At 43.0% G+C, this 233,823-nt stretch overlaps 1 protein-coding gene across 2 annotated transcripts; it reads left to right on the top strand.

Moving 5' to 3' along the window:
* Nucleotides 1-62,260: 62,260 nt before the first annotated feature.
* ZCCHC24 (zinc finger CCHC-type containing 24) lies at nucleotides 62,261-207,845 on the top strand. Of its 2 annotated transcripts, XR_012851172.1 has the most exons (5): nucleotides 62,261-62,652; nucleotides 95,645-95,845; nucleotides 180,590-180,754; nucleotides 187,696-187,968; nucleotides 205,123-205,199. XR_012851172.1 is itself a non-coding variant. In XM_075842833.1 (4 exons), the coding sequence occupies exons 1-4, from the start codon at nucleotides 62,413-62,415 to the stop codon at nucleotides 205,234-205,236; spliced, it is 720 nt and encodes a 239-aa protein (XP_075698948.1). In that variant the 5' UTR covers nucleotides 62,261-62,412; the 3' UTR covers nucleotides 205,237-207,845. The 2 variants fall into 2 exon arrangements, 1 of the variants encoding a protein (XP_075698948.1); XM_075842833.1 differs by lacking the exon at nucleotides 187,696-187,968 and having other exon boundaries at nucleotides 205,123-207,845.
* The last annotated feature ends 25,978 nt before the right edge of the window (nucleotides 207,846-233,823 follow it).

The raw sequence follows: 233,823 nt of genomic DNA, 5'->3' as shown, positions 1-233,823 counted from the left end.
AATCCCCTGACCCTGTTTTGAAAACTACACCCTTCCAGGCATTTATCATTTGCCTGACCTTATGGCAGGGCTCAGGAGTGAAAGAGCACCATGCGCATTTGAGGCCTATTTTGGTGATTTTTCACAGCATTGGCCCACAATTGCACGGCCCTGAGGTCAAATAGTAAAACAAACCCACAAATGACCCTCATTTTGGAGACTATACACCTTAGGCTGGATTCACACGAGCGTGTGCTTTTTGCGCAGCTGCCATCATTATGACACTCCGTTTGGATGTTTGTAAACAGAAAAGCACGTGGTGCTTTTCTGTTTTCATTCATCCTTTTCACTGCTGTTGCGCGAATCACGCTTGTCCCACGGAAGTGCTTCCGTGTGACATGCGTGGTATTCACGCACCCATTGACTTCAATGGGTGCGTGATGCGCGAAAAACGCAGGAAGAACGGACATGTCGTGACTTTTACGCAGCGGACGAACGCTGCGTAAAAATCCCGCAACTGTCTGCACGGCCCCATAGACTAATATAGGTCCGTGCGACGCGCGTTGCACGGACTTATATCACGTTCGTCTGAATAAGCCCTTAAGGTGGTTTTTAAGGGGTTTGGTGAGTATTTTGACCCAACAGGTGTTTTTTCATTAGAAATTAAGGTGCAATGTGAAAATTGAAATTTTCCACTGAAATTCCATTTTAGTGCGCAATATGTTGTGCCCAGCTTGTGCCTCTGCAGACAAATACCTCATAAACTGTTTAAACGTGTTCTCCTCGGTATGGGAATGATACGTATATGTGGACGTAAACTGCTGTTTGGACACACTGTAGGGCTGAGAAGGGAGGGAGCGCTATTTGGCTTTCGGCGTGCAGATTTAGCTTGGTAGTATTTCTGTTTGTGGTTTTACTGGTATTTCAGTTTATAATGTGGGGGCATATGTAAGTTCTGCGGAGTACATCCGGGTATAATAATGCAGTAAATAAATAATCTGTAGTTTTTATTTGTACCATTTTGGGGTGCATGTGACTTTTTTTGATCACCTTTTTATTCCATTTTTTTAGCAAGCAGGGTGATAAAAAAAAACAGCAATTCTGGCATTTGTTTTTTTTAGTGTTCACCGTGCTCTACAAGTGACATTAACTTTATTCTGCGGCTCGATTACGGCGCTACCAAATGTATATATATATTTTTTTTTTTAATTTGTGTTACCATATTTGTGTTACCACATTTGATTATTTTTCCGTCAAAGCTGTGTGAGGGCTTGTTTTTTGCGGGATGGGCTGTAGTTTTTATCGGTACCGTTTTGGGGTACATGCGACCTTTTGATCACTTTTTATTCAGTTTTTTGGGAGGGGAGGTGAGGTAAAAACAGCGATTTATGGGTGGGTCGTTACAAACAACATACCAAATATTTATACTTTTGTTCAATATTTATTACATTTTAAACTTTTTTTATTGTCCCTCCTGCACCGCTGATCTCTATTCTAATACATTGCACTACCTACGAAGTGCGATGCATTAGAGCGGTCAGTGTCACACTGACAGCAAGCCTATTAGGTCCCACCACCGGTAAGTCCTAATAGGTTTCCGTACTCAGCGGACCAGGAGGCCGCTATTAGGCCTCCGGTTGCCATAGCAACCATCGCATCACGGGGGTTCTGATCGGCCACAAACCACCTAGATGCCGCGGTTGCTTTTGACCGCAGCAACTAAGGGGTAATGGCGGGGATCTAAACTAGCTCCAGTCCCTGCCATTACAGGAGGTTGTCAACTTTAATCTACAGCTGACACCTGCTAGAGATGGCTCTGGCTCAGTTTCTGAGCCCGCGCCATCACCACAAAGTACAGATATGTGGTGTTTCGGAAAGTCATTGACTGCAACAACGTAACTACGTTGTATATCATTAAGGGGTTAAACTTTTTTGCATACACACAGTCTTTAGATTGTAGAATCCCTTGAAACTAATGCTGATTAGTTTTAAGCACTTTCACAAATTTAAGTCCATAAGTTGAAAAACCTAGATATCTAATCCAAGTCCATACATTGTAAACACTTCACCACTCGTCATCCATGCAGTAATAGGGTATGTTCACACAAGGCAGATACGCTGCGTAAAAGCACACTGCGTATCCGCCCGCATGGAATTCCGGCCGAAAAACTGCACCAAGTTGTGGTGCAGTTATTCAGCCAGAATGTCCGGTTTGGAAAGCTGCACATGAAAACAAAAACAGTTTCATACGTATCCGTAGTCATGGCGACACATCCCTCTGCAGCCCGGCCTCCTGGGATGACGTTTCATCCCATGTGACCGCTGCAGCTTGTGATTAGCTACAGCTGTCACATGGGATGAAACGTCATGGATAAAGATGCACAGAATGATACATGCAGTTTTTTTTATAGCGTTTTTTTCAAAATAGTATGTTTTGGTACCTGCATTTTTATCAAGTGAATCAAAGTTAATGCGATTTAAAGATTTCTCTTTGCAACACATGATTTATTTAGAAAAAACGGCATAAAAAAAAAGTCAACACCCATTGACACACAAGCGGAGGCTAGCCCTTCTGGCCCGACACCACAGAAGCGCTACTGTCGCACAAATTGCTGAAAAACTTACTGCTGTCTATGATAGAAAGGTGTCATCTTGCTGCACTTGGGGCTCCATACCTGCAGACTGGTCAGAGTGTCCACGCTTACCCCTGTCCACTGCTGAAACGCTTACTGTAGGCACGTGAGAATCAGGACTAGACCGTGGGGCAATGGTCCTTGGGTCCCGGCATTCACGTTAATTTGACACGTACTTCCTACCTAAACGTTGCTATCGAGCTACCCAGTCTCCTGGTTGCAAACTGTGGGGTCCTTCTATTGAACCAGGGTCTGGAATGGAGCAGAAAACGTACTTATGAATCGCAGCAAGTTGCTTTTATAAGGCATTAGCATAACCTGTAAGATCCCCATGTTATGTCTGCACCTGCTGGAGAAAATATAGGCCTGTTTTGGGGGCTGTACCGAACAGAACTTCATAAGGACTGAGGCCTGTTTTCCTGTTAGAGGCAGTCCTAAGTGAGTACAGTAAACACGGAGTCGAAGGCTTCCCTGTCTCTTCTACAGCCGTCTGAATTTTTTTTTTCTAGGTTCAAAGTTCCATTGAACCTTTCTACCTTCCCCGAACTGTGATGGTGATAAAACGTGTGGAAAGCTTGGAAGATCCCCAGGGGGAGGCTTGGCACAGTCTGATAGCATGGGTGCTTTTGGCCCCCTGGGTTGCTCCCTCTGTAGGAGCGGTGGCCAAAATGCAGTTCTGCAACCGATAGAGTAGGGACCCACTTTGAAAGAGGTCGCCGGGAAGTGGGCTTATACAGTTTGATCAAAATGTTAACAAAGAACGTTCATGTTTCTAAATGATGCCTAGCGGCTCAGATCAACGTCTATATTGTGGATTGTGCGGTCCATGTCTAGTTTCTCACAATGCTTATATCCAAGTTTCTATTCGCCATCCTGATGGCATCTGTATAGATCTACAAAATACTCAAGATCTGCATTAGGAATTGGGTCTGTACATACATTTTCAAGACATCGTGTCTTACTCTTTTATTAATTTTAAGCAATTATGGGGAGGGTCAGGATTTTCAATATCTGTATTTTCTATCTGTATTTTCCTTCGCTTCCTCTCATCCTCTGGGTCCCAGCAGAAGCAATGTAGCTGGGTGCAAAACACTACAACATCTGATAATGACGTGTGAAAATGTAAGGAGTAGTGAGTCTAGTCTAGCGACACCTAATCCCTAGCGCTATATTTCCAGCAGTCCACATATGTAGTCTAGCTTTTATGCAGGCAAGTACTTTTTCTGAGCTTGTTGTAGTATTTCACGATCTGCGTGTGGGGCCATGATGGAGGAGATCCTGGTTGAGGACATTATCAATGTCCTTTAGACATCGGAGAGAGCATTTCTCAGCATAGTCTGTTAAAGAGGCTCTGTCACCAGATTATAAGTGCTCTATCTCCTACATAATCTGATCGGCGCTGTAATGGAGATAACAACAGTGGTTTTTATTTTGAAAAACGATCATTTTTTAGCAAGTTATGAGCTAGTTTAGATTTATGCTAATGAGTTTCTCAATGGACAACTGGGCGTGTTTTTTTCCTTTTAACCAACTGGGTGTTGTACAGAGGAGTGTATGAGGCTGACCAATCAGTGACCAATCAGTGACATAAACTTCTCATTGTTCCAGCCCAGCTTCTGTCACTGCACAATCACACTGTGCTGTGGATCATGCTGGGCTGGAACAATGAGAAGTGCAGGACACTGATTGGTCACTGATTGGTCAGCCTCATACACTCCTCTGTACAACACCCAGTTGGTTAAAAGGAAAAAAACACGCCCAGTTGTCCATTGAGAAACTCATTAGCATAAATCTAAACTAGCTCATAACTTGCTAAAAAATGATCGTTTTTCAAAATAAAAACCACTGTTGTTATCTACATTCCAGCGCCGATCAGATTATGTAGGCGATAAGAGCATTTATAATCTGGTGACAGAGCCTCTCATTTTGACACGCCATCATTTTGACACTCCGTTTGGATGTTTGTAAACAGAAAAGCATGTGGTGCTTTTCTGTTTACATTCAGAGAATGACCGCTGTTGCGCGAACCACGCAGTTCACACGGAAGTGCGACCTGCGTGGTTTTCACGCACCCATTGACTTCAATGGGTGCGTGATGCGCGAAAAACGGGGAAATATAGAACATGTCGTGAGTTTTACACAGCGGACTCACGCTGCGCAAAACCCACGGACTGTCTGCACTGGCCCCTAGACTTGTATAGGTCCGTGAGACCAACGTGAAAAGCACGCGGGCTGCACGGACGAAAATCTCGGTCATGTAAATGATGCCTTACACAGCAATCTTAGTTTCTACTATTTTTATTTTTTTCCCCTAGCATTGGGAAGAGATTTCCCACATTTGTCAGTCCATTCTCGTTTGCACCAGTCTGCTCCTCAGACTCCTCCAACACACACACGGTATACATGTCTACATCATACTTGTTATATTCCACATTACCTCTGCCTTCCACATTAACTCTGCCTTCTCTTGATCCCCTGTGACCAACTCCCCATTGCCACTATTTAGGGGCTGATTTTATTACTTTTTTGTAGATTTTAATAAGCTCTTTATAATTTATAAATGCTACAGCTGTACCCTCGGATTTGTATTTTTCAAATGCCCTTTTTTTGTCATGTATTGCTCTTTTTACAGAAGGTGTAAGCCATGTGGGGTTTAATTTTAGTCGTTTATACTTGTTACCTATAGGAATATAATTATACAAAGTGGATTTTAAGATATCTGATTTTATCATTTGTATTATTATTTGACATTCGTTGTTCCCAGTCTATATCCTGAATTGCATCCCTCATCCTGGGGAAATTGGCCTTCTTAAAATTAAATGTTTTTGCCCTCCCAGCCTGCGTTTGTCTTTTACAGTATAGGTAAAATGTAACTATATTGTGATCACTGTTACCGAGGTTTTCACAGACCTTGACATTCCCAACAAGATCTGCATTATTAGAAATGACCAGATCCAACAGAGCTTCACCTCTAGTCGGGTCTTCCATAAACTGGCCCGTAAAATTTTTCCTGCAACAGGTTGAGGAAATTTCTCCCCTACACAGTTGTAGTCAAACCATGACCCCAATTAAAATCTCCCATTATCACTACTGTACCAGCCGGTGCAGCCCGCTCCATCTGTTTATATAGCTGACTTTCCATCTCCTCAGTTATATTGGGGGCTCTATAGATTACACCAAAAATATTTTGTTCAGGGTTTACTTCCCTTTGTAATTCCATCCACAAGGTTTCAATCTCCTTACATGCTTCACCCACTCTTTTCCCTCTATCACATTCGCCTTCATATCACTTCTCACATACAGACATACACCACCGCCTTCATATCACTTCTCACATACATACAGACATACACCACCGCCCTTATATCACTTCTCACATACAGATATACTCCACCGCCTTTCCTATATCCCCAGTCTTTTCGAAACGGTGTAAAACCCTGTAGATTTACAGCCCAGTCGTGCGAAGTGTCTCTCCATGTTTCAGCAACACCAACTATATCGATGTGTTCCTTCAATACCAAGGCCTCTAGCTCTCCCATTTTGCTTGCTAGACTTCTGGCATTTGTGAACATATACTTTTACTTGCCTTTTGAATTTTTCACATTCAATATCGGAAATGTGATTATTTGACATTATTTGGGCATTTTTATCTTCAATTCTGTTTTGTAACAAGAGGGTCTCCTTATCCTGTTGCCTAATCCTCTCCCCACTGTCCATTTCTCCCCCACCAATATAGTCTGACCCCTATGTAACATAAGTAGCCCTTTATTTTCTACATTTTCTTTAAAATAATTCTTAAAGTGATGGTGTTATTTTTTTATTTTATTATATTTTTAATATAATATGAACAAAAATTGTATTTAATTGTGTTCTCATTTTTTACTTTTTAATGTATTCTTTCTTTACTTCTCTATGGGGGGTTTTAAATCTAGTTGCGAGGAATTATCCAATACATGCTCAAGGGAATTCATGAAAATACTAATTCAAATGAATCAGACAACCCTGGAGACAATTGAAAATGAGGTAGAGGGTGTACAAGTTAAAGGGAATGTGTTGCCAGAAAAACATGTTGTTTTTTTTTAAATTAAACATTTAGTGTGTGGGTGATTAAACATTGTTCAAATTTTTTTTATTTTTTTCACGAGTCAGGAAATATTATAAATTAATTCTAATTTATAATATTTCCCATTTCTGGTCACTAGATGGAGCTATTCCCAAAATTGCAGCATTGCAAAATTGGGTAAAAAGCCCTCGCTCTAGTGAGCTCTCAGCATCCCCCCCTCCTTTATCCTGGCTAGTGCCGGGATAAACAAGGTTTGAACGGTGTAACCTCCTACACTGTGTGTCACCATTTTTTGAGCTAACACACAGTGTAGTAGGTTTACATACAGTAGTAAACACACACAAACACGAACATACATTGAAATCTCTTACCTGCTCCTGCCGCCGCGGCAACCTCCGGCCCGTCCGCTCCGTCTGCTGCCGCTGGTCCAAGTGCACAAGTCCGGAAGCCGCGACCGGAAGTAGTAATATTACTGTCCGGCCGCGACTTCCGGTCCACAGGAAAATGGCGCCGGACGGCGCCAATTTCAAATTGGACTGTGTGGGAGCGGCGCATGCGCAGTTCCCACACAGACGCCGTACACAGAAGTGAATGGGACGGGAGCCGTTCGCAGTCCCTATGGGACTGTGGCTGCCGTATTCCATGTCTGTATGTGTCGTTAATCGACACATACAGAAATGGAACAAAAAATGGCAGCCCCCATAGGGAAGAAAAAGTGTAAAAATAAGAAAAAGTAAAACACAAACACACAAATAAATATAAACGTTTTTAATAAAGCACTAACATCTTTAACATATTAAAAAAATAATTTGTGATGACACTGTTCCTTTATGATCAAACAAGGTCAATCTGCAGAAGCAATGTGTCAACTAAATGAAGATCTAGATAAAGACTTCCTGAAATGGGAAAATGAGATTTGAAACATCAAAACAAAGACATTTCAGACCGACACAAACGATAGATGAAAAGATAGTGTCTATAGATTTAGATGAAGGGCAGATCGTTCTCGGTCTGTCTCACGTTCTCGTTCTACCTGAGTATCTTCCTACACCTCTTGTGAAATGATAAATGAATTAGAAAAGAGACACGGCGCCAAACATAAGGGTCTGATAGATTATCAAAAAAATGGTTGATGCGATGATTACGCTCACCTCGAGTGGTGGACACCTTAGGGTGTCAGTCGGGCTTGAACAAGCTGCAGCCAGGTCCACATCACAGTCAAAACGAGTTTGCCGTCAAATGTATTGCTATTGGGTTTGAAGAAGAAAAAGGTGGGGGAAACCAACGGCGCTGCTTGGATATAGATCATCCACGATCATTCCAGTGGGTTTAGTGTTTAAAGGGTTTATTGTTTAACAGGCTACGCGTTTCGACGCCGCACCGGCGTCTTCCTCAGGCCAATACAGACTGTGCGGTTCCTGCCTCATTTATACATAAAGGCAAGGAAAAAGACCGCCATAAAAGTACCAGGTCAAAGGTCACAAAAGTAAAAATAAAATAGACATGATAAAATTTTGAAAAAACATTCTTACAAGGATTGCATATACATCGGACATACACAGTATACAGTTTAACAAGTGTTTCGGGTGTTTGACACATATACTGCCTACGTCAGAAGCAAATGCCAGATCATTACGAGATGAGTCAGAGAGCCAATATAAGTGGCAGACTAGGAGCGAATAATGGTAACGCACATGAAATAAATTTTCCCAGGTGGCCAAATGCAAGATGACCCAGTCTTCCCAACAGGGGAAAAAAATTATTTGGTGGTAATTAACCTATCATCCGATATCCTCTCTGATGCCCAATGTGAAGTTCTAAAAAAAAAAGGTTGCATTTTTTCTCCTAGTAACAGGCTTGATTTTTTCACAGCCATGAAGGACTTTCATATTTTCGGACGCATACTGATCCTAAAAAAAAAAAGCTGCATTTTAAAGGTACATGTGATATTGGCTTAAACAGTGATGCTGAACAAGAAGACTTATTGGCACTTGAGGAACTACTAAAAGAACAGAGCACAGACCTCACATCTGGGTTCTCTAAATCAATGTTACCTAAGTCAACTAGATTTCCCCCTTTTATCACTATGTCCTCATGTGGACATCTTTATCAAATTGTTACTGGAGGATTTTAAACCATTCTCCAGGCATATCAATATTGAAAATTTGACTTCATGTCAGCGAAGGCATTGCAGGAATTGCAAAAATGATGATGTGGTGTACAAGGCGGCAGATAGGGGTGGTAACATTGCGGTTTGGCCTGTTAACAAATATGAGAATGAAGTCTTCCGACAATTACAGGATGGCAAAAGTTATAGCAGGCTAACACACAATCCATTTGGTTCCTTTTACCACCAAACTGTACTTGAGTATGGCTTTTGAATGTGGAAATATCCCAAAGAAGGTCTTTGAAGGATTAATGATCCAATATCCGAAAATCCCAACATTTTATCTACCCCCAGATCCACAAGATTCCTGTGGATCCTCCTAGGCATCCAATTGTATCTGGAATTGAGGGACTGTGTGACCCCATTTGCAGGTAGTGTGTCTCCCCTCATACGTCAAGGACACCACTGACCTATTGACCAGGATTGATGAGGTATCGGTAACAATTGGATTGGATATGTGTTTGTTCACAGCGGATATTGAGTCTCTCTATACTTGCATAAGGCACCAACATGGACTGGATGCCGTCCGCTTCTTCCTGGGGATGAGCAACTAGGACATCAACGTGTGAATTGATCATAGAACTATTGCAGTTCATTTTAACACACACTGTTTTCGTATTCAAGGATGTCCTGTATCTTCAGAAGCAGGGCACTGCAATGGGTGTAGCGTCATATGCAAACCTGTTTCTCAGTTTTTGGGAGAGACATGTTTTTCATGGTGGCGGAGCACACGCCGTGGACCATGTGCAGTGCTGGATTAGATACATCGATGATCTGTTGCTGATTTGGCAGTGATCCAATGAGGACCTAGTCAAATTCATGAGCTCATTGAACCAAAACAACTTTTAAAATTAAAGTAACGTATACACGTGACCCTCAGAAAGTTTCTTGACATATTGATTGAAGTTACATAGTTTGTACGGTTGAAAAAAGACACATGTCCATCAAGTTCAACCAAGGGATGGGAAAGGGGAAGTGGGATGGGAATGGGGAAGTAAAAAATTTCTACACATAGCAGTTAATATTTTTTTGTTCTAGGAAATTATCTAAGCCTTTTTTAAAGCCATCTACTGTCCCTGCTGTGACCAGCTCCTGCGGTAGGCTATTCCATAGATTCACAGTTCTCACAGTAAAGAAGGCTTGTCGCCTCTGCAGGTTGAACCTTTTTTTCTCCAGACGGAGGGAGTGCCCCCTTGTTTTTTGAGGGGGTTTTACATGGAACATGATTTCACCATATTTTTTGTATGCGCCATTCATATATTTATATAAGTTAATCATGTCCCCCCTTAGTCGTCTTTTCTCAAGGCTAAATAGGTTTAGTTCTTTTAATCTTTCCTCATAACTTAGATTCTCCATGCCCCTTATTAGCTTCGTTGCTCTTCTTTGTATTTTTTCCAACTCCAGGGCATCCTTTCTATGAACTGGAGCCCAGAACTGGACTGCATATTCTAGATGAGGCCTCACTAATGCTTTGTAAAGTGGTAATATTACATCCCTGTCCCGCGAGTCCATGCCTCTTTTGATACACGACAATATTTTGCTGGCCTTTGAAGCAGCTGATTGACACTGCATGCTGAAATTTAGTTTATGATTTACAAGTACACCCAGATCCTTCTCAACAATTGACTCCCCCAGTGTAGCTCCCCCTAGGACATATGATGCTTGCAGGTTTTTCGTACCCAGATGCATAACTTTACATTTATCTACATTAAACTTAATTTGCCAAGTGGACGCCCAAACACTATATTGCATAGCTTGGTGTCATCTGCAAAAATAGAAATAGTGCTATTAATCCCATCCTCTATATCATTAATAAATAAGTTGAATAATAGTGGTCCCAGCACTGAACCCTGGGGTACACCACTTATAACTGGGGACCATTCAGAGTAGGAATCATTGACCACAACTCTCTGGATACGGTCCTTGAGCCAATTCTCAATCCAATTACAAACTAGACTTTCTAAACCTATAGTCCTTAATTTACCCATTAGATGTCTATGAGGGACATTGGCAAATGCCTTTGCAAAGTCCAAAAACACTATATCCACAGCGGCCCCTCTGTCTAGGCTTCTGCTTACCTCTTCATAAAAACAAATCAGGTTGGTTTGACAGCTTCTGTCCTTTGTAAAACCATGCTGGCTGTCACTTATAATACTATTTATTGTCACATAATTCTGTATATAGTCCCTCAATTGCCCTCAAACATTTTCCCCACAATTGATGTTAAGCTTACTGGTCTATAATTACCCGGCGAAGACCTAGAGCCCTTTTTGAAAATAGGCACCACATTTGCCCTGCGCCAGTCCCTTGGCACTATACCACTCATGAGAGATTCTCTAAATATTATGAAGAGGGGGACAGAAATAACTGAACTAAGCTCTTTAAGAACTCTAGGGTGTAACCCATCTGGTCCCGGGGCCTTGTGTACATTTATTTTATTTAGCTTGGACCATATCTACATTCATCCAATTCAGTATATCAACTGATATATTAACAGCACCGGCAGCGGCTACATAAGCTGCTCCTTCTTCTGTTGTATATACAGAGCGGAAGAACCCATTTAGTAACTCTGCCTTCTCTTGATCCCCTGTGACCAACTCCCCATTACCACTATCTAAGGGTCCTACATGTTCAGACCTGGGCTTTTTTGCATTTATATGCTTGAAGAATTTTTTAGGATTTGTTTTACTATCCTTGGCCACCTGCCTCATTTTGTATTTTTGCTGATTTTATTACATTTTTACAGATTTTATTAAGCTCTTTATATTTTACAAAGGCTGCAGATGTACCCTCAGATTTGTATTTTTTAAATGCCCTTTTTTTGTCATGTATTGCCCCTTTCACAGAAGGTGTAAGCCATGTGGGGTTTAATTTTAGACGTTTATACTTGTTACCTGTAGGAATACATTTTGCACTATAATTACCCAAAGTAGATCTGAAAATCTCCCATTTATCATTTGTCCCATTATTTGACATTAGTTCTTCCCAGTCTATATCCTGAATTGCCGCCCTCATCCTGGGGAAATTGGCTTTCTTAAAATTAAATGTTTTTGCCCTCCCAGCCTGCGTTTGTTTTTTACAGTATAGGTAAAATATAACTATATTATGATCACTGTTACCAAGGTTTTCACGAACATTGACATTCCCAACAAGCTCTGCATTATTAGAAATGACCAGATCCAACAGAGCTTCACCTCTAGTCGGGTCTTCCACAAACTGGCACATAAAATTTTCCTGCAACAGGTTGAGGAAATGTCTCCCCTTTGCAGTTGAAGCCGAACCATGACACCAATTAATATCCCGATAATTAAAATCTCCCATTATCACAACAGTACCCGCCTGTGCAGCCCGTTCCATTTGTTTATATATTTGACCTTCTATCTCTTCAGTTATATTGGGGGGTGTATAGATTACACCAAAAGTAATTTTTTCAGTGTTTACTTCCCTTTGTAATTCCACCCACAAGGTTTCAACCTCCTCACAGTCTTCACCCTCTAATGTCTCATTTACACTCACCTTCATATCGCTTCTCACATACAGACATACACCACCACCTTTCCTATTTGCCCTGTCTTTCCGAAACAGTGTAAAACCCTGTAGATTTACAGCCCAGTCATGTGAAGAGTCCAGCCATGTTTCAGCAACACCAACTATATCTATATCTTCTTCCAGTATTAAGGCCTCCAGCTCCCCCATTTTGCTTGCTAGACTTCTGGCATTTGTGAACCTACACTTTAACTTGCCTTTAAATGTTTCACTTTCACTATCAGAAATGTGATTATTTGACATTTGGGCCTTTTTATTTTCACTGCTGTTTTGTAACGAAAGGATCTCCTTATCTTGTTGCCTAGTCCTCTCCCCACCGTCTGTTTCTCCCCCCACCAATATAGTCTGACCCCTCTCTAACCTAACTACCCCTTTATTTCCTACATTGGCCTCCCTCCCCCGCCCTAGTTTAAATACTCCACCACCCCAGCTAGAATTCTCTCCCCCAGCACAGCGGACCCCCTTCCATTTAGGTGCAAATCATCTGCAGAATACAGTTTGTACCCCAATAAAAAGTCAGCCCAGTGCTCTAGGAACCGAAATCCTTCTCCTCTACACCAAGACTTAAGCCATGCATTTAACTCCCTGAGCTCCCGCTGTCTTTCCTGTGATGCGCATGGCACAGGCAGTATTCCTGAGAATACAACCTTGGAGATCCTTCCCTTCAGCTTGTAGCCTAGTTCTTTAAAATTATTCTTAAGGCTCCTCCACCTACCATTTATTCTGTCGTTGGTACCGACATGGACCACAACAGCTGGATCATCACCAGCCCCTCCCAGCAATTTGTCCACCCGTTCCACCACATGCCGAACCCTGGCACCAGGGAGACAGCAAACCATTCGGTTGAGGCGGTCTTGGCGACAAATTATTCTATCCGTCTTCCTGATTATAGAATCCCCTACAACTATCAATTGTCTTGGCTTACCTGCATTACCATCCCGCCGACTACTAGCTGGGCTGTTCTCCCGGCTGTTAGGGAGATCAGTATCCGCTAGGGCTGCCTTTTCTGAGACTGACACCCTCGCATCATCACCCAACCTGGCAATTTTGCTTGGAATGCCAGAAACCGGATCGGCCTTCCTTGTCTTTGACCCCTTTCTACTGCCCCTAACTACATTAACCCAGCTAATCAACAAGGACAGATACAGATACAGACCGATGTATATTGTAAAAGCACCTCCGTCAACTCACTTCTGCATTTGTCATCTGCGCACCACTATTTAACCATTAAAGCTGTCCCATTTGGTCAATTTCTCAGGATGAGGCGGATCTGTTCCTCTGATGACAAATTTGAACGTCAGGCTAAGGATCTCAACATGAGATTCTCAGACGGGATATAGTAACAGAAGTATAAAACAGGGCTACCATAGGACCAGATCAAATCCACGGGCTAATCTATTGGTACCCTCAAGTCGTGACAAGAAGTGGGACAATAAGATTAGATTTATTTCTATGTTCAATAGCCAATGGGAGACAATAAGATCTGTGTTACATAGTTACATAGTTTGTACGGTTGACCCTGCTGTGACGGCTCCTGCGGTGACTATTCCATAGATTCACAGTTCTCATAGTAAAGAAGACTTGTCGCCTCTGCAGGTTGAACCTTTTTTTTTCCAGACGGAGGGAGCGCCCCCTTGTTTTTTGAGGGGGTTTTACATGGAACAGGATTTCACCATATTTTTTGTATGTGCCATTAATAAATTTATATAAGTTAATCATGTACCCCCTTAGTCGTCTTTTTACAAGGCTAAATAGGTTTAGTTCTTTTAATCTTTCCTCATAACTTAGATTCTCCATGCCCCTTATTAGTTTAGTTGCTCTTCTTTGTATTTTTTCCAACTCAAGGGCATCCTTTCTATGAACTGGAGCCCGGAACTGAACTGCATATTCTAGATGAGGCCTCACTAATGCTTTGTAAAGTGGTAATATTACATCCCTGTCCCGCGAGTCCATGCCTCTTTTAATACACGACAATATCTTGCTGGCCTTTGAAGCAGCTGATTGACATTGTGCTGTTATTTAGTTTATGATTTACAAGTACACCCAGATCCTTCTCAACAAGTGACTCCCCCAGTGTAGCTCCCCCTAGGACATATGATGCATGCAGGTTGTTCGTACCCAGGTGCATAACTTTATATTTATCTACATTAAACTTCATTTGCCAAGTGGATGCCCAAATACTCCGTATTTTTAAATCTGCTTGCAATTCACGAACATCTTCCGTAGACTGAACATTACTACATAGCTTGACGTCATCTGCAAAAATAGAAATACTGCTATTAATCCCATCCTCTATATCATTAATAAATAAGTTGAATAATAGTGGTCCCAGCACTAAACCCTGGGGTACACCACTTATAACCGGGGACCATTCAGAGTAGGAATCATTTACCACAACTCTCTGGATACGGTCCTCCATGTTGACCAAGCACTGGTCGAGTTTGAAGACTGAACGAGCCTTTTTAGAGAATTTGAATGAGACCCCATTGATGGCGGCCCAGAGGGGCAAAAATGTAAGACATGGTAGTGAAAAGTCACTATGTAGCGAAACTCCAAAATCCATTAAATTTACATGGCCCAAATAGGGGTTGCTACCCATGTGGGGACTGCATTTCCTGTCCTAATACCATTTGCACAATGTCCTTTGAGACGGCTGACGGGACTCGTCAGTTTAAAATAAATCATTACATCTCTCGCAGCACATCGAATGTGATTTACTATGCAACATGTGGGTGCGCAAAGAAATAGGTTGGACTAACCTCGAGAGAATTGCGAATTAGGACAATTGAAATGACCTGAGCACAATTAACCCCTCCCCTTAATTAGGTGCACAGCAGAAAATAATAAAAAGGGTTTTAAATTATGTCCGTAGTTAGAACACAAGCTGCACACAAAAAACCTTGCTAAATCCTATTTGCAAGCACTCAATCCGTTCACAAAAACACACACAGCAGTTTATTAACTCCACTTATTTCACAAGCCACTTAGTCCACCAAGCTCAATGAGAGCAAGCTCACTAGGATGATGCAGCAAGATTGGACAAAGCACAAAGGCAGGATAAAGGCCTGTTCACATCACCGCTGCTCTTCCGTTGAGGGGTTCTGTCTAAGGTTTCCGTCCGGTTAACGTTTCAACGGAAAGGCAAACGGAAACCTCAGCTTCCGTTTCCCTCACCATTGAACTCTATGGTGACGGAAACCTAGCTAATGGTTTCCGTCTGTCACTGTTGTGACAGGGTTCCGTTGTTCTTGATGGAGCCAAAAGCGCAGTCGACTGCGCTATTGATTCCGTCAAAACGACGGAACCCTTTCACAACGGTGACAAACAGAATCCATTAGCTAGGTTTCCGTCACCATAGAGTTCAATGGTGAGGGAAACGGAAGCTGAGGTTTCCGTTTGCCTTTCCGCTGAGGGGTTACCAGACGGAACCCCTCAGCGGAACCGATACGGTGATGTGAACACAGCCTTAGGCCTTATTTACACGAACGTGTTAAACGTCCGTGTGATGGCCGTTGAAACAATGGCCGTCACACGAACCTTTGCAATTTAATGTGGCCGTTCACACGGCCGTTGTTTCAACGGACCGCGTGAAGGGTCCGTGAGAAAATAGGACGTGTCCTATTTTTTCACGCTTCACGCATCCCTCCATAGACTCTCATCTAGGGCGGATGAAACGTCATCCCAGGAGGCCGGCATGTTAGCAGGCCGGTTAAGTCGCTGCGGAAAGTTTTCCGCAGCGGACGTTTCAGGTGAAAAACTGCACCAGAGTTTGATGCGCTTTTTCACTTGAAATTCCCTGCGGCGCACAAGGCGGATACGCTGCGTGCTAAAATCCGTTTTTTCCCTCAACCTTTTGAACTAGTTTTAATAAATGTAATAAGTATTAATAGACACATGAGGGAGACAAATTACAAATTATCTTTCAAACAGACATTTGAACTGGTACAGTGTTTCTTATTATGCTCCAATACAGTTACATTCACTCACTGCACTGAACAACACTCAATATTTCTTACATTGTATACAAAACTATAAGGACAACCCCGGTTCACATTGCAGCTCCCCTGCCAATGATCTGATCTCCGGGGGTTCCAGCTGTTAAAGCTTTGGCTGTGTACGTAGCCGCTTTGTATTATTTCAGTAATATTATTGCATGTAACTTATATCATTTATATTTAGCATATAAATTTGTACAATATGTATTTGTAAGCATAATTATTCTGGAATAGAAATCTATACACAGCAAAGGCAAGGTATTTACATAGCTCTGTTCTATAACATATATTCGAATACAAGTAGGTTCAACCTCAGCTTGGGATAGTCTGCGGCCAGCTTTGCTTTCAGAACCGCTGGAGTCTATATAACGGATACAGTCCTTAGGGACAGAGCCATTTAGTCCAACGTGCATCCAGCTATTTTAGGTTTGTTAGCCCTTTAGATGATATGAAAACTGTGGCTTCTGTGGTATAGACCTTGCTGAGTATTATCACAGGATGGTCTGCAAGGTTAGGATAAATAGTATTCGATGGGTTAAAAAGGCCCTGCAAAACATAGCAATCTACACAAATCTATGGATAAAGTTGCTCAAGTATACTACAATAACTCACTTCTGAGCTATGTGAAAGGGTTCCTTTTTCAAATATGCAATAGAGAGGATATGTTAAGATGGAAACAATACTTAAAAATGTTCCCTATTTTTGATAAATGAAGGGTTAAACCAATAGAGTACATACTTGAAGTACATGAGCTTGAAGTTTCTGGGCACCAGAGCAATATCTGTACCAGGGCTCCCTCTGCATGCCACTGCTGTCCCCTTTGAGCCCCTTAGTTACCAGGGTAAAGGTTTGCCTGCAGCCTCTATATCCTCCTATATCCTCTATAGATATTCTATTAGTACTCACTCTATAATATAGTTTATTTTACACTTCAATCCCCAAGTACTTATCTCAAGCGTCATGCGCTGATCTTAAAAGGGGTGATCCGGGGACCAAAAATGGCATTGCAATAATGTATTTATGTGAAACGAAGTAACTTACTAATATACTTAATGCTTTGCTCAGGGACTCCAGTAGTGCTGCTGCCGACGTTATTATCCATATAGGGACAGTGGCATTGGCAGAAGTGTTGTAGTCCCCAGGCAGAGCATCAGCTGATGCTCGGGAAATCCAACAATAGGAAACCCCCGAATTGACCAAATATGGACGTCGGGAGCAGTGCTGGAGTCTCGAGCAAAGCGCTAGCTGATGCTCTGCTTGGGACTCAAGCAATAGGCAATGTGACAGCCCCTTCACGAACAGCACATGAAGCACGCCCTCAGTCACGTGGGGCCGTGTCGGAGCGTCGTCATTATTAGAAAAGCTCCAGCACTTCTGGGAACAATTCATGAGGTTTGAACTGCACCATTTACTACAGAATTTTAAATTAAAGTATAATAGTAAGTTACTTCGTTTCACATAAATATATTATTGCAATAAAATTTTTGGTTCCGGGATCACCACTTTAAGCTGGCCAAACACAACAGAAGTATGTAGATGGAACCCGCCAATTTCTGCAGGAATAGCCGATTATCTAACATGTGTGGTGGTGACCATGGAGAGCCTAAGAGGAGGAGTTTGCAATGCCAGTTCCTACGTGCTGTCATCAGTGGCAGAACTACCGCTATAGCAGCCACTGTGGCTGTTCCGGTGCCCACAACATGATGTGGACCGTGCCGCCCGGCACATAACATTTATGTGCTGGGCAGGGAGGCACGGATCCCCTTATGTTCGATGGCATCTCTAGCACCAAGCATCTAGGGCCACGGGCAACTGCCACATTCAATTGAATCTGCGTTCTTAGGACGCAGATACAATGGAATACTGTGGCGAAGCAGGGAGATAGCTCCCTGCTCTGCCATTCACTAGGCTACAGGCCACATTAGGCCTGTAGCCTATAAGGCACTGGGACAGGATGCCTGCAAAGGCCGGCGCGATGAAATCACTGGATCACACTGGCCTACACAAGGGTCCCGTCACGTCGGCTGCTGAGGAGGCTGTGGAGCAGCTCCGTTTGTTGCGGGAACTGGGAACAGTTGTTTTTCTATTTGTTTGGGGGGGCACTATCTACAAGGGGGGCTGTGTGGCACTCTTTACAAGGGCTCTGTGGCACTATCTACAAGGGGGGCTGTGTGCCACTTTCTACAACCGGGGGTATTTGGCACTATCTACGGGGGTGGCATTATCTACAAGACTGTGTGGCACTATCTACAAGGGGGCTGTGTGTGGCACTATATACATGGGGGGTGTGGCACTATATAACGGACGTATGTTGCACTATCTACAAGGGGTGGCCCAGCTGTATATTTTTACATTGCACACAGAACTGATAAATGTTCATTGTCCAGTGGGGGAAGGGGGCCCAGTCAAAAGTTTGCTATGGGGCCCAGTCTTTCCTAGTTACACCCCTGGCTGTCATGTTTGCATTTGTTTGTACCTCAGTGTAAGAATGCCATTCCTTGCCTTGTACACTATTCCAAGCAGACACAGTAGGTACAGGTGCTTGATTATAGTAATGTACACAAAACTGACAGACATGGAGAGGGGAGCGGATGAAGGGAGAGAGCAGGAAAGAGTCTGTATATCTTTTAACCCCTTGAGGACGCAGCTATTTTGGGCCTTGAGGCGACAGTGTTTTGTCATTTTTGCATCACAGGGTTCTGAGAGCCATATAACTTTCTAATATTAGTCAACGTATGAGTGCTTGTTTTTTGCAGAGACGAGTTGTATTTGTTGGGGACGAATAATGTATTGAGAAAACATTATTTTTGGGGAAAAAAAGTAATAAAAATAGCAATTCTGCAAGTTTTAGGGGTTTTGTTTTTACAGCATTCACCATGCGGTATAAATGACATGTTGACTTTATTTTGTAGGAAGATATGATTACGGCCATACCAAATTTATATGTAAATGTGTATTTAAAAAATAAAATCTTTTTTTTTTTATTTTTATTTTATTTGTTTCACCGTATTCTGAGACTCCAGATATGGCAATCAGAATGAATTGCTGGATTAATTACCCATCTCTAATAATCTTATAAATGTAACTTTTATTACTTCTTTTAAGAAAGGTATCCAGATCCTTCTTGAACTCCTTTAATTGCTTACCAGCATCCTGTGGCAGAGAGCCTTTGGTAATGTACAAAACCTCATCAACTGCAAAGCCTGGATTATTATCCATATATTGCAAAAACATGGTGGGCGCCTTCAGAAACCGTATAACACAATGGCCTGTTCACTTCCTTGTCTTTACAGTGTTCAGATTACTGTTCCCAACAGTCGGTGTTCAGTGACCGGTCAAAGCCTGAAGAACTAGTTGCTGTGTGAAACTGCTGTAAGACTGCTTTCGGAGTCAGGTGACGTGTGTTGGGCCCTTAATAGGATGGGCCCAGGAGCGGGTGATAGGCAGGAGCCTCCCCGTGATGCCGATAGCATGATGGTGCAGCAGGTGGTGACGAGCAGGCGGCTCCCCAGGAAGCAGTGAGTGTAAATAGCCTATTGAGGTCTAGTGGGCCTGAAATTGAGTGGGCGTCCCCTGTGATGCCTTTCACGTCCAGGCCACATTCTTACAATGCTACCTTCCTGCTATGATACACAAATTCTATCTTTGTAACTAGCCCCTTGACTAGGTCCCATGTACATGGGTACTTCAAATGCATGTACAATGCTACTGTCAAATAACCTGCCCCCAACACAAGAATTTCTATTTACAACTGTACGAATGCCAAATAGTTATTTGTAATCCATTTTTTTGTATAGCACTGTCATATTCTGTAACTCGATTGAAATACACATGGGTCTCTGTCTACATCTGTGCTTACAATTGACTTCCCAAATCTTCGCATGTACACAATTTAGAGCAAATTGTATTACTATATTTTAAAGTATATAGCCCTGGTAGCATTCCAAGCCAATGTACCAGGACAGCAGTGCCAAACACAGAGTTACTCTATTTCATCATGTTACGTGTTTTACAACGTTTTGTCTCTGTTTAGAGTTTTCCAATTTGCTATATTTCACAAGCAGCAACGTAAGTATTAGATCTGTTGGACTCAGTGGCAGATTAAGTAGACCATAGGCCCTGAGCTGTTCCACAAACTTCAGCCCCCCCTTCTCTATTGCCGCTCTGCCGTGCCGTGTATATAGTTGACACCACTTTTCTGTGCGAGCATTGACAAATGGGTGTTATGATTCCCCTCGTCAAAGGGCTGTGTAGGGACACATCCTCCTGACAATTGGAATGGAAACCCTTAATTGTCTAATAGTCCTGGGCTCTACAAAGACTTTTTGAGAAATACAAGATTTTCTTATAACAGACAGAAAAGATGACAGCTAAATCCAGTGACACACAGGTGACATCTTCGCTGATGGGAGTCGTTCTCTTTTCTTTTCTTCTCCTTCTGACACAGACCATTATGGCTACTTCTCCTGATGACTGCAGAGTTTTCTGACAATACCTCTTTGCCCCTCGCTTCTGCAGTAATTTCCAGCTTCTATAGAAACACAAAAATTCAGACACCAAACCCCGTAAATTATTCCATACCCCAGATCAAATCCCTAAGCAAATTCAGACCTCAGGCCCATACATTAACTCAGACTGATAAATTCAAACCCCAGACCAGACCCTAGAATACATACACATACCTTAACTAATGCAGACCCATAAATACAGACTGCTAAATACAGACCCCCTAAACTAATACAGACCCCTAAATACAGACCCCCTAAACTAATCCAGACCCACCAATACAGACCCTTAATCTAATGCAGACTCCAGACCCCTTAAACTAACACAGACCCCATATAATTACATAGCAGCTCAGTCTTCTCTATGGAGTCTTGCTGCTGTACTAGGACCTGCCCACATGGTCGACCAGCAGGTCTTTTCGTTTCAATAGTTCTTATTGGTTTTTGTAAGAAAACAAAATAACAGTGTTGCATACAAACATTGCAATGTCATCAGAACAGTAAAACCATCTCTACACAAAGAGTAAGTGTTAAGGCAGTCGCGGTTGGAGAGAAGCCATGGTATCACAACAAAGAAAAAGGAATAAACAAAAAGAAAACATATATATCATCTATATCATCATAGCAGACTGTCATTCCCCATACCGGGGAGTAATAGTGACATCAAGACCGTAGTGAGCAAGCTTGTCACGTAGCATAATACACACTAAGGGACCATGGATTGCATACTAGTGAGAATTTGTGAAACGAGGAGTTGCCCAAGGATATGATTTTATGCATAGGTCGTGTCAATTAGTGTAATTAGTTCTCCTAGTAACGGAGCAGCGATCTCCTTCCAGTGGCGGGTCACCACCAGTTTAGCCATGACCAGGATTTTACAAATTAAGCACCATAATGGTACAGGAAATGAGCCCATGCCTAGAAACAGCAGGACCAATTGAGGGGACTGGGGGATATGACATTTGGAGACTGTGGACATGAGGTCAAAAACCTGAGACCAGTATGGGATAAGTATGGGACATGCCCATAACGTATGATAGAGAGTGCCAGTATGGCCACAGTTTCTCCAACATAATGGGGACGACTCAGGGAACAGTTTGTGCAGTCTATCTGGAGTGTAATACCACCGCAGAGAAGTTTTAACCGCGGCTTCTATATGTTGAATACAAGGTAAGGCTTTATAAAGTAATTTAAATGCAGACACCCATGCCTCTTCAGAAAAGGAGCACCCCAAGTCTCTCTCCCAGTACTGCATGGGATGTGATTTAGAAAAAAAGTGAGTGAGAGTGAAACATATTATACACGAGTCTCAAGCCCCTGCTAGGTTTAGAGAAATATCCAAACACTTTAAAAAAGACATACAGCATCAAAGTTATTGTAAGTCGTAACACAGTCTCTGGCGTTCTGAAGAGAAGTGGATGATACTTCTCATCAGAGCGCCCAGCTAGTAAAAGTAGTAAACACGCCCCGATGTACGCACATAATACACGCCCAGTTGTACTTTTACTTTTCAACACGCCTACTTGTACTTTTGCAAGCCTCATTTGCATAAATACGAAAATGGTCATAACTTGGCCAAAAATGCTCGTTTTTTAAAAATAAAAACGTTACTGTAATCTACATTGCAGCGCCGATCTGCTGCAATAGCAGATAGGGGTTGCAAAATCTGGTGACAGAGCCTCTTTAAACCCTAGTGCTTGACCAAATGACTAGAAGAGAAGGGAATAATAGTTTGTAAAAAATTGAACAATATATTTTTATATAGTGCAGGCAAGGTAAACTAAATGAGATATATGGACACTTAATAATTGGCCTAAAGCTCATTTACAGTATTATGTATACAAGTTTAATTTGGCAATGATAAATTACATTTTTTTCCATTCACACTGGCCAGCAATTGTTAGAAAAACAAAGAAACTATGTGCCAAACACCCAGATGGGCCCTTTTTGAAGAGATTGTAACGATTCTAGAACCTTAGGAGTTACTTTTTATAGCTGAATAATATCTGCCAACAAACACAATGTGTTCAACATGAGTTTTGCCACAGTAAGTATCAATCTTTTTATGGATTCTAATTCACTAGCTCTGTTATGAATGGCTGTTATATTAACCAGGTTAAATATTGGTCTCTGTGTTCAGGGGTAGCTTCATGTCCAGTTGTGGATGTTTACCCCATCCCCAAAGGGACTACTGCAGTTCTCTGATCACAAACCATCCATACATAAGCATCTACAATCATAGGTCTGTACTCTCCAGGAGAGCCCTTGTAAGTAGATATCCCGTTCTTGATTCTATATATATTTTTTTTCAATCATGGACATCACTTATACGTAACATTTTGCGAATCTGAGGCCTTCTATAAAAGATATCAGACCTTTGGTTGTATATAATGTTCTACAAAACACCACATACTTTAGTCTTTATTTTCTAATAGAATAAAGCAAGTTTGGAAACCACATTACTCCATGCCAGACTCCATCATAATTGAGTACATAAAGTACCTTCAATAAATGTGGACAGGGGTATAAATTCAGATCTCATATTAAAGTTGAAGGATGAATACAGGGACTATACACTGTTGAGGTTGGGCCTGAGAACTGTAAGAAACATGTATCAAGACTGGCATACCAGTGAAGTGGTCTGGAAGGCCACATCCCCTTCTACCTGGCAACAATGTTGGTGTCTGTAAAAGTGGCAGGGCAACATCATACACATTTATTCATGCTGAAGGCCATGTTTTTCAATGATGATTGCTGTAATTTTATTGATACATGAGAAATAGCTCAGAAAAAATGGCTACTATTGTTATACAATGCCCAAAAATAATTACCATCCAGTGCCCAATATTAACAATAGCACAGAGTGCCTAAATCAGCAGCAATCATGCCACACCCTCCATAGTTATAATACACTTGAGCCAGAATAATTCAACGCTTTTGAGCGTTTTTTTTCCCATATGTAGCTCTTGTTTATTTGTTTTGTTCGTAGACCCGACCTTAACCCCTTAAGGTTCGGCCTATTTTGGACCTTAAAAGCTATGTATACCTTTGTATTGTACTGATTTTGCGGTAAAAATTATTTTCCCAATTGGTCTTTATTAAAAATGTTGTAACGTTTTGCTTGATCATTCTGCCAGTATACATTGCAGGCTGCTCTTTCCCGTTCACACTCAAATCCTTCAGTGTACTGCACAGACAGCTTGATCTTCAGCCCGTCTGTCTCCTCTTCTCAGCGTACATAAACACTTATTTTAGTGGAAATATGATCAACTAGTCTTCATCAAAAATGCCCTACCATTTTTCTGCTTTCTGCCTCATGCACACGATCGTTGTGCCACTCGGGCCGTTTTTTACGACATCCGAGTGGCACCCGATAGTTTTCACGGACCCATTCACTTTAGCGGGTGAATCGGGTCCGTGAAAAATGGTCAGAGTCTCCGATCCAAGGAAAGATAGAACATGTCCTATCTTTCCTCGGATCACTGACGGGACTCGGACGGCACACATGGTCGTGTGCATGAAGCGTTCAAGTCTGTGCAACTCCTGTACATAGCTGGTTGTGCTGCTGCTTTAATGTAGAATAATTTCTAGGTTTTTATTTATCAGGGCCAAAATAACAATTGTGTGGTCCTCACCAACTTCTACAAATAAACAAATAACCTCTAGTGACAACAACAAAAAATAAACCGCAAGAGTGTAGTAATTTTTTCCAAAAAAGTAAGTATACCCTTCCTACTTCCACAATCATTAAGAGAGTAATTAGCAGCCATGTGTAATCAAATGCATAAGATCAATTAATCATCATGACGTGTGACTACATAGAAAAGCAGGACTTTAGGCAGTTTGGTGCTCTGAAGTAATCAGGTGTGTGTCTACATCATGCCAGGAAGAAGGGGAATCAGCCATGACCGCAGAGAATCAATTGTTGCTGTTATTCTAACTATAGACATTTACTTGGTATCGTGTTTGTCAGCTGCTATCCCGCTATGGCGGTACTGCCCAGTGTGTCCACACACCCATTGTGACAGTTTGCTCAGGCCATGGATCCCGCTGGTCAACCCCAGACCATGACGACGTCACATGTCATGCGGGCAGATACGCTAGACCTCCGGTCACGACAAAACTAACTCCTCCAGGCGATGAACATCATTGCACATCGGCTGGATACTCAAGCTGCAGCCTTTCTGGCACCTGCTCCTGTTACCTCTGCTATTCCTTCTACTACACCTCCTGGCAGTGCTAACTCTCGATTTTCTCTGCCACTACCTCATCGCTATGATGGAGACACGAGGACCTGGAGGGGATTTCTGAACCAATGCCAGATTCACTTCACATTGTATGCAGAGGCCTTCCCTTCTGATGAAGTAAAGATCGCCTTCATAATCTCTCTCCTCACTGGCAAAGCCCTGGCATGCGCGAACCCCATTTGGGAATGTCAGGGACCAGAGATCCGTGAGTTACAGCGCTTCGTACAGACTTTTCCGTACTATATATGAGGAACCCGGGAGAGTTTCATCGACTGCTGCATTCCTGCTGACCCTTCGCCAGGAAGACACCTCCTTCGGCGAGTACGCCATTCAGTTCCGCACCCTGGCTGCCGAACTAACCTGGAACAACGAGGCCTTGGTGGCTGTAAAGGGAAGTGTCCCTATATATATATATATCCAAAAAGAAAATTCAGCAGCACTCCAATGATCAAAGTGAAAAAAAGTGAAATTTATTGAGCCAACATGGCAATGCAACGTTTCCGTCCCACCTTGGGACCTTTCTCAATGCTTGAGAAAGGTCCCAAGGTGGGACGGAAACGTTGCATTGCCATGTTGGCTCAATAAATTTCACTTTTTTTCACTTTGATCATTGGAGTGCTGCTGAATTTTCTTTTTGGATATACGTATGGTCTTTGGATCGGGACTATCAGCTGGCACCCTTCATTTCTGGAACCTATATACTGAATTTGAGTGCTGCCGTTTTTTCTACTGGTGTATATATATATATATATATACTGTGAGACAGTGACAGGTAAAGTCATTGAGGGAAGGTATATTTCCCCTAGAATCCTGTCATATGTATCCTAGGCTCCAGGGAATGAGTAGTTCTTGCAATAGAAAGCTCTAGTTTTCCAATCTCGGCTTAAGGAAAAGCCGGAAAAAAGGGCCTGGAGTTGGATTGGAGAAGAGCAGGGCGGGTTCCCCAATCCCTAGTCCATCTCTGTTTGTAGGACAAGGCTGCTGCTCAATTAGCTGCACCTGTAGCCTGTGTATAAAAAGGTGCAGACACAGTGTGTGGGAGTCTCACCCCTGACTCAGACTGGAGACTACTAAGTCTGGAGTAGTCTGTATTCTATGTGAGTAAAGACCTGTGTTACTTTGTGTCCAGTGCCTGGTAGGAAGGCACTCGGTATAGTTAGATAATATCTTGTTTAGTTAGTGCTCAGACGAGCAGGATTTATTTTGTATTTTGCCTTGTTGTACAAGAGGCTGTTTCTTTGACAAGAATAAAAACACAGGCAAAGCCCTGTTATGACTTTTAATGCACGGTGTCCCTGTCTCTGGCTACAAAGAAACCGCTGTACCAACCTCTCCTGATGCTAAACCCTCACATATGGTGGCCGATGCGGGCACGGTCTTAAAGAGACATACACCTATTTAAAAGGACTTTTGCTGCTCCAAGTGGAAAATCGTTGCTAGGGGCAACAACACAATTTTTTCTCCCCGAGAGTGCTTGGAAGTGTATGTCTTGGGTGAAGGCGGCAACCGGGCTAAAAGAGACTGTTAAAATGGATGAAATACTTAAACAGCTGATTCAGGCTAATATCAACCAGGGGAAGATAAGCACAGCTCTGCAAGAAGCCAGCGCGACTCAGCGAATGGTGCATGAGGAAGCCATGCGTGCACAGGCTGAAACCAATATTCTGCTGGGTGAAGCCCACAGACTGGCCTTAAAAGAACAGCAGCAAATTAATTGCTATTTGCAAGACCAAATTCAGGCATCAGTGGAGAGGTCAGTGGGGCCTCATGGTTTGCGCCAAACCACTCGTGCAGCGGTACAGACATCTCTGCAGAAGATGACATCCACCGACGACGTTGAGGCCTATCTCATGGTGTTTGAGCGAGTGGCAGAACGAGAGAAGTTACCTTCAGATCAGTGGGCAGCAGTGGTGGCACCTTTCCTAACCGGAGAGCCGCAAAAGGCGTACTTTGATCTCAATGAGCAGGATGCCAAGGATTACTCCAAGCTGAAGGGTGAGATCCTTGCCCGTCTGGGTGTTAATATGAATGTGCGTGCTCGACGGGTGCACAACTGGACTTTCGTGGAACACCTACCTGCGCGATCACAAATGTATGATCTTGTCCATCTTGCAAGGAAATGGCTACAGCCAGAGGAATCAACCCCTGCACAGATCGTGGAGAGAGTGGTGCTTGACAAATACATCCGCTCCTTACCACCGAAGGTTCAGCGTTGGGTCGGTCAAGGAGATCCTACAGATGCGGAACAGCTGGTGAACCTGATTGAAAGGTACAGAGCTACTCAGGATCTACTCCAAGAACTACCGCCTGGATGTTCTAACCCCAGGAACAGCAAATCGTGCGGAGCACCCGGTAAGACTGTTCCATTTACTAGAGGGGTGAGAAATGTCTTTAAGGGAGGTGGCTCAGAAGGGGAGCAGACGGAGGGAATAAATCCCAGAGAGACACTGAAGGCCAGACCAGGGTCTCAAGTTGGGGACCGGGGCCGCATACAGTGCTGGCGGTGTTATGGACCTGGGCATATTGCTGCCAATTGTCCCCTGACTACTGAGCCAATGGACTGTGATGCAGCAAGGCGAATATCCTTGTTTGCACGTCCTGTTTGTTCTGCTGAGACTGTTTACGAGACTGAGCAACAAATGTGTGTCGTAAAAGTGGAAGGGTGTACTGTGAGTGCCTTGCTGGATTCTGGGAGTCTGGTTACCCTGGTGCATGCCAGCCTGATAGGCCCTGGAACATTCAGCGGACATAGTATAGGGGTCCTGTGCATACATGGGGACACTAAAGAATACCCCACCGCTTTGGTCACTCTAGAGACTTCCTGTGGAACCGCTTGCCATGAAGTGGGTGTGGTCAAGTCCCTGATGCACAGTGTGATCCTGGGGAGAGACTTCCCAGTATTCTGGGACTTGTGGAGGAAGAAAGATGTAACCTCCACTGTAAATGTTAATGATGGTATTAATGTGTGCGCTGTGATTAGCCCAGAACCCTTTAACGAAGATGCTGAGGGGCCAGCAGTAGGGGTGACCACTGAGCCTGATAAATTTCCTCTGTCTGTTTTTGCTGGTGAAACAGATGAGCAGGAGGAAATTTCTGAGATACCGGAGTTAAATGTATCACGCAACAATTTTGGGACCGCTCAACTTAGCGATCCCACATTGGTAAAAGCCAGGGAAAATACTAAGGTATTAAATGGAGTGCCTCAACATCCAGGGGCTGATAAGGTGTTTCCACACATGGCGGTTAACCAGGATTTGCTGTATCGGATAGATAACGTACGTGGGGAGGTTGTTGAACATCTGGTGATACCCCAACCGTATCGTAGAACGGTGTTGGACCTGGCTCATAAACACGTGCTGGGTGGACATCTAGGTTGCAAAAAGACCAGAGAGCGTATCTTACAACGATTCTTCTGGCCAGGGGTATATACGAAGTTCAGAGGTATTGCGAGTCCTGCCCGGAGTGTCAGATAACGGCTCCTATGCCACATTTTAGGAGTCCGCTGGTGCCTTTGCCTATCATTGGGATCCCTTTTGAAAGAATTGCCATGGATCTGGTCGGCCCTTTAGTAAAATCCTCTAGAGGACATCAATATATCCTAGTGGTGTTGGACTATGCCACACGCTACCCTGAGGCTGTCCCTTTGCGAAATTCCTCTTCAAAAGCCATTGCAAGAGAGTTGTTTTACATGTTTTCCGATACTGGTTTACCTAAGGAAATCCTTACCGATCAGGGAACTCCCTTTATGTCCAAAATCACCAAGGAATTATGTAAACTGCTGAAAATTAAACACCTGCGTACCTCTATATATCACCCTCAAACTGATGGTCTTGTCGAAAGATTCAATAAGACATTAAAAGGCATGTTGAGGAGGGTGGTTAGTAAGGATGGGAAGGATTGGGACTGTCTTCTGCCCTATTTGATGTTCGCTGTACGTGAAGTTCCTCAATCATCCACAGGGTTTTCTCCTTTCGAACTTGTATACGGCAGACAACCCCGTGGTCTCCTGGACATAGCCAATGAAACCTGGGAGCAAGAGTCCACACCTTATAGGAGTGTAATTGAGCATGTCACGTTGATGCAAGACCGAATCGCTGCAGTCATGCCGATAGTTAAGGAACACTTGGAGCAAGCTCAGGATGCTCAGAGCAGGGTGTATAACCGAACGGCTAAAGTTAGAAATTTTAACTCTGGTGATCGAGTGTTGGTCTTAGTGCCAACCGTAGAAAGCAAATTTCTTGCTAGATGGCAAGGGCCGTATGAGATAATTGAAAAGGTGGGGGATGTAAATTATAAAGTTTACCAACCAGGTAAAAGGAAGACAGTGCAGTTATACCATGTAAACTTAATTAAGCCATGGAAAGAAAGAGAGACCCTCGTGGCAGTAAGGACCCCCTATAGTCCTAACCCAGATGTGTATGTGTCAGAATCCCTCGCAAAGCCACAGAAACAGGAGACAAAAGAGTTTGTGCAGAGAAACACAGACGTGTTTTCAGAACTGCCAGGATAGACCAGTATAATAAAACATGACATTGTGACCGAGCCTCAAGTTCGGGTCCACTTGAAACCCTACAGAGTCCCTGAAGCTCGTAGACAAGCCATATCTGAGGAGGTCAAGAAAATGCTAGACCTTGGGATTATTGAAGAGTCAAAAAGTGAATGATCAAGTCCCATTGTATTGATTCCGAAACCAGATAGGTCATTGCGTTTCTGTAACGACTTCCGCAAGTTAAATGAGATGTCAAAGTTTGACGCATACCCAATGCCAAGAGTTGACGAGTTAATAGAGAGACTGGGCCATTCAAGGTATTTTTCAACACTTGATTTAACCAAAGGCTATTGGCAAGTACCCCTCAAGGAGGGCGCCAAAGAGAAAACTGCGTTCATCACCCCAGATGGTCTGTTTCAATATATTTGTTTACCATTTGGGCTACATGGGGCTCCAGCGACCTTTCAAAGGTTAATGCACATAGTCCTCAAACCCCATCGTCGGTATGCTTCGGCATATCTGGACGACATTATAATCTTTAGTGATGACTGGGAAAGCCACTTACCAAAAGTACAAGCAGTACTAAACTCCCTCAGAGCCACGGGGTTAACAGCAAACCCAAAGAAATGTTCCTTAGGCTTGGAGGAAGCACGGTATCTGGGGTACATAATTGGGAGAGGGGTGATAAAGCCACAGGTCAACAAAGTTGAGGCTATCCAAAACTGGCCCCAGCCCTCAACCAAAAAGCAGGTCAGAGCTTTTCTAGGAATTGTAGGTTATTACCGCAGGTTCATTCCAAACTTTGCCAGCACAGCAGCGCCCCTGACAGATCTTACCAAGGGAAGTAAGTCTGTCATGGTCAAGTGGGACACGAAGGCTGAAAGCGCCTTTCAAGAGTTGAAACTGGCCCTGTGTAACCAACCAGTCTTAGTCACTCCTGACTTCAAAAAGGAGTTTGTTGTCCAAACTGATGCTTCTAATGTGCTCGGAGCAGTTCTGTCACAAGAGGTGGGTGGTGAGGAACATCCTGTGAACTATTTGAGCAGAAAACTTACCCCGGCTGAGAAAAACTATAGCATAGTTGAACGGGAGTGCTTGACAATTAAGTGGGCACTTGAGTCCCTGAGATATTATTTATTGGGTCGTCGGTTTAGGTTGGTTACAGACCACTCTCCTCTTACGTGGATGTGTCAAGCTAAAGAGAGAAATGCAAGAGTTACATGGTGGTTTCTTACTTTACAGAACTTCAAATATACTGTGGAACACAGAGCAGGAAAACTGCAGGGCAATGCTGACGCTTTGTCTAGGACACACTGCCTTGTAGCTAAATGTGTCCGATCCAACGGGCTCGAACAGAGGAAGAGGGTATGTGAGACCGTGACAGGTAAAGTCATTGAGGGAAGGTATATTTCCCCTAGAATCCTGTCATATGTATCCTGGGCTCCAGGGAATGAGTAGTTCTTGCAATAGAAAGCTCTAGTTTTCCAATCTCGGCTTAAGAAAAAGCCGGAAAAAAGGGCCTGGAGTTGGATTGGAGAAGAGCAGGGCGGGTTCCCCAATCCCTAGTCCATCTCTGTTTGTAGGACAAGGTTGCTGCTCAATTAGCTGCACCTGTAGCCTGTGTATAAAAAGGTGCAGACACAGTGTGTGGGAGTCTCACCCCTGACTCAGACTGGAGACTACTAAGGCTGGAGTAGCCTGTATGCTATGTGAGTAAAGACCTGTGTTACTTTGTGTCCAGTGCCTGGTAGGAAGGCACTTGGTATAGTTAGATAATATCTTGTTTAGTTAGTGCTCAGACGAGCAGGATTTATTTTGTATTTTGCCTTGTTGTACAAGAGGCTGTTTCTTTGACAAGAATAAAAACACAGGCAAAGCACGGTGTCCCTGTCTCTGGCTACAAAGAAACCGCTGTACCAACCTCTCCTGATGCTAAACCCTCACAATACATATTGTAATGATGGGGGTAGGGAAACAGACAAGTGAGCCCTAATCTACCCGCAACTCAGTCCCTGCCTACATGCAACGACCCGCCCTAGGCGACGGGGTACAACTGGGCGACGGTCCCTACGCTCAGTAAGTGCACGACAGACAAACAGACAAGGGTACACAAAGCTAAGGGAAATGGGGCAGTTGCCCACGGCAACACTGTGAGCAACCAGAGTGGTGAACGAGCCGAGTCAAACCAGGAGTGCACGAGGTACCAAACGCAGAGCAGGAGAGTAGTGAACAAGCCGAGTCAAACCAGGAGTGTACGAGGTACCAAACACAGAGCAGGAGAGTAGTCAGTAAGCCACGGTCAGTATGAAGCAGGGTCAAATAGTTCAGAAGCTGCAGCAGGGCCAGGAAACCAAACGAGAAGAATCACAAGCAAGGAGGAACAGGAAAGGCAGGTATAAATAGACAGAGGGCGGGAGCTAGCTCCGTCTGGCCAGGCTGTGATAGGCTCTCCCACTCCTAAGCCTGCCATCCTGAGTGGTGGAAGATGGAGTCAGTCTCACAGACATAGAAGCAGGTGCAGACTGATTACCTATGGGCGTTGACACAGAAGCTGTGCCTGGCAGATCCTTTACAGTACCCCCCCTTTTATGAGGGGCCACCGGACCCTTTCTAGGTGGACCTGGTTTATTGGGGAAACGAAGGTGGAACCTCCTGACCAATACCCCAGTGTGAACATCCCGGGCGGGTACCCAAGTCCTCTCCTCAGGCCCGTATCCTCTCCAATGGACCAGGTACTGGAGAGAGTCTTGGATCATCTTGCTGTCCACAATCTTGGCCACCTCGAATTTCACCCCCTCAGGGGTGAGAACGGGGACAGGAGGTTTCCTCGAGGGAGCCAAGGATGGGGAGCAGCGTTTAAGGAGGGAGGCATGAAACACGTCGTGTACTCGAAAAGATGGGGGCAACTCCAGTCGGGAGGAGACAGGATTGAGGACTTCAATGACCTTGTACGGCCCTATAAACCGGGGAGCAAACTTCTTGGACGGGACCTTAAGGCGCAAGTTCTTAGACGATAGCCACACCAGATCCCCGACCATAAACAAGGGGTTAGCAGAACGTCTTCTATCTGACTGAGTTTTTTGTATGCTCTGGGACGCCTCTAGGTTCTTCTGAACCTGGGCCCAGACTGTGCACAGTTCCCGATGAACGACCTCTACCTCGGGATTGTTGAAACTACCAGGTGAAACGGAGGAGAACCGTGGATTAAACCCAAAATTACAGAAAAAGGGGGAGACCCCTGACGAGTTACTGACCCGGTTATTAAGGGAAAATTCGGCGAGGGGAATGAATGAGACCCAATCATATTGACAGTCAGAGATAAAACACCTTAAATATTGTTCTAGAGACTGATTAGTCCTCTCAGTTTGGCCATTAGTTTCAGGATGGAAGGCAGAGGAGAAGGACAGATCAATCTCCAACTTTTTATAGAAGGCTCTCCAAAACAATGAAACAAATTGTACCCCTCTGTCCGAAACAATATTGACAGGGACCCCATGGAGACGCAGGATGTGTTTGACAAACAAGGTAGATAACGTCTTAGCATTGGGTAGTTTCTTGATGGGCACAAAGTGGCACATCTTACTGAAGCGGTCTACTACAACCCACACCTCCGACTTGCCTTGAGATGGAGGCAAATCGGTGATAAAATCCATGGAGATATGGGTCCAAGGTCTCTGGGGAATGGGCAAAGAACGTAGTAAGCTCGCTGGTCGGGACCTGGGAGTCTTGGACCTAGCACAAACCTCACAAGCGGCGACGTAGGCATTAACGTCTTTAGGCAACCCAGGCCACCAATAGTTTCTGGCAATGAGGTGCTTGGTACCCAGGATGCCTGGATGACCAGATAGTGCGGAGTCATGATTTTCCCTAAGTACCCTTAGCCGGAATTGCAGGGGAACAAACAGCTTGTTCTCAGGAAGGTTCCCGGGAGCTGAACCTTGATCAGCCGCAATTTCAGAGACTAAATCAGAATCAATAGAGTAAATTATTATACCTGGAGGCAAAATACAAGCAGGATCTTCCTCCGAAGGAGGACTGGCCATGAAGCTACGCGACAGTGCATCAGCCTTAATATTTTTAGACCCAGCCCTATAGGTAACCAAAAAGTTGAATCTGGTAAAAAATAACGCCCATCGAGCTTGTCTCGGGTTTAGCCTCCGGGCAGATTCTAGGAAAACCAGATTCTTGTGGTCGGTAAGGACCGTTACCTGGTGCCTAGCCCCCTCCAGGAAGTGGCGCCACTCTTCAAATGCCCATTTAATGGCTAAGAGTTCGCGGTTGCCAATATCATAGTTACTCTCAGTGGGCGAAAACTTCCTGGAGAAGTAGGCACAGGGACGGAGATGGGTGAGGGACCTGGTACCCTGGGACAAGACAGCCCCCACTCCCACCTCGGACGCATCAACCTCCACGATAAATGGCTCCATTTGGTTGGGCTGAACCAGCACCGGGGCTGAGATAAAGCACTTCTTAAGGACCTCAAAAGCCTGGACAGCCTCAGGAGGCCAGTGGAGGAGATCAGCACCTTTGCGAGTGAGGTCCGTAAGAGGCTTAGCGATGACCGAGAAGTTAGCAATAAATCTCCTGTAATAATTAGCGAACCCCAAGAAACACTAACGCCTTTAGGGAGGCAGGTTGGACCCGTTCCGCCACAGCCTGGACCTTGGCGGGGTCCATGCGGAATTCATGAGGAGTGAGGATTTGACCCAAAAATGGTATCTCCTGCACCCCAAACACACATTTTTCGGTCTTCGCAAACACTTTGTTTTCCCGAAGGACCTGGAGCACCTTCCTGACATGCTCAATTTGGGAGGACCAGTCCTTGGAAAACACAAGTATGTCATCAAGGTACACTACAAGAAATACCCCCAGGTAATCTCTTAAAATCTCATTTATGAAATTCTGGAAGACCGCGGGAGCATTACACAACCCAAAGGGCATGACGAGGTATTCGAAATGACCTTCGGGCGTGTTAAACGCAGTCTTCCACTCATCCCCCTCTTTGATGCGGATAAGGTTATACGCCCCCCGTAGATCAAACTTAGAGAACCATTGGGCCCCCTGAACCTGATTAAAGAGATCAGGAATCAGAGGAAGGGGATACTGGTTCCTTACAGTGACCTTATTCAAGTTACGGTAGTCAATGCATGGCCTAAGACCACCATCCTTCTTCCCTACGAAGAAGAAGCCAGCACCTATCGGAGAAGTAGAGGGGCGAATGTAACCCTTGGCCAGACATTCCTGGATATACTCTCTCATGGCTTCACGTTCGGGACAAGAGAGATTAAATATCCTACCCTTAAGGAGCTTAGCTCCTGGTACCAAATCGATAGCGCAATCGTATTCTCTATGAGGAGGTAAGACTTCGGAGGCCTCCTTAGAGAAAACATCAGCGAAGTCCTGAACAAACTCAGGTAGCGTGTTCACCTCCTCAGGGTGAGAAATAGAATTAACAGAAAAACATGACGTCAAGCATTCATTACCCCATTTGGTAAGCTCCCCAGTATTCCAGTCAAATGTGGGATTATGCAACTGCAACCAGGGAAGGCCTAAAACCAAATCGGACGATAATCCCTGCATCAACAGTACAGAGCACTGCTCCAAATGCATGGAGCCAACAAGGAGTTCAAAAACAGGGGTATGCTGTGTAAAATAACCATTAGCAAGAGGAGTGGAGTCGATACCCACTACCGGGACAGGTTTAGGCAAATCAATCAAAGGCATAGCTAGAGACATAGCAAATTCCACAGACATGATATTAGCAGAAGACCCTGAATCCACGAAGGCACTGCCGGTAGCAGACTTACCACCAAAAGAGACCTGAAAGGGAAGCAAGATTTTATTACCTGTGCGCCCAACTGACCTCCCCGATGATCACTTAGGCGCGGAAGTTTTCCGGCTGCTTATTCTTACGCCTAGGACAGGTGTTCACTTGATGCTTGTCATCCCCACAATAGAAGCAGAGACCATTCTTCCTGCGGAACGCTCTATGTTGTCGGGGGGACACGGAGGCCCCGAGTTGCATAGGTACCTCCGAGTCTTACGTGGAAGAGCGAAGCAACGGGACCTCGGGAGGCATCATGGGGGAGTCAGAGGGGAAAACACAAAAACGTTCAAGTTGTCGTTCCCTGAGACGTCGGTCAAGTCGTACCGCTAAAGCCATAACCTGGTCTAGGGAGTCAGAAGAGGGATAGCTAACTAGCAGGTCTTTCAGGGCGTTCGACAGACCCAACCTAAACTGGCACCTTAAGGCAGGGTCATTCAACTGAGAGGCTACGCACCACTTCCTAAAGTCAGAACAATACTCCTCAACAGGTCTCTTACCCTGACGTAAGGTCACCAGCTGACTCTCGGCAAAGGCAGTCCTGTCAGTCTCGTCATAAATGAGTCCGAGAGCAGAAAAGAAAAGATCAACGGAGGAAAGTTCAGTGGCGTCAGGAGCCAAGGAGAAAGCCCATTCTTGGGGCCCTTCCTGGAGCCGGGACATAATTATACCCACCCGCTGGCTCTCAGAACATGAGGAGTGAGGCTTTAAGCGAAAATAGAGCCTACAACTCTCCCGAAAGGAGAGAAAAGTCTTCCGGTCCCCTGAGAACCGGTCAGGCAACTTGAGGTGGGGTTCAAGAGGTGAGGTGAGGGGCACTACCATGGTAGCGTCAGGCTGGTTGACCCTCTGAGCCAGGGCCTGGACCTGTAGGGAGAGGCCCTGCATTTGCTGAGCCAGGGTCTCAAGGGGGTCCATAGTAGTGTGAGGGACCAGGGTAGACTAGGTATATGGGCTTGTGATTATGTAATGATGGGGGTAGGGAAACAGACAAGTGAGCCCTAATCTACCCGCCACTCAGTCCCTGCCTACTTGCAACGACCCGCCCTAGGCGACGGGGTACATTTGGGCGACGGTCCCTATGCTCAGTAAGTGCATGACAGACAAACAGACAAGGGTACACAAAGCTAAGGGAAATGGGGCAGTTGCCCACGGCAACACCGTGAGCAACAAGAGTGGTGAACGAGCCGAGTCAAACCAGGAGTGTACGAGGTACCAAACGCAGAGCAGGAGAGTAGTGAACAAGCCGAGTCAAACCAGGAGTGTACGAGGTACCAAACGCAGAGCAGGAGAGTAGTCAGTAAGCCAGGGTCAGTATGAAGCAGGGTCAAATAGTTCAGAAGCTGCAGCAGGGCCAGGAAACCAAACGAGAAGAATCACAAGCAAGGAGGAACAGGAAAGGCAGGTATAAATAGACAGAGGGCGGGAGCTAGCTCCGTCTGGCCAGGCTGTGATAGGCTCTCCCACTCCTAAGCCTGCCATCCTGAGTGGTGGAAGATGGAGTCAGTCTCACAGACATAGAAGCAGGTGCAGACTGATTACCTATGGGCGTTGACACAGAAGCTGTGCCTGGCAGATCCTTTACACATATATATATGTATGTATACACATATATAATATGTATGTGTATATATAATACATATAATCTATCATGAGCCAGGGCTGTAGCAACACAGCCCTGGTCATGAATACGGTTGTAAACAAAGCAGGACAATTAGCATTGCCCTGCTTTGTTTGGAAACCTCGGAGACAGGACGGTCTCGCGCGGGCACTCATGAGTCGGCTGGTGATACATTATCACCATGCCGACCCATGATAGCCGGCTACTCGTCCCCCGCTGCGAGCGTAACTGCAGGGTTAAATAGCCCTGCGTCGGTACGCTCAGCAGCTGAAGACGACCTCACCACTCCACCAACGAGGAGCAGCTGGGACCTGCCTGCCTCCCACACCACCACGAAGGCTCACCTCTCCTGTCCTGTCTCCCTCCTCCAACGACCTGCTCCTGTCTCCTGCTTCTGCTCCACCAACGAGACACGCTAAGTATCAAGTGTAGCAACAGCTACACTTAACCCTCTCTCTCCCTGTCTCCTCCTGCTGTAATCCTTGCTCTCCCTGGGTCCCTGTGTTAACCCTTATTGTTCCTGAGTAAGTTAACCCTTGCTCTCCCCGAGTCCCTGAAATTACTGTCCCTAAGTTAACCCTTGCTTCCCTGAGTAACCCTTGGTGCCCCTGCTGTCCCTGAGTAAGTTAACCCTTGCTCTCCCTGAGTCCCTAAAGTTACTGTCCCTAAGTTAACCCTTGCTTCCCTGAGTAACCCTTGGTGCCCCTGCTGTCCCTGAGTAAGTTAACCCTTGCTCTCCCTGAGTATTGTCCCTGAAGTTAACCCTTACTACCTCTTGCAGTCCCTGAGTTAACCCCTTGCTGAACTCTGTTTACCCTTGCTGCCCTAAGTACCCTGCAGTGACCCTTGACCTGCACATCCCTAGGTACACAGAAACCCATTCCCCTTGTTCCTCCTTATCCCGTATTAACCCTTAGTGTATAGGGAAAGTTATATTAGTGGGACAGAGATAGTGAGCGTTTGAGAATTACAAGTAAATTATGTGTATTGTGTTGTAACATAACTTCTGTGTATGTTTAGGTAAGTGGGTGGCGGTATAATTAGGATTGTGATACCGTGTTTATACTGTACTGTGATTAGTTACTGTATTTTATATATGAGAGTGATTACTGTATGTTCATAAATATTACCTTTATTTACTATACGGTCTTATTCCCTTGAGTAGCAGCAAAAGCAATTAGATCGACGTTAGTATAAGGAAAAGGTAGGGGAACTAGGCATAACCCTAGTGACCCTGATTATAAAGGCGGTAGTAATAGTGGGTGTCACTAACCAGTGAATCCCGCTATTACCCCACCCCCTTTAACAGTGGCTACATTCTGGCAGGGATTGTCCCCTGAAATGAAGGACGACCTTACCGCTCGATCTGCAATCTGCCCTGGATGACCTCATTCTTCTGGCTGTCCGGATTGACATGAGGATCCGAGAATGGTCCCAAGAGTTTGGTCGGGAGGGAGGACTCCCTAGGCCGGCTCCTACATTTCAGCAACCCCTGCTGCCCTCATCAGTTGTTCCACCAGAGGAGTCTATGAGAATGGACCATCTCAAGTTGTCTATCCAGGAGAAACAACACAGACGCACTTCGGGAATCTGTCTGTATTGCAGCCTCGGAGGCCATCTTGTGCGTCTGTGCCCCCAAAAGCCCCAGAGCCTAGGGTTGGTTGGAGAGACAACTCTGGGAGGAGAAGGACTTTCTTCCAAATTGTCCATCCCCGTGACCATAGTGTCCGGTAAAAAGACGCATCGGGTCTCTGCCTATCTGGACTCTGGATCTGCAGCTAACATCATTTAGAGAGACCTGGTGGATCTTTTCCAGTTGCCCACAACCCCCCTGGAGAGGCCGTTGATTGTTGCCTCGGTGAATGGACTGCCTCTGCCTGACCCGATTGTAGCTGTGACCAAACCACTGAGGCTCCAAGTGGGAACCCTTCATTCTGAGCTCATCTCGTTTCTTGCCCTGCCCAAGGCCGTCAACCCTGTACTGCTGGGTCTGCCTTGGCTCTGACTACATGCCCCAGTTCTGGACTGGAGAACCGGACAGGTTCTCCAGTGAGGTCCCAAGTGCCTCAACCGCTGACTGGGGCAGATCCATCCGGTCCAGCCTCCTGTGCCTCAGTCATTGGCAGGATTGACTTTTCACTATTCTCTGTTCTCGGATGTCTTCAGCAAAAGGGAGGCGGAGATGCTGCCCCACATTGGGCGTATGACTGCCCTATTGAACTGGTTCCTGATGCGTGCCTTCCCCATTGTAGGGTATACCCTCTCTCCTTGCCAGAGACTCAGTCTATGTCAGCCTATATTAAGGACAATTTGAAGAGGGGTTTCATATGAAAATCCTTCTCCGAGCCGGGTTCGTCTTTGTCAAAAAGAAGGATGGATCTCTGTGACCCTGCATCGACTACCGTGGCCTCAACCAGATCACGATCAAAAATAGATATCCGTTGCAAGTGATTTCAGAACTTTTCGCATACTAGGAGACAAGATTGTTTCTAAGCTAGACCTGCATGGGACTTACAACCTGATCCGGATTCGCCGGGGTGACAAATGCAAGATGGCATTTACCACGCGAGATGGGCACTATGAATACCTGGTGATGCCCTTCGGCCTGTTTAACACTCCCGCTGTCTTCCAAGAATTTGTCAATGACATCTTCCAGGATCTCCTCTGTCTGTGTTGTGGTCTATCTCGATGACCTCTTAATTTTTTTCCCCAGAATCGACGACTCATCAGAGACACGTCCATCAAGTTCTGCTGCGATTGAGGGAGAATCGCCTGTATGCCAAGCTAGAGAAATGCATGTTTGAGAGGAATTCTCTACCCTTCCTGGGCTACATCATCTCAGATCAAGGTCTCAAGATGTATCCTGAGAAGGTAAAGGCCATCCTGGAATGGCCACGTCCTCAAGGTTTAAGGTCCATACAGTGTTTCTTGGGATTTGCCAATTTCTACCGGCAGTTCATCCCAAGCTTCTCACTGACAGCTCCCATCTCTACCCTCACCAAAAAAGGCATGAACGCCAAGGTGTGGACTCCAGAAGCAGAGTCCGCATTTAATAGCCTGAAGAGTGCCTTCACGTCAGCCTCAACCCTCCATCATCCTGATGTATCTCGACAGTTTTAGTTTGAGGTGGACGCCTCCTCTTTTGGTGCTGGTGCACTTCTGTTCCAGGGAGGTCCCAAAGGCAAGGCAGTGGTATGTGGCTATTACTCTAAACTTTTCAGAGCGCAAATACTCGATTGAGGATTGGGAGTTACATGCCATCAAGTTGGCCCTGGAGGAGTGGTGATATCTACTAGAAGGCACAGCTCATCCCATCCTGATATTTACTGACCACAAGAACCTCTCCTATCTCCAGATGGCCCAATGGCTGAACCCCCAACAAGCCAGGTGATTGCTGTTCTTGGCCCGGTTCCAGTTTGAGCTCCACTACCGCCCTGTCGACAAGAATGTGAGGGCCGATGCCTTGTCCAGGTCATTCAAGACAGAGGACACCATGGAGTCCCCACAAGATATTATTAATCCGTCCTGCATTGTCAAGTTAGAGACATCCCTCCGGGGAGGACTTTTATGCGCCTGGCAGACAGAGGGAGAATCCTCCACTGGGGACACAGCTCCAAACTGTCAGGTCACGCGGGTGCCAGTAAAACCCGAGACCTGATTGCCCGTAATTTCTGGTGGCACACGCTGCCGAAAGACATCATGGACTTTGTCTCGTCCTGCACGGTGTGCGCGGCTAACAAGGTTGCTCACTACAAACCTGCTGGCCTGCTCCAGCCGCTGCATGTGCCCAATGCTCCCTGGCAGCATATAGCAATGTACTTTGTCACGGACCTGCCTCCATCTGCTGGATGCAGTACGGTCTGGATGTTGGTGGACCGATTCTCGAAGATGGCTCATTTCGTTCTGCTGACCGGCCTACCTTCTGCTTCTCAACTGGCCAACCTCTTCATCTAGCATATCTTCCGCCTGCACGGCTTACCTCTGCATATCATGTCTGATCGGGGGGTTCAGTTCACCTCAAAGTTCTGGAGAGCCCTCTGTAAACTCCTCAAGGTAAAGTTGGACTTTTCCTCAGCCTACCATCCCCAGTCCAATGGTGAAGTCGAGAGGATCAATCAGATCATGGAGAACTATCTACAACACTTCATCTCCAGGCAGCATGATGACTGGGTGCAGCTTCTTCCTTGGGCAGAGTCCTCTTATAATAACCATACAATCGAGTCCACAAGAACCACACCATTCTTCATCGTCTAAAGCCAACACCCATGAATTCCTCTCCCGTCCGTTACGTCCGAGGTGCCTGCAGCTGATTCCTGCAGATCTGGCAGCAAACCCGATCCTCTATTCTGCTGATGGTCGACCGCATGAAAGGACAAACAGACACAAGGAGAAGACAGCCTCTCCAGTTACTTCTGGGTACCAAGGTCTGGCTGTCCTCTTGGAATATCCGGCTGAGGGTGCCGTCATACAAGTTTTCTCCCTGATTTCTCGGACCCTTCGAGGAACAGATCAACTCAGTCTCCCTTGCAATAGATCAACTCTGTCTCCTACAAGCTTCGGCTGCCTCCTACCCTCAAGATCCCCAACTCCTTCCATGTCTCCCTCATGAAGCCTGTGGTCCTGAACCGCTACACCAAGACTCCTAGTCCTGAAGTTGCCCCCAGCGGTTCATCGGATACATTCGAGGTTAAGGAGATCCTGGACACCAAGAAAATAGGAGGAAGAACTTTTTATTTGGTGGATTGAAGGGGGTGTGGTCCAGAAGAGAGGTCCTGGGAGCCAGAGGAGAACCTCAATGCTCCTACCCTCATGAAGAGGTTTCTGTCCCACTCTGGCCCCAAGAGGAGGGGGCGTAAGAGAGGGGATACTGTGACACCCATGGCTGCGGACCATCGGGATTACTCACCTCCCGACGGCTGCAGCCATGGATCAGTGAGCGCTGGCCCGCATCTCCTTCTCAGGAGACGCCAGCGCTCACTTCCGCCTCACTCTGCTGTGTCCCGTAGGGTGCGCACGCACGTTCCCGGCCTTAAAGAGCCATTGCACGCACCTGAATAGTATGTCAAATTATCCCATTATCACTCTGGACTATAAGAAGGGCCCTGCCCCTTTCTTCATTGCCTGACCGTTGTTGTGTTTACCCGTGTTAGTCTTTGCAAATGGTCCTTTAGTGTTTTCCAGTTCCTAGTGTTCCCGTACCTGCTACTTGTATCCCGTGCTATCTTGTTCCAGTGCCATAGAGAGTTGGGGTCGCATTGTGCTGTATACTACGCCTGCTGTGTTACACCGCGCCTGGTGTCTGCATGCTGCCAAGGTCCCATCCGAGCCTAACCATCACTACTGTCTGAATTACCATAGGCACCCTTATTCGAACTATAGACATTTACTTGGTATCGTGTTGGCCAGCTGCTATCCCGCTATGGCGGTACTACCCAGTGGGTTTCACACACACATTGTGAGAGCATGGTTGTGGTGGGGTGACAATTTAAACTTGAAAATCTATTTGATACCAGAATATTCTTGAGACAAATGTGAGGCCACTTATCCAGCTTCTCAATCTGGGCCAAAATTGAGTCATGCAACAAAACAATGATCTCAAGCACACTAGCCAATTGACATCTGAATGGGTAAAGAAGAAAAAAAATCTACGTTTTGGATCGGCCAAGTCAATGTCCAGTCCACAATCCTATTAAGATGCTGTGGTGGAATTTCAAGAGAGCTGTGCATAAGCAAATGCCCTCAAACATCAATGAACTGAAGCAATGTTGTAAATAGTCGACCGAAATTTCTCCAAAACGATGTGAAAGACTGATGAACTCCTACAGAATATGTTACTTCAAGTCATTATTGCTAAAAGGAGCAAAAAGACAAGAATCTTCTCGTCCAACAGACACAATGTGAAAGAATAGTGTCCAAAATACTTCAAATGTCATATGCATTAAAAACAAGTGTTGCACTCTACCAGTTAAAACGACGAGAAAAGAGGGATGTAGTAGTACACCTTATCCCCCTGTTCCAAGAATAAAAGTCAGTCCCCACCAGCTATAGTTTTTGCACTTTTAATCCACAAAATTCTTATGTGTGATACCACTAGAGGCCCGAGACAACTTGTTGATTGGCACTCATTCGCTCCTGTCACAAGGAGCTATGTATGGGGACGGGCGGTCTTTACTCTTATCGCTCGTCCCGATACATTATTAGCATGTCGGCAGCGCGTCTCCCTGTGTGTGTCTTGACTTCAATGGGTGCGTGATGCGCGAAAAACGGGCAAGTATAGGACATGTCGTGAGTTTTACGCAGCTGTCATATGCTGCGTGAAAATCACGGACTGTCTGAATGGCCCCATTCACTAACATAGGTCCGTGCGACGCTCGTGATTTTCACAGACGTTAAACACGTTTGTGTGAATAAGGCCTAAGGCTTTCAGCAGGTTGCAATGTACTCAAAGCGAGGTTTATTGTACTCACAAACAAATATTTAAAACGGGCATGTAAAAGCATATAATCTACGTGGCATTCACCATGAAAATATCCTGACACAAGTTTCACCAGGAATTACTTCTTCTGGAGCATGAACTCTGACTCCACAGTGGTCAATTGATATAATCAAATGCATTGTTTATAAAGAAATGCTAAGCAGACATCAATATGCATAACATCTAAAAAAAAATAATCATATCCTATATGTTCCCGATGCGTCCATACAACAAAAATATTCTAATTATACATGATATAAAGGAATGCAAAACAAATATGTGACTGTTCCCCAAAAGAATTTAAATGAATGAAATTCCATAGTCAAAGCCACAGAAAAAAGAATTATATTATCATACCTATCATACATTTTTTTGCTACTTATCCGCTGTATACAATCCATTTTATCTACATATCATTCATTTATTGTTGTGCCCATGGTCACTGACCGCCAGCACGTCTCACTTACCAGCAGCCGCAACCGCAGGACTGTATCTTCATGTCGGCGTCTCCCTCCTCAGAGACATCGACACACACGGCTGCAGTGCGCGCACGTGCGCTCACTCCCGACCTTTGGTGCGTACCTGTCTAAAGTTTTCCAATCAACTCAGTAACACCCTGGACTTTAAAAAGGGCTATGCCCTTCCTCTCCTTGCCTGAGTGTTGTTAGTCTTCCTGTGTTCGTCTATGCAAATGATCCCTTAGTTGTATCCTGCTCCCAGGTGTCACGATGCGGGATGTGGACCCACTGGGCCGTTCCGCGTAGCGGGATGGCAGCTCGCCAAACATGTAAGTACCGAGTTCTATAGTTCAGCGAGGATACCTGAGGCAACCGTAGACAGTAGCGAGGCAGGCACGTCCAGTACCAGGCGGCGGAAGACGTCAGGAGAGGCGTAGCAAATCACTTCCTGCAAAAAGACTTCCTGCAAAATGCGCGCACTGGCCCTTTAAGACCGTGCACGCGCAGGCACGCGCCCGCCGGAGATAGTGTCGGTATCCGGAAGTGAGTGCCGGCACCTCACAGGAAGACGATGCTGCAAGCAGGTAAGATGTCCATGGCCACGGCCGTCGGGGATTAAGGCAGAATGACGGACCGTGGCCATAGACGTTACACCAAGGTTCCTGCTTCCCGTATCCTGTTGCTGTGTTTCATTCCTGTTCCTAAGCCTATTGTTGGAGTCGTGTGGGCCTCATCTGCCACGTCTGGTGCCATCTCCCACGTCCTGTGTGATCTGCCACCCCAAGCATCACCCGTGCCACGTGTCTGCTACTCCGACCATCTGCCTGTACATCCTCCCAGGTACTCTTGTCAGAGAGACTGTTATTGACTATTGTTTAGCCAGCTACTTCTCCGCTACGGTGGAGCGGTCTAGTGGGTCCACATACCCCACAGCTGTGACATTTATCAGGCTACTACCTGTTCATTCATTTTAGCCGATGTCACAATTAAGCCAATCAGGTTCCATTCACAAAATCTGTACTTATTTTTTCCCACCTAGTTTCTGCATGTCGGTTTGCTTTTTGGATAAAATGATTGAATAATGAACTCTCTTGTTTTTTTTTTGTTGTCACCAGAGGTTATTTGTTAGTTTACAGAACTTGGTGAGGATCACACAATTGTTATTTCGGCCCTGATAAATAAAAACATAGAATTAAAGAAATCTGTGTTTTCTTTTTTTCCATGACTTTATATTCAATAATTCTATTGCTGGGGGCCTAGGTGCATTACTTTACATTTATCAACATTAAATTTCATCTGTCACCTTCTTCCCCATGCTGCTAGCTTATCAAGGCCTTTCTGTAATACTCTACAATCAAGCTGAGATTTTAAGTACCCTACAGATATGTTTAGGATATTGATAATGTAGAAGCCTCCTTTCCTCTTGATGTACTGGATTCCCCCTTGTCATGTTTACATGCCTAAGTACAAAACGCTCATTAGACAGATCTCTGTACTGTCTATCTATTTGCGCATGATAATTTGATCGCCACTAAACCGCCTTTTTTCCATACTAAATTACCGCAAGGTTGTTAATATTTCTTGGTACTGCAATCCACCCATTCCCTTAATTACTTTGGTCACCCTCCTCGGCACCCGCTACAGTTCAGCTGTCAAGTCCAACTATGCTGCTTTTGATGCATCCCATGATTTAGTTTGCCTTGGCAGCTGCTGCCTGGCACTGTTTGCTAAAATTGTGTTTACTTTCCACCAATATCCCCATATTTCTTTACAGTAATACATAATTGCAAGATTTGTTTCTTGGTCCAAGTGCACACCCTTATATTTATAAACATTAATCTTCATTTGCCACTTTGCTCCAGCTCGCCCAAATCCCTGTGTAATATTATATTAGCCTCTTCTGAATAGCAATTTTTTTTATTCAACTATAATGTAAATAATCTAGCCAATCTGCCTTTGTGTCGTAAATCTCATTTGGTCTCATTCATTTAAAGAGACTCTGTCACCACATTATAAGTGTCCTATCTCCTACATAAGGAGATCGGCGCTATAATGTAAGTGACAGCAGTGCTTTTTATTTAATAAAACGATCTATTTTCACCACATTATTAGCGTTTTTAGATTTATGCTAATGAGTTGCTTAATGCGCAAGTGGGCATATTTTTACTTTAGACCAAGTGGGCGTTGTACAGGGGAGTGTATGACGCTGACCAATCAGCATCATACACTCCTCTCCATTCATTTAGGCAGCGCATAGGGATCCTTTTAGATCACTATGTGCTGTCTTATACTAACACATTAACAATACTGAAGTGTTTAGACAGTGAATAGACATTCCACAGGATGTCTATTCACAATCTCTGCACTTCGTTACTCTGTCTCTGGTAGTTACAGCAGAGGACGCGTAATCTCATTGTAACCTGTCATTTACCGCGTAATCTCGCGAAATCACACTTAATCTGCTGTAACTACCACAGAGAGTAACGAAGTGCAGAGATTGTGAATAGACATCCTGTGGAATGTCTATTCACTGTCTAAACACTTCAGTATTGATAATGTGTTAGTATAAAACAGCACATAAGGATCTAAAAGGATTCCTATGCGCTGCCTAAATGAATGGAGAGGAGTGTATGATGCTGATTTGTCACTGATTGGTCAGCGTCATACACTCCTCTGTACAATGCCCACTTGGTCTAAAGTAAAAATACGCCCACTTGGGCATTAAGCAACTCATTAGCATAAATATAAAAACGCTAATAAAGTGGTGAAAATAGATCATTTTATTAAATAAAAAGCATAAGGCTGGATTCACACAAGGCCATTACGTCTGTAATTGACGGACGTATTTCGGCCGCAAGTCCCGGACCGAACACAGTGCAGGGAGCCGGGCTCCTAGCATCATAGTTATATATGATGCTAGGAGTCCCTGCCTCGCTGCAGGACAACTGTCCCGTACTGTAATCATGTTTTCAGTACGGAACAGTAGTTCCACGGAGAGGCAGGGACTCCTAGCGTCGTACATAAGTATGATGCTAGGAGCCCGGCTCCCTGCACTGTGTTCGGTCCGGGACTTGCGGCCGAAATACGTCCGTCAATTACGGACGTAATGGCCTCGTGTGAATCCAGCCTTACTGTCACCTACATTATAGCGCCGATCTCCTTATGTAGGAGATAGGGCACTTATAATGTGGTGACAGAGTCTCTTTAACTAATTCAATTGTCAAAAGATTTTTTGGGTTTTCTGGATTTGTATTCTTCCAATCTATTCAATAAGATGCCTACTAGTTATCTTAAAACATACTGACTAGCCAGCAAGTCTACCTCCATCTTTTACCTTTCCTACAAGCCATTGAAATTAGACTTTGGCTACTTTGCAATATTTCTTTACCTGAACATTTTGCATCGCCATATTCTGAGAGCCAGACATTTTTTATTTTTTTCTCCACCGGAGCTGTGTGTGGGCATATTTGTTGCGGGACAAACTGAAGTTTTTATCGGTACCATGTTGGGGTTCATGCGATTTTATTTATTTATTTATTTTTTTTGATCACTCTTTCTTCCATTTTTTGGCAAGCAAGGTTTTTATTCAGTTTTTTTTACAGCGTTCACCGTGGACTATAAATGACATTTTACATTATTCTGCGGGTCGGTACGATTACGACGATACCATATGTATATTGTTTTTTTTATGTTTTACAGCGTTTGCACAATAAAATCACTTTTTTAAAAATAATAAATTTTTTGTGTCACCATATTCTGAGAGCCATAACTTTTTTATTTTTCATCTAAAAAGCTGTGTAAGGCAAAAAATGCGGCGTTTTGCGTGCGCAAAAGGCACTTAACAGCTCCGTGTGTCATCAGAGTATGATGCGCGGCTGCGAGATTTTCTCGCAGCCGCCATCATTATGACACTCCGTTCGGATGTTTGAAAACAGAAATGCACGTGGTGCTTTTCTGTTTACATTCAGAGTTTGACAGCTGTTGCGCGAATCACGCGCGTCCTACGGAAGTGCTTCAGTGAGGCATGCGTGGTTTTCACGCACCCATTGACTTCAATGGGTGCGTGATGCGCGAACAGCGCACAAAGATAGGACATGTTGTGAGTTTTTTTCAGTGGACTCACGCTGAGCAAAACTCACGGACTGTCTGCATGCCCCCATAGACTAATATAGGTCCGTACGACACGCGTGAAAAGAACGTGCGTCGCACGCACGTATATCACGCTCGTGTAAACGAGGCCTAAGGGGTTGTTTTTTGCGGGACGGGTTGTAGTTTTTATTGGTAATGTTTTGGGGTAAAAGCAAATTTTTATTCCATGTTTTGTGAGGGGTGGTGACCAAAAAATAGGGATTCTGGCATTGTTTTTCATAAAAAAAACTTTTTGCGGTGTTCACCATGCGGGAAAAATAATATTCTAGTTTACAGTTTGGGTCGTTACAGACATTTTAATTTTTTTCCTATAATAAAAACTTATTATAGGAAAAAAGGCTGGCATGTTTTTTTTTAAAGCCTAATTGGCTTTCATAGGTGGCAAACCAGGAGGCCATTGTTAGGCCTCCGGGTGCCATAGCAACGATCGGCAACACTGCGCATCGCAGCGATGCCGATCGGCTAAAAACCACTAAGATGCCGCGATGGATTTTTATTGCGGCATCTAAAGGGTTAATGCCAGAGATTGGAGCTGGCCTCCGTTCCCTGCCATTACAACACGGTGTCCTCTGTAATATACAGCTGACACCGGTGGCTGATGTCGCAAGCTAAGCTTCTGAGCCTGCGCCATCTTGTTTTTGGGGACGGAAGCCTTTTAGACCCCGCTCTTGGGTGGGACCTTGCAGGCTACCGTGCTTGGCCATTGTTAGGCCTCGGGTCTGCCGGAGCAGTCATTGGAACCTCATGATTACATCACTGGGTTCCAATCTGCTGGTAAAACTCCATAGATGCAGCGCTCGCATTTGAGCGCTGCATTTTAGGGGTTAATCGGCCGGATTACAAACTAGCTCCGGTCCTGGCCATGCAGCAGGGTGTGAGCTGCAATATACAGCCGACACCCGCTGGCAATGGTGCGGGCTCAGCACTGCTTTCCCCTTCCAGGGTTGAACTGGATGGGCATAGTATTGTCAGAAAAAATCAGTGTTCAAAAACAGTCCTAGAACATAAAATAGTTATAATGATCTAAATATCCATCTGATGCAAATTATAAGTTAGGATCATGAACGGGTGGTTTAGGAAAATTGTGCAGTGTAAACTGAAAATTGGAAGACCTTGAACTATCCCGCCTGGGACCGGGTACTGAGCAAAGTTTCCAGCTGTTAATAAGGCCATGTAGACAGTAGACATGAACTCGTGTTTAGAACATCACTTATGTTTTATTTGTCCTAATTAATATAGAAAGTTTCATTTTCTTCTACAGCATTTTGCAATCAAACAGCAGAATTGGTGGATTTTTCGGATGTGGAGAAAGGGTTACTGTAGAAAGATGTTAAAATTTCTACTTTTTGAACCCTCCCCACTGTAAAATTTTTGTTTTTATTGCGCTCTTGCCAATTTCCCCAAGCGGCAGTACCGTGTATTATTTTACTGTTGCTAAGACAGTAAAAAAAATTCCAGAATAATGGATCCCAGGGGCTGCTGATGAGGTCAGCTCCCCATTCTTGGAACTATGGATTAATCTTTCTACATTTTAAAGGGCGAACAGCGTGCTGCTGTGCCGAACTTAGCAGATGTGCAGCTGCTTTTTATGTGTGTGTGTGTATATATATGTTTAATAAGAATTATGGTTTCAGAAAATAAACGTAATTCATTGTATGATGAAAAGTAACACAATTTTCCAATATTCATTCTGTATCAATTACACACCGTTTTCAACATCTCTGCTTGCAGTCATTTTGTGGGCGCCTATGTCCTGTCATGTGATGATCACACAGGTTCAGGGCTCATTACAGCATAGTTATCAAAACTCGTTCATGCAAAGAGCCAAGCACATGACCGGGTCATCGCCAGAAAGTAAACAATAAAGGTTCCCATAAAAATGACTGCAAGCAGAGATCTTGAAAACCATAAAGTATGAAAATTGTCATTATACAATGAATAAGCTTTATTGCTTTATTTCATGTTTTGGGTAAAAACGTTCCTTTAATTGTCATCTGAGCTCCCACAATGCTCTTCTTTAGAGAGGAATGAAGGAAGTATCATATAACAAATATTTACAAATGTAATTATCAGTTTATATCGATTTTAACTGGATCGTTTTAAAACTATTGTACAAAAAATAAATGGTAACTCTTGACAATCATTCAGTGCATTGGATATATGTCAACCCATATACTAGTATATGCATACCTCCCAACTGTCCCAGGTTCAGCAGGACAGTCCCATTCCGGGCCATGCCCCGCTGTCCCAGGCGTTCAGTGGTCTGCCAGGACGCAGATACAGTTGAACACAATGCTAAGCATTAGTACGAAGCGGAGGGGCAGCAGGAGCTTCTCGACTCATCGAGGACTCCCCTGGCACAGCGCTACTTTAAGCGTTGAGCCCTGGGAAGCCTTTGACGTCACTGTCCATATATGTGACGTCAGGAGCGGAATCCCCTGCCAGAGCGTTGCCGACACTCAGGCCGGGGATTTCGGTTCTCGAGTGAACCCCTGACGTCACTGTCCATATATGGACAGTGGCATCAGGGGCTACTCCCGGAGCGGAATCCCCTACCAGAGAGTTCCCGATGCTCTGGCCGGGGATTTTGCTCCTACAGGGAACCTCTGACGCCACTGTCCATATATGGACAATGACGTCAGTGGGTCCTCTCAGAGCGAAATCCCAGTGAAGAGTGTTGTCGACGTTCTGGCTGGGCATTTCGCTACTGGAGAAGCCCCTGACATTACTATCCATATATGGACAGTGACGTCAGGGGCTACTCCTGGAGCAGAATCCCCGGCCACAGCATGGCCGATGCTCTGGCTGGGGATTCCGCTCAGAAGGAGCCCCAATGGCGCTATCTACAGGGAGGGGTAGCGCTATCTACAGGGGGTGGCGCTATCTTCAAGGGGTGTGTGGCACTGTCTACATGGGCACTGTGGCACTATATAGGGGCACTATCTACAGGGGACACTGTGGCTCTATCTACATGGGCACTGTGTGTGGCACTATCTACGTGGGCACTGGCACTTTATATGTGGGCAATGGCTTTAGGGGCAGCTAAGGAGGCATTATACTGTATGGGGCAGCTAAGGTGGCATTATACTGTATGGGGGCAGCTATCGGTCATTATACTATATGATGGCAGCTAAGGGGGCATTATAATGTATAGGGGCAGTTATAGGGGCATTATACTGTATCGGGCAGCTGTAGGGGAATTATACTGTATCGTGGCAGCTAAGGGGCATTATACTGTATGGTGGCAGCTAAGGGGGCATTATACTGTATGGTGGCAGCTAAGGGGGCATTATATTGTATGGGGGAAGCTATAGGGGCATTATACTGTATGGGGCAGCTTTGGGCACATTATACTGTATAAGGGCAGCTATGGGGGCATTATACTGTATGGGGAAATTTGTTTGGGCATTATATTGTATGGGACATATGTGTGGGCATTATACTGTATGGGACAGCTTATTCATTCTATGACGAAAAGTAATACAATTTTCCAATATTCATTCTGTATCAATTCCACACAGTTTTCAACATCTCTGCTTGCAGTCATTTAGTGGGAGGCTATGTCCTGTCATGTGATGATCACACAGGTTCAGGGCTCGTTACAGCATAGTTATCAAAACTCGCTCATGCAAAGAGCCAAGCACATGACCCGGTCATCGCCTGAAAGTAAACAATAAAGCAGAGATCTTGAAAACAATGAAGTATGAAAATTTTGATACTGTACAATGAATAAGCTTTATTGCTTTTTTTCATGTTTTGGGTAAAAACTTTCCTTTAATTGCCATCTGAGCTTCCACAATGCTCTGCTTTAGACAGGAATGAAGGAAGTATCATATAACAAATATTTATAAATGTAATTATCAGTTTATATTGATTTTAACTGTGGAATGTTGCAAAAATATTGTACAAAAGATAAATGGTAACTATTGACAATCAGTCAGTGCATTGTATATTTGTCAACCCATATATATGTATACCTCCCAACTGTCCCGGATTCAGCGGGACAGTCCCGGATGCCGGGCGGTGTTCCGCTGTATGGACAGTGATGTCAGTAGCTCCTCCTGAAGCGGAATCCCCTGACAGAGCGTTGTCGATGCTCTGGCCGGGGATTCCGCTCTTAGAGGGAACCCATGACGTCACTGTCCATATATGGACTATTCCTGGAGCGGTATACCCTGCCAGAGCGTTGACGACAATGTACAATGTATATAGTGAACATGCTGCTCTGTTTAACGTACAGGGTATCTATATACAGATGATGCTGAGTATTTATACTGTTGCTGCCGACACGTGAGGACCTCATCGCTGTCAATCGGTATACAATCAGAGTTACACTACTATGATGTTGACATGTTTTCATGCTGTTGCACTTTGTTAAGAAAATTATTGGAAGATTTTGGCCTCCGGAAACAGGGCAAGTTCATATTAGAGTTTTTTGGCGCGAATTCTTGACGTGGAAACCTTGCCAAAAAACATCCAAAAATGGCTCCCATTGATTTCAATGGAAGGCACAGGCGTTTTTTCCCGCGAGTGGAAAAAAACGCTCGCGGGAAAAAGAAGCGTCATGCCCTTTCTTTGGGCATTTACGTCTCTGACCTCCCACTGACATCAATGGGAGGCAGAGAAAGCGTTTTTTCCTGCGTTGTTTGCCTGGGGTGTTCAAAGGCCGCGGGCTGCCAAAAAAAACACAGCGAAAAGCATGGCAAAAAGAGTGCAGGCAGGTCAAAATCTGCCTCAAAGTTCCTGAAGGAATTTTGAGGCAGATTTTTCTGCCTGCGAAAAACTCAATGTGAACAGGGCCTAAGATTTTTCTGGAAAAGGGGTGGAGCTACAGCCTGGTTTGGCTGGCCCCTCCCTGTTGACAGTTAGTTGAGTCTAGGGCAGGATGAGGGGAAGTTCTCAGCAGGAGATGACGGAGAGTTTTGTGAGGTGAATTTTCTTTAGACCTCACACATAAGACTAGGTTACTCGCAATTCCTGCAGCCTCCATGCTGCTCTGAAGGTAATAGTTTGATTACCAACCAAAAAGTCGTGCGCCCTGCAGCCGGGAACTGCGTGTTGAGAATAGCTGACCAGAAGGGAAAAGAAAGAAGTGGGAGACCTGCTACGAAATCTACTGCAACCAGAACTGTGAATCTACTGGAAATTGAGTAGGAAGTTGCCTTCAGTAAAAGTGAGTTCACCAGGTAGCATCCCAGTCTCCTGCCTTGTTTCACTACATCATCAAGGGCCCCCCAACATACACCAGGCTGGAAGACAAATATCTAAGGGTGTGCCCCGGGGGACTACTACTACCACCATCCTATAGTGCACCCCCTCTTCAATGTGCCAGCCCTGGGTGTGAGGGAAGATTGGTGAGATGACCCTTGCCACCGCGAACACCGTGTTTTATTACGACCACTACTACTCCCATCCTCTCCACGCTCCCCTCTGGGTTGCTGCAAGTGTTTGCTAGGATTTTCTGATAGAACATTCAGAAAAAAGTCAGTCCAGCTGACCTGATCGAATCCGCTTTGACGGCAAGATACAGCTTATATGTATACAAAATATATAGAAGCTGTATCTTAAAAAGTAGAAAAAAAAATATTAAAGTAAATTGTAATGTTGCTTAAAATCGCCTAAAACATTGTTTCATTAAAACAAAAAATGCGTTCAAAAGGTGTACATAGCCTTGATGGCCGGATTCACACAAATCGTTTTGGTGCAGTTTTCCTGATGTTTTTAATGGCGATTCTAACTGCGTTTTTTATGAGGGTGTGTTTTTTTGTTTTTTGTTGTTTTTTTTTAATGGGGCTAGACGATTAAAGTCTAGAGGAAAATATAAAAAGCACTACACACGACTGCATTTTGGTTTGTGGCAATTTCGTGGCAAGTGGCATTTTTTTTTCAAAACGCATCATGCTCTGGGTATGGGTCACCATATTGGATCTAAGTCCAGTTCAATAGAACTTCCAAGTATTGCGGCCGTAATATTGACACGGTGAGGTGTCACGTCTGCATTATTGTACACAGAACAGTTTATGTAAATAAAGCTTAAATGACTTGTCTCAAGGTAGACATTGGCCGTATATTGCGAGGATATGCCATCAATGTTCAATCGGCAGGGGTCTAACTGCTGAGACCATTGCTAGAACAAGGTCGCAGTGGAAAGCTAGGTACCAATCCGTCTCCTGTCAGTTCAGCATGGCTTTCTCCACAGACCACATGGTCAGCCTATTCTAGTCCATGGACGACCATACCAGCCCAGCATGGCCTATATTGTGCATGCCCCGCGGAAGAAGCCCAGCATGGCCTATATTGTGCATGCCCCGCGGAAGAAGCCCAGCATGGCCTAAAAATTGCGCAGGGCATGTTCACAAAGGTTGTCACAAATACTGAAATTTCTCAAAAAATGTGGTGGAATTGGCTAAGCAGAATTCCGGAACAGGACGTGAGCCGCTTTTCATAGGTGACCGATATTGGGCTACCTATGTTTGTTATCATCTTTGAACCTCCTGTTGTTGTAATTACAAAAAATTTCAGGTCTGAGGTATTGGGATATTATAGACCTGATGGACTACATGCCATTTTTAATATGTATTGGCTTAGCGCCCGAAAAGTTTTTTCTTTTATTGGATGGTCCATGTTATTTTCGTGGCTTTTTATTTCTTACTAATAAGGCTTTATTTTCATATATGTAACTTTAAACACATTTTATTTTAACAATTATTCGGTTTTTAGTGTGTACTTGGAATATGGAACTGTGGCGCTAATTCCAGAACACTTAGGGGCTATCAAAATGTGACATTGATACCAGATGGCTTGTTTGCTTGAGGGTGTGAATACACACAGGGTAAACACTGCAGATTTTCTGCAGCGGATTAATTGCGGAAAATCCGCAGCATATTACAGTAGCAGCTGTGTGGGTGAGATTTCAACAAATCTCATCCCCACGCAGCGGAAAAAAGCTGCCGAAAAAAAACTTGCATAAATTGACCTGTGGTTCAGTTTCCTCAACCGCAGCATATCAAATGATGCTGCGGAATCGCAGCTCTTCTGTTGCGGCTTTTCCCCATTGAATTCAATGGTGTGCTAAAACACGCAACAAAGTAGTGTGTGTTGCGACATTTCCGGCGGAATCACAACTATTCCGCTGCAAAAATCGCGAGTAAAAAAAAAAAGTTATACTAAGGCTGGATTCACACGAGCGTGCCGTTTTTGCGCGGGCAAAAATCGCGGCGTTTTGCCTGCGCAAAAGGCACTTAACAGCTCCGTGTGTCATCAGCGTATGATGCGCGGCTGAGTGCTTTTCGCGCAGCCGCCATCATTATGACATTCCATTTGGAATGGTGCTTTTCTGTTTTCATTCATCCTATTGACTGCTGTTGCGCGAATCATGCGCGGCGCATGGAAGTGCTTCCGTGTGGCTTGCGTGATTTTCACGCACCCATGAAGTATGAACTTTTTTTTTTTTTTCCGGCACTGCGATTTTTTTTTGGGATGCCATTCCCTGCGGTGTTGATGCTGCATTAAGCAGCGGAAATTCCGACGTAAAAATGCAACACAATATGGTGCGATTTTTCGGACAGCATACCCTGTGGTGTTCAGGGCGGATACGCTACGAAGCTTGATGCAGCGTATTCGTCCAGAACATGCCCTGTGTGTTCATACCCTTAAAGGGAATGAGTCGCTAGAAATTATTATTTTTTTTTTTCAGTTAAACAATTATTATTTAAGTGATTACACATTGTTTTAATTTTTTCACAACTCAAGAAATATTATACATTAGATTCTAATTTACAACATTTCCATGTGCTGGCCACTAGAGGGAGCAGTTCCCAAAATTGCAGCATGGCTACTGTGGTAAAGCAACCTCATTGATTTATGCTGCAAATTTGGGGGACACACACTCTCCTCTAGTGTCATCACACAATCCCCCCTCCCTTCTTCTGGCTAGTACCAGGAAAAGGAGGGGTTTGAATCTTCAAACCTCCTACACTGTGTGCCGCCATTTTCTGAGCGACTGCACAGTGTAGGATTAGATACAGTGGTAATCAGACAGTATAACACAAACATACACGAACATAATACACACATCACATACACGGACATAAATTACCTGCTCCTGCCGCCGCTGCCATCTCCACCTCCTATTCCTTGCGCCATCTCTTCCTTGAACATAAGGCCGGAAGCCGCGGCCGGAAGTAGTCATCTTACTGTCCGGCCGTGGCTTCCGGTCCACATGAAAATGGCGCCGGATTTCGCTCTGCGAATGAGCTTCGTGTTGGTCTGTGTGGGAGAAGGAGGGGTTCGAATTTCTTCAAACCTCCTACACTGTGTGCCGCCATTTTCTGAGCGACTCCACAGTGTAGGAGGATTAGATACAGTGCTCAGCAGACAGTATAACACGAACATACACAAACATAATACACACATCACATACACAAACATAAATTACCTGCTCCTGCCACCGCCTCCGCTCCTCTTCCTTGTGCCTTTGCTTCGTTGAACATATTCTCTATGGGGTTGTATGTGCCGTATTCCATCTCTGTATGTGTCGTTAATCGACACATACAGAGATGAAAAAAAAAATATGGCAGCCCCATAGAGAAGTAAAAAGTATTAAGTGACAACACTAATAAATAAAATTTTTGATTTATATTTTATTAAAAGCAATATGATAAAAAAAAAAAATCATGACACCTTCCCTTTAAAGTAGAATTATGTGAGGTTGGATAATTTTGTAGAAATAATATTTTGCAAAATTTCCCCTTCTGTAGATGGGAATATACTAGTGAATAATTTAGGTTAGCCGCGTCCTGCTTCAACAGATTCTGCCCCACACCAATGTATTCCAAATGTCAGCACCCCTTGCATGTTTTTTTTTTATTGGGTATGAAAGAAAATTACTATTATTTAAAAGAGTTGTTCCATCAAGATTACACCCGTACATATACACCAAGGGCATATCCCCTCTACCAGCCAGTGGGAAATATTAACTGAATCCAGTGTGTAAGGGTATGTTCACACGATTAGCAAAATACGCAGCTGTTTTCAAGAGAAAACAGCTCCTGATTTCCAGAAGTTTTTTGAGCAACTCCCGTTTTTCGCTGCGATTTTTGGAGCTGTTTTCAACAGGGTCTATGAGAAAACGGCTCCAAAAACGTCTCAAGAAGTGTCCTGCACTTCTTTTGATGAGCCGTCATTTTACGCGCCGTCTTTTGACAGCGACACGTAAAATGACAGCTCATCTGCACAGAACATCGTAACACCCATTGCAAGCAATGGGCAGATGTTTGCCGACGTATTGGAGCCGTCTTTGCAGGCGTAATTCGAGGCGTAAAACACCTCCATTACGTCTGAAAAGAGGTCATGTGCACATACCCTGATTTCTACATTTTCACGCAATGACAGGTGATCTCCAGGGGTTCCAGCAGCTCCATAACCCTGCACTCAGATCAGCATCCTCAGTAGAGAGCTGAACAAAAAGGGTTGAACTGTTGGGAAAATAAAATAAAAAGAAATCACAAATGAATATAAGGGCCAGTTCACACAGAGTGTTTTTGATGCGGAAACTGCGTCGGAAAACGCACCAAAAAAAATGCCTCCAATTGATTTCCATGGGAGACGGAGGCATTTTTTTCCTGCGAGTGGAAAAACCGTCTCGCGGGAAAAAGTAGCGACATGCCCCATCTTCGGCCATTTACGTCTTTGACCTCAATGGGAGGCAGAGAAAGCGTATTTCGCTGTTTATTTTGACCGCGGCGCTCAATGGCCACGGGCGAAAAACGCGGCAAAAAAAACTCAGTGTGAACATAGCCTTAGACTGCTCTGAGTCATTGACTTTAAAGGGGTTGTCCGAGATAAATTTTTATTTAAAAGTTAAACACACAATCCACACATTAAATATTCCCTAATATACTTACCTGTGCAATCTTGCTTCTGTTCTCCGTTCTGGCAGCTCTTTTCTTCCGATCACCTGTCTTCTGACGTCACGTTTTCTTCCTCCTCCACTGTCGTGTCGTGTCCCGATCACATGGTCTCGCCCCAGCGAGACCTCGGATGGGACACGACACGTCACTGGAGACGTGTCGTTTCTGCGGGTGCCCGCCCAGCCTATGCAGTTTTTTTTCACTGTGAGCGCGCCTATGCGTGTTCACAGTGAAAAAAGTGAAGAGGGACGGCACCTGCGGAAATGTCGGGTCTCCGGCTGTCAGTGACTGCCGGGGACCCGGAGGAGAAGATAGAAGCAGCTTTCGCTGCTTCTGTCTTCTCCGATGTCTTTTTACACAGCGTTCAATGAACGCTGTGTATAGGAATAGAGACAGCAGCAGCGGCGCTGTCTCTATTCCTCCCGGTGATCATGTGACTGGTCACATGATCACCGGGTACCGTTAGTGGCAGACTGCTGCTGGGTCTAATCAGACCCAGCACAGCCCTATTAGTGACAATCGTCACTATGAGAGGGCTGATTTCCCCTGTAACTGGGGCTGCTGTGCAGCTCCAGTTACAGTGGAAAAGATGGTGTAAAAAAAATATATAAAGTTCCCCAAAGGTCTTTTTTGACCTTTCAGGGACAGACAATAATAATAAAAAAATAGCAAAGTACAAAAAAAAATTAAATAATAAATACACATAAAATACCCACCCCAAAAAATACCGTTCCCCCTGTCAATCATTGTTGTAACGCTAGCGCTGACCCAATTACCCTAATATAGACATGTAATATATTGAAATTTACGGTAGACAATGACGATCACAAATAAAAGGTCTATTTTAGGGTAAAACTATGTTATTACCAAAAAAAATAGTTGAAACGTAAAAAAGCTTATTTTTTTTACTATTATTTTCAAACTTTATGAATGAAAATTCTAAAATAGCAAAAAAGGTGTGTATAAAAACGATAAAAAAATAAACCTGCATTGTCTACGGAAAAAACGCCGCAAAAATAACGTCGTTAGCCCAACAAATAAAAAAGTTATAGCCATTTAACTAACACGTGCTAAAAAGGGCTAAACGGTGCCCCGTCCTGAACTGGATAAGATCTTCTGGGGTCCTGTATCTAAGCCTACATTGTTAGGCTTAGATACAGGGTCTAACAAACAGTGTCACACATGGAGCCTGTATCTAAGCCTAACACAATGTAGGCTTAGATACAGGACCCCAGATGACATTCTTTTTATTCCTGTATAAGGGTATGTTCACACGGCCTATTTACGGACGTAATTCGGGCGTATTAACCCCCGAATTACGTCCGAAATTACGGCTTGAAATCGTTGGCAAACATCTGCCCATTGAAAGCAATGGGCTGATGTTTGTCTGTTCACACGAGGCGTATATTTACGCGTCGCTGTCAAAAGACGGCGCGTAAATAGACGCCCGCGCCAAAGAAGTGTCATGTCACTTCTTCAGACGTAAATGGAGCCGTTTTCCATGGACTACATGGAAAACCAGCTACAGTTACGTCCGTAATGGACGCGGCATTCAAGCGCCTGCACATGCCGTTACGGTCCTTCTCATTTATTTAAAAATGTATTATTAGTTCATTATTAATGGCCACTGTCTAACAGCGTCCATTAGTAAGGCTTCATGCACACTAGCGTGTGTATTTTCCGCGCGTGAAAAACTTGCGTCAATCCCATCCGTGTGTTTGCGTTAGGGCGGATTAACACGAACGTGCTATACGTCCGTGCAACCCGCGTGGTATTCATGCGGGTCGCACAGACCTATGCAAGTCTATGGGGCAGTGCAGACAGTCCGTGAGTTTTACGCAGCGTGAGTCCGCTGCGTAAACTCGCGACATGTTCTATATTTCTGCGTTTTTCAAGCATCACGTACCTATTGAAGTCAATAGGTGCGTGAAAATCAGGCGCATCCCATGGAAGCACTTCCGTGGGACGAGCGTGATTCGCGCAACAGCAGTAAAATAATGAATGTAAACAGAAAAGCACCACGTGCTACAAACATCCAGAGTGTCATAAGGATGGCGGCTGCGCGAAAACCGCAGCCGCGCATCCGTATGAACATGACTCGGAGCTGTCAAATGGATTTTGCGCACGCAAAACGCCACCGTATTTGTGTGCGCAAAACGCACACGCTCGTTTAAATCCGCCCTTATGCATCAGTGTGCTTTTCGATTGTCATGCGTTATTCACGCACTCACAAAGCCAGCCCATTTTTACCTTCTTTTTTACAACAAATTGCTGTGTAAATCACGCACCAAACACGTGTGTGCTGTTTGTGGTTTTCACGCATGCATTGACTTCAATGTGAGTGTAGGTGCATGATAACGCACCAATAGAGGACATGCAGTATGTTTCACGCAGCGGACTCTCGCTGCGTGAAAAGTCACACATGTGTCAACGGCCCCATTGAAATAAATGGGTTGCGTGTGTTGTGCGCTTTTTCAAAGCACAGCACACGGACGTGATTCACGCTAGTGTAAATCGCGCATAAGGCCCCATTCACACCACGTCGAAACCACGCACAGCACACGCGACCCATTTATTTCAATAGTGCCGTTTTCACGCAGCGAGAGTCCGCTGCGTGAAACATACTGCATGTCCTCTATTGGTGCGTTATCATGCACCTACACTCAAGTAGATGCATGCGTGAAAACCACGCACCAAACAAGCGTGTTTGGTGCGTGATTTATGCTGCAATTTGCATTAAAATCGAGCATTAAAACTGCCTTGCGGGAAAAAGAAGCGACATGCTCCATCTTCGGGCGTTTACACCTCTGACCTCCCATTGACTTCAATGGGAGGCAGAGAAAGCGTATTTCGCTTTGTTTTATGCCTGCGGCGCTCAATTGCCGCGGGCGAAAAACGCCACGGAAAACGACGCAAAAACCGCAGCAAAAAAAGCCACAAACAATGCCGCAAAAAACAGACGCAAAAAAAAAACGCCGAAAAGGCTACGATAAATGCCGCGAAAAACATCACAAATAAAGCTGCGAACAAAGAGGCAAAGAACGCCACGAAAAACGACAGGGAAAACGACACGAAAGACGCAATGAAAAACGCAGCAAAAATAGGCGCAAACAACAACGCAAAAAAAGAAACGATAAACGACGTGAAAAAGGCTACGATAAACGCAATGGAAAACACAGCAAAAAACATCGCAAAAAAAGACGCAAACAAACAAGCAAAAAACGCCAAGATAAACGAAGCGAAAAACGCCCCGAACAAAGCGGCAAAAAAATACGCAAACAGCGCACAATAAACTCCGGGAAAAACTACGCAAAAATCAACGTGCAGGGAGAGGTAAATCTGCCGCAAACTTCAAGATGGAATTTTGAGGCAGATATTCCTCTTGCAAAAAAACTCAGTGTGAACATAGCCTTAGTGGAGAGAGACATGAGATAGAAGAGGGTGGACGAGGGTGAGGGTAGACACGAAGAGGTTTATAGACCTGAAAAGAGAAAGAAAACATAAATGTGAAAAACATAATGGGGGGGAGAACATTTGCTCATCATCCTTCAAGAATGTCAGCAAGGAGACAAGTCCAGTGAAGGATGTCAGCGGGAGGAGCAAGGACAGCTCACATGAACTCTTGGAAGGTACGTGCACGCTCATTGCAGCCTGCAATGAGCGTGCACGGGAAAAAAGTTTCATCACAAGGAAAGATCAACAAACCAGAGCTGAACTGCATGTAAACAAACTGTGCTAAATTCAAAGAAGAAATGTGCTAAGTAGAATTTTTTTAAAAAATAATGCTTTATTTAGGTTGTCTGTATAAGGGGTAATGTATGACAGAGTTTTTGAAAAAATGTTGGTATCTTGGACAACCCCTTTAAGGAAGTATCCTCAGAAGTTTGAAATAAGAAACATGTTTAGGTCCCAGAAAAGGGACCTTCATAAATCATTAACAATTTTAGAACAGGAAACCCCCTTTAATATAAACTGCATTAGATAATCCGATGTCTGTTTTTAGAGAACAAGGGACGGCTGCAGCTCCGTCCTGGTGATGCGGAGTACAGGCGTCCTAGAAGAGTGAGCTCAGAGGAAAGGCGGCCTCCTCTATGCAGATGAGCTGCACGCACTGGCCAATCAGAGTCGGGTGTGGGCGGGGCAGCCAAGTCATAGCGGATTGCAGAGAATAAGGGAAAAGTTTAGCAGAGAAGTTTGCAGCGATGCCCTTACTGAGCCCTCGGCCAAATCCCTATAGGAAGGAAAGATAGGGGGGCAGGAAGAAGGGAAGGAGAGGAGGAAGAGCAGCTCTGTGCTTAGCAGGAGGGGGCCGGAGGCTGCGGGGCATCTCTCTTGTAACTGAGGGGCAAGATGAGCCTGTTGTCCGCTATAGACACAACTACTTCAGTATACCAGCCTGCCCAGCTCCTCAATTGGGTCTACTTATCCCTGCAAGACACGCACCAACCAAGTGCCTTTGATGCCTTCAGACCAGAGTCCAGTTCTGCCTCCCATCATGACCTCAACAGCTACTCCAAGAGCCCCTCAGAGCTGAACTCCTCCATCCACTCCAGCTATCTCAACAGCTTCCTGCAGCTCCAAAGGACTGAGGTGTGTCCCTCACTTCCCAAACCCCCTCTCCCTTCTGTCTGTCGCTGCACTCTCTTCTGTCTCTCTGTCGCTGCACTCTCTTCTGTCTCTCTGTCGCTGCACTCTCTTCTGTCTCTCTGTCGCTGCACTCTCTTCTGTCTCTCTGTCGCTGCACTCTCTTCTGTCTGTCGCTGCACTCCCTTCTGTCTGTCGCTGCACTCTCTTCTGTCTCTCTGTCGCTGCACTCTTCTGTCTCTCTGTCGCTGCACTCTCTTCTGTCTCTCTGTCGCTGCACTCCCTTCTGTCTGTCGCTGCACTCCCTTCTGTCTGTCGCTGCACTCTCTTCGGTCTGCCTGTCGCTGCACTCTCTTCGGTCTGCCTGTCGCTGCACTCTCTTCGGTCTACCTGTCGCTGCACTCTCTTCGGTCTGCCTGTCGCTGCACTCTCTTCGGTCTGCCTGTCCCTGCACTCTCTTCGGTCTGCCTGTCCCTGCACTCTCTTCGATCTGCCTGTCCCTGCACTCTCTTCGATCTGCCTGTCCCTGCACTCTCTTCGGTCTGCCTGTCCCTTCACTCTTTTCTGTCTGCCTGTCCCTGCACTTTCTTCGGTCTGTCACCTACCCGATCTGTTTTCGTGTCTTTCAGCAATGTTTATCCATCATGACCTGATTTCTAATTATTTGCTACTCTTTGTCTTTTGATTTTCTTACATCACAAGTTTTGTTGGTTAGTTTTAACCCCATAAACACAGACACTTCTTATTGTGAACTTGATTGTGATGAAATGCTATAAAATCTATAAATCACTGATCTGCCTACTAAATATCCACTTTCCAAACTCCTGTCACCTATTCTGGCACAGCCACCAATGCAATGTCTTCATGTTCCTTTGGTCAAAATTTTTTATTTTAATACACAAACTATTTAAAAAGAAAAAATCTATATTTTCTGCCTCGCCTAGCAAGTTTTATTTTAGGGCATCTGGCATTGCTCTGTGCAGAAAATTCCTTTATTTGCTTTAGATCTTGGAGTCCAGGGAAGTGTAAGGATAATACTGTTGACCGTGCCATTAACCCAGTGAGGGCCAAAAGCCTCCAACAAACCATTGCCCTGACAGCTGCGGCAGACAAATGGTCACACATTCCCCTGTGAGTGATCCCAGACTAATATCTATCCAGACACTGGAACAAAAAAATGACCCCAAAAATTCCATTAATTGTATCCAAGTAAAAGTATGTTCAAAAACTCTGCCTGGAAACATCAGCTCCGGTTTATTTAAGTGGTTTTGCACCACACGCGTTTTTTTGCCGCGATTTGTGACGCGTTGTTTTGGCGCGTTTTTTTTTTTTTTTCAGCCTTTTTTTTTTTAGCTATCTCTTCAACAGAAAGGAGTAAGCGAAAAATCACGGCAAAAAAACGCATTTATTTCCGTCTCCCATTGATTTTCAATGGGGTTTTTGAGGCAGAAAACGCCTCATGATAGGGCATGTCGCTTCTTTTTACCGCGAGATGGTTTTTCCGCTCGCGGAAAAAAAACGCCTCCGCCTCCCATTGAAATAAATGGGAGGCATTTTTGGCACGTTTTATGACGCGATTTCCGCATAAAAAAAGTGTCAAAAAACTCTGTCTGAACTGGCCCGAGAAATCTTCCAAGCCGCAGCTGTACCTCTCGGGGCAGACAGTTCTCATCTGCTGAGAAATCTATCAATTATGGTTACAGGATAAGGGTATGTGCACACACACTAATTACATCCGTAATTGACGGACGTATTTCGGCCGCAAGTACCGGACCGAACACAGTGCAGGGAGCCGGGCTCCTAGCATCATACTTATGTACGATGCTAGGAGTCCCTGCCTCACTGCAGGACAACTGTCCCGTACTGTAATCATGTACTGTACTGTAAACAACTGTCCCGTACTGTAATCAGAGAGGCAGGGACTCCTAGCATCGTACATAACTATGATGCTAGGAGCCCGGCTCCCTGCACTGTGTTCGGTCCGGTACTTGCGGCCGAAATACGTCCGTCAATTACGGACGTAATTAGTGTGTGTGCACATACCCTAAGATAGATTTACCAAATAGGATCTTCGGGATTGTCACATATGGCTACACAATAAAGTTATTTTTATTTGAATCGTATATAGAGGCTTTTATATTATTACAATATTAGTTCCGTATTTTATCAGTAAGGTAAAAAACCCAAACACTGTACCCCTGAGAAACCCATGCACACAACCGGATTTTATCCCTCCCGTAAATACGGGTCCTTTGTCACATGTATTTATGGACCCGTAAAAATAGGTGGGTTGGAAATGTTACAATCAAGTCCGAACCCGGGAAGGTACCCGTGGCCAATAGAAGTCTAGTAATTACGGGCGTTTTTACGGTCGTGTGCATGGCGCCTTACATAGTATATGGGATGTTCATCCAGTTTAAGGCTTCAGGCCTTCACATGAGCAGTAAGAACCACGCGAGTAATACTATCCAGTGCAGGCTGTCCGCACATGCTGGGAGTTGTAGTTTATCCATAGTTAGGAGACCTTTGATCTAGTATATTAGAAATGAAGCCTATTTCACTAACTTATTATATCAATTCATGTTTGTCATTTCATTTTTTTTAACCTTCGCCTCTCCAGATGTTTTTAAACTACAGCTCCCAGCGTTTCCTTCTGCTGATGCGATATCTGTCCATACGATGATACTTACTGGATTTGTTTGTAACTAGTGTTTGGAAACCTAAGGCCAGGATCACATCCGCACTTTTGATGACGTTTTTTTGTGGAGTGGACAGAAAAGAAAGAAGATGCATCAGTCTTTTCTTTATACCTTTCCTCCCTTTTTAGATTTACTATTGACATTGGCTAAAAAAAAAAAACAGAATCAAAAAGTGCATCAAATCTGTGTGAGATCCTGGCCTAAGAGCATCAATATAAATATAAAAGCCTCTTGTACGTTAATTCGATGGCATTTATTAATTCTACCATAAACAATCCCGGCAAAATGCTGAATTCTGCATCCTGGAAATCATATCTGCTCCAACCTATATGCAGCCCGGTATTGTCGTTTTTGCTTTTATACTTCCAATACAACACTGTGTGAGGCCCCATTCACATCGCGCTTGTGCTATCCGCCGAGCGTATAAGTTTTTTAAAGAAAATGTGGACAATTGAAAACGTGTACAATCGTGTACCATGTCTGTTTTTTTTATAGCGTGTACGTTTAGCGTATACTTATACGTTTTCTATACGTTTTTTTTACCTTTAAAAAAAAAACCACATACTTTTTTTAAAGTGAACACTGATAGAACAGAACAAAGAAACAAAAAATAAATTAAAAAAACGGATAGATTTACTGTATGTAAATAGATACAAACGTACAGCATTACGTTTGCATACGTCGTCCATTAAGATCAATGCTAAAAAAAGTTACGTCGCGTATACCTTTTTTTTTTTTTAGTGCACAATGGTGTAGCAGACTACGCGTTTCAGTACTTTTGGAAAAACAGTATCCCAATGTAAACCATGACAAACATAGACCAAAACGAATATTATTTTGCTCTACGTTTGACCCGTCTGTGTACGCGCCGAGCTATAAGTTTCAATACTTTTTTTTAGTGTTTAAAAACATATACGCTCGGCGGATAGCACAAACGCGATGTGAATGGGGCCTAATACTGAAGCTTACATGCACCCGCACATAGATGCTTATACTGTCGTCCGCATACAAATAATGGTTGCTATACATGAACCAGCCAATAGAAATTCAGGGTTAATTTGGGGTCTTTGTCTATAATCAATAGCCGGGCAGCACCCACTGCATTTGGAGCTGAATTTAATGAAAATCGACCTAAACAACAGTGAATAGGGCATACGCATTGATAACTCCTCTTTAACACGACTCATGATGCTGTCAGAATACAAATGGCCCTTAACAGTTAAACTATTCAGTATTCCTGTGTGGTGGGGAGTGCGCGGAGCTGCCCCTAACGATACCGAGGGGGGATGGTTGGCATTTTGTGCTAGGGGACTTTTGTACATGGTTTAATGTGGCCTGAACGAAAAACTCATTCCTCCCACTTTAACGCCTTCCATACGTGAGGTGTTGAGGTGACTTGCGCAGCTGACTCTTGCTAGCAGGTATTTGTCAAGCTGTGTAAATGATAATGGACTCATGAAGTGTCAGGCGATGTTCACACGCTAAACTAAAAACGGATGTAAAATATGGAGCGGTTTTCAATGGAAAACAGCCTCGGGTTTTCAGCCGTTGCATCAGGCGTTTTTTAATGCGTTTTTTTACAGATGTTTTTGGATCCGTTTTTCTATTGCTGCAATGAAAAACCGCTCCGAAAACGGCTCAATAAGTGACATGCTTCTTTCTAAGGGGTGTTTTTTTAAAACGGGAGAGTAAAGAAACGCCCCGTCTGAACGAAACGCTGTTTTTCCCATTGAATTAAATAGGCAAATGTTTGTAGGCGTTCAGCTATTGTTTGAGGCGTATTTGGAGGCGTTTACATCCCGAAATACGCCTGAAAACACAGCGTGTGAACATACCTTAAAGGGTAAATAAACGTTTGATAAATTTCTGACATGTCAGAAGTTTGGATTGGTGGGGGTCCGAGCACTCGTGTGAGCGCTCAGCCGCTTCATTTCTGTTCGGCTTCCTCCGGAAAGCCGATGTACTGGTGTACGGGCTCATAGACTTTCTATTGAGCTCGTACTATGATACATTGATTTCAGGAAAAGGCCAAACAGAAACAAAGTGATTGAGCGCTCACACGATCGCTTCGTTCGACCGATTTGGTGGGGGTCTCAGTTCTCGGACCACCACCAATCCAAACTCCTGACATGTCACTATGACATGTCAGCAGTTTGTCGAATGTTTAGTTACCCTTTAACATCTAGAAGTGTTTTTCCAATGTGAACTGAATACGATAACAGGATAAGGCTACATTCACATGAGCGTGAAAGATTTACGTGCGTAAAAAAAAAGCGTGTGCTTTTTCCACCCGTGTGCTTTGCGTATGGCATGTGTTTTTCACGCACTTGCTAGCACTTTTTTTTTCAGTGTAGTTGATGCGTAAAACACGGACGAGATTCACGCTCGTGTGAATGAGCCCTAAGAGTTCATCTGGTCTATGAAGGTATTTGGATGTGTAAAGGATTGTTGATTGTGTAAATAGTTCTTGATGACTCCTTGTATTTTATTAAATTAGAGAGTACGACTAGATTATCACAGTAATCCGTAATACGGGATGGTTCAGATGATAAGGATTAACGTAATTCTGTTTGGTTATCAGAGGGCTTGTTGACGTTCGTGCATTTTCTGGCTCCCGGGGGCAAATGGGGGGGACGGGACTGTATAATCGGAGACCACTCTCTTCATAGGAAGTTAGTTGGTAGATGAGCCTCTGGTTTTGTACATTGTGTTAAACGATCGTTGTGAACCGTTTCTCCAGGGGGTTCTGTAATGTATCGAAACGTTTGCTCCTTTACTAAGCAAGTCAGAGCTTTCTGAAACTGAGAGCTTCTAGCAGTAGGAAAGATCAGAATCTCTTCCGAATTTGGCCCCGTCCTTGGTGAAATTAATAAAAGCAATCGGTTAGGAGTTCGCAGTTTGCTCAACACGACCCAAATACACCATACACTGGTGATGGTGGATCTACATGCTTAGTGGAAAGGTTGCTGTCAGATGCCTAGAAGCAAAGTGCTTAGAAATGTATCGCTGGTGCCTAACTTTTTGGACTAATTTCTATTTATGACTGTGAAAGTTCTTGTTGCCAGCCACTAAAGAAGTCACATTGGCTCCTGGAGTGTATGGAGCATACTTACGGGAAGGTGTCCGTGCCGTATGAAGGCTCCGCAAAAGGTAGGACATGTCCTTTTTTTGTTTTTTGCTTTTTACGGACCGTACTCCCATACTTTATATGGGAGCGCGGACCGCAAATGCGGGTGGCTGTCGCCGGCCATGCCCGTAATTACGGACTCTGATTACGGGCCCGATCGTGTGCATGGGGCCTGAGAGTTTTCAACAATTCATATTCCTGATTCCATGTCCGTCCTTCAACCATTTGGCTTAATGGCAGAGCCATGTTTAGGGGGCTGTACAACAGCACACCGAGTCCCTGTGACTCCATACTACTGTTGAATCGACTTTGTCTTTTGCCGTATAGTGCTACGTCGGCTGCCATATGTCCAGGATATTTTCCTCTACAACCAATGTTTCTAGGAGAGAATGCCACCATTTATCCTCCAATGGTGCATGCCATGATTTTTTTCTATGAAATCCTGTATGTATGTGTCATACGAAAGTACAGTAGGGCCTTATAGACGCTTAATTACGGAGGTTGTATGGTACTGTAATAAGGCAATGTTCACGAGACCCCTCTCAATATTGAAATACTATTGGTATGAGACAACGGCCGCTAACATTTTGGGAATATTTTTATCTGTGTAAATTCATCCATCACTGAGTTCTCAGGCCTTCTCGCTGTGTATGGGGTTTGGACAATGACAGACGCCCAGCCGACTGTGTTAAATTAAGAGGTGACCTAGTATAGGCAAAAATAGAAACGGATTAATAACCGATTGCGTTGCAAGCTTTAAAAATACTCTAGGCTTTGGATGGGGAGTGTTTGTGTAATACAGTGTAGCCTTCATTACTCACATTCCAGCTATGTAAACTTATTTCAGCATGTTACTGGATTACTGATTTATTTTCCATGATAGTTTTGGTATCCTTTTGGGAGATTTTAATTCCATCCTAATTTTATTATATTTTTTAAATAAAATGAAGCGTTTGTACAGTATGTACATTCTGAACAAAAATCCCATTCCGATCTGACAGCAATTGTTTGAAAGAGATAAGGCTTTACTAACTCAATGAGAAAAATGTTTCCAAGCCACCCCTTTTTTAGTTAGAAGCTGGCTCGATGATTAGCTTATCATCTCGTGTCCGGCTTCTCTAACCTCAGGCGACCAGTGATCACCAGTGTCTGACCACTTATTTCCCCTACAGCAACCGAAATGAAGCATTGTATGATGCCAACTATAGGATTCGCCACTCTAAGGGTATGTTCACACAGGGCAGACCTGCTGTGTATAAGTACGCAGCGTATCCGCCCTGGACTCCGCAAAGAATTTCGGCTGAAAAACCGCACCAAATTGTGGTGCAGTTTTTCTGGCGGAATGTCCGCTGCGGAAAATAGCAGGTTAAAAAAAAAAAGCTTATACTTACCCGTAGTCATCACGACGCGTTCCTCTGATGTCCTGCAGCCCGGCCTACTGGAATGATGTTTCATCCCATGTGACCTCTGCAGGCTGTGGCTGGATGGATTTTAAGGCCTGTAGTTTGAAATATTTTTTAATAAAATTAGTTTTTTACTTTTTAGATTATTTTTTTTCTGGTAATAATATAGTGCTACCCTAAAATATACTTTTTATTTGTGATCGCCATTGTCTACCATAAACTTGATATATTACATGTCTATTTTAGGGTAATTGGGTCAGGGCTAACGTTATGACAATGATTGGCAGTTGGATCTTTTTTTGCGGGGAGATTTCGTTTAATTTTCATTGACTTTATTTCTGGTTTTTTTTAAACTTTTTTTTATTGTTATATCCTGTTCCTTAAAGGTTAGAGCAGACCTTTGGGGACTTTATTTTTTTTAATTAAATTTTTTTTACATTATACTTTTACACTAATAACTGGATGCACCGCCTCCTATTACTGGCATCCTGGCAAACATGTGACCAGCCATTGAGCGCTAGGTACGTGACTACAAAGAAAACATAAGTGGTGAAACCGCTTCTGTCCAGGGTCCCCGGCAGTCACCCGACATTCAGCTATTTAGGCAGCAAACCTAAACCCGCGCCGTATATAGACAGTAGGCGGTCCTCAACTGGTTAATAGGTGTGTCCCAACATTTTTGTCCATATAGTGAATTCTTTAAGCCAAAACCAGGAATGGAACCTAAACAAGAAATATATAAGGAGAGCCTTAAAGTGTCTCCTCTCCTGGAAACAATTCTGGTTTTGTCTTAAAAAATGCATGCAAAATCTGCATCACATCTGCACGGTGTTTACAAGGCCAAAGACCGAATAAGGCGGCCGGGTTCCCATGTAGCGGAAACGCAACGGAATTCTGTGCGGAAATTCTGCAGCATTTACAGTAGCAGCAAAGTGGATGAGATTTATAGAAATCTCATGCACACGCTACAGAAAAAATCTGCAGCGAAAACGTTTGTAAATTGACCTGCCGTGCAGATTGTCCATTTGTGTTGCGTATTCGGTGCTCTTCAGTTGCAGGCTTTCCTCATTGAATTCAGTGGAAATGTAAAACCTGCAACAAATAGCCACGTTTTGCGACTTTCGTGGCAGAAATGCTGCGATTCTGCCGAAAAATATCTATGAAAAAAAAACAAAAAAAAACTTTATTTGATTTCAAATTAACAAAAAGAGCTTCTACCTTCACTGGCCATTCTCCTAGCAACGCGTTGCACTGTTCTGAGTTCAGTCGGGCCCCCTGGGATTATGTTTCATCTGATGTGACTACTGCATCCAATCACAGGCTGCAGCGGTTACATGAGGTGATGTCACACTCGGAACAGACACATGAGTCGCCATGACAACGGCCAAGAATAACTATACGTTTTCTTTTTGTTTTGTTTTTTTTTCTAACCCTGCTTTCCGCAACGAAGATTCCATCCGAAAAACGGCACCATAATTTAGTGCGGTTTTTCGGGCGGAATTCCTAGTGGGTTCTTGGTCAGACAACACTTACTGAGGCTGGGTTCACACGACCATGTTACGTCCGTAATGGACGGACGTATTTCGGCCGGAAGTCCCGGACCGAACTCAGCGCAGGGAGCCGGGCTCCTAGAATCATAGTTATGTACGATGCTAGGAGTCCCTGCCTCTCCGTGGAACTACTGCCCCGTACTGAAAACATGTTTACAGTACAGGACAGTTGTCCTGCAGAGAGGCAGGGACTCCTAGCATCGTACATAACTATGATGCTAGGAGCCCGGCTCCCCGCACTGAGTTCGGTCCGGGACTTCCGGCCGAAATACGTCCGTCCATTACGGACGTTAATGTGCTCGTGTGAACCCAGCCTTAGAGTGAAAAACAGGCCTTTGAAAAGTAACTTTTGTTGTCAATTTAAAAAAAAAAAAAATAACAGTTCTTATTCTACCAGCAATGATCGTAGGTAAGGGTAGGAAATAATCATTTATTTTTTTTCTTGCCACCTCTTCAAAGCCAGTTGTCCAATTCTTGGGGTGACAATGCGGTTACATATAACCATGCATTCCAGGCCAATGAATATATTCTTTCCATATCCTCTCATATTCTGCCATTTATGAATCATCTAAAAAGGGCCCAATCAATCTTACCCTAAGGCCTTATTTACACGACCGTGTTCGGTCCGTAATATACGGACCGCATGTCGGCCGCATTTCCCGGGCCGAACATAGATCAGGGAGTCAGGCTCCTAGCATCTTAGTTCTGGATGACACTAGGTGTCCCGGCATCCCCGCGGGAATACTCTACCGTACGGTGGTGTGAATAAGGCCGAATACATCCAACAATCTTCCACATTTTCAATTCAACTACAATATATGTAGCTTCACCTGGAGACATAGGAAATAAATCTTCAAACACTAACAGTAAGGCCCCATGCACACGAACGTGCTTTTGCGGCCGAAATTCCCTTGAAAATCCACGGGAGAATTGCGGCCCCATTCATTCCTAATGGGCCATGCACATGACCGTGGTTTTCACGGTCTGTGCATGGCCCAGGAGCCCAGACCGCAAAAAGAACGGGCAAGTCTTATTACGGCCGTGTTCTGTGGTCCAGGCTCATAGAAAATAATGGCCGCGGCCATGTGCACGGCTAGCGATTTGCGGGCGGCTCGCGGCTGTTACTCCGTGGCTGGCCGACCCGAACATCACGGCCGTGCACATGGCTACGGTCGTGTGAATGAGGCCTAAATCTCCAGCTAGCGTTAAGTGTTGAAATCCCATTGACCTACATGCAACTTCAAACTATTGCAAAAAAAAACAACAACATGGAAGACAATGAAAAACGTGATGTGATATATATATATATATATATATATATATATAGGATATTGCTGTATATTAATATATCTAGCTGCAACTGCCAGGGCTGCCGAGAGTTCGGATTTCCAACAACTACTCTGCTATCATACTTCAGATGGTTTTACAGTTATGGGATAATCAAGGACATCTCCAAAAATAAAAGGGTCTTTACATGCCACATGGCTTAACAGGGCATCCCTTTCTTGGAATGTTGTGAGTGGGTCCCTTTTAAATGGATATTTTGATAGGGGGCTTATGATATGTGGATCATACATTCTTAAGGGTCACATCATTAGGATCGAACGGACAAAGCGACAAAAGTGCAGTCATCTCTCAGTTGTCATCAAGGGATATAAAAATATTTTTTAGCGTCAATTGATTTAATTGGAGAAGTGTCTGCATGTTCATGGTCGGCTCTGATTTAACCATTTGAAAATCCATTTAACTCACACCTAGAGGATAATTATTGGGATATGCCACTCGACACATTTTCAGACCAGCGTAATACAGGCACATTTTTGCACCTGTATTACGGCCACATATTCTGTTTGGACCACGTATCTAATGACCCAAACCTCATCATAGGGATCTTTGATGCTGTTAGTTTGGGCCATTAAACCAGCGGTTGGGCTGGGATTTGCGGCCATATTATGCTAGTGTGAATGACAATAGACCCTCCTTTGGATCTTGGGAAAGATGGCTATAATTCTACACGCTGCAAACATTTTCCGCTTTGGATTTCGCCATAAATCTATAGGCAAATGTGCACGAGTTGCATGCAGATTTTGCCACAGATTTCACCCTATGCACATGGAAAACAATTCCACTCACTGCACTGCAAAACGTAATCTTATTTTATTTTTTGTTATACTATGGTAATGCAACTAATTATATATAATTATAATATGTTTGGAGAAAAGCAGCACGAGGCATAAAGAATATTTCTGGGAGGTCGCTGATCAGGACTTCAATGACAGGCTAGTGTAGGTAACCAGTAGTACAAGAAGTCAAAGCACTCAAAAAATTTGTAAAGAATGGACAAACTTAAAATCACCAACGTTTCAGTCCCAAGGAGTGGAAGTGTCCATTCTCAATTCTTTACAATTCTTTAGAGTGCTGCGACTTCTTGTAATACTGTAATGGTACGGGGTGGAGAGACGACAGGTGTGCCCTAATCTACCCGCAACTCAGTCCCTGCCTACTTGCACGGCCCGTCCTAAATGACGGCGTACAACTGGGCGACGGTCCCTACACTCAGTAAGTGCAAAGACAGACAACACAAGACAAGGGCACACAGAAGCAAGGGGAGTAAGGGCAGTTGCGCACGGAAAACCGTGAGCAACAGGCAGTGGTGAACGAACTAAATCAAACCAGGAGAGTACGTAGTAGCAAAACAGAGCAGGAGAATAGTCCGGCAAGCCAGGGTCAAAAAGTTACAGCAGTCAAACAGAGGAATAGCAGAGCCAGGAAAACAAGTGAATCACAGGCAAAGAACATGCTGCAAGTGAGGGTATAAATAGACCAAGGGCGGGAGCTAGAACCGTCAGGCCAGGCTGTGATAGGTTCTCCCTCTCCTGAGCCTGCAAGCCTGAGTGGTAACCGATCGCGTCACTCTAGCAGACCTTAGAGCTGATGAAGGCTGATTAACCCCGGGCGTCGACACAGAACCTGTGTCAGGCAAACCCTTTACAAATACTGTATCATTTAATATACATGCAAGACCTTTTTAAAAAATAATTATTATGTTCCAAGTTTCTAAAAGCAGTGTATTCCATTAGTCATCTATATTTTTCATCTTGTCATGTACAAAATTGAGCCTCTAGCCAGTTCTGTTAATCCTTTAGGATTATAGTTATTTTATGAATTGCTGAAGTGCCGTGACAGTATATGGTGACCTCACTTCCAATGTTTATCGGTATCAGGCCATTTTTTTCTAAAGTTGTATATAGATCTAGAGCAGTGTTTTTCACCTCCTGTTACAGATGTCACTCAATGCAAACTGAAAATTCAATAAGACTGATGGAAGCGGGTTCTACAGAATCCACGGAAAGGATTCTGAACCCTGAACATCCAGTTATTTAATTTTTTATAAAACCACATATAACAGGGTGTATGGCAACAGTACCCCACAGATAAAACCTAAGCTAATGTCCCCCCTCGAACTTTGATACCCAAAACCAAACAAATTACCAGATGTTTCCAAACTTTTTTAAGTTGAGAGCCACATTCAAATATTGACAGGCGATGTTGAGCTGCATATTAAAGGGGTTGTCTCACTACGACAATCCCTGACTATATGCCTTACTAGCACCTATGGATGTCATAAAGGGGTCTCCAGCTCAGGACCCTCCCCTGTGAGCCAGAACAAAAAGCCACTCTAAGGGTATGTTCACACGGCAGCGTCCGTAACGGCCGAAATTACGGGGCTGTTTCCAGGAGAAAACAGCCCCGTCATTTCAGCCGCAACGGCATGTGCAGGTGCTTGAACGCCGCGTCCATTAAGGACGTAACTGGAGCTGGTTTTCCATGGAGTCCATGGAAAACGGCTCCATTTACGTCTGAAGAAGTGACATGACACTTCTTTGGCGCGGGCATCTATTTACGCGCCATCTTTTGACAGCGACGCGTAAATATACGCCTCGTGTGAACAGACAAACGTCAGCCCATTGCTTTCAATGGGCAGATGTTTGCCAACGCTATCGAGGCGCATTTTCGGACATAAATCGAGGCATAAAACGCCCGAATTACGTCCGTAAATAAGCCGTGTGAACATACCCTAAGAGTGGCTCCCGCTCTGGTGGTCTAGGCACACCCACACATTACATGATCATCCATTCATGGGATCGTAGCTGCCAACCACAACCATAATAAAAACCTATATTGAAAAAAAAAAATGCAAGACCAGAGTTTGGATAAATAAGGCCGCTGTATTTATCATGGGTTACAAATTGACAAAGAAAAATAACCATAAAATAGTAATAATTATAATAATCAGTTTAAATCCGATCTCCCTGTTCCCGCCGATCCGGAGCCAGTCAATCCGAACACAAGGACAGCAGCTCTCGTCTGAAAGAAAATGTTTCGTAGCACAGCCGGGGAAAAAAAATCTAGAAAGGTGAGACCAACGGGGGGGGAGACGGACCATACTAAACCTTTAAATAATAGGGTGGCAGCATGATTCCATGCCCCCCACTAAGGGATAAAGGGGGTCTTTCCATTTGGATGTATAGTCAGACACAGCTACACCCGGCGATAACTGCAGATTTCCAGGGGGTAGAGAAGCAAAGGTTGTTTTTTCGGTGAGATAACTCTTTTAGGCTATGTTCACACGGGGTATTTTGCCGAGTTTTTTGACGCGGAAACCGCGTCGCAAAACTCGGCAAAAACGGCCCGAGAACGCCTCCCATTGATTTCAAAGGGAGGCGTCGGCGTCTTTTTCCCGCGAGCAGTAAAACTGCCTCGCGGGAAAAAGAAGCGACATGCCCTATCTTCGGGCACTTCCGCCTCTGACCTCCCATTGACTTCAATGGGAGGCAGGAGAAAGCGTATTTCTCGCTGTTTTATGCCCGCGGCGCTCAATGGCCGCGGGCGAAAAACGGCGCGATAATCGCCGCGAAAATCGGCGTGCAGGGAGAGGAATATCTGCCTCAAAGTTCCAAACGGAATTTTGAGGCAGATATTCCTCCCCCAAAATACTCTGTGTGAACATAGCCTAAAAGAAAGGAAAACCATATATCGAAGGTATGACTAAAGTCAAACCGTGCTGGTTGTAATGCTAAGTGACTGTTATATAATCTATAGCCAAGTGACCATGACATAGTTCTTGTCTGGTGTCAGCCCTCAGTGATATGATTTTAACGCTGGTGCCGTGATTCAATCCAGTAATGTTATGACATCCAAGGTGTCCCTGGTTCATCCGCAGATACCAGCAGCTGGATAGCTACAGTGCACAATCCTGTTTCTCTCCTAAGCCACTGGTTAGGGAACACAGATTTAAGGAAAGGACACACCTAGTAGGCCATGAACAGTCCAGGCATGGTCGCAATGCAGTCAAACACTGAGCCCACATGGGTTTTACTGCAAATTGGCGTGATATTTAAATGATTGTTAATGTCCGTACATTTTTGCAGGTCAAAAACAGTTTAGGCCTCGTTCATATTTGTGCCAGGGTCCGGTTCCGACGGAGCTTTTCATCGGAAAGGGACCCTGACTGACACAAACGGAAATCAAAGGTTTCCGTTTCCATCACTATTGATTTCAATGGTGACGGATCCAGTGCTAATGGTTTCCGTTTGTCTCCGTTGTGCATGGGTTCCGTAGTTTTGACGGAATCAATAATGTAATCTACTATGCTATTGATTCCGTCAAAATGACTGAACCCCTGATAGCTCCGTTGGAACGGGACCCTGGCGCAGATGTGAACGAAGCCTTAGCCTGCAAAAGAAACCATGCAGACATTTTAAACATTTCAAAAACCACGTTGGCTCGGTGATTGGCTGCGTCGTTTAACAGCTGCTACGTGTGTCCCTACCCATATATCATCCATTACATATATTTATAAGGGATTCCCTACCTCTTAGAAATAAAGCTCTTTAGTCATGAACTGTATTATAATATAAAACTCCTTTTCTACTGTGCGCCATTTTTCAGTTATTTGAATATTGCCAGCAATGTAATCAACAGAGGTCGCCATTCTGATTGCCATGGTTACATCTAGCGATATATATTTATCTCTGTTTATTTGTGTATATGCTATTTATACTTTTATTAGGAAAAATCATCTTTGTGATTGCTACACTTTACACAGGGCTGTCGTCCACACCTGGCGAACCCGGGCTAGTGTCAGGGCCCACTACCCTTCGGGGGCAGACTCGGCCGCCGCTGCTGACGCTGCTGTCATGGCTCCTCCAGGAGTGGAATCACCGGTCAGAGTGTTACCGACGCTCTTGCCGGGGATTCCGCTCCTAGAGGGAGGCCCTGTCTAGGAGCGGAATCCCCCCGTAGCACTGCCAACGCTCCTGGAGAAGCCCCTGACGTCACTGTCGATATATAAACAGTGACGTCAAGGGCTGAAGCAGAATCCCCGGCCAGAGTGTTGCCGACATCTAGTTTATGGGCGACACATGGCATCTGTCAAAGGCATTCATCCGTCATTCAGTAAAAAAAAAGGTATATGTTAATCGTATACTTACTTGTTTTTTTCTCTTACATTTTTTTAAAATGTTTAACAGTTCAGACCATACATCTTAGGACTCATCTGTATGTATATTTTAGAGATAGGACATGACCTGCAAGGGTTATTAGAACAAATATTCTCGTAGTTTGTCATAGTATCAAGAGAACCATTCTAGATTTTGATGGTATCCAGAAAATAATGTGATATTAAAAAGATTTAATGTCAGGAATGTTATTATCCCTTTTCATATAGTCCCATGACCTGATTCCTAACCAATCTGTAAAATGAATAATCCCCATGAGGCTCCTCTGAAAGTCTTCCAGACAAAGGCTGTGATGCCACGGAGGTGGGATCAGAGTCCTGTTTTGTGAAGCTAAGTTATATCTATTTAGTACACAGATCAAAAATTTGCTGGACAGCATTGGGAGAGAATAGGTGGTAAAGGGCACTGGGGAATACGGGGCATTAGATCCACTGGTCTCCGCACGTAAGAGTGGGCCGCCTCCTGTACCCAGTGTGGAATATATGTTTTTGAGAAATCTTGCTTTATTGGGCCATTTAATGCATGAAAATACTTGCCATTCCAAGTATGCAGTGTAATGCATTACTGAAGAGCTTTTGATTTCTCTATAGAGGACTGGGATAGGTAGTGTTTTAAACCAGAGATTTATCTTGATCGTGTGAACATACCCAAGTCACGAGATGGTGTATCAGACCCATTGCTTGAGGTATTTCCCCATTTGGCAGATAAAGTTGATTTGAACCCCATGATAGTTAATGGAAACAGGGTTCCATTTTAAAAAAAAAGGATCAAAGATATTACTTTGGTGAGTGGGTATAGATGATGTAACGCCCGCTGAACCTCTGGCACCCCCGTCTTACATTCGCCCGTAACTGCAGGACTGTGTCTATTCGCTGGTGTCTCCCTTGCTAGGGACGCCGGCACACTGTGCTCTGCTTTCTCTCTCCGGCTGTCCCATAGGTAGCGCACTCGCGCTTGTGCCATGTCTTAAAGGGCCAGCACACCCACCAGTAAAATTATCCCCAACCTATCCCTGAGCACACTGGCCCTTAAATGGAATCCTACCACTTTTCCCAGTGCCTGAGCAATGTTGTCTTCCCAGTGTCCTGCGAAGGGCGAAGGCTCCCTAGCTGTATCCAGTATCTGTGTCCGTGCCTAGTCAAGCGTCCAAGACGACTTCACTATCTGTGTCCAGTATCCAAGACGACTTCTCTGTTGAAGTCCAGTAATCCGGCACAAGCCTACTTCAGATAGTCCGGCACAAGCCGGCTACCCAGGTACTCTCGACCTAGTGTCTGTCATTGACTTTCCATTTGTCCAGCTATTACTCCGCTATGGTGGAGCAGCCCAGTGGGTCTACATACCCCACAGTCATGCCACATGAATATCAAAATGTTATCATCTGCCCTTCAATTACTCCTTTAAAACTGAGGTAAGCTCTTAAAAGCGCTGCAAGTAGTTCCATGCTCTCGCAATAATGAAGATTTGGGGCCTAAAATCCTCTTGGGGGAACATATAAGGCTCAGATCAAAGCAAGAAAGGACTCTCCTAATCTCATGTGTTTTAAGTATGTAAAAAAAAAAGAGTAGTACCAGGTCACTGTGTCATAGATCTTATGGAGATCAAGGAGCTCCGGAGCAAATCTTTCCTATTTGTCTCCTAAGAGTTGAGGTAGCGAATCAAATAAAGTTGGAAGTGGGTCCCACTAGAACATGGGTCTTATTCTTTTATGATAGGCTCATAAAAAAAACATCGGGGTCGAAGGCTTTAAGGGTTTTTATGGCCTCTACCACCTCCTTCTTCTCCTTGTTCGTGAACTCTATATGCAATTGCTATATATTAGGGAGTAACTCTGGAGTGTGAAGAGCTGAGTCAGCTGAGAGAATAAAGGGGTTGGGGATGAGTAAAGTTTTTAATATTCTGTATGAAATAAATTTAGAAATTATAGGGTATCCCGAGTAAGCTCCCCACTAGAGCGTCAGTGTTTAATTAGGGAAGTGAAAGTAACTTTCCTTGCCAACATAGTGCCAGGCTTATCACCCCAAGTGACTCCATCCAAGTTTTTTGTTTTTTTTACTTGTAGATTGAGAAGTCTTGCTTATGTCGCTGGGCAAGTGAAAGGAGGTTCTTTTTCTTATCTTAGATAAGGTAAAGTGGCCATTTATAACAGCAGGATTTTAGCTGTATTAAGGTCCTCTTACACAGCCCGTCCTGGGCCATGTAAATGAGCGCCGATAAAAGAGATCGCTCATTGATTGGCGCTCATTTGCTCTTCGTCCCCATACATTATCATGTTGGCAGCACGTCTTTCTGTTTACACCGGGAGATGTGCTGCCGACAGCGATAATATTTTACTTTTTAGAACGATACGATCAGCAGATGAACAAGCGTTCTATGAACGATCGTTGGCCCGATAATTGGCTCGTGTAGAAGGGCCTTTAGTATTTGTGGCCTAACCAGATAATGGATAAGGAAGAGTGATCAGTTGTATTATTACAAAAGTGATCCTCTAGGGCATGTCCGCGTTAAAGCAAAAATGTGAGCAAAAGAATTGAAAGGTCTAGAAGATCAGTGTCGAAACAGGAATTTTGCGAGGTTGTGTATTACTTTAGAGGAATTTATATGTATATTTTTTTGTTAATAAAAGAGCATAGTAGTTGGATGAATTGCAAGTTCCCAGTGTCTTCCTTATAATGCCATCGACGGGCTTTAGACTGTTCTCTATTCTCAGACTGTAGACTTTCGTGAACGGTGGTTTGGAGCTTTTAGACCGTAACAAAAAACCATTGGTAATCATTTCCTTTTTTCCATTAATAACAATATAATTGGGGGGGACAAACCCCATGACAAAGCAAAGCAAGCCAATGTAGGTAGAAATTTGCAGTTGGTGCCTTTTGGGGTTTTTTCCTATTGGATGTCTATAGAAGTTTTTAAAACAGTCAAACTAGCATATGCAGTTGCCTTATTGGTTTCAGATATCTATTGAAATATGTGTACCTCTGTAATAGGAAATTGCTGGTTAGAATCCAAGGTATTCTTTAAAGATAATGTGTGATCATAAAATGACCCCTCCTTTAAAGGCTATGGACAACTTTTCAGGGCATTTATTTAGTGTGTTTAATGTAACTTTTATAATTAGTCTTTATTAAAATGTCGTTTTATTTTTGGAGATATAGCTGTTCTGTATTTTCTATACAGAACAGCTGTATAGTTTGCTTTAATCTGAATCCGTCAGTCCTGCGGACCTGATAAGTTTAGTGTCGGCGGGTCCTCCATGTCTATGACACACAGGATTCACCTGTAATCTATCACATCTAAGTTATGAACTTAGATGTGATGGTTTACAGGTGGATCACGCAGCACCCACCGACACTGAACCTGTCCGGTCCGTGGGACTGACGGATTTATTGTATAGGGAACTATACAGCTGTTCTGTATAGAAAATACAGAACAGCTATATCTCCAAAAGTAAAACTATTTTTTAAAAAAAGAATAATTACAAAGTTACACTAAACACACTATTTATTATTAAAAAAAATGCCCTCAAAGGTGTTCATAGCCATTGAATCAAGTTTTTATGTTATACATATTTTCTAAGAGTTTGTGGTGATGTTCTTTTTCTGTAATTATCTTTAAAAAAAAAAACAATAATCGTAAAATCTTTTTACAGTGGCCACTGAGCCTCACAATAGACTGATAATTTCTATTACTTAGAGATCACGTCTAAACATCATCAAAGGCAGGATTACATTGATAGGTAACAGTTATACACTCCTTAACAATGAAATTGCAGCATCAAGAAAGAAAAGTTTTGGTATTGTGGAAATCACAGGAATGATGTGCAAATGATTAAAAAAAAATGGAAACAAAATATTCCAAACTTCTTGATTTATGGAGTACGAGCGCCACGTGCAGAAATACACGCACTTACATGCCTTGGCATGCTATCAATGAGGTTATTAATGGTTGTCTGAGAAATGTTCTGCTACGCTGAATGCACATCAAGATTGGCTGCTGGCTACAGTACATTATGCCACCCCATGCCATAATCCCTGGAGTAGGACCGATGTGACTTTCCCTTGTGATGGCCTCTTCATGGTGTTGCCCACGTGGTCTCCATACCAATCTCGGGCTATCATTGCGTCCGAGACAAAAGTGGGATGCATCGCTGTAGAGGATAGACCTCCATTGCCGTCTTGCTGTGTAGCATGGTAGCCTTTGAGAGCGGTGGCGTGTGGTCAATGGAACATCTGTACGTGTGGCTCGTAGCCGAATATTGTGCAAACGCCTTCTGATGGTTTGTGTTGACACTGGTTGCCGCCCTAGGCTTGGGATGTGACGTCTAATTTCACTTTCAGTGCAGAATAGATCACTAGTGCCATTCTTCCAATCAGACGATCCGTCTGTGCAGAGGTTTGTCTCCACTCACCTCTTGCTGTCATTCCCGTTCGTTGTTGTTTTCCTAACCTCCAGGAAACGCAATGTTAAACAGTGCTGACATCTTGGCCTAGGTGCGTAGCGATCTGCCGGAGTGATAAACCAAGGTCTCTCAGTTCAAGGATTCTGTCACTCTCAGTTTGCGATAACTGGCGTGGTAACGAACAGGAGGCATCGCACAATCATCCCACACCACTTGATACGATTTTTGAGGGTTTCATGTGGCTAAAACACTTTTCCTTCAGTCCGGCTTTTATGCCGGTCCAACAGGCCACAGATTGGAGCTCAGTGCTTGAAAATGTGATCATTTGCAGATCTTAGCGACACCTGCTACTTCCTCAACTTGCATAATTTTACGGCTTGCCCTTCTTGGTTTTTGAGGTACTAAATGTACAGTATCTAATAACTGCATGGATAGAAATGTAGTAATACATTATGGCATTTCTCCTATTCGTAGCTGGAATGCAAAAATAGAGAATAAAAAATGAAAAGTTTTTTTGGCTTCTGGGCCATTCCATCGGCATATAGATTTCTATACACATCAGTTTACAGCTTGCTGATAGAAACTCTGTAACCATCGGGGAGTTGAGATTTACCCTGCGTTTAATACTATTAAAGAAAACCTTTCACTTGCCCATACACAGCTCCGAGCTGCATGCACACGCTCTCCTCTCTCCAGCTTTTGCTGTGGCACTGTCAGTATCTGATTAAACAGTGTCACAGCGATGTTACCCGCCCCCTTGTCTAAACACGCCCCATTGACTGTCGGGTGCCAAATATAACAACACCGATAAATAACGGAGGAGGGTAGGAGAAAAATTTGAATTGCCCAAGGGTTTGTGCAGCCCTCCCCATTACATGCTGCATATGTATAGGCAGGTGAAAGGTTCTCTTTAAAGAGGCTCTGTCCCCACATTATAAGTGCTCTATCTTGTACATGATGTGATCGGCGCTGTAATGTAGATTACAGTAGTGTTTTTTTTATTTAGAAAAACTATAATTTTTGACGAAGTTATGACCTATTTTAGCTTTATGCTAATGAGTTTCTTAATGCGTGTTTTACTTTTTGACCAAGTGGGCGATGTACAGAGAAGTGTATGATGCTGACCAATCAGTGACCAATCAGCGTCATACACTTCTCTCCATTCATATACACAGCACATAGTAATCTTAGTAGATCACGATGTGCAGCCACATACACACACACACATTAATATTACTCGGGTGTCCTGACCGTGAATAGACATCACTACCAGCCAGGACATGATGTCTATTCAGAATCCTGACACTTCGGTAACGTTTGTGCGTGATTACGCTGTAAACTGTCAATTAAAACGAGATTACGCTTGCCTTGCTGTAAATCAACCACAAACTTTACCGAAGTGTCAGGATAGTAAGAACACTGCTGTGTAAATGAATGGAGAGAAGTGTATGACGCTGATTGGTCACTGATGATCGTTTTTCTAAATAAAAAACACTGCTGTAATCTACATTACAGCGCCGATCACATTATGTACAAGATAGGCCACTTATAATGTGATGACAGAGCCTCTTTAAGTTCTGTTTAATAACCTGGTTTAGCAAATAAACGTCATTTGTTTTGAAGAGTATGATGCTGGTTTGGAACTGGGTATGAGAAGCGGAGGAGGATGCAACTTATAAGAGGAGGATTTCAGAAATTATGGAAAGAGGAATGAAGTGAGAAGGAACAGGGAAATGAAAACCAGGCAGAATATGAGGGTACAGAAGAGAGCAGGAGAAGGCTGCAAGCTGCCGACCTCCTTCCTGTACAATGTGATCCTTTTGGAAAAGTAAGAAACAGAAAACAGCTGCTTGTGTAGGCCAGCTGTTTCCCTGTGCAAACTCCCTTTGTGCCCTGAAACATGTTAGAATACAAGCCTCATCTGTAAGGGAACAAAGGCACAGAGTGTGTCCAGTGTCAGTTTAGGAGAACTCATAGCTCTGAACAATTTGTTCTTGCAAGTTGGAGTTTAACTGTTTCACTCCTGATGTTTACAAATGGATTGATATGTTGTAAAGAGGCACATGTTAGTTATATGGGCATAATACGTCATATGGCAGAAGATCTAATAATAAAAAATCTTAGCGCCAACATATTACGCAGCACTTTACAGTTTAGAGGGAATATAAGCAGACTGTAATGGCAGGAAGGAGGTGAAGGGAAAGTGAGCCCTAATCTACCCACCGCCCTGTCCCTGCCTACTTGCAACGACCCGCCCTAGGCGACGAGGTACAACTGGGCGGCGGTCTCTACGCTGTCTAAGTGCACAGGAAAACAAACAGGGAACACGCAAGGGAAGGGGCAGTAGCCACGGAACGCCACGAGGAAACGGAGCGGCGAACGAACAGTCAGGACCAGGACGAAGTGAGTACACCCGAGCGGGCACGGAGACAGAAGCAAGCCAGGGGCAAAGCAAAGCAGGTCAAGCAGAACTGCAGCAAGGCAGAAGCACGGCAGAAGCAGGCTGGAGCAAGCAGCAGTGGGGCCAGGAATCCAAAAGAATTACAAGCACTGAGGGAGAGAACAGGGCAGGTAATAAAGGACAGGGGGCGGAGCTAACTCCGACAGACCAGGCCGCGATAGGCTCTCCCACTCCTGAGCCTGCCACCCTGGTTGGTGGGAGATGGTGTCAGTCGAACAGGTCTGGCCTCAGGTGTGGATTGATTAATCCCAGGAGTATACCTAGATGAAGTACCTGGCAGATCCCTAACACAGACAATATCAGACATTACATAGTGACAAAGCTAATTTACAATTCAAACAGGAGGATTGAGGACCCTGCTCGCAAGAGCTTACAATCTATGAGGAAATAAGGGAGACGCAAAGTGTAACCGTGTTTGTTCTGTACAATAGTCAAGCCAACTTTTATACACATGGGGTGGTAACATAAAGCTGCATGAGCCGGTCACCAGCCAGTGTATGACAGACATGAAGTGCAGTACGGTGCAAGGAGTGTGAGGGAATCTTATTCTGATGACTAATGGGGCCATGGAAAGGAGTCCGATCAGGGAATGTTATAGGCCTGACTAAACAGATGTGTTTTCAGGGCACGTTTAAAACTGTGGATGTTGGGAATTAATCGAATTGTCTGTGGTAGCGCATTCCAGAGGACTGGTGCAGCACGAGAGAAGTCTTGGAGATGGGAGTGGGAGGTTCGCATTATGGCGGATGTTAATCTAAGGTCGTTGGAAGAACATAGAGCACAAGTAGGGTGGTAGACAGAGATGAGGGAGGAGATGTAAGGAGGTGCAGCACTGTGGAGAGCTTTGTGGGTGAGAGTAATACGTTTGCATGTAATTCTGAAGGGGATGGACAAACAGTGCAGTGACTGGCACAGGGTAGAGGCATTGGTGTAGCGTTTGGTCATAAAGATGAGCCTGGCTGCTGCATTGAGGATAGATCGGAGAGGGGAGAGTTTAGTGAGTGGAAGACCGACTAGTAATGAGTTACAGTAGTCAAGACGAGAGTGAATCAGAACGACAATGAGAGTTTTGGCTGTTTCCTCCGTAAGAAAAGGGCGGATTCTGGAGATATTTTTGAGGTGAAAGTGACTGGAGCGTGAAAGTGATTGAATGTGAGGAGTAAAGGAAAGACCGGAGTCAAAAATAACACAGTGCTCCTTGGGAGTTATGGTAGTGCGCCACACTGAGATGGATTCATCAGTTTTAGGTAGGTTAGTAGATGGTGGGAGCACAAGGAGCTCAGTTTTAGAAAGATTGAGTTTCAAATCGTGAGAGGACATGATGTTAGAGAGTTAGGAACGTACTTGCATACATGAAGACAGGCTTCCTTTCCTATTTGGCATAGAACACCTTGCAGAGGCCAGTATTATAGGGAGTCTCCGCGTTGAATTACCATTGCCTTTCCACCAGCACTCAGTCTGGTTTTGCAGTATTTGACTAGTACAGTATGTCCTACTGGCTACTCAAAATGATCACAGCCAAAACCGTGACCTCCTCTGCCTCAGAAGATACTCGCCAGCTGCTCATCTACTGAGGAGACGGGCATTCTGTTCAAAACTAATCCCTGTTTTTCCTTTTGGCTTTGCACTGTAAAAGTGTGTGTCCGGTGCCTGATGTATAATAAAATCTACTGTGTTTGCTACATCCTTTCGCTTGTTTTCATTAACTTACTTAGGCCTAAGAGTACGTAGTTTTGCATATTCAAAGTATTGAGAAATGTAAGAGTCTGCTGTGCATGCTTCATGTGTATTATGTTGATTCATTTAATAAATCAGATCAGACCGGAAGTAGATTAATATATATTAAAGGGATTTATACACTTATATAGAATTTAATATTCTTTAATTATGAAGGATGTGTGACCTGTTCAGACAATATTTTCCAGTTTACATATTTCTGAGGATAGGCGGCAATCCCGTAACGACAAAGGAAAGAAAGATTGTTCGTTTTAGATGTAAACTTGCCCAATCCTTTGATCCGTCGAAAGATATTGTATCTGGTAGCCGCTTATTTCCCTCTTCACATTAAAATATGGCTGCACATTCAGGTGATCCGAAGGTGCAGTTTCTTTGACAAACTTAAAAGGGTTTTCTGGCACACTGTGCTCTCTGCTTCGATTCCTTCCCTGTCCCATAGGGTGTGCACGCCACACCAGTAAAATTGTTCCCACCTATCCCTTCTCACCCTGGCCCTTATAAGGAACCTTGCCCCTTTCCCCAGTGCCTGAGCAATGTTGTGTCTTACCCAGTGCTTGTCTGCAAAGGTTCCCTAGCTGAATTTTGTATCCGGTATTCCCATATCCTTGTCTGGTGTCCTTGCCAAGTCAAGTGTCCAAGGTGACTGCACTATGCGTTTCCGGTGTCCGTGTCAAGTGTCTGAGACCACTTCAGTGTTCCAGTCCAGTTATCCAGCTTCCGATAGTCCGGTACATTCCAACTTCCAATAGTCCAGTACAAGCCAGCTCCCCAGGTACTCTCGCACTAGTGTCGGTCATAGACATTCCGTTTGACCAGCTGCTACTCCACTATGGCGGAGCTACCCAGTGGGTCCACATACCCACAGTCGTGACAAGTTGTCATCAAGACTGCTATATGGACGTCTTAAAGCGGGCTCTTCCTCACAGGATCTCGATCTTTGAACCAGAACGGAGAGCTCTGGAGGACCCGGGCCCATCCATGTATAACATGGTCATGGCATAGTTTTGAATGGCTATTATTAAATACTATGTTTCTCCTGCAGCGGCCACTGCAGGGAAAATGCATATGCGGTTCCAGGAGATGGCCACACTCTGGGCCAGGGCAGCAGCTATTAGAAATGGAGTTGTCTATGAGACTAAGGCATAGTTCATGTTTGGTACATAGATCTGATGTATACATTTGTATGCAAAATTAAGTATACAAATTTACACTGTAACATTCCCATAAGTTCTATAAACTATAAGGATACACTTTTGGCATATATTTGACAGCTTTACAGCTAGAGACTGTTTTCTGTTTTTACAATAGAAGTCCTTCAGTAGACTTCTCCACACCTATGGCATGAGTCGGCACCTTTTACTGTTTGTTTTGTATCCGTCTGAGGAAAAAAAATACAAAAATGCTGAGTCTTTAGTGGTGTAGCTTCCTGTTTATAAAAACGGGACTTTACAAGGATCTGGAGTAACTTTTGTCACTTGTAATAAGACCTTGGACTTCATGACTTTTGTCACTGCCACTCTCTTTGTGAGTCACTTATGCCTAATTTTCCATCTATATATACACACCTTAGGAGGTGTATATATCTCACTGCTGGGACAGACGTGTCCCCAGGGTCTCTACCACCTGTTAGAGTGCAGTAATTCAGAGCTGACAGATACCAGATGTTGTTTAGCGGACGGAGTGTAATTCTCTTATTAGACAGCGCTTACAGAGTAGGAGGACCGCAGCTCAAAACAATCCTGTAGACATGACTGGCATGCAACAGTTGCCCATCTATAAACACATATTGGTGCACAAACTTATCAGACTAAGTGCTTATAGAAAATGTATCCCCTATATATTTTTTCCTAATTAAAATCAGTCAGTAAAACGATCTTTTTTTCTATAGATTTTTTTTTTGTTTTTTTTCATTGTAAATTTTCTTTTTTTTTTTTGTAATTCTCTGTACCTGATTATGTGGCAGCTATCTTGCCGAAGCGGCTGTTATTAGCATTTAGGCATATACTTTACAGCAGTCACATAGACCATAGGAACCTGTGAAAAGGAGGGGACCTATTCACTTCTATGGGAAAGTTTTCTAGGCATGTTCCGTTACATGTGCAGGGATCACTAACAGGAAGGGATAGGAGGGGAGCGGTGTCCATCACCAATTGTAAATGGTGGATCCTGTGTACTCTCTCTAATGTGCAACATACAACATACCAACCTTATATAGGTGGATTTTTTTTCTTTAAACAAGTGAAAAGTGTACAGTGCATTAAAAACATCAAAATAGCTTCATGATCATAAGGAGGGAGCAGGAGCAGAGATGGATACAGATCCTGCTTCCCATAGAAGCCTATGGAGAGGGGAGGGGGAGCATGAGGAGAAAGGAGGAGCAGAGACGAGACACAGGCTGCTGGTAAGAGTTATATGCAATGTTCTCTCTAAGTCTTGGCAGCTCCTGAGTGGGGCAGTCAGGGAGCAGGACGAGTCTCCATCAATGGTGGGCGATCTGATGACCAAAAGTAATTCCCCCAGTAAACTCTAATATATCGACTTAATAAGACAATATTTCAGACTACAGATTTCAGACTACAATATTGCAGATGCAGACTTAAAAAATCAAGAGCCACGTTGTCTCCTAAATAGCGTGGTAGCACAGTCCTTAAAGAGACTCTGTCACCAGATTATAAGTGCACTATCTCCTACATAATCTGATCGGCGCTATAATGTAGATAACAGTGGTTTTTATTTGGAAAAACGATCATATTTGAGCAAGTTATGAGCAATTTTAGATTTATGCTAATTAGTTTCTTAATGCCCAAGTGGGTGTATTTTTTACTTTGGTCAGCGTCATACACTTCTCTTTACAACGCCCGCTTGGTCAAAAGTTAAAAAACGCCCAGTTGGCCATTAAGAAAACTAATTAGCATAAATCTAAAATTGTTCATAACTTGCTCACAAATGATCGTTTTTCAAAATAAAAACCACTGTTATCTACATTACAGTGCCAATCAGATTATGTAGGAGACCGGGCACTTAGAATCTGGTGACAGACCCTCTTTAAGATGCAGTTCGTGGACAACGGTTGTCTTGCATCATGTAATTTATAGTCTTAGATTGTGTAGTCTTCTTGTCACGTTGGGTTCGTGGACCCACTGGGCAGTACCGCCTTGGCAGTATGGCAGCTGGCCAACAGGGTGCAGGTCACAGTTCACAGTTTGTATAAGGTACCTGTGGCAGCTCGGACAGTAGCAAGGCAGGCTCGGCTAGGACTAGGCAGCGGGTAGACGTCCGGCATAGATACGGCACTAGAACAAGATAGCATGGGATACGGGATACAGGAACAGGGAACACTGGAACTGGGAAACACTAGGAGACCATTTACTTAGACAAACTAGGATATGACAAACGGCGCTCAGGCAAGGATCAGAAGGGCAGAGGCCTTCTTATAGTCCAGGAAATCATGTGAGTTGATTGTTTTCATGTGCGCGCGCTGGCCCTTTAAGAGTGGGCACGAGCGTGGGCGCCCACCCTACGGGGCGGACCGGAGCGGAAGTGAGCGCTGGCATCACCTAGGAAGGAGTTGGGGACCAGCACTCACAGATCCATGGCTGTGGGCGTCAGGAGGTAAGTAAACCGGACGGCCCGTGGCCATGGACGCTACACTTTTGACATCTCTCCAGGCCAAACATGGGAAATCTAAATTTCCACTAGGCACCTGCATTCTATAAACAGATTTCTCCTTCAGCTAAAGGGATTAATTTCTGATATTCTATTAGGAAATTAAGATATATATTCCGAAAAGAGCATCTTCCTCTAAAACCATAATGCCAAAATTCCTGGTGCCCCACCACTGCTTTCCCACAGTCTGTTACACCTGTAGACATGTTTCACCACTTGGCAAAAAGTGTACAGGTTATTGGGTTTTTTGTTGTTTTTTTGGGGGGGGGGGGGGGTCTAAAACAAGAAGAGAAAAAAACAGGAATATCCTGGGGATTTGGAACTCGGTATCAGATCATAAAATTAAGTAAAAACCGCAAAAAGGCATGATTTTCTCTTTCTATGTTTGAGGTTTTTCTTATACAGCCAGTTTTAATGAAAACTGTGGGTTCATTTTAATAACAAAATAGTAATACCTCCCTTTTTGGGAGATGAAAATTATATTAGTTTACTTGCAATCTTGGGAATTACATGGGAATTTGTCACATTGAAAAACCCAAAAATTTGATTCAATTATACAACCATGCACAGTGAAAATAAGCAGGCTGGAATACATTATAAATTCACTGAAGTGATAAATGAGTAAAATGTATAACTTTTATTTCATAGCTATCTAAAAACAGGGGTACAATCACCACTGTGAAAAGCCCAACCGTGTATTTTAAAAACGTATTAAACAAATACTCCAAGTCCTAATTCGTTTGCGAACCCTCTATGACTGAGTATATAAACAGAGATAACAATTATGGAATCAGCGTTTGAACATTGGTGTAACAGTGGTTTAAACCCTAAAACACACCGGAGCCTGCAGTTAACCGCACCTAGATCTCCTCAACAATGCCACTGCCCCCTACGCAAAATTCCCTCACTTAACCCGACATTATAGAACGTTTTGTAGCGTTTCTTCAGCCATTTTTATCATGCTTTCAAAAGGTTTTCTTTAACCCCCTAAAATATACCCAGTTACCCCATAAGGTGCCACTCTCTTGATGGCAACATGCAAAGTAAGCGGCATGAGTCATACAGAGCCAGATAAAGTTTGGTGGAGTCCCCTGGAGAAAAATGATGGGGCTAACGATATCCGCAGAACCCACCGACATTGACAGGAGTGTCCGACAATTTTTTTATGAAGCCAGCCCACCTGAACCCCGATGAGCATAAGGATCGGGTATGTTATATCTTAATATGCCTAATCCTTTGTATCCTGGAATTCAGCAGAACCAGGCAGCCGCCTAAGCTCCTAGTTTATAAGCATCGTTCAACCACTGGATTTCTTCATGTTTGCAGTTCAGGCAGATGGTTCGTTGGAGCTCCGAACAAAGATAAAGGAGTTGGGGCAGTTATGTCTCGCTGCTGGGAGTAGTACCTGGAAAGCACTTGAGGGACCTGAAAGGTGAAGGTTACTAGACTGGAGAATTGCCACTTTTGCCCTCCCTATAATCTAGACCTGGATACATTTAACTACACAGTAGTAAAGGATCTGCCAGACACAGCTTCTGTGTCGACGCCCGTGGGTAATCCGTCTGCACCTGCTCCTATGTTTGTGAGACTGACTCCATCTTCCACCACTCAGGATGGCAGGCTTAGGAGTGGGAGAGCCTATTACAGCCTGGCCAGACGGAGCTAGCTCCCGCCCACTGTCTATTTATACCTGCCTTTCCTGTTCCTCCTTTGCCTGTGATTCTGCTCTGCTTGTTTCCTGGCTCTGCTGCTGCTGCTTGAACTACTTATCCTCTGCTTGTTATTGACCTTGGCTTACTGACCACTATCCTGCTCAGCGTTTTGTACCTCGTGCACTCCTGGTTTGACTCGGCTCGTTCACTACTCTCGTTGCTCATGGTGTCTCCGTGGGCAGCTGCCCCGTTTCCCTAGCTTCTGTGTACCCTTGTCTGTTTGTCTGTCGTGCACTTACTGAGCATAGGGACCGTCGCCCAGTTGTACCCGGTCGTCTAGGAGGGGTCGTTGCAAGTAGGCAGGGACTGAGTGGCGGGTAGATTAGGGCTCACCTTTCTGTCTCCCTACCCAGTCATTACAACAGTGCACTATTTTATTTTCTAAAAGTATGCATATAAAGCCTTTATTATTCAAAGGAATTGGACCTGTATTTTAAATATCTTCCACAATAGGAAGAGAGTCACTTCTAATCGCCCCCTCACCAATTTGTGGTCCTCTTAAATGTAAAAATGTTTCCTTGAGGTTCTAGCAGGAGGCCACACTAGTCTGCTTGTCTGTGCAGAGCTGTGAATGGGAAACTGGAATTTGAATACGTACTTTAAATAGACGCCTGTGAATTCTGCATCCTCGTCTATTTCAGAACTAGCCGAGCCCTCTGTATGAATGCATTGCAAAAGATAGTAATGCAGAGTGTTATTTCAAGGCCCTGTCATAAAGCTTAGGGCCTGCTCTTTTTTTTCCCGCTTTTACTTATATGGGGGTAACATATTCAGCAGCTGTGTAACCTGTTCCTGACTTGTTACCAGTTAGTAGTTACGTAAGAGAGATATAGCATGGACCAAATATCCATTCTGTGTTCTAATGTAACCCTAGAATTGTGAAATACAGTCCTGCTCAAGAAGTCTATTGTCTGCAGCATTTTTGTTTTAGGAATTGTGTCGGGAGGGTAACGAAACGCTCAACAAACTTCTGACATGTCAGAAGTTTGGATTGGTGGGGGTCTGAGCACTGAGATCCCTACCGATCGCTAAAACGAAGCGGCAGAAGTGCTTGTGGGAGCGCTTACCTGCTTCATTTCTGTTCGGCTTTTTCCGGAAAGTAACTGTCGTACCTGATTGGACGGCCTGTCCTAAAGGAGAGGAAAGCATAATTAGTCAATTAAGTCTGAAAAGACTGTACTGATACATTACTACAGTTCCCAGGGCATAAATGTGAAAACATAAGGAAAACTGAACAGAACACACACTATGTGACAATGTTTTGCTGCACTTTGTATTTTAATGTAATGAAATCTACTTCCAATTGTTTGGTCTTGTTTAATTTTCTAGCTTCCCTAATCTGTTTTATTTGCCATCGAAATCCTCCAAACATTTTTCCACCATGGAAAACTGTAGCTCAGCTTAATGTTGGCTATTTATTCCCAGGGATTCAGTACTTCATGACTTCATGTCATTTTTATTATCCGCTACTTGTAGAAGCTAAAACGTAATCAGGAAGAAAGTAATTTTGTGCAAACCGTGCTTGGGTAGTTTTTGTGTTAAATGGAAAGTATTGTTAGAAAATGACCTGTTGTTTAAATCAAGGCTTTGAACATATTAAACGTATTCTCTAAGATTTTTGGTGATGTTTTCTTTTAATTTTCTATGGCAATATGTATATTTAAAAAATAATCTTAAAATCGTGCAGTTTTCACATTGGCCACTAAAACTCACAAAATGTAATACTTCCTGTTCTGTAGAGATCACTTCTCAGCTTTCATCTCATCATTACAGATGGGATAACAATGAAAGACCATGACAGAAGTGGTCCCCAACCAGTGGGCTCATGAGTCACATGTTGCTCACAACCCTGATGTGTGTTTCTCGCCATAGGAACCTTAAGTTATAACCATATGCTCCTGCTGCAAAATGACATCCACATTGACGATATTACAGACATATCCTATCCCCAGAAAAGTGCCAATTTGTGTGGTGGAATACCAGTGTGTGAAATTTCAAACAGAATTATTAAGCTTTAACCCCTTAACGACATGCCAGGTACATGTACGTGACAGCCACTAAGGGGCTCACGGGCTGAGCTCGCTCCATACTTAGAAGGTGACGGCTATGTAATACAGCCAACACCTCACTGCAATGGGCCGAATCAAAGATCATTTTAATTCCGCCCGTTTAACCACTTAAATGCCACGGTCAATCGCAACTGCTGCATTAAAATCGTTAGAATCAGGGGTGGCCCCCTCTGACATGCCATTGGATTGGTCGTGTCCTTAAAGAGGCTCTGTCACCACATTATAAGTGCCCTGTCTCCTACATAAGGAGATGGGCGCTATAATGTAGGTGACAGCAGTGCTTTTTATTAAAAAAAACGATCTGTTTTCACCACTTTATTAGCGATTTTAGATTTAGGCTAATGAGTTGCTTAATGCCCAAGTGGGCGTGTTTTTCCCTTTAGACCAAGTGGGCGTTGTACAGAGGAGTATATGACGCTGACCAATCAGCATTCTGCACTCCTCTCCATTCATTTAGTCAGGGATCCTTTTAGATCACTATGTGCTGTCTTATACTAACACATTAACAATACTGAAGTGTTTAGACCGTGAATAGACATTCCACAATCTCTGCACTTCGCTTAGGCCCCATGCAAAAGTACGTTCGCGTGCATGGGGCCTAAGCCTTTTTTGAACCATCTACTATTCCTGCTGTGACCAGTTCCTGAGGTAGACTATTCCACAGATTCACGCTTCTTATGGTAAAGATGGCTTGTCGTATGTGTTATAGGGAACACACAATCACTCCGCTGACAATAGGTGATGGACACAGCTTCCCTCCTATCCCTTCCTACACAATGACTTCAGCACAGGCCACAGATCATGCCTAAAACACTCTCCCATAAAAGTCAATGTTTAGCCCCAGACTATTGTGTCCTATGGTCCATGTGGCTGCTGTAAAGCATATCTCTAAATGCTGCTAACCGCAGCATAGTCAAGATGGCTGCCCCAAAATCATGTACCGAAAATAGCATTAAAAAAATCTGCAATCAAAAATGTAAACAGATTAGCAAAAAAGAATATGTATTTTAATTAGTTTATTAAATATAGATGATGTATTCCCTGTAAAGATAGGACTCACGTTTACAAATGATAGAAATTTGGATTGTTACATGTAAGGGTATGTTCACACGGCTTATTTACGGACGTAATTCGGGCATTTTACGCCTCGATTTACGTCCAAAAATGCGCCTCGATAGCGTTGGCAAACATCTGCCCATTCATTAGAATGGGTCTTATGATGTTCTGTGCACACGATCATTTTTTTTACGCCCCGCTGTCAAAAGGCGGGGCGTAAAAAAGACGCCTGTCAATTCTTCAGACGTAAATGGAGCCGTTTTCCATTGACTCCATGGAAAAACAGCTCCATTTACGTCCGTAATGGACGCAGCGAAATAGCGCCTCAACATGCCATTACGGCTGAAATTACGGAGCTGTTTTCTCCTGAAAACAGCCCCGTAATTTCAGCCGTAACGGACGCTGCCGTGTGAACATACCCTAAGGCAAAAAATGTCCCATTTAAGTTTTTCAATCTCAAAAGGTTATGTCTAGCTCTTTGAAGCATAGACATGATTATTGTATCTGGGTAAGTTTAGGTGATAATGTAAGTGAAGTTAATAGAATGTAATAGAATGTATCTTCCAAAGTCTCAACTAGTCTTGTATGTCTCAAACAGGCACTTGGCAATAGCCTTTATAAAAACGCATCTCCTTATGGGTCTTTGAACAACATCGTGGATGGCCTAAGCTCTCTAACTGAACACTTCTCAGAAATTTCACTGAACTCGGAGAACAGAAAACCAAGCAAGAGGCCCCCTCCAAACTACTTGTGTCACCTCTGCTTTAACAAAGGTCATTATATTAAGGACTGTCCACAGGTAAGAAACTTTGATACATCCCTATTGCTTAATATCAAGGCGGATTGTACACTTTGGATATTATTGTCAGGAATAGTTGGAGAGAAAAGTAATTCGTACTCTAATGTAAACCTACTGATTTTTTGAAGGAACACTCAAGCATAATTTTCTATGCCTAGTGCAATGCCAGAGGGGGCCGGGGCATGACTCAATGACTCAAAGCACACCAAAGAGACAGAAGTTGGGCCTTGCCCCATCCGGGCCTTGCATTAGGCATAACACAGTGTGTCAATGGTGAAATTAAATTAAATCTTTGGAAAAGAAAAGTTATGGACCCATTACTAAATTTATATTTAAGGAGGTCCTGTCACCTCTCTTGACATGTCTTTTCTTAGAACCCTGTGTTGTACCGTTTCTCTGTTGTTCCTCCTAGAAATGTATGAATAAATGAGTGTTACCAGTTGGGGGTGTGTACCTGCATAGTCTGACACTGTCCAATCCGTGCTAACAGTGAGTGTCTCGATCTGGGGGTATGTGGACCGACTAGGCCGTAGCGGAGTGGTAGCTGGCCAAATCACAGTCTATACAAAGTCTATACAAAGTCCTTAGCACAAGGATACCTGAAGGAGTCGAGACCGTAGCAGATGCTTCGGCACAGATGGAGCTTGAGGTGGCAGGAGACGTAAGATGTGGTGTATGACAGCAAGCTTGGCAGGTGATGCCAGATGTGTATGACAGCAGTTGTGGCAGGTGACACCAGACGCGGTGTATGACAGCAGGTGTGGCAGGTGACACCAGACGTGGTGTATGACAGCAGGTGTGGCAGATGACACAACACAACTCCAACACTAGATAAGGCACGGGAACAAACACTGCACGTGATACAGGAACACTGGGAGTAGAATACAACTAAGGGACCATTTGCAATACGAACATGGGTAGACAACAACAATGCTCAGGCAAGGAGTGAAATGGCAGGGCCCTGCTTATAGTCCAGAGCAAACTGGGGCTAATTAGACATTATTAGCATGTGCGCGCGCTGGCCCTTTAAGGCCTGGCACGAGCGCGCGCACCCTAGAGGACACTACGGGGCACAGCGGCCACTCCGAGGAGCGAGATGTCGGCCAGAAGACTGGAGTCTGCGGCTGTCAGAAGGTAAGGAGAGGCAACGATCCACGGACGTTACAGTGAGACTGTTTGGGGACATGCTCCATTGACAAGAAGAATGTTTAACACCCAGTTTTTACTTTATGAATACATTTTTAGTAGGTTTAACAGAGGAACGGTACAATTTAAAGTTCTAAGAAAATATGTTCCAGAATTGTTATTTCATGAGGAATACAAGTATTTGCTAAAATAGACGGGTCAGGTGAGGTGACAGCTCCTCTTTAAGTATAAAGCCAGAATCGACTTTTTTTTTATGGTTTTTTTGGCTGACGTAGACCTGAGGATCTAGTTTCCACATTGAACCCACACTATTTCTACTGTTGAACACTAATGTCACTCAATATTAACCAAGAAACCATGTTGACCAACAACAAGTCATTTGTTTTACCACATGTGAACCTCAAATCTAATAAACTATCACAGGCAACTTCTTCCATATGAGTCTGCTCTGTTTAGATTTAATAATTGCTCATTTTCAATGTATTACCAACGGGACTGGTTCACTGGTGTTAACAAGGCCTGAAAAGGTGTTAATCGACTCCTGGCTGCTTTGTAAAAAGATTTTTATTACTGCTAAGTTTGGTTACTTCTATGCAAAGCAGGGGCCATTATTATATTTAGTGATAGAAACTTTACCAATATATACTGTATGTATAACTTGCCTCTATCTACGTCAAAATAAATGAGATTTATAGATCTGTTCCTGACCAGCTTTCAAAGCTGACTCCTCCGATGTCTAATAAGGGTGAAATTAAAGGTTGAAGGAAAAGAATAATCTGTAGCTGTGTTGGTGAATTGTGTGTATATTATATGTGTGTGTGATTTTGTGATTTGTATATATATATATATGTGCAGCACTCTGCGTCAAATTCCAACACGGTAATAGGTGCAGGCAGGTAATCCAGATCCGTGGATTGTGGCATAAATGAAAGAAATCCCGCAGCACTCCGATAGTTCCAAAAAGTATGTGATTTATTCAGTCAACAGCAGCTGTAACTATCTTAGTGCTGTGGGATTTCTTTAATTTATTATATATATATATATATATATATATATATATATATATATATATATGTGTGTATGTATGTGTATATATATATATATATATATATATATATATATATATATATATATATATATATATTAGGAATATGAGGGTGAACATCTAATTCTTTGCTGCACCCAAAATGTCTCTTGTCAGTCAAAATGAGGTCCATCTCCAGTAGAAGGACGTTAAAGGGGTTTTCCAGGGATACAAAATTTTTGTACTAATACTCTATCAAAATTAAATAAACTTCCTAATATGCATTATAAATTCCAAAATCAGCTTTGTAAAGGTATACGTTTAAATTGCTAGAGTACAAATATTCTGCCTGTATAAACGTTTAAAATAAATATTTATTGACAAAATTTATTAAAATTAGTAGGGCACAGAGTGCCAAAAGATCCAGGTACAGGCGTTGGCAACAAGATCAAGGACGCACAATGAAGAGTGTGTGATATAAACAGTCAGCGTGCACTCATTCACAAGTGCCTGAAATGTCAGATGTTATTTGTCACAAAACCTAACTCCATGTGCTGGCAAATATTAGTTTAGTCTGATTGCCACAGATTCACAGGCACACTTCCCAACACGTTTCTGCACCAGATAGGGGAGCGTCCTCAGGGGTACGAGTTGCCTGATTAATCTTGTATTATTCAAAAAGTGCCGGTCAGCTGATATTCAGCTGTTCATTTCGTGTAACAGCGCATACGAGACACTGATAACGGTCTGGCGCGCGCCGAGGAAACTCAGAAGCTTTAACAGCCCAAGTAAACAAAGCCACAGTTACAGAATACAGCATCGATGGCCCATTGTATAGAAAGCACAACACATCGAAGATGTAATAATGGAATAGAAGGCACTGCCACAATGAGGTAGAAGGCCAATTGAAAACATACCTGAGTATACCTAGATGTCAGAGGATACAGTATGGGACAAACAGACTAGGTGGGCATGGAATATTACAGGAAGGGAAGGTAAGATATAGACTCATTAAGGCCCAGTGGTTTGATGGTTTGCATCCTGAAAATCCACTGGGCCTCCTTCTGCAGGATACATCTATCCCAATCTCCTCCCCTAACAGGCGATTTGACATGTTCCATCCCTTGGAATTTAATAGCAGAGGAATCACCCAGATGACAATCCCACACATGCCTAGAAACAGAGGTATCCGTTCTATTCTTGATATCACACATGTGGTCCCGGATTCTGCGTCTAAACTCCCTTTTCGTTTTGCCAACGTACTGCTTCCCACATTGGCACGTGATAAGGTAAACCACCCCCTTGGTGAGGCAGTTGATGAATGACCTGTTATGAAACAAAGCTCCTGTGACAGTACTCTTAAAGGTTTTACTTTTAAAAACAGAAGTACATGCTTTACACCTCCCGCACTGGTACGAACCAGTGACGTTGGTAGAGAGCCATGTAGTGGCACCAGTCACCTCCAGATGACTGTGCACCAGTAGATCCTTAAGATTACGGCCTCTACGGAAGGTAATCTGAGGCCGGTCCCCAACCAGACCACCCACGTCAGGGTCCGCTTTGAGGATATCCCAGTAAGAGGTAAGTATTTTTCTCACCTCATAGTGTGCAGCATCATAGGTACCTATTATTCTCATGACATTATCCACCTCTGGGGGTGTCTTCGGATTTAATAAAGACTCCCTATCTGCTGCCATGGCATGTTGGTACGCTGATTTCAAAACACCACTAGGATATCCCTTATGTTCAAATCACTTTCTCAGATTATTGGCCGACACTTTGAAATCTGACAAGGTGGTGCAGTTACGCCTTGCTCTAATATACTGACCCTTTGGTATACCCATTTTCAAAGGTCTAGGATGACAACTGTCCCATCTGAGAAGGCTGTTCGTGGCCGTACTCTTCCTATACATTTGTGTCTGGATATGGCCCTGGTCCGTCTTCTCTATTTGAATATCAAGGAATGTAATCTGTTTATCCCTGATTTCAGAGGTGAAATAGAGACCCAGGTCATTGATGTTCAAGATTGAGACAAATTCTCCAAATTCTGCTGTCGTGCCCGAACACAGTATGAAAATATCATCAATGAATCTTAGCCATAATAAAATGGAAGAGACAAACTTCTCCATTTTATCACAAAACACAAATTCTCTCTCCCACCAGCCCAGATAGAGATTGGCATAAGTGGGAGCACAGGGGCTGCCCATAGCCACTCCTCTGAGATGGTGAAAGAGAGCTCCCACTAGGGATGGTTTTTTAGGCAAGAGCCACCCCATGCTCGACTATCTCCACAGGGACCCCAGGGATGTTTAACTATGGGTACCTCGTGTCACGACGATGAAATGCAAATTATCAACTTATCTGGGAGAATTTTATCTCATTGTGAGACTCTAGTTCTCAAAAGGGGTTTATCTTTTATCCCAACCAATAGGTTTGATCTTTTTTCTTGGGCCAAGGACCTTAATTTGTTTATCAGGAAATTGAAATGGAGGAAGTTTTTTAGCACACATGACAGGAGACAGCGTGCTGAACTTGGTATTCAGGAGGAAGATCTTGCAAATGTCAGGGTACTACAGGAGTTACTGGATGAGGGACAGTGAGGAGTGGGTGAGGGGCCCTTCACTGATCTGAGGGGTCCCTCAACCACTAATCTAACTAGAAAATGACACTGACATCATAATTAAACCCTCGGATAAGGGGGGTAATGTGGTCGTTATGGACCGTGCACAGTATGTGACCATGTGTACCAATATTTTGAAGGATAAACTTTGCTATCGTATTATGGCTGACAATCCCACAGCAAAATATTTGGCTGAGCTTAAGGGTATCTTGGGGGAAGCTAAACATGCCAAGATTATTGATACGCGAGAGCTGGCATTTATTGTGGGAAATTGTCCACAGGTAGCAAACTTTTATAGTCTTCCTAAGGTTCACAAGGGTCTCAGTCCACTCAAGGGAAGACCCATTGTTTCTGGGATTGATAGTGTATCACAGAATGCAAGTATCTATGTGGACAGGATCTTGAGGCCCTTTGTTACGGCACTTCCGTCGTATGTCCGTGATACGATGGGGGTACTTAGGAAGCTTGAAGGGATTAAGGTTGAGTCCAATGTCTATCTGGTGAGCTTGGATGTAGAGACTCTCTACAGCTCCATCCCCCACTCCTTGGGTTGTGGGGCTGTTGAGTATTTCCTCAATGAGAGAGGGGCTCAATTTAGTGCACACAATCAATTTGTACTCCTCCTATTACGCTTCGTACTGGAGCATAATTTCTTTGTCTTTGAACATAAGTTCTTTCACCAGCTCAGAGGAGTGGCTATGGGCAGCCCCTGTGCTCCCACTTAAGCCAATCGCTATCTGGGCTGGTGGGAGAGAGAATTTGTGTTTTGTGATAAAATGGAGAAGTTTGTCTCTTCCATTTTATTATGGCTAAGATTCATTGATGATATTTTCATACTGTGTTCGGGCACGACAGCAGAATTTGGAGAATTTGTCTCAATCTTGAACATCAATGACCTGGGTCTCTATTTCACCTCTGAAATCAGGGATAAACAGATTACATTCCTTGATATTCAAATAGAGAAGACGGACCAGGGCCATATCCAGACACAAATGTATAGGAAGAGTACGGCCACGAACAGCCTTCTCAGATGGGACAGTTGTCATCCTAGACCTTTGAAAATGGGCATACCAAAGGGTCAGTATATTAGAGCAAGGCGTAACTGCACCACCTTGTCAGATTTCAAAGTGTCGGCCAATAATCTGAGAAAGTGATTTGAACATAAGGGATATCCTAGTGGAGTTTTGAAATCAGCGTACCAACATGCCATGGCAGCAGATAGGGAGTCTTTATTAAATCCGAAGACACCCCCAGAGGTGGATAATGTCATGAGAATAATAGGTACCTAAGATGCTGCACACTATGAGGTGATAAAAATACTTACCTCTTACTGGGATATCCTCAAAGCGGACCCTGACGTGGGTGGTCTGGTTGGGGACCGGCCTCAGATTACCTTCCGTAGAGGCCGTAGTCTTAAGGATCTACTGGTGCACAGTCATCTGGAGGTGACTGGTGCCACTACATGGCTCTCTACCAACGTCACTGGTTCGTACCAGTGCGGGAGGTGTAAAGCATGTACTTCTGTTTTGAAAAGTAAAACCTTTAAGAGTACTGTCACAGGAGCTTTGTTTCATAACAGGTCATTCATCAACTGCCTCACCAAGGGGGTGGTGTACCTTATCACGTGCCAATGTGGGAAGCAGTACGTTGGCAAAACGAAAAGGGAGTTTAGACGCAGAATCCAGGACCACATGTGTGATATCAAGAATAGAACTGATACCTCTGTTTCTAGGCATGTGTGGGATTGTCATCTGGGTGATTCCTCTGCTATTAAATTCCAAGGGATGGAACATGTCAAATCGCCTGTTAGGGGAGGAGATTGGGATAGACGTATCCTGCAGAAGGAGGCCCAGTGGATTTTCAGGATGCAAACCATCAAACCACTGGGCCTTAATGAGTCTATATCTTACCTTCCCTTCCTGTAATATTCCATGCCCACCTAGTCTGTTTGTCCCATACTGTATCCTCTGACATCTAGGTATACTCAGGTATGTTTTCAATTGGCCTTCTACCTCATTGTGGCAGTGCCTTCTATTCCATTATTACATCTTCGATGTGTTGTGCTTTCTATACAAAGGGCCATCGATGCTGTATTCTGTAACTGTGGCTTTGTTTACTTGCTCCCTGGATCTCCTACCAACTCACACGGCGTTTGTTTTGATGTTGCTATCGGCGTTGTATGTTCGGCCGCCTGTAGCTCCCCCTTGTTACCAATGATGCTTTATGCATCCATCCCATTGGCTGCGTGGTTACCATGGAGCCGCCCTCTGGGTGGGCGTCGGTTGCAGACGTTTCACTCTCCCATTGGATCGGCCCGGCATTATGCAGGGTAGGTGGGGCTTGGGCTGTTAATGCTTCTGTTTCCTCGGCGCGCGCCAGACTGTTATCAGTGTCTCGTATGCGCCGTTACACGAAATGAACAGCTGAATATCAGCTGACCGGCACTTTTTGAATAATACAAGATTAATCAGGCAACTCGTACCCCTGAGGACGCTCCCCTATCTGGTGCAGAAACGTGTTGGGAAGTGTGCCTGTGAATCTGTGGCAATCAGACTAAACTAATATTTGCCAGCACATGGAGTTAGGTTTTGTGACAAATAACATCTGACATTTCAGGCACTTGTGAATGAGTGCACGCTGACTGTTTATATCACACACTCTTCATTGTGCGTCCTTGATCTGGTTGCCAACGCCTGTACCTGGATCTTTTGGCACTCTGTGCCCTACTAATTTTAATAAATTTTGTCAATAAATATTTATTTTAAACGTTTATACATTCCTAATATGCATTGTGTCAAAAATCGGAACGCATTTGTTCCTATTCACCCTACCTATGGCCGGCCGGAAGTTCTGCTTTTCATTCTAGTGTTTTTTTGCTTCGACACACGCTCGTGCATGAGTGTTATTATGCAGACAGACCTGTATCGATAAGTCACGGAGTATCGACACAGGTCTGTCATTGAAGCATATGCAGAGAATGAACGGCGTAGGCATTGAGGAGGCTTTGGACCAATAAGATTCCTCAAACCCGGGACTTCTGTCGTATTCCCGGGTTTGAAGAATCCGATTGGTCCACAGTCTCCTCAATGCCCGCGCTGTTCATTCCCTACTTATGCTTCAATGCCGGCACCATTTACTTTGCTTTCATGCTATTCCTCATTGCTCGCCCCGAGCACTGACTAATAGCATGAAAGAGAAGGAAATGGTGCCGGCATTGAAACATAAGTAGAGAATGAACAGCGCGGGCATTGAGGAGACTGTGGACCAATCGGATTCCTCAAACTTCTGACGTATACCCAGGTTTCAGGCATCCTATTGGTCCACAGTCTCCTCAATGCCCGCCACCCCGTCCATTCTTTGATTATTCTTCAATTGCCGCTCCATTTTCTTTGTGTTCCTTCATAGAACTCCGTGTTCGTGGCACTGCCCGCCGCATAAAATTGTCTCCCTGGAAAACCCTTTAAGATGGGTCCTCATAGAAATACTCAGGTCCGCAAAGTACACAATATCTGACGAAGAGCAGGCTAATAATTCTAACAAATTGAATACACTCATTTGGTAGTGACATGCAGTATAAGCAAACATGAAATGACATGTATGGTAAACATCTCAAACTAGAAGCTTGGGTTTACTCCGAGTAAGCATTACTGGTCAAAAGGCGCTTATGAGTAGCGAAGAAATAACTTTTTAGTCTATGCCATATCCTCTTATTTCTGGCTTGCCCAGGGCATCAGCATTTTTAACCCTTTTATATCTAGAGGGATTTCCGTAGTTCAGCAGGCTTCCCTTGCAAAAAATAATGCAACATTCAGCTTTCAAGATACTTCAAATAAAATCCATATGTTTCTACAACCCCCCTCTTTACTTTCCTAAAATAATAGCTCCCCCGTCCTTGTATCAGCTGGATTGGGTTACCAAAGTAAAAATCAAGAGGAATTCCAGGAACAGCTGTAACCCTACCCTCCCGTGTGTACATACTCGGAAACTAGCTGCATGCCTGATAGGTTCATGAGCTTTTAATTTGTGGAGAGCTCACATGACAAATTTGCAAGAACGTTTCTGTACTGTAATCTGCATTGGCGAAGAACCAGGCCAAGCTACATCATCCTCTGCTTTCAGGTTTACTTACTGTAACAATTTAAATGATTAGGTGCAAAAAGAGGCTTTAACTACAAATCATGGTAGACTGAAGTGATCTGTAGCCTGAGGCAAAACGTAAAATAGTGCCCCCTTCAGAACTCTTCCACTTTAAAGAAACAAATCACATAGATGATTGCAATAAGGACCCTCTAAAGACACGCAAGTACTTTTTAGATTTATTTTTAAAGTTTACACCTAAACTGTCGAATGACTTTTCAGACTAAGCTGTAATATGGGTGTATATAAGGAATAACACTACTTCTGGCCATTATGTGACTTGTATTCAGCGTTTTTTTTTTTTGAGCAGTTTCGCCTCTACAGGCTCTCTCTATTTCTTCGTTTTCACTGAGCTATTAGGTGAAGCCCAACTGCTATCATATCTGCCATGCACTGCACACATAGAAAGGCGATCTGCTCTCCTATCTCTCTGTAGCACTCTCTCAGAAGCAGCAGCAGCATGCAGGACATTATACAGCAATATTGAGCAGTGTAGCAGAAAATCCAGCACTGGGTGATAAAGAACACTTATTAGAAGATGCAGCAGCATCTCTGTGTCTCTCTCTCCCTCTCACTCTGCTCTTGCTCCCTCCTACCCCTCCCCTCTCCATAGACTTCTATGGGCATCATGTTACCTAATTCTTCAGTGAGCTGGATGAGTCCGATGGAAAAAGCAGTTAATTCAGAGTGAGTAAACCGTTTGGATGGGGGGGGGCTAATAAGTAAAGAAAAAGGAAATTTTTCTCTAATAAGATACATTACAAAGCTTCTTATATTCACACAAATCAATAGTTTAAGCGAAGTTTATTGAAAGTGCGATGTCTATATAAATTAATGTTCCACATTGACAGCCACTTCAAGAAAATATTAGGAAAAGGAAATTTAATAAATCGCAATTCCTTATATTTAATTATCAAAATTGCTCACTTTAGCAATGTGAGTATTTAGTTATAACTGGAAAATATGCTAGTAACAGGATACAACTAAAGAGACAGCCCTAGCGCCTGATACAGCAGTAGCCGCAATCCTCAACACACAAAGCTCCAGTCACGTGCCTCGACATAAAAGATTCAGCCACATGCCCCCGTATACAGTGCAGGTACATGTCCCACATAATTAATAGCTGAATCCTCCTCTCCATTTGGTCTCTCCATCGGCAGCACTGATTTTATAATTACTGTCGTTTCCTGAGACTTGGGGAATTGTCTTTCCTCAGCTCCCTAGACCTTTCAGGAATCAGGGGTGCGTGGGAAGGGACTATTGGGGCAGCAGAACTGGCCCCAGAATTCAGGACAGTCGTGCTGTATCCGAGACTCTTGGGGGTATGCAGTAAAGGCTATGACCCTTTAAAAGCTTATTAGTTTTAGGGTTTAAAATGAAGCTGCCCAATGTTCTAAATCAGGGGCAGACACAAAGAGCTGAGGGTCGCCGTGCAAGAACTGTCTGTATATGGGCCCCTTGCTCTCCAATATCTCATCATAGATCACCACTTTGTCTCTCTAATAATCCACCAGTAATTGTTAGCCATAAAATTCATTAGTTCAGGCATTTACATGCAATCTTATAGTAAGAAGAAAGCTGCTAGATAGAGTAGTATGACCTTCTGATGTTTGTGTGGGTTTTCTCCCTGGTACTTCGGTTTCCTCCTACACTCCAAATACATACAAACAGGCTAATTGGATTTATATAAAATTGGCCCTAGTGTGTATATGTATGTTTGAGATCGGAAAACTGGATTGTGAGCCCCATTAGTTACAGGAACTGATGAGAGTGAAGTCGATCTCTGAACAGCTCTTTAGAATATGTTTGCGGTATGTAAGCAAAGTTAAAAATGACCACAGTACCCCGAAACCGTAGTGGTGATTTAAGAAGACATCCAGAATTTGGTATCACATTTATTTCCTGATGGATAGTGATACAGTAAAAGCCCTTTTACACGGGCTAATGAGCGTTCACAGAGCAAATAAACTCTCATTCGTCGGCTGATTGTATCGTTCATACAGCCGAAAATATTATCCTTGTCTGCAGCACATCTACCTGTGTAAATCGGGAGACGCGCTGCCAATAGAAATGTATGGGGATGAGTGATCGTAGTAACCAACGCTCGTCCCCATACATAGCTCCTTGTAAAATGAGAAAACGAGCGCCGATCAACGAGCTGTCTCGTTGAACGGCGCTCGTTTACAAGTGTACGAGGACTCTAAGGGTATGTGCACACGATAACTGCAATTACGTCTGAAATTACGGAGCTGTTTTCAGGAGAAAACAGCTCCTGAATTTCAGACGTAATTGCTCGTAGTCACGTTTTGCGGGGCGTCTTTTACGGCCGTAATTTGGAGCTGTTCTTCATTGGAGTCAATGAAAAACGGCTCCAATTACGTCCCAAGAAGTGTCCTGCACTTCTTTTGACGAGGCTGTAATTTTACGCGCCGTCTTTTGACAGTGACGCGTAAAATGACAGGTCCTCGGCACAGCACATCGTAAAGCCCATTGAAAGCAATGGGCAGATGTTTGCCGACGTATTGGAGCCGTTTTTTCAGACGTAATTCGAGGCGTAAAACGCCTCCATTACGTCTGAAAATCGGTTGTGTGAACACAGCCTAAGTGTCAAGGTGCTGAGTCACGGGAAGTAAGGAGAGGCATTTAGTAAAACATTCAGCTTCCGTTGTCTGGTGGTCAGTGGTACAACGTGTGTTCAATACATTCAACAACTCCATCTCTGGTGTCCAATTGCTTTCCTATTTATTATGGTCTGCTGACCTGTTGATCCCTACTAATCTGGTGATCACTGGAGATCAAGGTCATAGGTGATGTGACTGAGTTCTGGTAGTTTCACCTAGGCCTTTTGGGAGGCAATTTTATTGTTGGCATAACTGTTTAATATGCTAGTGTTTCTATAATAATATTAATTTGATATAATTGAAATAAATATTATCCTTGGTCCTAATAGGGTGACTGCTGTCAGAAAATGCACATAAATTCATCCAGTGTTAAATTTCATGCATTTTCTTTTTACGGGGAGAGTGGAATAAGCCTCTGCCAGACCACGTGTGCGAACAAAGACCGGTATGTTGAAATCCAACATACCTGATTCTTCTCCTGACATCTGCCGTTGGGGGATAGTCGGGATACTAGCATACACATTAGACAGTCAGCTGCTCCTGCCGATACTGGGAAATGTGTATGTCCAGCTTAAGACATCTCCTCGTTCTCCGCTGTGTTGACATATCATTTCCAGTGGTGGTCGAATGTTTTTTTTTGTTTTTTGTTTTTTTTATTATAAATGAGTGACTACATTGATGCAAAGAGGTTCTCAACACCTTTCTGTTATGATCATATTCTCAACGCATCTAGATATACTGTATACTGACCATCTTCAGCTAGACCGCCATTACTTTTTTTTTTCAGAAGATAGCTGTAAAAAAATTGCTTTTTCAGCATAAGACTCCAAGAACTCCATGTTATGATCTACAGTGGCTAGGAAGGTCTGACCCCTGCTTTAGATTGCCATTTTTTATATCCAGATATAGCATTTGATACATCTTTCCCAGCACCCTGAGCAGTCAAGGTCCTGATGTATGGAGCTATATCCTACAAGGGCTTATTGTCCTTACGTGTGACTGATTAGCCCTGCTGTTTGCTAAGGAATGTGAGCCACAAAGAAGCCTCTTCATCGGACAGGACTGCACTTCTTCCTAGCCCCGGCTTGCTTTCTTCCGCAAGCACAGAGGCCGTTTGTGTGCATGCTCCATGTCTTCACATGAAAACTCATGTGTTGCTGCTATGTCCACAGCCAATAAACTGGACTCGTTGCAGACACTTTTTAGGTGCAGTCGTTTTCTGATCTGGAAAATAGTTTATATTCAGATTTACCCTCAATGCAGTGAGAAACTGTTGATTAAGTCTTTGTTCACATGTTCGCGATTTGCCATAGGATTTCTGCTGCGGATGTGCTTTGATGGGGCAAATCAGCGCTCTTACATGCGGAATATTGCGCATGTGGCAGATGTTAAAATCCATAATTCTGCATCGATTTTTTTTTTTGTTTTTCTGCTGCATGTGATTGAAATATAAGATACATTAGATGTGAAATTTGAGGATTTAGGCGCAGAATCTGCACCTAAATCCGCATCAAATCCTGAATGTGTGAACATGGGTTTATGTGAAGTGAAAGGGATTTTATCATACTACATTTGGACCTCCTCCAACACAAATTTTCTTCTGGTTATTGAGGGTATGTTCACACGAGGTCATTACGTCTGTAATTGACGAACGTATTTCGGCCGCAAGTACCGGACCGAACACAGTGCAGGGAGCCGGGCTCCTAGCATCATAGTTATGTACGATGCTAGGAGTCCCTGCCTCGCTGCCGGACAACTGTCCCGTACTGTAATCATGTTTTCAGTACAGGATAGTAGAGGAGAGGCAGGGACTCCTAGCGTCGTACATAACTATGATGCTAGGAGCCCGGCTCCCTGCACTGTGTTCGGTCCAGTACGTGCGGCTGAAATACGTCCGTCAATTACGGACGTAATGACCTCGTGTGAACATACCCTTAAACTGCATCAAAAAATGACAGCTTAACATTAGTTTTTTTCTATAGAATTATTAAGGGCGTTTTTGGTGGCGCGCGTCATTTTGTAAATGTTTTTTTATGACGTTTTTGAAGTCTTCTAGAGAAGTTTATGGGAAAAACACCTAAAAAAACGCCATACCTAGGAGCTTGCTGCGTTTGGAAAAAAAATGCTACTAACCACAAAATTGCCTCAAACGCCACTTAGGCCCCATGCACATGGCCATGCCCATAATCACGGCCCGCAGTTGCGGGCACGGCTGGCTGCCGACTGCCACCCGCATTTTTGGCCCGTGCTCCCTCCCATACAAGGTACAGCCTGCAAAATGCAAAAGAACGAACATGTTCCATAATTTTCTGAACATTTCTACTGCATGGACACCCATCCGTAGCGATACGGAAAGGTGTCCGCAGCCAATAGAACTGAATGGGTCTAATTGCGGACCGTATCACAGTCCGCAATTACGGACAATTTTTACGGTCGTGTGCATGGGGCCTAACCAAAACTCAGTTGTGTGTTGTGCTTTAAATATTTTACTATAGACTTTAATGTAACATCTGACCGCACTAAAAAAACGCATCAACAATCCCCATTAAAAACACCATAAAAAATTCAGAAAATCACTGTGTGTAAATCCAGCCTCACAACAATTTTTTGTACTGTATTTTTCTGTTTTACCTTGTGACGATCCATCTAAAAATAATTCAGAAATAATATAATCATATTGACCTCTAAGGTACACACAAACAACTGACACTTCGCATATCTCTTACCATTTTTTTATACTCTGATTTTAGTGGAGGTGGAGCCAGATAGGATTGCTGTCCATGTAAGGGCTTGTCCACACGTAGCGGAATTGCGGACGGAAAATGCGCAGCAGAATACGGTAGCAGCAAAGTGGGTGAGATTTAACCACATCCTGCAGCAATTCTGTTACGTGTGGACAAGCTCTAAGACCAAGGGTATGTTCACACGCTTAGCAAAAAACGTCTGAAAATACGGATCTGTTTTCAAGGGAAAACAACTCCTGATTTGCAGACGTTTTTTGAGCAACTCATGTTTTTTGCGCCATTTTTTAAGGCCGTTTTTGGAGCTGTTTTCAAGTCTATGAGAAAACGGCTCCAAAAACATCCCAAGAAGTGTCCTGCACTTCTTTTGACGAGCCGTCATTTTACGCGCCGTCTTTTGACGGCGACGCGCAAAATGACAGCTCGTCTGCACAGAGCATCGTAAGACCCATTGCAAGCAATGTGCAGACGTATTGGAGCCGTCTTTTCAGGCGGAATTCGAGATGTGAAACTCCTCCATTACGTCTGAAAAGAGGTCGTGTGCACATATCCTTAGGGTATGTTCACACGCTTAACAAAATACGTCTGAAAATACGGAGCTGTTTTCAAGGGAAAACAGCTCCTGATTTTCAGACGTTTTTTGAGCAACTCGCGTTTTTTACGGCCGTTTTTGGAGCTGTTTTCATTGGAGTCTATGCGAAAACGGCTCAAAAAACGTCCCAAGAAGTGTCCTGCACTTCTTTTGACGCAGGCGTAATTTTACGCGCCGTATTTTGACGACGACGTATAAAATGACAGCTCGTCTGCACAGAGCATCGTAAGACCCATTGCAAGCAATGTGCAGATGTTTGCCAACGTATTGGAGCTGTCTTTTCAGGCGTAATTCGAGGCGTAAAACGCCTCCATTACGTCTGAAAAGAGGTCGTGTGCACATACCCTTACAGTTCTAGTGCATTGTACTGCATAGGTAGGGCAATGTATTAGAATAGCAATCAGACAATTGGACCTTCAAATCAAATGTTTGCAAAAAAATAAGTTTCAAGTAATAAAATGTAATCCTGTATTATTGGAAAAAAAACAAAAAAGGAATAAACTATACGTAATTAAAATCGCCACGTCCGTAATGGCTTAACCTAAAAGGGTATGTTCACACTGAGGTTTTCGTCTCTGACCTCCCATTGACTTCAGTGGCTGGCAGGGAAAGCGTTTTTTTCCCACAGTTCTCAATGCACAGCTGACATATGCCCCCACATTATAAACTGAAATACAAGTAAAACTCAAACAGAACCGATAAAAACACAGGGACATATACAAAAACACCGAAGAAGGCCATACTTACAAATGGACACAGCCAGGCCAGAAATGCTGATGAAAGGGCGAGCAGGTGGTTTAAATAATAATAGCCACTCCCACTAGTCTTGAGGGGAGTGGTGTGTGGTGCATGGGATGTGTAGTAAGAAATAATAAATGAATAGTGTGTGTGCAAGTGTAATACTATAAGTGAAATATAGGGGGCAGTAATAAATGAAGTGCCTCAATAGAAATAAATGGATATTGGGGTGCAAGTGAGTGAAACATGGAGGGATAGTGTGTACGTCATGAGGCCCAACGTGTATAGCCAGGTAGAAGCCTATTTGTGACGCCTTGATAATTCATAGAGCGGGCTACCCTGCTTGCTATGCCAAACAACAACACACCATGCTCTCCCAGCATCAAAGACCCGGCTGTGTCCAAGAGAAGCGAATATACATAATAATGAAAAATACCTGGGGTATTGGTAATCATTTTGGCCAAAAGGACGCAAGCTCGCAATCCACGACAAGGATCCCCAGACTTGCGAGTCCCTAAATCCTAAACTGGAACAGAACGTTCCTGATGCACAAACAGAACCGATAAAAACACAGGGACATATACAAAAACACCGAAGAAGGCCATACTTACAAATGGACACAGCCAGGCCAGAAATGCTGATGAAAGGGCGAGCAGGTGGTTTAAATAATAATAGCCACTCCCACTAGTCTTGAGGGGAGTGGTGTGTGGTGCATGGGATGTGTAGTAAGAAATAATAAATGAATAGTGTGTGTGCAAGTGTAATACTATAAGTGAAATATAGGGGGCAGTAATAAATGAAGTGCCTCAATAGAAATAAATGGATATTGGGGTGCAAGTGAGTGAAACATGGAGGGATAGTGTGTACGTCATGAGGCACAACGTGTATAGCCAGGTAGAAGCCTATTTGTGACGCCTTGATAATTCATAGAGCGGGCTACCCTGCTTGCTATGCCAAACAACAACACACCATGCTCTCCCAGCATCAAAGACCCGGCTGTGTCCAAGAGAAGCGAATATACATAATAATGAAAAATACCTGGGGTATTGGTAATCATTTTGGCCAAAAGGACGCAAGCTCGCAATCCACGACAAGGATCCCCAGACTTGCGAGTCCCTAAATCCTAAACTGGAACAGAACGTTCCTGATGCACAAACAGAACCGATAAAAACACAGGGACATATACAAAAACACCGAAGAAGGCCATACTTACAAATGGACACAGCCAGGCCAGAAATGCTGACGTTCTGTTCCAGTTTAGGATTTAGGGACTCGCAAGTCTGGGGATCCTTGTCGTGGATTGCGAGCTTGCGTCCTTTTGGCCAAAATGATTACCAATACCCCAGGTATTTTTCATTATTATGTATATTCGCTTCTCTTGGACACAGCCGGGTCTTTGATGCTGGGAGAGCATGGTGTGTTGTTGTTTGGCATAGCAAGCAGGGTAGCCCGCTCTATGAATTATCAAGGCGTCACAAATAGGCTTCTACCTGGCTATACACGTTGTGCCTCATGACGTACACACTATCCCTCCATGTTTCACTCACTTGCACCCCAATATCCATTTATTTCTATTGAGGCACTTCATTTATTACTGCCCCCTATATTTCACTTATAGTATTACACTTGCACACACACTATTCATTTATTATTTCTTACTACACATCCCATGCACCACACACCACTCCCCTCAAGACTAGTGGGAGTGGCTATTATTATTTAAACCACCTGCTCGCCCTTTCATCAGCATTTCTGGCCTGGCTGTGTCCATTTGTAAGTATGGCCTTCTTCGGTGTTTTTGTATATGTCCCTGTGTTTTTATCGGTTCTGTTTGTGCATCAGGAACGTTCTGTTCCAGTTTAGGATTTAGGGACTCGCAAGTCTGGGGATCCTTGTCGTGGATTGCGAGCTTGCGTCCTTTTGGCCAAAATGATTACCAATACCCCAGGTATTTTTCATTATTATGTATATTCGCTTCTCTTGGACACAGCCGGGTCTTTGATGCTGGGAGAGCATGGTGTGTTGTTGTTTGGCATAGCAAGCAGGGTAGCCCGCTCTATGAATTATCAAGGCGTCACAAATAGGCTTCTACCTGGCTATACACGTTGTGCCTCATGACGTACACACTATCCCTCCATGTTTCACTCACTTGCACCCCAATATCCATTTATTTCTATTGAGGCACTTCATTTATTACTGCCCCCTATATTTCACTTATAGTATTACACTTGCACACACACTATTCATTTATTATTTCTTACTACACATCCCATGCACCACACACCACTCCCCTCAAGACTAGTGGGAGTGGCTATTATTATTTAAACCACCTGCTCGCCCTTTCATCAGCATTTCTGGCCTGGCTGTGTCCATTTGTAAGTATGGCCTTCTTCGGTGTTTTTACAAGTAAAACTCAAACAAAACTAGTACGAAGCAAAATATGCGCTCTAAAAGCAAAATGGCTCTCCCTCCCTTCTGAGCCCTACACTGTGCCCAAACAGTGGCATTTCTGAAGCCTTTTAACAATTTTTGGGGTGTGCGTCTCCAGTGGCACAAGCTAGGCACAACATATTTGCCACTGAAATGGCATATCTGGGGAAAAATTGCATTGCACCATCCACGGTGCATTCATTCATGGAAAGAACCCTGAGCCGTTTTCATATGTCCAGGCAAAAGATCAGCACCACATGTAGGGTGTTTCTAAAACCGGGAAAACACAGCATAATAATTAGGGTATGTGCACACGATATCGATAATTACGGCTGAAATTACGGAGCTGTTTTCAGGAGAAAACCTCCTGCATTTCAGACGTAATTGCTCGTACTCGCGTTTTGCGAGGCGTCAATTATGGGCGTAATTTGGAGCTGTTCTTCATTGGATTCAATTAAAAACGGCTCAAATTACGCCCCAAGAAGTGTCCTGCACTTCTGTGCCGAGGCAGTCATTTTACGCATCCTCTTTTGACAGCGACGCGTAAAATTAAAGGTCGTCGGCACAGAACATTGGCAAACCCATTGAAAGCAATGGGCAGATGTTTGCCGACGTATTTGAGCCGTGTTTTCAGGCGTAATTCGAGGCGTAAAACGCCTCGTTTACGCCTGAAAATAGGTCGTGTGAATCCAGCCTTAGAGAGCTGTCTTTTCATGGTGGCACAAGCTGGACACCACATATTGGACACTGAAATGGCATCTATGGAAACATTGCCATTTTCACTCTGCAACATCCACTGCATACTAATTTCTGGAAAACAGATGTGAGGTTAACATGCTCACTACACCTCTAGGTGAATACCTTGAGGGGTGTAGTTTAAAAAATTAGGTCACTTCTGGGGGGTTTCCACTGTTTTTTGGGTCCCACAGGGGCTTTGCAAATTCGACATGGCGCCCAGAAACCAATCCAGCAAAATTTGTACTCCAAAAGCCAAATGGCGCTCTTACCCTACTTTGTGCCCAACCAGCAGTTTATGATCACATATGGAGTATTGTTATACTCTGAAAAAATTGCTGTACAAATTTTGGGGTGCTAATTCTCCTTTGTTCCTTGTGAAAATTAAAAATTGTTAGCTCAAACTACATCTTATTAGAAAAAAAATGTATTTCTAATTTTCACTGCCTGATTCTAATAAATTCATCAACAGCCTGTGGGGTCAAAATGTTCACTATACCTCTAAATGAATTCCTTGTGGGGTATAGTTTCCTAAATAGAGTCACTTCTCTAGTGTATCAACTGTACTGGTACCTCAGGGGCTTTGCAAATGCAACATGGTGCCCAGAAACCAATCCAGCAAAATCTGCTCTCCAAAGGCCAAATGGCGCTCCTTCCCTTCTGAGCCCTACCATGTGCCCAAATAGCCGTTTATGATCACATAGGTGTTATATCTGTAATCGGAAGAAATTGTTTCACAAATGTTTGGGGGATTTTTCTCATTTATTCCTTGTAGAAATTATTATTTTTTCAGCCAAAACGACATCCTATTGAAATAAGTAAAAATGTTTCTTTTTCACTACCATGCCTTTTTCTAATAAAATCTTTGCAACACCTGTGCTGAGTACATTGCTGCAGAAACGCTGCATTTTTTCCTGCAGCAGTTTTACCTGAGGATTTAGTGTTAAACATTAATTATAGCAAAGTATATGTGCACCTGCGAGACTCTGTAAAAACAAAATCTGTTGCAGAATTTATGCTCCCCATTGAAGTCTATGGGCCAAACACGCAGCATCTTCGCACAGAACACAGAGCATAAGTTGACATGCTGTGGAATAGAAAGCAGAACACTTTTCCGTGCGACTTTTGTGCGTTTTTTTTTTCCATAGCGTGGGCATGAGATTTTCTAATTCTCATTAACTTTGCTGCTACTGTAAATACTGCAGAATTCCTGCATGGAATTCAGTTGCCGAAATTCCGCAGCATTTACGCTACATGGGAACCCAGCTTTAGATTGTTGTATCTTAAGCCCTCTAAAGGAAATTAGAAGGCTGACCCTATAGCAGGGCTGGCATGAGCCCCCGCCGAGCCCGGGCAAGTGCCGTGGCACTATGTACAAGGGGGTGTGTGTGGCGCTATGTACAAGGGGTCTGTGTGTGGCGCTATGTACATGGGGGTGTGTTTGCGCTATGTACAAGGGTGTGGTGTGGCGCGATGTACAAGGGTGTGTGTGGCGATATGTACAAGGGGGTTTGTGTGTGGTGCTATGTACAAGGGGGTTTGTGTGTGGTGCTATGTACAAGAGGGTTTGTGTGGTGCTATGTGCAAGAGGGTTTGTGTGGTGCTACGTGCAAGAGGGTTTGTGTGGTGCTACGTACAAGAGGGTTTGTGTGGCGCTACGTAAGAGGGTTTGTGTGGCGCTACGTACAAGAGGGTTTATGTGGCGCTATGTACAAGGGGGGGTTGTGTGTGGCGCTATGTACAAGGGGTTGTGTGTGGCGCTATGTACAAGGGGGTAGGTGTGTGGCACCATGTACAAGGGGGGGTGTGTGGCACCATGTACAAGGGGTTGTGTGTGGCGCTATGCACAAGGGGGTATGTGTGTGTGGCGCTATGTACAAGAGGGTGTGTGTGTGGCGCTATGTACAAGGAGGTGTGTGTGTGGCGCTATGTACAAGAGGGTGTGTGTGGCGCTATGTACAAGAGGGTGTGTGTGGCGCTATGTACAAGGAGGTGTGTGTGTGTGTGGCGCTATGTACAAGGGGGTGTGTGGTGCTATGTACAAGGGTGTATGTGTGGGGCTATGTACAAGGTGGTGTTTGTGTGCGGCGCTATGTACAAGGGGGGTTTGGGTACGTGGCGCTATGTACAAGTGGGTGTGTGCCACTATGTACAAGGGGGTGTGTGGCGCTATGTACAAGGGTGTATGTGTGGGGCTATGTACAAGGGGGTGTTTGTGTGTGGCGCTATGTACAAGGGGGGTTTGGGTATGTGGCGCTATGTACAAGTGGGTGTGCGGCGCTATGTACAAGTGAGTGTGTGGCGCTATGTACAAGGGGGTGTGTGGCGCTATGTACAAGGGTGTGTGTGTGTGTGTGTGTGGTGCAAAGTATAAGGGTTGTGTGTGGAGCTATGTACAAGGGTGTGTGTGTGGCACAATCTACGGAGGGCACTGTGGAATTATCTACAGGGGGGGTGGCACGATATACGGAGGGCACTGTGGAATTATCTACAGGGGGTGTGTGTGGCACTATCTACCGATGGCACTGTATATATAGGGCACAAACTGGGTCTAACTCTTTGGGGGCACAAACTGCAGTTTTACTGCTGCCGTGTGTTCCCTCATAGGGGGCAAATGGGCCCACAAAGTCTGTCACATAAACTTGGAGCCGGACCTGCCCTATAGCATATGTAGATAAATGTTATTATGAATATTACAAAATTGCCCCTATTTCTGTAAGTGTTAATTATGGGCATATATTTCAAAGCTGTATGATACAACCTAATGTGTACTTATAAATATAGAGAAAGGTATTCGCTTTGTTGCGTGTAACTTTAAAATGTAATTAAAGATATCTCATCACAGAAAAACTCTTTAATACGAGAGCTGAGGGACTCCTGGGATCCTCCGCACACAGCTGATTTTACCGGGGCAACTTGCTGTCAGCTGCTAATTAGTTCTGCAACGGAAATGTGTCCAATCAAATGAATGGCGTCCACGTTTTACATGGACAGACCGGGTCAGCTTTTTAGCAGCTCTCCTCTGTCTCCTAGAGGAGGGTCTGGATTAGGGGACCCCCCTCTTTGAGGTTCATATGCCCTAATAACGCATATGAAAAAGAGTTTTCGACATGAGACCATCCCTTTTAAGCTGAATTAAAATGTAACTATTAAATTTTAGGTTTACACAAACTGCCTGAAGTACCACTTGAATGGTCACTACTTGGGGCAGACGTTCCAAATGTATATCAAGCGTATAAAATATATACATGATGATGCAAGCAATGGTAGACCATTAGAACCAGGCATCATATAGCGTTTTAGTGGATAGACTAGTCTGACATTTTTGGTAGTTATCTGAAACTCCGCACCAACTGCAGCTGTACAGATCATTATAAACTAGAATGTTGTGGGAGGGGGTTAAATAACACTTGTCAGTTTGTTTTTTACACCCCTTGCCACAAACACTTCTTCCGGTCCAGACCAACGTGAAGCCCTGCAGTGAAAATTAAAACTACTATTAAATTCTATTATCTTTCTACTAACATCAATTATTTATGGATACTAAGTTAGAAGAATGTAAATTGTAGAAACTAGGATTATACTTTTTAAGGGCACAAATAGATACAAATGCTAGTTTAATGGAGGGATGATATTGGTCGTATTATTAAAGGGAACCTGTGGCCAGCATTTCCCCTATTAAACCAGCAATACCTGGTGGAAGTGGGTGAAAAATCATTTTGGTGTAACCTATAATTATCTTCTAAGTCGGCTCTGTACCTTTTTAGTATTCCTCCACTGATACACGTAGTACTGGTGGTGGCTCTTTACCGGGGAAGACTTGATTGTGACACAATTAAAACATTTGTTGGGGTTAGAACGCATAGAATTGGAAAGGCGCAAGGAATTTGGAGGCGAGAAATTGTTTACAAAATGGAAAACCTTTTATTGAAACACCTTGAAATGGTCCAGAAATAGTAGAGATGGTCAAAGCATTTAAATATACTGCTTGGTACAACAGGGAGTATTTGAAAGGCACTTTAGGCGGGTTACAACTGCCGTCATAACACAATATAATTCGGTAGAATACTGTATTCAGGATATTGAGGTCATGCTTCTGGTGTGGGGAGGGCGGTTTCATGCTTTAAAAATTAAGGAAATTTGAGGCCATGTGTTTCCTTCTTATGCACTGTTCTCTATGTTTTATTGTAAAACAATATTTTTTTATGTACCTCTTTTTTGTTACTGATAAAAAATGAAAATGTTCTAATAAAAATGTTAGTAAATGTTTAAGAAAGAAAACAAAAAAACGGCAGAAGCACTCGCGTGAGCGCTGTGCCGCTTCGTTTCTGATTGGCTTCCCTCGGAAAGCTGAGTGAGAGGTATATGGAGACAGACATTCTGAACCAGCCAGCCAGCGTGCAGGAGAGTGTCCCCGTGCACCATGCCATTTTGGGCAGGGAGATCACAAGTGGATGTACACTTTAATCTCATATATCTGTAATATATACACGCGGCATTACAATAGTAAGTCAAATGCAAATATATTTGTTACCACACCAGGAGCTGATGTTTGTCTAGTGTTGAGTGGTCTTCTGTAGCTTAAAGGGGTTGTCCGAGATACCATCATATTTTCAAAAACCCTTTAATGCATGTCATTTATAAATGTAAATACATTTGTAATATACTTACATTTTCCAAAGTGGCCCCGTTTCCAGATCCTGCCGTGGGGAACTTGACAGGTGACGTCACTCTCTGCACTGGCTCTGGCCGCTGGGTTGATCTTGAATTCTTTGCTGGGTATACGACACGTCACTTGTGACGTGGTGTATATCGGCTTGTTCTGTTGTAAAATATGATGGTATCTCGGAAAACCCCTTTAAAGGGTTAGTCTGGAAAACTTTGTTTCACCGACCCTATTATGGAATTCTGAGTTAATAGTTAGGGCGATTCCCCTATTAGGACCCTAAACTATTATTCAGAGCGTAGAGAGTCTGGAGAACCTGGCACTTGCATTCATTACACAAATAGCCTGCTTGCTTTAATAAGAACTGTGTAATGCTGTCTAATGAATATAACAACTTTTCAAAAAGAAGCTGCCGTGATGATCAGTGAAACAATCTCTCACCTCCGGCGATCAGCTGTTCTCGCCAGGGAAATCTGCGGCCAGCCGCACAGCCACTGCAGGGGACTTGAAGCATTACATTCCCTGTTATTCAAATTCATGTTTATTCATGCAATGCACAGAAGCAAGGGGTCTGCCACAGCGTGAGCCACTCCTATTAGGACAACCCCTGTTTATATGACCATATTGATGTCATAGAGGGTGGTCCCCCGCTCTGACTGAACTGGCATAACCTTGCAGGGTAAATGTAGCGTTACATGCTGGCCATTTAAATGAATAGCTGTCGATGTAATGGATGGAGACACCCGGGCCGCCAGAGCAGAATCCGCTCTTATAAGAGTGTCTCTCCATTCTGGCAAGTAGAGGGGGGTCCCAAGCGAGGGACTTCACTCTATGATGTCCATCTGCCCTAATAGGGCAAATGGACAGGGATTCTCCTGATAGGACAACCCCTTTAATTTCTCCTGTGGTGGCACTGCTGGGAAATGTAACACTTTGTGCCACGTTCTTCATGGTGCTTTTACACAGGCCAAAGACCGGTAGTACTAACGCTTGTTCCCGAGCACTGCCCTGTGTAAACCGGACAAAGATCAGTCGATGAACAAGCAAATGCTCGTTCATGGGCATCTTTTATATAAATGGGGGAGATGTGCAAACGGATTGGGACGAATGATCGTAGTAACAATTGTTCATCCCCATACATTACCGAAAATTTCTCCTTGTAAATGGAGCTAACGAGTGCTGTATCGCCAATCGGCGCTCGTTTTCATGGCCTGCATCAGGCTGTCTATAAGAACCTTTACTGATCACTGGGGGTTCGTTCCAGCAGCTGGACACCCTGCGATCAGCTTCTTGTTTCTAGCAGAAAAAGGATTGTTCTAAGGGTATGTTCACACGGCGGGGGTCCGTAACGGCTGAAATTACGGGGATGTTTCAGCCTGAAAACATCCCCGTAATTTCAGCCGTACCGGCATGTGCAGGCGCTTGAACGCCGCGTCAATTACGGCCGTAATTAGCGCTGCTATTCATTGGAGTCAATGAATAGCGGCTCCAATTACGGCCAAAGAAGTGACAGGTCACTTCTTCTACGCGGGCGTCTATTTACGCGCCGTCATTTGACAGCGGCGCGTAAATACACGCCTCGTGTGAACAGACAAACGTCTGCCCATTGCTTTCAATGGGCAGATGTTTGTCAGCGCTATTGAGGCGCTATTTTCGGGCGTAATTCGGGGCAAAAACGCCCGATTTACGTCCGTAAATAGGCCGTGTGAACATACCCTAAGTGTTATCAGAAGTGCTTTCGTTAGACATGAGAGATTTTAAATGGTTATATGTAAGGCTACTGAGAATTTCATGGTTATGTACATCTTTTGAAGGGATTTTTTTTAAATAAATCAATGTTTTATGTGTTTTTAAATACATTTTAAATTGACTTGTATTCATTTTTTATTTTTTTTTACGATACAGCATTTATGTTTCCTGTATACATAGAAGCTGTATAATTCTATCTGAGCTGAGTCCGTAAGTTCAGCTGAACTGACGGCTCAGCTGAAAGTGGGTCCTGCTTGTCTTTGACACAGGATCCAGCTAATAAGAGACACACAGAACCTATTCCCAGCTGAGCCATCCGTTCAGCTGAACTTATGAACTCGGCTCAACAAAACGATATAACTTCTATGTATACAGGATACATAGAAGCTGGGTCCTAAAAAGTAAAAAACTTCAATCTAAAATATGTTTAAAAACACATAACATTGATATATATATATATATATATATATATATATATATATATATATAGCATCAAAAAGTAAATATTTCATTAATTCAATTCAAAAAGTGAAACTCATATATTATACAGCGTGTTCCAAATTATTATGCACATTAGATTTAAGTGTCATAAACATTTAATTATTAGTTTTTCTATTAAACTCATGGATGGTATTGTGTCTTAGGGCTCTTTGGATCATTGTAATCAATCTCCGACACCTGTGATAATTTGCCAGGTGTGCCCAATCAAAGGAAAACTACTTAAAGAGGCTCTGTCACCAGATTTTCAAACCCCTATCTCGTATTGCAGCAGATCGGCGCTGCGATGTAGATTACAGTAACGTGTTTTTTTTTTCAAAAACGAGCATTTTTGGCCAAGTTATGAGCATTTTTATATTTATGCAAATGAGCCTTTCTTAAGTACAACTGGGCGTGTTTAAAGTTAAGTCCAAGTGGGCGTGTATTGTGTGTGTACATCTGGGCGTTTTTACTTCTTTTACTAGCTGGGCGTTGTGAATAGAAGTGAATGATGCTGACGAATCAGCATCATCCACTTCTCTTCGTTAACACCCAGCTTCTGGCAGTGCACAGACACACAGCGTGTTCTCGAGAGATCACACTGTGATGTCACTTCCTGCCCCAGGTCCTGCATCGTGTCGGACGAGCGAGGACACATTGGCACCAGGCGACAGAGGCTACAGTTGATTCTGCAGCAGCATCGGCGTTTGCAGGTAAGTCGATGTAGCCTCTGTCGCCTGGTGCCGATGTGTCCTCGCTCGTCCGACACGATTCAGGACCTGGGGCAGGAGGTGACGTCACAGCGTGATCTCTCGAGAACACGCTGTGTGTCTGTGCACTGCCAGAAGCTGGGTGTTAACGAAGAGAAGTGGATGATGCTGATTCGTCAGCATCATACACTTCTATTCACAACGCCCAGCTAGTAAAAGAAGTAAAAACGCCCAGATGTACACACACAATACACGCCCACTTGGACTTAACTTTAAACACGCCCAGTTGTACTTAAGAAAGGCTCATTTGCATAAATATAAAAATGCTCATAACTTGGCCAAAAATGCTCGTTTTTGAAAAAAACAAAACGTTACTGTAATCTACATTGCAGCGCCGATCTGCTGCAATACGAGATAGGGGTTTGAAAATCTGGTGACAGAGCCTCTTTAAGAAGAACGTTCCACATTATTAAGCAGGCCACAGGTTTCAAGCAATATGGGAAAGAAAAAGGATCTCTCTGCTGCCGAAAAGCGTGAAATAGTGCAATACCTTGGACAAGGTATGAAAACATTGGATATTTCAAGAAAACTTAGGCGTGATCATCGTACTGTGAAAAGATTTGTGGCTGATTCAGAGCACAGACGGGTTTGTTCAGATAAAGGCATAATGAGGAAGGTTTCTGGCAGACAAATTAATAGGATTAGGAGAGCAGCTGCTAAAATGCCATTGCAAAGCAGCAAACCGGTATTTGAAGCCGCTGGTGCCTCTGGAGTCCCGCAAACCTCAAGGTGTAGGATCCTCCAGAGGTTTGCAAGTGTGCATAAAGCTATTATTCGGCCACCCCTAAACAATGCTCACAAGCAGAAACGGTTGCAGTGGGCTCAGAAATACATGAAGACTAATTTTCAAACCGTGTTGTTTACTGATGAGTGCCGTGAACCTTGGATGGTCCAGATGGATGAAGTAGTGGATGGTTGGTGAATGGCCACCATGTCCCAACAAGGCTGCGACGTCAGCAAGGAGGTGGCGGAGTCATGTTTTGGGCTGGAATCATGGGGAGAGAGCCGGTAGGCCCCTTTAGGGTCCCTGACGGGGTGAAAATGACCTCTGCAAAGTACGTAGAGTTTATGATTGATCACTTTCTTCCGTGGTACAAAAAGAACCGTGCCTTCCGTAGAAAAGTTATCTTCATGCTGCAAAGAATACCTCTGTGTCATTGGCTGCTATGGGCATAAAAGGAGAGAAACTCATGGTGTGGCCCCCATGTTCCCCTGACCTCAACCCTATTGAGAACCTTTGGAGCATCCTCAAGCAAAATATCTATGAGGGTGGGAGGCAGTTCACATCAAAACAGAAGCTCTGGGAGGTTATTCTGACATCCTGCAAAGATATTCAAGCAGAAACTGTCCAAATACTCACAAATTCAATGGATGCAAGAATTGTGAAGGTGATATCAAAGAAGGGGTCCTATGTTAACATGTAACTTGGCATGCTAAGTTTTTCTTGATTTCTGTAAATATGACCTCCTGATGCTGCAAATTCAACAAATTACCATTTTAGTTCTCTTTACAACCTTTAACCCCTTTAGGACACAGCCTGTTTTGGCCTTGTGGACACAGCCTATTTTTTCAAATCTGACATGTGTCACTTTATGTGGTAATAACTCCGGAATGCTTTTACCTATCCAAGCGATTCTGAGATTGTTTTCTCGTGACATATTGTACTTTATGTTTGTGAAAAAATTTGGTCGATAAATTCAATATTTATTTGTGAAAAACTTCAAATTTTAGCAAAAATTTGCATTTTTCTAAATTTAAATGTATTTGCTTATGAAACAGATAGTAATACCACACAAAATAGTTACTAGTTAACATCCCCCATATGTCTACTTTATGTTTGCATCATTTTTTTTTCAGATACTTTTATTTTTCTAGGACGTTACAAGGCTTAGAACTTTAGCAGCAATTTCTCATATTTTCATTAAAATTTCAAAAGGCTATTTTTTCAGGGACCGGTTTAGTTCTGAAGTGGCTTTGAGGGCCTTATATATTAGAAAGTCCCCATAAATCACCCCATTTTGAAAACTGTACCCCTCAAGGTATTCAAAACCACATTTAGAAAGTATTTTAACCCTTTAGGCGTTTCACAGGAATTAAGGCAAAGTAGAGGTGAAATTTACAAATTTCATTTTTTTTGCCGAAATTCATTTGTAATAAAAAAAAATCTGTAACACAGAAGGTTTTACCAGGGAAACGCAACTCAATATTTATTGCCCAGATTCTGCAGATTTTAGAAATATCCAACATGTGGCCCTAGTGTGATAATGGACTGAAGCACCGGCCTCAGAAGCAAAGGAGCAGATAGTGGATTTTGGGGCCTCCCTTTTTTTAGGAATATATTTTAGGCACCATGTCAGGTTTGAGGAGGTCTTGTGGTACCTAAACAGCCGAAACCCCCCCCCAAAGTGACCCCATTTTGGAAACTACACCCCTCAAGGCATTTTTCTAGGGGTATAGTTAGCATATTGACCCCACAGTTTTTTTGCAGAATTTAGTGGAATTAGTCTGTGAAGATGAAAATCACCTATTTTTCTGTGGAAACATAGAATTTTTTCATTTTTACAAGGAATAAAGGAGAAAAAGCACCCCAAAATTTGTAAAGCAATTTCTCCCGATTACGGCAATACCCCATATGTGGTCGTAAACTGATGTTTGGGCCCACAGCAGGGCTCAGGAGGGAAGGAGCGCCTTTTGGATTTTGGAATGCAGATTTTGCTGGATTGGTTTTCAGTGCCATGTCGGGTTTGCAACGCCCCGGAGGGACCAAAACAGTGGAAACCCGCCAAAAGTGACCCCATTTTGGAATCTACACCCCTCAAGGAATTTTTTTAGTGGTATAGTGAGCATTTTGGCCACTCAGGATCTTTTTTAGAGCTAGGGTGACCAAAAAACAGCGATTTTGGCGCTTTAAATTCTTTATTTATTACAGCGTTCACCGTGCGCAATAAATTACGTTTTAATTTATTCTGCCGGTCGGTACGATTATGCCGATACCATATGTGTATAGTTTTTTTTAAGTTTTGCAGCGTTTGCACAAAAAAATTACGTTTCTATAAAATAATTTATTTTCTGGGACACGCTATTCTGAGCCGTAACTTTTTTATTTTTTCGTCAAAACTGTGTGAGGTCTTGTTTTTTGCGGGACGGGTTGTAGTTTTTATTGGTACCATTTTGGGGTATATGCGACTTTTTGATCACTTTTTTTATTCTATATCTTGGGAGGGGTGGTGACCAAAAAATAGCGATGCTGACAGTTTTCCGTTTATTTTGTTTGCGGCGTTCACCGTGCGGAAAAATTAACATTATAGTTTCATAGATTGGGTCGTTACGAACGCGGCGATACCAAATATGTGTACTTTTTTTTAACGGTTTCATTTTTTCCCTATAATAAATGACTTATTATAGGAAAACAAAACCTTTTATAAAACATTTTGATTAACTTTTTTTTACTTTTTACACTTTATATTTTTGTCCTGCAGCTCTGATCGCTGCTAGAATACATTACACTACCTAGGTAGTGTAACGTATTCCAACTGTCAGTGTGACGTCACAGTCACTCTGACAGTTGGTCTACGAGGATCAGCAGAGGCTGATCCTCATAGGCTGACATACATGGCAGACTTGAGGGCCGTTGTCTGGCCCCCGGGTGCCATCACAAGCATCAGAAGCCCCCACGATTGCATGGGGGCTGCTGATGCGCTACAAACCCGATACATGCGGAGATCGCAATCGAGCCCCGCATGTAACGGGTTAATTGCCGAAATCAGCGGCGATGAGCCGCTGATCGGCAACACTGGAGAGTGTCAGCTGTCGGGGACAGCTGATCTCCAAGTTCCCGATGCACACTGTCGCCGACAGTGTGCATCGGGAACGGCACAGTGACTTTCTGTCACTCTGACAGGAAGCCTATCAGGACCAGCCGAAGGTTAGTCCTGATGGGCTTCCGTCCATGGCAGACCCGGAAGCTATTGTTTGGCTTCCGTTTGCCATACTAACTATCGGCAGACCCCGCGATTTCGGACGGGGGTCTGCCGATATGTTAGAAACCCCTAAAATTCGGCGATTGCACCTGATCGCCGAATTTAAGGGGTTAATGTGCCGAAATCAGCGGCAAAGGACCGCTGGCCGGCAAGAGGGGAGTGTCAGCTGTCGGCGACAGCTGACCTCCTGGTTCCCGGTGCACACTGTCGCCGACAGTGTGCACCGGGATTAACTCAGTAACTGTACGTCCTCGTGCGGCAAGTAACTTCCCGCAACGACGGACAGTTACGTCCTGGTGCGGATAGGGGTTAAAATGTTTTGATCTCTGTTGTGCATAATAATGTGAAACAGTGCATTTTTTGTTTTTTTTACTTCTAAAACAAAAATCTGTTATCATTACGAGATTTGTTCAATAAAATTCACATTATACTCCATCGGTTGATGGCTTGAAGATTATACTGACTGTCATTTGCATCGACTATTTAGGAAAATCAGCGGGAAATAACATTTGCATAATAATTTGGAACGCGGTGTATAGATTCATTACACACAGAGTGATCTGTTTCCAGCATTTTTTTCTTTTAATGTTGATGATTACGGTAACCGTTAATGAAAACCCCAAATTTAGTCTCTCAGAAAATTAGAATATTATATAAGACCAATTTCAAAAACTATTTTTAATACCGAAAAGTTGTCCTACTGAGAAGTATGTACAGTATATGCCCTCAATATTTGGTCGGGGCTCCGACTCTGCATGAATTACTGCATCAATGCGGCGTGGCATGGAGGCGATCAGCCTGTGGCACTACTGAGGTGTTATTAATGCGGCGTGGCATGGAGGTGATCAGCCTGTGGCACTGCTGAGGTGTTATCAATGCGGCGTGGCATGGAGGCGATCAGCCTGTGGCACTACTGAGGTGTTATTAATGCGGTGTGGCATGGAGGCGATCAGCCTGTGGCACTGCTGAGGTGTTATTAATGCGGTGTGGCATGGAGGCGATCAGCCTGTGGCACTACTGAGGTGTTATTAATGCGGTGTGGCATGGAGGCGATCAGCCTGTGGCACTGCTGAGGTGTTATCAATACAGCGTGGCATGGAGGCGATCATCCTGTGGCACTGCTGAGGTGTTATCAATGTAGCGTGGCATGGAGGCGATCATCCTGTGGCACTGCTGAGGTGTTATTAATGTGGCATGGAGGCGATCAGCCTGTGGCATTGCTGAGGTGTTCTCATTGCGGCGTGGCATGGAGGTGATCAGCCTGTGGCATTGCTGAGGTGTTCTCATTGCGGCGTGGCATGGAGACGATCAGCCTGTTGCACTGCTGAGCTGTTATGGAAGCCCAGGTTGCTTTGATAGCGTCCTACAGCTCGTCTGCATTAATGGGTCTGGTGTCTCATCTTCCTTTTCACAATACCCTATAGTTTCTCTATGGGGTTTGGGTCAGGCGAGTTTGCTGGCCCATCAAGCGTACTTTTGGCAGTGTGGGCAGGTGCCAAGTCCTGCTTGAAAATGAAATCCGCATCTCCATAAAGCTTTTCAGCAGAGGGAAGGATGAAGTGCTGGGAAATGTCCTGCTAGACGCTGCGCTGACTCTGGACTTGATATAACATAGTGGACCAACACCAGCAGATGACATGGCCCCAAACCATCACTGACTGTGGAAACTTCACACTGGACCGCAAGACACTTGGATTGACGCCTCTCCACTCTTCCTCCAGACTCTGGGACCAAGATTTCCAAATGAAATGCAAACTTTACTTTCATCTGAAAACAGGACTCTGGACACTGAGCAGCAGTGTTGGTCCACTGTGTTATATCGAGTCCAGAGTCAGTGCAGTCATCTGGCAGGACATTTTCGAGCACTTCATATATAGCGAATGAAGTTTACGTCGATTGTGGCCGTTTAACCTGTTAAATACTGCCATCAAGAGCGAGCACAGCATTTAACTTGTTTACAGAGGGAGCTCTCGCTCTCTCTCTCTCTCTCACCCATCTGTGGCCCGCAAATGCCTGCCCAGGCTATATGCCTATTAGGCTGTGCCAGGGGCACGTCCTAATTGCCTGTCAGTTTTACACTGCTTTGGTATACGAAGTATACCAAAGCATTATAGCAGCAACCAAAATATCGTATAGTGAAGTCCCCTAGTCGGGCTAAAAAATAAGTAATAAGGTGAACGCCGTTAAAAAAAAAATGCAAAAAAACTATGGCGGAATTGCAAATTTTTATTTCCATTGCCCCCCAAAAAAGTAATCATAAAACTTAAATTCAATAAGTCCCATGAACCCCGAAAAAGTACTAATGAAAATTACATCTCGTCTCGCAAAAAACAAGCATATTACTTCATTGACGGAAAAATATAAAAGTTACGGCTCTTGAAAAGCGACGATGCAAAAACAAATAATTTTAGTTTGCACAATAAAAATAATTTTTAAAAGTGGTAAAACATAAAAAACCTCTACATATGTGGTATCGTCGTAATCGCACCGACCCATAAAATAAATGGAACATGTTATTTACACCGTACTATGAACGGCGTCAATTTAAAACACATAGAATAATGGCGGAATCGCTGTTTATTTTTCTACCCCCCTCCCCAAAAAAAAAGTTAATAAAAGCTAATCAAAAATTATATGCATCCAAAAATGTTGCCATTAAAAAATACAACTAATCCCAGCAAAAATAAAGTTCTCATACTGCTGCGTCGACGGAAAAATAAAAGTTAGCTCTTTAAATGTGACGATGGAAAAACAAAAAAAATTGCTTGGTCATGAAGGCCTAAAATAGGCGGGTCATCTAAGGGGTTAAATAAAATGTTAGATACTGTATACCCCTGTAGTGTTTTTTTCACGTTTGTGTGAGGGTAGTCAAGCTGTTGCTATGTATTCCTGTCTTCGATCATGCTTCACTTCTCTTCCTTTATCTGATCCCCCTGTCTGACTGCTGTTTTTTGCTCCCTGTATTTGGGGTTGGGACTATGAATACTGCTTGCTGAAGTGCAGTGGTGTAAACTGCTTTTATTTTTTTATATTTTTTGCATGCTGCAAACTGTAAAATAAAAATTCTCCTTTTTGTTTTGTACAATTTTATTTGATTTTCAAGAAAACCCAAAACAAATAATACATATTCACATTGTATAGACTTTGTCTAGACATATTACAAACGTCACCCAACAATAGGTTTGCGTACCAGAATTTTTTTTTTTTTTAAAAATACACATTTCAGTATATACGAAATTAGAATGATTTTGTCAGGTAAAACACAACCTAACTGTAACCAAAGTTCTCCCCCCCCCCCCCCCCGCCACCCCCCTATGCTTCTCTTTTTTGATTAGTGTTCCTATAAGGCCCCATTTACAAGACCATAGTTTTGGTCCGCAATTACGGACTGTAATTGCGGATCAAATTAGGGTTCCATTCATTGCTATGGCCCACGGACACCTTCCCGTATTTTTACGGGAAGGTGTCCGGGCGTAGAAAGCTTAGTAAAAATTAGGACATGTCCTATTTTTTTATTTTATAGCCTGTGCTCCCATACTTAATAATTAAAGCATCGTGATTACGGACACGGTCGTGTGTATGGGTCCTAAGTGTTTCCGATTTTCAGAACAAAATCCTGTATATAAACCGGTACAAATGAATGCATTAAGTCTTTGATTACAACTACAATGTGACCACCTTGTTCAATGAACACAAAGGGGTACCATGACCACAGCCGGATGGATGTCTGTGACCGAACTGGGCACAGATCCAGACATTTGGTAAACCAAATGCCCAGATCTTACATTTGTGGGCAGCTTAATCCCTTGTGGCAATTTTGTAGAGATGGCACCGATAGTAGTGATCCCGATATATAATCCTCTTCTTAATGACCTCTATATAGTAAAGTGCCAATTATATGGCCGGTGAACTGTGCTTATGTTCCAGACCTTGAGAAAACCGCAGTGAGCGGCCATCCGTGTTGAATGATAGTGGGTGGCTAGATCTCCTGAATCCTAGTCCTGGATTGGGACTCCATCTAATTCTGCATCCATGTGTAAATACTTCTGTACCTTTCTATAGTTTACAGCGTGGACCATGCTATCATATATTCATTACGATCCTTTTGGAATCCATCGGCGTTTCTATCCATGGATCAAGGCTAAAAGTAGCATAAAAAGAACACAATGCAGAATACACGTATTTATTAAAACCAACCGGACACTAGAGTTGAGAGGTTAATCTTTAAAAAAAACCAAAAAAAACCCGCATCTTTATGCTGTAAATGTGGTTGACGGCGGACATGACCGCCATAACAGCTCCCACTACTTTAACCAAACCCCTTAATACCAATTTTGCCCTGTTTGCAGTGAGAGGCAGTGGCAATGTTCATCTGTAGAAATAGATTTACCATTCAAAACTCCTGGAAAACTCGTAATCGTAAATACGTTTAACCAGCTTTCCCCAAAGTGGATGAAAATGAAGCAATATTGCATAATATTTGAAAGCGCATATTTAAAAAAAAAAAATTCTGCTTGGTTTAAGAGGGAATACTACGTTTTACACACTATAAATAAGCATAGTTGTCGGCAATGTTGAGCAATGGATGATGTGGACTTGTACAACGAAATATAATCTCTACATATAATAAAACCGTAAACTTTGCGTGTCTATACATTGAAAATATTTGTGCAAAAAAATAATTGGGGGGGGGGGGGGATGAAGGATAAGTGATAGATGCATTAAGATCATTTTTGGAATGTTTGTTTGTTTGTGCACGCATCACGTAAAAACTACTGACCCAATTCGGATGGAGGTTTTAGAAAAACATAGGGGTCAAGTTGAGGTAACATTGAGTTTTTATTTCATCGCAATCGTTTCTCTCAATCAGAAGATATACAAATTGTTTAAAAAGATTCATTTACATTGCATTAGTACAACAACAACAACAACAACAAACACATGGAAACCATGGCAACCAATCACGTTTACTTTCATTTTGTATTGTCTTGGAAAAATAGACACCAGTAAGTTGCTATGGGCAACTGCTCCAAATTTCATCTATTCTGATTGATTTCAATCTCTCCCTTATATAAAATCAGATTGCTGCAAATTTTTGAATCTGCCTCAGACAAATTACAGCTGTGATCTGATTGGTTGCTAAGGACAACAACTCCAACTTCCGTCTATATTGTTTTTTTTATGCATCGGAGGCGCATATAACTACCAATCAGGTTTCTGTTTTCATTGTCCAAGCTGCCTCAGAAAAAAAGAACTGTAATCTGATTGGTTGTTATGGACAACAGCTCCAACATTTGTCTACATTGATTTTTACACATATCAAGGAGATGTAGCAACCAATCCGATCGCTGCTATCATTCACCTGCTGCCTCACAAGAATGTAAACTACAATCGGATTGGTTATTTTTGTTCTTACACATAGAAGGGAGATAAGATAACCAATCAGGTTGCTGCTTTCATTCCCATCTCATCGGATGTTTGCTACCACAAGATGAGTCAAATTTTTTTCAGATTTATTTCGTATCAGATTACAATGAACAGGTCAATATCAGAAATCAGAACTTTTCACAACTAAATAGTAACCTTATATCTCCACTTCCAAACATGCTGCATCAGGTCAATCCGGACGTGTATAGTTTCGAAGCTGCATTACAGTCTATTCCGCAGGGGCAAAGCAATGATTACAAAATGATCATCAGCGGAGATAAACATCCTGTTGCTGAACACCGCGCCAGGTATAACGCCCCGTTATACCTGGCGCGGTGTTCAGCAACAGGACGTTTATCTCCGCTGATGAAGTTGCAGTGGTTTTAGTTGATCAGGAGTGCGATAGGCGTGACATCGTGTTGCATACTCACGACGATCACCTGCAACGCATTTTCGAAACACACAGAGCTTACAACGCCCTGCAATATCCTTTAATTTATTGCCACGGCGAAGATGGGTACAATTTTGAACTCTACCAAGTTAATCCTACTACTAGGGTAACAAATTTTCATAAAAATATATCAGCCCAGCAATTTTATTCATACCTGCTGCAGATAAGGTGTAATCGTTTTATCTATTTGCAACGATTTCAAGGATTGTTCAGCCTCTTTATTGTGGACATTTATGCGAAAATAGAGACGGAGCGTTTAGTGTACGTACGCACTAACCAGACACGTTTACACACTGAAGATTACGTGCATCTGTGGGACGCCATGCAATAAGATAATAACGTGGGCGATTAGTTCTCCTGCCATCCAGTTTTACCGGTGGTCTGCGTTACATGCATGAACGTACACAAGATGCTTACTGCTACGTCCGAAAATACGGCCGGCCTGACCTTTTCATAACGTTCACAACTAATCCAAAGTGGTACGAAATTTCCCAAGAACTTCTCACAGGACATGCGTCTTATGATTGGCATGATATTATAGCCAGAGTTTTCCACTTAAAACTAAAGCTGATGATCGGCCTGATCACAAAACAAAAAGTGTTCGGTTCAGCTCTTTGTTTCATGTACAGCATTGAGTGGCAAAAGCGTGGCATGCCACACGCCCACATTCTCCTGTGGCTGCAAGAAAAAATTTGTCACGATGCTGTTGACATGGTCATAAGTGCTGAATTTCCTGACCGGAACGAGGATCCGATATTGCACGAGATTGTAAAGATGCACATGGTTCATGGGCTTTAAATAGAAACTCCCCATGCATGCAGGAGGGTCATTGCTCTAAAACATACGCTATGATATGCTGGAGCGCTATTAGAGCAAACAATGTCGCGGGAAAATGGGTATCCGTTGTATCGTCGAAGATCACCCCTACAGTCAGGTTACATGGTCAAGAAATTGTTTTGGACAATCGATGGGTTGTACCCTATTCACCGGTGTTATCAAGAACATTTCAAGCTCACGTCAATGTCGAAATATGTAACAGTGTCGAAGCCATCAAATATATATGTAAATAAGTCAACAAGGGTAGTGACCAGGGCACGTTTGCTTTGAGAAATAATCATGAATACGACGAAGTCACAAGATTCCAATCTGGCCAATATATAAGCTCTTCTGAGGCAGTGTGGCGCATTTTGAGCTTCCACATTCACGGGAGACATCCGCCAGTGATGCATCTTGATGTTCACCTTGAAGGTGGGCAAAGGGTGTACTTCAACCCTGAAAATGTGGCAGAGTGGTTAGAAAACCCGAGACAAACCACTTTGCTGGCATGCTTTCAACTTTGTGAAACAGATGATTTCGCAAAAACACTGTTATATAACGAAGTTCCGTCATATTATACTTATAATAAGCAGCACAGTGTTTTCAACTATAGAAGACGTGGAACAGCTGTGAATGGCGAGCCCGGCATTTTAAAAGAACACGTCATTGGAAGAGTCTATACAGTGCATCCAAACAACTCTCAATGCTATTACATACGCTTACTTCTACCTACAGTGCGAGGACCTACTTGTTTTCCGAATTGCGAAAGGTTTACGATATTGAATATCCTACTTACCAAGCTGCTTGCCGAGTGCGTCACTTGCTAGATGGTGATCAGCATTGGGATGGCGCTTTGGCCGAAGCATGCGTCAGCGATAGTTCACACTTGCGTCATTTGTTTGCCATTTTGCCTTTTTCTCTTTGTGGACTTTCGGATGCTGCACAGTTGTGGCAAAAATATCAGGATAAATTAGTTGAAGACTTTCAGGAATGCACAACTAAACAATAACGGCGAACTGAACGATTGGTTGCGTGAAAGTAATATGAATCTATATTTGCTGGCTATCCAAGACCTAGTTACATCTTTGACGGAGAGAGAGGAAGAAAAAATTGGATCTTATGGGGGCGCTGCTGCGTGGCGAGATTTGTAGGAATCCTACCTAGGTGAGCATGGTATTTGCCCCCTCGCTTCACCCACTTAACTTATTGACCTGCACAAGGTGGCGCCGTGTGTTTTTGCTCTCTCTCTTAGTTACATCTTTGTATCAGTGAGAGATTTTTTATATATATATATATATATCAGAAAAAGAATGGCGACAGCACACTGCGACACTAATGCCACCTAAACCACAAAATTTAAATAAATATGCACTAAATCTAAATCTACATATAATAGGGAGGTTCTTAGTGCACATTTTGATCAAAAAGGGTTTGCCCACCTGCCACGACAAGGCGACCTCTGTAAGGTGGGAACCTACTCTGCACATACACCCAGAACTGGGACTAAGCCTACATATATATCTGGGGATGGTAGGATCCAGCATTGGAAAGTGCAGAGTGTATCACTGTATCAACCGAGTCATTGAACAAGAAGATGCTACCAACTATTCGGTGGAATTTTTAAATTCCCTAAGAACACCCGGTCTTCCGTCGCACAAAATTAATTTAAAAGTCGGCGTCCCCATAATTCTCCTTCTAAATTTATGCCCACCAAAACTATGTAACGACACCCGACTAAAAATCACAAATCTACAACAAAACGTGATAGAAGCTGAGATTTTAACAGGATGCGGCGCAGGTGATAGCGTTTTTAAATCCTGAATCCCCCTCATTCCAAATAATTTTCCCTTCAGTTTTAAATGTGTACAGTTTCCTGTCAGCTTACGTTAGGCTATGACCATCAACAAAGCGCAGGGCCAAACGCTGCGCGTTGCGGGCGTGGACCTCCGTGTCAGCTGCTTTGCGCGTGGCCAGCTCTATGTGGCTCTCTCCCGTGTTAGCGACTCCACCAATCTTTATGCACACATCCCTGGTGGTTCTACTGCTAACATTGTTTACTGGGAAGCGTTGTCGTAGAGGACCTGACTCATGAAAGAAAACTATTTTTAATTGAAGTTTTGTTTATGGTCTTTGGTTTTTTTTTCACTTTGTTTTGAGTATGGTCCAAGGCTTATACTTATAAAAAGTATAAAAAGTTTTTCAGTGGTCTGCGTGTACGAAGTCGCGGGTACAGCTAGTTCTACATGGATTTACTGTGTGATTTGGCTAACAGTTTCCTATACAAACAATGGCTTAAGAACATGATGCTGCATATCTGCTGTGTCCGTTTTCTTTTACGCGGACAGGGCAATAGATTGTTCATCTTTCTGTTTTTCTGTTGTCCTCCCAAGCCCTGGTAAACGCCTATAAACTTTCTCTAGGGTCAGTGGGGAGTCATATATTTCCTGAACAGGATTTATATCAACTTGGAGTCGTACCAAGAAAAAAAGTGCATAGAAGTAATAATAAAGCAAGAGTCGGATTCAACCCTCTCGTGTCTGAAATATCAGATCAGCGTATAAACTAATGCAAGTAAATTCAATCTTGCCATTGGCAAAATCAGAGTAAATCTGTTCAATGGAATCTTACTAAGAGACCTGATAATAAAGAACCTTTACAGCGTTGTCTTCTATGGCTACGTTCACATGTGCATCGTTATTTCCATTTTTTTTTTGTTCCTTAATAGAAATGTCGGATCCACCACATGACCGGACACCAGTGATACCCGACAGAACCCATTGGGGGTGATTTATTAAGCACTCAAACAGATTTGTGGCTTAAACAAATGACATCATGCGCCAAAATATAGCGAATTTGTGTGTTTTTTTTACGCTGCTTCAGCCACTTTTCTGAAAACTGAGTTGGGCTTAGTGAAAGGGGGCATGGCCTGACGCTGCGTAACAACTTTACTATAATTTACGACAAGAATCGTTGGAAATTATAGCGGAAATCTACGAGCTGCTGTAGATTTCCCTTTCAGGTGGGCGGATGGCCAGAGATGCGCCTAACTTCAGAGGCGTGCACATTTATTGAAAATACATAGACTGAAATATCACACGTTAGTATTCAGACCTTGGCACACCTGTATTTGGGGATTTTTACCATTTCTTCTCTGCAGATCCTCTGAAGCTCTGTCAGGTTAGATATGGAGTGTCGATGCGTAGCTATTGTTACCTACGGTGCACGTGGCTGCTGTACAGCCTATTTCGGACTGCTGTAAATAGCAGAGAAGCTGCTCAGGCAAGGTTACCACCCCATAATCCTACAATCTACAATTTGGAAATAATATTATTCGTATCTGCTTCTTATTAGTAAAAAATTATTATTGGTGATACATTCTCTTCAACCCCTTGCCGAAATTTTTCTTGGGGTAGGAACACACTAGTCATAAACACAGCAGATTTTTCGCAACGGATTCATTTAGAAAAATCTGAGTATCTTATGCCCACACAGCTGAAAAGAGCCGCCAAAAAAACCGCACATAAATTGACCTGCAGTCCAGTTTCTTCAGCTGCAGCATGTCAATTATTGCTGCGGAATTGCTGCTCTTCTGTTGCAGATTTTCCCCATTAAATTCAATTGAGTGCTTAGACCCGCAACAAAGTAGTGTGTGTGTTGCGACATTTGCGGCGGAATCGGAAGAAAAATAAAGTTATACATACCCAGATTTCCCTGTTTCTTTACCAGTCCGACCTACTGGGATGACATTGCAGGCCATGTGAGCACTGCTGCCATTCACAGGCTGCAGCGGTCACATGGCCTGCAACGTTATCCCAGGAGGCCGGACCACGCACAGAAGAGAGGGAGGTGGTAAGTATGAAAGGCGTGTTTTTAATTTTTTTTCCATAGCTGAAATTCCGACTGAAAAAAAACAAATTTTCAGACGGCATTCCTTGTGGTGTTCAGGGCCAGGCTGTGTGTGTTGCTACCCATAGTTATGTTATAGCCGGCGAGGAGTAATGGCTGAGCCCACACCATACTCAGCAGGTGTTGGCTGTATGTTACAACTGACACTTCACTCCAACAGACAGGATCCGATCCCACCCGTTTACCCACTTAGAAAGAGGGGGCGGTCCTCTCCGATAGCCCGTCGTCCCTCTGTTTTTTTGCTCTATTCATCCTTCCCTCGATCCTGACTAGTCTCCCAGTTTCTAGAGCTGAAAAACATTCCGACAGTAAAATGCTGCCACCACCAGGCTTCATGACTTGAAAGCTAGAGCAAAATAAAAGACACGGTGCTCCATACTAAAAAACTGTATAGACAAAGGTAAAGTTATGTGGCAGTGCCAACAAGCAATCTTCTCACCCGGTGTAATAGTGCAACATGGCAGTGAAGGGTTTAGGATAAGGTAAATGTCATCCGCTGCTGTAAACCGGATCTGTATCTGAAGTACGTCCGTCTGCATGCTGACAATTTTGTACCTTGCTTGACCCATGAAACTTGAACTTCAGGCCAAGGAGTTCAATCTTGGTTTAATCAGCACTAATTATTTTTTATTTCTCATGGTCTGAGAGTCCTTTAAGTGTCTTTTGGGAAACTTCAAGCAGGCTGTCGTGCCTTTTACTGAGAAGTGGCTTCCCTCTGTCCACTATACCCTACAGAACCTTATTGGTAGAGTTCTGCAGAGATGGTTGTCCTATTATAAGGTTTTGTTAACTCTACAATAGAACTCTGGAGCTCCGTCAGTGACAATCGGGTTCTTGATCACCTTTTCTGACCAATGCTCTTCTTCTATTGTCAATTTAGTCTGACGGTCATTTCAAAAAATAGCCAAGGTGGTTGCCAAACTCTTCTTCCATTTAAAGGCTATGAACACCTTTGGGGACATTTTTTTAATTGCATTGGCTGTATTAAGTGCTAAAACCGTTTTTCACTTGGTTGGTATACATTTTTTTGCTCCAGCCTGAATGTATTCTAGTACATATCCGCCTGCAGTTAAATCTATCAGATTGTTTGTCTGACGGCTTCATTCTCTAGCCCTTTCTCTCCTCTCGTGGATAGAAAGGGCTAGATTTGTTCATGAATCAACTTCGATCGTTCAACGAGGGATTTTTGTCATAAATCAGCATAGAAGATTGTTCAGGAGCAAAAAGATAGGGGCTAGAGAAAGAGCCGTCAGAAAAACCGTCTGACGTATTTCACGGTGAATAACATTCTGCAGGCTGCTATGTGTTAGAATACATTCAGGCTGCAGAAGCAAAATGGAGCACATTTTTTAAAAACAACCAATTTTTAAAGTATTTTTTAGCACATACAAAAAACAAACAAACTCTAAAGATGTCCATAGCCTTTAAGAATAATGGAGGCCACTGTATTCTGTGGGACCTTCCACGTTGTAGCAATTTTTGTGTACGCTTTCCTTGATTTGTGCCTCGACACAATACAGTTTTGGATGTCTGCAGACAATCCACTTCATGGCTTTGTTTTTCTCTGACATGGACTGTCAACTGTGAGACTTTATATCAGAGGCGTAGCTGGGTTCCCCTGCACCCGGGGGGGGGGGGCAAAGATTCAGTTTGGCACCCTCCCCAACTTCTTTCCTGACATCTCTTTCCCCCTCACCACCCTCGTTTGCGTTATCTACCAATCAATGAGGTGTAATTTGTTTTTCACATTATTTTTTTATGTAACTCGAGCATAAAACCATTTTGTACATTTTACAAGCAATATAGTTATATAAAGTAGTTAACATAACAATAAATGCAAAGAAAATAAATTAAAGAGGTCAGTTACGGACTAAAACAGATTGTATAACTGAGGCTAATGAGACTATATGGTGACATAATGAACAGCCTCCTCTTGTAGCTATCTACAAGAGAAGGCTGTTTGTTATGTGTTGAAAACAGCCCCTCTGTAGATAGTGCCACACTCTGCCCTAGTAGTTAGTGCCAAACAACCCCCACCTTGAAGTGCCACACACACCCCTTGTTGATAGTGCCAAACACCCAACCCCCTTTTAGGTAGCGCCCAACTCCCCCTAGTAAATAGCGACACACAGCCCCTCCTTGTAGATGGCCACACACAGACCCCAAACAAATACAAAAAAACTTGTACTCGCATAGCCCCGTTCCCAAGACGATCAGAGCAGCTCCTCAGCAGCGTATGAGAGGGGATCCTTGCGTAGGCCAGCGTGATCCATTGATGTCCTCGTGCCAGCCTGCGTAGGGATCCTGTCCCAGCGCCTTAGTGAATCGCAGAGCAGAGAGCTAGCTCCTTGCTCTACCATAATATTCAATTGTATCTGCGTCCTAAGGAAACAGATACAATTGAATGTGGCAGTCGCCCGGGGGCCCCAGATGTCCGATGCAGGAGACTCCATCGGGAATGAGGGGGCCTATGCCGCACGGCACATTATCGGCTGGGCAACACGGGGACCCTCATGCCGCGGGCCCCGTAGCTTCCGCTATGGCTGCTATATCGGTAATTCTGCCACTGGTAGCAGTTGTACCAGCACTTGGTCAGGTGCGGTGCCTCCCCCTTCCTTCCCTCCTAGTTACGCCCAGGGCACATTGTTTGCCCCCCAGCTACGCCCCTGCTCATATAGGCAGATGTGTATCTTTCCGAATCATGTTAGATTTACCACAGGTAGACTCCAAACAATTTGTAAACAGGATGCACTGTAGACCAACTCAGTGTGTCATTACAAAGGGTCTAAATACTTAAAATGTAAATATAGTATATCAGGGTTTTTTGTTTTTAAAAAATGTGCCCAAATTTCTAAGAACCTTATTTAGCTTTCTCATTATGGGATAATGTATGTAGATTGATGGGAAGAAAATAAATAAAAAAATGAATTCTACTATTATTTTTTTTAGAATAAGGCTGTAATGTTACAAAATATGGAATAAGTGAAGGGGTCTGAATAATTTATAAATGCACTATATAATAGAAAATGTTCATTGTAATCCTGCCCTCTTCTTATAATAGGATGACTGCTGACCTTGTAACCCGTGTACACAGCACAAGCATAGAAGTGATCCCTACAAACCAGAAAGTATTTATCCTATTGTGAGGGCTCAGTTTGGCTACTTTTTCGCTCGTCTCCATTATGTATCTATGACCACAGCTTAGCTATAATTCCTATAGGGAGTCTGAGAGGGTTTGAGACACATCTCCTTCCTCCTCATTGGTTTAGGGTTCTCCCCAAAGTGTATTTTCTATTAATGTCTATAGGAGTTATTGTCTTATTGTCTGGCCACTAAATATCAAACTGGCTACTGGAGTTGTCCAAATGGCTGTGAAATCGTCAATAATGTGTCCACCCCTGCATTACTAGATATTTGCTACAATCGAAATGATTTTCCAAGTTGAAATATTATTTCGGTGCATTCGTGTATAGTCTTGTACAGGTGATTAAACCCTCTACTTATAGCATTTCATTTGTAATAACCCAGAAAAAATGTCAAGTCCTATGTCTGTTCTAACTAATGGAACATTGCGTTAATCTCTCTTATAGAATCAGGCGATTATAGTGTAAACGTATTTCCGAGAGTCAAACAGGATTCGAATGAATGGTGCGGAGTTGCAGTACCACGCATTTCTATCCTTACGGATAAGCCACTGTGCCTGGATAAACAATGAAGACGCCACGGCACTCACCGTTAAACAATGATAACTCATCAATGTTTGACTCAGGGAAAACCTAAAGTAGTGTGTGAGAAACCAAGAAAAGTACAGTTATGCATAAAGTATTTCACTGCTATAAGTTTTTAAAAACTGGTCTTGGCTTTATCTATATGTAGGAATCTGGAGCCCACTGAAAAAAATGTAGCTAAAAGAACTTAGTCCAATGTTATCGCAAGTCTTTGGCAAAACCTCAGGGGTCTGGCTCTCGCTGTCTGGAGCATCTGGAAACGATCATTATAAACAATTGGCGCCCCCCCTCCCCAACCAACTCTTGTGAGACAGTACAGGCAGAACATGAGAACTCCAAGCCTCCCGTGGACACTATGTGGTCTATCCCTTCAAACTAACAAGCCTGTGTGCCTTCCTCTCTTTGCTGTTTTGCTTGGCATAAAGATACCCCCTTCCACAATAGAATTCAGCTGTCCTTACATCATTCAACAAGCTCTTCTTCTGAGCCCTTGTGTAGCAGTGCCTTGTGCAAATATATAATTCAGCACGATGGGACAATCGCAGAATTTTCTGCGTCAAATCTGCCGTGCCTAAACGTACTCTTACCGATACAAATTGTGCAGACAGATGTTGCTCCTCTAAAATTGTGCCAACAACAGCATAAGAAAATCAGTTTAAAGGTCATTATAATACTAAATCCTGACTTAAAAAACATCATTGTAGAAACTTTGTGAAAAATCGTAAAGGGATTTAAAGAGGATCTGTCACTAGTTTAGTAATGCCCTATCTCCTAGCTAATCTGATAGGCGCGGTCACACTGATAATGCTACTGAATATTGTGTCCCAAAACGTTTATTATTTTAGAAGTTATGAGCTTTTTTCTAAAATATGTAAATGAGCCTTTATTATACAACTAGGTGTCAACCGCAGCGATTCTCTTGAGGTGGAGCCTCCTCACCGCCTCTGACGCTGTCCTATCAGCATGAAGCTGCTTCACACAGTGTGAGAGACTAAGGCTGGAGGGAAGGGGAATCATTTCAAACCGCCATATCCCGGGTCCACCTAGGACAGAGCTTCTAGTGGCATATGAAAGAGGAGATTCTAATCTTTCATATGACACCAGGTTGGCAGTTCTAGCTGGTGTCATATGAAATCACCAGTTGAATACACAGTCGGAATGGAAGTTGTATACTATATGATCACACTGTGTTGCTGGGTGGGTAGAGGGAGAAGCTGTATGCTGATTGGGCAGTTTAATGTCTTCTGTATGACGCTGTCCAGAGTGAAAAGAGAGAGTCACCTCCTATTTGGCTATTAGGGCTGCATTAGCATATTTAGAAATATGCTCAAAACTTTGCAAATAATAAAGATTTTTTTAAAACAAATCACATTGTAGTTAACTGCAGCTAAGCGCCTATTAGATTAGTTAGGAGATAGGTCAAGAACCTATGTAATGTCAAGGTCTGTAACAGATTCGGAGTCCAGTGGTTGAAACAATCTCACAGGATGGTGATCGTAGCAAGAGTAGTAAATCAACAGATATTAACACGGATAAGCGGCAACAGGTTGTAACATGAGGCAGAGATGTGGTAAGGAAAGAATCATTGTTTAGTACACAGATAAGCGTTTACAGGTTGTAGAATGAGGCAGAGATGTGATAAAGAAACAATTCAAGTTTGGTACATGTATAAGCAGCAACAGGTCTTTAAAGAGGCTCTGTCACCAGTTTATAACTGCCCTATCTTGTACCTAATTTTTATTTAATAGGCGCTTTAATGTAGATAACTAGTGTTTTTTTGTTTTTTTCTTAAATACGTTTATTTTTTATTTTATTTTTTTATTTTAATGCCCAACTGGGCGTTTTTTTACTTTTCACCAAGTGGGCGTTATAAAGAAAAGTGTGATGCTAACCAATCCGCGTCATACACTTCTCTTCATTCCAGCCCAGCTTGATCCACAGCACAGCATGAGCTCATGAGATCACGCTGTGACATCACTTCATTCCGCGAGTCCTTCACTGGAGTGATGGAAGACTGAACAGACATCGCCTCCAGCCGCTGCAGATTCGGATAAACGTCCTAGCACGGCTGGAGGCGATGGTCTGTTCACTCTTCCGTCGCTCCGGTGAAGGATCTTCGGGAGGAAGTGACATCACAGCGTGATCTCGCGAGATCACGCTGTGCTGTTGATAAAGCTTGGCTGGAATGAAGAGAAGTGTATGACGCTGATTGGTCCGCATCATACACTTTTCTTTACAACGCCCACTAGGTGAAAAGTAAAAAACCGCCCAGTTGGGCATTAAGAACAAATTTGCATAAATCTTATAATGTTCATAACTTGGTCAAAAATAAAAGTTAAAAAAAAAACAAAACACTAGTTATCTACATTAAAGCGCCTATTAGACTAGGTAGGAGATAGGGCAATTATAAACTGGTGACAGAGCCTCTTTAACCAGAGATGTGGTCAGGAAACAATCCAAGTTCGATACACAAATAAGCAGCAACAGTTTGTAGAATAAGGCATAAAGGGACTGCACTACATGAAGGAAGCTCAATAGTCCAGCAGTGAGGAGAACTGATATAGTAAACCAAAGGGATGAGACCAATCAGGCAATCAAGGCAAAAGCCTCAAGAGAAAGTAGACAACAGATTTAGCACTGGAGGTAAGCAGTTAGCTCAGTGAGTAGAGCTGCTGCCTGGGACACAGGATTTTCTGTCTTTAAATACAGTTGAAATTCAATTCCTAAGCTTCAGCAGTCTCAGGGGCTGGCTGGCCAATTTTAGCCTTGAGGATAAGCACACAGCTCTGGCCCATTGGTAGCGGCCCATCCTAAACCTAATAACTTCCACCTGCCGGATAAAGGCAGCAGAGGTAACTGAGTTTTAACCCCTTGACGACCTGCCACTTACGTGTACGTGGCAGCCATTAAGGGGAATTATGGAGCAGGCTCACAGACTGAGCGCGCTCCATACTTAGCAGGTGCTGGCTGTGTAATACAGCCGACACCTCACTACAACTGCAACCTCACTTTGATCCGCCCATTTAACCCCTAAGATGCCACTGTCAACCCCCCCCCCCGCAACGCGTTCACAGGGTGCCGATGGTCATCATGGAAGCCTGGGGTGGTTAATGAAGGCCCTCAGGTCTGCCACCTTGGTACTCCTATGAAGCCTGACTGTATAGGAGACTGCAAGAATCACGATATACTGCAATACATTAGTATTAGGTTTTGCCACAATTTTGCAAATGACGCAGCATTTTCCCGCAAGTTTCCAGTCGTTGAGGCAATAAATCGCGACATGCCTGCCACGTTTGTCTAGAAGGTTGCATTTTGTATAACCGATGGTTTAGCACTAATTCAGCAAACTTTGAAATGATTGCACAGAGCACGTCATGATTACAAAAAGTGTAGTAACTTTCTGGCTGCTATCAGCCGGAAACTCATTGAAGACTAGAAAACTCACCGCCATCAACGGAGTTGTGGGAGACGGCTGCTTCCTAGAGCAGTCTGGAGGAGGAGGACAACGTAGGTAAGAGAGAGCGGGAGAGGCGGAGCTTCTTGTTGCTGGCCAGTGTCAGGACCTTGTGTGCATCGCGGCTGCCGCACACAATGTCCTGATTCTGGAGTCATGTCCTTGTTTGCTGGAGCTGCCTGTAGTGGCCGCATTGAACACTAGTTACATCACCAATGCGCTGAGCGGCCCTACACATCTGTGAGGACCGGCCTTGGGCGGCTCATGCCCTCTTAGGGTATGTGCACACGATAACTGCATTTACATCTGAAATTACGGAGCTGTTTTCAGGAGAAAACAGCTCCTGAATTTCAGACGTAATTGCTCGTACTCGCGTTTTGCGGGGTGTCCATTACGGACGTAATTTGGAGCTGTTCTTCATTGGCTTCAATGAAAAACGGCTCCAATTACGTCCCAAGAAGTGTCCTGCACTTCTTTGACGAGGCTGTTATTTTACGCGCCGTCTTTTGACAGCGACGCGTAAAATTACAGGTCGTCGGCACAGTACATCGGCAAACCCATTGAAATGAATGGGCAGATGTTTGCCGATGTATTGGAGCCGTGTTTTCAGGCGTAATTCGAGGCGTAAAACGCCTCCATTACGCCTCAAAATAGGTCGTGGATCTGCTTATATTGAACATCAAAAATGTTAAATTTCCATAGAGATTATTTCATAGATTTGCATATGTAAACAGATATACCCTATCCATTCTGCTGTGAAATTTCATTAGAATGTAAATTAAAGGGTTTTCAGACACCTAAAATTCAGATTAAAATAGCTGTAAAAAAGTTAAGAAAATACTTTTACACTCAGCACTGTTTCTGCGGTGCTGATCACTGGGTCGAGTCCTAGTGTCCTCATTCTGCGTTGATAACAACAAACTACGCATTTTAACTTTTTAAGCCATTTTAGCTTTCTTATTTTTAGGGGGTCAGTAAAACCCTTTAAAGAGCTGTGGTGTTAGGGATTAAAGCTAGAGAAGTCCTTTAAGCGATACTACTCTATTAATCAGGTGATCCATCCTAGAAATGAATAAACAAACAATTTCTAGTACATCATTGTGATCTAACAAACATGTTAAGCTACATAAATAATTTTGCAAACTCCGGCCAGCACAAACTGCCAAAGAATAAGCCCTAGGAGACTCTTCTCAACCTACACTTGTCCCTGTCGGTCTAAGGATACTTCCTTCCTAACCTTTGCTGTTTCCCTGAAGGCTCCACAGGCTGTGTGTGGGATGAAATAGTTTATTTTGTTTTTTTGGCCATGATGAGCATAGTCGAGTAAGATCATCATATCTTCTGAGTCCGAAGGCTTTGTTTATTTCAAATGAATTGTGATAAGATGAGTTTAATGCAGACTATTCTTTTATAATTAACAAAGCAGGAAGAGCTAATATTGGTTCTCAATTTGCAATTCGCAGGCAGCCAAAATTCTGTAGGGTAATGCTGTGTTACGTACACCCTGCGTTTATCAGGGGCAGACATCAACAACAGAGGACCACTGTCCGAGAACAATACGGAGTCCCATTGTTTTCCTTCTGCCGATTCGGTGACGGCGGAGTGCTAGCTATAGATGGTTCTCTAAAAAATCCCTCACCATTGTTCCAGTCCATCAATAGTTGTGAGACACGGATGGGAATGAGCGTAGTCCTCTACATGTAATCTAACAAACAGAGGGGAGCACTATTTTTTTAAGGTATCAGCGTGCCCCTTGCAGCTGCACAGGTTGCACATATGGTATGTCCATCCCTGCCGCACTGCGTGTTTATAGAATGATTCATAGATATGCGTTTTTAGGCTACAAACAGCACAGTAACCATACATTGACAGCCCGTGTCTGCCGGCAGAGGTGTAATAGAAGTTAACCAGCAAATTGCAATTTATGTAATTTCCTAACGCAGGGCTGGACAAATCCCAGGAGCCAACTAGCCATTGCACTTACCTGCCTAATTTACCTGCCTAATTTTTCTATTCATAAATTAGGCATACAATTTTCTGTCCATCACATGACCAAGGAAGGTTTTTATCTCCTGGAAGGAAATAGTGAAGGTTCTTACTGAATAACAGCAAGCAGAGATCTTTAAGGCCTCATGCACACGGCCGTAGCCGTGTGCTCGATCTGTGATTACGGCACAGATGGCCGCAGATTGTCATCCGCGGGCCGTCCTGCAAATCGCGGGCCGTCCTGCAAATCGCGGGCCGTACACACATTGATTTCAGTGAGCCTGGACAGCACATGTGGCCCGTATAATGACTTGTCCTTTATTTTTGCGGTCCGGGCTCCCAGCCAATACACGGACCATGGAAACCACGGTCGTGTGCATGGGCTTATAGAAATGAATGGGTCCGCAATTCATCCCAATTTTTGCGGATGAACTGCGGACACAAAAATAAGTTAGTGTGTATGAGGTCTAATACTGTGATTAATACAGAATGAAAAATATTAAAACTTTTCATTTATAAAAAATACTAATTTGCTGAAAATGGAATACCCCTTATTTTAGGACACTTTAAATTATGACCGTGGTATTGACCACACTATAAGGCTAAATACACACGTTGCGTAATTTTGTGCGATTTTTTTTATGCTTTTGTAGGTCCGGTTTTTAACATTTAAAGAGGCTCTGTCACCAGATTTTGCAACCCCTATCTCCTATTGCAGCAGATCGGCGCTGCAATGTAGATAAGAGTAACGTTGTTTTTTTTTTAAAAACGAGCATTTTTGGCCAAGTTATGACCATTTTTATATTTATGCAAATGAGGCTTGCAAAAGTACAACTGGGCGTGTATTATGTGCGTACATCGGGGCGTTTTTACTTCTTTTACTAGCTGGGCGTGTATTATGTGTGTTACATCGGGGCGTGTATTATGTGCGTACATCGGGGCGTGTTTACTACTTTTACTAGCTGGGCGTTCTGACGAGAAGTATCATCCACTTCTCTCCACAACGCCCAGCTTCTGGCAGTGCACAGACACAGCGTGTTCTCGAGAGATCACGCTGTGTCGTCACTCACTTCCTGCCCCAGGTCCTGCATCGTGTCGGACCAGCGAGGACACATCGGCACCAGAGGCTACATTTGATTCTGCAGCAGCATCGGCGTTTGCAGGTAAGTCGATGTAGCTACTTACCTGCAAACGCCGATGCTGCTGCAGAATCAACTGTAGCCTCTGGTGCCGATGTGTCCTCGCTCGTCCGACACGATGCAGGACCTGGGGCAGGAAGTGAGTGACGACACAGCGTGATCTCTCGAGAACACGCTGTGTCTGTGCACTGCCAGAAGCTGGGTGGTAACGAAGAGAAGTGGATGATGCTGATTCGTCAGCATCATACACTCCCATTCACAACGCCCAGCTAGTAAAAAAAGTAAAAACGCCCAGATGTACTTTAGAAAGCCTCATTTACATAAATATAAAAACGGTCATAACTTGGCCAAAAATGCTCGTTTTTAAAAAAAAACAAAAAACGTTACTCTTATCTACATTGCAGCGCCGATCTGCTGCAATAGGAGATAGGGGTTGCAAAATCTGGTAACAGAGCCTCTTTAAAGCAGAAATAGGTGCGTTTTTATGCTACAGATTTTGGTGCGGTTTTTTCTACACTTGTCCGATACAATTTTAAGGCGGAAACACAAGATAAATTGACATGCTGCAGATTTTGACATACGCACAGCAATTCAATTTACGTGCGGAAAATTTCTGCAACATGTAGATGAGATTTCTTGGAATCTCATTTACTTTGCTGATACTGTATTACGCTGCGGATTTGGTGCAAGAAAATCAGAGCATCAAATGCGCATGTAATACATGGTGTGGTTTTGCTGCATTTTTGGCTGTGTGGCCGAAAACCGCACTGAAATAATGCATGCATTTTTTTCAGTGTGGTTTTCGCTCACTCTAAAAAAACTTGGCTAAACCCCATTTGTGTCAATACACCTTTAAAAGAGAAAAGGTCTATTAAAGATAGCCGCAAGTCATAAAGTTCTAGTACTAACTGCCAGTGATATGGTTTTGACCCTATTGCCAAGTTTTAGTAGTACTAGGATATCCCCAGTACTACTAGGGCAAAATATGTTCCTATTAGAGCTGCCGCCTGCTGGGTAGCCACATGCAGGGGGACAAGAGTCGTGTGACATGGAGCCACTGGTTTGGGAACACTGCTCTAGTCCACGGCTATAGCACATAGTATTAATGTATGTATTTTCATGTGGAATAACTAAGATATCGAATGTGAAAGCTTATTCAAGTCAGGCTATTCAAAATAGACCCCATGCTAAAGGGATGGTCCACTTTAACAACCAAACTACTTTTTTTTTCTCATTCCAATGCATCTAAAATGAAGCAAATTTACAGATAGTCTTAATAAAAATTTTCTGATTGTTTTGATCTACGGATCCTATGCAGGCATATATATTTCCATGGGAAATGCTACAAACAGTCCCTGTGTAGTCTGATCCTGCAGTCACACTTCTGTCCATCTGTCCACTAATTCTTACTAACTTACATGTGGTAGGTTAGCAAAAAGTAGGGGACAGACAGATGTTAAAGAGGCTCTGTCACCACATTATAAGTGCCCTATCTCCTACATAAAAAAAACTATCTATTTTTACCACTTTATTAGCGATTTTAGATTTATGCTAATGAGTTGCTTAATGCCCAAGTGGGCGTATTTTTACTTTGGTCAGCGTCATACACTCCCCTGTACAACGCCCACTTGGTCTAATCAGCCTCATGCACTCCTCTCCATTCATTTAGTCAGCGCATAGGGATCCTGTTAGATCCTTATGTGCTGTCTTATACTAACACATTAACAATACTGAAGTGTTTAGACAGTGAATAGACATTCCACGGAATGTCTAGTCACAATCTCTGCACTTCGTTATTGTGTCTGTGGTAGTTACAGCAGAGGACGTGTAATATCGCGAGATCTCGCTGTAAATGATAGGTTACAACGAGATCACGCTTCCTCGGCTGTAACTACCATAGAAACCGTAACGAATTGCAGAGATTGTGAATAGACATCCCGTGGAATGTCTATTCACTGTCTAAACACTTCAGTATTGTTAATATGTTAGTATAAGACAGCACATAAGAATCTAGCAGGATCCCTATGCGCTGCCTAAATGAATGGAGAGGAGTGCATGACGCTGATTGGTCAGCGTCATACACTCCCCTGTAGAACGCCCACTTAGTCTAAAGTAAAAATACGCCCACTTCGGCATTAATCAACTCATTAGCATAAATCTAAAATCGCTAATAAAGTGGTGAAAACAGATTGGTTTTTTTTAAAATAAAAAGCACTACTGTCACCTCCATTACTTCGCCGATATCCTTATGTAGAAGATAGGGCACTTATAATGTGTTGACAGAGCCTCTTTAATTTGACCGATCAGACTACCATAAATCCTAGGCAGCACGCCCGCTGTCTTGGGGTTATTTTTGACTCAGATCATTACTTTACAACTTATATTTGATCACTTGTACACGTTCACCTCAAAAACATCTCCAGAATCAGCACTTTTCTTAGGGCTTATTTACACGAACGTATAATGCGTCCATGCAACACGCGTGATTTTCACGCGCCTTGCACGGACCTATGTTAGTCTATGGGGCCGTGCAGACAGTCCGTGATTTTCACGCAGCGTATGTCCGCTGCGTGAAACTCACAACATGTCTTATATTTGTGCGTTTCTTGCGCATCACGCACCCATTAAAGTCAATGGGTGCGTGAAAATCACGTGCAGCACACGGCAGCACTTCCGTGTGACGTGCGTGATTCGCCCAAGAGCAGTAAAAAGTATGAATGAAAACAGAAAAGCCCCACGTGCTTTTATGTTTACAAACATCCAAACAGAGTGTCATGATGGTGGCTGCGCGAAAATCACGCAGCCACGCATCATATGGTGATGACACACGGAGCTGTTAAGCGCCTTTTGCGCTCGCAAAACACAGTGTTTTTTGCTCGTGCAAAATGCACACGCTCATGTAAATCCAGCCTTATTGTGTAAAGAACATTGATTCATTTTTGCATTAAATACTGTAACTCATTACTAATCCGTCTTCCACTCACTAAACTATCCCCTCTCCAATCTATCCTCAATGCAGCAGCCAGGCTCATCTTTTTGACCAACTGCTACACCAACGCCTCTACCCTGTGCCAGTCACTGCACTGGTTGCCCATCCCCTTCAGAATAAAATTCAAACTTATTACTCTCACCCACAAAGCTCTCCCCAGTGCTGCACCTCCTTACATCTCCTCCTTCATCTCGGTCCAGCACCATACTCGTGCTCTATGTTCTTCCAACGACCTTAGATTAACATTTGCCATAATCTGAACCTCCCACTCCCGTTTCTCTCGTGCTGCACCCGTCCTCTGGAATGCGCTACCCCAGACAATCAGATTAATTCCCAATATCCACAGTTTTAAACGCACCCTGAAAACACATCTTTTTAGACAGGCCTATAACATTCCCTAATCTGACTCCTTTCCCTGTATCCCCCCTTTTTACATTAGTCAAGGGAACCTGACCACCTCATTCAGCAGTATCCCCCGCACTCCTTCTCTTTCATGTCGGTCATACACAGATACTGGCTGGTGACCGGCTCATGCAGCTTTATGTGTATTACCCCATGTGTATAAAAGATGGCTGGACCGTTGTACTGATCAAGCACTTATTACATATTGTGTCTCCCTTATTTCCGCATAGATTGTAAGCTCTTGTGATCAGGGTCCTCACTCCTCTTGTTTGAATTGTTTTGTCACTATGTAACGTCTCATATTGTCTGTACATGAACCCTTTAAATTGTAAAGTGCTGTGGAATATGTTGGCGCTATATAAATGTTTGCAGTCTGTTACCATGGACACTTATAATAGGCCTACATAGAAGCTGTAAACAGAACAATAGGAACAATTTTATTAACACTATTTGCAAAGGGCTTCATTTTTCATTGGTAGATGCAAACGTGAAGAAAAAGGGAAAAGGTGGCTCTCCTCTGAGTCGATGTCGTCTTGTGTACGGTTTGTACAATTTGGAATTAGTCCTTTATCAAAAGACTCAACAGAAAGCCTTTTCTCTGGTAATGGTATGGGCCCACCACCAGAGAGTCTCTGTTATCGGTGTGTGCCGGAAGCCATCTACTGCGATCCCTGGAAGGATTAATCCGTGTCGTGGGGATGAAATTGTAAGCAGGAGGAAACTAAGAAAAAGTTAATGCAGTGTCTCGGTAACGGCGCCAGGCTAATAAGTAGAGATGAGATGTATATATACCCAACCTTATGAAGGGACCAGTTTGGTCCAGAAACGCGTAGTCTGAATAAATAAAGAAATAATTTTATTATATAAATCTCATCTCTACTTATTAGCCTGGCGCCGTTACTGAGACACTGCGTGAACTTTTTCTTCGTTTCCTCTTGCTTGACATTTTTCATTAGAACAATAAATAAAATTGTTTTCGAAGGTGGACCTTCCCTTTAACTATTTGTAAAGGGAAGTGTTTTATATATTTATATCTATGTTCATGTGAGCTTAGATATATATATATATATATATATATATATATATATATATATATATATATATATATCTCTATCCCTTCAGAAAGGTGTATCTCCAGCCTCCGGGGGAGGGGGGAGAAGACAGTGGACACATTCCCACTGCTTGCCCCCCCCCCCTCACCAGGTAATGAGATTCCATGGGGGAAGCCATAAACATGTCGCCCCCCCCCTTGCATGTACATGAGCATGTGATGTCAAACAGATGTGTACGGGAGGGTTTAAAAGGACAAACTGTCCCACACTCTGCCCTCTTGTTCCTGCCTCCCTCAAGACACACCAACTCACCAACTTTGGACCACATGAACTGCTAAGTATCCACGTGTAGCAGCAGCTACACGTAACCCTCTCACCCGTAAACACTTAACCCTTACTTCTCCCCCCTAACACAACACTTCCTTGGTCAACCCTTTACCACTTGCCTGACCTGCATATCCCCTGGTACCTGTACAACCCCTGGTACCTGTTTAACCCTTTCCCACTATTTACCTGCTATCTCCTGGTATACAGCAACCAATTCCCCTTGTTAACCCTTTATCCTCCTTATACCGTGTAAACCCTTTAGTGCACAGGGACAGTTATTGCTAGGAGGGAGTGGGACTGAAACAGTGAGCATGTGTATCGTATTCTAACGTAACTTCTATGTATTTTAGTTAGAGCCAGGTGGGGGAGGGTCTCACAGAAGCAAGCATCAGTGAAGGCCCTGTATGTTTAGGTAAGTGGGTCGTGGTATAAATTAGGATTGTGATACCGTGTTTATACTGTACTACGTATAGTGTGAGTATACTCAATATATTTTAATGTGTTATATGTATTGGGGTTTACTGATACTATACTGTGATCAGTTACTGTGTTCTGTGTTTGGTGTATTTTATATGTAAGTGTGATTATTGTTGGTAATAAATATTATCTTTATTTACGGTCTTATTCCCTTAAGTAGCAGCAAAAGCAAGAGAAAGAGATATACAAGAGAAAGGTAGGGGAACTAGGCATAACCCTAGTGACCCTGATTATAAAGGAGGTAGTAATAGTGGGTGACACGAGTAAGTGAACCCCGCTATTGCCCCAGCCCTTTAACACTATTGCATTTACCAGGGTAAATCATGATGCAGCTTATGCTTGTTGATGCTTTTCATTCCAATATCTGTGTTGCTTTATTTCAGCTTTTTCCAGAAATGTCTTTTATATATTCAATAAACTAAGAATTTAGGCCTTAGATGAGTTTTCAACCATATGAAAATAGTAAATGTTAGGAAATTATTTGCTTTTCCCTTAAACTGAGGAGCAGGCCGTTCTACATCTGGAAAATGATGACTAGCCCCTAGTGGTATTTTAGCATGAGGTGAAGGCGTCTGCTTGCTGTTGCAACTTTGCATGCTGTGGGCCTGTGTGTCATTCCCATGGGAGTGTGGCCGGGTTTTATTTGATATGTTCTATTGCTTGCGTGCGTGTGTGTATCACAAGTTGTGATTCTGTAATTCCCCTCCCTAGTCTCTATTACCACTTTATACGTCGATATTGTTTTTGTTTGGGTGATTGGGAGGAGATGCATTTGCTTGATTGTAAAATGGACAAACCTTCTGTGTGTGTAGTAGAGTTTTTCCATTCCTGTGTGCATGTCTACATCAATTTCCTTCTACTTGAAACCGATCGTCATATTTACTGTATTTGTAGCCCACCCTAGGGTATCAGTACAGTAGAACGTTTCAGCACCTCATTCAAAAGGAAGTGTAACTATATCAGTTGAAGTGATGTCATGACATTTTTGTATGACAAAAAGTTATGATTTTAATTCGATCTGTGCTTTTAGTGATTTTTCATAAGATAAGGGTTATATTTACTCTCTGTACATTAATGGAATGGTCAAAGTTGAAAAAACAATAGTAAGATACGTGACTTGCAAAGCTACGGAGAAAACTATTTCAAGAGGCATCTGATGACGTTGTGGTGAAAAATATTGGGGCGTGGTGGGGGGTAAATCCCCTATTACATCGGCCTATAAATCTGCCGGTGCAGCGAGCGCCAATCAACTAGACCCTGATCGGAGCTAGTTTGCTCCTGTCACAAGGAGCTACAGTATGTATGGGGACGAGCGGTCGTTACTCCAATTGCTCGCCCCCATACATTATTATCATGACGGCAGCACATCTCCCTGTTTACACAGGGGGATGGGATATGCGGTCAATGATAATATTTAACTTTTTTAAAACGATACGATCAGCAGATGAAGGAGCGTTTGCTTGTTTGCTTGTTCATCTCCTGATTACAGAGGGCAATTATCGGCATTGAGCGTTCTATGAAGTCTTGTCTGCCCGTTAATTGCCCAGTGTAAAACCCCCTTTAGTCTCCGGTTATTTCATTATGCCATATGGGCTTTTGTCACTGTTTATAGTTGTATGATGTATTTTGTATTTTATGAAGGTAAGTTTTCTGCTGATGCTATACTCATGTTTTGTTGTCATACTTTATGGATTCCTAATGTTGACCTACTATAAGGATTATTAATTATAATATTATATTATAATTATGACTTTTCACTAGGAAGGATCCACACACCATCTTTTTTTAGGAAGATTCTTAATTTTAAAATGTCTTACAAACCATTTATAAGGAGTTTTATTGAATATTGTGTTTTAAAATGAAGGTCCACTGTTGCAGCCAATTTTTTTGTATTGTTCCAATGCATCTAAAATGAAAAATGAAGATACTTTGGCTGCTACTCCTATGCAGACCTATGTATCTCCATGGTAACAGACAACAAACCCTTTGTTGTCTGATCCTGCAGTCATACCCCCTTTTACTGTCCCCTACTTCTTACTAACCTACCAAATGTACGTTCGTAAGAAGTAGGGGACAGATGGAAGGGAGCGCCACTTCAGGATCCGACAACACAGGGTTTGTTTGCAGTCCATTACCATGTAGAGACTTATGTTTCTATAGGAGTTTTAGACACAATATGTGATGTTTAATGAATACTATTTGCAAAGTTGTTTAATTTTTTTATTATAGATGCATTAAAACAAATATAAATATTGGGTTGCAAAGGTGGACCAGCCCTTCAGTAAAGTTTACTGTCATTTACTACATTTAGTAGTTTCTTGTAGGTTTGTATGGTTTAATTTTCCCTTTACTTGGTTAAATTATTGTGGCTACATAGGTTATAGATAAGCTACGTGGACAACAGTGTGTGGCAGCCAAGCATATCTGTTTGTGCTTGTGGAACATCTTATTACAAAACCATGGGATTTAGTTTAGAGATGGTCTGCTACACTTCTAAACTCTTCTGGGTGGGCTTTTTTTTACTAGAGTTTGGATAATGGGAATCTTGTCCAATCACAACACCCAGGAGCGCTGCTAAACTTTGAATACATACGGGGCGCTGGTTATCGGGGGGGGGGGGGGGGTAGAGGGATGCGACTTTCCAAGGGCAGTATTTTGTGCAACATCTGTCCTACACCCCCCAAATAATTTGTCCCTTCATAATTTCTTACAGCATACCCCGAAATATAGCACCTCCATAAGGCTATAGTGTTTTTACTGAAGATTTTGTATTTGCGGGCGGAAAATCCGCAGCTTAGTAGCAGCAAAGTGGATGCGATTTAACAAATCTCATCCACACGCTGCAGACAATTTTCACGTAGAAATCGACCCATGGTGTAGATCTTTAAACTTACAGCATGTCCATTTCTGATGCGGGTTGATTGTGCATTTGTTAAATATTTTCCCCATTAAATGTTATTGGGCAAGTGAAATTTGCAACAAATAGCAAATGTTGCATTTTTGCTATTGAGCAGTTGCAATGTGACCGTTGCAGTCAATCAAAGGCTGTAGTGTTACATGGGACGTGACATCATCCCAGAAAGCAGGCTCAACAAGGACTAGCCAATGACGGCCTGAGGGCATCGATACGGGAGCACCAGAGGAGGGGTGTATGGTCTTTTTTTTTTTTTTTTTTTAGCTTATCCACTCTTTTCCGCAGTGGGAAATCTGAATCTAGGTTGGCTTTGATGTGGAGTTTTCCGCAGCAAATCCGAACCTTGTGAACCTAACCTAACATGACTGACTAACACAATATGGCAGTAAATACAGTTTATACCGAATTAAACATGTGCAGTCAGAGGGAAAAAAAACAATTCCACTGACTTTAATAGTATTTGTTCACTTTCCGCGTTTTCTCCATCTGGCCCAGATCATCATGAAGGCTCCCTCCAGCTATGATGGACCAGACATTGATGCCCACGCTCCTCGTTATTACACCACATATTTCCCATGACAGAGACAACGTCCTTTATGCATGCCACAATGTCCCTGTGACGATAGCCTCAATGTTCTCACAAAAGCTGTGTCACAATAATGTCATCAATGCCCCATGACAACCAGATTGCCTCTATGGAAGTCGCAGTGCCTTCTTTGCCAGTCACAAGTCCCCCTCTGCCAGCCACAAAGCCCAAATGCCAGCCACTATGCCATCCACAATGCCCACATATCATTTATAATGCCCTGTCTGCCAACCGCTATGCCCCCATGAAAGTCAATATAATTTTAGGGAGGCACTGTGGCTAGCAAGGGGACATTGATGGCCATAATGAGTATGCCCATCAATGCCTTGCTAGCCACAGTGCCCCCATTTATTAACTTAGCCGATGCTTACCTGATACAAGCGGGCTTCTCTCTTTTTAAGTTGCGAATAACTTAAGTTATTTTAAAACTGAAAAGTCTCCCCTGCTAGTTTTCAATTGTAGCCAGGTCCTTAGAATAATTGCACGGTGACATCAGCAACCGTGAAGATGAGCACAGATATAAGACAAGGACTGAAAGTTGGTGTCCCAATTCCGCAATATTTCTGATGGGTCTGAGGTCAGGACAGTCCATTTCTTCTACGCTGAACTTATTTTGTGTACTTTTTTTTTCTTTAGGATATTATTGCAAGATTTAATTTGATACTTTTTGTGATATGTTATTGTTTAAAAAAATATGTAAATAAAAAATTAATATAATGGAAAAATGAATTGTAAGTTCGAAACATGCAACTAGCTCCACAGCATACCCATCTATTTAGTTCTGTTTCGTCATAAATCTTTAAGAAATAAACAAAACACCAGTCAGAAGACCGTAATATGGAAATACCAATGCGGAATGCTAGACATGCTGATGATCCTGAGATATCGGACTTTATATAAAATCCACATTGGGTTAAAGAGCTGATATTATGTAACATCACGACTTTGTCCACACCAGAAGTTATTAAAATACTCTGCATAATACTGAAAGCAACAGTTTCTTCGGAACTTATGTCCATCAACCAGATTTTGCTTTCATCAATGTTAAAAGAAATGTAATTGAACTAAAGAAAATTTTCACCGAAATCTGTGTAGGTAAACGCCATGGTATTGTCACTGCTTACTTTGCCCAGTGCCGTTTTTGCTTGTGGCTTGGTTTCTGAACTGCAGTGGAAGGAATCTTCGTAAATCCTAGCGGAAATAATGTGGTCTGTGTAAGTAACAGATTTTTTTTCCTGGAGATTTACATCCCTCTCAGCTTTTAATATGTTTAACCTCTTCAGAAAATGTAATAAGCGAGTGTGGTACTCTTACATGAAGGAGACTCTATTAAAGAATATGCCTTTGCGGATATTGATATGAAAGTAATTTAACCCAACTTTACAGCTTCAGAATTTTATTTTATTTTTTACAATACTTGAAGACTGGATCCAATTTCGCAACAAAACATTTTTTATTGCCCCACTGCATGTCAAATTAAAACTGAAGCAACTTTGCAAACCCTGTTAAGCCTGAGGGTATGTTCACGCGGCCTATTTTCGGGCCGTAAACTCCCGAAAAACGGCCGCAAAATCAGAAGCAGAACGCCTCCAAACACCTGCCCATTGATTTCAATGGAAAAACGGCGTTCTGTTCCGACGGAGTGTTTTTCGCTGCGTTCTTTTACGCGTAAAAAAAACTGCCACGAAAAAGAAGTGCAGGTCACTTCTTGGGACGTTTTTGGAGCCGTTTTCCATAGACTCTATTGAAAAAAGCTCCAAAAACGGCTGTAAAAAAACGCAGTGAAAATTGCGAGTGGCACAAAAAACGCCTGAAAATCAGGAGCTGTTTTCTCTTGAAAACAGCTCCGTATTTTGAGACGTTTTTGACTCTCCGTGTGAACATACCCTAATCCTGCAGCCATACTTTCATTTATTCTCTACTTTTTTCTTATATATTTGGCAGGTTAGCAAAATATAGGGAACAGATGATTTAGAGTATGGCTACAGGATCAGACTTTGCAGGGTTTGAAAGTTTTTAAGCACAACTCATTTGCTTTATTTTTCATTCTAAATGCATTGGGCAATAAAAAAAAAAATAGTTTTGTTATGAAGGTGGACAAAGCCTTTAACCCTTTCAGGATGCAGCCTGTTTTAGACCATGACAGAGCCCCATTTTTTTCAAAACGTACATGTGTCGCTTTATGCGTTATTTGTGATTGTTAAGAGCGTCTTTTTGTGACACATTATACTTATATTATTTGTTACATTTTGGTTGCTGTTTACTCTTTTGTATAGATAGATTGATAAAATGTAATTGAAAGATTTAGAAAAATTAGCATTTCTCTACATTTGAAAATCCTTTGGTTATAAAACGGTTAATGATAACACGTTTTTTTAGGATGTTATACGGCTTATAAAAGTTTAATAGCAGTTTATAAAAATGTGCAAAATCAATATTTTTTAGGTAACAGTTATGAAGTGGCTTTGAGAGGGTATGAGAAACCCCTCCATGAATCACTCCACCTTAAAAACTGCACCCCTCCACATTAAAAACTGCATTTAGGAAGTTTGTTAACCCTCTAGGTGCTTCACAGCCATTAAAGCAGAGTGGAGGTGAAATTTACGAATTTCGTTTTTTTCAAAAATGTAATTTATCAACAATTTATACTCCATTTTGTTTCTGTAACACAGCAGGTGTTAACAGTAAAACACAACCTAATATTTATTACCCTGATTCTGCAGTTTTCAGAAATATCCCATAAATGGCCCTAGTGTGCTACTTGACTAAAAACGGTCCTAAGAAATGAAGGCGCACCTTGTGGATTTTGAGGCCTACTTTTTATTAGGATGTTTACCAGGCAGCCGTTTTATGTTAGAGGCCTTGAGGTGAAAAGCATAAGAAACGCCCCAAAAAAGATCCTATTTTGGAAACTACATTCCTAGAGGAACTTATCTAGAGGTGTAGTGAGCAAATTCAGACCCCACAGGTGTTTAAAAAAAAATTGAAATTGGGGGCACCGATTACTTTTTTGCAGATGACCTCCACAATATATATCCCAGCCTTCAAAAGGGGTAACACCCTAAGAAGCCATCTTCCAACTAATTGGGGGGTGCGTCCCGTGATCCATTCCCCCCAACTACTTTTTACGACCTACTTCAAGGACTCTGCCCCCCCTTGCCAAAGCGAAATAGGCCTTGACCGCCTCAAGCCTGTGAGATCCTCCACACACCCACCGCTCGTTCAATTCCATCCATTAAAGCCAGACTCCACATATCCATTCCCACATCTTTCAGGTGCACTCCATTCTCCCTCAAAAAATGTCCCGTCCCAGACTCCAGGTCCCAATGTTGGACTGCAACACAGCCGTTACGTGCCACAAAGCCAGATATAGCCCGGCTGGCTTTAATACGGGCCTTATTGACCCTTTCCTTGGAGCGAGCCATACGCCAACTCTTCCTTGGGACCATTTCCGACTAAACAGTGACCGGCTTGGGATGTAACGACCACAAGCAAAGCTGGTCATGCTTGACATCCCGCACCAGTTCCCGAAAAGGGCGCCGTACCAGCACGTCTGGGGCCCTGTCTAACAGCACGTAATTATGAAACTCAGGCAACACCCGACTCCAGGTCATTCCACGGAAACCCATTCAATGCAGGACCACTGTGTCCCGAGGAATCCGGAGCTGTTGACCGTCCGGCCGTACGTCCGCCAGAAGGGCACCCCAGTACACATACGAATGCCCCATAATCCACACCATAAATGGGTTATTGCCTGCAAGACAAAGGAAACCATACACGCACACCAACACACACACACACACACACACACACACACACACACACACACACACACACACACACGAGCAGAAATCACATCACAGATCGTAACATTTGTGGGCGAACATAAGAACGGAAACGCGCCAATTCCCACCGCCTTATACGCCGCACCTCCGCTTTGTCTAATCCCCACCTCACTGCCTCAGTCGCAGCTCCAATACGAAATGAGTGGGACGAGTATTGTTCCGCACGCACGTGACATACCACCAGACATTTCTTAAAGACAGAGGCAAACTGAAAACGTGACAAAAATGTACCATCTGCATGTCTCCTGAACAGGGAATCCGAGAGGCCAACTCCCACTCATAACTCCTTGAGGCAAAAAACGGGACATACTAAATTCCCGGGTATCGCGAACAACACCACCCTTCTGCCCCTGCCGGTCTGATCAGTTTTTGAACGACAGAGAACTATCTCCACCCTATCCGCATATAAATCCACATTGTCCTGCATCAACCCACCTGGTCTAGACTAACTAGGCAAAACCAATTCCCCAATCCGAAAAGCCAGCAAGAAAGACAAACGAAACAGCTTGCTCTCATAAGGCGAACGACACACCCGCCACATATCTCCCATGGAACACGACAACGGAAAAGACACTGGATGCCTATGGTCCCACACAACCACACCCCGTCTTAGTCTCCACAGTGCCTGGCCCACCAGGAAATGCTTTGTGATGTCCACAAACCCCCGGAGTTTAAAACCGAAAGCAATGGCTGCCACAAAGCAATTGACCTTGGCGACCCCCAACCAAAACAATAAAGCAATTATCCTGTCATCATAAAACACAACATCACCAAGAGATCTCACCCAATCTTCCCATTGACGTCATCCAGCAGAGTATGCTGCCCATGTCGTGTTGGCCAGCGATCGTTCAATCAGGGCACCTGCGGCCCGGATACCAGCTCCCAAACATGACTGGGACAGTCCACACCAGTTAACTCCGCGTCCGGAACCAGCTGATGAATACGATCCCACTGCGAGCGATAAAGCGAGTCAGTAATACAATTCTCCACCCATGGAACATGAACCGCCACCACGCACGCATTCAACTTCAGACAGGCAAGCAATAACTGACGCAACAAACCAACTACAGAAGAAGACGCCGAAAATTTATTTATTGCCAACACCACCCCCAGATTCACGATGGAAGCAAACTTTCTTGTCCCGGAACCTGTTGCCCCAAATGGTAACTGCTACCGCGATGGGAAACCGCTCGAGCAGGGCCAAGTTGCGCATAAGACCCGACTCCACCCAAGAGGCCGGCCAATGACCTGCGCACGATTGACCTTTACAAAAAACGACGAAAAACCCACTGCCCCCGACTCATCCGTAAACAACTCTAGATCAGAACTTTTCAATGCCTGAGACATCCATAGTGAGTGGCCATTATACATAGCCAGGAAATGAAAGCTAAACTCGCAAATCGTCCCGATAATCGGCAACTAAACAAATAAAATGATGTGGTTCATGCACCCCTACCGTCGCTGTTGCCAAACGATGCATTATGCGGCAAGCAAAATTCAGTTTCCCTAGCAGTGACTGTAACTCACGTAGCGTAAGATGACAGGCCCTGTAAACTAAACAACGGAAAGCAACAAGCTTGTCGTCCGGCAATCTGCACTCCATGGCCTCCAAGTCTATCGTAATACCCAAAAAATAAATAGACGTCGCCGGGCCTTCAGTTTTTTCTGAAGCAAACGGGACGCCGTAATCCTGCGAGACCCATGTAACTACTTCCAGCAGGTTCGCACAAACTCCGGAACCCACCGGACCGACGCACAAAAAATCATTGAGATAGTGGATGACCGAATCCACGATGGCGACAACCCTAATTACTCATTCCAGAAACGAACTAAAAACCTCGGAGTAAGCACATGAAATAGAACAGCCTATAGGTAGGCAACGATCAACATAATAACCCCATCCCAGTAACATCCCAACAACCGCTGGCTGACCATGTGCACCGGCAGTAATCTAAAGGCCGCCTCAATATTAGTCATCTCCATCAGGGCCCTCTTCCCGTAACCGCGCACCAGCGCCACCGCAGCATCAAACGACGTATAGATGACGGAGCACAATTCTGGATCTATACCGTCCTTAATCGACGCCCCTTTCGAAAACTACAAATGGTGTATGAGACTGAACTTTTGGGACCACCCCAGGGGAGAAACAACCAAACCAGGCACTGGTACCGTCGGGAAAGGGCCCGCCATTCTTCCCAAAGCAACCTCCTTCTTAAGTTTCTCTGACACCACCCCTGCATGTTGATATGCAGACCAAAGGTTGCGCTGGGTAAAAGAGACAACGTGAGGGGGGGGGGGGGGTGGAATAATAAAACCGGAGCCAAAACCAGAGCCAATCAACCGGGCCCCATCACTATCTGGGTATCTACTTAGAAAGGGGGCCATCTTTGTGAGCCTCACTGGAGTCCCCCCCCCCCCCCCATGACCAGAGGAACCGATGGCTCCACCTTGCCGTCTCCCTTTTTAAAAACATTTTGAAGCCCCGTGAGACTGATCGTTGCAGTGGGAACAGACGTGCTTAATTTTGCAAGTGGCTCCAAATTTACATTGCCCCTCGTTAAACTGCCAACGCGTTTCAAGCTTGGAGCCCGAGGCCTGACCTGCATTACTGGAAGTTCCCGCTGCATTCCCGCTCCTGGGAAAAGACTGGCAAGGTTTAAACAGCGCAGTCACCTTCAACCACAAGGCTATATCCTTATGGTCCCACCGTATGTTAGGCCAAACCGCTTTTCGCTGACGAAATTGTTCGTCATACCGGAGCCAAGCCTGATCCCCCATAAGCCCTGTGCACCTCCCGCACCGCGTCCAAATAACAAAACAGAGCCGAGCAATTGTCCGGCGCCTTTTCCCCAATAACACTGGCCAATATAGAAAAAGCCTGCAACTAATTAACGAATGTTTTTGGGATCAACCTGTATCTCCGTTTTTCTTCCTCATCCTTCTTGGTTTCATCACGCTTAACTTTATCTAAATTGAACTTCTCCAGTGGCAGGAGGGAAAAAATATCAACGTATTCGTCCTTCCAAATACATTCCTTAATTCCTGCTTCAAATGGGCCCCTAATGGGCCCTTGTAACACACGTAAACATAGGCCAACCAACTCGCTACCCCTCCCATCTATTTTAGACTTGGAGGCCTCCCCTTATTTCCACTTTTGTCAGCAGTGCGGCCTATTCTTTATGCGCAAGCTAGGTTTTTCATGTTATTAATTCTTATCCCCCTTTAGGAACACGCTCTGCACCTTTTTTGACTCTCTCTTCTTTGCAGTTTGGGGATCTTCATTGGGCTGGGAACAGGTGGCCTTGCTTCCTGCAGAGATGATGACGTTTTGGGGAAGATGTGGGGCAGATGTGCTTTGGGCCTTCACCTTCCTTGTTGCCAGTTTTTTGGGCATTGATAACCATCTCTTGAAACCGAAGGAATGTTCCTTTCTGGCCTGAACATCAGGGCAGCAGACAAGAATTATACAATGCCATCTGTACGATGTGCACGTCCAGCTTTTTGTACCATGGGACATGGATGTTCTGTGAATCGGGTTATTGTATAAAATATTCACATTACTTTATTGACTATTGGCTTCTTCACTAGCTCCATATTCAGCACAAAGCCCCAAAACGTCATAATCTCTGCTGCGTCTAGGGGGTCTGGATGTCGGGTCTAGCAAATGAGGACGTGGGGTTTTATGCGGAAAACGACTGGGCTTATAAATTAGTCTGGGACATCATTTTGCATAATTGTGTTCCAAGAGACTTATTGGTTTAATCTTTCCGTTGTCATAGCTGTATGACCACAGCTTTTTTTTATCTTATTTTGCAGAACGGGTTCGATTTTATTAACCTCATTTGGTGTATATATAATGTATTGAAAAGCTTTTATTGACTTTATTTTGAGGGAAATAGAAAAAAGTCCAGCAATTCTGCAATAGTTTTTTTGGTTTAAGTTTTATGGCGTTTATCATGCGGTATATAGGACATGTTAAATGTATTTTGCTGGTCAGTATGAATACAGCGATACCAAAGTTATGTAGCTTTTTTTTTTTACTACTTTTACACTAGTTTATTTTAAAAGAAAAATCATGTTTTTGAGTTGCCATATTTGAGAGCCATAACTTTTTTTAATTTTTCCATCGATGGAGCGGTGTGAGGGCTTGCAGGTCGAGTTGTAGTTTTTATTTATGCTATTGTGGGGTACATGTGAAATTTGGATAACTTTTTATTACGTTTTTTATAAGCAAGGTGACTAGAAATAAGCTATTTTGGGATAAAGAATGTGATAAAACGGCTTTATAGCGTTACGTGGTTGAATCGCTGTGGTTCCTAAACACTTCGACTTCGCAATAATACCAGTCACAGTTAAGCGTGGAATATCTAGGAGGGAAGATATTTCACAAACTGACTTATTGCAACGGTGGCGTCCTATAGTACCACGCTGGAATTCAGTGAGCTCTTTAGAACAATGCATACTTTCACACACCTTTTATACACTTGTGGCAATGGGTCTGAATAAAACACCTAAATTCAATGATTAAGGCTTCATGCACACGAACGTGTTTTTGCACCCGCAATTCATCCGCAAAAATGCAGATGAATTGCGGACCCATTAATTTCTATGGGCTCATTCACACGACCGTGGTTTATACGGTCCAGACAATGACCGGGAGCCCCGATCGCAAAAAAATAGGACATGTCATTATACGGGCCGAATTTGCTGTCTGGACTCGCTTATATCAATGTGCACGGTCCGTGATTTGCGGACGGCCTGCGGATGACACTCCGTGGCCATCCATGCCGTAATCACAGGCCGTGCACACGGCTATTATATGTATGTGTGTGTATGTATGTGTATATATATATATATATGTATATATATATATATATACACTACCGTTCAAAAGTTTAGGGTCACTTAGAAATTTCCTTATTTTTGAAAGAAAAGCACAGTTTTTTTCAATGAAGAGAACATTAACCACTTAAGGACACGGCCAATTTTGGCCTTGAGGACAGAACAATTTTTTTACATTTCCCTCTTTGCATCCCGACGCTCATAACGCTTTTATTTTTTGTACGACGTAGTTGTATGAGACTTTGTTTTTTGCGGGACGAGTTGTACTTTATGTAGGTACCATTTTTTGGTACAAATACATTATCGTTTAATTTCTATAAATTTTTATGTTGGCGAAAATGCAGAAAAAAAGCAGTTGCGCAGCAGTTTTAATATTTTTTTTTTTTACACCATACACCGATCATCATAAATAATGTTATACATTTGTTGTACAGGTTGTTACAGTCGTGGCAATACCAAATATGTCTATTATTTCATGTTTTGGGACTTATATTTTAAAAAGTTTATTTATTATAAAAAAATGTGTGTTTCTGTGTATTTTTTTTTTACTTTTTATTTATCATTAATTTTTTTTTACATTCATTTAACTTTTTTTTTCAATCCCATAAAGGGATTTATCATTTTTATTTTTATTTTGTAACTGTAATGTACTGGCATAGATCTATATGCCAGTACATTAGCCTGTGCACTGACTGTACACAGGCAGTTGTTAGGGCAGACCTCAGTATGCCCTAACAGGAAATATGTTCAGACAGCCCTGGGGTCCTTTAATGGACCCTGGGCTGTCTGGCCATACGAGTTGTGGGCTTTGATCGCGTCACAGCTATCTTCTGTGACGCGATCAATGTGCAGTCCCCCTCTCTTTGAATGCCGCGATCAGCTTTCATCGCGGCGTTCAAAGGGTATTACAGCCGTTGCCCCGCTCTCGATCGCGCGCACAGACACGCAGAGACGTCTGTCACACAGGACGAGTATGCTCGTCCTAATGCGCGAAGTGCTCGTCCTGTGTCGGCAACCAGTTAAATTAATCAGAAATACATTGTTAATGTGCTAAATGACTATTCTAGCTGCAAACGTCTGGTTTTTAATACAATATCTACATAGGTGTATAGAGGCCCATTTCCAGCAACCATCACTCCAGTGTTCTAATGGTACATTGTGTTTGCTAACTGTGTTAGAAAGCTAATGGATGATTAGAAAACACTTGAAAACCCTTGTGCAATTATCTTAGCACCGCTGTAAACAGTTTTGCTGTTTAGAGGAGCTATAAAACTGATCTTCCTTTTAGCTAGTTGAGAATCTGGAGCATTGCATTTGTGGGTTCGATTAAACTCTCCAAATGGCTAGTAAAAGAGAGCTTTCATGTGAAACTCGACAGTCTATTCTTGTTCTTAGAAAAGAAGGCTATTCCATGCGAGAAATTGCCAAGAAACTGAAGATTTCCTACAACTGTGTGTACTACTCCCTTCAGAGGACAGCACAAACAGGCTCTAACCAGAGTAGAAAGAGAAGTGGGAGGCCCCGCTGCACAACTGAGCAACAAGACAAGTACATTACAGTCTCTAGTTTGAGAAATAGACGCCTCACAGGTCCTCAACTGGCAGCTTCATTAAATAGTACCCGCAAAACGCCAGTGTCAACGTCTACAATGAAGAAGCGACTCTGGGATGCTGGCCTTCAGGGCAGAGTGGCAAAGAAAAAGCCTGAGACTGGCTAATAAAAGGAAAAAATTAATATGGGCAAAAGCACACATACATTGGACAGAGGAAGATTGGAAAAAAGTGTTATGGACAGACGAATCGAAGTTTGAGGTGTTTGGATCACACAGAAGAACATTTGTGAGACGCAGAACAACTGAAAAGATGCTGGAAGAGTGCCTGACGCCATCTGTCAAGCATGGTGGAGGTAATGTGATGGTCTGGGGCTGCTTTGGTGCTGGTAAAGTGGGAGATTTGTACAAGGTAAAAGGGATTTTGAATAAGGAAGGCTATCACTCCATTTTGCAACGCCATGCCATACCCTGTGGACAGTGCTTGATTGGAGCCAATTTCATCCTACAACAGGACAATGACCCAAAGCACACCTCCAAATTATGCAAGAACTATTTAGGGAAGAAGCAGGCAGCTGCTATTCTATCTGTAATGGAGTGGCCAGCGCAGTCACCAGATCTCAACCCCATAGAGCTGTTGTGGGAGCAGCTTGACCGTATGGTACGCAAGAAGTGGCCATCAAGCCAATCCAACTTGTGGGAGGGCCTTCTGGAAGCATGGGGTGAAATTTCTCCCGATTTACCTCAGCAAATTAACAGCTAGAATGCCAAAGGTCTGCAATGCTGTAATTGCTGCAAATGGAGCATTCTTTGACGAAAGCAAAGTTTTGAGGCACTAAATCAAATAGAGAAAGTGCCTGGGACTATATGTGATAGGGGGAAAGAAGGGGGGGAAAAGTGCAGGAAAAAACAGGAGCAGAGATTGGTGGGACAAGGGGATAGAGGAGGGGTTAGGAGCAGATAAATAGTTGAGGTCAAGGGCAGTTCACCATCTTACCTGCTGGAGCTGCAAACGTCCCTCCCGCCCTCCCTCTTTAGGTAAAATTTGGGTGTGTAGTTATGGTGTTTCTCTGTCTTTTTAATTTCTTTGCTTTTCTATGCCATGTCTCTTATGGCTCGTCAGCTTCTTGCCTTTTTTCTTTGCGTAGGCGTGTTTCTGTGGTTTTTCTTTGTTTTTTCAGATGTCACAGCAGGCGGAGATAGGCTCTGAAGAGTAAAATCCGGAGAAGAACCTACATGCGCGCCGCTTCACAGTGGGCGGCATCACAGGAGATGTGAATAAATTAAGTGGTTACTTCAGGGCCATGTGATACAAAAATGTTTGGTTGTGTTAAATAAAGCTGTGGCCATTCCCACATTCTCCAAGAAACCGGTTTCGTTGCTTTATTTGTTTATTAAATTGGGTAATGATGCATCAGCGACACTTAACCCCTTCCCTCTTTAGCCACTTTTGACCTTCCTGACAGAGCCTCATTTTTCAAATCTGACATGTTTCACTTTATGTGGTAATAACGTTGAAATGCTTTCACCTATCCGGGCGATTCTGAGATTGTTTTCTCGTGACACATTGGACTTTAAGATAGTGGTAAAATTTGGTCGATACATTCAGTATTTAATTGTGAAAAACACGAAAATATAGTGAAAAATTGAAAAATTAGCATTTTTCTCAATTTAAATGTATCTGCTTGTAAGACAGGCAGTTATACCACACAAAATTGTTGCTAATTAACATCCCCCATATGTCTACTTTAGATTGGCATCGGTTTTTGAACATCCTTTTATTTTTCTATGACCTCACAAGGCTTTGAACTTTAGCAGCAATTTCTCACATTTTCAAGAAAATTTCAAAAGGCTATTTTTACAGGGGCCAGTTCAGTTGTGAAGTGGTTTTGAGGGCCTTATATATTAGAAGCCCCCAAAAAGTCCCCCCATTTTAAAAACTTCACCCCTCAAAGTATTCAAAACAGCATTTAGAAAATGTCTTAACCCTTTACACATTTCACAGGAATTAAAGCAAAGTAGAGGTGAAATTTACAAATTTCATATTTTTTTGCAGAAATACATTTTTAATACAATTTTTTTTATAACACAGAAGGTTTTACCAGAGAAATGCAACTCAATATTTGTTGCCCAGTTTCTGCAGTTTTAGGAAATATCCCACATGTGGCCGTAGCGTACTACTGGACTGAAGCATCGGCCTCAGAAGCAAAGGAACACCTAGTGGATTTTGGGGCCTTATTTTTGTTAGAATATATTTTAGGCACCATGTCAGGTTTGAAGGGCTCTTGCGGTGCCAAAACAGTGAAAATCCCCAAAAGTGACCCCATCTGGGAAACTAGACACCTCAAGGAAATTATCTAGGGGTGTAGTGAGCATTTTGACCGCACAGGTTTTTTACAGAAATTATTGGAAGTAGGCCGTGAAAATTAAAATCAACATTTCTTCAAAGAAAATGTAGGTTTAGCGATTTTTTTTTCTCATTTCCACAAGGACTAAAGGAGAAAAAGCATCGCAAAATTTGTAAAGCAATTTCTCCCGAGTAAAACACTACCCCACATGTGGTAATAAATGGATATTTGGACACACGGCAGGGCTTAGAAGGGAAAGAGCGCCGTTTTGGCTTTTGGAGCTCAAATTTAGCAGGAATGGTTTGAGAGGCCATGTCACATTTACAAAGCCCCTGAGGGGTCAAAACAGTGGAAACCCCCCACAAGTGACCCCATTTCGGAAACTACACCCATTGAGGAAATTATCTAGGGGTGTAGTGAGCGTTTTGACCCCACAGGTTTTTTGCATAAATTATTGGAAGTAGGCTGTGAAAATGATAATCTAAATTTTTTCAAAGAAAATGTAGGTTTAGCTAATTTATTCTCATTTCCACAAGGACTGAAGGAGAAAAAGCACCGTAAAATTTGTAATGCAATTTCTCCCGAGTAAAACAATACCCCACATGTGGTAATAAACGGCTGTTTGGACACACGGCAGGGCTTAGAAGGGAAAGAGCGCCATTTGGCTTTTGGAGTCCACATTTAGCAGGAATAGTTTGCGGAGGCCATGTCACATTTACGAAGCCCCTGAGGGGACAAAACAGTGGAAACCCCCCACAAGTGACCCCATTTTGGAGACTACACCCATTGAGGAAATTATCTAGGGGTATAGTGAGCGATTTGACCCCACAGTTTTTTTGCAGAAAATATTGGAAGTAGGCCCTGAAAATAATAATCTTATTTCAAAAAAAATCTAGGTTTAGCTAATTTTTTCTCATTTCCACAAGGACTGAAGGAGAAAAAGCACCACAAAATTTGTAAAGCAATTTCTCCCGAGTAAAACCATACCCCACATGTGGTAATAAACTGCTGTTTGGACACACAGCAGGGCTTAGAAGGGAAAGAGCACTATTTGGCTTTTTGAGATCACATTTAGCAGGAATGGTTTGCGGAGGCCAGGTCACATTTGCAAAGCCCCTGAGGGGACAAAACAATGAAAACGCCCAAAAAGGGACTCCATTTAGGAAACTACACCTCTTGAGGAATTCATCTAGGGGTGTAGTAAGCATTTTGACCCCACAGATGTTTCATAGAATTTATTAGAATTAGGCAGTGAAAATAAAAACAGTCCTTTTTCTTCAATAAGACGTAGCTTTAGCGCAAATTTTTTCATTTTCTCAACAAATAAAGGAAAAAAAGAACCCAAAATTTGTAAAGCAATTTCTCCTGAGTACGGCAATACCCCATATGTGGTCATAAACTGCTGTTTGGGCAAACGGCAGGGCTCAGAAGGAAAGGACCGCCATTTGGAGTGCAGATGTTGCTGGATTGGTTTCTGGGCGCCTGTGGGCCCAAAACAGTGGAAACCCCCCAGAAGTGACCCCATTTTGGAAACGACACCCCTCAATGCATTTACCAAGGGGTGTAGTAAGCATTTTAACCCTGCAGGTGTTTTGTAGAAATTAGTGTTCACTCGATGTTGCAGAGTGAAAATGGGATTTTCTTCCATAGATATGCCAATATGTGGTGCCCGGCTTGTGCCACCATAACAAGACAGCCCTCTAATTATTATGCAGTGTTTCCCGGTTTTAGAAACACCCTACATGTGGCCCTAATCTTTTGCCTGGACATATGACAGGGCTCAGGAGTGAAGAGTACCATGCGGAGTGGAGGCCTAATTTGGCGATTTACAAAGTATTGGTTCACAACTGCAGAGGCTCAGATGTGAAATAATAAAAAGAAACTAGAGACACACACCCCAAAAATTGTTAAAAGGGTTCTCCCGGGTATGACGATGCCATATATGTTGAAGGAAACTGCTGTTTGGGCACGCTGTAGGGTTCAGAGCCGAGGGAGCACCATTTGGCTTTTGGAGAGCGGATTTTGCTTGGTACTAAATTTGTTTGAGTATTGCTGGTGTTTTATAATGTGGGGGTACATGTAAGCGGGGCGGAGTATATAAGGGGCATAGTCAGGTGGTATGAAAAAAATAAAATAATCCATAGATGTGTGTTATGCTGTGAAGCAATCCTTTCCGCACAGGCCAGTGTCGCACTGATAAATGGTGTAATTTCTTATCCCCCTTTTGGTCCACACTCTGCACCTTTGCAGTTTGGGGAATTTTGCTGGGAAAGTGTTGTCCTGGTATAATACGGGCACAGTCGCTTCCAGCGGATATGTTTGGGCCCTCCCTTTCCTGGTTCCCTAATTTTAGGTCCTTGATAAATCGCCTCTTCAAACTGAAGAAATGTTCCCCTCGGGCACAACTGCATATTTTTTTATTTCCTGACTTATTGGAGCCATAACTAATTTTATTTTTCATAGACGTAGTGGTATGAGGGCTGTTTTTTTGCGGGACGAGCTGTAGTTATTATTGGTACCATTTTGGCGTACATGTGACTTTTTGATCACCTTTTATCCTATTTTTTTAGATGCCAGGTAAACAAAAAAATGCAATTCTGGCACAGCTTTTTTCGTTTTTTTTATACAGCGTTCACCATGCGTTATAAATTACATGTTAACTTTATTCTGCAGGTCCGTACGATTCCGGCGATACCTAATTTATAGCATTTTTTTATGTTTTACAACTTTTTTCACAATAAAATTACTTTTGTAAAAAGAATGTATTTTTTTTCTGTCGCCAAGTTGTGAGAACCATAACGGTTTAATTTTTTTGTCGACGGAGGTGTATGAGGGCTTGTTTTTTGCGGGACGAGCTATAGTTTTTATAGGTACCATTTTTGGATACGTGCGACTTTTTGATCACTTTTTATTCTAATATTTGTAGGGCAAAGTGACTAAAAAACAGAAACTCTGGTAACGTTTTTTACGGTTTTTTTTACGCTGTTCACCGCGTGCAATAAATAATACAATATTTTGATACCTCAGGTCGTTACGGTCGTGGCAATACCAAATACATATGGTTTATTATTATTTTTCAATAATAAAGGACTTGATAAGAGTAAAAGGGGGATTGTGTTTTATTTGATTACTTGAAACTTTTATTGTTTTCAAACTTTTATTATTTGCACTTTTTTTTACACTTTTTTTACACTTTTCTTCAAGTCCCACTAGGGGACTTGAAGGTCCAACGGTCAGATTTATTTTTTTCTAATACATTGCACTACCTATGTAGTGCAATGTATTAGATCTGTCAGTCATTCACTGACAGCAAGCCGATTAGGCTTCTCCTCCCGGCGGGGCCTAAATCGGCTTCCGTAATGGCAGAGCAGGAGACCATTGTGTCTCCTGTTGCCATAACAGCAGTCGCCAGTCCCGATTGCCTGTCAGGGCTGGCGATCTGCTAGTAACCGCTACGATGCAGCAATCGCTTTCGATTGCTGCTTCGAAGGGGTTAATGGCAGGGATCGGAGCTAGCTCCGGTTCCTGCTATTACAGGTGGATGTCAGCTGTACAGTACAGCTGACTTCCACCGCTGATGACGCCGGATCAGCTCTGCCTAGCACCGAAGCCGGGCGGATCTTGACCGGCTTCGGTGCTAGGCAGACCGGGAGGCCAGTATTAGGCCTCCGGTTGCCATTGCAGCCACCGGAACCCCGGCAATTTCATTGCTGGGGCTCCGATGAGCTGCAAACACCTTAAGTGCAGCGATCGTGTTTGAGCGCTGCACTTAAGGGGTTAATGGCGGGGATCTAAGCTAATTTCGGTCCCCGCCGTTACAGTCGGATGTCAGCTGTAAGATACAGCTGAGATCCGGTGATGATGGCACCGACTCAGTTTCTGAGCCGGTGCCAAACATTTGACGTACATGTACGGCATTTTGCGGGAAGTCAATGCTTTCCATGACGTACATGTACGGCAAATGTCGGGAAGGGGTTAATATGGGGATAACATTAGTACATGCAGTGTGAAGGAGAAAATTATTATTTTAAATAAAAATCATTATTTCTATCCTTGTCAATGTCTTGACTATATTTTCTAGTCATTTTGCAACTCATTTGATAAATATGTGTGAGTTTTTATGGAAAACACAAAATTGTCTGGGTGACCCCAAACTTTTGAACGGTAGTGTGTGTGTGTGTGTGTGTGTGTGTGTGTGTGTGTGTGTATATATATATATATATATATATATATATATATATATATATGTATGTATGTGTACCTGTCGGGTTTCAGAATCAATATACACAAATCAGCAACTTTGATTCTTAAAGCTGCTTTGGTCCTCAGGATATGCCTTTAAGTAGAACTCTGAATGCATCCCCTTCCTGGGCGTACGTATCTGAGCTGCTCCACAACGGGATCCTTGCATAGGCCGGCGTGACCCTGTAGCCTACTACAGAGTTTATCAACCTTTTCAGACTCGAGGCACCCCTGGAAATAAAAAATTTCCTATGGGCACCCATACCAAAAATTGTTTCGAGGAAAAACAGAAAACTTCTAAAAACTAGCAATACACTCAGGGAATGTTCACGTTCACACTCGGGGTATGTTCACACAGCATTTTTTGTAAGGCAGAAAAAATCTGCCTCAAAATTTCAGGAATTTTGAGCCAGATTTTGTATTGATAGCATTATTTGAAGTTTTTTATTTGTAGTTTTTTTTAAGCCGTTGAAGCTAATGCAAAAGACGCAAGCAAAAAAGCACTCCAAATGAGCGCCGCAGGTATTTTCTGCCTCCTATTAATTTCAATTGGAGGTCAGAGGTGGAAACCACTTGGACCATCAGCCTCCCACTCAGAGTAAAAGGACCATCAGACCACTACTCTCACTAAAATCAGCCCGCCACTCACAGCCCGGACCATCAGCCCGCCACTCACAGATTCCCCATGTAGGTAGTGCCACACAGCCACCTTGTAAGTAGTGCCGCACAGCCCCTTTGTAGGTAGCAGCCCCCTTGCTGTAGATCGCGCCACTGTAGTCTGTCTGTAAACTGATGTCTGTCCATTTATGGACAGTGAAGTCAAGGGCTTCTCTCTCTTGGAGTGGAATCCCCGGTCACAGCGTCAGCAACGCTGTGGACAGGGATTCCGCTTCAGGAGTTGCCCCTGATGTCACTGTCCATATATAGACAGAGACATCAAGTGCTCCGTCCAGGAGCGGAATCCCTTGCCACATGGGGATTCAGCTCCTTCAGGGAGCTACAGTGGCACTAGTCGATAATAGCAGGGAGACTACTCTGCTATAGTGTTCAATAGTATCTGCGTCCTAAGGACGCAGATACTGTTGAATGTGGCAGCCATGGTGGCTGTTAGCGGCGCCGCCGGCCATGGGCCGCCCTTATGCCCGGTGTAGCCACTATGCCTGCTACAGCGATAGCGACGCCACTGAGAGAAGAGGGGTCCGGGCGGAAAGGAAGCTGCTGAGTCGCCGGGCCCGGGCGCTTCTGAAACAAGCAGGGGAAGGGAACCAGCGCAGCGCCCCCTTCCACATGCTGGAGTGATGCACCCTGTGCAGTGGCACAGCTCGCACACCCCTAAGGCCGGCCCTGCGGCCTTGTCACCCAACCAACGGACCAACTCGCTAATTATGACTACATGGAAAACATGGACCAAGGCCAGATAACACTTACGGTTTTAATCCCAGATTCTCCCTACTCCTTCCCTGGATTGATAATCTTGACTTTCAAAATGCTAATCCTCACACGATATTTCGCAAAAATGGGCTTCCAAGAGATTGACCCAGATAATTGACACACCCACCCGTTGTCCTTACCTGTTCAATGAACTCTGGACTCAATATGAATATTTAGGAAAACATCCATTTTACTACATGCAGGCATGTAGTTATGTTCACAAGGTAATTAGACACTTACAAGACAAGGATTGAGATGAGTTCTTCTGTCATTTAACCCCAGCTCATCAAAATAAAAAACGACTGATAACCATATACTATAATATTTTGCGACAACCATTTGATTATTCTACAGGGTGGGCCATTTATATGGATACACCTAAATAAAATGGGAATGGTTGGTGATATTAACTTACTGTTTGTGGCACATTAGTATATGGGACGGGGGAAACTTTTCAAGCTGGGTGTTGACCATGGCGGCCATTTTGAAGTCGGCCATTTTGTATCCAACTTTAGTCTTTTCAATGGGAAGAGGGTCATGTGACACATCAAACTTATCGAGAATTTCACAAGAAAAACAATGGTGTGCTTGGTTTTAACGTTACTTTATTCTTTCATGAGTTATTTACAAGTTTCTGACCACTTATAAAATGTGTTCAAAGTGCTGCCCATTGTGTTGGATTGTCAATGCAACCGTCTTCTCCCACTCTTCACACACTGATAGCAACACCGCAGAAGAAATGCTAGCACAGGCTTCCAGTATCCGTAGTTTCAGTTGCTGCACATCTCGTATCTTCACAGCATAGACAATTGCCTTCAGGTGACCCCAAAGATAAATGTCTAAGGGGGTCAGATCGGGAGACCTAGGGGGCCATTCAACTGGCCCACGACGACCAATCCACTTTCCAGGAAACTGTTCATCTAGGAATGCTCGGACCTGACACCCATAATGTCACCCATAACTTGTAAATAACTCCTGAAAGAATAAAGTAACATTAAAACCAAGCACACCATTGTTTTTCTTGTGAAATTCTCGATAAGTTTGATGTGTCACATGACCCTCTTCCCATTGAAAAAACTAAAGTTGGATACAAAATGGCTGACTTCAAAATGGCCGCCATGGTCAACACCCAGCTTGAAAAGTTTCCCCCCTCCCATATACTAATGTGCCACAAACAGGAAGTTAATATCACCAACCATTCCCATTTTATTTAGGTGTATCCATATAAATGGCCCACCGTCTACATCAAAGTCTGGCATATCTTACTGGGCAGACGGCCTAGGTCATATAACACACAAAGGTATACTACTATCAATGATATTTGCAGACAAACATTTCCCATCAGCCATGTATTGGGAAATGTTGTTTAAAATAGCTCATAGAGCCTATTTCTCCCAACACAGGGGCTTTCTTATGGGAAACTCCTCTGACCATTCATGTTTAATATGTAAGATGTCACATTCAGACCGGTTTCATTGCTTTTGGTCCTGTCTGATTATTTCTGAGTTTTGGCGGAGGATAGAGCAGTTTGTGTTGGGCCCACTCTTAATACAATATACAATATCCACTTACTTTAGAGTAGGGATTGTTTGGTATTTTACCTTCCTCTTCGTCTTATATCCCGAAACACCATAAGAAATATATATAATATATATATATATATATATATATATATATATATATATATATATATATATATATATATATATATATATATATATATATATATAAAAAATATAAATTAAACTTTGGAGGTTTTTGGAGCTCCAGGACTAAAATCATACTTTTTGACTGGACTCTTTAAAAGGGTTTTCACACTATGATTAATCACCTAGGATAGGTGATAAATGTCAGACCGGTGGGGCAGAAGTAAATTGAGCGGTGGACCAGCATGTGCAGTCCCGCTCCTTTCCGGGACCCCTGTTCTCGTTAAGTGTGGGTCCCAGCGGTCTGACCCCCACCGATCTGATCATGAGAAATCCCCTTTAAGCTTAACTGCCTTGTCATTAACTCATTCTCCGTTAAAAACAGCAGCCTGATTGTAGTGACCGGTTCCCTTTAAGAAACAGCACATACTTCTAGTTACGCAGCAGTTCTGGAAGAGAGACTGTTAATCTTTTTTTTTTTTTTTTATAAGGGATATTATTTAACATGTGAAGCAATAACAGTACAACATAATATAAGCATTCTATATCTGTTGCCCAGTACATCTCCCAGAAGTCCCTGTAACTGCATTGCTAGTCCCTTACACACAGTTGATAAATGTAATCTTTAATGTAAACCCCAGAATGGTTCTCTTGCATGTCCCAACGACGCCACAGCAAAAATCTATTATTTTATGTTACTGAATATCATCCAGTTTTGGATACTGCTCAAACCCTCAAAATATTTGGCATGTTACTGACTCTTATACCATAAATTAGCCACAAAGTGAATAACCATTGTTCTCTATTGTGCTTATTCCCATTTATTAACTCCTTGCATGTTAGAGACATTGGAAGCAGGGAAAGGTTACTTGAAGTCACAAAATGAACATTTTCATGGCAGCAGCTTAAAGATACATGACTCAAATAAGTCGAGTCGCTTCTCCCTCAAGAAACCTACCCATTACTCAAAGCAGACACTGAAACAGAGTTAGATTTTAATGGCCAAACCAGCCATTTATTATTTAAATAACAAGGAATTTTAAATACCATAACTTTTTGAAAAAAGGAATTCTTCATAACATTAAATAACGAACTGCGACCCTATCAGGGTCATAACATTATTTAACAACCAGAATGACAGGGGCAAGTCCTTGAAGCCACCGATATTTTATTTACTGTTCATCTGCCCACCAATACCTTAGCCCCAGCTGTAACCCGACCCGGGGGCACCAATTACCTTTTGCAGATGACCACCATATATAACACCGCCATCAAAAGGTGTAACACCCTAAGAAGCCGACTAATTGGAGGTGCATCCCGTGATGCATTCCCCCCCCACCACTTTTTACGACCTACTTCAAGGACCCGCCCCCCGCAGCTGCAATGACAAAATATCCTGGCCACCGAAGACATACACCAGCGTAAAAACTTCTGGCCGGGAGAAAAACCACCAGCAGCAACCTTTGCCCCAATACACCAATCCACTCCAGGGCAGGAGGGCGGGAACATGTTCTTGCTTCTGTGTCCTGGTGAAGAGAGGGAAGAAGACCACAAGGAGACAGGTACAACCCCCTAAAACAGCTCCCCTAATTCCAATAACCCTCCTGCCAATCCTATCCTTAAATTCCCATAGGCCAACCAACTCACTATCCCTCCCATCTATTTTAAGTCATGGAGGCCTCCCCTTATTTCTTTTTTCGTCTGCAGTACGGCCTCTTCTATTCAACAAGTTCTTAATTTCCTTGTACCTGAAGTAAAATCTTAAAGGAATCAGAACAGACCCTGGGAAAGCCTGTTTTAATTAGGACATCTGTAATTATGTGAAACTTTAGGGTGCAGTCCAGAAATCCCGCCGCCCTAAAAGCACTTCACCGTGTCATGGAATTGCTTGACAGTCACAGTCATGTTGCACTACATAGAAAATAAACACTGAAGTTATAGGAAAGGGTTATTGCACACAGTCATGTCACAGAACAGGGATAGTGACATAGTAATGCCACAACAAAGAGAAATCAAGCCCAACATCATAATACCGGGATATGGTTGTTTGGATACAGTGATGTTACAGAACTGAGATTATAAACCTAGCGCCCAAGTCCGACTGCCACCTTTGCACCCTTTGTTGGGCAGGCATTTCATGAATACACATTGCGAACATAGTTACATAGTTACATAGTTAGTATGGCTGAAAAAAGACACATGTCCATCAAGTTCAACCAAGGGATGGGAAAAGGGAAGGGAAAAATTTCTACACATAGGAGCTAATACTTTTTTGTTCTAGGAAATTATCTCGTCCTTTTTTAAAGCCATCTCCTGTCCCTGTTGTTGTGACGGCTCCTGCGGTGACTATTCCATAGATTCACAGTTCTCACAGTAAAGAAGGCTTGTCGCCTCTGCAGGTTGAACCTTTTTTTCTCCAGACGGAGGTAGTGCCCCCTTGTTTTTTGAGGGGGTTTTACATGGAACAGGATTTCACCATATTTTTTGTATGTGCCATTAATATATTTATATAAGTTAATCATGTCCCCCCTTAGTCGTCTTTTTTCAAGGCTAAATAGGTTTAATGCTTTTAACATGTTCTAAATGTTTTGCATAAAGGTCTTTTAGAGAAATAAAATAAGTTTTTGACCAGCCTCTCAGGGAATGTAGGCCCTTCTGAACAGGCCAATTATTATGCAAATGAGCGTTCTTATGAATGTTCGTTCTCGATTATTGCCCTGTGTAAAAAGGGCAACGATCAGCTGACGAACGAGCAAATGCTCATTCTTCAGCAGATCTGCTTATGCGGCAACGAATACTATCTTTATCCGCAGCACATCTCCCTTTTTTTAAACAGGGAGATGTGCTGCCCACGTGATGGAAATGTATGGGGACGAACGGTCGTAGTAACAATTTCTCGTCCCCATGCATAACCAATCATTGCTCCTTGTGAAAGGAGAAAATGAGCGCCGATCAACGAGCTGTCTGGTTGATCGGCGCACGGTTTCACGTTCCATATCGCGGCGTGTAATATGATCTTTAGTTCCTTGGTTGGCCAAATAGAAATAGATTGGATAGTTTGATTGCAAGGGACAATGATCGGGCAAATGAGCGTTCATACGAACCCTCGTTCCCGATCATTGCTTCGTTTAAACAGGGCAACGATTAGCCGAAGTATGAGCAAATGCTCGTTCATTGGCTGATCTGCTCGTTTATGCAGCAATAAATATTATTGTCGTGCGCATCACATCTCCCTGTGTAATCATGCCTACATGATGGAAATGTGAACTATCGCTCGTCCCCATAATTAACCAATCACTGCTCTGTGATCCGCAAATTACCTTGTTTATTGGCGTTCGTTTTCACGGCCCAATATGGGCCGTGTAATAGGATCCTTAAGACAAGAACAAGAACACCGCTCGTTGCACTGCTGTGTATTACAGCAAAGACCTAGATGGATACATGTTCCACAAGACAATAGCAAAGAAAAGTCATAGATTAAAGTATCTAGATTGACCTTTCCACCCTGTTGTCTTTTTATTGTTTTTGCTTATTTTCTACCAGTCCAATTTTAAAAACCGACTCAACGGCTGGGCATTTAAGGCTAGATAAGCAAATAATCCATGATAATGAAATCATGTTACTTACTGTGCAAGCTAAGATCAAACAATACACCCAGTAAATCAGAGAAGTTATAACTCAGGCCATATGGATTTGGATATTCCTTATTCTATGGAGGAGATCTTATCTATGAAATAAAACTGTGACTAAAATCAGGAAGACGGCCAGGGTGGAGGAGATACTGAACAGAATAATTTGCTTTGGGCGAGGGTTTTTCACAAAACTATGGTGTACATGACTTAAATGGAATTTTTTTCATGTTTTTAATTTTAGTATCATTCATTTAATGTAAAATCTAAATGTGTTTATTGTAGCTAATTATGTTTTACTTTTGTTGTATTGAAGGTACACGCTTGCATCCTGTATTGTCTGTAGAGAAAGGGCAGGAGGGTGTATGTGTACTTTATGGCAGCTTCAATGAATGCGGGAAAATGGTCAGAAAGTGTCAATATATTAAAGCAGTCTCCATCCAAGTGATGAAGTACAGCCACCTCCCCCAGGGCATTGCGATAAAGAGTTGGGGCCCCGTGCCAGGCCCAAACCCTCCCTCAGCTATCATTAAATCACCCATCCTCTGCGGACCCTGTCTCAATCTACACAGCAAAGTTGACAAATGAGCTGCAGAAAAAAAGGAAATCAACCCATTTTACGTTCTCCATTGGCCAGTGTGAAAACTGGAATATTTTAATTTTTATTTTATGTCGACCGTCATAAAAAATATAAACAAAATGTGGAAAAAACACACAAAAAAAACAAAAAGTGCAGCAATGCTCATTTAGAGTGCCATGGGCCATTAAGAGCAGTACCTGATCTAGCAACTACCATACGCATGTGGATATGTCTGGTACTATAGCTAAGATTATTAAAGCGAATGGGCTTTGCGGGGTTGAGCTTCAGACACATCCACACGCATATTGACTAAGCTGTGTTGGGTATTGCAGTGAACGTGTGTTCTGTTGATCGAACCCTAATAATTATACATCTTAAGGATCAGCCATCAATTTGAAATCTCAAAAAAAAAAACTGTAACTGAAGGAAATATAACAAAACTTAATACTAATTTAACACCAAAAACTGATGACAGATACTTTTTAAGCCATGTTTCAGAGTTAAATGTTTGTGTTCTAACAAAGGCACTGTTGTTTTAATTTCATTTGCCAGGCTCGTCCAAAAGGGGAAGGTCTGACCCCATATCAAGGCAAGAAAAGATGTTTTGGAGAATATAAATGTCCGAAGTGCAAAAGAAAATGGATGAGTGGGAACTCCTGGGCTAATATGGGTCAAGAATGTATAAAGTGCCACATCAATGTCTACCCTCACAAGCAGGTTAGTCAGAAGTTTGTGTGTCATATGGGAATGTTTCTTCTCTTCTGTCCTTCAAGGCTTAATATAAGGACTAAAAATGTGTCAATCATAGACAAACTGTTGGGCAAAATGAACATTCCTATATTTCTAGGCTCACTAAAATCTAACTTTTAATAATATCGAACTAAAAATAATGGTGCCCCCCGCTCTGACCAGGGATTACGCCCCTCAAACATTTTTAAAATCCTGATATACCTGCATCACTGTTATAGCTCACTATCTGATTATCATGTTTCAATTGCTGTACATTTAATATAATCACTGGACGTATGCTCTCTGAGCAGAGGGTAGCTAAAAGCTCATCGGTCCTGGTGCAAAAGTTCCGCTTGGGGTCACATGGGCATGACATCATCAAAGGTCCTGTGGCCCCTTATTAAATAGTATTTACCCTGAGCATTTTATGTGAATCAACTCAGGCAAATGTGGTGCGAGGGCCCCTGGCAATTTCAACTGCTGCGACCCCTATAGCTACGCCACTGTCCCTGAGTAACTATTATTAAATGGTAGATAAATCGGCATAAGAACATGTAGTGGTAAAGTAGAACTATGCTATAGCCGCATAGTTGCCAACAGTCCCAAATTTGCTGGGACTGTCCCAAATTCACAGAAACAGTCCCGGCAAATTACTGTCCCGGACGTGTCCTGGCAACTGCCATATTCAATTGTAACTGCGTCCTCAGGATGGAGATAGAATTCAATACTATAGCAGAGCAGGAAACTAGCTGTTCCCTGCTCTGCCATTCACTCCTCCTCAAATGGAATCCCCGGCCATAGCGTTGCCGATGCTCTGGAGAGGGATTACACTCATAGAGGGAGCCCCTGATGTCACTGTCCATATATGGGCAGTGACGACAGGAGCTCCTCCTGGACAAGAATCCCCCAGCCAGAGAGTTTCGACGAGGCTCTGACCGGGGATTCCGCTCCTCCAGAAGCCCTGTATATGGACAGTGACCTCAGGGGCTAGCCCTGGAGTGGAATCCCCGGCCAGAGCGTCGGCAATGCTCTAGCTGGGGATTCCACTCCTAGAGGAAGCCCCAATGGCTCTATCTACAGGGAGGGGTGTGTAACACTATCTACAGGTTGGGGGGGGGGTCCTATCTACGAGGGTGTGTGTGTGGCACTATCTACAAGGGGGGTGTGTGGCATTATCAACAAGGGGGGTGTGTGGCATTATCTACAGGTGGCACTGTGGCATTGCTGTGTGGCATGATCTACAGGGTGGTCATGTGGCATTATCTACAGGAGGAGGGGTGTGGCACTATCTACTGGGGGCAGTGTGGGGCACCATCTACAAGGGGCACTGTTTTTTACATTACCAGTAGAGGTCAGCACATATCACCTAGTGATAAAGTGAGACATAACCTACCTGCGAATAACCGGTTAACCAGAGAGGGATACTGGCCACCAGAGTAGTTGTCAGCCAAACTAGTGCAGAAATTTTTGTTTGTTTATTTGTATGCAGAAATTATGGGAAGAAAGCAAAGTCCAATTTGTCACACCCACCAGATAAGCCACGTCCACAAGACACACCCACTAAAGAAGCCACACCCTAAGTGTCTCTGGAAAAATTAGTATCGCATAATTCGTATATATTAGTATATATTAAATTGATTACTGAAACAGGAGTCGTTGTTAAAATTCAACAGTTAGCCTCCTGAACATGTTTCGCCATGACCGTCATGGCACTATAATAGCACTATTTCTATTTTTGCAGATGACACCAAGCTATGTAATATAGTTCAGTCTATGGAAGATGTTCATGAATTACAGGCAGATTTAAACAAACTAAGTGTTTGGGCGTCCACTTGGCAGATGAAGTTTAATGTAGATAAATGTAAAGTTATGCACCTGGGTACCAACAACCTGCATGCATCATATGTCCTAGGGGGAGCTACACTGGCGGATTCACTTGTTGAGAAGGATCTGGGTGTACTTGTAAATCATAAACTCAATAACAGCATGCAGTGTCAATCAGCTGCTTCAAAGGCCAGCAGGATATTGTCGTGTATTAAAAGAGGCATGGACTCGCGGGACAGGGATGTAATATTACCTCTTTACAAAGCATTAGTGAGGCCTCATCTAGAATATGCAGTTCAGTTCTGGGCTCCAGTACATAGAAAGGATGCCCTGGAGTTGGAAAAAATACAAAGAAGAGCAACAAAGCTAATTAGGGGCATGGAGAATTTAAGTTATGAGGAAAGATTGAAAGAATTAAACCTATTTAGCCTTGAAAAAAGACGACTAAGGGGGGACATGATTAACTTATATAAATATATTAATGGCACATACAAAAAATATGGTGAAATCCTGTTCCTTGTAAAACCCCCTCAAAAAACAAGGGGGCACTCCCTCCGTCTGGAGAAAAAAAGGTTCAAGCTGCAGAGGCGACAAGGCTTCTTTACAGTGAGAACTGTGAATCTATGGAATAGCCTACCGCAGGAGCTGGTCACAGCAGGGACAGTAGATGGCTTTAAAAAAGGGTTAGATTTCCTAGAACAAAAAAAATATTAGCTCCTATGTGTAGAAATTTTTCCTTCCCTTTTCCCTTCCCTTGGTTGAACTTGATGGACATGTGTCTTTTTTCAGCCGTACAAACTATGTAACTATGTAACTATATCATCAGGGGGAGGAAGGCTAATGAAGAGCCATAGCTGTCCCAATACAGTATAATGTCCTCACAGCTGCCCCGTTGGGTGGGGAATTGGATGCCGAGTATTCTGAAATAAAATCAAAAGTGACTGTTCGTAGCCCATTTATTAAGATACAATAGCAATAGGCGCTCAGGAGCGAGCAGCGTAAGTATACTTTTACTGAAGTAACAGGGACCCATGTGGTTTACTACATAGGACCCAGTCACCACAGTAACCTTGGATAGATGTGGTATAGGGGGCAATTGTGACCGCTGCGACCCCTATAGATTAGCCATTGCTTTCTACTTTTTCATCTTTTTTTTTTTTAATTGAAATTAGCTTTTTTATGAAACCAAAAAAGTTCTATTCCTACACAAATAATACTATAATAGGATTTGCATTTACCCTAAACCATCCATATCTCTGTTGCCCTTCATGTTATTCCCTACTATAGAACCCTGGATATTTGCCACAGGATATTTACATCATAGCTTAAAAATGTGAGCACTAGAAAAAGCCATCCAATGTAAGGATAGACAAGACAGCTGGTTTTCATTTCCAGTCTTAAGCATTCAGATTCTCTGGAGATGACTAATTAAAAGGAAAAACATTATTTATGAGTGAACCTTGAATCTCAATCTGGCTACTAATCCAAATGTTGTTGTGCTCCGGAATAAAAGATATGGCCAAGAATGTAGAATTTATTTTGTAAGTGGTGATTATGTGTGCAAAATATGCTATAATGTATCAGAGCTCATAACAATATTTATCAATAATTATAGTACTGTGCAAAAGTTGTAGTCAGTTGTGGAAAAATACTGCAAAGTAAGTACGCTTTCAAAAATAGAAATGTTAATTTTTAAAAAAAAAAATTCAATTCACAAAATGCAAAGTGAATGAACAGAAGATAAATCTCAATCAAATCAATATTTGGTGTGACCACCCTTTGCCTTTAAAACAGCATCAATTCTTTTAGGTATACTTGCAAACGGGTTTTGAAGGAACTCTGCAGAGAGGTTGTTCCAAACATCTTGGAGAATTAAACACAGATTTTCTTCCTTAAACCTTTCTCTTCATGTAATCCCAGATGGACTCAATGATGCTGAGATCAGGGGTCTGTGGGGACCATATCATCACCTCCAGGGCTCCTTGTTCTTTTTTAGGCTGAAGACCGTTCTTAATGACATTGGCTGTATGTTTGGAGTCGTTATTCTGCTGCAGAATAAATTTGGAGCCAATCAGACCTGATGGTATTGCATAATGGATAATCTGCCTGTATTTCTCAGAATTAAGGACACCTATGTACACCTTTTTAAGGGCATTTATTTTTTATTTTTTTGTAAATAAACAGGTTCAGTCAGTGTGTTTGGTGTAACTTTATAAATAGTATTTGTTAAAAAAAAATGTTACTTTTTTGGACTTTAATGACTTTTAAAATTTCTTTTTACAGATTTCAGCAAATTAATGTTATTTTTTGTATAATTAAAAGTAATTTCATTTTCCAATATACTTTGTGTATTAATTCCTCGTGGTTTTCAAGTTTATTGCTTGTTGTTGTTCAGTAGGAACATTCATTGTTTACTTTCAGTGGATATAATTCTGCCATGGTCATGTGATGGACACGCAGGTGCACAGCTCGTTACAGTATGTTTATCGGAGCTGTGTCTTCTAACGATCCCAGCACCTGTGTGTCCAGCAAACCGTGAGGAGTTAATACAGAAAGTATATTGGAAAGTTGTATCGCTTTTAATTGTACAAAATGTAACGTTAATTTGCTGAAACCGGACAACCTCTCTAAAACCTAATTATTGTATAATAAACACTTAAAATTTTCTTTTAATTTTACTTTGTGCTTCAATTCTTCATCCTTTTTTCTGATCTCTATTTGGTTTTTTTTTCGAAAGCTGGGTGACCACTAATATGGTTGCTTTCATTGAATGGACACAATCTTGTTCAGGTCAGCTAGACTAGAAACATTTTTACTCTCCGCTGTCAGTAAAATTTAGTAAGTACAGGTTTTCAGCAAACAAGATGGTTTCTATTCACTGACAATCAGATCTAGAAGATGGTGAGGAATTGAAACAAAAAGTTTTCGTGTTGCAGAAAGTTGAATTTATTCCATGATTAAGCCCTACATACATAAGGCTGGGTTCACACGAGCATGTTCGGTCCGTAATGGACGGACGTATTTCGGCCGGAAGTCCCGGACCGAACTCAGTGCAGGGAGCCGGGCTCCTAGCATCATAGTGATGTACGATGCTAGGAGTCCCTGCCTCTCCGTGGAACTACTGTCCCGTACTGAAAACATGATTACAGTACGGGACAGTTGTCCTGCAGAGAGGCAGGGACTCTTAGCGTCGTACATAACTATGATGCTAGGAGCCCGGCTCCCTGCACTGAGTTCGGTCCGGGACTTCCGGCCGAAATACGTCCGTCCGTTACGGACGTTAATGTGCTCGTGTGAACCCAGCCTAAGACTTGACAAGCTCTATAATATAGCCTAATTTCTCAACATTTAACCCCTTTCCGCCACAGCTATTTTTCCTTTTTTTGCAATTCAGTTTTTTCCTCCCTGACTTCCAAAAGCTACAACATTTTTCTTTTTCTGTCGACATAGGCGTATGTGCCATGTTTTTTGCGGGACGAGTTGTAGTTATTGTACATATAATCGACTGAAAAACATAAAAAATATATTTTTGGGGTGGGATAGAAAAACCAAAAACAGTGATTCCTCCATTGTTTTTTGGGTTTCCCTTTTACAGGGCTTACCTAGCGGTAAAAACGACATGTTAACTTCATTCTGCGGGTCAATTCGATTACGGCGATACTAAATATATATAGTTTATTTTTATAATTTACTACTTTTAATAAAAACAAAACTATTTGTTAAAAAAAAAATTGTTTTGTGTCGCCATATTCGGAAAACCAGAACTTTTTATTTTTCAGTCGATGGAGCTGTGTGAGGGATTATTTTTTGTGGGGAGAGCTGTAATTTTTAATGATACCATTTTGGGGTGCACTGTTTATAAAAAATGTTTGTGGGAGGTGAAATGATAAAAATCCGGCAGTTCTGGCGTGTTTATTACATTCACACTGCAGGTTAAATAATGTTAGATTGTATTAGTTTGTACTTTTACGGACGCAGCGATACCAATTATGTTTGTTTTATTTTTTTACATTACTATAGGGGGGAAATAATTTTTTAACATTTTTTTTTTGTCTTGAACGAGCGATTGTAAGATCACTGGTATAATTCAGTGCAATACCTGTTTATTGTGATAGGGGCGATGGGGTGACGGGGGCCTCCTACCACGTTGTCTGAAGACTTAAGGTATGTTCACACGGCAGCGTCTGATACGGCTGAAATTACGGAGCTGTTTTCAGGAGAAAACCGCTCCGGAATTTCAGACGTAATGGCATGTGCAGGCGTTTTTCCCTGCATCCATTACGGACGTAATTGGAGCTGTTTTTCCATGGAGTCAATGGAAAACGGCTCCAATTACGTCTCAAGAAGTGACAGGCACTTCTTTGACGCGGGCGTCTTTTTTAAAAAATGACCGTCGGCACAGAACATCGTAAAACCCATTCAAATGAATGGGCAGATGTGTGCCGACGCTTTGGAGCCGCATTTTCGGACGTAATTCGGGGCTAAAACACCCGAATTACGTCCGTAAATAGGGTGTGTGAACCCAGCCTTAGGGTATGTGCACACGACCTCTTTTCAGACGTAATGGAGGCGCCTCGAATTCCGCCTGAAAAGACGGCTCCAGTACGTCGGCAAACATCTGTCCATTGCTTGCAATGGGTCTTACGATGTTCTGTGCAGACGAGCTGTCATTTTACGAGCGTAAAATTACGCCCGCGGCAAAGAAGTGCAGGACACTTCTTGGGACGTAATTGGAGCCGTTTTTCATTGACTCCAATGAAAACCAGCTCCAATTACGTCCGTAAAAGACGCAGCGAAAAACGCGTGCACTTGTATAAACGTCTGAAATTCAGGAGCTGTTTTCTCCTGAAAACAGCTCCGTAATTTCAGACGTATTTGGCGTTGTCGTGTGCACATACCCTTAGATGCCGCAGCCGCTGTTGACCGTGGCGTCCAAGTGTTTAAATGGCTGGGATCTCTGATCACGGCCGTGAATGTGAGGTAAAAGCTGTAATTTACAACTGATGTCCGCAGCGTATGGAGCTTTCTGTATAAATTCCTCATGTTTAACAAAATATCTCCTTGCAGTCATTCATTAGAAACCTTCATTGTTTCGTTTTTTCCAGGGAATATTAATCTGACCTCGCCGTGAGATGGCCACACAGGTGCATATAAGTTCCCTGCCTTAACAATCTTTAGGGGGGAAATAATATTCCCAAAGCTAAAGGGAAATGAAAAAACCAAACTGGCTTCCATCAGTAAACATGATAAACATGGACTTCAGATCTCCAGTTTTGGCCTCTATATGGGATGATTCTAGCCAGCTGCATGACTCCGCGCTGTGATTCCCACTAATAAAGCCAAGTCCTGTTTAAAAAGAGAGTCCTCTGTAGATCCAGGTAAATTCTATGATCTCACACTAATTTATAAATTAGGATTGACTAATATAGATCTCTAATACGATCATGAATTGTGTCATTTTATAACATGTATGATGGCTTTCTCTGGTCAATTTATGAGTCCAATGAGCAAGGGCCGCCCACTGGACTCATAAGTCAGAGAGCAGTGATTTGGGAGAGTTTGCAGGAATATGATCTGCAAACGACATTTTCTGTAGGTAAGGACAGCCACCTAGCGACAGCTGATGGGTACAGACGACTAGCCTAATAAATGGCGTCTGAAAAATGATTGAATGCATTAGGGTATGTGCACACGATAACGGCAAATACGTCTGAAATTACGGAGAAAACAGCTCCTGAATTTCAGACGTAATTGCTCGTACTCGCGTTTTGCGGGGAGTCCATTACGGACGTAATTTGGAGCTGTTCTTCATTGGAGTCAATGAAAAACTGCTCCAATTACGTCCCAAGAAGTGACCTGCACTTCTTTTGACGAGGCTGTAATTTTACGAGACGTCTTTAGACAGCGACGGGTAAAATGACAGGTCGTCGGCACAGTACATCGTAAAGCCCATTGAAAGTAATGGGCAGATGTTTTCCGACGTATTGGAGACGTTTTTTCAGACGTAATTCGAGGCGTAATACGTCTCCATTACGTCTGAAAATAGGTCGTGTGAACCCAGCCTTACTGTGCATGCAATCACTGTTTTACGTGAAGTCCTGAATTGGGCAGGGTTCTTCTCAGGTTGAAGTACTGCTCAGACAGGGCTTTGCCGCAGATTTTTTTTTACTAGAGATATTAAGGTATGTTCACACACAAACTCAAAAACTTCTGAAAATACGGAGCTGTTTTCAAGGGAAAATAACTCCTGATTTTCAGACATTTTTTAAGCCACTCCCTATTTTCGCAGCATTTTTCTCTGTGTTTTTTTACAGCTCTTTTTGGAGCTGTTTTCTATAGAGTCAATGAAAAACGGCTCCAAAAATGTCCCATCGGAACAGAACGCTGTTTTTCCCATTGAAATCAATGGGCAGAATTTTGGAGGCGTTCTGTTTCCGGTTTTCCGGCCGTATTTCGGCCGTTTACGGCCCGAAAAACGGCTGAAAACACTCTGTGTAAACATACCCTAAGAGTTATATGATGGGAAGGCACAAAACTTTTGTAACTTCGGTATAAGAAGTGCATTTGATAATAATTGAGCACTGTCAGATCTAATGTCTATATAGAAAATACATACAAGGTTTATCCACTGTAATATCATAGCATACATAGACTTGCAATGTAACAGAAAACCACCCAAAACTGTATGTAACCAAAAACAGTCAAAAAATAGTTTTGTTTGTTGACCACTTCTTGTAGTTCCCAGATTTTAGGGTCTTTCTGGACTTTTAAAACCTTTGTTGTGCCTGCAAACTCTATGAACTGTTGCAGGTTATACCCACATTACATAAGTGCATGCAATTCTGAAAGTAATGGCAGACCTAATAGTGGGAGCGCGGGAGGGGCGCTGTTGCTAAGTGGCTGTCTTTTCCCTAGAGAAAATGTAGTTTGCAGATCATAGATTTCTGCTAGCTCTCTTTTTCTCTTAGGGAGACAGCCGCCTAGCAACGGCTAAGGAGTAGAGTAGCACACACCTAACAGTAGTCTTGAATTGGAGAGACCATACTCAGTAACTCCAGAACTGACCAATATGTGTTTTTCTCAATTAGACCCTCTATGACCGCACACAGGACGTTGAGTCTCCAACCCTAAGGCTGGATTCACACGACCATGTTACGTCCGTAATGGACGGAACGTATTTCGGCCGGAAGTCCCGGACCGAACACACTGCAGGGAGCCGGGCTCCTAGCATCATAGTTACGTACGACGCTAGGAGTCCCTGCATCGCTGCCGGACAACTGTACCGTACTTTAATCATGTTTTCAGTACGGGACAGTAGTTCCATGGAGAGGCAGTGACTCCTAGCATTGTACATAAGTATGATGCTAGGAGCCCGGCTCCCTGCACTGTGTTCGGTCCGGGACTTCCGGCCGAAATACGTCCGTCAATTACGGACGTAATGTGCTCGTGTGAATCCAGCCTAACAGGGACAGGAACACACAAAAGGTTAAATAGCCCCACCCCACCTCAGTGTTTTTGCTGTCCCAGCTAGGGGCATACAAGAGGTTACTACTCTTGCAGCAGCGTAAAACTTATCTTTCTTTCAGTTGGCCTTCGGTTCCGTTTTTCTGTTCCCTAGTACCTTGTGAAGACCTCAGGGTCATATGCCGCCTCTCCTGTGCCTCCGGATAATGCTGAATAGCAACTCCGGTCCTCCTGTTGGCTCCCCAGACTTTCTTCCCGTTGTGGGATTCTCTCCTCTTTCCTTACCACTCTAGTGAGTCCAGTAGTGCGTGTGACGCCCTTCCGGTGGTGCGTCTGACACCCTCTCGGTCCGGAGGATGTGCGTGCATGCGCAGAAAGCGTTCTATGCATCTGTCCTACGGACATGGAGTTACTCTCTCCCTACTCACTCTGGATCAGGGGGAGGAGTTTTTTCATGCAGTCAGTACGGTTGATTGAAAACCCCACCAGACTTCGGATGGATCTCCATTAGGTAAGATGCTGTACTACTTATTACCATGAGGCTTCAACTTCTAAACTATGTTCTGAGCCTTCAGTAAGTTTTCTGGCTATGGGTTATCTTCCCTATATTGGGTTCGGGTCTTATTCGCCTTCTTTATATGCTTTTTTTTGTTGGACACTCCTAGGGAGCTATCCTCTAAAACCAAAAGGGAAAGTCCATTGCGCAAATGTTCTATATGTGGGAAAAAGTTATCTTCTAACAAAAAACCTCTCTATCAGCATTGCACAAAGTAGATCATAAGTGAGGAACAACCATCATTAATTGACGAAAATAGAAGGATTGTTAAGCAGGAAGTTCAAACCTCCTTAGCATCTTTTTTCCAAACCTTTGTGCCCTCTGTACCATCACCGGCACCAAAAAAGAGAAAGCTTGCTATAGAGATGGATTCAGATGAGTGGTTCCTATATGATGAATTAATATCTGCTGTAAGATCCAAGATGAACATTGGAAATGTTCAGGAATCTTGCTCTATATATTATGAAATGTTTGCAGGGCTTAGGCTCAGAAGAAAATTAGTTTTTCCCATTCATGAAATCTAAAAAGCCATTATAGAGGAGGAATGGACGCACCCTGAGAAAAGGCTATCACTTCCACAAGAGATAAGAGACGGGTTCCCTCATACAGGTGGCTAAAGTGGGTAAAGAAAACGACTTTACCGTTCAAAGACTCCTCCCAACTCAAGGATAGGAAGGCTGACCGCTTGTTGAAGAAAACCTGGGAAGCCTCAGCAGCTCTTCAACAAATTAACATCGGAGCCACGTGTAGCAACAGCAATGTATAGGTGGCTTAACCAACTAGAAGACCACTTAAAAGGAGGATCCCCCAGAGAGAATATTGTAGCCTCCTTAACACTCCTCCAGAAATCCTCAGCAGATTCAGTAAAAGTGGCACCAGAACTGGCGTTCTATCAAACACCACCAGATGTTCTCTGTGGCTTAAGATGTGGACTGGTGATCTACTTTCTAAACAAAAATTGTGTGCCTTGCCCTTCCTAGGGGAATATGTCTTCGGTCCTGTCCTGGATATTATATTAGAGAAAGTTGCTGACGAAAAGAAAACATTGCCAGAGCCGAAAATAACTAAGAAAAACCCAAATTTTCATCCCTTTTGTGATTATTTATTTTCTCAGGGACTAATAGGTTATTCCTCAGTAAGCAGGGTTTTCATCTTCATGGGATCTAAATATTGTTCTTAAAGGTCGAACGTCCACTCCTTTTGAACCCATATAAAAAATTGGAATTAAAAATCTTTCCTGGAAGGCTCTGTCAACACATAAGCCATATCTTCAAATTTTGGATGATCGAATTTTCCCTTGCCCTGATCCGATCTTTTTACCTAAGGTGGATTTACATTTGCATATGTCACAAGATATCATACTTCCATCCTTTTACTAAGAGCCCAAGAACAGAGAGAAACTGAGTTTCCATACATTAGATGTTAGGAGAACCATACTTGCCTACTTGGCAGCTACAAAAGACCGGATGATAGATCATAACTTATTTATCCAGTCTTTTGGAGCATATAAGGGAAAAAAGTCCTCCAAAAGGATTCTTTCCAACTGGATGAAGAAAGCCATCTGTGGAGCCTACCTGCATCAAAATGTATCCCCTCCAGATAAACTGAAAGCTCCTTCAACTAGAGCCATGTCTTGGGCTGAAAAATTGAACACCCCAATAGAACAGATTTGTAAAGTGGCCACGTGGTCGTCTATCCATACCTTTTGTGAGACATTATAGACTAGATCTGTCTCACAACAGTGATCTTTCCTTTGGTAGGAAAGTCCTGCAAACCGTAGTCCCTCCCTAGTAATATTAATTTGGTACTCTCCCGTGTGCTGTCATGGAGGGTGTAAATGAGAAATTAGAATTAGTACTTAGCGGTAATTTGGTTTCTAGTAAACCATCCATGACACCACGGTTATTACCCTACCAATGTGTAGATTTACCTTACCAATATGTTTATGAAGTAATAGATATGTTGGATACTATGCCTTTCGGTTATTTAAAATACACTGAGGTGGGGAGAGGCTATTTAACCTTTTGTGTGTTCCTGTCCCTGTTCGGGGTGGAGATTTAACCTCCTGTGTGCGGTCATGAAGGGTTTACTAGAAACCGAATTAACGGTAAGTAATAATAATTCTATTATTGGGATGTGTGCTTCAAGTTAGCAGATGTTCTATCATAGACCATCATGATTGTCCACACAACAATTGTATATATTTTCCATGATATTAGATTTTGGGCAGTAGTAAGTGTTGTAACATGTCATAAAGCAGATAAGGTTTTTAGATTGGCATTTGATAATAAAAAGAGCACTTTTGTAATAAACTGATTCGAATCATCTATGTACTGTATATAAAGTCTCATCAATGCATTTAAGATCGAAGAAAAGAAACTTGACAGTGTCACCCGTACCACTTTAAAACCAGATAAGAATTATCCAGAGAACCTAATACAAGGGGGTTATTCCTCCCAACGAAGAATTATGAGGGATAACTGGTTTCTTGCCATGGAATCCTTTGCCCAACAGAAAATTTTAAGGAAAGTCTAAGTTCTGAAAACCATATTTTGCGTTTGGTGCAGCATATATTACTGAGCCTCAGATTAAGCTTTACTGATACATGAGCAAGAAATATATAACAAACATCCAAAGTATAGTGGATAAGAAAATAAATCACAACTTCCTTGCAATTGACCTGTTGTGATTCCAGAAGTGTTTTCTGTGTATCACTTGCCAAATAGATTCTAGGTTAGTCAGGTCCACATAGCCACAAGTCTTATAATAATGCTCATTCCGCTACCACATCCAGTTGTCAGAGCCATTGTCAGATGTCTAATCTACCAGAATATATATTGCAGACTCAATACAAGGGAACTTGTGCAAGGCGTTCCATATTTAACTTATTTTGCAAAGTAACGAAGATAAGCCAACTGCTTTCCACATTAAGGTATGAAATTAAGCAAATGTATGACCAGATACAAACTTAAGGATGTCTTAGTGGAGGACCTCACGAAATCCAGTCCTGTAGATAAGGAGATTGATTTATTCATTATTTATTATAAGTTCCTGCAGGGTCAGACTGGCCCACCAGAGGATCCTCTGGTGGGCCCAGATTGTGACCCCATAATGGGTCTTAAAAGGTCTAGCAGAAGACAACCCCATTTAGAACTGACGAGAGTCAAGCACATGCCACTAGGGTCTATTTCTATTGGGTGATTCACAAATAACCTATTAGACCTTACTGAGGATATGTCCTATATGTACAATGATAACAAGTGTACGTGCAAATATTCTGTAGAGATAGTGAATGGTGGTTGGACCCTCAATCATTCCCTCTGGTGGGCCCAAGTACCTCAGTCCAACGCTGAGTTAAAAAGTAAAGGGTCCAAATCTTGATTGCCTCATTTAGTCATTGGATAGAAACACAATGCAAGGTGCATCTTGCACTAATGAGACATAGGTGCCCTTTCTGATCCAAGGCACACATAGAGGTTAAATGAGAGCCCGATTTATGTTAATAATAATGTAATTGATGCAATAAAGAGATCATTAGTCCAAGTTATCATGTGAGGAACCAGTCAAAATATAACTTCTCCAATGCTTGACAACATTGGAAAGGAAAACGGTCAACACGGGCAAGGCAGCACCTCTAACCACTGAGCTATCTTACCAATTAGGAAGTATTTGCCACAGATGCAGTGTCGTGTAAGCTGCCATAATTTATTCTGACAGGCATTTGCAGGATCTCTGTTAAATGATAACTTTGCTCATTGGGGAAATTTATTATAGTCTCTAAAATGGTGCATATTTTGGCAAATTTATTAGAAACCTGCAGATGGAATAATAGATTTTGGCTAAACTTGCAAGGCCTGTTAGACACATGTTTCTTCCTTACCTCACCTCGTGGCTGGCCTACATCTATACCAGTGATCTGAAGCAATGAATAGTGCATTATAAGACAACCCTTAGCCGAGTCTTTCTTTTTGAGACCGTATAAACTGTCAAGTTAAAGAGGCTCTGTCACCAGATTTTGCAACCCCTATCTGCTATTGCAGCAGATAGGCGCTGCAATGTAGATTACAGTAACGTTTTTATTTTTAAAAAACGAGCATTTTTGGCCAAGTTATGGCCATTTTTGTATTTATGCAAATGAGGCTTGCAAAAGTACAACTGGGCGTGTTGAAAAGTAAAAGTACAACTCGGCGTGTATTATGTGCGTACATCGGGGCGTGTTTACTACTTTTACTAGCTGGGCGTTCTGATGAGAAGTATCATCCACTTCTCTTCAGAACGCCCAGCTTCTGGCAGTGCAGATCAGTGACGTCACTCACGGGTCCTGCATCGTGTCGGCCACATCGGCACCAGAGGCTACAGTTGATTCTGCAGCAGCATCAGCGTTTGCAGGTAAGTAGCTACATCGATTTACCTGCAAACGCCGATGCTGCTGCAGAATCATCTGTAGCCTCTGGTGCCGGTGTGTCCTCGCTCGTCTGACACGATGCAGGACCTGTGAGTGACGACACAGCGTGATCTCTCGAGAACACGCTGTGTCTGCACTGCCAGAAGCTGGGCGTTCTGAAGAGAAGTGGATGATACTTCTCGTCAGAACGCCCAGCTAGTAAAAGTAGTAAACACGCCCCGATGTACGCACATAATACACGCCCAGTTGGACTTTTACTTTAAACACGCCCACTTGGACTTTTGCAAGCCTCGTTTGCATAAATACAAAAATGGTCATAACTTGGCCAAAAATGCTCGTTTTTAAAAAATAAAAACGTTACTGTAATCTACATTGCAGCGCTGATCTGCTGCAATAGCAGATAGGGGTTGCAAAATCTGGTGACAGAGCCTCTTTAAGAGCAGATAATTTGGCACATTAATATTTAGGTTCACTTTACGATATGATTCTGGTGTATTTTGCTAAGTAAATCTCTCACAAGTGAGAACACGAGAGTTTCAGTCCTTCGGAGATTTCACAGCCTTGAGAGTCATCCACCAAAACCAAGAAACACAAAATTACAGATATAGGATGCTGCAGCTCATTAATACGGTGATGGTCTCTGGTGATATTCTCTACAATCATCTCCAATAATGGACCAAGATCTGGCTCCATGTGAGGTGCGATTAGCATGAACATGAGGACCTAACAAGCATTGAATAAAGGATCTCACATATGAGGACTTCCCCTTGAAGCTATAATTGTTTGTGTATACAAAGCCACTCTGGACCTTTTGTCATTTTTTTTTCTTTACATCCACCATGGGCAGCTGTGTGCCAGAATTTCTCCCAAAGGAGTAATATGGAAGAATTTCCACTGTTACTACAGATAACGGAGTAGAGTCAGGCTCACATCATTTATGAGGTAATCTGTTGGCGATAGATAAATAAGGAACCAATCGCTTCATTTGCCTCAGAGACGACATGACTTCACTCAGATGAGCTTCTGAGGTGTTTATATGTTGTAAAACAATAGTGGAGCAAACGCTCTGTTCACAGAATGCAGACACCTTGCCTTGGGCCAAATGTACACGATGCGTATTACGTGCGGATTTGCCGCGCTTATTTTCCTGCAGCAAATCTGCTGCATAATACTGTACCAGCAAAGTAAATGAGAGCACTTGAAATCTCATCTACACGTTGCAGAATTTTTCCACACGTAAACTGACCTGCGATATTTTAGAGTCAATTTATCTTGCATTTCCACCCTCAAATTGTATGTGACAAGTTTATTAAAAAAAACAACACACAATTCTAAAGCATAAAAACGCACATATTTCCGAATCAAAAAGTAAAAACTACATCTAAAAACGCATTAAAAAAAAACACAAGTGCGGATTTTCTGCACCAAATTACGCAACTGCGTATTTTAAAATCCGCACCGCAGGTAAATTTATGTGCGGAAAAATACTGCGTGTACATGAGATTTCCTGGAATCTCATTGATTATGCTGGTATTGTATTATGCTGTGGTTTTGCCACACGCAAATATGCACAGCAAAACCGCATGTAATACGCATCGTGTGCATTGACCCTTCAAACAAACACAGGCCATTTTCCTGCAAATGTTATGGTCTTCCCAAAATAGACATGTCAAGGGGTCTCTGTCACCAGCTGCAGTCACGCATTATCAGGGTTGCAGGGTTTGTCACCAGCTGCAGTCACGCATTATCAGGGTTGCAGGGTTTGTCACCAGCTGCAGTCACACATTATCAGGGTTGCAGGGTTTGTCACCAGCTGCAGTCACGCATTATCAGGGTTGCAGGGTTTGTCACCAGCTGCAGTCACACATTATCAGGGTTGCAGGGTTTGTCACCAGCTGCAGTCACGCATTATCAGGGTTGCAGGGTTTGTCACCAGCTGCAGTCACGCATTATCAGGGTTGCAGGGTTTGTCACCAGCTGCAGTCACACATTATCAGGGTTGCAGGGTTTGTCACCAGCTGCAGTCACGCATTATCAGGGTTGCAGGGTTTGTCACCAGCTGCAGTCACGCATTATCAGGGTTGCAGGGTTTGTCACCAGCTGCAGTCACGCATTATCAGGGTTGCAGGGTTTGTCACCAGCTGCAGTCACGCATTATCAGGGTTGCAGGGTTTGTCACCAGCTGCAGTCACGCATTATCAGGGTTGCAGGGTTTGTCACCAGCTGCAGTCACGCATTATCAGGGTTGCAGGGTTTGTCACCAGCTGCAGTCACGCATTATCAGGGTTGCAGGGTTTGTCACCAGCTGCAGTCACGCATTATCAGGGTTGCAGGGTTTGTCACCAGCTGCAGTCACGCATTATCAGGGTTGCAGGGTTTGTCACCAGCTGCAGTCACGCATTATCAGGGTTGCAGGGTTTGTCACCAGCTGCAGTCACGCATTATCAGGGTTGCAGGGTTTGTCACCAGCTGCAGTCACGCATTATCAGGGTTGCAGGGTTTGTCACCAGCTGCAGTCACACATTATCAGGGTTGCAGGGTTTGTCACCAGCTTCAGTCACGCATTATCAGGGTTGCAGGGTTTGTCACCAGCTGCAGTGCCATATTATTAGTCACAATGAACCCTACTATGATGGTCCTTTTCGGAGGGCTGTAAGGCAATGTTCACACGCCGGATTTTGCTTGGCGGGTGCCTCCGCAAAATCTGCCACAGAATTATTCCTGCCATCAGCACGAATATTCCTACTCCCATTCCCTCCAATGGGAGGTTAGGGCGGAATCTGCCCGAACATCGGGCAGGCCGGCTTCTTTTCTCCACTAGCTGAAAAAATAAGCTAGCGGGAATAAGAAGCGTCCGCCTCCCATTGAAATGAATGGGAGTCGTATTCCACCGCAAAAATCCCTTTTGTGTGAACAGAGCCTTAGACCGTTATGATGAATTAAGCCGGATAAGCATTATCCTGTACAAATCGCACAAGGGAAAACGGGGTTATGTTTTTTGTGGTTCACCCTATATATCACTGGTTATATTTGCGAGAGAGTTGATATATAATTTGGACCAAGAGTATTTTTTGAGTTTAGAGATCAATTCTTATCAGAGCAAAACTGAACATAATTTTTTTCTTTGACGTTAAAGTCAGCAGGATGAAACATGCAAAAGTGGATACATTGTTGTCCACCATCCCATTGACTTCGATGGATTTTGAAGTGAACAAAAAATAGATCGCAACAAATGACCACGTACATTCGGATATATAAAAATGGATGAAGAAACAATGACCATTGATTAATTTTTTTGCCAGATTTTCACTAGTAAAACTAAAGGGACTTTAGAAAACATTGAATTTCTAGTCTGAATGCATCATTGAAAGTCCTTATATCTGACTCTTCCCATGCAGGAAGCGGCCATGTTTCTTCAGTTATTTACCAGCTACACCCAACAACCTCACATCTGGTTTGTTAAGCTGCCAGAAACATTATTGGTATGTCATGGCATACTTTAAAGGCCAAAAAAACATGATGTCACAAAAGGCGCACTGAAGAGATCTGGGAATAGTTTATTGAATTTGTTTTTCAATACAACTGCTTCAGTAGAGGGTTCTCCTTGGTATGTATACAAAGGATATAGTGTAGCTTTACTTTCAGAAACTTCCTGCAAGGGCATTTAGCATTGTCTCACTTAGCAATATATTGCTATAAACAGCACGTGCTATTCTATTGCTAAAAAGCAACTGGAGGAACTTTTAAAGGAAATCTTTGCAAAAGCAGATCTTTACCTTGAGAATACCCCTGGACAACACCGTCTGCATTATGATTGGTAATGTAGGTATTTATCTTTCTGCTAGAAGAGGGTGTATAGTGGTGCCGGGAGTAGTACTGGTGTGAAAAGTGAGGCGAGTGACCCTGCTTGGACCATTTGACTACAATGAGTATTGTGGGGGATAGGCCTGTTGTAAGTAGATTGGAGGGGGCTACTAAGGAAGTCTGGGTTCTGCTGTTACTACTGTGGGGGAAGTTTGCTATTACTTCTGGAAAGCAAGGGGTTTCACCTGTTGTATGTACTGGGATAGTGGCATAGTTGCCAACATTTCCATTTTTTTTCCAGCGACACTTAGGGTGTGGTGTCTTTGGTGGCTGGATCTTATGGGGGAGTGGTTTATCTGGTGGGCGTGGCTTTCCAGAATTTCTGCATACAAAAAAACGAACAATTTCTGCTCTAGTTTGGCTGACAACTACTATGGTGGCCGGTATGTCTTTGATTATCAGGTTGTTTACAGACAAGTGATGTCTCACTTTATCACTAGGGCTAGGCAATATGTGCTGACCACTACTGGTAGTGTAAAAACCAGCGTAGATAGTGACTCAGTGCCCCTTGTAGATGGTGCTCCATACTGCCCCCAGTAGACATTGCCACATACTGCTCCATATAGATAGTGCCACACACTGCTCCCTGTAGATGATGACACAGTGCCCCCTGTAGCTAATACCACAATGTCCTCTGTAGATAGTGCCACGCAGCCCCCTGTAGATGATGCCACGCAGCCCCCCTGTAGATGCCACGCAGCCCCCCTGTAGATGATGCCACACAGGCCCCCTGTAGATGATGCCACACAGGCCCCCTGTAGATGATGCCACACAGGCCCCCTGTAGATGATGCCACACAGGCCCCCTGTAGATGATGCCACACACAGACCCCCTGTAGATGATGCCACACAGACCCCCTTTAGATGCCACACAGACCCCCTTTAGATGATGCCACACAGACCCCCTTTAGATGATTCCACACAGACCCCCTTTAGATGATGCCACACAGACCCCCTTTAGATGATGCCACACAGACCCCCTTTAGATGATGCCACACAGGCCCCCTGTAGATGATGCCACACAGACCCCCTGTAGATGATGCCACACAGACCCCCTGTAGATGATGCCACACAGGCCCCCTGTAGATGGTGCCACACACAGACCCCCTGTAGATGATGCCACACACAGACCCCCTGTAGATGCCACACACAGGCCCCCTGTAGATGATGCAACACACAGACCCCCTGTAGATGATGACACACAGACCCCCTTTAGATGATGCCACACAGACCCCCTTTAGATGATGCCACACAGACCCCCTGTAGATGATGCCACACAGACCCCTGTAGATGATGCCACACAGACCCCCTGTAGATGATGCCACACAGACCCCCTGTAGATGATGCCACACAGGCCCCCTGTAGATGATGCCACACAGGCCCCCTGTAGATGATGCCACACAGGCCCCCTGTAGATGATGCCACACACAGACCCCCTGTAGATGATGCCACACACAGACCCCCTGTAGATGATGCCACACACAGACCCCCTGTAGATGATGCCACACACAGGCCCCCTGTAGATGATGCAACACACAGACCCCCTGTAGATGATGCCACACAGACCCCCTGTAGATGATGCCACACAGACCCCCTGTAGATGATGCCACACAGACCCCATGTAGATGATGCCACACACAGACCCCCTGTAGATGATGCCACACACAGACCCCCTGTAGATGATGCCACACACAGACCCCTGTAGATGATGCCACACACAGACCCCTGTAGATGATGCCACACACAGACCCCTGTAGATGATGCCGCACACAGATCCCCTGTAGATGATGCCGCACACAGATCCCCTGTAGGTGATGCCGCACACAGATCCCCTGTAGGTGATGCCGCACACGGATCCCCTGTAGGTGATGCCGCACACGGATCCCCTGTAGGTGATGCCGCACACGGATCCCCTGTAGGTGATGCCGCACACGGATCCCCTGTAGATGATGCCGCACACGGATCCCCTGTAGATGATGCCGCACACGGATCCCCTGTAGATGATGCCGCACACGGATCCCCTGTAGATGATGCCGCACACGGATCCCCTGTAGATGATGCCGCACACGGATCCCCTGTAGATGATGCCGCACACGGATCCCCTGTAGATGATGCCGCACACGGATCCCCTGTAGATGATGCCGCACACGGATCCCCTGTAGATGATGCCGCACACGGATCCCCTGTAGATGATGCCGCACACGGATCCCCTGTAGATGATGCCGCACACGGATCCCCTGTAGATGATGCCGCACACGGATCCCCTGTAGATGATGCCGCACACGGATCCCCTGTAGATGATGCCGCACACGGATCCCCTGTAGATGATGCCGCACACGGATCCCCTGTAGATGATGCCGCACACGGATCCCCTTTAGATGATGCCGCACACGGATCCCCTTTAGATGATGCCGCACACGGATCCCCTTTAGATGATGCCGCACACGGATCCCCTTTAGATGATGCCGCACACGGATCCCCTTTAGATGATGCCGCACACGGATCCCCTTTAGATGATGCCGCACACGGATCCCCTTTAGATGATGCCGCACACGGATCCCCTTTAGATGATGCCGCACACGGATCCCCCGTAGATGATGCCGCACACGGATCCCCCGTAGATGATGCCACACACGGATCCCCCGTAGATGATGCCACACACGGATCCCCTGTAGATGATGCCACACACGGATCCCCTGTAGATGATGCCACACACGGATCCCCTGTAGATGATGCCACACACAGATACCCTGTAGATGATGCCACACACAGATCCCCTGTAGATGATGCCACACACAGATCCCCTGTAGATGATTCCACACACAGATCCCCTGTAGATGATGACACACACAGATCCCCTGTAGATGATGACACACACAGATCCCCTGTAGATGATGCCACACACAGATCCCCTGTAGATTATGCCACACACAGATCCGCTGTAGATAGTGCCACATACTGCCCTCCCCCTGTAGATAGAGCCATTGTGGCTCCCTCTATGAGCAAAATCCCCGACTAGGCGTCGGCAATGCTCTGGCCGTGGATTCCGCTGCAGGAGGTGCCCCTAACGTCACTGCCCTTATATTGGACAGTGAAGTCGTGGGCTCACTCTGAGCGGAATCCCCGACCAGGCGTCGGCAATGCTTTGGCTGGGGGTGCCGGCACTCCAGGAGAAGCCCCTGACTTCATTGTCCTCTATGATTGGAATCCCCGGCCAGGCGACGACCATGCTCTGGCCAGTGATTCCACTGCAGGAGGTGGCCCTGACGTCACTGCCCTTGTATGGACAGTGAAGTCACGGGCAACTCCTTGAGCCCCGGAATCCCGACGCCCCGGCTGGGAATTCCTCTCATAGAGACAGCCCTGACTTCATTGTTCATAAAAGGTCAGTGACGTCAGTGGCACCTCCTTCAGTGGAATCCTCGGCAGGGTGTCGGCAACACTTTGGCTGGGGATCCCACTCCAGGAGGAGTGAATGGCAGAGCAGGAAGTGGAAAGTTTCCTGCTCTGCCATAGTATTCAATTGTATCTGTATCTGAGGACACAGATACAATTGAATGTAGCAGTTTCCGGGACAAGTGCTGGGACTGTCTCTGTAAATTCGGGACAGTCCCGGCAATTTTGGGGCATTTGGCAAGTATGGTAGTGGGGGAGCTGTACCTACTGGAGAAGTTATATGGCGGCCTGCAATTACTCCTGGGAACGTGGGGGGCTTCTGTGGCTACGGGGGGGGCTTCTCTGATTGAAGAAGTGGAGAGGAGAATGGAGAACACAATTACTACAGGGGAGTACACTGCTGTGAGCAGCATTAAGGTGAGCTCTATGATGATCACTGGGGCAAAACCTCAGGGTCACACATCCCCGGTTGTAGTGCATTCTAAATATGGTTGCACGATGCATCAAAACTTCGATACCGTGCATCCTCAAACGGTTCAATACCGTTAATTCATGTATTTCGATACAAATCTGTATGGCCACACAGCTTAGTGTTGTAACACATGAATTTAGTTAGAGCAGTGCTGCGGCTGTGTAATACAGCCATTGCCCCGCTCCTGAGTCCTGACAAGTGCATGCACACTCAGCATGATGTGATGCGACCAGCGCTGCACTGATTGCCGGCACTGAAGACCGAACATGGCGGGCGCACTACAAAACACCCCCGTGTTCTGTCTTCAGTGTCGGCACCGCCTCTCATTACTGCAGTGCAGGCGCAACATCACCTTTTGCTGACCGCGCTCGCACACTTGTTGTCAGGAGTAGGGGAATGGCTTTATTACACAGCCGCAGCCCTGCTGTAACTGCGGAGATCAGAGAAACCTCTCATCTCCGCCGCTATTCCCCTGAATGCTGCAATGAAAGCTGACCGCAGCATTCAAGGGGTAAATGAGAAGGGAGGATGCCCTTTGGAAGTGTTACATATATGGGCAGGCAGCCCGGGATCCATTGAAGGACCCCAGGGCTGTCTGACCATATTGCCTGTTGCTAGGGCATGCTTAGGTATGTCCTAGCAACTGCCTATGTACTATCAGTACACAGGCTAATGTACTGGCATATAGATATATGCCAGTACATTAAAGTTTAAAAATAAAAAGGTAAAAAAATAAAAGTAATGTTACATAAAAAAAATACACTCATTTTTTACAATAAATTACAGTAAATACGTTTAAGTCTCAATACATACAATATACACATATTTGGTATTGTCGCGACAGTAATAACACATTTATAGCATCATTTATGATGTTTAAGCTGTTATAAAGTAAAAATTGCTCTCTTTCACTTATTAATGTGGGGCACGTGGTGTGATGAATTTTGAACCTCCATGTGCCTGACAGTAATAGTAATTAACCCCGAAGAGAAGAGAAGAATGATCCAGCGCCAGTGATGGTATTAAAAGGGAAAGGCAATTCCCATGTTTATTGAAGAAAATATTAAAATCTTGGGTGCAAGACGCGGTCTCGGAGCAAGAGTAAGCAGGTAGTGTACCAAAGCCTACGCGTTTCGAACGCACACTGCGTTCTTAATCATGCCATGATTAAGAACGCAGTGTGCGTTCGAAACGCGTAGGCTTTGGTACACTACCTGCTTACTCTTGCTCCGAGACCGCGTCTTGCACCCAAGATTTTAATATTTTCTTCAATAAACATGGGAATTGCCTTTCCCTTTTAATACCATCACTGGCGCTGGATCATTCTTCTCTTCTCTTCGTGTTACATGTCGCGGGGATCCGAGCGACATCGCAGCAGACGCAGAAACCGGTGAGCTGGAGGCTTTCTCCCTTCTCTATACTATTCAGTAATTAACCCCATCATGTACCTCACACATTAACCCAATATTGTCCATTATGACTGTGAGGGACATGATGGGGTTAATTACTATTAATGTCAGGCACAAGGAGGTTCAAAATTCATCACACCTCGTGCCTCACATGAGAAAATGGAGGAACTGTTTTTTTTTTAATCATTATTTTATTGTTGGCAAAGTATCGTTTTGGAATCGAGTATCGCAATACTACACAAAGTATCAGTATCAAAGTCCAAATTCTGGTATCGTGACAACTCTAATTCTTAACTTTCTTTTCTTTTCTAATAAATGTGTAGCAATCACAGGTAGTGTGCTCCCGGCCTTACAACGTGTCGTTGTTTGCTCCTATCTTGTAAAGCTAGCTTCAAGACATGTCTACAATTTCTTCCAGGCCAAGATTAGGGCCAAGCACAAAGATACATTTTTAAAGATGCTTTTGTGATCCAGATCATGATCTATGGTATGAGACTTAAAAGTTCAGATTCTATATTGGGCCGCATGCACACGACCGTAAAAATCGTCCGCAATTACGGACCGATTCACTTCTATTGACCACGGACAACTTCCCGAATATTTAAGTGTACCGCAAAAGATAGGACATGTCCGTTCTTTTGCATATTACGAGATGTGCTCCCATACTTTCTATTGGAGCACGGACTGAGAATGCGGTCGGCTGTCCACAGACGTTGGCGGCCCGCCTTATACAGCAAGTCTCCATCTTCATTGGTAACTAATAGAATTCTCGAACACTCAGATAGCTAAGTATGCACAAGTATTGGAGGATGAGGGCTGAGAGAAATGCCCTAGACAGCCGCGCTGTCTAATGTTAAGGATAGGGGTGAAGTTCGCCAACAGCTGCTGAGTGACTACGGTGTCCAAACGTGGTATTAGGTTGCAGACACATTAATTAATGCTTTGTTCCTTTCTTTTCCATTAACAGCGACCTTTAGAGAAACCTGATGGTCTGGATGTATCTGATCAAAGCAAGGAGCACCCCCAACATCTGTGTGAGAAGTGCAAAGTTCTTGGCTATTACTGCCGTCGTGTCCAGTAAACATCACAAAGATCCTTGGCTGGAGAGCTGAGGCAGGACAAGGGAATGACGACGACACAGTGACTAGCGTATACACTATTAATATGCCTTATGAGTATTAGAATGTAACATTCTTCCTGTGTATGTGTACTATTTGTATTTATGAAGTATTAGGGCTGTTCAATTGTTAACTCAATTGTCTTTTGCCTCCAGATTTTCCCCATTTTTCTGGGGTTTAAAAACTTGGGAACTGGATATTTAATGATGCAGTTATTAATAATTATTCTCTATAATGTGATATATTTAGGAGGTCTGAAAATGGTTAAAACGGTTTTGCTTCTCTCCAATGTAGAGCTACAAATCAAATTCTTATATTCTTTCCATAGGTTTGAATCCATTAACTAAATATAAAAGTGTTTAATTTATTTACGGCTGGATTCACACATACGGTATTGATGCAGCTTTTTGCGTTAAACCAAGGAGTGGATGCAAAAGAGAAGTATAAGCCCTTACTTGATCCTTTTCCTTCCTATTGGATCCACTTCAGGCATTGGCAAAAAAAAAAAGTGCCATAAAAAACAACGTGTGAATCCAGTCTAAAACAACATTTCCGAATTACAAACCAGGTTAGCTAATGTTTTTAGTGTCCTCATGGATGTAAAGCAGTTAATCTTCCTAACACATTTCATGCCTAGGACTGGTTACTAATATGAGATAGTTATAGGTTATCTCAGTCTTCTGTTATCATAACCTTTCTAAGGCTGTTCACATCAGCGTTCCTTTCCGTTGAGGGGTTCATTCGGAGGTTTACGTTGGGTTAACCCCTCAACGGAATGGCAAACTGACAATTGAACTCAATGGTGACAGATACCTAGCTACTTGGTTTCCGTTTGTCACCATTGTGACAGGGTTCCGGCGTTTGGACGGAATCAATAGCGCAGTCAACTGCGCTATTGGTTCCGTCAAGAACAACGGAACCCTGTCACAACGGTGACAAACGGAAACCATTAGCAACGTTTCCGTCACCATTGAGTACAATGGTGAGGGAAACGGAAGCTAAGGTTTCAGTTTGCCTTTCCGTTGAGGGGTTAACCCAACGGAAACCTCAGACGGAACCCCGCAACGGAAGGGCAACTCTGATGTGAACAGGCCCTAAGGCTGCATTCACATCTGCGAAGTGGCTTCCGTTCTAGCGTATCCGTCAGAGGACCACAAGGTTGAAAGTTAACGTTTCCATAAAAAAAAACAAATTGATTTCAATGAGTTTTATTTTTGCATTAGTTGTGCTCAGTTAGGCTCCGTTCCATCAGGTAGTCTACTGCGCTATTGTTTTTTGTCGAAAATGACGGAAACCTGACTGAAAGAAGCTTTCCGTTTTTTGTTAATATTGAAGTCAATGGATGACTGATACAAACGTATGGTCCGTCAAAAAGGGCCTGTTCACATCACCGTTCATTTCCGTTCCGGGGTTCCGTCGGGTGAACCCCGCAACGGAAAGGGAAACTGACAGCACAGCTTCCGCTTCAGTCACCATTGATCTCAATGGTGACGGAAACATCGCTAATGCTTTCCGTTCGTCACCATTCCGTCTGGTTTCCGGTTTTCCGACGGAATCAATAGCGTAGTCGACCGCTAAAACGAATGCCACAATGCAGATGTGAACGAAGCCTAATTTGTAGAGAACATTTTTATTTTGAAATGACTGCAAATAAAAAATGTGGATGCATATGGCAACATTAAGTTACCAATAATAAAATACCTGCCCTCATTTGAGGGAGCAGGGGACTTTTGTTTACATGTACTTTAGCCTTTTTGCTACTGGAATTCAAGGAGATGTCCACAGCAGCAAAATGGAGTAGAAAAAAAAAAACTGGCCTAGATACAGATAAGTTAAGTTAATATTTACATGTGTCATAAAGAATCAGTGTTACTCGTTGTCTTCAACTTATTCTTCTGTAGGCCAAAAGCACACATAAAATGATAACTGTGAATATCGGGGTGTCCATGGATGGAAATCGTCTCTTATCCCTGAACTAGTGATTTGCAACAAGAAATATTTATAATTGTTCTTTTTAAGCCACTTTGTAGATTTTGTTTGTCTATTTGTGTAGTATTTTTTTTTTTATTGCGGTCTACTGGATTCTTCTTATTTACCGAACTTCAAGCCAAATCGGGGAAAGCTTACTCATTAACATCCCTGGTTTTGTACAGCTCCAGGTAGTTGTACGTTGATATTTTTTCTCTATTCCTGTACAGTGGTCTCTGACCCTCCACTCAAAAGCAGCACCCCCCCACCTCAATGCAAGATACCACACAATTCTATGTATGAAAAATTTTTGTAAGCTGTGGAATACTGCCAAACAACGTAAAAAACAGCGATGCCCTATATGTTTTCTAGAGGAAAGGCGTGAAGGGCTAGACATGTAAAACCTCAAGCATCTTCACATTACATAACATGATCCTAATTCTGCTGCACTGAATGCCTTGTACCCTACCGCAGATTTAACAGAAGACCTTATGATTAGTCTTCCAAACGCCAAAAGTTCAGCTTCACTGTCCATCCAGTAAATTAGGATTTTTTTCCAGAGGAAGAATTACCCCTAGTAAGGCTGGGTTCACACGAGCATGTTCGGTCCGTAAAGGACGGAACGTATTTCGGCCGCAAGTCCCGGACCGAACACACTGCAGGGAGCCGGGCTCCTAGCATCATAGTTATGTACGACGCTAGGAGTCCCTGCCTCGCTGCGGGACAACTGTCCCGTACTGTAATCATGTTTTCAGTACGGGACAGTAGTTCAATGGAGAGGCAGGGACTCCTAGCGTCGTACATAACTATGATGCTTGGAGCCCGGCTCCCTGCAGTGTGTTCGGTCCGGGACTTGCGGCCGAAATACGTTCCGTCCTTTACGGACCGAACATTCTCGTGTGAATCCAGCCTAAGGAAGTGGCTGCTTATGAGAATGAAGAGTTGAGCTACGGCAGAGTATGTAGAAAAAAAACAAACTGGAATTCGGAGATATAAACTTTTTTTTTACCATGGCCTTAAGACTCTTCCGTATATGACAACTGTCACTTATATAAGAGATGTAGAAGCAGGAATATTGTGTGCTCTGTTAAGCATAGGATTCAGATTTTCTTATTCATAAATATTTTTTTCAAAAATCACAAAAATGACGATGTAAATAGATAGTAACTACGAGGACCACCGGGTCACTACTTTTTGCAGCTTCTCTTAGCAGCAATATAAATGGTACGTTACAAGGTAGTAGGCAGTTTACGTGATAGATATTCATGGCTTATAGATTTAAGTTAAATTGGTCAGGGGCTGGTGTCTTACAAACTGGCTAGAAGGGGGAGATCTGCAAGTGCCGATAGTGTTGATGGACACCGATATGTGGTCACCACAAACACTTCTATTTTGTTTTGGCAGAAGAATGTTATTGTATGAGGGGAGCATAGCCGTAGTTGTACCATTAGAGACCATTGTTGGATTGAGGAAGCCTTGGTTTAGAAGAGAACATTCGTGCGCTCCTAACATTTAACATAGGTCAGGACTACTACGTAGATTATACAAACAATATAGAATTTTATAGGTGATTTTTGTGCCTCATTCTCTAGACCAAGTCTTTCTATTTTACCCACACCCAGATTTTGATTGGTCAAGCTCCTTTGCATTTCTGCCGTTTTAGTCACTTCCGTTTTGTCCAGCCCTTGAAGGGGTTTTCTCATGAGGGACATTTATGACCTATCCACAGGATAGGTCATCAATGTCAGATGGGGTCCCACCTCTGGGACCCGCACCAATCTCTAGAACGGGGGCCCCTAAACCTCGTTCTAGCTTTTTGTGCTCACGCTGCCTCCCAGCCAATTACTGATTACATAGTTGGGAGTTACGGAAACAGCGTAACTCGTTGTGCTACGCTGTTTCCGTAACTCCCATAGTAGTGAATGGCAGTTATGGCAGCTACGCTAGTTCTGTAACTACTGTTCAGTTCGATGGGGACTTACGGAAACAGCGTAGCACAACGAGTTACGCTGTTTCCGTAACTCCCGACCATGTAATCAGGAAGTGGCCGGGAGACAGCGGAGCCGAGTAAGATAGAACAGGGTTTAGGGGGGCCCAGTTCCTGAAATAGAGGTGGGACCCGCATCTATCTGACATTTATGACATATCCTGCGGATATTTCTATCATGAGATGTCAACATTATCGATGAAGCATTGAGTGGAAATCTGACTATGAAAGTATTTGTAACAAAGGTCCATTTACATGAAATGATAATCATTCATTATAAAATGATTATGACCTTATGTTCCTAAAACTGCTTTGTGTAATTTAGCAAAACCATGTTGAATGAGGAAAATATTGTTCAAAAGACAACGTGAGAGGTAGCGACTCCTCAAAGATTGGATTAAAGATAAAGAAGTTCTATTTTTTTCCCCTAGGAAACAGCGCTACTCTTTTACATGGACTGTCTGGTATTGCCATTCTTCTCCATGTACTTGAATGAGAGTTGCAATACCAGACACAGCTCATGGACAAGAGTGGCGCTGTTTCTGGGGAGAAAAAAAAGCTGACTATTTTTTCTAATGTCATACAACCCCTCCAAATCCATGTTGAACAGTTGTCTCAATAACTGTTGATGCTTAATCTATTATAATTCACTCCATACATTTTACAACAAGCATCATATCTAAATACAATTTCATTCATTTTGGTGGCTGGGAAGTGAATTCAGTTAATAAAATTGCTTCATTCTGGCTCTGATCATTTCATCTAGGATTTCTCGCTCCGTAAAAAAACCAAAACCCCACTAATGGCTGTAGGCTAATAGGGCTATACCTAATAATAATAATATGGTGTTCTTATCTCTGAATCCAACCCTATCCTCTCATCATGTACATGGGCCGAACAAGAGAAAATGGTTAATAAAACCTTTGGTTGGTGTATGTTGGAATAAATAGAAAAAACATGGACTAGAGAATTGTAGCACTTCTAAAACGGGTCAGGCGGACCGATCTGGTATTTCTATATGGACAAGTCATAGGCGGCGAGGCTTTGAAAATGATTGATGATGTAGAATGTGAATATTTATTACATACTTCATTCCAGCTGATCTGTTGTTAAGGAATCAGAGGGATTGAGCATGTTATGCTGGGAGATGAGCCCCAGATCAGTCATTTACATTGAGAAGATTAACAGGTATACTGCACACCTGTATAGTCAGAACTCTGGATTTACCACTGATCTGGCTACTCTCGAAGGAAGATACTGGCAAGTACTGTACATGTGGTTGGGGTTTGCCGAGAATTATCATTTTTTAATAGATATTTGCGTAGCACAATTTAGCTCAGCTTTGAAATAGAACTATTCCCGGCAACGTTTGGTTCATTGACTTCGGTACATGTGTACTATAGTGCTAGCATAGGTTTATTTTGCACAAAAAGAGATTACAAAAGAAGTGGTAACGGTTTACAATAGGGACTTTTAAGTTTAGAGGTCCATGTTTTCTGGTCTATCGAGAACTCACCAGTCAACTGACTTCAAACATGGCACAGTGACATACAATGTCCCAGTAAGACATTCAGGCTAAGGATTGTATTGTGTAGTCCGCTATGAAGCTCTTCTGACAAACAGAAGTGGTCAATATCAAATAAGAGATTTGATGTGATCTTTTGCTCTTCTGATCGATTATGGGAACCAAACGATATCTCACTGATCGTAGGTGTGAGTGACGCATCTCATATGGCCGGCTTAACTGTGCCAAAATCTCAAACTTCAAAGCTTCCGCTGCTGCAGATAATGAACAGTATTATTAAAGAGGTTTGGTTGTTGGGGGGTGGGGGGGGGCACTATTACAGATTTGGCTGCCCAGGATCTCCTAGTTACACCACTTCTAATAGTTACATCCCTGACTTGTTAGCCAATAAATATACTTAGAATACGGATAATATCGCTGAATGAGTATAGAGTGTGGTAGATGGTGTGTCAAGCTTGACACCTAGGGAGATAATGATCATGAGAAGAGCTTAATATTACCCGAAGAGGGTCCAAGGATGGACAGATTCTCACTGTGAGAAAAACATGTACAGATGTAGTCGTCTTTATCTGGACTTTTAACGCATTAAATAAACAGTGGCTAGATCTCTTGACTTTTTCAATGGCTTTTGAATGACTTTTTTTGTGTGATATCACGCTGAAGCAAGTTATCAGTTCAAGTTAAAGATGGCTACATCTGTATATCCTTAGGGTATGTTCACACGCTAAGCCAAAAACATCTGAAAATACGGAGCTGTTTTCCACCTGATTTTCAGAAGTTTTTTGAGCAACTCGCGTTTTTCGCGCTGTTTTTGCGGCGTTTTTTCGCTCATTTTTGGAGCTGTTTTCAATAGTCTATGAGAAAACGGCTCCAAAAACGTCCCAAGAAGTGTCCTGCACTTCTTTTGACGAGGCTGTAATTTTACGCGTCGTCTTTTGACAGCGACACGTAAAATGACAGGTCATCGGCACAGTACATCGGCAAACCCATTGAAAGCAATGGGCAGATGTTTGCCGACGTATTGGAGCCGTCTTTTCAGGCGTAATTCGAGGTGTAAAACGCCTCCATTACGCCTGAAAATAGGTCGTGTGAACCCAGCCTTAGACTGGTCTTCATTTACCAGATAACCGGCTATAGAGATTATGTATTTCAGTGCCATATTATTATGGTTTCTTCAGACCCCACTGTGATATTTGACTAGTCTTTTTGGTAAAACTCTACTCCCCTGAGTGGTACTTACTTTTTTTTTTTTTTTTTTTTTTTTTTACGCAAATGGATTACCAAATGTATGCATGCATTATACATTATATTTTTTGGGAGGATTATCTCTTTTACGCATTTTAGTGTGTTTCCATCTATTTTACTATGGTATATATGAGTGCTGCTGGAGGGGGAAAAAAACAAATCATGGATTTCTGCAAGGTTTTTGCCCGAGCCCTTCCTCTTGTATTTGAACTCCGTATTTAAAAAAGACAAATCCCATTTTTCAGATTTATTTTTGTTTGTGTGTATCTTGTATAATATTTAAAAAGGGACAATCGTATATTTCTGTTTAACCAGATTTGTAACAACTTTACTTGCAGATACCTATTTATACCCAGTTTTACTTGACATAGCATATTTGTTATCTTTTGTTTTTAATTATTATTATTTTAATACTATGTGTGTATTTTGGAAGAACAACTTTGTAGATGTTAAATTTTATTTGGAACTTGCTACAATTAATGATCTGATAAAGGAACAGTTTGCAACAATGTTTTATTCTGTATATATTTTGGGGCCTATCAGTTTACTAGAAAGTTTTCAAGTTTTTTTTTTTTTTTTTGCTTAAAATGTTTTGAAACTTTTTAAAGGGCCTTTTTATCTCTATTTGAACACTAATGAAGAATTCTTTTCGTACATATTTTAGGATGTTATGTTTAGGATTTATCCTATAGGAAATATTTATGGAAGATTTTGTTTTGTTTGCTTGTTGGTATTTTCATGTCTGTATAAAGTATGTGTATGTAACCAAACGTCATCAAGATGAACATATTATCTGCAGAAAAGTATTATATTAAAGTTGGTACATAATTTCTAAAGAAAAACCCTTACCTTTATGTAAGCGAAATGTTATTGTTGTTTTAATGCCTTTTATCCTTATTTCTAATGACTGAACATATTATCAGAGCAGGTCAATGGATCGCTGTCTTTTTGTATTGTATCAAATATATGCAAACTTTTGAAGATTTAGGTTTTTGTTACTGAAAAAGAAATAGCTCTTAAAAGGGAATTTTTGCTTTGTGTTTTCAATAAGATGTTACACTCTAGTTACCTTTTTTCTTTAACATAGGCAAGAGGAAAACAGTATTAAACCATATCATATCATCAGGGACATATCATTGGACTGTAGCCCTGCCATAGAGTGTGGCATACCGCAAACTATAAAGTGTAGGTTCTCCTAAACTACGTTGATTTATCTAATAAGTGACGGACCGCTGAAATCAGATCCACTTTTAAATATGTATCTACTATTTTTACTCCAATTTAAAACTATATAACATGGAGCAAAGAATTGGAGCCTCCATCAGCCATTGATTTAAAAGGGCAGTCGTGTATATACAGCCAAGGGGGTCCTATAGCAAAATAAAAACATAATAGATTCCTTGCTGGTTTATGTCGTACACTTTTCCATTCTGGAACAGGAGGGATCAGAGCTGGTTGCCCCGTCACCGCTTTCTCATCCATTGTAGAAGACAATCATGGCATGTACCTCTAGCAGTTTCCCCCTCACCTAAGCTGACTCCCCTATTTTTATGGGCTCCAGGGCAGCTATAGGATATGCTTCTATGGTATGCATGTTATTGAAGAGGACATGCACATGTATCATTACTAGGTCACTTTCACCTGTTTGGTCTGTCAAATCTGAAATAACATAGCTTGTGCGCATCCGCTGTTACTATCATACTCTTTTTATTTTATACTGCAGAGTAAGGAATTATACATTTATTAGGGATCACTGATCACTATATAAGCAACAAGACACAGATGGAAGAGTGGCTGTCGGTTCAGACTACACAGAGTTTGTTTGTGATAGTAACTATGGAGACACATAGGTCGCCATAGGAGCTGTATGCACAAAACGGTAGATTTTTAATCAGGACTGTCTGCAAAGTTGCTTCATTTTTTAAATTTAATATGCATTCGAGCAATAGAACAAAATAGTTGCCTATAATGGTCATAGCCAATAGTAAACACAAAAGTAAGTTGCACGGCCGTGATTTCCAGGTCGGCCGGCAACGGAGTGACAGCCGCGAGCCGCCCGCAAATCACGGGCTGTGCACATGGCCGCGGCCATTATTTTCAATGAGCCCGGACCGCAGAACACGGCCGTTATACGGTTTGCCCGTTCTTTCTGCGGTCCAGGCTCCGGGGCCATGCACGGACCGTGAAAACCACGATCGTGTGCATGGCCCCATAGGAATGAATGTGGCCGCAATTCTCCCGTGGATTTTCGGGGGAGTTGCGGCCGCAAAAGCACATTCGTGTGCATGGGGCCTAAATTAAATAGATTCCTTTAACTAGACCCCTCCTACATAAAAGTTGCTGTGGCTTCCAGTAAACAAGCTCCATGTTACATAGTTTTATCATTACTTCATCGTGTTCCAGATGTGACAAGTTTCAACTGGAAACACTAATAGAAAAAACAGAAACAATGGACTGTCTCGCCAGCGTTTATAGAAGACATTTAATTTAGAAATGCTTCTATTTTCAGCAATAATGCAAGCACTAATGTAAAAGTATATTTTAATATGTATAACTGAGAATGTAGACAGTAGAACATTTCTCATATTTTTGACTTTGTGATTGTACTGTTTTTTTAATGTATAGATTGAATAAACTGTTACTGGGTAATATGTAGCGCTAAAAAGGATGGGTGGAGCTCAAGATCCAGTAGCCACAAAGTGACAGTATCTGGTTTTGGCTCCGTTCCCATATTGGCATTCCGACTTGTGCCTTAAATGCTTTGCCTTCTTTGTAGTGCTCTAGTATTTTAACTAATAATTAAATTTTTAAAAATAAACGGTCTTGTGTGTTTCTTTTTGACTTGGTCGATATGTCAGAGGGTCACAATGACGGACTGCAATATCCATTACTAATTTTACTTGTAATCATTGCAAATTTAGCAAATATTCAAATAAATTTCAGTACCCTCCACTCTTGGTTACGTTTCTATAAGATATATATATATATATATATTATTTTTTTATATGACATTTGGATCTGAGTCTCCTTTGCTTGGGCATTGTGGTCATCTCAAATAATTGAAAAACAGTGCTTTGTTTTGAGTATATAGTACAGTTGTATCAAAAAGTAAAACTAATTCTTATTTAATATTTATAAATTTGCACCTAACACACTGACTGACCTTTTTCTTAAAAAAAAATATATTTTCTTTTCAAAGATGTACATAGCCTTTAACCCTTTCAGGACCAAGCTCATTTTGGTCTTCAGGACAAGCCCCACTTTTTCAAATCTGACTTGTCATTTTATGTGGTAATAACCCTGGAATGCTTTTGCCTTTGTTTTCTTGTGACATATTATACTATGTTAGTGGAAAAATTTGGTCAATAAATTCATTGCTTAATTGTGAAAAACACCAAAATTGATAGAAAATGTGCAAAAATTATGATTTTTCTCATTTTAAATGTATCTGCTTGTAAAACAGATAGTAACTATTTTGTGTGGTATTACTATTTCCCATATCCCATATGTCTACTTTATATTTGCATTGTTTTTTGAACATTTTATTTTTCTAGGACGTTACAAGGCTTAGAACTTTAGCAGCAATTTCTCACATTTTAAAGAAAATTTCAGAAGGCTAATTTTCAAGGACCAGTTCAGTTCTGAGGTGGCTTTCAGGGCCTTACATACTAGATAGACCACATAAATCACCCCATTTTTGAAAACTGCACCCCGCAAAGTACTCAAAACCGCATTCAGATAGATTCTTAACCCTGTAGGCGTTTCACAGGAATTAAAGAAATGTAGAGGGGAAATTAAAAAAATTACATTTTTTTTGCCAAAATTTGTAATACATTTTCTTCTGTAACACAGAAGCTTTTACTAGAGAAACGCAACTCAATATTTATTGCCCAGATTCTACAGTTTTTAGAAATATCCCACATGTGGCTCTAGTGTGATAATGGACTGAAGCACAGGCCTCAGAAGCAAAGGAGCACCTAGAGGATTTTGGGGCCTCCTTTTTTAGAATATATTTTAGGCACCATGTCAGGTTAGAAGAGGTCTTGTGGTGCCAAAACAGTGGAAACTCCCCAAAAGTGACACGGTTTTAGAAACTGCAAACCTCAAGGAATTTATCTAGGGGTAAAGTGAGCATCTTGAACGCACAGGTCTTTTGCTATATTTATTGGAGTTTCTGTGAAAATGAAAATGTACTTTTTTTTTTCTGAAAAAATATAAAAAAATTAAATTTTTACAAGGAATAAAGAATAAAAAGTACACCAAAACTTGTAAAGCTATTTCTCCCGATAACAGCAATACCCCATATGTGTTAATAAACTGCTGTTTGGACTCATGGCAGAGCTCAGTAGGGAAGGAGCACTATTTGGATTGTGGAGCGTAGATTTTGCTTGGTAACTGTTCTTTTTGGGGTTTTGCTGGTATTTCAGTTTATGATGTGGGGGCACATGTAATCTGTGCGGAGTACATCAGGGCATAATAAGCGGGTATAATAATGCGGTAAATAATAATAATTCATAGATATGTGGCCAGTGTCGCACTGCTAAATGGTGCCAATCTTATCTGCTTTTGGACACTTTTGCGGGATGGGTTGTAGTTTTTATTGGTACTATTTTGGTGTACATGCGACTTTTTATTCTATATTTTGGGAGGGGCGATGACAAAAAAAATTGTGACAGTGGCGGTTTTTTTTTAGTTTTTTTGCGATGTTCACCATGCAGGAAATATAATATTTTATATATATAATATTTTATATATATAATGTTTTATAGTTTGGGTCGTTACGAACGGGGTGATACCAAATATGTGTACTTTTTTAACGTTTTCATTTTTTTCCTATAATAAAATATTTGTTATAGGAAAAAAAGCATTTTTTGTTTTTGTAACTTAGAACTTGTTTTTACACTTTTATAAAACCTTTTCATTACTTTTTTTTTTTTTTACTTGAAGACCTGCAGCACTGATAGCTGCTATAATACATTACACTACCTAGGTAGTGTAACGTGTTCTAAACTGTCAGTGGCTGGTCCTCATAGGCTTCCCTGCATAGCAGACCCGGAGGCCGTTGTATGGCCTGCGGTTTTGCCATGCAGCCCCACGGAATGTTTGTTGTAGCAAACTTTCCCTGCGATCACATGATCAGGACCTGAACTAATCAGGACCCGATCATGTCTCCGGGGCCAGAGGCAGGGGTTAACAGCGCGATCCGGGTGTCAGCGCTACTCTGAGACACCCGGATCGCAGTTTTAACACCCACTGTGAATTCACGTCAGCGCTGCTCAGAGCCCAGCAAGCGCCGACATGAATTTACAGTGGGCGGTCGGGAAGCAGTTAACCCCTTCGCGCTAAGCGGCGTAATAATCCGTTGCGCTAACTATATCGTTAGCTCTCAGCGACGGACTATTACGTTGCGGGAGTAACGCCCATTTCGGCCGTCCTCCCGACACATGCAGGAGCTGTGACAGCTGCTGTCTCGTACAGCAGCTGTCACAGCTCCTACAGCGGGGACAGATCGCTGTGTCCCCGCTGATTAACCCCTTAAAAGCCGCGTTCAATAGTGATCACGGCTTTTTAGGGGTTAAGCTACAATCGCCAGCCTGCTACACGATAGCGGCTGGCGATGGTAACGATGGCAACCGGACACCAAACAATGGCGTCCGGCTATGCCACCGACGGAAGCCTAGTGGGTCCTGATGAAGTCAGGACCCACTATGCTTGCTGTCAGTGAGTAGCTGACAGTTCTAATACACTGCACTACGCATGTAGTGCAGTGTATTAGAATTGCGATCAGGGCCTCCTGCCCTCAAGTCCCCTAATGGGACAAAGTAATAAAGTTACAAAAAAGTTAAAAAAAATGTGTAAAAATAAGAAAATAAAAGAATTAAAAGTAAAAATCCCCCTTTTTCCCTTATCAGTCCTTTATTATTAATAAAAATATATAAACAAACCAATAAACTGTACATAATTGGTATCGCCGCGTCCGTAACGGCCTGAACTACAAAATTATTTTGTTATTTATCCCGCACGGTGAACGCCGTAAAAGAAAATAATAATAAACCGTACCACAATCACAATTCTTTGGTCACTTCACCTCCCAAAAAATGGAATAAAAAGAGATCAAAATGTCGCATGTACCTAAAAATGGTACTGATCGAAACTGGAGTTCGTTACGCAAAAAATAAGTCCTCGCACGGCTTTATTGATGGAAAAATAAAAAAGTTCTGGCTCTTAGAATAAGGTAACACAAAAAGTGAATGATTTTTTTACAAAAACTACTTTATTGTGCAAACGCCATAAGACATAAAAAAAAACTATAAACATCTGGTATCGCCGTAATCGTATCGCCCCGCAGAATAAAGTGAATATGTCATTTATAGCGCACGGTGAACGATGTAAAAAAAATAAAATAAAAAAACAATAGTAGAATTGCTGTTTTTTAGTCACCACGCCACCTAAAAATAGAATAAAAACTGATCAAAAAGCCGCATACACCCCAAGAAAACTACAATGGATTCCTCAAGGTCTCTAGTTTCCAAAATGGGGTCACTTTTGGGGGGTTTCCACTCTTTTGGCACCACAAGACCTCTTCAAACCGGACATGGTGCCTAATAAAAAGGAGGTCTCATAATCCGCTAGGGGCTCCTTTGCTTCTGAGGCCGGTGCTTCAGTCCATTACCGCACTAGGGCCACATGAGGGATATTTCTCAAAACTGCAGAATCTGGGCAATAAGTATTGAGTTGCGTTTCTCTAATAAAACCTTTTGTGTTATAAATAAAATGGTATAAAGAGGATTTTCTGACACAATTTTTTTTTTAATTTCACCTCTACTTTGCTCTAAATTCCTGTGAAACACCTAAAGGGTTCATAAACTTTCTATATGCTGTTGTGAATACTTTGAGGGGTCTAGTTTCTAAAATGGGGTGTTTGATAGGGGTTTCTAATATATGGGCCCCTCAAAGCAACTTCAGAACTGAACTGGAACCTAAAAAAATAAATAAATTAGGCAATACTTCGCTTCTTCCATTATACTGATAATGAGCCGTGCCCACCCCGAGATGACCCCAGTTTTGACCGTTTGTATAAACGGAGACCCCTATTAGACCGTTTCAGTGCCCGGTTTTCCCAATCATACACCCCGAGAAGTGTATTTCTATTGATGAGTCCTTGGTAGATTTTAAAGGGAGGGTTCAATTCTGCGAGTACCTGCCGGGTAAGAGGGCAAGGTATGGCGTAAAGATGTATAAGCTGTGCGAGAGTGCATCAGGGTATACCTACAGATTTAGGATATATGAAGGGAAGGACAGCAGTATTCAGCCCCCAGAATGACCCCCCTTACTGGGAGTTAATGCAAAAATTGTGTGGGATTTGGTGCACCCACTGCTGGACCATGGTCACCACCTCTACCTGGATAATTTTTATACCAGCGTCCCACTCTTCAACTGCCACACTTCCAGAAGTCCTGCGGCATGCGGCACTGCTAGAAGAAATCTGAGAGGCCTCCCTAAGACTCTGCAGGGCAAACAAGAAGGGGTTAGAGTAGGGCACATTCTAGCAGCAACATATTGTATGTCAAGTACAAGACCAGAGAGATGTCACACCAGTACCCATGTACCAGTACGAGGTACCAGTACAGGGACCCCCACACCAGACTGCATCCTGGACTACAATAGGTACATGGGAGGGGTGGCCTTGTCAGATCAAGTCCTGAAGCCCTACAGTGTCATGTGGTGTGGTATAAGAAGCCGGCCGTGCACATCATACCGATGGCTTTGTACAATGTGTACGTTCTACATCGATGTACAGGCCAGACAGGAACTTTCCTGGAATTTCAAGAGGTGATTATCAAGAACCTAATCTTTAGGGACCAAGAAGGGGGACACCCAGTACTTCTGGAAGCGAGGCCACACGCATTGTACCAGGGAAACATTTTCCAGGAGAAGTTCCCCAAACTGGCAAGAAGGGAAAAAGTCAAAAGAGGTGCAAAGTCTGCTATAAGAGGGGGATAAGGGAGGACACAATATACCAACGTGTCCCGAAAAACCAGAGCTCTGTATGAAAGTGTTTTAAAATTTATCATACATCCCTTGGTTTATAATTTACCCCAATTTTACTTACCCTGATGTACTGCGCACAGCTTATCCCCCTCATCTTTCCCTTCTGAGCCCTGCTGCGTGCCCAGGCAGCTGATAACAGCCACATGTAGGGTATTGCCATACCCGTGAGAACCCACATTACAGTTTATGGGGGGTATGTCTCCGGTCAAAATGCTCACTACACCTCTAGATGAATGCCTTAAGGGGTGTAGTTTTTAAAACGGGGTCACTTCTTTCGAGTTTCAACTGTACTGGTACCTCAGGGGCTTCTACATACATGACTTCGCACCAGAAAATCCCCAGTAGGCCAAATGGTGGTCCTTTCATTCTGAGCCCTCCCATGGGCCCAAACGGCAGTTTATCACCACAAATGGAGTATTGCTGCACTCAGGACAAATTGCGCAACATAATGGGGTATTTTATTTCTTGTGAGATTAAGAAATTTTCAGCCAAAACTACATATTATTGGAAAAAATTTATTTTGTTTTAATTCCCAGCCCAATTCAAATAAGTTCTGTGAAAAAACTATGGAGTCAAAATAGTCACAACACCCATAAATGAATTCCTTGAGGGGTGTAGTTTCCAAAATGGGGTCACTTCTGGTGGGTTTCCATTGCTTTGATACCTCTGGGGCTCTGCAAATGCGACATGGCACCCGAAAACCAATCCAGCAAAATCTGGACTCCAAAGAACAAATAGCGCTCCTTTCTTTCTGAGCCCTCCCATGGGCCCAAACGGCAGTTTATCAACACACATGGGGTATTGCCGCACTCCGGACAAATTGGGCAACAAAATGTAGTATTTTATTTCTTGTGAAAATAAGATATATTTTTTTAATTCCCAGCCCAATTCAAATAAGTTCTGTGAAGAAACTATGGTGTCTAAATGGTCACATTACCCATAAATGAATTCCTTGAGGGGTGCAGTTTCTAAAATGGGGTCACTTCTGGTGGGTTTCTATTGCTTTGATACTTCTGGGGTTCTGCAAATGCGACATGGCACCCGAAAACCAATCCAGCAAAATCTGCACTCCAAAGAACACACAGTGCTCCTTCCCTTCTGAGGCCTCCCATGGGCCTAAACGGCAGTTTATCGCCACAAATGGGGTATTGCTGCACTCAGGAGAAATTGGGCAACAAAATGGGGTATTTTATTCCCTGTGAAAATAAGAAATTTTGATAAAAAATGACATCTTATTGGAAAAAATAACATTTTTTTCATTTCACAGCCCAATTCAAATACGTGCTGTGAAAAAACTGTGCGGTCAAAATGGTAACAACAACCATAAATGAATTCCTTGAGGGGTGCAGTTTCCAAAATGGGGTTACTATTGGGGGATTCCTACTGTTTTGGCACCTCAACACCTCTTCAAACCTGGCATGCTGCCTAAAATATATTCTAATAAAAAAGAGGCCTCAAAATGCACTAGGTGCTTCTTTGCTGCTGGGGCTTGTGTTTTAGTCCACGAGCCACTAGAGCCACATGTGAGACATTTCTAAAAACCGCAGAATCTGGACAATACATATTTAGTAGTTTTTCTCTGGTAAAAACTTTGTGTTACAGAAAAAAATGTGAATAAAATTGAAATTCAGCAAGAAAAATGAAATTTGCAAATTTCACCTCCACTTTGCTTTAATTCTTGTGAAATGCCTGAAGGGTTAAAAAACTTTCTAAATGCTGTTTTGAATACTTTGAGGGGTCTAATTTTTAAAATGGGGTGTTTTATCAGGGTTTCTAATAAATAGGCCCCTCAAAGCCACTTCAGAACTGAAGAGGTACCTTAAAGAAAAGGCTTTTGAAATTTTCTTAAAAATATGAGAAATTGCTGTTTATGTTCTAAGCCTTGTAACGTCCAAGAAAAATAAAAGAATGTTCAAAAAACAATGCCAATCTAAAGTAGACAAATGGGAAATGTGAACTAGTAACTATTTTGGGTGGTATAACCGTCTGTTTTACAAGCAGATGCATTTAAATTCTGAAAAATGCTATTTTTTCAAAATTTTCTCTAAATTTTGCAATTTTTCACCAATAAACACTGAATATATATCGACCAAATTTTACCACGAACATGAAGCCCAATGTGTCACGAGAAAACAATCTCAGAATCACTTGGATAGGTTTAAGCATTCCGACGTTATTACCACATAAAGGGAAATATGTCAGATTTTAAAAATGGGCTCTGAGCCTTAAGGCCAAAACTAGGCTGCGTCCTTAAGGGGTTAATAATAGTGGTCACATGCTCAGTAGCCAAACCAATCGGTTCGGCTGTCAGAGAACAGGCTGCTGGGGAGCCGGGGACACTGACACCACCGGGGTCAGAGTGCTCTCCTCAGCGCTATGCCGGCAGAAGCAGAGGTCTGCAGATTCACGTCCTGGCTGCATGGGGTATATGCGGATAGGACGTGACTCTACAGATTGTCGGCATGAAAGGATTAAAGGGGTTAACCCAGTCGCTAAAAATTGATGGCCCTCAGGATAGGCCATCAATAGCGGATGGGTGGGTGACCGACTCCCGGGAACCCCGCTGATCAGCTGTTAGCTGCGATTCCCAGGTATTGCAGCCCTCTACTCCTATTTACATCAGTGGGAGAAGAAGGCTGCAATACCTGTGAATCGCCTCTAAATGCGTGTCGGAGATTCACAGTGCAATTTATTTCTAATAATAAATTCTCTTTCGGATCATACTGGTGTGAGTAGTTTATGTGTATTGTATTATTACAATGTCATTACAGTGAGGGTAACATAAACACATGACATTTTAACCCCTTAAAGACAGGGCCTGATTTGGGTATTTTTGGGGGTTTTCCAACTGTGCCATCCGAGAAGCCATAACTCTTTTTTATTTTTCCGACAATGTATGAGGTCTTTTTTTTGCAGAATGGGGATTTTTTTAATGGCGTCCTTTACATTTATTGTATTGACTAACTTTTTTTTTTGTTAGGGTGGTAGGGAAAAAAACTGTTATTCCGCCATTGCTCTTGACTTTTTTCTATGGTGTACATTGTGCAGATAAATAAGATAACTTTATTCTCTGGGTGTATTATGGATACCAAATTTATATATATGTTTTTATGTTTTACTACTTTTTGCACAATAAAAACATTTTTTTTTAAAAGAATTGATTTTGTATTTTAAATTTCCATCTTCAGAGGTTAATGAGGGCTTGGTTTTTGCGGGATGAGTAAAGGTATGTTCAAACAGATTATTTTTATGTTCAGGCTGAGTTTGCAGCAGAAAAGCCTAGTTTTACGCTCCAAAATACACTTGAAACAAGCCTGCACACATTTTCCCATTAATTGCAATGAGAAATACACTGTGTTGTTCACATGAGGCTTTTTTTTACGCTGCTGAAGTAAAAAAAACGCCACATAAATAGAAGGAGCATGTCACTTCTTGAACCGTTTTTGGAGCTGTTTTTCATAGGGTCAATCCAAAACTTCTGTTGTTTTTGGAGGCAGGATGAAAAAAACAGTAAATCTGGAATTGTTGAACATGCAAGATAAATGTAATAATTTTATAGTTAAGGTCGTTATGAATGCAGCTATACCAATTATGTGTATATTAATTAAACCGCTGGGTAAACTCCGTACAAAAAAACGACAACGAAAATGCTTATTTTTTTTCCATTCCCACCACCAAAATATAAAATAAAAGTTAATCAATAAGTCCCATGTACTCTAAAATAGTACCAATGAAAACTACATCTTTTGTCCCGCAAAAAACAAGCCTACATATGGCTACATCGACAGAAAAATGTTACAGCTCTTGGAGAGTGGAGATGCAAAAACAAATATTTTTGGTTTTAAAAGTGTATTAATTGTGCAAAAGTAGCAAAACATAAACAACCTATACATATTTGGTATTGCCATAATCATACCAACCCATAGAATAAAGTTAACATGTTGTTTACACCGCACAGCGAATGGTCTCTATTTGAAACGCGAAAAAATGACGATCAAGTTCAACCTTTCTCAAGAAATTACCTGAGGACAAGGAGTCACAGCGCCACAGATAATAGAAATAACTACAAAATTTTATTTAATACAATATCATACACTAAACAAACAGTTAAAAACAATAGCGAGGATCTAAAATACAATATACGTGTAGACCACTCAAAGATAATGATGTTGCCACGGGTATGCTGTATAGAGCACACAATTGAAACGTGTGTGCACCAGGCAGTAAGAAACAGTCTTACCCATGTAGGTGAAAACAATAAGGTGGTCCACAAAATATAGCCAAGTGTAATGATGCCCCGATGCACGTTTCGCTGATACAGCTTCATCAGGGGACCAGCGTAATGAATAAAAGCAAAAAAGGACACGGCGCCAAAATGGAGTGTAGGAGATGTGAGATATATCGGGGAATATTATTTCCAAATGTGCAAATACTGGTAGGTAAGTGCAATGCGGTGCAAGCTGCTGCCGATCCCCAAACGCAAACACCTTACGGAGTTGCCTTACATGTAAGAGGGATACTTGTAGGCACTGCTTGGTTGATAAAAGTTGGTTTATTGCATAAAAGCAAGGTAAACAGAGTGCTACGCGTTTCAACGCCGGACTGGCGTCTTCCTCAGGCAGATCTAGGGGACCAGCGAACAGATGTAAAACTTACTGGACGGTAGTTACTCGGTTCCACCTTTTTACCCTTCTTAAATATTGGTACAACATCAGCCGTCCTCCAATCCTGTGTCACTGATCCTGTTACAAGAGAATCTAAGAAGATGAGATACAATGGTCTGTCCATTACTGAGCTCAATTCCCTTAATACTCGTGGATGAATGCCGTATGGGCCAGGGGATTTATTAATATTTAATTTGCTCAGACGCAGCTGTACTTCCTCCTGTGTTAAGCAGGTAATATTGGGTGCGGAACCTCTATTACTGTCCCCCTGAATATCTGGCACTGGGAGCTCACCAGTAAACACTGAGCAAAAGTACATGTTTAATATCTCAGCCCTCTCTTTGTCCTGATTGTCATGCTCATCTTTAAAGGGTCCAATATTATCTGTTTTTTTCTTTTTGCCATTATTATATTTATACAATTTTTTGGGGGGATTCATTTTAATGTAGTTAGGGGTTTTGTTTTTCTGTAGATAACTTTGCTAACTTGATTTCATTTTTACATTTCTTATTGAGATCTTTGTAAGTCTGGAATGCTTTTGCTGAGCCCTCAGCCTTCAATGTTTTGAATGCTTTCTGTTTTGGTCTTACTATATTCAATAATTCCCTATTCATCCATATTGGTCTCCATTTGTTTCTAAACATTTTGTTACCAGTTGGTATAATCTTACTACACGATTCATGTAATATATCTTTAAAAACTCCCATTTAGCTTCAGTATTCCTATTTACCATTACATGATCTCAGTCAACACGAATGACTAAGTGCTTCCCACAGTCGATTGAATTTTGCTTTCATAAAATTCCAGTATTTGATGCTCCCCTTCGTACTGTTTTTTTGAATATTATATTAAAACTTCCCATATTGTGGTCACTATTGCCCAAGTGCTCCCGGACCTCCCTCTGAAATTGTGTCTGGTTTATTAGATAAGACTAGATCCAGCTTATCATCCCCTTCTCACGTACTGTTACGTGACGACACTAAACTGTCATCATGTGAGATGACATGGCGACAACGGGCAGATCGCGGCGGCGAGTGACAACAGACACTTAGCGCTCGCCGGCACAGGACGAATCAGAGCGGTCCTGTGATGTCGATGGCTGTGATTGGTCAGTCAAAACTGAATTACCAATCACAGCATAGGTAAACAAAAGACACAGGATTCTTCTCATCACCGGCTCTGACAAGCTCATTTCTGTCAGAGAGCTTGTGAGAGTCGGTGTGTGAAGCCCTGTCAGAAAGTAAAAGAACAGTGAATAAAGATCTATTCTAGATCTCCCCAGATCTCTCCTGTTCTAGTAATTATAGAATAGCCCCCAAATCGCCCACCCATTACCCCAGGGAAATTACTGCGCCATATTACTTTAGGCGATAGCCTAAAACCCCCAGATTGCCCCCTCTCTGCCCAGTGAGAGAACATTGAGCCGTGTCAGTGTCCAGTACGATCCACACAGATCGCCACCATTCACTGTTGCCGTGCCAAATACAGTGACCGTTTTACGCAGTGATCCAGTCCGTTCCATCCCGCTCCTACATTTTTGGGAGCGCCAGTTTTTTTTCTAGTTAATACAAAAAAAATTATATATAATAACACATTTTTTTTTTCTTAGGGACAGTTACGTTTTAAAATTATATCTGTTACATTGTAGTGTGCATTACCGCAATATGGCACAGAAATTTTATAGCCCAGAGGAGGCATATGCTATGCTATGCTCGGATACAGACTCTGCTAGCGAGGATGAAATGCAGTTCGTGCTGACATCATCTTCCTCTAGGGAGTCTAGCGAGTCTAATCAGCAGCGCAGAAGAGTTGCTGGTTCTGACCAGCCCCCCGATAGTCGGGCGATATGGATGCCTGCTACAAATTATGCCCCCCAAGTTCCCGACTTCACCGCATCCTCAGGAATCCAAGTGGAGACCACAGGGTTCGGAGAGTTTGATTTTTTTCAAATTATTTTTCTCCGCTGCATACATAAATGTAATGGTCAAACAGACTAATTTATATGCGGAACAATTTCTCGCCCACAAACCCACATCCTACTATTCCAAAGGCCAAATTTGGACCCCACAAACTAATAATACCCCCCTTTATGGCACCATTATGAGATTTGAGGTCATCCTGCATTACACAGATAATACCTGCTGCCCACCCCCCAATGATCCAAATTATGACTGGTTATATAAAATAAGGCCTGTCATCAACCATTTGAATTTAAAATTTGCCCAAATTTACACCCCAGGTAAAAATATTGCGGTCGACGAGTCTCTCGTCAGTTTTAAGGGAAAGCTCCACTTCCGTCAATACCTCCAAAAAAAAAGGGCCTGGTATGGGTATGGAATAAAGCTATATAAGATCTGCGAAAGTTCCACCGGGTGCACACATTGTTTCCAGATTTATGAGGGAAGGGATTCCAAAACTGATCCCCCAGAGTGCCTCCCTTCCCTTAGTGTCAGCGGAAAAATTGTGTGGGATCTTATACACCTGCTACTTGGCCAGGGATATAATGTCTATATAGACAATTTTTATAACAACATCGCTCTCCAAAAGTGCCTTTTGGCAAGAGTGACAGTGGCCTGTGGCACAATAAAAAAAAATTCTAAGGGCCTCCCCAAAACCCTCCTGGGTCAAACATTGCCAAAAGGAGAAAGCAAAGCAATGTGCAGCGAGAATATGCTGCTAGTGAAATACAGGGACAAGAAAGATGTCCACATTCTATCAAGCATCTATAAGGATAGCAGCATCCATGTTCCAGTTCGTGGCTCCAGCACCACTACTGCCAAGCCTGCCTTCGTACCCTCAAATATATTTCCCTTCAGTCCAATACAGTTCTAATTTTAATTCTCCCTGCTTTAACTGTTGTTAACAGCTATGGACGAACACATTTGTTGTTCATCTGCTTTGTTGGCATGACATAGTTACATACACTGGCAAATGCACTACGGGTTAATATGCTGTGGAAGGCAACCATGCCCCAAACATAATAGATTTTGTAAAAAAATTACCACCTAAATACCATGATTCCGGCTATGAAAACCTAGCGGTACAAACACTCATTAAACCACTTGGTGAATACCTTAGGGGTGCAGTTTTCAAAATGGGGTAACTTCTAGGAGTGTCAGATCGTTCTGCCAGCTCAAATACTTTATAGGCATGGAGTGGGGCCTATCAAGTCATTCAAGCTAAAATTATGTCCTGAAAAACCAAAGAGTTCTTCTTTGCTTTGGGGCCACACTGTGTGGGCATGCAGCAGATTACGGCCTAAGTGGGGGTATTTCTGGACACAGGAGAAACTAGGTAATAAATGTTGGGGTGCGTTTCATCAGTTTCATGTACTATGTAGCAACAATATGTCCTAGAAATGACGCATTTGTGAAAAAAAATGTAAATGTTATTCTTCATGCCAGATTTCCACAAGATTCTGCAAAAACACTATTGGGTTAAAAAAGTGATCACACAATTCCTTGAGGGGTTTAGTTTCCAAAATGGGGTGACTTTTGGGGGTTTCTACTGTTTTGGTCCCTCCAGGGCGTTGCAAACACGACATGGCACCGAAAACCATTCCAGCAATATCTGCACTCCAAATGGCACTCCTTCCCTTCTGAGCACTGCCGTTGGTCTAAATAGCAGTTTATTACCAGATATGGGGTATTCCTGTAATCAGGAGAAATTGCTTTACAAATGTTGGGGTGCTTTTTTCTCCTTTATTCCTTGGAAAAATTTGAAAATTCTATGTTTTTTCAGAAAAAAAGTAGATTTTCATCTTCACAGACTAATTCTACTAAATTCAGCAAAAACCTGTGGGGTCAAAATGCTAACTATACCCCTAGAAAAATTCCTTGAGGGGTGTAGTTTCCAAAATGGGGTCACTTTTGGGGGTTTTCCACTGTTTTGGTACCACAAGAGCTCTTCAAACCTGACATAGTGCCTAAAATATATTCTAAAAACAGAGGCCCCAAAATCCTCTAGGTGCTCCTTTGCTTCTGAGGCCTGTGCTTCAGTCCATTCGCACACTAGGGCCACATGTGGGATACTTTTAAAAACTGCAGAATCTGGGCAATAAATATTGAGTTGCATTTCTTGGGTAAAACCTTCTGTGTTACAGAATTATTTTTTTTATTACAAATTTTGGCAAAAAAAAAAAGAAAAGTGTGAATTTCACATCTAATTTGCTTTACTTCCTGAGAAACACCTAAGGGGTTAAAACACTTTCTAAATGCTGTTTTGAATACTTTGAGTGGTGTCGTTTTCAAAATAGGGTGATTTGTGGGGACTTTCTAATATATAAGGCCCTAAAAGCCACTTCAGAACTGAACTGGACCCTGAAAAAAATAGGCTTTTGAATTTTTCTTGACAAGCAGATACATTTAAAATTTTGAAAAATGCTAATTTTTGCAAATTTTCTCTTAATATTGGTGTTTTTCACAAATAAATATTGAATTTATGGACCAAATTTTTTCACTAACATAAAGTCCAATATGTCACGAGAAAACAGTCTCAAAATCGCTTGGATAGGTGAAAGCATTCAAGTTATTACCACATAAAGTGACATGTCAGATTTGAAAAAATGGGGCTGGTCCTGAAGGCCAAATTCAGCTTGGTCCTGAAGGGGTTAAACCTTCTAGCTTTTAGCACATTCAGCGGCCTCTATGTCCCAATTAATGTTAGGATAGTTAACCCTTTCCTGACATTTGACGTATCCATACACCAAAGTCGAGTAGGGAAGTAAGGAACGGGCTCAGGGAGTGAACCCGCTCCATACGATGCCAGTGTCGGCTGTATGTTACTGCCAACACTTCAGCGTAATGAGTGTGATCACACTCGAGCGCGATCCCGCTCGTTTAACTCGTTAAATGCCACGGTCAATAGCGACCTCAGCATTTAAATCGTTAGAAAGAGAGGCAACCCTCTCTAACAGCTCATCGCGCCCCCCACAAAGCAATTGTGGGGGCGGGCCATGGTTGCTACGGCTGCCTGGGGGCCTAATGAAGACCCCCAGGTCGGCCATCTTTGTGCTCCTATTAAGCCCTGCCTCTGCGAAACGCGCTTTGGGTCAGCAAGTAAAGGTTCACTCCCCCCCTGATGGCCGCAGCCATGAGTCGGCGAGCACTGGCCCCAGTCTCCTCCTCAGGAGATGCCAGCGCTCACTTCCACTCACCTCGGCCGGATCCCGGACTTTGAACTATTAGCCCATGAGTGCCCTGGATTATAAGAGGGATTCAGCCCCTTGCTTCTATGCCTGAGCGTTGTTGTCGTACCCTAAGTTTGTCTATGCGATGGTCTCCTAGTGTGTGCCTGTTCCCGTTACCTGTATCCATGCTATCCTGGTCGTGTGCCGTGCTGAGCCAGAGGCGTGCTGTATACCACGCCTGTCCTGCTTCACCACGCCTGACGTCTACCTACTGCCTAGTCCCAGCCGAGCCTGCCTTGCTACTGTCCGAGCTGCCACAGGTACCCTATACGAACTGTAGACTTTAACCTGTGCCCTGTTGGCCAGCTGCCATACCGCCAAGGCAGTACGGCCCAGTGGGTCCACGAACCCTACGTGACCGTTATGTTCAGTGGCTTATAAAAAAAATCCAATTAGCAGTTTACAGTTATTAACCGCACCATTAATATTTACCTGACTCCACACTGTCACAGTCTCCCCCAATGTCTTCATTCAGGACTGATCTTAGACTAAATTTTACAAACAGACAAACCCTTCCACCTTTTTTATCTTTTCTATCCCTTCTAAATACGGTGTAGCCCTCCACGTTTGTTATTCATGGCTTTCATCCAGCCAGGTTGCTGTTATGCCCACTACATCATAATCTATGTCGGTGATTAGAATCTCCAATTTCATCTCCAACTTATTTGCAAGACTTCTTGCAATCGCCAGCATACATTTGATCTTATTACTCTTAGGTCCATATTTATTCCTAGTCACCTCCCTACTCTGCTTGCCAATAAAATCCCCATTAACCCCTGCTGTATCCCGCTCCCTATGTACTCTATCTAGCCCCGCTTGTGTATCCCAACCCTCCCTCCCCCAGATCCTAGTTTAAAAGCTCCTCCAGCCGTCTAACCATTTATTCCCCCAGCACAGCTGCACCTTCCCCATTTAAATGCAGCCTGTCCCCACCATAGAGCCTGTAGCCTTCCCAAAAACAAATTAACCCCTTAAGGACACGGCCAATTTTGGCCTTGAAGACAGAACAATTTTTTTTATATTACCCTCTTTGCATCCCGACGCTCATAACTATTTTATTTTTTGTACGACGTAGTTGTATTAGACTTTGTTTTTTCCGGGACGAGTTGTACTTTATGTAGGTACCATTTTTTGGTACAAATACATTATCCTTCAATTTATATACATTTTTATTTTGGCGAAAATGCTGAAAAAAAGCAGTTCCGCTGTATTTTTAATATATATATTTTTTTTTACACCACACACCGATCATCATAAATAATGTTATACATTTGTTTTACAGGTTGTTACGGTCGTGGCGATACCAAATATGTCTATATTATTTCATGTTTTGGGACTTATATTTTAAAAAGTTTATTCATTATAAAAAAAAATGTGTTTGTGTATTATTATTTTTTTACTTTTTATTTATTTATCATTCATTTTTTGTTACATTCATTTAACTTTTTTATTTTTAATCCCATAAAGGGATTTTTCATTTTTATTTTTTAACTGCAATGTACTGGCATAGATCTATATTCTAGTACATTAGCCTGTGTACTGATTGCACACAGGCAGTTGTTATGGCATACCTCACCTCCGTATGCCCTAACAGGAAATATGTTCAGACAGCCCTGGGGTCCTTCAATGGACCCTGGGCTGTCTGGCCATACAAGTTATGGGCTTTGATTGCGTCAGTTATTTTCTGTGACGCGATCAAAGTGCAGTCCCCCCTCCTTGATGAGCTTTTATCACGGCATTCAAGGGGTTAACGGTGGAGAGAGGATGTTTCTCTTCTCTCCGCTGTTAGAGCGGGGCCATGGCTGTCGATCGCGTGCAGAGACGGCTCTCACACAGGACGAGAATGCTCGTCCTAATGCGCGAAGTACCCGCAGCTCAGGACAAGCATTTTCATCCTGTGTCGGCAACAGGTTAATAAATGTTAATATAATATATACATCCAAAAATTCAAAAATACTACTTGTCTAGCAAAAAACAGCACTACTATTTTTTGACATAAAAATATAAAAATTATGACTCTTGGGAGGAAAAAACAAAAAAGAATACTTGGTAATTAACCCCTTCCCGTCGCAGCCACTTTTGGACTAAATGACATAGCCCCATTTTTAAAGTCTGATGTGTTACTTTATGTGGTAATTACTTTGGAATGCTTTCACCTAGCCAAGCGATTCTGAGATTGTTTTCCCGTGACAAATTGTACTTTGTCAGGGGTAAAATTTTGTCGATAAATTCATTGCTTATTTGTGAAAAACACCAAAATTTGGAGAAAAATAGCCAAAATTTGCTTTTTTTTAACAATTTGAATGTATCTACTTGTAAGACAGATAGTAATACCACACAAAATAGTTACTAGTTAACATGTCACATATGTCTACTTTATGTTGGCATAATTTTTTGAACATTTTATATTTCTAGGAGGTGACAAGGCTTATAAATTTAGCAGCGATTTCTCACATTTTTATGAAAATTTAAAAAGCCTATTTTTGTAGGGCCCAGTTCAGTTCTGAAGTAGCTTTAACCCCTTACGTGATGGAAACTGGTGTTTTAACGCATTTCCACGTAACTATACGTGAAGGAGATGGAGCCAGCTCAGGAGCTGAACAGGCGTCATCACCGCCGGGTGCCAACTGTATGTTACAGCTGGCACCCTGAGGTATCGGCCAGGACCAGAGCTAGCATCCGATCTGGCCGATTAACCCCTCACATGCTGCATTCAATAGAGGTCGCAGCATGTGAGGAGTTTTTAGCCACTGGCACCCCAGCAACGTGATCGCTGGGTTGCCGGTGGCTGCAAAGGCGACTGGAGGCCTAATACTTACCTCCCAGTCTGCTAGCAACGAAAGCCTCCTATGCCCCGCTCGTCGGCGGAGCCTAAAAGGCTTCCGGTACCATTGGCAAGATCATCAGAAGTGAGTGTCCACTGTATGTTACAGCGGACACCCCGATGTATCGGCAGGAACCGGAGCTAGCTCCGATTCCTGCCACTAACCCCTTCGATTATGCGATCCAATGCGATTGCTGCATCTTAGCGGTATGTAGCAAATCGGCAGCCTGCCATGCGATGGCAAGGCTAGCTACTGCTACTATATCAAATGACTTCCTGTCTGCCATTACGGAAGCCGATTAGGCCCCGTCCGGAGGCGGAGCCTGATCGGCTTACTGTCAGTGAACAATACAGTGACAATACATAGATAGTGCAATGTATTAGAACATCAAACACACAATTAGAGCTTCAAGTCCCCTAGTGGGACTAAAGAAAAGTGTAAAAAAAAAAGTCTAAAAAAAGTAAAAATAAAAGTTGTAAAAAATACAATAAAAGTTTCAAGTAATATAAAACACTATCGCCCTTTTTCCCTTATCAAATCCTTTATTATTGAAAAAAATTATAAAGCCATACATATTTGGTATCGTAGTGACCATACGACCTGAACTATAAAAATATTATGTTATTTATCCCGCACAGGGAACGACGTAAATGCTGCCATAATTGCTGTTTTTTTGGTCACTTTGTCTTCCAAAAATTGAAATAAAAAGTGATCAAAAAGTCACATGTATCCAAAAATGGTACCTATAAAAACTATAACTCGTCTCGCAAAAATCAAGCCTTCATACAGCTCCGTCGACTAAAAAATTTAAAAGTTATGGCTCTCACAACTTAATTGAAAAAATACATTCTCTTTACAAAAATAATTTTATTGTGCAAAAAGTTGTAAAACATAAAAAAGTGCCATAAATTAGGTCTCGCCAGAATCGGACTGATCCGCAGAATAAAGGTAACATGTAATTTATGATGGTTGAACGCTGTATAAAAATAACTAAAAAAGTATGCCAGAATAAGGATAACAAGTGATCAAAAAGTTGCATGTATCCCAAAGTGGTACCAATAAAAACTAAAACTCGTCCTGCAAAAAAACAGCCCTC

Source organism: Rhinoderma darwinii, chromosome 11, assembly GCF_050947455.1.
Source record: "Rhinoderma darwinii isolate aRhiDar2 chromosome 11, aRhiDar2.hap1, whole genome shotgun sequence".
In the NCBI taxonomy this organism is placed as follows: Eukaryota; Metazoa; Chordata; class Amphibia; order Anura; family Rhinodermatidae; genus Rhinoderma; species Rhinoderma darwinii.
This window is presented reverse-complemented; position numbering and strand designations above follow the sequence as displayed.

Excerpts from the sequence above, each read along its gene's own strand:
- ZCCHC24 (XM_075842833.1), top strand. The coding sequence starts at position 62,413 with ATGAGCCTGTTGTCCGCTATAGACACAACTACTTCAGTATACCAGCCT. Across the intron at positions 62,653-95,644 it reads TGCAGCTCCAAAGGACTGAG|GCACTTGGCAATAGCCTTTA; the intron begins GTGTGTCCCTCA and ends TGTCTCAAACAG. Across the intron at positions 180,755-205,122 it reads ATGTCTACCCTCACAAGCAG|CGACCTTTAGAGAAACCTGA; the intron begins GTTAGTCAGAAG and ends TTCCATTAACAG.